We start from the raw sequence: 288,358 nt of genomic DNA on the forward strand, positions 1-288,358 counted from the left end.
GATATTCATCCTGCTTTCCAACTCCTGACACCGGACTGAGAGAACGTCTGCTGGGACTGCATAGACCCTTACTTGGGAAAGATTTCGAAACCCACCATGCTGAGCTGCATTCAGCCTTTAACCCTTGACTCCTAAAGAGCTAGTAAGCACCCAGCCTGCTAGATTCCTAGAATTCCTCAGTGATGCCTGGATTTGATACTGAGCATGCAAGTCTTGGCCTTCGCAATAAAACACAGGAAAGAATACAATTGAAGGCAGACGCTGAGCCTCCTTCTGAGATCTGATGAGATCAAGATCTGGTTTTTAACTCTTCCTCTTTCAGCAATATTTAAAAGTGATCCTGACAGAAGATTTTGTTCTACTGTTTTCCCTCTTGACTAGTAAGGCTGTTTATTATGTGAGTTGGGAATGGTTGATGGTCGTACAGGGATTCAGATGAGCAGATTGATGAGCAGATCAAGATTTCATATCAGCTGACTGGGCTGTTTCAATGATTCTTGAAAAGACCAGATGATTGTGTGGCATCCAGAGTTATAGAAAAGGTGATTGCTAGTATCTGTAGATGCGTGTGAAACAGCATGCCAATAATGTACTTAAGCTTTCTAATAATTTTACTTATCTTATTTTAATTTTTAAAAATCATTTTCTTTGAGTTGTTTTTTAAAGCATTAAATGTTATTAATTAAATGTCACTCCCAGTAGATACTTCTTGATAGGGTTATCCTTGTAGTTATAGTGACTAAGGTACTTTATTAAATTATATTCTATCTAACTAAGATCAGAACAGAGAGTGTTGAATATGAAGAGGCCAGCATGTGCTTGCGTGATTATCTGGGAAAACCAGCTGTTTCCAATCACTGACATTTGACCTTCAGAGATTAAGCAATGATACTTTAGAAGACAGCAATAATAAATATTTCATGGTCCGCTCTGTCCATATTTATGACAATGTACTTAGTATTTATATCCATATGCTGTATTATTACCCGATTTTTACTAGTTTTACAAAATACTCTTAAGTTTTATAAAAAAAAATACCCAGTGCTCGTCGGGCGACTGTAACACGAACGTGACAAGTTGCCTATAATTCTAATACAGAAGAAAATTTCTCAAAACGTGTGTTTTTTACTTTAATATTTATCTTTCTGGTTGAATAAACACGTGTGTGTGTGTGTGTACTGCACATATGGCACGGAATCTAGAACTTAGCATTCAATATTTCCTGTTTTTGTTGCCTTTGTTGACGGTGTCGTCAAGCCCATAGACAACAGAGGGCGTCTCTTCTGCAGACTGGAACGGACACCTTGTGGACGCTCACGGGAGCCCCCGGCCGTGACAGCGCTCCGGGTGTGAGGGGGGGCGCAGCGGGTCCGGCGAGTTCTGACACTTCAGCACAGCCGGAGTACGAGGTGGAGAGACCGGCGCTGTTTGGCTCGATCTACAGTATAAACCGGTAAGCGCTATAGACAACTGCTGTACAGCCTTGAGCTCTTTACCTACACGCACTAACCTTTTGATCATAACGATTTACAATAATTTAAAAAAATGTCAAAATGAATTATGCAAGTAGAACTGTTTTCTTTTCGGGGGGGGGGGGATTACCTCATCTTTTGAAGTGTCTGCTGTTTCAACAGGTGAGATATTCGACGGGCAAATTTCAAAGTTCACGTCACGCGTTTATTTTTCGCTCTTAATATATCGACTGCAGGCTAGGCAATCTTCAAATGAAAATAGTCCATAACAGCCTAAGGTTCGGTCGTTCTGCTGCTGGTCATAGTTTTAGCCTTGGTAAAAAAAAAACAGCATAAGGCAATCGGAGTGAGACGTGGTTTTCTTGAAGTTGTGTAGGAAGGTACTGAAAGTTAGCATTGTCAGCGCGAGTAGAAAGGGACTGAGCAATTTACTGGGTACTATAGCTTTCATATTAAACTTGGATATTGGCTGTTTTTTTTTTTCGTTTAAGGCAGGGGTGTTTATGGAGACAAAACCATATCGAGGATGCAAAATTTAGACCACGCACATAGTACATCAACACTTTCCTAGCAAGACGGTTCTGCTAGAGCACCTTAACAGCGCTGCCAGATGGTTAAAAGGATTTTGTGTACAGCATGGTGATGTTTTAAGCTACAGTAACAATACAGTAATTTAACTTACAAGGCGAAGCATTTTGCATTACTCTTTTTTGTAATGAAAAAACTGTCACACGACAGCAAAGTGATACGTGGAGTGAGCGCTGTGTTAAAACACTAATCGTTCAGCCTGAGGAAGTACTGCACTGCGACTCATTTTATACGAGTTGTTTTGTGAAGTTGAACTCCGTATCCTATTGGACTACAGTCCTTTTTTCGTTATTTTGTTCTCTTTGGTGAACGTGCACAAAACGAAAAATGAACGGCAACTTTTTATGTTTGGGTAGAAAAAATCGTGAAATACATACCGTTGCACATAATTCTTACCCACTCGGAATCCTAATAACTAACAACATTTGTTGTTGTTTTTTTCATTTATTTTATGATGTCGACATACATATCCGTTCTCCACATTTTCAAAATGACCTCCGGTTACAAATTCTGCAGTCACTGCTACACCTTCTGTTTGTCTAATCCAGGAATGTGCGGCCACATGTTGGAACCTGTGCAGGAAAGTGTTTTGACAGAATGCTCTCCCGAGTTAAAACCAGAACCAACTGCAGGTTTTCTTAAAAGCTCACATTGTCTCCGCAGGGCTGGACTTGTGTGTGATGGGAGAAAGATTTCTTAGCCATTCAAGATCGCAAGGTAATCAGTAGCCTTAAATGAAGACATCGGGAATGGCTGTATTCAAGCAACAAAAAGTGGAGGATTTTTATGAAATCGGTGAAGAGCTTGGAAGGTAAGTGTAATGTATACTCGCATCTCACTAAGCTAGGGTAAAGCCATGTTACTGTATAAATATTGTGCTCCATGATGTTAGTCCATCACAGTTTATGTAGTTTGGCTAACCACATCCCTACAGAACGCTCTGTTTTCTGTTTGGGGTAACTCATTCCATTGGTCTGCTAACACCTGCTGACCTGCCCATTGAACTTTTCAGATGTTAGTATCCTTTTTTGGGTTCATCCCTCACATTCGGAAGACATGATATATCTTGCGCAGCCTTTCTTTATAATTGCCAATGTGAACAATAATCCTGTGACGATTTACCTGGCTTCCTGATTGTGCACTCATGGCTTGTCCATTCAGTCCATTCAGTTTAAACTCCTCCAGGGTCATCTAAATATTTTCAGCTGTATGGCAGCTACAGTACATGAGCTACAGTTTTAGGTTTACGGTTTGTTTTGAGTCAAAGACTGGGGATTGAGTTAAGGTTATAATGAAGATTACACTTGAGGTCCAGGTTAGGATTGTGATTGACAATGTCTGAATAGATTATTAGCCACAAAACATCTCGGAGGGTTTTGAAAGCACTCCAGAAAATAAACCCTCTGGTTCTTTAGTGAAGTTTGTCATTAGGAACGTCCATTATCTACAACTCCAGTCCTTTTCTTTTCAGAATACTGTATACTCTTTTGTTTAGTAGCTTGGCACACTTTATTGAGTGTATTGACGGACAGTGGGCTATTCCTTAAAATCCGTTAAATCAGCTATGGTTTCAACCTTCTGCTATTGCTGTTCTGGTTTAAATCAATATTGGGAATGCTGAGATTTTAAACTGGCTTATACTGTACTTACACAAAGCCGTCATTGCCATTCAATCAGTGATTCTGTGCTGTGTTCAGCAAGAAAGACCTTAAATATGTATTATATTCAATTTGTGTTGTATTAGATTTTGATGATTTTTAGTTCATTACATTGAAAGCAATACCAATACTTTGTCAGTATGTTTGTTGAGTATAGTTTGCTGAAGTAATAGAGACTCTGTGCTTTCAGTGAAACAGATTACTGCACAGTACCCTGGCTTGTCCCTCTTCAGAAATATTTGTTGAGTCATTTTTTTTCTAGCAAGTCCAGCTCCCCCTAAACCAGCCCCTGCAGACAGGAAAACCCATACTCTCCGAACTCCATAATGTAAAGGATGTAAACTAGAGGTCAAGGAGAAATTTGTACTGAAGTAAAAAAAAAAAATGTTCACTCATCTCTCCAGCACATTGAACTTTGTACACTTGGTACAGAGAGAGCTCACATGCATACATATCATAATCACAAACAGAGTTGTGGTACTGAAAGCAGTACTTCAATTTTAACACTTTTTTTTCAATTTAACAATTACTCGTGGTATAGGGGGATCATGTGCAACAGTGTGAAACGTAATAGTACCTCTCGGAAAACGTGCAGCTTACCTCCGGCTTCCTTTTAAGATAGCCTTTAAAAAGTGAAAATGGCAAATATTTGACACCGCCTTTGTGGTGAAGTTTTACTCAGACCATGGTGTGGGGCACCACGCAGGGGGATCCCCACAGTGCAGTCACAGTGGAACCTGTTGACATGTACAGTACCACACACTGGTAGCAGCAGCTCATTAGGAAGTGCAGTGATGAACTGCTGCCTGACACAAAAAGGTTTCAGCTCCAAGTGAGGGTTTTTCGTGTGTCACTGGAAAGAACTTTGTCATCTACAGCCAGTTATTCATCAAAGTGCAGTCTAAGTTTTGCCATGTGACGTACAAAATGTACTCCTTCCACAGTGATCCCTGTGGGCAGTTTGAAGATATAGAGGGTTGGAACAGAAGATTATTGATTATTCTGGTTTTGGAAACAGCCTTCTTTATCAGCACTCAACACTTCATAAGTAAATATATCTAAGAAAAGCTGAAACATTACATACTGTAGGTAGTACTCAGATCACTACACACACACACACTGAGCACTGCATAACAATCATACATATGTAATGAGACAGCTCCCGGTTTCTTTGTCAGGAATGAAGAATAGAATGCTTTGTCATGTATGATATATACTGTACATGTACTGGAGGATAAACTTCCACATTCCCACGCCTAGTCACTATCATTAAGTTTCCATAATGGGTAATATGAAAATGGATTTTTAAGTATACAGGTACAGCACTGCAAAGTTTTCTTTCTTGAACATCACCAGCTTTGATATTGTACTCATCCTGTTCTGCTGTTGCCAGATAAGAAACACAGAGTGCTACGTCTATTAAATGCAGTGTGTCTATTAATCCAGAGTGCTATGTGTCTGTTAAACCCAGAGTGCTATGTGTCTGTTAAATACCTGCACTCCCCATGAATCAGCAGTTCACATACAGGGACTCTTGTCAACCTCCATGTACTGTGGGCATAGTAGTACTGTCTTTCATGGCTATGATGCCGTGAGACATTAACTACAGTGAAAATGGCAGAGTGAGTTTTCTCCGTGTACAGTATGTATGTATAATATTCTTACGGCAAACACACAGCTTGTAAGAGGAAGTAGAAAGTGATGTCATTCTCTGATATTAGTCAAAACGGTTACACAGACTGTGGCACGAAGAGAGTGAGCATCTTTAGAAAAATGGTCGGTAACAAATTCTTTTCACTTGCTTATCGCCTGCCCCTTTTCAACCCAAAATTGCAGAAGCAGGAATGTTTCTTTTAGGAATGCAAGGGTACTTTATATAAGACTGAATAAAAAAGAACACGTAATAGGTTTATTCCATGCTGGAAAGAGAAGAGAGAAAACACGTTTTAGCTGTGGAGCCTTCTTCGGGTTGAGTCTCCTTCTTCTTCTTCATCCAAAGAAGGCTCCACAGCCGAAACGTTGTGCTTTCTCTCTTCTCTTTCCAGCATGGAATAAACCTACTGTTCCTTTGCAGACTACGCATGCTGACACAGCTACCCACCTGAATAAAAAAGAGTCCAGCACACCATGTCTCACACTGTACATCCCGTACAGTTTGTGTTTGTTGCTGTTTCAAATTAGCCTGTCTGAAAAGCAGCACGGAAACAGAACAGCGTGTATACATCCACCCTCTGGCTCAAGCTGCTTGCTGATGTTCATATGTGTCATACTGTATGCGCTGTCTCTCTCATGAAATTAAAACCGCCCTTGAAGAGTCCTTGTCACTGTCCACAAATGGTAACATTGGACGATTTGACAGAAATGAGGACGTAAAATACATTTTACCAAATATGAAATTCAGGAAGTCTGAATGTTTTTAAACGTAAGCCCAGTGTGCATGCCATAGTGTTTGTATTCCCTGCATGAGAATATTCTATCTGGCTGTTTTGAAAGAGCAGCAGCCTGCTGCTGACAAACATGATGAAAAATGCAGCAAGATCAAAGTCTTTGATATGGAGGAACTATCTTCTGCTAACAAACAGCAGAGCAGGAGGTTTTTAAATATACCCTGCAACATTTTTGTTCACCTGACTGAAGTTCACATGCCCGTAGAATGAAGATGATCTGTGTGCCTTACAATCGACAGAAGTCATTTAGTGCCTAAAAAAGTAAAACAAGAGTTAAAAAATTCAACAGGTGTCAGATATCCCTGTGGTCCAGGCCTGCAATAATCTTGCTCTGGGATACTGCAGATATGTGTGATGTATTTATAGCACAGGAGTAGCGGACTGAGCTTTGTGAGCGCCAGAATGTAATTAGAAAAACCTGGGGGTCATTTGGCCCATTGCTGGTAACTGGATAGAAAATGGATGTTGAGTTAATTTTCTCTGCTTTATGGGCCTGGTTCTCCTTGGGTGCACTTGATCTTTACTTCCAACCCCAAAACAACACAAAATACTGTTATTATAGACAGTAACTACTGTATCTCTTCTGAAAAGTATTCTTGCTAAGTATTCTAACATTGTTCGAGTGAAGCAGGGAGTGGTGTTCTTGGTAGAGGTATGCAGTCTGTTTGTTGGATTGCACCAATTCACCAACAGCTTTTGTGCCAGTAACATTTTTATGTTCACCTTAGCAATCACAGAAATTTCATTTATTCACGTTTGTTCATTCATCTTATTTAGTCTGTCCTTCTAATACATACTTACACTGAACAATACACCTCACACTTAGTTAAAAGTAGCTATACAATATCTCTCACTCAGGGATGGAGGACTTGAGATTAACTTCATGTTTTAACTTTATAATTATATATAGATTTCAGTGTGTTTGTAAATGGATGTTTCATGATGCTGCAGAATGCATTAGTACAGATACTGTACCTTCCCTTATACAGGAGCAATGCTAAAAGATACTAGAGTATCTTTTGTGTCTCAGGAGGCTACACAAGACTGAGATTTTTTTGAATGAGTAGTGGGTTATTATATGGAGATGCGATGATTTTATTTATGTGTGATCATAAATACAATCATAATGTACAATCTCATGATCCATACAGAACCGCACTATGGTGCAAGTAGTTTGATTTTTTTGTTTTGGATAGGTGTTGTCCCTCTAACATGAAAGTGAGGTACCTGATGGAAGGCACAGTATGGCATTCTAGACAAAGTGCACTTGTAAAAGTCTACCTCATAAGCTTTGTCAATTTTAAATAAGACTTAAAACAATCTTTAGAATAGATTAAACCCTCATGAAGTGAAATGTGATGATTAATGTGGCTTAAACAAATAAACAAGAAGTCAGAACCAGAACAGCCCCAATGTTCCTGTGCAGCAGATGTTAAATAAGATGCTTTCATTGAAGCTGGAAAAAACCCTGCCAACCACCCCACCCGTAAATGCTTTATAATGCTTGTTAAGCTACATTATAAAAGGCTATACTTCTGGTGCAACAGACAATTTAGCATGTGAAAGTGATGTCACAAGGATAGTGTTAGATGTTGTGTTTTTAAGTGCACCTATTGACTAGAAAAATATGAAGAAGGTAACAGATCTCAAAGTGAGTATTTCCCCCTCAGCACATAACAGGTCCTTTCAAGGTAAGTTGTGAAAATAAACATTAATCGCTACAGGCGTCAGCATTTCAAGACTAACAAGATAGACGACTGCAGTCAGGCATAGGCAGAAACTTCCCAAGCAGGCTCATTGGCAGGTGCAGTGCAGTGCTCTCCGTGAAGTGCAATGTACAACTAAATTGTCCCTTCTTTGTTATCAGGGGTGATAAGATTTCCTGTGTTTGTGTTTGGTGTAGAAAATGTTATTGTTCCATAAGTTTCTTTTTTCACTTTATAAGCATCTGTCAGTTTTCTTTTATTATGGTGTCTTGAAATTTTTAAGCATTTTAATGACGTATGTCTTGTAATGACATCTGTCTCTGTCCTTCATATACTGTATATAAGATAAGAGTTATTTCTCAGTTAGTTTCCATACAAAGACAGTGTACTGTCCCCGTCACAACCCACTAATGTGAATATTTGCTGCAGATACTATTGGTAGAGATTTGGAATAGATGGCTTGTAATGAACACTTTAGAGGTTCTTATTTTAATTTTCTACAGATAGGCAGAAAATACAATTAAAATAGAAAATAGCTCATGGCTGTGTTCTCTGTTTAATAATATTTGGCATCAGGAGCTAGAAAACACATGAAGCCTGCATGCTGTGTTCCTCCAGTGGTTTAGCGAAAACAAATCTAGGCATGCTTGATGTGGAGTGCAGATTTCATTATCACAGTCTGGCATTGAATGCAGTGCTAAGCCAGTGGACTTGCTTGAATACCTCCTTCCTTCTGCAGCTCGGAGATATTTCTCAATCCTCATTAGATCAGACCTACTGTATGGCAACATGAACACACATGTAATACCTATCTGACTCTCTACATACCTCTCAGCTGTGCTGTTCAAACCTAAAGACGACACAGAGAAAGTGACCTGTCACAGCATGAATCGATCTCAAGAATCAGACATACTGTGCAGTACACAAATGAGGAAAAACAAATGTTATTTGTGGTGTGCTTGAGGTACTGAATTCTAACCAAGGCTAGAATTAGAATGTACTCTGTGTTGGTTAGAGTGCATTAAGATTAATAGACTTCTGGGGAATCATTAAAAAGAAAAGTTCATCTAGCCCTGCACTGTTTAACCAACACCACTTGCTACACATAATATAGCTCAAATGCTTGTTATACTTGAGCTCTTTCCCCCTCATTTGTTAGAATAACAAGGTAGAATTAGGTACTAGGTAACAAGGTTATCAAGGTACAAATATGCAAAACAGATTTTTTTGGAAATAATGACATTTTACAAGTTTAAAACTGAACGAGAGGGAATAACTCTTGGCACTATTCTGAGTTTTGGGCATTTTCTGTTGGAGGGTTTAAAACAAGCTGGTAACATTTGCATTACATTTGTTTAAGGCAGGCAAACAACCCACAGACTAACATAGCGTTTCCTCTGGGACTGTGGGGATCCCCGCCTTCAATTTCCAGGTGGGGTTTTCTGCCTGTCAGCTGGGCGAAAATATTTAAACATTGAATTAGAAAAGGTGTCACTTGTATGAAGTTAAAATAAAGAATGGCATGCAACTAATTTTGAGAATCGTAACTACTCATTTTATTTTTGGTGGGTTTGTGCTCATATTCATTTGTCAACAAATCGGAAGTTTTAAAGTCTCACCATTCACCATCGTCACAGTAAACCTAATTTTACTAGGCAGATAATCTCACGTGAACTTTTGTTTTTAAACATCCCCCTTAACAAAAACATATGTAGCTGTTTTCCAGGCTATGCTTTACTGTTATTCATGGTGAACATGAGTCTGTTGTATTCATGCAAAAAGTCATAACCATAATATAAAGATGGAACATCTACAAGTTCTCATATCAAGTACAATATTGGCTGATTGGTCAGGTAATGTAGGCTTGAATGTTCATTTCATTTTCAAAGTGAGTGTACTTCTTGAAAGACAATGTTTAACATTTCATTTGCACCAGTCTTTTTTAGATTTTTTAGAAAAATAGTGAATTATTCATAATTGCATTTCATCCACATTTAGAAAGTAGTTTCTAAATAATGGCCTTCTCAGGTCCCATTACCATGGTCAGTTTGTGTGGCACATGTGTCTTGAATTTGATCGTCCTGTTTCCAAAGAACTATAACATCGGACTTGGTTCTGTAGGATTGTCCATTTTCAAATCCCTTGCAGCTTGAACAAATGGTGAGGGTTAGAGAGCCTATAGACAGGCCCTACTGAGAACAGGGGACTGCTGGAATCCACTGCTGTGACCGATGCTGTCAAGGGACTGAATTAATCTAACACCCCCTCAATTAAATGCTGGAGAACCAACAGGTGGACTTACAGTAGTAGGCTGGCTGCAGCTATTATTAACCCACTGCCCAAAGACTTGCTGATTGCATAGGTTCATGCAGTTATCAGGAAGGCTATGAAAGATTCTTTTCCCTCTACAGATTTATAGAAAAGAAAAATTTGTCCTCTATTTTCTCCTCTCAAACTCTACCTGTCCAGAGATACCATACCTGTGAGTTAGTTATAACAGAACAGGTGACAAACTTTACTTTTCAATTGTAAGCTTATGTTTAATTTTAGTAGTTTTATTATATTCATCTCAGGGCTGCCCCCTTCTAATAGCATGCCTCTGATTTTAATTTCTCTGCAAAAGTTATTGGTCAGCAGATTTTTGCTAGTTGATACGACACTTCTCATTTCTAAATATTCTAGATCAGATAGGCTCTATGTGGTGAAATAGCTATTTGTCATTATACATGTAGGTTTTTACACTTATGGTTAGAAACTGAAGACACGGTTTGACAGGCTAAACTTCCTGACACTGTTTTTACACAAGCTGCAGTCAACATATTTAAGAAATGCTTTAGCAGTGGCTGCAAATGTAATACAGACTGAATCATCATATTAGAATACATTTCAAGCTTTTAAACAGTCATGTGACTGGCATGTTGTAACACATATGCATATATTTGCTCTTGTTTTTTGCTGAAGTGTGAGACTCAGATACTTCCTGTTAAGATATACTATTCCAGGTGTTAGCATGAAGAGATGTCTCCCTTAAACATTTAGATTATGTGACATTTTAAGAAAACAAAGACTCTTTTAGCAAGCCTTTCAGTAGTGGATTAAAATGAATCTTTAAGATAAATATGAATCCTAGGGTTTTTAATTGCAATGTGGTTTTAACAGAAACTAACCAGTATTGAGATACAGGAAACGGTATAAGTTTTCACAAGTTTTTACATTTAGATTTTACAGTCTGGACTCAAATGTTGTCAAGAATTTTAATCACATTTGGTACAATTTTAGCTCTGCCTAATTCATCATGAGTTTGAGATTTCAACTCTACATATGCAGACAAACATACATGCAGTACATGCACCCACCTGTGTTCATGAAAACAAAAAGATATAATGATTCTGACATTTTTAACATTTATTTTTTATATCAGTAACCAGAAAAGGCAGCGGTGCCAAATAGCCCGCCTCTAATTTTCAGACTCTATGTTCTTAGAAATAATTTCAAATTCTACTTTCCGATTTTCTCATTTATATGTAATTATATCTAGTACAGTGACAGAGCAAATCCCAGTGAGTGTTGTCACACGCTATCGTCTTTTTTTGTTGAAAGCTCTTGGAATTATCTGGGTTTTGTGTTTAACATCCACTGATGTGCAGAAAGCCTGGAGATGCTGCCACTCTGTCTTTTTGTTAGTCTTTAATAAACTTGTTCCCTCTGGCTATCTCACTTCTGTCTGCAGCCCAGCACTTGAGCTCACTGTTGTGGGGGCAACTGGTGAACATTCCACACATTGCTGCTCAAAGACAGCTTCTATCTTTAGGGTTCCATGTATCTAATCAGGAACTGGTCCGCATGAGGAAGTGGTGTCTAACTTTACTCTCTCGCAGACAGCAGCACAAAAACAGATGGACTGTAACAACCCAAACCCACCCCCATATCACCTACCCCCCCATCAGTGACTCCTTTTCATTCTCTTCATGACTGACCTTGTAAGGCTGATTGGAGCACAGCAAAGCTTCAGTCATTTTCTTTTCTTTTCTCCCTGACGCAAGCCAGTCTACGGTAAAGACACAAGACACGTGAGAGACACAACAATTCCAAATTAAAACTGCTCCATCATCTTCTTAGTTGATTGGATAATCTATTGATCAATTAGTTAATTCAAGTAGACTCCACCAGTTCAAAAGTCGTCCTGCCATATTTATCACACACATTCACATTTTTTAAATGTATGTTCAGTTAAAATAATTATTCCCGAGCCCCTATGTAAAGTAGTTTTTTCAGTTGGGTCTAATTGAAATGTGATACATTGTAATTCTGTTTTTATGTTGGTGTTTTCTTTCTGTTTAATGTTGCCTGAGACTTGTTCTTTTTCTAAAGCTTCCAGTGTAACCAAATGTTTATCACAGATGTTAGTAACTCTCTGCCTTGCAAGAGAAACCTAGCTGATCTATATCATAATGTAAGCATTAAAAGCCCTCGTATGTTTGAAAATAAAAGCAAGATTGGCTGCCTCTATTCTTCTGTAATACTCTATTACTATCTTCTTTCATTTTCTAATTACACTGTGCCAAGAATATTTAAACATGATAGTCTGTAAGATTTTTAGGACTGATTGGCATGTCCATGTTGTGTAAATATTGCTTAAGAGGGAGATACAAACAATGTTGATAGCTAACAACCAAGGCCAATAACCAGATATGAATAGGACCAGATGCACATTTTAGATAATAAATTGCTGGAAAATATCCAATTTCTCTGGTTTCACGATATATGTGTGATATACAGTATAGTACAGCCAGAACTGTAAGGGATTCAGCTCTGAAGAAAAGTTAATGTTACTCTGTTGCAAAGAATTGTATCCTAGGACAGCTCCTTTTTGTATAATGTACAAGCAACAGATATCTTTGTCTCTCGAAGTATTCTCTTGAAACCTGCTTTTCATGTATCCATGAACTGAGGACATGCTGTATTTTTCTTAGTTTTTCTGTGTGTTTATTGCCAATTCTGTTCAAATGGCACATGTGTAAAAGAGACTGAAAATGTATATGGGTAATTAAGACAGCTTTCTAGGAATCCTATCAAAGCCGTTCTTAATATGGGAAGGTAGCATTAATTTTCACCATTTTCTGTCTCTAAAGCTAGTGATCAGCTTAGATCAACCAAACCAGCATGAGATGTATAATACCTTTCTACTTAAAAGCTTACATCTGCCACTGCCTAGAAAATGTTTTCCTGCTTGGTGAGAATTTTAACAAAAGAATGTTGTCTTCTTTTTAGATGGAAACATTAAGATAGCGGTCATGCATTGTGTACACTTCCTACACCGTTCCTACATTTTCTGTGGGGACAGTGTCAATAGAGGTATAACTGCCCATTCAGTTCAGTTAGAACAGTAAAAATATTACAGTAAACGTGAAAGAATTTCAAAGATGATGTTTATTCAGACTGTTGCAATGCACTTGAATCTTGCCCTTTTGAGGGTATATAGATTCTTCTTGCTCAGAAGTTGCACACATTGGGATTTTGTTACCTCATTCTCAGTCTGGACTCTACAATTAAGGTCTTAAGTATTTCACTGGAACCTCCCGAAGGCAACTTTTAATTTTCTATTTCCATTTCTTTGTACATTCTGCTCAGCGACTAATCTTGTGGAACAATGATATGATAGGAGGTCTGTTCAACTCACCACAGTGTTGAAAGCACTAAACGAACATGATGAGGTAGCCTCACACTTTTAGATCTTTGTCAACCTTGTCGATTAGGAGGGGCTGTATCAAGCATCTGTTGGTTTAATGCATTTCCTCTGGGATACATGCTAAAGCATTCCAGAGCATTCACTTTCCCTGTCTCTGACCAGAGGGATTGGCCAGCTTGTCATTTAGCAGAACACAGTCACGATATGATGCTGTAAGTCGCTTCAGTTGTCTCCAGAAATGAAGACCTACAGTAATCGCAGCTTAAATCTCTTTCTACAGATGTACAAAATGTAAAGAAGTTAAAAAAGCCATAAACTTGTATTTTGTATGTCTTTTTACTTTGTTTCTTTGATTATGCTATCACAGTGACTTCGCCATGTTCATCTCTGCACTCAGCCCAGAAGTCACAAACCAGAAGGCAATAATAATAATATACAGCATACATTGTGTAGACAACAAATAATAATAAACCACTGTTATAAATTGTAAAATGAATGCTTTCATTTCAGGGTAGTTACTTCATTGCACATTCAGGCACAATTAGCTTGTTATTCATTTGGTTGAATTTGGCTCGATGTTTAAGTCCCTTGCTGTACAGTAACACCTTTCCTTTAATGGTTTTGTAGTGCTGGTACATTGATATAAATTTCCTTTTGGTTTAGGTCACCTTGCCAGAAAGGCTAATTAGTTCACTTTTAACGACTTGCATCCTGAGTCAGTGAATTAACAAGAAAACCCGAAAGAAATTCTGTGAAGGTCAGTACTGGGCATGTGTCTGTTTCCCACACAGCAGCCCACCTGTGATGTCAGTCAATTCTCAACAGTGCTTCATGTGCTGCCCTTAGCTTCCTGTGTGGGTGTAGCCCTCTGTGATGCTCTGGAATCAATGCGAAATGTTTCTGACCTTTTCAAACTGTTTCCCATTGCCCCCTTGAGAACCAGCCGCTCGATATAATTGATTGGGTCTGCAGATTCTAAGCTGGTATTCCTGCACTGCAGTCCATGGGGAACATGGTTTGATTTTTTTCTCATCTGTGAGATGTTTCCCTGTAAACACCAAATGCTACATCTATCAGTTTGAGTCATGTGTAGTATGTGTCTTTCATGTCTTCGTCTAGAACGTGAATGGCAAAAAATAAGTTTTAAGCTTTTTTTGAATTATGAAATGACAAACTTAAGCAAGTAAAGCTTTGTAGAGAGGACCTAGCATTATATTAATAACAGTAATCTGAAGAAAATAGAGTTGTATTGAAATGTAAGAAGCTAATTGTATTGACTTTGCTCTCCAGTGATATATAATTGAACACAAAAGTACTTCATTCACAGTTTACCAAAGGAAGGGCACTCTTTTTATCAAACATACTGACTTGCTAGTGGTGAAACCCATATACCAGTAATACAAAGAACCTAATAATATAGTGAAACTCAATCTGTCACAGTGCCCGTAGACTGTTCTGGTTAACACTACAATATCATCCTTTGCCTCACTTTGTCATCAGTTTGTGATCTGGTGTCAGATGCCAAAATGTTGCTGTTTTTTTGCCTGTACGGCAAGTGTTGTGCTTCTGTTAGGTTGTTTCTGGCAACATGATTCGATCGCCGAGTGAATTCATCGGTTTGCTCGGTTGTTCGTTGTCGGTGGCCAGGCCTGGAGTCGCCCTCTCCTTGGTGAACCCCCAGTGTTGTTAAAGGCGCTGTCGAGGCCGGGCTGTGGGGCTGGCGGGCCGGCCAGCGAGGAGAGCAAGGCCAGGCGCTCATCTGTGTGCGGTGGTTCTGTCCCCCCTCCAGCGGCCAGTTCGCCATCGTGAGGCGCTGCAGGGAGAAGGGCACGGGCCAGGAGTACGCGGCCAAGTTCATCAAGAAGCGGCAGAGCCGGGCCAGCCGGCGCGGGGTGAGGCGCGAGGAGATCGAGCGGGAGGTCGGCATCCTCCAGCACCTCCAGCACCCCAACATCGTGACCCTGCACGACGTGTTCGAGAACCGCACCGACGTGGTGCTCATCCTGGAGCTGTGAGTAGCGGGAGGATTTCCTGTCCGTCATCCTGGAGAGGTGGTGGGGGGGTGTGTGTGTGTGTGTGGGGGGGGGTTACAGAACAAAAGGCACAAGAACAGGAAAGGCTTGATTGCAGCAACACCATCTTGAAAATGAAACTCCTTCCTTGGCACATTTTTAGAAGATTAGTGTTACAGCAGTATTGTTTCTGGGAATCAGCCAAGTCAGGAAAGCGTTTTTCAAAGACACATTCCGCTGTATATATTCCTCAGCCAAAGAAACACTCTACGCATGTATTCTGAGGGTTTATTTTTGTAGTAATCCATAATACTATATACCTAACACATCTCAGTCATTTACATGCACACTGTATTCAGCTTCCATTTAAATTTAAAGCTCGCCCTTAATCCCCAAGCACCTTAAGCCTAGACAAAGCCATGGAAATAAATCATAGATACAATTGTATCTATGTACAGCCTTCTGTTGCAAGGAAAACATTGCACCGATGCCGCATGGACTTAAGAGATCGTATTTTACGACGGTGTTATGCTCTGTTTAGTCCCAGCGAGACTCTGCTAGGGTTTGGGGTTTCCTTCAAAGAGCATAGACCTGTCAACCACTGATACGCGATTGGGATTTAAATCTGAGGATATGGCAGGCCAGGAGTCTGGAACATCAATGTCTGCATTTCTGAAAACAGCCCTTGTCCTACTGAACTGTGAGGCGGAGATTCTTGAGTGATGAAAGTCCTATGCTGATGCAACAAGGACACCACAATTAAGGTCTTAGTGCAGTATTGGAATTAATGTGCACACTTTTGTGCAATCTGGAAGTGATTCCAAAGATGTGTTACTCTGCTGAATCCTGGCCAGATGTAATAGCTCACTCTGACCAGTCATGGGCACGTCAAGGTCAGACTGATCGATGACAAGTATCGTGATGCCACGATACAAATAAGCATTACCTTTATCTTGTTTTCCTGATATACTTCTAGTGAAAAGGTAGCTTCAAATTTAAGCAAACTCGGATGCCTGAAGAAAATGTAATTGCCTATTTATTGACCTACAGATGTGTGCAAGCTCAGCATATTGTGAATCACATGATTTATTATTGCTTCCCACTGGCCTTTTCCTCTGTCAGCACCTGTTTTCTGGCAAAGAAGGAAGATACATGCAGTCTTAAATGACAGCCCTTTAAATATAGTTTTGTTTCCACTGTTTTATGCTGTTACATGAGTCCAAAATATTTTTACGTTTTGTATATGGCTGCCAAGGTTCGGAATAGAATAGTGGATAAGTCTCTGGTTTCATAACTGACAGGTTGTGGGTTCAGGAGCAAACACTGCTGTTGTACCTTGGGTGAGATTAGGTTGGGCCCAGTCCAGTCCACCCAGTAGTGTAAGTGGGGACCAGCATTGCTGGGGTAAGCCCTGTGAGGGAAGGGAGTTGCATACTCACCATGCTCTGGTGACTAGGATGAGCTCTGGCCTTGATAGATCACTGTGTCCTGGTGTGACCTTTTACTTTACCAGACCTTATATGTGCCAGAACAGCCAGTACTTCTAAAAGAAATGAGAAATCTGTTCTACGGCAGATCATATGGATCGTATATATTTATACAGTAGATGAAGACATCCCTCACTTAAGACAACAGAAACATACAGTAGTTGTATCCTAAATGATATGAGGTAATTTACAGATCTTTCCAAAGATTTCACATTTTCGAGACAAGATTTTATGTGCTAGTCTAAATATGTCAAGTATTAACAATAAACCTTGTATTTTATAGACTGACAGATTGCATACATTGTGTACTAGAGCTGGAAACTTTAAGACGTTTCCTTACTTGTTTTTAGATGTTAAGGCTGAGTTTTCATGTCTGAAGAAATGACAGCACAACATGTGTGACTTGACTTTACTCTACTCAGATGATGTCTGATGCTAGACATTATTTCATTTTGTTACTGCTTTCAGCTTTGATTAGAACATAAAAAAATGCCAATGTACAAAATAGAGAGGAACTCTGAAATATTTTATACAACAAAATATTTGTTCATTCTTATTTTCATAGAAAGGAAGTTGACCTGTGTGACTGTTGACTATGGGTGTCCTTTCAGGAGAAGGTTTCAAAGAATGTTACAGCTCTCTGTCTCTTGGTTCATTGTTAAAACAATGCAGAGCTTGTGTCACCATTACTAACCACTGCTCTCTTTGAGATAAACTGTAATGAGATTTTAAGATACACTTATGTAACACATCAATTACACAGTATTCCACATGGATCTTCTTTTCTTATTCTTAATCACTGTTGTTAAGTACTTTAGAAGGGAACGAAAACTTAAGTGTACAGTATTTAAGGGAAATATATACAGTATATAGGTATGCTAGAGTCTGCCAAATATTTTTGTGTTCTTTTTCTGGGTCAAAATATTCTGCCAGAATATTTCAGAACTTACTGAAACAAAGGCACAGGAAGCAGGAAACTTAAATCTTGTGGAAAACTTAAAGGTTTCATCGTTTTCCTGTGGAAATTAATTTTTTAACAAATTGTGTGGCATTACTTCATAAACATTCCTTCTATGTGTGTCCATATTACAGTACACACGCAAAAGCATAGCTAAATAGAATAAAAATAGAAACTGCATTAGAAGAAACAACAATAACAATTAGTCTTTATGTATTGAAGTATTGCTTATTTGAATTTGTGTTCGCATTGGAAGTGTGCGATAAACAAACAAAACCCTTTAAATGATTGTGTGAAGTTTCTCAGGAAAATTGTTCAGATGAATGCTGCTCTGTCTGATATAAGGAAAGAAGTAATGTTCTGTTTAATTGCTCAGTGGGGCATCGTTTTGTCCAGATATTGATATAAAAGCCTAGTGTTTCCATCAACAGGGAATACATGCTGTTAATTTTTCAAATATTTTAATTGGTCTGCAGTGAATAGCGCTTCCCACACATTGTTTGTGCTTTGCCTGAACTGTGCGAGAGGACTGAGGCCCTCTCTCACTGTTGTTTCAAGCTGTTACGGTATGTGCAGACGTGCACAGAGATCCAATTATGTACTAATTATGGGGCCTGTCTAATCAGGGTGTTTAGTAAATTACCCTATTTGTCAGGATTATAGCTTTATGCAGACACAAGTGGACAGTATGAAATAATTTTCCAAGTATCTAAACAAACGTACAGTAACTTGAGAACAGAGCTTTCTGTTGTTCAGATAAGGTCCATCAATCACCCTTGTTGTTTTGCTTGTTTTATTAGTATTTATTATTATGAAGCAAACCAAATTAGTCTTTTCAGTGGTGAGAGGACTTACCTTCACTGTACAATAACATCTGGAAGCAGGTAGAAATACATTGAATTTAAAACCTCATGCTCCCACGTGACAACTAAACCTTTTAAAATTTCAGAAGGATTAAGTTGTCTACTCCACTTGTGCAGTAGATGTTTTCCAAAGAAGAAATTCGTAATGCATTGTCTTCTGAATATGAGGCTGCTAAGAGAAAACAGGAAATTAATACCATTGTCAAAACACTAGACCTGTAGTATCTTCACACATTGTGTATAAAAAGAGAATATGCCTTAATAGTAACACTGTCAGTCTGTGTTTCTAGGGTATCTGGAGGAGAGCTGTTTGACTTTCTGGCACAGAAGGAGTCTCTAAGTGAAGAAGAGGCAACACAGTTTATAAAACAGATTCTTGATGGAGTCCACTATCTCCACACCAGAAAAATCGCACACTTTGATCTTAAGGTTGGTTGTATACTTTTCTATTTTTTCATTTCTTTCTACATTATTTTTTTTGGTTTTTCTTTCAATGTTATATAGATTATGAAGCAGCTTATCAGTAAGGTAAGGTGTCATGATAGGCACCAGATAGGTATTGAAGCAGAGCCTGGTTCTACCTACCTGCTTGGAGAGAGCAGATTGCATACAGGGCTCATGATTCAAATACTAAAGCCTGATATCTCAACTGACTATAAAATTAATCATTTAATCAGAACAATACAGGTTTATTTAATGCATTTATTTCAAACTTAATAATTCTTCATTTAGTATCGTACTGCAAATAGTTTCAAACTCTCTCAGCAGTATTTGTGAGAAACAGGTTACATTTCTGAAAAGGCAGTGGCTTTCAGACATTGCAGAAGTTAATGCCTTTTCAGGAAGTAGAAGAGAAGCAGACAGCGCTGTTGTAGTGATATTAATGTCGTGGTCGAAGTACATGTCCTGTTTAGGCTAGTTGTGTCACAACTTCTTCCATACTTGCATTCGAATCATGTTAGATTTTAGTTCAAGTACTGTAGGTCACTGTTTCAGCATGCGTAGGCTGCAAAGGAACAAGTTAAAGGTTTATTCCATGCTGAAAAGAGAAGAAAGGAAACATAACGTTTCAGCTGTGGAGCCTTCTTCGGGTACTAAAATGTTACATTTTAAACGTTATGGTATCCTTGCCATTTTGTGTGAGAACTCCAAGCTCTAAATACATTCACTTGGTCTTAATTGGCTAAAACAAGAGTAAAAGATGGCAAAAACAGCTAAACGTGCTGAAGTAAACAGATGCAGGGGTTTCTCTGATGATTTCAGACGTGCTGTGTCAGTGAAAACGCTGGCGGCTCGGTGCAGTTTAAGAGCCTCTTTATCCAGCGATGACAGACTGGCCCCGGCCTGCTGCTGTGGTCTGATTGCCTCTAGGGGTGAGGCAGGTGGAAAGTGTTGTTCGATTTTGGGAAGTCTCATTTTCCCAGCCGCACCAGGGTCAGGAACAGAATGTAATAGCAGGTTCCTAGTTCAGAGGCCAGGCGCTTTGGAGATTTGCTTTCAAGGAGTTACCTATCCAAAGGAAGCAAGAGATGGACGTGTTGGCCCGAGTAATGTCCACGCCTACAGATAGCAGGGAGATTGAGTGTCTGGCTGGAGTGAGCCCTGCCCGAGATACTATTTACACTGTGTGTGCTCACAGTGCACAGCTCTGAGCTGCCTCACTCAGCAGTACACTGTTTCCCTTCCTGTGTGCTATGAGAGGAAGGCCAGGGGCAGATTGCATCACTGCATTCAGTTCAGTTCTTTAATTGAGCTGGGCTTTGAAATGGTGTCCCAGCTACTTTGGTTAAGATTAAAGCCTCAATGGCAATTTTATTTTTAATCAAGAAGTGCACATAAGTAGATTATCAATGACAGCAATAATTAAATATTTTTTTCAGTATGTACTGCACTTCATGACAATGCATAAAAATATATTTTGTGTTTCGCTCAAGAAAATGTAAAGTCTAATGTTCAGAAAATAAACCAAGAAGCTGAGAGAATTCAATGAGGTTTTGAATGTGTGGTGAAATGACGGTACGTCTCATGAGGGTGTTGTATTTTATGAGATTGGAAATAGACAAAACATAGGAAATAATTGAAGAATTATTTTCTGCAAAGTCCTGTAGCAAATGACACTTTAGAATGTCCCCCAGTGTAATAGCTGTTGGAACAAACACTGGACTTCTAATATTGGGAATGTGTGTAGCCTCGTTTCAGCTTAAAGGTGAATCTTGTACATTTGAAAGAAATATGTAAAAATTAGATGTGCCTCACATAGAAATATTTTATTTATGAGAAAGTGGGCACAAAAATGGCTGTGGAAATTCCTTGATACGTCAGCTAGTACTGAAATTAAATACTTTCGAGAAGTATTTTTCAGTTTCTTTTACCAAGCACAGGATAATTTTCTCATAAGGGGTTAATGTTTTAGTGTGAGCTAGTTTTGGAAGTTATAATCATACAAAAGGGGAATAACAACTCATAAAGCATTGTGAAGTGTGTTCATGAATAGATTAGTCACTCTGATTACTATGAAGTATTAAAGTGGGTTTTGTCAGGAATAAGCTAAGTGCAATAAACTATGACAAACTATAAATCCAGCCATAAGAAATAAGAATTAGATGATGGAACAGTATCTTAATTGGTGTTTTTTCAAGTTTTGACACAAAGTTCATACAGACCAAATACAGTAACTGCTGATGAGCAAAGGTTATACTGTAGATTCAAGGAAAATGTTTTTTCTAAACACTCTAAAACAATATCTGCCCACAGTATATGTGGGCAGATACTGTTTTACAGTGGCAATGTAATGGTTTTACTCCACCAGAAATTATATATTGCGAAACAGGCTCAATGCAGAATGATACATTATAAGGTGGAATATTTAGATGGATTAAATACAATTCCTCGGTTTCATTGAATGTGACTGGTTTGCAGAGTATGAATGCAATAAAATGCAACAATTCATAATTACAAAGATATTTGCAAATAGATGCCACAGTAGCAGAAATCAACATGAAATATTGCCTTTCTTTTTTCAGCTTCCTGTGCCTGGTGTTCAAACCATTGAAATACTGAAAAAAATGTTTAAATTATCTGAAACATTTTAGGCTTTCAAAAATCTATGTGATAGTAAAGACTGGAGAAAGTGTACCTTATACCTTTCTCTTTCTGCATACAGTAGATGAAGCTGCAAATTTTGAAGTTTAACAAGAGGAGGAACATTTTAAAACCACTTCTTCTGTTTTTTTAAGGAGGCATTGCAAAACAGCATTTAGTGTGTTTCTACAAGTGGCTAAGCCACAGTGAATCTAAACTGACAAATCTAGACATGAAGACAAGAAGTAGTTATTTAATGAAGGAATACAGACAGGGTCTCCTTAAGCCTGCTGTTCCTGGAGCAGGAACTGCATTAGTATCTTTTCATACTCTCTGGTTATGCCTTACATAGCAAAAAACATGTATTTCAGTAGATACCTGAGCACAGTACTGCATGCACTTTACTGAGAAAACTGAGAATCTTATTTACTGTATAAGCATGATGTTAATCTTAGAGAACTTCCTCCACATGCCTTTATGGTTTCCTCTAATTTAAGTTTGTGAAAAATTAGAGTCGCGGTGTTCTTGAGATTAGAAGAACTGTAGCTTTCTGTGGCAACCTGTATGTGTAAACATGCAATCTCAAAATTTGTTTAGAATTAGAAGTCCAGCATAGCACAGTTAGATACTGAAAATACATTTAAAAATCACGGCTGATTGAGTGTAAGGATAGATTATATTCTATAAATCAGGGTGACAACTGAACTATTGTACAATTGTTTCAAATGTGTTATGAAAAGCTGTAGTCAGGCAGAGAGCATTGTGTGCTAATTTTTCTGATGAAACTGTATTTCTCACATTCAATCTCTTGTTGGTCTCTCGTATGAGCCCAAGTAAATTTTGTGCTTCTTGTGGCCAAACGGCAAGCCAAAACAGACTGCGTAAACTACTGTTTCCTCAATTTGAAGGCTTCAGACGCTCCACAGAGATAGTATTTATGCTGTATCTCAAACAGAGTCTCTTTGTGTGTGAGTGTAAGCTGTTAAGTTGACAAGAACAGAAAGTAACAAGATATCAAAAGTCCAGTTCAAAATAACCATGAATTGCATAACTTTCATTTAATAGACCTTGAATTGCCTACTTGTTTAAATTCATGCAGTATGAACAAGTACTTTTGAGGATAATATAGCAAACACAATCATGTTCCATTTTTAGCAGAAGAAAGATCTTTTTCCTTAAGCTAAACATACCGTATGTGGAACTTCAGAATTCTTTTAAATTGTGTGTTTATCTTCCGGAATCTTTCATATTGCATATTGTGTTAAGTTTTGTAGAGGGTTTATTATTTGTGCTGCTGGTATTGTAGAGTCATCCCTTTGCATATATTTCTTTAAAAATCAGTGTTACAGATTTTCTGAAGATACTGTACATTTTCACTGTTGCCAGCTACAGGATTTTCCACATTAGTGTCCACTGAAATGTAGGTGTCCTCACCTACTGTACATGCGCTCACCTCAAACATTTTGCACATGCTTTACTTTAAAAAGTTTTAAAATTGGGACAATTACTTTTGTACTGTATATGTATAATGTTTGAAACAAGCTAAAAATAAAATGGTGAACACAAAAACATCTCCTTCCAAGTCATGCTTTTTATTTTATTTCTGTAAACCCTGACGGTACTGTATATTTAAAACGAAATGGGTTTGGAAAGCTGAAAACATACTGAAAGATTAATTTGGAAATCTGGCCCTGGTGTGGGTATACAGTATGTATTTGTTGTGCCCTGCAATGGACTGGTGTCCTGCCTTGTGCCCGTTGCTTGCTGGGATAGTCTCCGGCTCCCCCACAGCGCTGTTTTGGATGAAGTTGTTAGAAAATGGATGGATATTTGGTTTTGGAGAACTAGATTGCAAACTGCAATATTCAATTGTAATATCAAACACTTTCCGTTTCAGCCGTGAAGCCTTCTTTGGGTGCCAAAACGTTGTATTTTCTTTCTCTTTTCAGCTTGGAATAAACCTGTTACTTGTTCTCCAACTACAATACAAATTTTAACAAAGAGTTTTCTGGGAAGTCATGATAGCTTAGTACTTTTTCAAATACATTTTATGTCTGAAAGAGGTTAAAATAATAACCTAATGGCCGAGAAAATATCTAGGATATAAATGTTGTGTCTACTGTATTTTCATGGGATGAAAAACCTTTTTTCTGTTGTTCTTTTTGTAGCCTGAAAACATTATGCTGCTGGACAAAAACGTTCCTTTACCACGAATCAAATTGATAGACTTTGGCCTTGCTCACAAAATTGAGGATGGAGTGGAGTTTAAAAATATTTTCGGAACTCCAGAATTTGTTGGTAAGATTTCTGAATAATGTACCTGCATACTGTAGCACAATGCATTTGATAGAACACAGCCACCTACAAGCCTTATAACATAGTGAAAAAATAAAACAGTGAAGGTTAATGTTGGCTAGCATCCCAAAAGCAGAATTTTATCTCAGAATATCGGAGTCTATAATTAGCTGCCATTTTTGAATCAGTTGGTTCAGAGGCTTTTTTTTCATTGAAATGATAGGTCAGCACAAAGTTGTATTTTAAGTGGAAACAGAACAAAATGTGAATGTTGTTTCAGACTCTTTTCTGTCCCAGCAATGTGTTGTGATTGTGATGGATGCAATTTATTTCAGCTCCAGAGATTGTCAACTATGAGCCTTTGGGACTAGCAGCAGATATGTGGTAAGCCAAAGAGTTTTCTTTATTGACTGTGGTGAGAGACTGGAACTTATTATGCTGACAAAGGAGCCAGATGTTCATTGAAACATTGTATTAATGCATTGTTTTTTGTTATTTCGTAGGAGTATTGGGGTCATCACCTACATTCTGTAAGTTTGGAAACTGTGGAACATTTTTGAGGAACAATTTCAACAATATCGCCAAGAGCTTTCACAAAATGTCTCCTCGTCGGCTAATGTTACTTCCTGTCCCCCTTTCCTTCTCTAGGTTGAGCGGGGCTTCGCCTTTCCTTGGTGAATCGAAACAAGAGACCTTGGCAAATATCTCAGCAATGAACTATGATTTTGATGAAGAGTTTTTCAGTCGCACCAGTGAGCTGGCTAAAAGTTTCATTAGGCAGTTACTAGAGAAAGACACTAGGTAAGCAATAAATATCGTACCAAAGGAGGTTAAGGTTTTGGTAGTTGTTATTAAATGGAAAGCTAAACAAAATATCTCAATTTGATGGGTTATAACTTATGAGCATCCCAAATGTTTATTTCTTTCATTTTTCATTATTCTTTCTAAGAATTGCTTCCTTCATTTCAGGAATGCTCATTCTGCAGGTCTGCAGTAGGAAAACAGTGATTTTTTTTTTTTACAAAATTGACCATAGGAGGCAATTACAGTATCTGACATAGTTTGTCATGTGCAGGTTACTAACCTAAAGCAAAATATGGCTTGTTTTAAGTGATACGTCTCTTAGACTCTTCAATGTGTTTGAATTGCAGGAAAAGGCTGACCATTCAAGAAGCTTTGAATCATCCTTGGATCAAGGTATCCGTTGTTGTGATTCTTTTAACATTTAACTCTTAATTTAAAGTCCCCCACACCCTCCCTCTCATTTTTGTAACACAACAGATCACATTGTATCCAACTAAAGCATGTTAGTACACATCCATGTTTTGTTAAATGCTTCACCAATACTAAAAAAGGTGTTTTGTATTAAAATATATTAAGTTATTTGTCCGTTATAAAAATTTTAAAGCAATGAAATGACAAAATATTAAATTCTCTGTAAAACATAATGTATTATTATATAGACACTTGAAACTTTGTTTTAAAGCATAATGGAAAAACCTATAAAAATATTGAAAAACAGGTAAAGCTGATAAGTACATCTGGAGTAGTGATTAGGGCTCTGTACTTCTGTAATGGGTTGAAATCCTGGTTGGATCACTGCTCTTGTGTCCTTGAATAAGGAACTTGAATTGTTGCACTAAATGTCCCACTTTATAAATGGGTACTGTCCAGGTCACCACTGTAAGCACAATTTTCTTTTCAGATTAAATGCTTACATGACTTAAGTAAAGGATTAAATGAAGAGTTTGGAAAATTATTGCCAGTAGAGTGGCTTTAACACATTTTTACGTCAAGGTGAAATGCACATTGTGTAACGAAAGAGTTCTTTCCGGACCCTATGCGGATGACACAATCTGAAGTAGTGAGGAAACACTGGGGAAAAGTCATGCAGGAATAGGGGGATGAAAACAGGGGGGCGTGTCCAAAGTGCGCTGGTGCACGGGGGAGGTGTGGCCGAGGCAAACAATCCAAAAGTAATCCAGATGGGGAATCCAAAAACACAAGCATGGCCCATGGCCAGGCGATCCATCCAGGAGATTAAAACCAGAAACCGGGTCGGAACCGGCAGGTGGAACAGGAACAGAGACTTAAAAACATGATGGAGCCAGATGCATCAGGACCCGGGCTCGCACGATATGGAAATCAGATGCAGAGCCCGGAACTGACTGAGTGTCTGGCTTTTAAGGGGGATGGGAAGGAGGCTGAACAAGGGGCAGGTGCACAGAATTAAGTCCAAAGTGAAAAAAGCCGGAGCGCCCTTAAGGAGGAGGGACTACAATCGTGACACATTGTAGTTTGAGTTTCTCAGTTAGACAGTATCATGGTACAGTACACCAGAATTTACCCAGTTGTTCTAAAAGAGATGGATGAGCTATATTGGGATATTTGGAAATCGTATACTAGTACAGTACATATTTTTGAAACAGGGAGCATGTGTTGTGACTTTTGTTTTCACTCTGAACTTAATATTAAAAAACACCAGCATGGACTGATAAAACGGAGGATGCAGATGGGACTCAAGAATGCCGAATGCATTTGTTTTTGTATCTCCTGCCTGTGGTTTGGACTAACCCCAGCAGCGCTGTGCACCCGTGTTTGCCTGTTTGCGTGTGAATATATATATATATCCAAAGAATCTCACTCACATAATCCTGCATTCTTCTGTCTGAAGTCCCATGAGAACAAGGAGGAAACTAAGGTTCCTGAAACCAAGAAACCCGAGCGCAGGCAGCTCAAGACGAAGCGCCTGAAAGAGTACACCATCAAGTCCCACTCCAGCATGCCTCCCAACAACACCTATGTCAACTTCGAGCGCTTCGCCAGGGTAGTGGAGGACATATCAGTCATGGAGACCAGCTTCAGTGGCATAGCCGTAGTGCACGACACCCTGCAGGAGGACATAGACGCCCTGATCTCCATCTACAACGAGAAGGAGTCCTGGTACAAGGAGGAAAATGAGAGCGTGAGGCACGAACTGTCCCAGATCCGCTACGAGTTCCGCAAGGTGGAATCCCTGAAGAAGCACCTGCAGGACGACATGAAGATGGTGGACTCCAGCCTGGCCTGCATCAGCGGGAGATACATGGAGAGGAGGTCTCACTTTGAGTCTCTCAGTCGGGAGCTCTCCTCGGAGCTCAAGTGGATCCAGGACGTGACAGGCTCCTTCCAGCTGGGCAACATCAATGGAGGACACTCGAATGGAGATTTCGCTTCTGTCTTCAATAACGATGTGAACGAGGCTTTGAAGGAACTTCTGAACGGCTCTTGCACTGGAGATTTGCTATCAGCAATAAATTTAGACATTACAGAGTCAAGTCAGCAGTGATAAACTGAAAAAAGGATGTAGTCCCCTATAGTATTATATAATGCATCCTGTTTTACTATAGCAATTTTGCACATACCAAGTGAATTGGCAGTGTGCTACAATATTAGACAAGCCAAGCTATCTAGTGTATTAAATCAATACCGCACTGAAGAGAACAGGTGTTACAAATAAAAGTAGGATTAATATGGCAAATTTAGGAAGTCCACTAAGCCCTAATTATTTTTATTTTTAGAATTCTGTAAGCACAGAAGAAAATACTTAACAGTTTTATAGCAATTTAAAGATGAACTAATGCAATAACCTATTAAATTCAATGTAGTTTTTTTCATCAGGCCTTCGTTAAAAATGTCCAGCTTGTGTTTTCCTTTTTTAATACTTAAAGCTTTTTTTTTCCTTTTTAGTAAACATGAATACATTTCTTCTAAAACTGAAAGTTTTGTTCCCTAATCTGAATAACATAATAAAATATCATCTCTACCTTGAATGTATCTATCCATCCATTTTCAATGTGCAGGTCCTGGGGAGGGCTATGGGTATTTTAAATACACCCTCATTCAAATTAAAAGTTGTGCTACAATCCTGAAAGTGACAGTGTGTCTGCACATACAGTAGGTGCCGTAGTCTCAGTGTTTCATGCATGCAAATCAAGTGACCAGCATTGTTACTTTATGATGGTAGTAGCTACAAAAAAGTTTTCATAAAAGGTTATTTTCTTTGTTCATTCCAATTATGTTTCCATCACAATAATACAGAGGTCAGCCAAGCACTTACTGTAATTCCTTAAAATTTGATGTGCATGGGAAGTTGCAACATTAACAATGCCAGTATAATAGCTTTTTTCTCTCTATTCCAGTTTTGCTTTTAAAAAGTCCTTTGTTTAGGGACACTTGACATTTGTAGCTAAACTACTGCTGATGATCTTTGTGATGATCTTTATTGGAAAAGAAAGATTAGCAGAGATGTGCTGTTGCCCCTGTGTTTGCCAGCGTAGATGATGCAGAAAGAAAATGTGTGCAGTACTTGTACCCAGATAAATGTAGAGGGTTAATACTGTTTGTGACTTTAAATGTTTAAATATTGTAAATGGGAAGTACAGTACCCATCAGCTTTACAAATTGTATATGAAGAAATTGCTCCTATTTCTGGTTTCAAAATACATTATTGCTGAAACAGTTAATGTTCTTTAAAGAACTGACTTTATTGGATTTTTTTTCAGATTTTTACAATGAATGACAATGGAGGAGTAGCAAAGGTTTCGATTGTTTCTTAGTTGTTGGATTGCTTTCCATCTTTTTTAGTGTTGCAATGCTTATGCCTGCTTTCTCCAGCCTGTTTATTAGTTTTATTTGAATTTTTGCTTTTGTTTGGCTGCTGGTACAAACAGTGAAATCTGTTCCTTGTTAAACAAAATCATTTGTTTGGTAATATCACTTCTTATTTATCTATGTTTTGTAAATGTAAACATTGTAATACTTTATTTTTCAAAACAAACCTAAAGCAACAGCTCTTAACCCTAAAAACCTTATAAAGTATACTTCCGCTGATTCACATTGACCAGGTTTTTGAAGTGTTTTTGAAGTACCTAACAATTTTTTTTCAAAATGTGGGTGTCGCTGGTGTTATTTTCCATACCCATAAGGTAAACATCATTCTTCATGCACTCTGTCCATGGCAGAAATGAAAATGCCACAAGGCACATGTGACCAGCACATAAGCACATTTAACAGATTGAAGGCAAAGTGCACATGCTGTGATTGCTTTCAGGGTTTATACTGTGGGTGTGGAGAAGTGACTACGAGCTTTCCCCGTGAGATGAGGAGGTTACGTACTGTACACCCTCTTATGGCTAATTCTGTCACACTTCCAATTGTGCTAATTAAATACTGAAACCATATGATACAAATGCTTGTATGTCTGTTATGGTTTGTAGCTGAGAAAATAATTATTTTGAAGAGAATTACCTTTGAGGATAGTCTGTGTTTCTACTGTAAGTCAAGTGTATTGTCTAAGAACCTGACACATAGACTGGGTCGCCAGAAATGATGTACCTGTAATTTGCCCCAGTCGTGAAACGCTTTGGATAACCTACAGACAAAAAAGCGAGTAAATTGTGCTTTTTTGCTGCTCCTATGGAAAGAGTAAGATCAAGATAGGCCAGGTCCAGTCCTGTCAGTTAGTCCTACAAAATATTTAAAGACATGGAATCTCATCCATTGCATTTGAACACTCTACTGTCACCATTTGGCATGATGTCTGATAATTTATACACTCTAGGTAGAGGGATTTGTTCCAATGTTAGAAGCAACAGGAGCTGGATTCTTCAGTTCAGTTGCAAGTTTCTCCCTTTTATTCTGCACATTTGTTTTTAGTCCACTTACGTGCACAACAGTGTTGCGTTTCTCAATGGTAGGTTTTCTTTTATTGGTTTTCTTGTGGAGGTTGGGGTTTTGAATTTTGGAATCAACCAAGGGACATATGACAATTGCAATTGCCGTAAATTAAGAGTTTACTGTTATTTTTAATCTAGATTTTAGATGTCTTTGAAAACAAAACCTAATGTTGCCCTTGTTGTATTTTAGCCATTGAACCCGAAGCAAGCACTGGTGCGAAGACAATCTGTTATTAACCTCGAGAACTTCAGGAAACAGTATGCGATAAGGAGATGGAAGGTAAGAGCATCACAAAACTGTAGTTAGGTAACAGTGCTGCCCACATTGTGGTTAAATCCTGAGCCTTCTCTCTCTTTCTTTCAGTTTTCCTTCAGGATTGTCACACTCTGCAACCACCTAACTCGGATGATGAAGAAGGCTTATCCTAAGCCCCAGGATGATTTGGTATGTACTATACTACCTTCCCATTTCTGGAAATGTGCCGTTTCAGTTGATCTCGATCTATTCAGAAGTATTTTCATTATTAATACTCGGAAACAAATGATTTTCATACAGCTTTGACGGAAGAATGAGGAGTCATTGTATAGTCTCATTTATGTTGAAAATAAGATCAGGCTGCAGTTTCTTTGTTTTTTGTGCATGCTCTTTATGTGTTAAGTTTGTGCATGGAACACAAATTACTTATACCTTTTGCAGAAACAGGGTGACTATCGTTTGTCAGAGCAGAGGGTTCTCTCTATACGTCTGCACTGCCTGGGCAGACGAGACCAGTGCAGATTCGAGGCCACGTGCAGGTTGAAGCTGAGCGGGCAATGAAACTCCTGCCAGCTGATGCCCGAGCACTGACCACCATCTCGTTTCAGAGAGACTGTGAGAGCGACCAGGAGGATGAGCCCACCAGGAGAAGAGCTGTCAGAAACAGGAAGAGAAGCAGTACATCCTGAGGATCTCCGTTGTGGCCTTCATGACTGTATACTTGGTGGGGTTTTGGAGATAAAAGGTCATGTTGGAAAGAGTGCCGTGACAAGATCATCTGAGCCTTTAGCTGTCGGAGGAGGTTTCAGTGCCAATGAGGAAAAATGTTTTTTAGAAAAAAACAATAATGCAGCTGGTATTCATGTATACTGCCTAATTACTGAGCAATAAAAAAGCTCAGTACGGAAATGTTATACTTCGGAAAACCAAGAAAAGCAGCAATGAATGGCATAAAAAAAGAAAAGACTTTGGACAACGTTTCCATACTCCTGTTTTTTGGAGTACCTCCAGCACAAGTGGGAACAAAAAAGAACGAGGTGTGTGTTGAGTCCAGTAAATATGCAATTTATATCCATGTACAATTCATACAAATATGGTTAACTGGGGTGCACGGGGGCCTCATTTGTATCATACTTTTTATTCATGCCTAGCAATATTATGTTAATAGTTTAAAACACGTTTTAGCCTGGATTGAGCTTCATTTGTGAAATGGCAAAGGAGATTTGATAGCATGATGAAACATCATTGTCCCATAGGGTCTGAGCAGAAGAGTGATTTACCATTAACACACCTAGGAGCACACTCGGCTGCTCCCCAGCTTTTCAGGGATTTCTTTTCTTTGGTATGTGGCATTATCCCCCAGCAACTTGTGTGGGGGGCCTTTTCTTTCACCAGTTGTTGACACTCCAACTGGACTAAAATGCAGAAGATCTTAATCTATTTTCTCACATTCCAGAGTTTCCCCTTTAGAAAATGTGGAAAGCCTGAATTTCAACTATGGGAAGAGAACGAAGAGAACAGAAAACAATGTATCTGAAAGTATCAGTAGTTTTCCCTGAGTATGTCCTGGTAGTCATCTGTTAAGCTTGAAGGGGGGTCAGTACACAAGCAGAATACTGTTCTTACTCATGAGAGATCACATGTCCACTTGAAAAGAGTTCATATACTGTACATGTGAAGACAACATGTGAAAATTTTAAATGAAAGTCAGCCTTCAAATTTACAGTACAGAACTGATCAAAGTTTACAAAGAATATACTGGTTACTTTGTGGGAACTGTAATTTTAAGCGTATTTTTTCTGTACTGATCAGAATTGATTAGTGCTCATTTTGATTCTGTGAGAAAAAACAATGCCTTTTCTAACTAGTGGGAAGGATCGGAGGACACGTGTGCCTCTTCCTCTGTTATTTTCGTTATCAAGACACATTTTTCACAACTGAAAGTCGAAATATGTGGATACAAATGACTGGGCTTGAAAAACAGGAAAACGAAAAGCATCAACAGATTTTTTTAAACCTCTTCCCCTCCATCATTTCAGTGTTTAAAAATAGCACAAGTGAGTAATTTAAATATGAAAGGATAAGGATGTGTACTGTAACATATGCATACCCTCAGCAAAGTGATCTGAGTTAAACGATTTAAGCCTGTGGATGTATAAAAACTGAGATCAAAGGAAGTAAGTCGATTTATGTCCTAATACAGAAATGCATATTTCTATGAATTTAGTTTTTTGCCCTGCTGCTGTGCTTCCTAAACAGGGGTGCATCGTTCGTTTTATTGTGCATTGCTCACTTGATTACAAGGACATTGGACAAAATCACTGTCTGCCCCCCAAGCAACAGAAAAGCCCCCTGCCCAGCTGAGTTCCTTAGCCGCCAAACCCATGCTGTTGAGAATGTAGGTGTAGCTTCATTATCATCTGCCTGATGTGGAACATACAGAGCAATCTGAGTGGTCAGTCGGGGCTTCCCCACCTGCCAGGCCACAACAACGGAGAGGCGGGAGGCACTGGGATACCCGATCACTGCCCCAGCGAACTCATGTGACTGCAGTGGGACATGGAAGGAAGTCCGCCCCAGCTCATCTCCACTTCCTCACCCCAGTGAGAAGCACTTCCATTCCTGCTATAATACTATGTGTGTGGTTCCCCTGAAACTGCTGGGTGCTGCTCTGGTTTACAGCCAAACGAAAACAGTTCTGTTTCTTTTTAGAAGGCAGTCTTGTTCTTTGTCCATTTTAGTAAAACATTTCTTAATTAAAATCCTGTTATAATCTGCAAATGGGGACATAATTGTGAAAGTATTAAATATTGTCTAAATACTGCCTAAATTTTTTTCTTTGTCCAAGCCAGGGACTACTTACTGTTCTTCCACCAGAATAAAATATTTAACTCTTAGTTCTTTTCCAAGTGGTTATAATTAAATTAAAGTTTTCCACAGACCTTGTTCACGTAAACTATGAAACAGAACTGAAACTTGTGGGTTTTCTTAAGCACTTCCTTTGCAATTTATTTTTTGTCATTTTATTCTTGTTTATAAATTCTTATTAATATTCTGTCAGACACTTAGTTAAGAAATGTCGCAATACATACATTCTTGAAGAAATAAATGAAGAATCTACTATGTAAAGAACAATACTGTAGTAAGGTCTGTTTTCATAACATAATGGTTTACATTTAATTTTTATTTATTCCTTTCAGTGTATATGGTATAATCGTGCCTGTACAACAGTGTCTTAATGTGGATTGTATTTTACACTGTGTTTATAAAACCGTGCCATTCATTCAGTTGTTGGGTGCGTAAGACGAAAAAGACAATATCCTAGTTTGTGTTTACGGGAAACATTATTTATGCTCAGAGAAGACAATTGTGCATAACCAGCTACTAACAGTTCATAGATTATTATAATTGCTGGAGTAGAGATGGAATTTGCATATTTTTTAAATGAAAAACCAAACCTGTGAGTGAAAAAATAAATGCATCAGTTGCTGAAACAAAAATGGTTCAGGAGCAGTTACTTTTGTAACATTAATCAGGTTTTGTCATTTCTGAGAATAAGGGTGCTATCAAGAGCCACAAGTTTAAGTAGTGCCCTACTTTAATAATTCTCTAATCATATTGTGTTATTGAATATTCCCATTTCAATAAAGTAGTTTTAAGTAAGGTAAGGATGTTACAGCACCAGATTATGACACTCCAGTTTGTGGATCATCCTTTGGAGATGTTGATATGCATTTATACAGGTGAATAAGTTGGGTAACCAGTGTCAAGTAACTTGCTGAAGAAATACAAGAAAACTATAAGCATGATGACTTGAAGCCAGGAATTTGAATACCTTGGTATGAAGCACAAAGCAATTCTCCACATTCTCATTATGGTGAGAAAGGTTTGAAACTGCATAGTACCAGTCTTGGTACAAATTTCTCTGTATAGTACAGACCAGAGGACAGCAAAAACTACATGAATGCATGGCAGTTTTTAAGGTGATTGTTTTAGGCTAATGAAAATTAATGTAATAATGTAACCGTACAAACATTTAACTATATTGTGTTTGAATGAACTCTTTATGCAGAATTTAAGTGAGAATAATACATATTACAGTGTAATGCTCCATTTTGAGCATACAGTATAAACTTGCAGAGAATGACCTTGTATCAGATAACCACAAAAGTAATTTGTTTTGTTTTTTTTCTAAGACGTCCCATATGGACGTTTTTTTTTAGCAAGGTTTTTCTTTCCTTTTGTTTAACCTCGTCTTCTGACGGAGTTTGCTTTCAGTACCTTTTAAAGACTGTTCTAATTGGTGACAGGCTGTGACAGGCTAACAGGTGAGTTAAACGGGGTTGTGTGGCTGTGCGCTAGTGGCTCTGAAATTGAAACAGGGTGTTCAGAGGTTTCAAATGACCTGAAGGCAATGAAGAATTGTGTGTCAATGTTGATATTGATATATTCACATGGTCCTTTTGCTTTTGCTGAAATGCAACATCATGTCCACCCACATAAGGTGCTGACTATTACTCTACTAATTGAAACCCTGTACAGAATGATGCAGAATCGCCTTGATGCAAATGCTTACGTTTTAGAGTTATAGACCCAAAATGACCACCTAAATGACTGGACTGGACTTGAGTGCACTGTCTGCCATAATAATAATACAAAACAATTTCAGGGTTTAATGTCAATTTGATGACTCCACATAAGATGATATACTGATCAGAGTTAAAACATGTATGCACCACATCTGAATATTAATACTGATATTGCTGTAGACTAATTATTTCAGTAGTGTTACGAAAGTATCAGGAGCCTAATTTATACTGGAATTTGCTACAGTTGGTTTGACTTGTGTTTTCCAGAAGCCAAGCCTGTCTGTTTTGGTAATGTTTCTCCTAAGGTGCCCTTTTTAATAACAGTACACTTAATTGATTAATGAGGCCTGAGATATTCTGTACTTGCGAAGCTGACTTGTACCCTGGCTGTTAAAATGTGTATCTTAGCAACACCTAAGCCTCCAAACGTACGTACGGCCATCAAACCAAATCGGCCAAACAGAAAAGTGTCTCAAGCTGTGTGTGTGGGTACCGTTGTGTGGTGCTTCGTCAACGTACACACGCGTGCTGAATGTTTGGTGATCTTTTTCCAGCTGCTTGTCCCAGATATTTCTGTAATCCTCCATTATCTGATGTCATACAGTAAGTCCATGGAACACAGCTCCTCTGTGAGGGGTGTCAGTAACTAGCAATTTATTTCCTGTCTCAACATGACTTTACTTTGAAACATGAGCTGACTTTGAAACTCTGCTGCCCCGGGCGACTTTGTTACAAAGAGGTTGTTGGCAAAAACAAAAAAGCTCCTTGAGATTTCGGTTTTGTTGCATAGTAAAGTTTGCACACTACATATTGAACCAGACTAAGTCCTTTCTTCTCAGAAACTGTATGAAGGACATTATAGCATCCATCTTTTGTAAGATGTATAACATTTACAGTATGTTATGCCAAATCCTGCAAGGTAGCACATGAATGTCTACATGTGGTTCAGAGCTGAAGAATGGACGAAAATGCAGGCCATTTTATGGTATACACTGCAGACATAGGTATTGGCACTGTACAGTATATCTCAAATGAGTCTGTTCACTACAACTACTTAACTACCATTTGATAGGATTCAATAAACCTAGAGCATGTATAGTATGACAAATAACAATATTTAACCATATAACAATAGTTAAACCATTTAATACATTTGCTAAATTAGAGCATAATTTGGTTTTAAGTATTATACAGTATGTATCTACCCATTAAGTTTAAAATTAAATGGGTATTTTCCATGTTGAAACTTCTGAATAAACCCCAAAGAGGTTTATTTAGAAAAAAGTTTGTTGAATATCAAGAAAACAGAACCGTGTTTTTACTGTGTGCTTTCAAATATGACTGCTGTCTAACCCAACAAAAAAAAACAACAAGATTCCCGAACAAGGAATCCGAGTTTTATATCAGTGGCTTTTGGGAAATTTCTGACATATCTTTAATATTAGAAAGTCAAGAACAAAGGTACTCGGGTAACAGAAGCGGAAACGGCAAAGAAACTATAAATGCAAAGATTGTGTTACAGTCAGTGGTTGCATGACATTGAAACATTCTTATGCTTTTTAGTCAGACAAACTTCCATCTTTGTGCTTCTTTCTGAGGAAGAGGCCTCCATTTTTATTAGAAAATTTTGATTCATGTTTGAAGGTTTTTTTACAAATTTAAAGCAACCTACTGTCTCAGTTCACTCTATTCCCATATATACAGATACTGTATTTGTATACACCCCTGTTTTTACTTTTCTTAATGGAAATGTATGGTATTTGTACTTTTTAAATTTAAATGTTGTCTTACATTCTAATAGCCTGTACTCAACAGGAATATCCGGCGGATAATTTATCATTAGCTCTTTTTTTAATTTTGAATGTCTAATACCTTCAGGGTGACTAAAGTCAGAGACAAGCTTGTTCATATGTCCACATAGCTTAGTGGATACAGGGAGCTGACAGAATCTACAGTCATTCAAATGCTCACATTGCAGTACTGACAAACTGCAGATGAATGTACAGTTCATCTGGGACACTCACGTTTTAAGCATTATAATCCTATATCAGCCGCTATCCAAATATGTTCTTTAAACATTCTAAATATGTCAAATCACAGTAACTCTGTGATTTTGTCACCCCTTTTTCAAAGATACAACGATGAAAAGATTCAAAGTTAATTACCACCCAATTTCATAAACACTAAACAAAATGAGTTCAGAAACAGACAACTGACTTTCAGATTGCAATTGCAGATATGACTTAGATTTGTTAAACCCTGTCTTTTCTGAAGGATATGCCCAACTAAAAATATGTCTGATGCAACTTTATTGGCACTGGCAGAACACTGGCCTTCTGTCTTTAAATGGCCAAATTAACACAGGTGCAGGTGATGCATTAATACCAGTGTGGTTTCCTTGCTTTTGTGCAGTTATTTTAGACTGTTTTTTTACACAACGCCAATCCAATGTCTGTTAAGTCCCAAACTCTTGTCTAAGATGGTGAGCCATTCGGATGTTGTTGTCACGGGATTCCTTTGGAATTATGAAGGATTTGGAAATAAGAGTCCTGAGCAACAATATACCGTAAAGCTGCCATACTGGTGAGCGTCCCATTTCAGACTTGGCTCATAACAGGGGTCTGTCATCATTTTGAAATATACAGATAGAGTAACCTTAGATGATGCCTAGTCTGCCTGAGTAATATTAGCTTTTCTTGCAGCTGACTGTTCTTTGATGTGTAGTCAGAAGTGGAGGCTTGAGGTCAGTCACAAACTATATACTATGAAAGGGCTGGCCATGCCTTTCAGGGGTGTGACATATAAATATCCTTTCAGATCAGGCAGATTTGCTGGCAAGGCCAACTGGAGAAATCACACAGGTGTGGTGTCAATGCTGTTGCTGTTACCATAAGATTTAGGGAAAACCATGAGGTCAAGTGTAGTGCTCAGGCACCAGTAGAACAACAGCCAACACTCTCTGATCATAAATTGCCCCAGAAGTTCAGGCTCATAAGGAAAATCTTTGTGCAAATCAAGGGATGATAAGTTAAAAGGTTTTCGGGGGAAAGTGGACCTTCATAAACTCATTCCATCTAAGCTCTCAAATGACTAAACAGGAATTATTATTTAAACAGAAATCAATTATTTTTATTTTAAACTCTCAAACGAGGGCTCCTTGTTCTGGATATTTGAACTGTATTGGACTTTGAGCATGGACTGACATTGAACTGCTGTCCTATTTACTTCTGTACTGACAAATAGGATAAACACATCTTTTATCAATGATCAACTGTTTGCTATCCTCAAGAGACAAACCAAATACTGACACTCTCTGGACAGCAAGGAGCTAATCAAATCAAAATAAAGGGCATTGTGAAATCCTCTCTAATTTTCTGTCTGCACACAATTTGTATTTCTTATATTTAGGTTCTATAAGCGGTGATGTATACAATGCATATTTACAAAAAATGAAATTGACGATCATTTATAACTTTTGGTAAAACTTTGTAGGCAAAACTTGATTACATTTCCAATTTGATGCAGAATGACATCAAGACCAATTCAGCTCATGTTAAATTAATTTTGCAAAAATATTTCTTATGCTCAAGTCAGCCCAGTGAATTTTGCATTTTGCTCTGTTCTTTGACTGAGCCTGAAATTTGTGTTAATTTGGATTTTCAAAAAAGTGCAGAACTTTATTTCTTAATATTATTAAACATTGTTTCTCATATTTACCATTAAACTTTACTCTGTAAAAAAACTCTACATTTACTCCTGTCTTTCTAACCAGAGACTGAGCTGTGTTTGTCTTTTGTAAAAAGGGTGTTGATTTCATCTTTCCCCCTGGTGCATTTTTAATAACCATCTGTGGACATGTTTTGAAATTAAATATAAGGCACTCCCATTTGATCTAGAGTCACCATTTTATTTAAAAAAATATGTACTGAAAAATGACATCCCTAACATTCTGGATGCTACAGAGCCCCCTGCTGGGAAAACATGTGAATAAGTGTCTGTATTGCCTTGGAATACAGATAGTTTTAGAAACTAATGAAACAGTGAACAGTGAATTCTTTTAACAGACCAGAAATTATGAATGAAAACTACCCCAAGTGTTAAGCATTGAACATGATTATGGCTACACTTCAAATCTGACTGAAGTATTTAAAACCTTTCACATATTTATTTAGTCTGAGAAATTTAAGCCATAGACGTCGTGAATGAAATCAGAGGATGGTAAATCTTTTAAGGTGGAGTCAGAACTTTTCTTTTAAGGTAACTTTCTTCCATTCATCCATTATCTGAAAGATACTTTCCAAGATCATGGATTGAACATTTTTTAAGTAAATGTAGCTCCACATGGTGGTTAAATATTGTAATTACTTTGAATTTTCTCCAATTCTTAATAATAATAATTCCTTACACTTATATAGCGCTTTTGTCTGGACACTCCACTGTTCCAGAAGTTCCAGAAGTGCTTTACAGGTAGTGGGGACTCCCCTCCACCACCACCACCGTGTAGCCCCACCTGGATAGATACTTTGTCATCCACTGCTGTGAAAATTTGTCCTTGGCTTCTCCCAGAGAAGTACAAAACATGCCAGCAAAACACAAGTCTCACACAAAATCACATGAAATCACAACAACAGTATGTGAAACATAAATAAATGGATAAATAAATAGGTAGTGGGAGGACTATCTTTACATAGATTCTTTGAGTAGTTTTATTGCAGAGGGGACAAAAGACGTCTTATAACGTACATGTTTTTTATAAGATGATATAGTACCATAGTACGCCAGTATACTCACTGCACATCAGCTCTCAGTGGGAAGTGAGCGAGTGATGAAGCCATTTCATAGATGAAAAATATTAGGAGGCCATGATTGGTAAGGGCCAATGGGAAATTTGGGCAGGACGCAGGGGTAACACCCCCTACACTTTGTGAGAAACGCCCTGGGATTTTGAATAGCCACAGAAGTTCAGGATCTCGATTTTACATCTCATCTGAAGGACGGTGCCTTTTTACAATATAATGTCCCTGACACTATACTGAGGCATTAGGACCCACATAGCGTGCAGGGTGAGCGCCCCCTACTGGCCCCACTAACACCTCTTCCAGCAGCAACCTTAGCTTTTCCAGGAGGTCTCCCATCCAGGTACTAGGCCAGCCTTACACCTGCTGAGCTTCAGTGGGCTGCCTGTTGGGGGTTACAGGATGATATGGCTGCTGGCAATTCTTATACAGGAATTTAAGAATCGGCCTGACTCGTACACAGTAACCAATTGATCCAAAGATTTCTTGAATTAACCCTTCTGTTTCTTGAAAGAAGCCCAGATTTTATCTTCAGCAACATCAATGTTCCAGATCCAGCAAAACAAAAAATGTGCAAAGAAGTGTCCACTGCTCTCAGTTCTAAATGCACTTCCCGGAGTTTTGACATGTGTCCTCTGGAGGTTTATTATACACCATACTGTATTTTAAGTTTTAAAAAGCCTTTGTTTTTAGTGAGGGAAATGATCACAGGGCTGTCACATAGGTAGAAATGACATTATTATTCCAGTACAATCCAGTGAGCACATACAACACACTCGAAGAAATATTTAAAATCATTCATAAATGATGTTACTGCTTTTTCAAATGAATTACAAAATGCTTTGTGGCCCCACTACACAAATATCAAGTAGAAAAGTAAGAAACAGCTTTTCCAATTAAATTATGGGGAAAAGTTTGGGAGACTAAATTGTGAAGGCTGAGTGAGGAATTTAACCACAACACCTGGGCTAACACCCCTACTATTTTACTGCTTCTTAGTAGAAACGAAGATAAATCTCATCCTACAGATGGTGATACAGACACTCAAAATGGAAAAAAACAGATGTAATTACTACAAATAATAATAATAATAATATCAAGAGATATTATTATAACTCGTATTAAATACAACCACAACCTATGTGTAACCCCCACCTGGATGGTGCAAAGTCCAGGGAAATATAGCTCCTGGCTAATAAATTAAGCTTCAGCTTGTTGCAACCCAGTTTGCTGTTTTAACCTATTTTACTTTTCAATAATGATAACTGCTTTGTATTATTGAAACCAATGTGCAGCCCCACCTGGATGATGCGATGGCAGCCACAGCGCACCAGACCACTCACCACACACCAGCTGTTAATGGGGAGGAGAACAGAGTCTCAGAAGCCAATTCATAGGGGGGGATTATTAGGTAAGGGCCAATGGGAAATTTGGCCAGGACGCCAGGGTTATACCCGTACTCTTTTCAAGAAACACCCTGAGATTTTTAATGACCACAGAGAGTCAGGACCGCAGTTCTACATCTCATCCGAAGGACAGTGCCTGTTTACAGTATAGTACCCCTGTCACTATACTGGGGCATTAGGACCTACATAGACTGCAGGGTGAGCGCCCCCTGCTGACCCCACTAACACCTCTTCCAGCAGCAACCTTAGTTTTCCCCTGGAGGTCTCCCATCCAGGTACTGACCAGGCTCACACCTGCTGAGCTTCAGGGGGCTGCCAGTTGTGAGTTGCAGGGCGATATGGCTGCAGGCACATACTGGTAACACATACTAGTAGGTCAGTTGGCTTCTGGGAAAATCCGCCTGGGTATGAGTGTCTCCGTGTCTGTCCTGTCCAGGGTGTATCCTGCCTTGCTCCTTTTATTTGCCATGTCAGGCTCTGGCTCCCCGACGACCCTGAATTGGAAGAAGAGCTCAGAAAATAGGTGGGTGGATGTTTGCTTGTAATAGATCTGTAGAATGAGTTTCACCAACCAGGTGGAAGAAGGATGTAAAATGTCGTAGTAATTATTAAAAACACACACTGATCTGGTCTACAGATAAGTGTGTGTTTCACCTACAGGATCCTTTACTGGGAATAGTAACAACGGGTTAAGTAAAGGGAACTAAAACAGTATTTGAACTGTCAGCCAAAACTGTATATAAATAATTGTCTTGGTGGGAGCTGCAGAAGAAACATAGTTCTCTACCTGATCCTGTCCTGTTTCTGCTGGAAAACTAAATATATCTCATGGTATCTTCAATGTCTTAAAAGACGCAATGTTAAAGGAGCAAGTTATGTCTCCATTTTGTGGTGAGTTTTTTTATAACTTATTGTGTCAATAACAATATATCTTCCCGGTAGAGTTGTTGACCAGGTAAGTCAGAAGCAATAATTTTCAAAAGCCATTTCAGCTAAAATGAGTTATTGAAATAAGCAGATATGAATCTCAGTAGAAATAGGTGATATTCCTGAACTAAATGTATCTTCTATGTATTTCTAGACACGAACATACTGAACTTAAAGAGTATGATACCAAAAAAAGTCATAACTTTATTTAACTGATATTGTTTGTGAGATTTCTTTTGCATTCACATTTCCCTGGCTACAGTTTGTATAATCAAAAAAATATAAATACTGTATATGCCACTCTTTGGCTTGATTATGATTCATAGGTATATGTTGCAGAATAGTTTACTACAGAGACTATGGATCCTGTACACTACAATAAAAAGGACAAATTAAATTTAGAGACTGACAAATTACTATGCACGTTTTATCTTCAAATGAACAATAACATTAAATGAACAATTACAGTTAATAAGTCATCATCATGTAATAGTTTGCATGCCCATAAATCGCAATATCAACACAAGATCAACACAAGATGAGAGCCTACATAAAACATCTACCACTCTTTAGTCATTAAATATCTGCTTCAATGTCTGCTTCCTTTTTTCATGAACTTGTATATTGCAGTTTTGTTGTTTTCAATTTTTTTAAAACACTTCAGTATTGTATTTCTCACTGCTGTTTTTTTCCTGCATTGGATGTCTGTCAGCTGGTGTAAAGTGGTTGTTTAGATAGTCTGCCAGCTCCCCAGCCTTGTAACTGCACTCTACAGATAAGCAGGGGAATATTTCTGCCTTTTGCAGGGCAAGAAGTGTTTGCAAAATTAAGTAAAAAGTGTCCAGGTGGACACTTAATTATAGTATAGTTTCAGAAAAGCTATAAAAATGAAGAATGTGATTACTAGTAATAATTAGCATTCTTATCTTGTGCACTATTTTTATTTCTAATATTTAAATATTTTCCTCCTTAGAGCTTGCTATTCATTTGCCTGTGCAGGTATGTTTGTATTCTAACTCGTCTTTCAAGATGAAATTAAGCTTTATTTATATTTTTCTGTATGAAGAACACTGAGCATTAATAGAGCAAAATAGTGTTGTTTTTAATATTAAACTCAGTTTCTGGCTTTAGACCACTGGTTTAAAATTCTTCTATCTCATTTCTTTAGAATTTTGAGAAGACTTTATTTGTGCAGTGAGTTCAGCTCATTCACTGCTGGGATCTGATTACTGTCTTCAAGACATCTCCCAGATCTTAAGAGGCACAGCAAAGGCAGAGAGTCGTACTAAAGGGACAACCATCAGCGCGAGGAATCTCTCTGCCACACAAACTCCAGGGGAGTGACGTCAACACTACGTTTCCTGTTAATCTAATCCAATCTCACCTAACCATCAAACACCGACACCCAGGATTGCAGAATAACTCTTCTGTCTGCTGACATACTTCGATTTTGTTTTGGATATTGTAAAATTCCTATTATTAATTACTCAGCAGAAAATAAGCTCACTTTTAATTTATTTATCATTCATAAAAAGTCCTAGAAAGGTAGAGTCCTAGGGAAATTCTACTGGCCTCTTAAGGACCCTATCTGAATAGAAGAAGGAGGTAATAGGGTCAATGTAGTACTTGTCCCTGACTGTGGGATTTATTCTAATAGTTATTATTGTCACAGTTTATTGTTTATGCAAAACAATCAGGAAATTATGTGGAAAAAAGGGCATTTTTCTTTCCTCCTGGTTCAGAAACGTGTTCCAACAGGCCTGGTCTTGAGATGCTCTCATTTCTCGGTTTGTCTGAAATCCAGGCCTTACTGGTGAGCAACTACCTTGCCCTGAGAGGGTGCCAAAGTGGAAATCAAAAGCATATTGGAAGACCGAATTAAACAGAGACTGAAACATTTTTTTTTAAATCTTACTGTTATAAATACTCTCCATTCTTCCATCTCATGGAGGAACCTGACACTTCAGCAGCCAATTCAGAAATAATAAATAGAGAAAGAAAGAGAGCTGACAGAACATGAGAAACAGGATGCGGCCTGTTTACAACAAACGAGAAACCTGGGCTGATTTTCTCAGGTACTGTTTCGCTGTGGCTCTTTTTCGGAAGTTGCTGCATTCTGTCTGACTTTCCCTGCTGTGAGCTTCGGGGGCTTCAGACCTGGCCTATTGACTGATTGACCTTAGCAGGAGGCAGTCATGTTCATACATGTGATTTTTCAGGAAGGGTCAAACTGATGGGAAACATTCTATTACTTAGCGATTCCCAACATCTCAAGCAGTCGTCTTTCTGTGTAATTTGAGAAAGCAAACCACACGCAACAAAACAGCTGCCTGTGCTTTCATATCCTCTGTCTGTGCTTCCTTTGCAGTTTGAGTAGAAAAAACAGGGGCCAGATTATTCACCACAACAAGCTGTCATCTGTGTGAAGTTTGTATTTTTAAAAACGGAGATGCGATACACCTAGCAGCCATACAGTTGCTTCGACTTGATGAGTCAGAGCTGAATTGTGTCTAACTCATTCTGAGATTTCACGTCTCATGCCCTTCCTTTGTTTTTGTTATGTTTTGCATTCACTTGGCCTCACTAAATTACCCCTTGATTTAATTGACAAAGTCGTTTCTCCCCTTTCCACCTGATCTGTGTGATGAGACCGCTGTGTATCACGCAGCAGGATGCTGCTCTTCAACGGTGGATCACAGTAAGTAGGTTCCACCCCATGAATGGAAATGCTTTCCAACACCTTGAGATAAACATCACTACACAAATGCAAAGAAATATTATTATTTGTGGTAGTTCTCCTGTGCATCAGAAATGACATACTAGTGACAACATAGTTTATTCTAATAATCCAGAATGTAAATATTCATGTAATATGGAACATCAGCAAAAATATTAATTGCAATAAAATGCAGACACCTACACTCTCAGCTCAAGTGTTAGTTTCATATTTATAAACAGGTCCTTTGCAATCAGTTCTACTGTATACTCTATATGCTATTTGCACAAACTCTGTGTCCTCTCAGAACACCTAGGATCCTCCTTATAAAGCTACTGTTATTGTTCTTTGCAACATTACTCAAATGGACAAGAAGTAATGAGAACAATGTAGCTACAGTGCTGTTAACCTCCTTATAGGGATGCCTGTTACTTTGGTCTGTTACTTTGATATCCTGCTATTTATACTCAAATGGACTGGCTTTTCTGTCTGTAGAAATAAATGTCAGAGAATTGCAAATACGCATACATACATTCATATATGCACGCACTGTAAAGGAAAGTTTAGTACAGTTATTTCACAGGTCAAAGTGCTAATCAGGAAAGGATTTATATCCTCCACCCCACGTAGTGCCCCAAAAGTAGGACTTTTAACTGTATTTTGAGGATGGAAAAGTAATATTACTTTCCATAGTGAAACTGGTGTAATTTCAAGAAAACCCTCAAGTCTTGAACATAAAGCGTTATTTGCAGCTCTGAAGAATACATTGCACACATTTAGATTACATAATGTAATTTTACTGTTTCAACAATAATTGATTTTTAAATATCTATACCAGTTACAAAAAATTATTTCAAAAGATTTTTTTTTAAAATCGTCCAACTATAAGGAAAAGAGAGCTTCTTTACTTTCAGGAAAGAAGCATTTTAGCTTTTTTAGACATCTACAGCATATTACCCTACAAATGATTAGGGCTGTAAAATACTGAACCAGTCCCCCGAAAAAAAAAGGTCTACACGAGAAGTAAATATGTTGATGTTTAAAATGCAATCTTACACTGTACTTACTACAACTGAAGATCAGTGTTCTTAATTAACTCCAGAGAAATGCATCGTTTGACCATGTGATCGTACAACAAATAACCGCGGTTATCCCAAATCGGTCTTGCTGTTTGCTCGGTGCCCCTTATTCACCTGTTCGCGTTACCTGGATGGGCTTGTACAGTAAACGTATCACGTCACTGCGCCTTCCAGAGGGGTTGGGGCTGAGAGTTAGCTTGATTTCATTGCCGTGAAAGTTAGGTAGGGCGGAGAGTAGGGAGCATGGGGAGTCGCTGCTGACATTAACCGGTTGTTGTTCTGCAGCGGAAAGAAAAGGCGCAGTTTTATGCTGACAGTGTTAAAGACCACATATTAGTGCTGGTGATGTGTGGGAGCACGGTTTTTCTGCATTTTGCAATGAAGTACAACAGTGCATAAGGACCGAAGAGGCCGTTGACAGTTGATGGTAAGCCTTTTCTGAATCTGCGCCGTAGCGCTGGCCGGCGTAGGCCTCGCAGCCTGGGGCTCGCGTAACTATGAGAAGCCGCCTATACATTTCACTCCGAGAAAAAGTGACAGGGGAGACTGGATGCATCCTGTTACAGTAGGTGGGGGGGGGTTTCGGTTTCATGATCTGTAAACTGGGTTTATGCATCTAAATTTCTGCGGAATAAAGTGTTAATTCTCGTTAGGTCTGTGGAGGTCCAGATGGCAACGACCAGATATTTCACTACACTTGCTTGGGTGGTTAACTGTAGTTATCATTCGGATGACACGGTGGATTTATAATTGGAGAAAGGTCTTTATCCCAGGTATACTTTACGAATGTGCCACGATCTTTATTACTTTATTACTTTAAAGCTTTAAAGTATAATTATCTCCGTGATTGATTTCCACAAAATTAACGTATGTACAATTCGCTTACCGCACTGCTTTGCTTTATCAGATGTGTCGCGTTTCTATTTTTATTACAGGTGCTACATTAGAGCACGGATTATGGTTTCAGTACTATCATCAAAAATAGCTTGGCAGTTTTTAAGTAGTGCGAAGCTGTTGTTGACGGTTATTGGCAACACACGGCTAATGGGCACCTATTTGACTGTACTGAACACGGTCTGTTACCATAATACAGACGAGCTAAATTCACTTGTATAGCTGGATCCGAGATAATTGCGCGTTTGTCGAGAACCATTGCGTTAAATTATTTAGGACCAGAAGCAAACGATTCAAGCAGCAGCAGTGTATAATTTGATGCTCCTGGAGACCCTACCCTTTGGCAGCGCGCTGGTGCTGCATTGTCTGTCTCTATATCTCTGTGCGACGAGGGTGTTGCATTTCTAGCAAAAGGTGCTTCGACCTGTAGCCACGGTTTTACTGTATGGGATATGGTGTAACGCTATTTGCAACTCCGATTCTTTAATGAGGAAAAGGGCGTGTGTAAAACAGTTATTTAAAGCTGCCCCTGGTTATTTTAATGGCATATAGTAAACGGTCGTTTTCCAAAGGTCCTGTTAGGAGAAGGCCGGTGCCATTAATAAACCAAACGGTAACGGATCCATTTAGAACCGTTTGGCTCCCACACGGTGTCTTTGACTACTGTACGTTGAGTTTTTGGATAAACCTGGCAGCCGACCAGAGAAATTATGCTGACTTGCGATCTCTAGCAACTGCGAAGCGTGCTGAACAGACATCGGCTCCTGGGCCTCTTTGTTAAGTTTTCAGGGCAGGGCTCCTTGTCAGAATGCAGCTGCTGCCGCTAGCAACCCCTGGCACACTGAGAAACCGTAGACATGAAACAACGACTTCAGCTTGAGAGGGTTTTCTGATCTTGCTTGCCATCAGATTTTAAAGCAAATGAACTCGGTCGTGTGCCAGCGTCCCTCTCTGCCTTGTGCACTGCATTGTGTAAACAGTGTACAACGTTATCTGGAGAGATTTGTGTAGATGGTCATACAGTCGATACACTGGCTCCAAAAATGCCCCAGAATCACAGTTATTAATATTTACTGACGACTACATAGTGTGGTGTCGTGATTTCGAAGAGCACATTATATAAGCGTTACAAATATTTGCACAGGCCTTTAACTGAAAAGTGGAAAAGGCATAGTTTTGCTGTATGTGTAATAGGAAAAACAGGAACTTCTGTAAATAGGTTCTGGAGAACGAATTGCTTTAGTTCTCTGTCCTGACTACAACATGTTCCTCTGAAAGCTTTTCCATCCAAGCGTTTGGAACTGGACCACTGCTGCATACTTCGGATCGCAAAAAACGCATTCTTCTGTTGTCCAAATTTGAAGGCCGCAGGAGAAGATTAAAGACCATTTAACTCCACAGAGCCTTCTGTAAGGGTTACAAAGGAAGTCCTTTGAGGTTTAACAACATCACACAGGCATATACTAGATTGGAAATCAGTTGTAGAGAGTAACTTTTAACAATGATATAATCATTCTGGGTTTCTTTCATAACTAAATTTAGGGGATAACAGTTCTACAGGGTAGATGTTCTGGAAACCTTTTTTTTGCTTGGGAACCTGTTAACAAAGATTAGTCTCCCTTCTCTATATGGGTATGCAGAATGAAAGATACCATAGTTTTACTACAGTAAAACTAGTTTAATTGTAGTCTTTCAGCATTGTGGTACTTTTTTAGATTATGCTGGAAACCTTTGAATGTTATGAATGTTAGAACCGTTAAAAACAGTTGAAAATGATACAAAGCAGTAGTACTGTATACAGCAGGTATTGCTGCGGATATTCCTTTAAACTGTGTGGAGGTTTTAGTAGAACACTGTAAATCAGGGTGAGCGAATGAATCTCGTTCCTCTACTGTTGTTTTACCTCTTTGATAGCAGAGCTTTCTTATTTTCAAACCATTAAAATCATGTGCGTCCTCCCAACTCTGCAATATAAATAGAAGTTTGTTTCTGAAATATTTTTCTCAAAGTGTGGATGAGGTTTATATTCACATAACATGTAGAAAAAGGGAAAGGGAACCTCAGATTTAATCCTCTGAAATGGGGGTGGTCTCTGGTTCTAGAGAGCAGGTCATACAGATCAGTCTTAAATCATTCTTCTGTAAAGATCTGGAACTCATGTAAGTTTTGATATCTTTAGTAAATGTAATGTCAGGAATAGCGAACTGTGCTCCTTGGGGAAAAACTAAGGTTGCTGCTGGAAGAGGTGTTAGTGGGGCCAGTAGGGGGCACTCACCCTGCAGTCTGTGTGGGTCCTAACCTAATTTACCAATTAGGGCCTACTAATAATCCCCATCTCTGAACTGGCTTCATCACTCTGTTCTCCTCCCCAGTGATAGCTGGTGTGTGATGAGTGTACTGGCGTATCATCCAGGTGGGGCTGCACATTGGTGGTGGTGGAGGGGATCCCCATTACCTGTAAAGTGCTTTAAGTAGAGTGTCCAGAAAAGCACTATACAAGTGTTCACGAGGAATGACAACGCCCCAGAATCGAAGCGTAACGAACTCTTGTGGAGTGAATATTTGTGTTAACCCGCTTGGCTGAGGGCCGACCTCCTGGCCGTAGGGCGAGGAGGCCAGGACCCCCCCGCAGGGTGACCAAGGGGCAGCTGCAGAGGTGGAGCTGGGGTGGAGGTGGGAGGCAGAAGTCGCACGCGAGGGAGAGAGATATCGCATTTGGTATTTATAGTGTTCGGTGGAGGAAGGACGAAGGGAGCGATTGCTTATTACTGACGGCTGGGAATGATTGAGCGTGGTTGTTGTCATCCCTCCCGAACTTCAGTTAAATAAACTCCATTAAGCAATTAATAATAATATTTAGAGCTGCAGGGTGGTGGTATTTTCATTTCACACAATTTCTAAACATCTTAATTAAATCACCTTCTGACGTCATCAAGACAAAATTGTTCTTAGTGTTCCGAAAATGAAGATTTGACTTGGTTCTGGTGTTCAACAGATGTCTGAAGTTGTTACAGTTTTCTGCATTTAAGGTGATATTTGCTTCCCAAGTTGTGCTGTGTTTGAAAAAGGAAATAGAAATATGTTAGGGTAACCTGTTTTTTATTAATACAAGCTGGCGTGTTAAGTGCTTCACAGGAATTATTTTACAAAATTCTGAAGTACAGTGATACATTTAGAAATCAGCCAACCATGAAAAGAATTCTCTTGCGTATCACCTTCTGGAACATTTGCATGCAAACCCTTCTGGCCATCAGGCATACAGTATGGTTTTATTAATGTCTAATGTAACTGTACTCGCATATGTTAATAAGTGTCCACAACCAAAGGGGTTGGCCCAATTTGTAATCTGTCTTAAAGTAATGAAAATGTTCACATTCTTGTATTCTCTGAATTTTTAGAACTGAAAGAAAAAGAATTCTCGGGCCATCCATTTGATTATTTTTGCTGAGCATCTAGTTCTTTTTTATTAGGGTATAATGAAGGTTATATTCAATTACATATACCAAAGGGCATCTGTCTCTTTTGGCAGTTAGTAGCTTATTGATCCAAGGATCTCATCTAGCCTTGAAGGAAGCCAGGGTGTTAGCTGTAACTACATGGCTGGCTGTTTTTTCCATACTCCCACAGCCCTTTGGTTAAAGAATTGCCTCCTGTTATACAGTAGGTAGGTTCCTCTTGTATCCTGCGGTTCATGCTTTGCTGATTATTCAGAAGCAATCCACTGTGTTGACTGTCAGTGTCTTTGAGGATGTTGAATACCTGTATCGGGTCTTGCCGTAGTCTTTTCTGCTGAAGGCTTAAATGGATCAAATTGTTTTCATTTCTTTTTATTGTGTTTCTTCATTATTGCATGGTCTTTATGAATTGCAATGTTAAAAATGTGCATTTAAAATAATGAAATAATTTATTATGTGCCTTCTAGTTTGTCTGAGCCTTTCATAAAATCAGAGAAGTATTCTGTTGTGTCATTTTCTGTATATCATTCTACTATAGTTTTTTTTTCTCCCAGCAAATATCATGCATTTTCTGTGGATTGCATGCACAAAATGAAACCTTATTTTACAGACCATGTGCGTGAAAATTATTTTGCAAAACCTTTGCTTGGAAAAATCCCATTGATGTCTGCATTTATTTTTAGAAGAGTATCTCCAGTATAGAGTTGTGAGTGCTACAGTGTGATAAGAAATGTGAAGGTTTTTGGAGCTGGCACTGCCATTAGACCCACATCGTCCTTGTGTGCAGTGTGCAACTACATTTGTAGTTAGCCTTAATGTACCATGCATTGTTTAAATATTGACTGAATAACTTGTATCTTAACAGATCATGTTTTGCTGCTAAAATAAATTGTTAAAGCTACATTTTCATGTTTTTTCTCCTTGATACTGGTGTGTAGAATATAATATCACAGCCATGTTTTGTATAGGACTGCTTATGTCCTCTTTTCCTGTCAGTCCACTGGCCTGTCACAGTATGCTTACAGCTGCATATTTTGTTTCTCGATTACCACTTCAAAATAGTTTGTAAAAGAGGAACAAAAAATGTTCCTTGTTCACGTATGCAAGCTTTGTTTTGTAAAATTTATTTTGTCTTTGAAGTAGGGCTGGGCGTAATTCAATAACGATAATTATCGCGATATAATTTTCCTCGATATAATTTTAACAAAAGTTCGATAAATGTTCGATATATATGTTTATGCTTCGCGCATGGTATGCGCATGTGCACAAAATACTGCGCGAGTGCGCGTGCGTGCTGCAGACCGGGCAGCGAACGTGGTGGTGTTGACCCACACGGTGGTGGCTGACAGGACTGTAGTCAGAGTGGAGGAATGAGCGACACTGAAGCAAATGTAGTGCTGCCAACGACCAGCTCGAAGGACGATGACATCGTCGACAGAAAAGGTCATTCAACTTCGGTAATTTGGAGATATTTTGGCTTTTTACGATCAGACATAAAACAGAGCACTTTAAACTTTGCAGTCTGTCTGAACCATCTTCTATGTGTGTTTTATCACACTGCAGTATTTAATTTTTCTATTAAGATATTTATTTTGTAAGTTTTACTCATGCATATTTTGACATAAAAAAGACTTGAATGCTCTCTACCTCAGATTTGTTTAATGTTTCTGCTGTTTGGCAAGTGTTTGTTGTGTTCTTAAAATAAAGAGTTGTTTAATTTACCAATTAACTGTCTGGTTTCTTCAGCTTTCACTCAGGAGAAAAAAATCTGCCTTTAAACTTGAAAGAAATAATGATTTGACATTTATCGTGATAATTATCGATATCGAGTGATATGAAAATTTATATCGTGATAATGTTTTTGGCCATATCGCCCAGCCCTACTTTGAAGCAAGAAAAACGTAAGTTTTAAGCTGTTGCTTTGGTGAAATCATTACAGGTTCCTTTTGATTGTTTGGCTTTTTGCATGCTGTGTGGTCTGCTTTGTATTGTTGATCTAGAATGGACTTGCTTTGTTTTTCAGGTTTTGTTCCAGCTAGAGCCTTACTGTAAAGCAGTTTCGGGATCCTTTTCAGTGATAGCCGTCATTAAGCCCAAAGTGTTTGCTGTATCCTGTCTGTTTTCATTTATTTGCTCTTCTTCTTTCTCCAAGGGCGGATGGCACCCAATTGATCCAACATGGCCCTGATGATCCCTCCTGTGAAGCTGAAATGGCTGGAGCACCTCAACAGCTCCTGGATCATGGAGGACAGCGAGTCCATCGCCACGAGGGAGGGAGTGTCGGTGCTGTACTCGAAGCTGGTGGCCAACAAAGAGGTGGTCCTGCTGCCCCAGCAGGTGCTGTGCCTCAAGGGCCCCCAGCTGCCAGATTTCGAGCGCGAGTCCCTCTCCAGCGATGAGCAGGAGCACTACCTGGACGCCCTGCTTGGCAGCCAGCTTGCGCTGGCCAAGATGGTGTGTTCGGATTCCCCGTTTGCTGCTGCCCTGCGCAAGCGGCTTCTGGTGCTGCAGCGCATCTTCTACGCGCTCTCCAACAAGTACCACGACAAGGGGAAGGTGAAGCAGCAGCAGCACTCGCCCGAGAACAACTCGGGCTCCACCGACATCCACTCGGTCAGCGAGCGGCCCAGGTCCAGCACGGACGCGTTAATCGAAATGGGCGTGCGCACTGGCCTCAGCCTGCTGTTCGCTCTCCTGCGCCAGAGCTGGATGATGCCCCCTCCTGGCCCCGGCTTGAACCTGTGCAACGACGTCATCCACACTGCCATCGATGTCATTAGCTCCCTGCCGCCCTTGTCGCTGGCCAACGAGAGCAAAATCCCACCCATGGGCTTGGATTGTTTGGCCCAGGTGACGACGTTTCTGAAAGGCGTGACTATGCCAAATTCCGGGGCTGACACCCTGGGGCGCAGGTTGGCATCCGAGCTGCTTCTCGGACTCGCTGCCCAAAGGGGCTCTTTACGGTACCTTCTCGAGTGGATAGAGATGGCCCTGGCAGCGTCTGCTGTTGTGAGCACGATGGAGAAAAATAAAGTGCCCCTGAGTCAAGAAGGACTAATCGGCTATGACTGCTTCATGAATATCTTAATGCAGATGCGGCGCTCTCTGGTAATTATCCCAAAAGTTTCCTGCATAATACTTATGGTCAATGCATTTGTTTCAAACAAATTTCCTTTGATTACTATTTAATTACAGTAATCAGTGCCACACTACATTAAGTCATGTTATAATAATGTGGGTCGTTAAGTGTTTAATCTTTTCTTTAATTTAGTCTGTATGAAGAATGAAGATAAGCTTCTTTTTTGATGCAGTGACACAGTTTGCTTATTTTGGTGCTTTCGTATTCATAAAACAAAGCAATGAGCCACACACAGTAAAGGTGTCTTTTAAAGCCAAAGGGGTATAGAGCTACCAGTAAGATCTGTGTCATTGTGTTGTTTTTCTTCCGTGGCATGTTTGCTTAACGTTGCAATGATAGCCTTTCCATTCCGGTGCTCTAAGCACCTCTAAAAAATTGTTATAGTGATGCTGAGGTTTACAGTTGAATTCCTATGACTGCACTTCTCTTGTAATTATTAAACGTGATAACTAATGCCCAAATCTGAACTACAGCAGGAAGGGATAGGGGAGTAAGTCACATAAAATTATGCTTGCTTATACGTGCTCTCAGTGCCACACTCTCATCCCTTAAATTACAGATCAGGGGAACAGAGCTAAAACCAATCTTCGCACACATTGTGCCCATGGTGTGGCTTATCGTGTGAGATATGTTTTTTGCTCTGCTGAAAGATATGGATTGCTTTGGTGTCATGGCAGGGTTCCTCAGCAGACCGAAGTCAATGGAGGGAGCCAACTCGAACACCTGATGGGCTGTGCTCCTTATATGAGGCAGCGCTGTGTCTTTTTGAGGAGGTAAGTGACCTGATACTGACATATACTAACTGTTGGAGATTATCTTCGGCGATTTGCTGTTTGAAAAAGCCTTTTACAATCAGAATGAAACTCTGGGGACTCTTGCACAGATGTTTGGAGAGGGGTATGGAAGAGTCGTATCTCTTTTTGTTCTGTCATTTTGGTCCAGTGAGGAAAATGTATTTATCCCAACACTATCCTGATTTGTAGTTCTGCTGTGTTAGTATAATTGGTTGTAGTTGTGGTATGTGTTTGTGAATTTTTGAACAGAGTTTGGTCTGGTTATAAAAATGTTGTTATTAGTCTTTTGTTTTTTCTACGGTCAAAGGTGTTACATTTCTTTTATGGGGGTTTGGGATCAGGTCTGCAGAATGGCATCTGACTACTCCAGAACCTGTGCAAGTCCAGACAGCATCCAGACAGGAGAGGCTCCCATTGTGTCCGAAACCTGCGAGGTCTACGTCTGGGGCAGCAACAGCAGCCATCAGCTGGTGGAAGGCACTCAGGAGAAAATTTTGCAGCCCAAACTGGCACCGAGTTTCGCAGATGCACAGACGGTAAGTCATTACTTCCGGTTTGTAATAAACAGATTGTGAAAAATATGGAATGTCACACATTATATAAAAAACTTTTGCATAGGTGACTGAATTTAGTGAATTTAAAAAAATGTCCTCTCTACAGTGCTCAAAGTGAGAATATACCTATTTTACCAGGTTGTAGAGACAGCTGGATACTGAAATTAACTGTTTGTGATGTGTAATCATTCATCTGTTTATAGTAATTTTTCATTACTGTACATTCATAGTTTAGGCAGTATCTGAAGGCTAGCAGTCTTGTTAATGGTGTATATATTTCCTGAGATGTTGCTAGTGAGTGATACTTTGCATGTAAATAAGAGGTATACTGAAAAAGTGCTGTAGTTACATGCTGTATTTTTGTTGCAAGGTGCAAGACATTTGTTTAGTATGAGGGAGGATTTTATATTTTTCTCTCTCAGGCAGATACTGCTGGAAAAAAGGATTGAACGCATAGTAATGTCTTTGAATAGTAACCTAGTTTCACTTGAAGAGCTAACTGCAGTAGGTAGTATGAATAGAATGGCCAAAGGGAATGAGAAAATTAAAAGCAAATATGTAAGAGAGATTCAGCTATATATGGCTTTTTGGAGAATTCCTTCATACATCAGGTTAAATCCACTGAGCATTTCCAGTCCCTGACTGTGTTGTACAAGCTGTTTACCTGCCTGGCGTGTTAACTGTGCCCACCCTCTGGATGTTTTGCCTGTTAGATTGAAGCCGGGCAGTACTGCACATTTGTCATTTCTTCGGACGGGTCAGTGAGAGCATGTGGAAAAGGAAGCTATGGGAGACTGGGGCTGGGAGACTCCAACAACCAGTCCACTCTGAAGAAGCTGACCTTTGAACCTCACCGGGCAATCAAGAAGGTGTCGTCCTCCAAGGGCTCTGATGGGCACACGCTGGCTTTCACCACTGAAGGAGAGGTCTTCAGCTGGGGAGATGGGGACTATGGCAAACTGGGACATGGGAACAGTTCCACACAGAAATACCCCAAACTTATCCAAGGCCCTTTGCAAGGAAAGGTGTGTAAATTGGGACTTGATGGAAGTCATCTGTGTTCTATACAGTACACAACTGGCAGTGCATATCACATTGGTTGCAGTATTAAATTAGGTTTTATGAACATGTACTGAAATACATCTTATATGGTGTTGAATTGTCCTTATACAACATTTGCACTATATTAAATTAAGTTTTTTTCTTTTCATTCAGTATACTTTATTCATCCCAGGGGTCCAATAAGTAATGCTGTGACTCAGTGAGACCCTGGAATTTATCATCTCATTTAGCAGTACTCATCCTGCTGAAATATTTTTTACTTGTCAATTAAAACTTGTCAATGCACTTACTGTATCTTTCTAAAAGCAAGATATAGTCACCCCTTATTATCATGTGCATGATACATTAGAATAAGAAAAAATAAAATATTAAGTGAAGACATTCACCTGCTATGTTCTTCATTACAAAAGAACAGCTATCCTTGGCTTCTGAATCTCAAAATTGCAGTGATTTTCACTGTGGCTGTGTACAGTTCATAACAATGTGCAATTCTCAAGGGTGCAAAGTAAAAATCTGAAACGCAAAGGTGATGAACGGGCTGCTGTGTTGGACAGGTGGTTGTGTGCGTGTCAGCTGGCTACAGGCACAGTGCAGCCGTCAGTGAAGATGGAGAGCTCTACACCTGGGGAGAAGGGGACTTTGGAAGACTAGGTAATCTGCATTTCATGAAAAATAACTTCTTGTAATAACTGCTTCCGTTTTTGATTGATATTCAGTAACTTTGAATTTATCTTTGCATAATAAAATATACCCAGAGTGACCTTTCACCTTCAGTAATGTTTTAATAAGGCAGTTGTGTTCACTTATCAGTTTGCAGACCTTTGCAACAAAATGAGATTACAGTGTGCAAAGTGTGATTTCCAAATGCGGAATGAATGACAGATACTTTAAAAGCTGATGTGTCTTTACTTGCATCTGGATTTTGTTTGTTTTCTCTCTGTATTCGTATGTAGGTCACGGTGACAGCAACAGCCGGAACATCCCAACTCTGGTGAAAGACATTAGCAATGTGGGGGAGGTGTCTTGTGGCAGCTCCCATACCATAGCCCTGTCCAAAGATGGCAGGACGGTTTGGTCATTTGGAGGTGGAGATAACGGTGAGCAGAGTTCAACATTATCTTGAGCCCGTGAGGAGGAATTTGGCACCAAACCAGTATATTTTACTTTTGATTTAAACAGAGTTTTACTGCAGGCTTTAGTTGCTTTTCAACAGCTCTGGTGCAAAACTTCCAGTTCTAGATGCTTCTTGCTTAGTGCTTTAGTGGAAAAAGTCCTGGCAATAGGGCCATCTAAAAATGTCACTGACATCTTTGAGATCTAGCCACGAACAGCAGAATATCTTTGCTAAAATGTTTGGTTGAAAAGAAATGGGTGTAAAGGAAGCGTGTTATAAGTCCAGATTCACATTATAATTTCTTTTTCTGCTTGTAGGAAAGCTTGGACACGGTGATACGAACAGAGTATACAAGCCCAAAGTTATTGAGGCCTTACAAGGCATGTTTATTCGGAAAGTCTGCGCAGGAAGCCAGTCTTCACTTGCCCTGACTTCAACAGGACAGGTACGCTTTGCTTGGAGCAGATGATGTCATCTTGCCTGTTGTAAATTCATGTACAGTATAAGATAAACAAACCCTGTGAACTCTAGTCTACAGGATTGTAGCCCCCAGTTATGTCAGTTGTTATATCAAGTCTGAATGCTTGTTTGGTGTGGAAATCAAAATAAAGTATTTTGATTGATGTTGCATTGATTGCATTTCATTTTGATTAGTATTAATAGTCATGATTAAACAAAATAGACACCATAGTGTCGGAATTGCCTTGTAGAAATCCCCAAGTCAATCTGCAAATAGTTTCAGCAGAAAATATTAATATTTTTAGGCATTATGAAACCCATTTTGTTGCATCATCTGTAATTTAAGGTTGTGGAAACCAGCTGTTTTTTTTGCAGTTCATTCATCTGCCACATGGTATAGTAGTTTATAAATCCTTTGTGTTACAGAATGTCACATAAGTCAGTATAGTTCTAAAATACTCTTCTGAGATGTATTTTTAGTTTTAACCTTCCTATTTTAAAATGTTGCTTGAAACAGCAAATGATTGTAAGCTTGTATCTTGAGTGTGTTATAGGGTTTTCTTCAGAAGATTATTATTATGCTCAATGCTTACATTCAATGAAGACATGTTGATTTTAGGTCTATGCATGGGGCTGTGGAGCCTGCTTAGGTTGTGGATCTTCAGAAGCTACTGCACTAAGACCAAAGCTGGTTGAAGAACTGGCCACAACAAGAGTGGTGGACATTTCAATAGGAGACAGTCACTGCCTGGCCTTATCACATGGTATGACCTTCAGCAGAAAATATATCTTTTCATTCTTAAACTATGAAATGCATAATAAATGTGTATTACTCAGCACCATGGGTGAACATTATTACAAGAAACTGGAGTCATGGTTTCTCAGTCCCTGATCTGCAAACCGACATAGAGACCAATCACCATTGCTCCAGGGACCAGTCATATCCTTAGGTCATTTGCTTTACATTCATGTTCCCGGTAGGTTAATTTTGAAAAGTGGTTTTACTCAATGCTCACTGGTTAAATAGAGAGGTTTTCACTGCAAATGTTAGTGTAATACAGAGGGTATGTGTATATAGGCTGTTCCATTCACTGTTTCTGTTTGTAGTGCTCCTCTACTGTTTACATTGCATCTGCGAATCCTAACTCTTTTTCTTGTGCAATGGTAGATAACGAGGTCTATGCCTGGGGTAACAACTCGATGGGGCAGTGTGGTCAAGGAAACTCTACTGGACCTATAACCAAGCCCAAGAAGGTCATTGGTTTGGATGGTGTGGCAATTCAGCAAATATCCGCAGGCACCTCACACAGTTTAGCTTGGACAGCTTTGCCCAGGGACAGGTTAGTAACATTAAAAAATACAAAGTATATTTTATAAAGTATATAAAGTACATTTAAATATTTTCCTAACAGTATTAAATTGAAAGACTGTAGAGATGAAGTTTGCGTGGCTGATTGTTTTGCTCTTGCTGCCTTACTGAAGAAACATGTTGGTGACTGTGCGCTTCATGATGGTGACTGTGCGCTTCATGATGGTGACTGTGCGCTTCACGAGAGTGAGCCAGCTTTCCTACGCTCTTCTGTTTTCCCTTCCAGGCAAGTTGTTGCCTGGCACCGGCCCTACTGTGTTGATCTAGAAGAAAGCACTTTCTCACACCTGCGCTCCTTTCTCGAACGGTACTGTGATGGCATCAACAGTGACGTTCCACCTCTTCCCTTTCCCTCATCAAGGTAAGCCCTGCTCCTTAGGATCTGTCATGCAATCTGTCTGCAGTCCTTTTCTATGTCTTATAATCTGCCTATAAATAAATAATGTCCTGCGTATGAAGGACATGAAGGTTCATTGAGGAGTTGAGGAGTGCTGTGACTTTGCAGATTGACATTTAATGGATGATTATATTGTGAATTTATTGGATTCTCAAGTTTTTAATAGCCTGTTGAAATAGACCAAAGCAATTTTTTATGGCATGGTTAACTGTAATACTTATTACTTTTAATTACTATAAAATTGTGTTCTGAACACCATTTTGGGGATGCATTGTGTTCAGCTGTGATAGATTAAATCTTATTTTTTTGCAGGGAGCATCATAGCTTTCTAAAACTGTGTCTCAAGCTCCTATCCAATCACCTTGCCCTTGCTCTTGCTGGAGGGGTGGCCACGAGCATTCTTGGCCGACAAGCCAGACCCCTGAGAAACCTGCTCTTCAGACTGATGGATTCTTCTGTGCCTGATGAAATCCAGGAGGTGGGGGGGACCGTGCATTAATTCCTGAGGCTCATAAAATGCTCCATGTGTTCATGAATAAGTCAGGCAATATTGCTGTTATTTTTTTTGTTTCGTGCTTATTTTATTGCCGGCTAATGATAGTGAATACCGTGTTCATATATGGTATTCGTACGTGATTTTCATATGTGGTATGGGAAAAACCATGCCATGTTTTTGCCAAACTCAGTAACGTAGGCACAGTGAGCTGTGTTCCTTTGGTTGCTAGAAGCTTATTGCCTTCCAAATCTCATCCAGTCTATTCTTGAAGGAACCCAGGCTTCAACGCTAAATTGAGCCAATTTGCCAATTTTGTATAAATGAGTAAACATCTTCTGACACTAAAGCTTAAAATGAAAAAAAGCTGTGATTTTCTGAAGAAAGGGATTATGTTCCATAGATACACAAATAGTTTTGTAGGTGATAAAGGAACACATACCCTTATTATTTTGTCATCAAATGCTTGAAAGTTTTAGATTTCATGTTATGTATATATAAGTGATGTCTCCTGTCCAGTCAAGGTGGGTTAACTGCAAGCCGGAGAATGGAATAACTTAGTTATCACACTGAAGAGGAGGAGTGCTGTTTTTAGACTTTAGTTCATATTCCATAACTCGTGAATTTGCAGTTTTACCGTTTTAAGGTTTTTCTTTAAACTCAGTTCAGACTTTTTTTTTTAGCCAGGAATGCAGTCATTTCTTCAAAAAGACTATTTTTATTGTGTCACTTGCTTTTCTTCTCAGGCTGTCATAGAAACGCTCTCAGTGGGGGCAACCATGTTGCTGCCTCCCCTACGAGAGAGGATGGAACTGCTCCACTCTCTTCTGCCACAGGGTCCTGACAGATGGGAGAGCTTGTCTAAAGGGCAGGTACGCTGTTTGATCGTGGTTACATTGAGATAGAAACTGGTAATGATGGAGTGTAAGAAAGGTTAGTGTAGAAGTAATTGGTCTCAAAAAGGCCAAAAAAGAGTTTTATGGATACGGTTGAATCAAATTTTTCATTATGGCTCGGTAATTGTTGATTGGTGTGCTCCGTTCTGTATAAAGGCTAACAGCTTGTTTTTTTCTTTCAAGGATTATTAACCTATAGGTAAATCTGTGATAGCAAAATTTACTCTTCATATTGAAGAGGTCTATTTTGGCTTTAGGCACATGTTGGTTTTTTTTCTGATTTGTTGCCTACTGCTCTTTTTTTGCAAAAACACTGCGTAGCGGTTGCCAGGACACTGTTGGAAGAGACTAGAAATGTGTCCTTTATTTGAATCAAACTAATGAAAAGCACTCATTCATAATGCACTGCCTTGTAGTTGAATCCTTTATAGTATTGAGTCCTTTGTGTGGCCAGTGTATCTTAAAACTACTTAGCAAATTAGTTGATTACAACATTGATCTTTATCTTTTTTGGTTACTTATGGGTTTTTCATGTGGTAAAATGGTTTTTAGGTTTGTCATTAATGAAGAAAAACATGGCATTATTTGCTCTTTGTAATATGCATTTAGGCATAAAAACAGACAAGGTTATTTCCTTGATCTTTGTATCAGAGTAGCAGATATTCTGATACAGAACCTGTGTTACAAAGTGTTATAATTTTTAATGCTGAAACAATATTTTTTGCCATTTTAAGCAGTTGCTTTGCAAGAGTGTTACAGTAAAGAAGTCTTTTTTTTCTGCTTCATTTTATAGCACCTTATGAAACTTCTCTAATGTTTTGCTACATGTCCCACTGTGTTTCTTCAGCGGATGCAGTTGGATATCATCTTAACAAGCTTGCAGGATCACACGCATGTGGCCTCATTGTTGGGATACAGCTCGCCTCCTGATGCCCCCGAAGCCCTCTCTTCTTGCCAGGGATTTGGAACCCCTTTAGATCCCTCCTACAGCTCGCCAGGCAGCCATCCAGATACCCACTTAGCAGAAATCCTCATGAAAACACTGCTGAGAAACTTGGGCTTCTACACCGTAAGTGGATTTCTGTATGTCAGCTTAGTACGCCATCTCCTGAACAGGGATAATAGCTGCTTTTGAAAGCAATTGCTCACACAAGTCATGCTGCTTTCCAGCTGTGTTGGTTTCTTCCGTTGAAGATTTGTTACAGACAGTTTTTGTTACTGGATGTTATTATGCAAAGGCTTTCATGCCTAGAAACATATGCGTGGAAGCAACTGCAGTTCATTTTGCAGCAGACATGTTTTGTGATAGAATGTGGTTCTATTTTCCCCCAAAACTAAAATGATATTAATAGGCAAAACCATGTTTCTGTAATTTGTTTGACTTGACAACCCTTGTCTTCCACTCTTTTTGCAAAATTAAGGCTTTAACCTTTTTTACTTTGTGACATTTTCTTGCATTAGGATCAGGCCTTTGGTGAGCTGGAGAAAAACAGTGACAAATTGCTCCAGGGTACTTCCTCTTCAGACAGCAGTCAGCCTGCACATCTTCATGAGCTGCTGTGTTCCTTACAGAAACAGCTACTGGCATATTGCCACATTAACAGTGTCACCGAGGTGAGAGGAGAAGGGAAATTGATTGTGAGTCTGGTAGATCCAGTACCTGATTCTAATTGCCATTCACTAATGTTACAGTAATTACCTATGTGCAGGAGTAAGTTAACAACACCTTTGTGAACGATCACATTTGCATCCCTAAATCAAGTCTGCATGAGTTTGTTCGATTTACTCATATGAGGTTTTCAAGTGGTTTGGTTTTCCTCATCCTGTTTTAAATTGCTGTTAGATCAGCAGTTGTAGTAGTATTATGCATTAAAGATCTAAATCAATCAATAAAGATCTAAAGCTGATTTTGAAAGAATCCCCTTTATTTATTTTTTTCTTTCATCATTTACAGAATTCCAGCAGCGTAGCTTTGTTGCATAAACACTTGCAGCTTCTGCTGCCTCATGCAACCGATACTTTCTCCCGATCTGCCACGCTTTTGAAGGAGAGCTCCTGGAATGGGAGTGTCAGGGAAAAGCTGAGAGGTATTCTACCCAGTTTCATGCATGCTGCCTTAGTCTGTCCAGTTATGTCAACAATACTACATTGATGCAACAGTTCTGACTAATTAATATAACGTTGTTTTCTGTAATGAGTTAAAAGTGTCACACACACAAAACCGATTTCTCATTCATGTTCCTAAACTAATTATGCACTGTTAATTACATAGATATGTTAAAACCTAAAATATATACAGTTGTAATTTGACAGATTATCATTAAATAGATAAACCTGCAGTTCACTAATACATTGTCACCATCAATAATACACTTGTAATCTTCTTGATATTACTTTAAATGCAGAACATAGCTGCAGTTTCATCTTCATGTGTATCTGCCTCATGGTACAGTTTGTGTTCAGTTTTGAAACGGTTAAGGAATTAATATAATGACATTTCGTAGTAGAATTAGCACTTCTCTTGGTTTTTACTACTGGAAAGTACTGTCGGGCGAGTTTTATTCCAAAATCTGTGTAACTGGACACTGTGTAACCAGTGGTTTGTTCACAGACGGCTCCTGTTTAATAGTACCTTTTTTCTGGGTTATTGCAGATGTGATCTATGTCTCAGCAGCCGGCAGTATGCTGTGTCAGATCATTAACTCCCTCTTGCTCCTGCCTGTATCGGTGGCACGACCATTATTGAGCTATCTGCTGGACTTGCTCCCGCCTCTTGATTGCCTGAACAGATTGCTGCCAGCTGCCACCCTGCTAGAGGACCAGGAGCTGCAGTGGCCTCTCCATGGTGTGTGTGTTGTCACTAGGACAGTGGTGTGTGTTCTTCCGGCTAGACTAGAAATCCGCATCTTCAAAGGCGTGGCACTCAGACCTGTCGTGATCTGATGAGAATTAAAAGAAAACATACCACTTTCCACTGACTTTAATTGATGTAAATGTGTGTAAATAGCATTAGGCCTAGTCCTAGACTGTTTTAATAAAAAACTGTTTTAATGTGGAAAACTTAAGGTTGTTTTTAATGTTTTTATTGGCTAAATATTTTCTTTAAAGCGTTATTTGTAATTTGCTGCTCAGAATAATTCAAACCTTTGGCCAACACGACAGTCGTGAATTCTGAAGTACAGTTCTTGATGTTGGCTTGTCGTTTGCCAGAGGCTTTATCTTTTAACCCAGTTAAAAGGTTTAAAAGTATTTTAACCAGTTAAAAGTATGAAGCACAGGGTTTGCAGGTTGGATCAGTATATCCGTTTAGTCTTTGTCTACTCTGCACCAGTAAGTAGTGACAAAAGAATTTAATTTATAAGCAGTCAAAAGATGCAGTATGAAGAATTTCCGAACTAGTTTGTCAGTTTTAAGTTTTTGTGAACTAGTTGTGTACCTGTTTTCCAGGGACACCTGACTTCGTGGACCCAGCCGGAGCCCCCCTGCCCCAGCCAGCCCAGTCCTGGGTGTGGCTGGTGGACCTGGAGAGGACTGCCGCCCTGCTGGTGGGCCGCTGTCTGGGGGGCATGCTGCAGGGCCCTCCTGCTTCCCTGGAAGAGCAGGACACAGGCTATTGGCTCAAAACGCCACTGTTCAGCAACGGCCTGGAAATGGGCATCCCGCAGCTCGGTAACTATGCTGTCTTACTGTTTGAGGAACAGAGCAGTTATGAGACAATTTTAAATTACAAGGGGACTTGGAAGGGAATTTTAAGAGTCTCGTGTTTGCATTCATTAAAGTGGGACACTTTATTGTTTTAATATAAAATGCTTGATTTACACTCTTATCATTACCACTCAGGAGGTTTGGATCTAGGCATTTGTTCTGAAAAAGGAATGTATTTTTCGTTTACAGAAAGCGGACAACGCAACGGAAAACATTTCAATTTTAGATTGGGCTGGAATGTACTCCTTTTCCGATTTTACATAACTCCCAACTTTTTTTAAAAATCATTTATATTTTAGATCTGATTGTTTTGGGGATGCAGCAGAGTTGTTTTCACGGATTTGTTGGTGCTGTATGTTTGGTCAGATAAATGCATCAGTTCCCTGCTGGAAGTGGCCCTGTCTGGGAATGAAGAGCAGAAACCCTTTGAATGGACCCTCTGCCCTGAATTGGCAGTGCTAGTTGACTTGGCCTTGGGATCTACCAAAGAACCAACCAACAGCCTGTGGATCAATATGCAGGACTATGCAATTAGCAAAGGTAACATTTTAGTAATGTGTGTTAGATTCTGTTAGTTCTGTGTTGTTGAGGTTATTTAGTGAGTGTATTAGTAATCACAGCAAGGTATTCTTAAAGACTGGATTCTTCCTGTGTTGGTGCAGTTGTTTGTTCTATGTCTTAAATTGTACATGTTTATGGTATGGAGAATAAAGAACCTGAATGATGATCTAAAATTCTTAAATTAGTTTGAGTATAAATGTTTTTAAAATTATACATATGAGGACCGTCTTGTGTGGTGTTTTGAATAATCACAGTAATGCCCACAAGTGTTTTAAATTGGAAATGCTGATTTTATTAAATGGCGCATTGTTTTTTTGTAGACTGGGACAACGCGACTCTTAGTAATGAGGTGCTTCTGGATACTGTCTCACGATTTGTTCTGGCTGCTTTACTGAAGCACACCGGGCTGCTGAACCAGGCATGTGGAGAGGGAAGGTAAAGGAGTGCAGGAATTCAGTGTTTTTAAGATTAACCCGGTGCTGTAAGTGTTATGTTTTGGATACAGACATTTTTGGATACTTTTAAATGGATGTGTGAAAGAAGCAGCTTCTGATCTTATGTATTTTGATATACTGCAGAACTTTTCATGGACTTTTAATTTGAAGAAGTAAAGGTAAAAGAGAGTTTTTGTTTCTTAAAATAACCGGAATATACTGTCCACTCAGTTACTTATTTTGATGGAACCCCTTGAAACATCATTGGTCTGGTAATATGAGCATGCTAAAAAATTGAACGAAAGAGAATTTTTATGCCCTTCCTTTTAATGTATGTTTTAATGTTTCATATCATAATTACCTGTCTGCATGCTTAACATTGCAATGTGAATTGAAATTTTTTTTTCATACCAAAGGTATCAACCATGCAAGAACCTGTCGGAAGTTTACCGCAGTGTTTACAAAGTCCGGAACCGCTTACTGGCTTGTAAGAACATGGAGCTCATTCAGACCAGGTCGTCCTCCAGGGAAAGGCGGGTATGGTCATGAAGTTGTTAAATTGCTCTGTGTTGAGTGTGGAAACCTTATGGAAACTAATTAATTTTTTTTTTTTCTCCCCTCTCTGCTAAACGCTCAGGCAAGTTAGTTAATGAACGGAACTAAACGTATTTTCCAGCAGCCCTTATTTCTTATACCTCAGAGCAGTACTTTCCCCTGAAGCCAGTTGACCTACCAGTATGTTTTTGGACTGTGGGAGGAAGCCCACGCGAGCACAGGGAGAACATCCAAGCTTCACGCAGATGGCACCCCCGGTTTGGGATTGAATCCAGGGCCAGCAATGCTTACCGCTGTGCCACCATGCCACCCTGAAAGGGTTAAAATATACAGTATAGGGAAAACAAGATTACACCTACAGTGATACATTTAATTAACTGCATAGGCAGTTAAAACGTCAAAGACTCAGTCTTATCTTGTGTAATAGAAGCAACAGACTAGAATAAAAATACAAATCCCACAGCACTTTTTTTGGTTTAGGTAATAAAAAGAGAAGCACAGCTGAGGACAAGCTCAGTGTATTGACTTGTACCCGCCTGTGATTGACACCGACCCCCTCCACTGGCTGTTAAGATTTCAGATAATCACGACTCCCTGGAAATCGACCCCCAGGAGCACTCGTTCACCCGCACCATCGATGAGGAGGCAGAGCTGGAGGAACGGGCAGACCGCGAGCGCGAGGAAGGCCACCAGGAGCAGGATGAGGACGAGGATGAGAGGGAGCATGAGGTCATGACAGCTGGGAGTGAGTAGAGCTGTGCAGCCAGGCGGCAGAGTGCTTTGCAGCTGCCTTGCAGGGCGTCTTTGCAACTGCGCAGCACCACAGCTCCAAGTTTCCTGGAAACTAAATACTGCTGCAGCTGGAGAAAAGAAGAGGAATGCAACAAAACATTCTTAAACATTTCGGGTTAAACCTGCTTTACTTTATTTGCTCAGGAAATGGACAAGGAAGTTTTTTCAGAGTAACAGGGTGTGAAGATTTTATCACTATGTTTCACCTTTAATTTTGAAAAGATAAGCAAATAGCTCACACTTTACTCAAAATGTTTAATAGTTTGGTGCTTCTTTTACTGCTTAGCATACTTCCCTATATTTTATATTAAAACTTAATAGAATCTGTTAGTGGCTAGGAGAATTAAAATCACAGTTTAAAGAATCTGGAATGTAATTGGTATCGATTGCAACCCTGGTTGCACGTGCAGCACTAGGACACTGATGTTCTCTTACTGCAGGCTGGAATACAATCTTGAGAGGAGGGATGGTGGTAAAAATATAGTTTGCTGTTGTTTGGATGAACAGAAAAAAGGAAAGACAGGGGCACCTGTTACTATTTAAGCTACATTGTTAACTCCTCAAGGAATGCATTCTTAGCCCCAGTAGGATTCTTCACTGTAATTCACAAATTAAAATTTCAAACAATGCATGGTTCATGTCACAGTTCTTAACCCCACATTCAGGTGAGAAAGAGTGTCCTTACAGTGTGCTATTTTTTTTTCCTTTTCTGTGGCTGTCGTGTTAAATACATTAACTGGAGACATGCTGCTGCTGTGCACTGGCTTTTCTAACCAGCCGTTTGTCTTTGTGTTGCATGTTACAGAAATCTTTCAATGTTTCCTATCAGCCCGAGACGTTGCCCGCAGCCGGGACAGGGAGCGCTCCAGCAGCAGTGCTGGGGTGGGCAGTGGGTCAGGGGCCTGCGGCGAAGAGGTGCCTTCCCAGTCCCAGGAGGACAGGAGGGTCAGCACAGGCCTCCCAGAGGGACAGGACCTCTACACCGCAGCCTGCAATTCTGTCATCCACCGCTGTGCGCTGCTCGTTCTGGGGGCCAGCCCAGTGCTGCACAAGCAGCAGGACGAGGGGGGGCCCATGCAGCAGGCCAGTGGGCCCACTTCGGAGGGCATCGGCTTCATGACCAGGTAAGGTTTCCTTGTCTGGTGCAAGAATCAAGTTATTATTTTTTGCATTTATGGATTGTACTGTTTTTTTCCCTGATTTTGTACTAACTTTGGTTTTGCCTGGGTGTGATCTTAATGATATATTCGGGTAGAAGATGAGTGTTGAAGTGCATGTTAGTTTATTACATCTGTTACATGTATTACTAAAGCTTTCATTATTAATCTACATAGCATGGTCCCTCAAATCGTAGTTTGTCCATTGGCCTTCATTTTGGGGCAGTAAACCAGATTGAAGGCTTTAGCATGCTCAATATTTTCTATATGAAAATTAGAATGAATATAATTTTAGCTCTCTGTAAAGAGAACTGCAAGTGAAAGAGCTTTTCTGATCGAAATGATCGTAAATGAGAGCTTTTGTTTTTTCTGTAGGAGTGAGAGTCTGACAGCTGAAAGCAGATCTGTTCAGGTCAGTCCAAGCTACAGGCTGATCAAATCAAGAAGTGAATCTGATCTGTCCCAGCCAGAATCTGATGAAGAAGGCTACAGTCTGGTGAGTCATTTGGTCATATGAAACGCTGGCGTTATTTTCCATTTCAAGGATTTCAATTTCTTTATGCAACCTGCTTGTTACAAGTTCAATTTATGTTACAAGTACGTTAGTGAATCAAAGCACATGATTTGAAAACCCATTTTAGACCAAATTAGAAATATGAAGTAATCAGAATGAGCTTAACATTTGGAAAACTAAGTTTCCATTTTTTTTAGAGTGGACGCAGAAATGTTGACTTAGACCTGGCTTCCTCCCATAAGAAGAGGGGTGAGTTTAACTTGCATGTTTATTTCCACAAATATGTTATTACCTTATTGGCAAGTCTGTTGCCATACTGTTGTTCTTAATAAAAAGGATTGACATACGTCATCTGGCTTCATGTGAAATTCGTATTCTGTTTGTCTGATTATCGGTTCCTTTACCTTTTCCGTAGAAATCTCTCTCCTAAGACTGAAGTACCATTGCTCCCGAGGTTGACCCTAATTGATAGGCAACATTTTTAAATTATTACTAACGCGACTGCATAGATAACTTTCTTAATGATGAGTGAAGACCCTTTATTTATTCTTAGGAAGACCAGGGAATTTTTACAACATAAGTGAAGTCTAATTCACGGCATATAGTTTTCAGAACCAAAGCACAATGGAGTAAAAAAAACAGAAAAACTCCTCTCTTTAGGAGTCTGTGTGTCCAAATGCATGATTAAGAATGCTCTGCCTGAATCCTTGTTTTGAATTTCAAAAACAGTATGACTCGATTGCTGTCTGCTGTATGAAATGTCTCCTTTTGTCTTCTGATTCTTGTGTGGTAGTGTATTTACTCCTTTTTGGCCACTTGAGCCCCAGAAACAAGAAGAGCTTCAAGCAAGTACATGATGGCATGTTTAACCTTCTTTTTCCTAAAGCTAGCTTAAAATACTCATTAATGTATTGCAGCTCCAGCACTGTCATTATTTTCAACACAATTACTTCAAGCTCAATAATAAAGTGTGAATGGCTTTTCACATTTATTTTATTGCAGTTAACAATGCTCAATTCCCAATCCTATCCTCTCCAGCCCTCTCCAGGTGTACTAATTAATCAGGACCTTCCTCTGGGCTAGCTGTTATTAGCATTTTTCAAATCTTTGCTGTAAAGAGGAATTTAAAATCATTTCCCAGACTCTGTAATACTGGTCTTCCTTCACCTCTTCGGCCTCTTCAGAAATGAAGAGCGCTGCAGCTGTGAATACAGAAATCATAGACATCATCATCTTGTAACTCAGTAAAGATTTATAGTGAACTTGTTAGTCACAACTTTTAGTTTGAAGAGCAGACACACACTCATTTCACACAATGACAGAAGTATTCATTTCTAGACCTAATTGACTGAATTAGGTCAGTCAGTTTTTATGGGCGGATCGGTGGCTCTGTGACTAAGGATCTGCGCCTGTGACTGGAAGGTTGCCGGTTCAAATCCCACAGCCAGCAGAGGAATCCTACTCTGTTGGGCCCCTGAGTAAGGCCCTTAAACCCTATTGCTCCAGGGGTGCTGTACAATGGCTGACCCTGCGCTCTGACCCCAAGCGTCTCTCCCTGTCTGTGTGTCTGTGTGTCTCATGGAGAAAAGCTGGGGTATGTGAAAAGACGAATTCCTAATGCAAGAAATTGTATAGGGCTAATAAAGCAACATTATCATTATTACTATTAACATTATCATTATTATTATTGAATTAAAATTGAGTTAAAGTTTTCAGCTCCTAAGGAAATTTGTATTACACATCAAGAGTTCATAACTTTTGTGACAATAATACAATACAGCAACAGTACATTACCATGATACAAAATAACATTTAACAAATTGCTCTGTCAGAACTAAATCCAGTATCATAAGATTAAAAATGCTTTTCAGTTTAAATGAAGTAAATGCTCTCTAATACAGGGGATCTAGTACCTTCTTCCGGAGGGCAGAAGAGTATATTGTAAAGGGTGGATGTGAGGGTTCATTTGCAACTGCATGAATAACAAAAAACTAAAATGTTTAGATATGGACTTGGATCTTCAAAAATACTATTTCATGTTTCTGTGGCACTGATGAACAGGTTTACTTTTGAGAGATGTCATACAGTGACAAATAATAATAATAATTGCTTACACTTATATAGCGCTTTTCTGGACACTCCACTCAAAGCGCTTTACAGGTAACGGGGATCCCCTCCACCACCACCAATGTGCAGCATCCACCAAATGAGAGTAGCTACTGTACATTAAGTTTTAGAGTAGAGTTTATGACTTATTTTCAAACATAATGGCAGTGTAGCTGTAATTACAATTGTAGTCCTTTTTCTTGTGACCCAGATTGTATTCCTTGCATTACTGTGCACTCTTTTGATGTTTGTGTATTCACGTAAGAGAAAAAGATGTATTTTTAAAATCTCACAAAGCTTTAAGGCAGTTGATCTCTTAGGGACATCTGGCTCTGAAACTAGTTATTTCTTGAAATTTTCCACAAAAATGTGCCTGGTGAGATTATCTTGGATTATTTTTTGAAAAGTTAGCTCTTTTTTAGACATACATCCTAAACTAACAATTTACAACCGTCCCTGCGGTTGTCCAGTATTTTATAATACTATGTATCGTTCATTGGGAACTGAGCATTAAAGTAAATCAGGGCTACACAACTTTTGTGATGGACAATTTTAAAACAAAATCAGTAGCTCATTAATCAAAGCTCAAATTCATGTGCATCTATTTTGTTGACATTATTTTAGATTTTTTTCTTTCTCTTTATTTCCTGAATGATCCTTTGCATACTGATGCTACTCTGAAAGCAGTGTTTGCTCTGATACACTGTAATGCTTGTGCAACAGCTGACAGCCCAACTGGTTCTTGGCTCTGTAGCCGAATGTGGTCTAGTTATGTGGAATGCTCTTCCTGTAGCTCTAGCCAGCAGCTTTTCCTGTGAGGCACATGTACTCAAAAGCTCTACGTCTGCTTTCTGCTCAGTATTTTGTTTTCTACTTCAGCATTTTTCTGATTTTGTTCTGAGAAAGAAAACATTTTTTGACAGTGAGTGCATTCAGGTGGAGTCAGTTTTAGTTATTGCATGATGTCTTGACTCCCCCCAGCACCTTAAAGAGGAGATGGAGACAACGATGTCCTTCGTTTTGTGGCTATCCGACAAGGCGTCTTTCTTCTTTCCTCAGGACTGCTCCACAGCTCTCCAGACTCCTTGACCGATTCGTGGTTTCGAGCAAAGCACAGCCGCGATCGCATATACAACTCGCCCTATTCATACGAGGAGTCTGACTTTGACCTGACCAAGTCCCTGGGAGTTCATGCCCTCATCGACAACATTGTGAGCTTTGTGAGTGGAGACGTTGGTAATGCTCCAGCCTTCAAAGAGCCCGAGGAAAGCATGTCCACCAGCCCACAGGCCACCATCATCGCAATGGAGCAGCAGCAGAGCAGAGCTGAGGTGCTTAATTTTAGTCGTGGAAAAACCATTAATAACTGAAGCAAAACAAGCTTTACTTCTCATGGTTAAGCCATAAGAGAGTGATGTTTATCCCAATACTCAAGTGTTACATGCTGTAAAAATACACAGCCTTACACTTCCATGTGAAGAAGAGTTAACAAGTAAAATAATTAAAAGGAACAGGCTATTAACAAGTACTTTTTAAATTCTTTAATAATTACTTATTTTCTCATCTGGTATTGAAGCTATAAGAGAACTAATATTTAAAAACCAATCCTCATGAGCCCCTGGTGCAGGCACACAGTAACTGATCCCATATGTACAGAAACATGCCCGTAGTAAATAAGGCTCTGTGCTTGCTGGCGCAGCTTCGCCTGGAGGCCCTGCACCAGATTGTGGTCCTGCTGTCGGGGATGGAGGAGAAAGGCAGCCAGGCAGCGGGAGTAGGCCGACAGGGGCCAGCCTTCCAGTCCTCCTCGCTGCTCACCTCCGTGAGACTGCAGTTCCTAGCTGGCTGCTTCAGCCTGGGAACCGTAGGGACAGGGGGGATCAAAGAGGAGAGTGTCCAGCTCCATCACTACCAGGTAATTTCTACTAACAGGCTTCCTTAAGGGGATGTCTTGTTTTACAGCTCACACTTTAATGTAGAGAATGGGAATATCCTACCTAGGTAATACTTGACCCAAATTAACAAAAACCTGTGTTACAAAGCTATTTGTGTGTTTTGCATTTTAATTATATATTATTGTCTGAAGAAGGGAATTTTCTGTGCTCTTCTTGAGGCTTGTGACTGTAGTATTTCATTAGAGTGAAAATGAAGAAGTACTTTCTTGTTACTGTGGTTAACATAGGATGGTATCAGAGCTGCAAAAAGGAGCATTCAGGTGGACATCCAGACTGCAGTGCACAAGATTTACCAGCAGCTGTCTGCCACTTTGGAGAGAGCCCTACAAGCCAACAAGCACCATATTGGTAAGGAGCTACCTGGGAAACTGGCAAGGTGGAATAATAAATATTCCAGGATCTGATAAAATGCAGTCATGCAAACATAAATGTAAAGGGCTTATATACTGCTATTATTTTAATCAAAATGCAATTTGATTGAATCCCCCTTGTGTGTATGTATTCACAATTCTTTAGCCTTCTAAGCACCTATCTGAAATGTCTGATTGAACCACCTTTTTCAATGAATTGTGTTTCAGAAGCCCAGCAGCGCCTCCTGTTGGTGACAGTGTTTGCTCTCAGTGTCCGCTATCAGCCCGTAGATGTATCTCTAGCCATTTCCAGTGGCTTGCTTAATGTACTGTCCCAGCTGTGTGGCACCGACACCATGCTGGGACAGCCCCTGCAGCTGCTGCAAAAGCCTGGAGTGTCGCAGCTCAGCACAGCTCTCAAAGTAGCCAGCACTAGACTCCTGCAGATCCTTGCCATTACCACAGGGTGAGTACTCCACATGGGGTAAATCAGAGGCCATACCCAATGCATGTTATATAAAAGCATATAAAGTACTTTTATGCCCAACAGTTCCAAGCATTTTTCCTCATTAAAATGTCTTTACGTTTTTTGAAAGCATGCCACATGAGTGGGAGACTCAGAAATAAAAACTTGCAGTAGCAAGTTTAAGATGCTCCCCAATTAAGTGAAAGAGAAATTCTTTTGGTTCAGTTCAGTTGTAGATCCATGTGGATTGGTATAGTTGTTGTCCACTCATCCAGCTTGTATGACGTGTTCTCCTCCATCCAGGACCTATGCTGATAAGCTCAGTCCCAAGGTGGTGCAGTCTCTCCTGGATCTCCTGTGTAGCCAGCTGAAGAACTTGCTCTCCCAGGCAGGGGTGAGTCTACTGCCACCTTACAGGGAGGAGGAAGAGAAGAAATCGGAGGAAAGTGTCGACCCTGAGAAGAAAGACTTTCGAGGTAGTGTCTGCACACCTGCATCTCTTTCCATAGGTGGATTTTGGCTTTCTGTGGTACAAAATGGAACGAAAACATTTGATATTTTGCATAACCAAACTAAGGATACAGCAACTATCGAATTGCTTTTGTTTGCATTTAAGGGGTAATTTGTTTATTCATTCTTTAAAGAACTGTTCTATTGCAGCATTTGAAAAGGTGTGTAAATATGCAATCCATCTGCTAACAGTAGGATTGCGAATGGGGAAGACCGTTTTTGTCCCAGAGGATCAGACATTGACTCGATCAGATGAGCTCAGGCTTCTAGAGGAAAATCTGAATATCCTAATATGGTATATTAGCAAGTCTGGTTTAACATTCAAGTCATTGTATGATCAGAATGTTTAAAAATTGAATCGTTTGTGATTTTACATCCAGAAAGTCTTTGGTTAGAGGGTTTTTTGCCACTGCCAGTATTTCAGATGTGATCTCCCTTCATATCTTCATAACTTCAGCGGATCAACTCTTTAACAAAAGACCCAAAGATGTAGTGTAAGAAGAAAAATGTGAATGTTTGCACATACATTTGGTTAAACACATAAGTAATGTTAGAACAAACAAACCAATTTCCCGGTCTACTTTAATGAAAATAGTAACCATTTGTTCTGGAGGAAAAAATAAGTAATTACTGGTTGTAATATGAAAGTAGTTTAGATCATTCACTGACTGTGTTCTATATATTTGGGGTGATTAATTATTTTGCGTTCACCCCCAGCTCTTCTGCGTGCACAACATACAGCAGAGCTGCACCTTGGAGACTTCCTGGTGTTCCTCCGTCGTGTCGTGTCATCCAAAGCAATACAGTCGAAAATGGCCTCCCCAAAGTGGACCGAGGTGCTACTGAACATTGCTGCTCAGAAATGCTGTTCAGGTGAGACAGCCTTTCAAGTAATTTAATGACATAATAACATTGCCTTTTAGGATTTTAATTTCTATTAGATTTGGGATGTGCATTTCTGTATATGGAGGTTTAATAAGAATATAAACAGTTTGCATGAAGTTCTGTACCGTGGACCTATTTCCAAAATACCCTTCAGTTTGCCTGTTATAAGGCGTAACTAACTCTCCTTGATACATTTCTAAACACTATTGGTTCTTGATCCCTTGCAATTTTATTTGACCATTTTTCTTGCAATATAATTGGCAAAAGCACTGAAATGACAAGTTCTGTGCTGGGCAGAATGGGCTTAAGGGCTGACTCATGTCCAGTAGTTTGTTTAGAAACACCGGAAACCTTTAGCAGGAAGTTCTAAACTATCCCCATATCTGATTATTCTTTTGTTAATGAGTGATCAGATCATGTAACATTTATCATGTAAGACATGACACAACCCGTTTCCTGATGAGTGCCTTGTTAAAAGTCACAGGAATTAACACTGAAACACTGCAGGTAAAGGTTTCACAGCGCCAGGCTTTTAAGCATAATGCACAGGCCTTCACCTGATACATGTGTTGCTTTCCCTTCTTGTGGTCCCGCTTTTTAAGAAGGCTCTCATTGTCACCAAAAACATTTCTTCCAAGGCTAATTGAGAATATCATGACTAAAAAATGTTGTTTAATGCACAAAACATTATCCTCCAAATGTTTGTTCTTAATCAGGTGTTCCTCTGGTTGGGAACCTGAGAACCAGACTCCTCGCTCTCCATGTGTTAGAAGCGGTGTTGCCAGCTTGTGAGGCCAGTGTTGAAGACGATCAGATGACCCAGGTTGGTGGTTTATTTCAAACGTCCTTCTTGAAATGATAACTGCAGTGTCCCCATTATCAAATGTGTTTAACCGTTTCGCATATTCTGTGCATCAAATAGTGTTCAGTAATTTCATGAAGAAAGTAATGTGTCCTGACATTCTACTGAGTATCACATTCCCAGGTTGTACCTACAGGCTTGTGAGTTAAGTTGTGGTTAAGCGATTTCATTATTAAAGCCAATTATTTGAAAAAATGTTCAGCAAGGTTGCAGCTTCTCCTTTAGTAGCCCAGGAAATGCAAATGTTTAACGTTGAAATACTAAGTAATTGATATTAAAACCTTATTAAATCATCAAATATGAGTTTGAAGCAGATCCGGAGGCAGCATTGTGATGAGCAGGGTTTTACCTTCCAGGTAGTCGAGCGCTTGTTCTCACTGCTGTCTGACTGCATGTGGGAGGCGCCCATCGCTGAAGCCAAACACACCATTCAAGTCAAGGAGAAGGAGCAGGAGTTAAAACTGCAGGTATCTGCTGCTTCGCGAAGGGACTGGCTTTGTTTAATCACCGCCGTTTCTCTTTCGTGTCTGAATAATGATGTGGTCGATATGTTGGAATGTATGTTACACCATACACCACTTACTTGCCATCTTTGGGGGGGAAAAAAGGTTTTACGTACCTGTCAGGTTCTTGTGCTATCTTGTGCCAAAGAGATGTTCTTGTCCTATCTCAGATTAAGTATACCATGGTAATTTAAGTACACCAGTATACTATGGTAAGAGCAGCGTGAAGTGCATATGTCATATGGAAATCATAATGAATTGTAAAGAGGTGTGGCCAAGCATGATACAAGCATTGAGAAAAATAGAAAGCGACATGAGTGCTTGGTGTATGCGCAGATCTACAGTGGTGCTTTCTAGAGCTGGTGTTGTATCCATTCGTTCCCTGCTCTTTAGGGTGAGGCTGAGGAGGAGGATGAGAACCTGCCCATCCAGGAGGTGTCCTTCGACCCCGAGAAAGCGCAGTGCTGCGTGGTGGAGAACGGCCAAGGCCTGACTCATGGCAGTGGAGGGAAAGGCTATGGGCTGGCCTCCACGGGAATCACATCTGGCTGCTACCAGTGGAAGGTAAGACTGACAGTGTAGAGAGCAAGTCTGGATTTGTGACTCTAAAGCAGCTGTTTGACAGAGACGTTTATAATACGGATGAACTCGGCACAAATGACGGGGTTCTGGTTTCTTAGATCATCGGTCTCATAAATAAATATCTAAGCCAGCCCCTCCACCCTTTGATTAAAAAATGTTATCTACTTTTCTCTGCACTCTTTGAACTGTCCAGAAATAGGAAATTTCAATTACTCTGTTGTTTCCAGTTTACAGATACTTGAAATCAGAAGATTATTTTGAAGATTTTGTCAAGTCTGTAGTGCACTGACTTGTGCTGAATTAGAGTTCTATCTGGCGAGCTGTAAATCATCCTTTTTTTTCCAGAACTCAATTATTAAAATGGCATTTGGTTGTCAGACTTCGTGGCTGCCATTAATGTTGTTCTTTACATTCACCAGAAAGAAAAAAAAATACTTGTTTGTATTGACAGCTGTATTTATTGACAATTAGGAGGATTAGCCTCATCTGCCATGAGACATTGATCTTGATTGTCTGCCACAGTGATGTAGCTTAACAGGCATATAAAGCCAATGTGAGTGCCTTTAGGTACCTTGATTTTGAAGTGCAGTCATCTGTTAAACAAGGACCACAAGCTGTTTGGCACAGTGTGCTGCTTCCTGGGCAGAGCAATCAGGAATATAGCTGTAAGCCAGGGTTTCCCAAGATGCACTTAATTTCTGCCAAACTTAACTTGTGGCATTGAGCAAGGGGTTTTTAGGATTTCATTAGGTTTCATCAACAATTAGTGCAGTTTGTGTTTAAAATAATGTAGTTGCCAAAATGCAATATGTATAAAAAACAAGTTAAATTAAATTCTCATTGCAAGCAAGCACAGCCCCCCTACCTTAAGAATTCTCTGTGCTTTAAATGAGTCAGTGTTTGACTTGATGTCTTAAATTGTCATTTCCCTTTTGTAGTTCTACATTGTTAAAGAGAACCGGGGTAATGAAGGAACTTGCGTCGGGGTGTCTCGCTGGCCGGTTCATGATTTCAACCATCGCACCACCTCAGACATGTGGCTGTACAGAGCGTACAGTGGGAACTTGTATCACAACGGGGAGCAGACTCTGACACTGTCCAGCTTCACACAGGGTGACTATGTCACCTGTGTGTTAGATATGGAGGCACGGACCATCTCTTTCGGGAAGAATGGGGAGGTAAGGAACGGTGCAGTTTACTTTATTATTTACTTGCAGGTGAGAAAATATTGATGGCTTAGAAAGCTTTAATTATCTTGTCAGTTATTTTAATTCAAAATTAAACCCATATCTTAAACACTTCAAGCCTTTTTGTTTGGATGGTTTTACAATATTGCAGTATTTTTCAAAAGTTATTTTTCTGTTCTACACGTTTTTTTACTGACCCAGTAGGGTTCTTTACATTTTAAAGTAAGACTATAAAAAGTATGTATATGGGACTAAACGTGGGAGGACTGCTTGAGCATCTGTGGAAATTTCACTTTGAAAACTGGTGAATTAACAGCAGCCAGTGATCTAAAAAATGTATTTGAGAAAATTTCTTACACATACATTTTCCACTTAGGTTAACTTCATTCTGCTTTTATTTCACATCTGATGGAGTTTAAATTTTGCTAGGTAACGCGAGCGGTTAAATAATCATTTTATTTTGTTCAAGTGTGACAACAAAAATCAAAGCTTCTGTGCAGCACAACAAATGAGTAGAGATCCTGAATGGGAAAGACGCGTTGATTCTTGTAGAATTAAGGATGACCTGAATGGTTTTCTACAATATTAAGTGTGTTTTATGAATTGTAGCTGTTGTTAATGTTAGTTGTTGTTAATTGTTGTTGTTGAAAGCCTTTACACTTAACTGCAGGAGCCCAAACTAGCCTTTGAAGATGTGGATGCTACTGAACTGTACCCTTGTGTGATGTTTTACAGCAGTAACCCTGGTGAAAAGGTAAGTTATCTGAAAAAGTCAACTTTGAGCTTTCAACCTGGAACTGATTGACTTTAGAGGTGTTAGTGGGGTCAGCAGGGGGCGCTCACCCTGCGGTCTGTGTGGGTCCTAATGCCCCAGTATAGTGATGGGGACTCTATACTGTAAAAAAAAAAGGCGCCGTCCCTTCGGGTGAGACATAAAACCAAGGTCCTAACTCTCTGTGGTTATTAAAAATCCCAGGGCATTTCTCGAAAAGAGTAGGGGTGTAACCCCGCGGTCCTGGCAAAAGTTCCCATTGGCCCTTACCAGTCATGGCCTCCTAATAATCCCCCTCTATGAATTGGCTTTATCACTCTGCTCTCCTCCCCACTGAAAGCTGATGTGTGATGAGTGTACTGGTGCACTAAGGCTGCCGTCACCTCATCCAGGTGATGTTGCACACTGGTGGTGGTGGAGGGGATCCCCATTACCTGTAAAGCGCTTTGAGTGGAGTGTCCATAAAAAACCCATAGTGGCCTGCAAATGTGTGCTTTCAGTGTAGATTAATCGGGTTTATTTAAGAGTACGTCCTGCCACCTTGTGGCTGCTTATATAAACATAGCTAGGTGGATGCTGCACACTGGTGGTGGTGGAAGGGAGTCCACGTTACCTGTAAAGCGCTTTGAGTGGAGTGTCCAGAAAAGTGCTATGTAAGTGTAAGCGATTATTATACGCTTCCACAGAACTGTGAAACCGTTTTTTTTTCCTCAAACCTGCCGCTGTGTTAATTGGATCATTCTCAAAGTCTTTTGATTGCAAATATATTTTTTTCTTTTTCATGCCCGTTCAATTTGGACCGATGGTTTCCTCCTACGTTTGCACTGTTAGAGCCTTTAGAAGGCTGTCGTACCAAATCAAAGCATTTTTTCATGTATCCCGTGTCCGAGAAGATTGTAGGTTTACACTCCGAAGCATGGTGAGGTCTAGACGTAAGCAAAAAAAGCCATCGGAATGAACAGTATCGTCCAGTTTTCTTCTGGATCTGCACTAACCTAACCTGATGCCTAGTAACACCGTGGCATGAAGAAGTTAAAGCTGTGCTGCATGTTGGGTTCTTTTGTCAGGTGAAGATCTGTGACATGCAGATGCGAGGCACTCCGAGGGACCTGCTGCCCGGAGACCCCATCTGCAGCCCCGTGGCCACGGTCCTGGCCGAGGCCACCACCCAGCTGATCCGCATCCTGCACCGCACCGACCGCTGGACCCACTGCATCAACGCGAACATGATGGAGCGGCTGCACGGGATCAAGGCCTGCTTCAGGGAGGGCGGCCAGCGGCTGCGGAAGAGCCGCTCGGTGCAGAGCCGCGAGGAGCGCGAGGCCAGGGAGGAGCTCCGGGAGGAGGACAGGGGCCGGCACGGCAGGCACGGCCTGGCCGAGCTGTCCGAGGCCCAGCTCAAGGCGCTGTGCACCGAGGTGTGGCCGGTCCTGGCCGTCATCGGGGGGGCGGACGCCGGCCTGCGCGTGGGAGGGAGATGTGTCCACAAGCAGACGGGCCGCCACGCCACTCTCCTGGGGGTGGTGAAAGAGGGGAGCACGTCTGCCAAAGTGCAGTGGGACGAGGCCGAGATCACAATCAGGTATGGCCTTTGATGAGCACAGAGGGATTTTGTCGTGAGCATCTGGCTTTAATGGTTTTTACTTTAGCTAGCAGTAATGTGGCTTTTCCTTTAGTTAATCACTAAAGCTGTTTTCCTTGCTGTATCAAATCAGCTGGTCTTGTATTCCTTATTTATACATTTCTCGAATTCTTGAGTATTTTGACATCATCTTAAGAACTACCTCATCTGATAATTTCCCCTTTTGAAGGTAAAAGGCCATAACTGTGCTGTGCAAAACATTTAGACTTTAGTCTGTTGGATCAGCTTACAGGTGTCATTTATGTAATAGTGTTTACTTGTGGAATTAATTAATGTCAACCTGCTCTCATTTTGCCATTGCTGCCCAGTTTTGTTTTTCTTGCTTGAAGGATTGTAGAGCTAGGACTGCTGTGACTTTGTGCGTCTCTCTCTCTGAAAACGCGTTTTAACTACACCTGTCTATGCTCCTCCTTCATTTACTGCGTGGAAGCCCACTTTTTTTAAAGTGTTTCTTCTCATTCAGCCATTTTTTTTCAAGATCTCTTCCATGAGGCACTGTCATCTGTATCTATCCTCCTGTCTTTCCCCTCACTTCTTGTTTCCTATGTCGCTCTGATCTTTATTAAAGCTTCCCAACTTTTTGGTCGCCTAGTGACACTCCCCTGTACAACCTGGAGCCCTGTGAGCCGCTGCCCTTCGACGTCTCCAGATTCAGGGGCCTGACCGCCTCTCTGCTCCTAGACCTCACGTACCTCACTGGCATCCACGAGGACTCGGGGAAGCTTAGCACCAGGCGCCACGAGAAGAAGCACAGGCACGAGTCTGAGGAGAAGGGGGATCCGGAGCAGAAAACGGAGGGGGAGCACCCGAAGGAAGCCACTGACCTGCGGATCTCTCACAGCCTCGATGAGGTCAAAGCTCACGCCGCCAGCTGCAAGTCGGAAAATGAAATCGCCTCCTTCTCCTTAGACCCCCAGACGGGGCTGGACCCTCAGCACCATCAGGCGGAAGGAAAGAGGAAGCTCCACGAGCACGGGCTGAGGACCCACGACCTGGTGCAGTCCGAAATCCGAGCCGTCCAGCTCTCTTACCTCTACCTGGGAGCCATGAAGTCGCTCGGTGCTCTGCTGAGCTGCAGCAAGTACGCCGAGCTCTTGCTCATCCCTAAGGTGCTGACGGAGAACGGCCACAACTCGGACTGCGCTGGCTCCCCGGTCTTCCAGGAGGAGGTGGAGATGAGGGCTGCCCTGCAGTTCCTGATGCGCCACATGGTCAAGCGCGCGGTCATGAGGTCACCCATCAAACGTGCCCTTGGACTAGCCGACCTGGAAAGGGCTCAGGCGATGATCTATAAGCTAGTGGTGAATGGACTACTGGAAGACCAGTTTGGTGGCAAGCTCAAACCTGGTAAGTATAGCTACATATGTATATGACTACTCCTACAACTTAGCCAGTTCCATTATCTTTTAGTTGGGGTATAATTAAGTAAGCATTTCTTTTCAACAGTTCATTACTGTGTTCGGATTGCCTGTTGCTGTGTCTGCTTTAATAGTTACTGCCATAATGCACACAGCCAACTCAACCAAAGAATGGCTTAAAAAAGGAAGATCAATGTCCTGGAATGGCCCAGTCAGAGCCCGCACCTCGATCCTAGAGAAAATCTGTGGACTGGCCTAAAGAGGGCTATGCACAGGAGATCCCCTCACAATTTGACTGAGCTTGACTGAGCTTCTTTGCAGAAGAGTGGGATAAAATTGCAAAGGTTGATAGAGACCTATCCAAACAGACTTACTGCTGTAATTGAAGAAATAGGTGCTTCCATGAAGTATTAGTTACAGGCTGTGCACACTTATGCAACCAAGGCATTGGAAGTTTTTTATTTTAAATTCTTCCTCCTAAAAATGTTCCTTTTTTTTCCACTTAAATGTTGTTGGTTACAAGATTGTATTAAAGGTGAAAAAAGGCCCGACATGATTTATCTTGATTTCAGCCTTTACATCAACAAAAGCTGAAATTTCAGTTTGACTTTTGATTATCCACTGTAGGTGGAAAGACTGACGAATTCCTACTTCAAATCATGGGGAAAAACATGGCTGCCACTTAAGAAAGTGGTAAAGCTGCATCTGCGTGAACAAACTAGCCGACTCTTGGACCAGCTTCAGTTTATTTCTGTGGGTGTTTGCTCTCCTTCGCAGACGTAGATCCAGAATCGGAGGAGACCGATGGTGTTCAGCAGGCCCAGACCCCAGTGACTACCAGCCCCTCAGCCTCCAGCACCACGTCCTTCATGAGCAGCTCCCTGGAGGACACCACCACCGCCACCACTCCGGTCACCGACACCGAGACCGTGCCGGCCTCCGAGTCCCCAGGGGTCATGCCCCTCAGCCTGCTCAGGTGCGCCCATCGCCCAGCGGTGCTGGTCAGCAACGCCACGGCCCGCTTCCTTTCTCTCACGTTTCAGGCATCGAAGTGCCATTTATCTTTTGTGTTTTATTGATTTTCTTCCTCTCGTTTTAGTTTTATTCTAGAAAACCTAACCAAAGGGAAAATTATGGTATATATATTTTATCGATTGTAACAGTCTGTATATATATATTTTTTTGTTCTTGGGTTGATTTTTGGAATTTAATTATAAAATGTAGCTTCAACTATAATAGCATTTAAGTTTTTTTGATTAATCTCTGTGTGAGACTCTACGTGACTGTGGGGTTTTGTATTTTTATTAACGAGCAAGCCACCAGACGTTCAGACATTCATTATGTAATGTCCCTTTGTGTTCCTAATTGCTCGAGCAGGCAAATGTTCTCCAGTTACCCAACCACCACGGTGCTGCCCACACGTCGCGCACAGACCCCACCTGTCTCCTCTCTTCCAACATCCCCTTCAGACGAGGTGGGAAGGCGGCAGAGTTTGACCTCGCCCGACTCCCAGCCCACCAGAGCAGCCAACCGCACTGGTACCAGCTGTTTCCCAATTTCCTCCACACTCCGGTCCGGCTGTCTGAATGGGAGAATGAGTAGTAGAGCAGTAGAGGAGTTTATTGCCATATGTACACGTGTATTGGAATTGTTATTCGCACTGATCTCTCTTTACATACACAGTACAGCAGACAACACCACACAATGTAGACAGTACTTTTCAAACAGAATAAATACTAAGAGAACAATAAATGTGTTGTGGAGAACAATAAATATGCAGTAGTGAAAAACAAAACATGGTAGACCATGCAAAAAGTGCGTAGTGCAGATATGCATTGACTCTGTAGCATTGCTGTTAGCTGTTAAGGATGTGTACTGCAGTAGGGTACAATGCTTATTCACATCTCTGTTTCAGAAGAAAGCTCAAATGATTAGGCCATAATTTAGCCTGTGTTTATTTTGGGTCCTGTCAGATTTGAAATGGGCAACACGGTGGTTAGCATTGCTGCCTCGTAGAGCTGGTGACCTGGGTTCATTTCCTGGGGTGCCCTCTGCTTGCAGATTGTATGCTGTCCCTATGTTTGGGTGCGCCTCCTCCTGATGCCCCGGTTTCCCCCCACAGTTGAAAGACATACTTAAAGGTTAATTAGCATTTGAGAAAAGTGGCTTGTGTGTGAGTGTCTATGTGCCCTGAGATGGACTAGAGTCCTTGTTACCGTTGCTTCAGCTCCCCCTTGCTCCTATTTTGGATAAAGAGGTTAGAAAATGGATGGATGGATATGAAATGCCTTTCTTTAGTATAATGAATACAGCCCTATGTATACGTATATATAGCCATATACGTATAATGAATGCATTTCACATGTATGTCATTAGCTAATATTAAATAACGGTCTTTTAACGCTTGTATATAGTTACAGTCTATTACGGCTTGAATTTACATATTACCTTTTTACGAATTTGTCTTTAACTATTCTCCATGCATACATTATTTGTGCCAGGGCTAAAGATCTGCTAGGGAGTGTTTTTGATTCTCGTGTGAGTCACACAGGCACTTGCTTGTTCGGCTTTGTAGATAGTCCTCCTGTAAATGCTCTTTGAAGTGATGAACAGCGCCTGCTGTGTGGGTTAGTGTTCCCGATGCCCTTAACGGTGCGTTGTTTCACAGCCTTGTCAGACCCCAGCAGCAGGCTCTCGACTTCCCCCCCTCCTCCTGCCATTGCCGTCCCTCTCCTGGAAATGGGCTTCTCCCTTCGGCAGATAACAAAGGCCATGGAAGCCACAGGTAAGGAAGAAGGTTCTGGGATGCTTTCCCGGATTGCCTGCTACAATTCCCAAAACGTGTGGGGGTGTGTGACAAAAACACTATCTGGATTTTATTTCGGTCAACCAGGATGATCATACCTGATTGAATTGAAAGCCCTGCATATAGTAACTGTTATATTTTCTTCTTGCAGATATTTTCATGATACTAAGCTGTAATTAGATACACAGCCCAGTCTTGAATGTTAAGATGAATGTCTGTAGACCCTCTGTCTTCTGTGTAAATTGTCATTGTATGCATGAATAATTTTGCATCTACATCTGTATTACTAATCAGTACCGGATTACAAACAACCCCATCTCCAGAAATGGAAAGTCCTGCTTCTGATGACTGAAAAATATTAATGGTTGAGTTGCATTTCCACAGATGCCTATTAGTGCCATGGAGAAAAAAAAATATTTCTCGTGTTTAAATTAGATAAAAGTGCATTTAAACAAGATTCTTAATGTGTTTAAACGAAATATTTATTGCAGTAATACTTATTGCAAGAGTAATGCATTGATGAAGAGAGTCCTGTTGCTGGCGCTGCGTTAGAAACACCGTCTTGTTTTCAATGCACTATTATCTTGTTTGAACACACCTATTTTTTTTCCACTACTAGGCTTCCGTACATGTCTCCTCAATGGATGGATTTTGCTTTTGCTCCTACTGTATATAATATGCTTTCCACCACTAAAATAAGATAAGGTTTCAAAGTTTACGGTGAGTGTAATTCAGTAGAAATATCAGTCACAGTTAAGAGCAGCAGCGTGCTTTCGATTTGGTTTACCACTCGGGATCGGAGCAGACTGATTTGCGGGGGTCTTGTACATTCCAAGCGGTTTCTACGTCGGAATGAGCTCTGGCATCTTTGGCTGTGTGGCTCAGGTGCCCGGGGAGAGGCTGATGCCCAGAACATCACGGTCCTGGCCATGTGGATGATTGAGCACCCTGGCACTGAGGAAGAAGAGGAGCCGCAGTCTGCAGGGGCTGCTGAATCCTGTCCAGGGGCCACAGCTTCTGCTGGAGGCGGGAAGTCCAGAGACGCCAACTACCTGCAGTCGCCAGGGGAGATCCCTGCTGCAGACGCCACTGAGATGGAGGAAGGCTTCAGTGAAGGGTACCTTCTGGTTATCTTCATACCTGCTTGTGTTTTTATCTATAATAATAAGAATTCCTTACACTTATATAGCACTTGTCTGGACACCCTGCTCAAAGTGCTTTTGCAAGTGATGGGGACACCCTTCCACCACCACCAGTGTGCTGCACCCACGTGGATGATGTGACGGCAGCCATAGTGCACCAGTACACTCGCCACACACCAGCTCTCAGTGGGGAGGAGAACAGAGTAATGAAGCTAGTTCATAAATGGGGATTATTAGGAGGCCAGGATTGGTAAAGGCCAATGTGAAATTTGGCCAGAACGCTGGGGTAACACCTCTACGAATATATATATATTCTCAAACATTTCAGTTGTAATGTTCTTAAAAGGATCATGCTTATTTTGACGACTGTTATGGAGCTCTATTTTGACTTCTACGTTTTAAATAGATGCTAAGATGTGGAAAATCATATTGTGGTTTATTGGAAGAAGATTTACATGCTTTGGACTTCATAAATTTCCATGCAGGGGCAATAAACAGCGTTGTTTTTACCAATAAGAGGTGCATCTCTTTATCCCCTTGTCCTTGAGACGTGTTCATATTCACTAATAAAGTGTGTATGGGATATAAATGTTCTCCGTTAAAGAAAAGGAAAGCTTTTGTGCTATCAATTAAGGTAAAAAATGAGCCATTTAAACGGAACGTGTAGGTGATTCTTGATGGTATTTCTTACCACTAATTTAATAGTAAATTAGGATGCTCCCAGTCGCTGCAGCAGGATGCGTGATGACAAAGGAACAGCAGGCTGTCTGTCTCTCAGGAGTGTCTCTTTGTCCCTGCGTTGCAGCCCGGAGGGCCTGGATCACGGGGAGAGCGCGTCGGCGTCCAGTGGCCCTGCGCTGAGGGGCCGCTCGGCTGCCACCAGGAAACACCGCTTTGATCTGGCAGCACGAACGCTGCTGGCGCGGGCGGGTGAGCAGCGATTCCGTTTTCACATGGTGCGGTGTGCCATCACCGTTCGCAGAGACGTTTGTTTAACGGCGAGCAGAGGTGGTGAAACGTGTTTTATTTATTTTATTCTTTCATTGTCATGTTTCATTACCTGGCAGACCACCTGTTCTACTAAATTTCCAGTTTCTTCTGTTTGAAACCACTCTTGTTTTGCCGTTATCACTGGGGTTTCGTGGGGGTGTTTTTCTGCCATTCTTCAAGTCATGCCTCAAGCATTTGAAATTTGAAATATGCTTTGTCAATTTTCTCATTGAGTCCTCTGAATGACCTCAATATGTCATTTTCTACTTACTGCATTAAGTAATACCTGGAAGAAATTGAGTCTTGACAGACAGTGGTCTGTCACATGTGACCTCCATCATTTAAACTCAAACTCTTAACCAGATGAGGAATAACCAACTGGGACTTCTTCTTCAAACATTCTGACTCAGGCGAACCCCCCACCAGCACCATCACCCTTAGGAAGTCAGCTGTAGGTGGTAGGTGACCCGTTTTTGTTTTTTTTACCTTACAGCTGGGCTGTATCGCTCCGTGCAGGCCCACAGGAACCAGAGTCGCCGAGAGGGCACCCCAGTGCAGCAGGACCCCGGGGCGCTGTACGACTTCAACCTGGACGAAGAGCTGGAGATCGACCTGGACGACGAGGCCATGGAGGCCATGTTCGGCCAGGATCTGGCCAGTGACACTGACATTCTGGGAATGTGGATCCCGGAGGTACTGGACTGGCCAACATGGGTGTGTGTGACTGCAGCTGGGGCTGCTTTCGTTTCTTCTGCGCTCTGCACCGCCCTACGCTTTCTGTCCAGGGACTAGAAACTGCTTTTTTGCTTTGTGCCTTTTCTCCACAATTGGTTGTAAAAAGGGCAGTGTGTTTTTCATGAACTGTTTTGTCAATATCGCAATGCAAGTCTGACCTACAAAGTGATTCTTCTCATTAAAAAGTTCCCAAATTGTTTATATTACACAGTTAGTTCTACTCCGTAACTTTCTTCTTTGCTATTTCAGAATCGCAGCAGTTTAATTGAAAAAACAACATATAGTGCACAATAATTCATAAATCTGGTTTGACGATATAGAGTTGGGGATTCTCATTATGCATCAGATTCCAGATTGATACTTAATGTAAATCGGCAATCTCGGAATTCAGTATTCAGAAGGAACCAGCATCGTACAGCTATCTACAACATAATCTGATTGTTATGTATTATGTGGTAATGGGAAGACAGAGATATAATTACACTAATGATGGATAGATTGATTAATGATTACTCATTACATGGCTTGATATGAGGTTTTATCAACATCTTGAGACTTATTCAGATTATTGGAAGTCCTGATCCAAAGAATTGGTCATGCAAACCACACAGCCTTACAGTGTGTAGCTGCAGGATAAATATTTTACTATTAACATGCTTTGCTTCAAATATTTACTGCTTGGGCACTGCAGCATGACAGGACTTCTGTGGAGCTTATGCACTTGTTGTGGGCTAACCTTAACATAAGAAGAGAGACGGATCTGAAGAAGCCTGGCCTGTTGAATCTCATCAGACGCTTTTTTATTTTAGTAAGAAGCTAAAACATAAAGTGGTCTTGCTGTGCCTTGCAGCATGTCTGCGAGACGGAGGACCGTGAGGAGGTGGTGATCTGCGAGCTCTGCGAGTCGAGCGTGGCCAACTTCAACCAGCACATGAAGAAGAACCACCCAGGCTGCGGGCGCAGCGCCAACCGGCAGGGCTACCGGAGCAACGGCTCCTACGTGGATGGCTGGTTCGGTGGAGAGTGTGGCAGCGGCAACCCCTACTTCCTGCTCTGCGGCAGCTGCCGGGAGAAGTACCTTTCTCTCAAGAGTAAAGCCAAGGTGCCCGTCCTGGAAAGGTAGGTGTGGTTGAGGTTAACGCTCTCGAAACTGCCAGTAGACGGTGTTTGGCTGCCTTCTTCAGAAGGATTGTAATGAGAGTAGTTAGCCATAATATCAGGGTTTTGCCCTTTTTTATTGCCTGTTCACCCATCCGTTTTCTGACTGCTTTTCTTGATGGGGTTGTGGTAAAATCGCTCGTTCTTTGGGTGTGGAAAGAGGGGTTTCCTTGCATTTTGCTCGATGAACTTCATCTGAAATAGATGGAGTCAGCTTCGTTTGTACCATTTTAAACTTTTGAAAACCCCAAATATTCTTTTCCATTGTTTATCGGTTTACAATCATCAAATCTGTCTTCTGAAATCCTGATTTCGAGCATGGGAAGACTCAAAGGCTGTTTTTACCCTTTTATATTCAGGTACAAAGGACAGGCTCCTGACTTGCTTGGGAAGCAGGACAGTGTATATGAAGGTAAGGATACCTTTTTTGTAAATGAAAAAGGTTGTTTCTCAGTCTTTAGATGTTCACATTTTAAGATTTTATTTTAGAAGCATTTCCTGAATTTTAAGCAGACTTGATAGCAGGTGATATTTCAGGTCTACAGTTGCTATTGAGGTTTCTTAGAGGCGACTCATTTTTGTTAGTGGTTTAGTACTGAAACATTTGCTGTTTGTTTTGGCAGAAGACTGGGACATGCTGGATGTGGATGAGGATGAGAAATTAACCGGGGAAGAAGAGTTTGAGCTGCTGGCTGGGCCACTGGGCCTCAGTGAACGCAGGGTGGTCCCAGAGGCCGTCCAGTTCCCCGACAGCGATCCCTTAGGGGCCTCTGTTGCTATGGTTACAGCCACCAACAGCATGGAGGAAACCCTTCTTCAGATAGGTATGTGAACACATTCTCTAATAATAATTAATAATTGCTTACACTTATATAGCGCTTTTCTGAACACGCCACTCAAAGCGCTTTACAGGTAATGGGGATCCCCTCCACCACCACCAGTGTGCAGCCCCACCTGGATGATGCGACGGCAGCCACAGTGCTCCAGTGTGCTCCCCACACACGAGCTCTCAGTGGGGAGGAGAGCAGAGTAATGAAGCCAATTCAGAGATGAATGGAGATCATGAACTAGAGAGATCAACTCTAGTGATGCAGTGCTCATATTGAAGAGTATTGAAGAGGTCTTGACATCATAAAAAGTTCCCATTTTGCTCTCTGGTGTGAGTGGTTGTAAAAGTCCCACTGTGCCTCTGACTGCTCCTGTCAGTGACGCCTTCCACATTATCAGTCTTCAGTCACGATGACTTTAGGTCAGGGCTGTCAAACATATGGCCTGCGGGCCGCATCCGGCCTGCCAAGCCCATTTGTTCAGACTGTGTGACATTTGCGGTAACAGTCATCGGCCTGGATTCAATCCATGCCTTGTCTGAGCCTGAATAGCCCACACATGAAGCAGGCACCCTTAATGATGTTACTGTAACAGACTCGCATTTCTCTTGTAACACGGCTTCTTTCTAAACACGGTGCCACAGTTTGATGTCTTGGTTGATAGGGGTGTACTTTCGCATAAATTGTCATACCAAGTGTCAACACACCTGTGCAAATCTTACTCTGACCTGTTCATCCTAATTCTGGAGCCACAATAGTGACTGAACCACCATTGATCTCACTGAAGCTATTACTAGTGTTTTTTATGATCTCAAAAGCATTATAGTACGTAGTACGGATACATATTATAGTACATAGTACTTATAATTATATTCTGTATAATTTTTTGGAAAAAAAACAATATTGTGTTATCCAAGATTAGTGGAGAAATGTATTTCTTCATAGAAGTGAATGGAAAGCTAACATGCTTGATATGTGCAAATCGTTGTTACCAGCAATAGCTGTAGAAGTTATTTTGGTTTTTATATTGCTGATAGCTGGCAAATAATCTTCCACATTTACAGTGTTATTTTTTGTCAAGCAACATGTTTAAAATTGCCAAAAAACATTTAAACTTAAATTATGAAAGAATGTATGTTGTTTCTTGCTTATCACAAAAGCTGTTTGTTTTGTTTTGAATTTAGAGGTGATGCTGATCCCTAATTTTAGACCCTCTATAATTCACTTTTCAATCCTGCACTTCACCAATGGATATATATTCCACAAGAACTTTGTTTTTAATTTTCGCCTAATGAAAATTAAATTCCACTTAGTTTTCATATAAAAGCTTATAAAGTTGAGCTTCAGAGGAGTTGATTAAGATTGACATACAGTAGCAGAGGTGCCTAGGATATTTAGGATGATCCCCCAATGAAAGAAAGAGAACAGGCTCGGTTAATCAGTGTAGCAGAGTTCTTTACTCTTGCGTTCATCAACTATGTGAGAATCTTTGTCTGTTTTTTCAGATGTCTTCAAATTATCCCTTCTGTAGAAAAATCAAATCTCCACTTCTCATTAATTCCAGGCCAAGAGAGATTACCAACTGTAACCCAATGGCTCTCACATCTCTTCCTGTGTAAACTCTGGAGAGAATAATGAAGTGACACATTAGAAAAGACATACAGGATCTGACTGATCCCCCGCAATCTGCTTACAGTGAAAGGAGGGGAGTAGACAATGCAATACACATCTTACATTTTTAAACACAGTTTCTCCTCTGTGTTTAACATAACTAAACCACTATTATTATAAACTGTAATGGTATCTTGAGTAGAAGCTTTTATTTTTCTTCTATCCCTGTGTTACGACCCCAAGTGTCTAGGGGTAAAGGGGTGTAACATTTAGGATAATTCTTTTGGAAGCAGGGGGGTTTTGGTGAGGGACTAGGAAGCGTGATAACAAGAGTAAGGAACTAGAGTGGTGCCAAAGGAAAGAAAATAACAAACAAAATGGAGCTGGCTAGGACATTGAGGGAAAGCTAATCTGACTACAAAAGAAAACCCGAAACACACGGTCTTCGGCGTCTTCAACACCCTAGCTAACCTGCACTGACTACCCAAAACCATACAAGACAAACGGCAATCACCCGTACTAAACTAGTGTACTAATACAAAAGCAACTAAGTGTGTAAGTGTACCCAACAACCTAAACTAACCTTATATACAGAAGTTCACACAAAAACACAAGTGAACCAGGAATACAAATAAGGGAAAACAAGAGTAATAAACAGGAGCAGGGTACAAAAGAACACAAAAGTTGAACATGTAACACTGGGGCAAGGTAATGGCAAAACAAGGATGAACACACAAACAAACGAAAGTACAAAGAAACTAACAGAAAACCAACAAAACAACAAAGCCGAAGCTATACGAAAATACACACACAAAGCAAAACAAACCAACAAACGAAGCCGAAGCAATAACCAGAAGCGAAGCGAAGCGATAACCAAAACCAAACGGGACCGAAGTCAAAAGAAAGGCCTCTTCTTGCTGAAAACCTCCATGTTATATGCTGAATAAGATGTGTTCTGATTGGCTGAGAGCTAATTGATGATGATGTCATACTGAAAGTGTGGTGTAATGGTGGGCCAATGGGGAAGGGAGAACAATCAAGGATCAGCAGTGTGGACATAACAGAAAAAACACACACAGAACACACACTGGGACGTAATACCCTGATACTCTGAATCAAGGGGAGTATGTCGGTACGCGTGGGATAATTTGCTGCTGTTGTTGTGCGTGTTGGTACAGGCTGTCACGGCTCTGTGGAGAAGAGCTCGTCCGGCCGGGTGACCCTGGGAGAGCAGGCTGCCGCCCTGCTCAACCCCCACGACAGGGTGATGGCCCTGAGGAGAGTGACCGCAGCCGCGCAGGTGCTGCTGGCCAGGACCATGGTCATGAGGGCTCTGTCGCTGCTCTCCGTCAGGTGAGGCAAAAATCTTCTGGCAAATTGGTAAAGTACTGGCTCGACCCGCTGAATCCCATAAGGTGCTGTAACTCTTAACTAGTTCAGACTTTCTTCTGTGTAGATACCAAGGTTATAAGTGTTTTCAGTGTTGTTTTATTTTAAGACGCCGTGTGCTTTAGTATTTGAAAGTGAAGATTGTTTTGTGCGTTTATCCTTTTGCCGCTGTCTCGGCCAGCGGGTCTAGCTGCAGCCTCGCTGCCGGCCTGGAGTCCCTGGGTCTGACGGACATCAGGACTCTGGTGCGTCTGATGTGCCTGGCTGCCGCAGGTCGGGCGGGCCTCTCCACGAGCCCCACAGCTGCCTCCGGTTCTGCCGAGCGCCCCCGAGGAGCCATAAAGGCCAGCAAGCCCATCTCCTGCCTGGCCTACCTGAGCACGGCTGTGGGCTGCCTGGCATCCAACAGCCCCAACGCGGCTAAGCTGCTTGTCCAGCTCTGCACGCAGGTGATGTATTGCGAGCAGCCACGGGTTTTTGTTTCCGTTCGCAAAATACAGTCTGCTTTCTGCCTTCCAGATCCACTGATCTAAAGAAGTCACTGGGATGTTATTCGTGTTTATTCAAACCTTATGCAGAAGACTTTGGAAACATGCTCTTTATGCAAGAAACATTGCTTGATCAGACATACTGAAGAGCACTGTCAATGACTAGAGAGCTGTTAAGAGCTTCCTTTGTCAAATCTGTCAAATCATTTGCTTCAGTGTGTTAATTTATTCTAGATCGCCATTCTTAGAATTTAATTTTGTACTTGCCCTTTTATTTGAATCGTTCCTGTAAGTCACAGCTTTGCAGCTGTCATGTTTCTGATGAAACGTTACATCTCTTTTCAGAACTTAATTTCTGCCGCCACTGGGATGAATCTAACCACTGTGGACGATCCCATTCAGAGAAAGTTTCTCCCAAGTTTCCTTCGGGGAGTTGCAGAGGAGAATAAACTTGTGACCTCCCCCAATTTTGTAGTCACTCAAGCACTAGTGGCTCTGCTGGCAGATAAGGGGGCTAAGCTCAGACCTAACTATGACAAGACTGATGTTGAGAAGAGAGGTTTGTTATCTTTCACTGATTTCTGCTTACATAGATTAAGATATTTTTGTGCAAAAAGTTTCAGATTCTGCCTTGCTAATTGCTAACTTCCATGGCTGTTACTATTTTTGTTTACTGTTTTGTCTGAATGGGTTTTTCTTCACTTGCTGAGCATTCTTGTTGTTTTAGTGTTTTGTTTTTCATTTCATTAAAATTTGGTGTTCAATTAGATAAACGTCTTATTATTTTGACACGTCAATGTTGTGAATTACTTTTAAAATGTTTTACCAGTCTCGCTGCTAGTAGTATTTTATTTTGCCAGATGCTTTTTGTTTTAACTTTTGTTTTGGCGCTTACTGAACATTAAAAAGAAATCCAAGTGTTGTTTTGCTTACCCTAAGTGGTAATGTCTTCAACTGCCTTTGCTAGTCACTTTATGTGCAAAAATTGCACAAAAAATAGTTTTATCTTGTGTGATATGTTGTTGTTGTTAATCGTGTTTTTCTCCGTCACTGTACTCATCTGGGCACCATGTTATTGTTTCTCCTGAGCAGGTTTTATTGCGCATTTATATGCCCATCCTTCCTATAACCCTTCCGCTGTAGGCCCTCTGGAACTGGCGAATGCGCTGGCAGCCTGCTGCCTCTCGTCCCGGCTGTCTTCGCAGCACAGGCAGTGGGCCGCGCAGCAGCTGGTGCGCACGCTGGCGGCGCACGACCGCGATAACCAGAGCCGGCCGCAGACGTTCGCCGACATGGCCGGGGATCTGCGCAAGTGCTCGTTCTTCAAGCTCGAAGCTCACCAGAGCCGGGTAGGTCAAGGCCGTGGCGAAATCTGTCCAGCGCTTGCGATACAATAACAGTTCCCACAAGTAAGGGTTTTGAGTGCGGTCGCACAGCTGTTGCACACGGTTTAGGTACACGCTCAATCATGAAATTTGGCCTCTTATGAGTTTAGACTCCCCTTCAAGTTTGTTATTTTTATATGTACATCCACATGGGGACAGTTTGGTAAGTGACAAGTCTTGGATTGACTGGAATCTGTTGAATTAACAAAGGCATGGTGGTGTAGTGGTCTCACAGCGCTGGGGCACTGGCTTCACTTCCTGTGATGCTGTCTGCATGGATATTGAATGATCTCCCCATGTAAGATTTCCTCTGGTAATTAGCTCTGGTGTGTGTGTGTCCTGCGAAGGACTGGCGTCCCATCCAGCGTGTATCCTGTCTTGTGCCCGTTGCTTGCCAGTATAGGCTCCAGCTCCCTCCCTCCACCATTACCCTGTATTGGAAAAAGCAGTTTGAAAATGGATGGATGGTTGGATTGATAAAGATGTAGAAAGGGGAAATTTAGACCATCCTGCCTGTTTCAGCTTATACAGTAGGTCACATCTTAATGCTGGTCAAATAGGCAGTATTTAAGCTTTTAATCACTGGAATTCAACATTAATTAGCTAGCCCAGAGCAGAATTCCCAAGATGATCAGTGACGGAGAGGTGGATTTTTTCCTTCCATATGTCATGTTCCCTAATTTTACTCCCTGCAAGTGAAAGCCTTCTCTGCAAGACTCACCAGAATGCGTTAGGTCTGCGAGGTCTACGGAAGTTCAGTTAGATGCATCAGCATGTGTAGACTGTAAAGGAGCAGTAAAGGTTTATTCCTACTTCAGGAGCGAAGTCATTAAAATGTCCTTCAAGCAGAAAAAAGCATAGCATTAAAAGAAGCTGTGTAGTCCTAATAGAAACTATTATGAGCCAGGCATTTTTGAAAAACAAAATAAAAGATTTGACTTAAGTTCAACCACTGCTATTTTTGTTTGTTTTTTAATTCCAGGTAATAACTTGTGGATGGTGCAATAAAAAAGGATTACTGGCAACTAGTGGGAATGATGGTACTGTCAGAGTGTGGAATGTGACGAAGAACCAATACACACTGCAGCAGACCTGTGTGTTTAATAAATCGTAAGCAGCTCTCTTCCTTTTAGAAGTGACTTTTAATTTTGACCAGATCCGTAGGCACTTGATTTTCTTAATTTCACCTGCATAGCATTTGAGTAGCTATCTTGATAGTCGAATGAATTCTCCAGTGCTTCTGAGCCGTTTAGCTACACAACTTCAGCTGTTCAACTTTTCTAAAAGTTTTAAGTAAAAGTACGAGATGAGCCCTAAAGCCCAGATAATCCCTAGTTTGAGCCTGAGTCATGGTACTTGATGGGTATGAGCAGGATCCCTATTCAGTGCTGCACAATTGGCAGAATGCTTCCAGAGTGGAGTGAATGGTAGCCAGTCTTAGTCCTCTCAGTGAAGCCTGTGACTTGTTAGCCACCTGCAGGCTTGCAGTGATATAGTGAGAGATGCAGTGCTCCTCCAGTGTGCTTTAACTCTCCTGTGAGGCACTGTAGAGCTTGCAGTTTGTCAAAAGATTAATTGATCTGGCATGCCCTCATTCTCTCATGCAGTGCTGAAGTCTGATTTGGCAAAGCTTAAGCATTTTCCTGATTGGATGGGTTTATAATAAAAAGATATTAATCGGTGACAAACTGTAAAAACCTGACGCATAGATTTCTAAATTTCTTTGAAAATGGAAAATTAAATGATATTTTTGTTTGAAGGTTCTGTAGAAAATAACTTCTGTTTGAAGAATTTTTATAGGACATTTCATTTCATAGTCCTTTTTTTTATAAGCATGTCAACTACGAATAATATAGGTCTCCTATCTGAGATCTGTATGAGTAATGAGTAAATTGTATCTGTCCATTTGTTTTCCCTAGGGAAAGCACATCGGAGGAGAGTCTGAGTAACCTGGGCTCTCCCAGTGACCCCAGCCTGTCTCCACTGTCCTGGAGTGTGAGTGGCAAGTACCTAGCAGCTGCCATGGAGAAAATGGTCAACATCTGGCAAGTTAATGGTGAGAACTATTTGCTGTCATTGTTGGTGCTTCTTGACCCATTTTGTTTCTTATCTACAGGTCAACCAAAAGCAAATATGAAATCCTTCACACAAAAACACAGAATATTAAAAATGGCGTTTTCCTCTAAAGTGTGGATGCATTTTATTTTCGGCTAACTTGTAAGCAGATGGTTTTAAAAAAATAAACCTGGGCACTGTCCAATTCTCCAGCGGTTTAAGGTTTTAAATCCAGTAATTCTGTCAGCATGTTCTTTATATTTCATCAGCGGTGACCTTATAAAAACACTTCCTAAACGCACTGACCTTTAGTGGCAGTACATGGAACACACTTGTGTCACTGAGCGTTCTCTGTTTTTTGTGCCTCCATCAGGAGGCAAAGGTCTGCTGGCCATGCAGCCTCACTGGGTATCAGCCTTGGCCTGGCCCGAGGAAGGGCCCGTCTCCGTGTGGGCAGGGGACACGCTGGAAGTGCTGCTGGTGGGGCGTATGGATGGCTCTCTGGGCCTGATTGAGGTGGCAGATGCCTCCACCATGCAGCGACTGGAGCTTGAGCACTGCTACAGGAAAGATGGCAAGTCTCGGCTGAAAGTTGTTGTGTTGTATTAATTATAAATCCATTACTTACTCGGTCATCATTCAACACTTTGGGAGCTGAAAGGATTGGGTTAAACTGCTTGGAAAAACTGCTTAGCTCTTGACTGGAAGGTCCCGGGTTCAGTCCCAGGTAGGGGCCAGTGAGGTAGTTCTAATTCCTTCCAGACAGCTCCCAGGTCCACTCAGCCTGCTTTCCAAATGAGTACCGGGGTTTAACCCTTCGGGGGTAATAGGCCGGCCGGAGCGTGATGCTGACCACATCACCTCCACCTCCAGTGTCGGATGGTTGAGAAAAATGGTGGCCCTTGCCCCCCAATCCCCATGGGCCTTTATGACCTGAAAAGGGGACCTACCCTACCTACTTGGTAAAGATGGCTGCATTATAGTAAGGCATTAACCCAATTTCCAAAGTAAAGAGCTATCTCTTTCTCTTTTGCAAAAGGGTTGGCACCTGTCGTGATAGAATTTGGAGGGTTAATGCTGGCTTCATAACAAAATATCTGCTGCTGAAATTCTGTACTCTCATTCTAGTTGCTGTTATGCACATTGCTTGGTACAGTGAGGATAAGCCCTTTGCTGTTGGGTATGCTGATGGGAAGCTATTGATTGGGACAAAGGAGCCCCTGGAGAAAGGAGCCATTGTTGTCATTGACGCCCATAAGGTAACTATGTCTTAAGGAAGGAAAGGTCTTTTGAGGATAGGAATAAATAAAAACTAAACTAGTAAGATTTTAGGACACTCAGAGGCACTGTAACATTAGTATTGTTTCATTTGGTGTAAAAAATCCATAGGGATATCTAAAGTAATGGATGCCTGTGACTTACAATACCCATCTGCGTCCCTGCAGGAATCAATATCATCAGTGAAATGGAACCCCACTGGGCAGATCCTCATGAGCTGTGCCAAAGAGGAGACTGTGAAGTTGTGGGCCTGCAGTGGGGGTAGCTGGCGGTGCCTGCAGTCCCTGTCTCACCCTGCAGTAGTCAATGGAGTAGCCTGGTGTGGCTTGCCAGGACTGAGTCCCAAGCCCCGGAACATGCTCGCTACGTAAGTACCGGGAACAGTGATCTTTGTTTTGCTACAAATTGAATTTGAACTTAATAATTTCTATCTGGAAGCATTTTTAGAGCATCTCTACATAGAACATAGACAGGCACAATAGGGAGGAGGTTATACAGTCGAACCTGCTTGTTTGGTTTCTAGAAGCTGAATGATCTTAGGGTTTTATGCAGGTGTTTTTTGAAAGAAGCCAAGGTATTGGCTTTAACAGCATGACTGGGCAGCTTGTTACACACTCCCAGGCCCTGTGTGTTAAAAAAGTGCTTCCTATTTTACTGTAAATGCGTCTATATTTGTAAAGAGTCTATTTATAATTCCCATGTCTTCTTGTTCAAGTTGAACCATAACTGCAGCTTGATCTTAAAGCACTTTTTAAGATCCATGTTACAATAGGATGCAGAATTGCCATAAAAACTACAGCTATCTAATCATACTTTAAAAGATAGGCTATTATTTACTCAGAGTAATAAATATCACAGTATCTCTCATTTGGCTTTGTATATAACTATACTGTTATTTTAGAAAAGATGGAATAGCCTAATTGGACTAGGTTATTTACTGGAAGCAAAATAATAAAAGTCTTACTTAAATTCTGATAAATATATCGACGGCAACATTTTGTCTTGCATTCAGAGTGACAGTGATGACACATTTCCTTTGCTTTGTGTCTGTGGGCTTCAGGTGCTGTCAGAATGGACTGGTGTGTGTCTGGACTGTTCCTCAGGACACTTGTAGCCACTCTGAATTAAGTTCTGGGGGATCTGATGAATGGTGGGAAATGGAAACAAAAACAAAGATGAGGGTATGGATCCATGTCGCAAATATTGTAGCTGTTTTTCCTTATCAGTGTTTTCTGAATTTTAGCAAGAAGTATTGAACATTAGAGATTGCCTTTTGGGACTTTTCATGTCTTGTCTTTGTCTTAAAGGACTGTTACAGAAGATTGGATGGTGCAGTTTGTGTTTTTCAACTCAAGGGTCACATCACGCCAGTAAGATCTGTAGCTTTCAGTCCCGATGGGCTGGCTTTGGTGTCTGGTGGTGTTGGAGGGCTTATGAACATCTGGTCTCTAAGGGTGAGAGGTTTTTCTGTTGCAGAGAAAAGTTTATAGCATTGAAACTCAGGACATCACAATAAATGAACAGTTTGTTTATTACTAATGTTGAAATTCAGATGACCGTTAGTGAAGGCTGTTCATGTCGTACATGCACATTCAAGTCCAGATAGATTTTTTTGGAATTGTAGCAGTGGCTTGACTTGGATTTCTATAATATAAAGCACCTGTATTTTGTGTAGTGCTGAAAATAAGTTTTCTTTTGCTTATAGGATGGGTCAGTGCTGCAAACAGTGGTGGCAGGATCTGGGGCCATTCAAAATATAGCCTGGATCCCTGATGTGGGTGTAGCAGCTTGTTCTAACAGATCAAAGGTAAAAATTCATGCATACAGTCATTTAGAGCAAATACACGTGCATTTCTTAGATATACTGCAAATTTTATAAAAAGTATGTGTACAATGACGACTATGATTTATGTATGTTCACACTTTTATATTATTTTTTTTCTTGATTGTCTCCATGGAAATGTTTATTTTTTAGGACGTACTTGTTGTGAGCTGCACTTCAGATTTTATAAGTGGACACCATGTTCTAGCGACATGCAGAACAGCTCTAAAGAAGCAGGGGGTTATGGGACTGAACATGGCGCCCTGCATGAGGGCCTTTCTGGAGCGTCTACCAGTGATGTTACAGGAGCAGTATACCTATGAGAAGGTACCAAATGGGGAAAAAAGGGAAATGTTGCATCGTATGACCTCTATGTGCTGTTGATGTTTGAAACTAACGTTCCAAAGTATGGAAGGCTGATCGTCTTGGTCTTGTTCTCATGCAGCCTCATGTGGTTTGTGGTGACCAGCTGGTTCACAGCCCCTACATGCAGTGTCTTGCCTCCCTTGCTGTTGGACTGCAACTTGACCAACTGCTCTGCAATCCGCCAGTGCCCCCCCACTTGCAGCACTGCCCTCCTGACCTGGGTTCGTGGAACCCCAGCGAGTGGGCCTGGCTGGACTGCTTCTCCACCACGGTCAAGGCAGCAGAGGCCCTGGCACGAGGCGCTCACTTCCCAGGGTCCTTCACTGTACCAGATCTGGAGCCGGTGCCAGAAGAGGAGCTGGCGCTGCTCATGGTATGGGCTCAATAACGCAGTGTGTCCGTTCTCTCCACTACTGTCTTCTGACAGTGCCAGCTCTGCTGCAAGGGGGCAGTGTCATGAAGACCTTCCTTCTAATTTCTAATTGGAGGTGATTCAGAGCCACATTTGTCGGAATATTACTTGCTGACGGAATATGTGTATTACTTTAATTACATATTATGAGACTTCAAGATGAGAACGAAAATTAAACTTCTCTCCATCCGTGCCTGTGGGATATTTTGATAGTTGTGTATGTATTTCTGAATGTCAGACACAACTGCATTGCATTGGTACTAAAATAGTTTGTGGTTGTATGAATTTGTATCAAAATTGAAATATTACGTTTATGTATTTTAGGACAACAGTAAATGGATATCTGGAATGGATGAGCAGATTATGTCCTGGGCAACTACAAGACCAGAGGTAAGGACAGCAGGAGGGAGCAGGTTGGTATTTAGGTCATGTGTGCAGAAGTATCTCACCTAGACATTGGTGATCTCTTGCAGGACTGGCACCTTGGTGGAAAATGCGATGTGTTTCTCTGGGGAGCTGGCCGACACGGGCAACTGGCTGAAGCTGGGAGAAACATTTTAGTGCCGACTTCAGCCCCCTCTTTCTCACAGGCCCAGCATGTATGAAACATTTCCCATTTTCTCACCTTCTGTGTTACTCAACTCTTGTTATCCAGTAGGTGCAAAACTGGAAACTGTAACATCTGTAGAAATAAAAAGGGGGTTAGCTGCTGTCAGTTATTCTGAAATTTGTCACCATGTCTGAATTTAAAAAAAAACATCATTAGCTTTTTTTAAATTGAAATAACATTTAAAAATTATTTCTCAGTTTACCTTTGAGCACTGTGTATCCAGAGAGGGAATGTGTTCCAGTTACTTTGGTATCCAACAGATTTTTGTTACATATGTGACCAGAAAAGGTTAGCACTTATTTTTAGTTTCATTCTACACAAATCAGTCTTGTGTGGAGGTCATTTTTAATTCTTTCCAATGAATTCATCTTAGTGAGGAAACAATTTTTTAGTGAGGTGATTGCTTTCTGGAAATTAGCTTCCAGTCGATCTCTTCATTATTCATATTTTCATATAGGAGTTACGTGGTCCTATTCTTAGAAAGATACATTAGTAAAGCGAGTCTATTTAGGACACGGTGCTCTCTATTTATCATTTCCACAGCAGGCACTGAGGTCTTTGCTCCTTCTTGCTGTAGGTGATCTGCGGCCAGAACTGCACCTTTGTGATCCAGGCTAACGGGACGGTGCTGGCCTGCGGTGAAGGCAGCTACGGCAGACTGGGACAGGGCAACTCTGACGACCTGCACGTGTTAACCGTCATCTCAGCCCTGCAAGGTACAGCTGGAAGCGCGGCCAGAGGAGGAAATAGAATCATAAGCAAAAAGAATTTCAAAACATGGGGAAAATGGGGTGTTTTGGCACGCCTGCAGTTAATCTCGTCCTTTCGCCTTTGTGTCTTTGTGCATGTGTATTGGAGAGGTGGTGGTGGATTTTTAAAGTTATCCAGGTTTCGAAGAGATAGTTCAATTTTCCTGTTGCCTAGGTGCTGCAGGAAGTTTCCTCTGCTGTCTTTTCGGTTTTTAGGATCTTTTCCCGAAATAGGCTTGTTATAGTTTCATACTCAAACACATTTTGCCTGGGTTGCTTGAAAAGACTGATACAAGCTGTCCAGTGCCTCATGCAAATTAGGATGCAAGCAGACTCTTGATTCTCCCAGCTCAGTGAGCTCAGTCTTGCATGATCCCGGGGCAGAAGTGCCTGTGCCCTGTCTTGGTGAGTCCCTCAGCGCAGAGCTCCCACTCTTGCTGTGTGATGTGGTTGGGGGCGGAGCGGTGGAACTGTGGCTAAGGAACTGCGCCTGTGCCTGGAAGGTTGCCGGTTCAAATCCTGCGGCCGGCAGAGGAATCCTACTCCGTTGGGCCCCTGAGCAAGGCCCTTAACCCCAGCTGCTCCAGGGGTGCTGTACAATGGCTGACCCTGCGCTCTGACCCCCAGCTTCTCTCCCTGTCCGTGTGTCTCATGGAGAGCAAGCTGGGGTCTGCGGAAAGACAAATTCCTGATGCAAGTGATATTATCTGATCTTGTAGGGTTCGTGGTGACTCAGCTGGTGACGTCCTGCGGCTCTGATGGTCACTCCATGGCCCTGACAGAGAGCGGGGAGGTGTTCAGCTGGGGGGACGGGGACTACGGCAAGCTGGGCCACGGCAACAGCGACCGCCAGCGGCGCCCCAGGCAGATTGAGGCTTTGCAAGGGGAGGAGGTGGTGCAGGTCAGAGTTGAGCACTGCAGGGCGTCCTGTGAGCTTGTGAAAGCAGTGTCATGCCCGTCGTCTTTTTGACCGTCTTTTTTACTAGTCCTCCAGGCTGTTTCCAACTCAAGGAGGAACAAGCAGACTGAAATGGAAGAAATATCTGACAGGAAGTAGAAGTAAAACCAAGCCGTTTAGAGTTGCATAGCAAAATAGGACTATTTTATAATATTCTTTTGCTTGTTAAATCATTACAGCCAAGGAAGAAGTAAAGGTTAATCTCAACTTTGAAGAAGAAGCAACAGACCATTTCAGCTAGTGAAACTTGTTCAGTTGTCAAAAGCATAAAGGTGAAACATTTGAAGAAGCTGAACCATTTTGTCTTGTTTCCGCCTTTCAGTTTGGAATGAACTTTTACTTGTTCCTTTGCAGCCAACACATGCTGACGTAGCTTCCCTCCCTCCTTAATCATCAGTGGATTAAGATTTTTCTCAAATACTTAATTACAAAGAGGCATTGTTTTGTAATGTAGCCGTGTTTCTTTTGTCGATCTGTGCATTTTAGTGTTTGCTGTAATCATGATTTCAACCACCTCAGAAACATGAATGTTTAATTTGTACGGGTGTGACAGAGCCTGGCGGTTTTCCTCTTAATTCCAGATGTCTTGCGGATTCAAGCATTCGGCTGTTGTAACTGCGGATGGCAAGCTGTACACTTTTGGAAATGGGGACTATGGTCGATTGGGCCTGGGAAACACCTCCAACAAGAAGCTCCCCGAGAGAGTTACAGCATTAGAAGGCTATCAGGTTGGACAGGTAAGGTACAAAAGTATCGTAATGTCTCAGAAAAGACAGTTTTGAACAGGGCTGTGTACATGACATGTAATGTTGAACAGCCATTGCAACGGTGTCTTTGCTGTGAGCGAGAAACGTAATGGGAATATAAACCCTAATTTCAGGAACCTCATCTTTTTGTTCGCCTCTTGAACATCTTCCTGCATTTCAATGAACCGGCTTGACTCGAAACGATTTCCTTTCCAGTGAGACTTGTTTCCCATTGTAAGCTCTGAATAGTGACATGAGACCAGATTGGTGTTGGATCTTAGGACTGATTTTGAAATTGTTTTTGCCCTTTCTTTCCAAATTCGCTTTGTGTACCGATCAGCACATTAATAACAAATGGCATGGGAATATTATTGCATCGCTGCTCTTCGCGATAAAGGGTTTATGGTGACTGTCTTCTCAGGTGGCCTGTGGGCTGAACCACACTTTGGCTGTGTCAGCTGATGGAATGATGGTTTGGGCTTTTGGAGATGGGGACTATGGAAAACTTGGCTTAGGAAATTCAACAGCGAAATCATCTCCACAGGTAGAATATGAAAAATTTCTTAGTAAACATGTTGTGTTAAATCATTTTACTGACACAGTCAAAGTGTAATTCTTTCTTGTTGCAGAAAGTGGATGTTCTCTGTGGCATTGGTATCAAAAAGGTATCTTGTGGCACTCAGTTCTCTGTTGCTTTGACAAAGGATGGTCATGTCTACACCTTTGGGCAAGGTACAGTGTCTTCTAAAGAATTTAATTTACATTGTTTTTAACACTGCAAATTGTTTGCTGAAAAGGGGGTAACATGAAATTGTAAGTCTTTGTTACATGTCCGCCTTTAATTTCATGGAAAAACTGTATTTTGACAAAAGGCAGTGTATGGGCTGGGAAAACATTTTTTTTAAGAACTCAATTGAAGAGTGTTATTTTCAGCTTTTCTGATGTTTCTTGCACTCTGAAATGTTTAATGTTTTTCCATAGCTCTTTTAAAGAACCTGATGGTTTAATCTACAGTTACCTGTATTCCTCAGTCGTGTGATGTACTGTACAATTTGTGCTGAATATCAAAGTAGCTGTTTCTGAGTGTACATTGCAATCACATCATCTGAACTGTAGAAATGAACAGTGTCATTCTATTCAAGACATAAGTAATAACACACTGAGTAAATTTCTGAATGTCGTTCTTTAATTCATTGTATTTTATACCTTCAGCCTTAGGTCTATAGCACTATTAGTCTTTTATGTTCAAAAATTTTTATTTTGTCTTTGTAAGGCAATTTTTAATGTTTGATAAATCTCAAATAGAATAAACAGTGTCTGTCTAATGAAGATTCTCTGACTTGCCCTACATTTAGCATAAGACATTTTGCATTCCTGAATGATTACCAAATGTTCTGGTCTTCAGATCGGCTGATTGGCTTACCAGAAGGCAGGGCACGAAACCACAACAGACCTCAGCAAGTCCCTGTGCTGTCGGGCCTCTTCATAGAGGACATAGCAGTGGGGGCAGAGCACACATTAGCGCTCACTTCGACTGGAGACGTGTACGCCTGGGGCAGTAATTCGGAAGGACAGGTAAGTTATTTTCCCTACAGGAGTCTGAGGAGCCTCTCACTGTACACAAGTCTTAACTGTTGCATCAGGTGATGTTTCAGTGGTGAAAGACGTGGTTTTGGCCTGTTTTTGTACAAAGGTTTGTCTGTGGTCAGATTTTCTGCCCCTTCCACAAAAGCCTAGATAATCCCTGTTCCATTGAGTTCTCTGTATCCAAAAAGACCCTAAAAATACTTTTTGTGTTCAGTAGTTAATGCTTCATGGTGAAGAATTTCTGTATTTTACTTTTTTAACAGGACTGATTGTGGTCATATGTAATCTAAAAGGCATGTAGTAAATAATGGTAATGAAGTTGTTTTTCATTAACTGAATTTGTTTTGCGAACATAGTGTTTGAAACACTTTTTTGGCACTTTGGTTTTCAAATCTGATGTATTTTCTAACTAAGGAACTAAAAGCTGTTCATTACTATAAAAGCAGAGATTTAATGAGGACTCGATAAAGAGGGCCGTTGTGATTGAAATGGTATAATATCCTGTAATAACCTTAATGACTCAGCTTTTCATCATAATCAAACAGGTTATGTATCTTAAAAAGGAAAATATCTGCTGGTCCTTCAATTAATAATTGTTCCAGGTCTTTAATAACAAATGAGACCATTAGGAATGTGCAGTGTGCATGAATTTCTTTTGTCACCTCTTAGCAGGTTAAATAAGTCATTTTCTAGCTCAGCAAACAAAATATTTAACAGCAAAAAGACAAAAAAAATAATTTCATTTGAGCAGAAGAATACTAGGTTCACTTCTTAACTCTATTTAAGAATATTTCATGCACATTTATGTAGGATATTATAGCGGTCCCCTTTCTAAAAATATAATGAGACCTATAATTATTCAGCATGATATATGGAGACAGGTTCATAAGAAGACTATTATTTCAAGACCCAAGTTTTGTAATAACTAATAAATCATAAGACATTTGTAATGATGTGTAAATTATGGTGTGACTTCAGGAAAACAGTATATTATTTCTAGACACTGCTTTGGAACTTATTTTTTTAAAGTACGAGAAGTAGTTTTTTTTTATTGGATGTTAAAAGGTCTTCGTAAGCATAAAGTTGAAGGCATGGGGACTTACTTGCATACCTTAAATGTACATATGTTCTTGTAGCCAGATGCACTGTTGTTGTGTGAGCTGTTTGGTATCCTTTTATTTGTTCCGGATAACGAGCCAGCTGCCACAGCCTTATTCTGATTTTTGAATTGCCGTCTTGGTAGCTGGGACTTGGGCACACCAATCACGTCAGGGAGCCCTCTCTGGTGACTGCACTGCAAGGGAAACGCATCCACCAGATCTCCGCTGGCCGCTGTCACAGTGCGGCCTGGACGGCCCCACCTGTCCCACCCAGAGCTCCAGGTAAGCCCTCTTCACTGCCCAGCATGCCTGTAACCGGCAGGGCCATTTTAGTGACTGGTCAGCCTGCTACTGGACGAGGGTCAATCTGATCCCACACACATATACCGAATTACCACTTGTGCAAAATGTTGATATTACTATTAAACATTTGCAAGCAGGTAACCTGGGGCCCTCTGCCATAGGAAGCCTCAAGCAAAACAGTTAATATTGACAGTTTTAAATTGCCAGTCTTTTAAAACCCATCGGTTTTTCAAATATACCAGCAGCAGCTTGGGTTTTAAAGTTGTTATGATGTTAAATAGCCTTGGTATGTCTTCAGCTCTGCTCTCTCCTGCTTGCAGGTTCTTCGGTGCCTCTGCAGCTCGGGCTGCCCATTTCTGTGCCTCCGCAGTACAGCGCCCTGAAGGAAGTCAGTATGGAGACAGTCCGCGCCAGGCTGCGGCTCCTCTACCACTTCTCAGACCTCATGTACTCGTCATGGAGGCTTCTGAACCTCAGCCCCAATAACCAGGTCAGGGTCCCACTGCGAATCCCACCACCCCGGTCTAAGGTAATTCAGGCGTTTCCCCGCTGAAGCTCTGAGGAATAGCCATTACATGAATCAAAGTTCATTTTTGCCCTGTTAAATGGTCAAATAAAAGTCCCTAGATATCAAAGTAAGCAAAACCTCCGTACTCTGCGGGAAGGGGGGGGGGGGTAAAATCCGGCACGTTCAACAGCTTTTGAAGCTTTTTTGTTATTTGAATCGGCACCTGCCGATCAGCAGCTTTACCTTTGTAGCTGCTGCCGTGGAAAACTGAAGGGATTTGTTTCCGTTTCAGAGCTGTACCTCGCATTACAACGCTGGAACGTGGGGGATAGTCCAAGGGCAGCTGAGGCCCTTGCTTGCGCCCCGCGTGTACACCTTGCCCATGGTGCGCTCCATAGGCAAAACCATGGTCCAGGGCAAGAACTATGGCCCGCAGATCACCGTCAAGAGGATATCAACCCGGTCAGTTTATTTTGTATTTCTGTATGACCTTGTGGTTTGTCCCTGCAAAGGCCTGTCCTAAGCCTTCTGGTTTCTTTTGCTTCCCTTAGAGGGCGGAAGTGCAAGCCCATCTTCGTGCAGATCGCCAGACAGGTGGTGAAGCTGAACGCCTCCGACCTGCGCCTGCCCTCTCGGGCTTGGAAAGTGAAGCTGGTAGGAGAGGGGGCCGACGACGCCGGCGGAGTTTTTGACGACACCATAACAGAAATGTGCCAGGTAATGCTGTCGGTGCCCCAGTGTGAGCCTGTGTCGCAAGAATTAGAAAAGCCTTACCCTGTCAAAGCAAGAACAATGCAAAATTCTGCTATCTGGCTTCTGGTACAGAAATTATCTTGTTTTGGTTTCTTGCAGACAGGATCATCTGGCTGTAATCTGATCTGGTTAAAAGCCCACTTCAAATTGGACAGTAAATAATTAATTGCCAAATGTTTTGCAAATATAATCCTGCAACTTGCTCAGTAAATGGACGTGTTACTAGTACAACAAGACTGAAATTTAATGAAAACATGCACAGTAGCTCGTCTGACGTAGCTTTAAAAAAGCAGATTTTCACCCTAATCCATTTGCCGAGAGAGTATATGCTGCGTGGCTCAAAATGACTTCTGATCCCAAACTTTCTCATTTCAAGCTCTGATGAAGCACAAGCTCGTTCAAATGAAATACAGGTTTTGTGGCTGATTTGAGTTTTTTTTCCCACTTTGTAAAGGAACTTGAGACAGGAATTGTAGACCTCCTCATTCCTTCCCCAAATGCCACTGCTGAAGTGGGATATAACAGAGACAGGTAAGACATTTCGATGCACAAAAATTAATCATCACCGAATGTGCAACTAGAATTTAAGAGTGTTCCTTTATAGTATGTGACTTAATGGAACTAACAGAAACGTCAAAGTCCACAAAGAATTTTGTTTTGTAATTAACATTGCTTTTAAATGGCATACTGTCAAATTGTAATTTAAACAACACTGGTTGCATAACTCTCGCAGATTAAGCAGGTATGGTTAGAAGTCTAGGACTGCATACTTGTCCCATGTACTTTGATCATCACAATGACAAATTGTCAATGTTTGGTGTGTTGCTGTGTAATCCTTTTCAAAATCGTTTTGATAGTCTGTGCTGACTTAACACAGGCAAAATCCAGGATTAAAACCAATTTAAAATGAAGGAAAATTGTTTCCTTCTTTTTAATTGTAAAATTTACATTTAATAGAAAATGTGCTTCTGCTGTTGAAGACATTAAATGTCTGAAGTAAGTTACCACTTAGTATTACAAGTAAAACCATTACTATGATTAGTGATGTCTTTTGCCATTATTAATCTACAGACTTGCATACAGCTAATTACCTGCTGGCAGTAACCTAGAATGGTATGACAGCTCTTTTCTGATGGCTCTTGCCTATTGAAACTGGTGCATGACCTACTTTTATACTTCCTGTGTGTGCTGTAATATTTTATCTTCCAGTGAGGTGATAATTCCATTGCACTACCTAAACCAGCTATTGTAGCATGCATTGTGTATCAGACAGCGATGGAGAAGCTCAATGAGAAAGTAATAGTATGTATCTGTCTTCTTTCATTCTCAGATTCTTGTTCAACCCTTCTGCATGCTTAGATGAACACCTTATGCAGTTCAAGTTCCTCGGCATCTTAATGGGTGTTGCCATTCGCACCAAAAAGCCTTTGGACCTACACCTGGCCCCCATGGTCTGGAAGCAACTCTGCTGTGTCCCACTCATTCTGGAAGACCTGGAAGAAGTGGATCTGCTCTATGTCCAGACTCTGAACAGCATTCTTCACATTGAAGACAGTGGGATTACAGAGGAAAATTTCCATGATGTAAGGACCGCTGATTTAGGAGTTCTCTTTTTTTGCCATGTCTCGACTAACCCTGTCAGGTTTTAGAAGACTGTAATAAAGTTGTAAAAGCTCTCATGAACATAGTTGCATAACCACGTACAGTAAATGTTTTGACATACCACATTCTGGTCTGATGCAAAAGCCGTCCCATTGTTGGGCGCTGAAATCTTTGTTAAAACAGTCACGGGATAAAGTCTGCCATGTGGTGTTCAAGGGTGTTGAGGAGGAGTTGGAATTTAATTACATTTTTCACGTTTAGTTTATATTCTTACCATATTTGCAAACTGTATTGTTTCTACAAAGCAAATGCCAAGTCCTGCCTAAGAGTTTCTTTGTTTAAGCTGGTGTGGTTTGGTACTGGTCTTATGATGTCACATAGTGCTGTTAATCTACATTATATTGTTATTGTATCTACATTTTTTTATTCCTTCTCTACAGAGGAAGTGCAGCACTATAACTCAGAAACCGTGGGTTTGCTTTTGAGGGATACTACAGATACAGTTCACCTCTTTTTCTTTACTGCTCTCTGTTACCTTTCTCTTTCAAACAGATACAGGACTACATACAGTAGCAAAGGTGTTTCTATCTGATTTGAAGCCAAACATTGTTAGAAATGAAATGCATTGCCCTTTGAAACCATTGGTGTGGAACTTGCTTAGTAGTGCTATACGAGTGATAGTCATTGGGAGCCACACATGAGTTATAATGTGAATGATCTCGGCAAAAACTCAGCAATGTGGTTGATGCAGTACACAATGGCTACTGATTATGGCAAGTAATCATTGGTTGGTTTACTTATTACAGAAAAGGTTTGTATGAGTAAAAATTTGATTTCTCTATTCAGATTTGTACTGCTTAGGTATTCACTCATCAGTAAAAGTATAAAACCTTCAGTTCCAATCCAATTACTCAGAAGCTTCTATCAGAATCTTAAGGGACTATTCCTCAGGGAATCAGCTGTTACAAACACAATGTTGTTAGTGAATATTAAAATTTCTGTCCTGCATTACAGATGATTCCTCTGGATTCCTTTGTTGGCCAGAGTGCAGATGGCAAAATGGTCCCCATAATTCCGGGGGGAAACAGCATCCCTCTCACGTTTTCCAACAGGAAGGAATATGTTGACCGGGCAATTGAGTACAGACTGCATGAAATGGATCGCCAAGTAAGGGCTTTCTCTGTTTCCCATTAAAAACAAGGTCTGCCTTTTTAAAAATACATTACAAGTACAGTCACCTTTTCTTATAAAAAAATAAGTAAGGGCTTTCTCCGTTTCCCATTCAAAACAAGGTCTACCATTTTTTTTTTTAATTGCAAGTACAGTAATCTTTTCTTATAAAAAAACCCTTAATATCTTACAACACTAGATTTCAAATTGGTTCCCTTCCATTGCTTCAGTCCAGTACTTTACAACTGCATTGAGTTAGGAGATGAGGATCTTAATTTCAAATTAATAACATGAAAGAATTTGAAGGCTAACATACATGATGCCTTGGTGCATTTGCGCTCCCTATACATTTCTTATTTTGAATGCTCTTTGCAACACATCTCGACAAAATTAAATCTCCTGCTCCTGTACGTAACTGGTTAAAAAAATCAATCTCAAATGTTGCCAATTTTTACGCCTAAAATTGAATGAGTGGTTTTGCTTGTTTGGACGTGAAGAAAGGGTTTGGATGTGCACCGAGACCTTTGTGCAAATCAGATTCATTTATTTTGATTCCAAGGTTTTGGGTAACTGCTACGAGGCATTGTTTTAAAGGATCACGTTTTGGTTCTGTGTGCACTGTTTCCATGTGCTTTGCTTTTGTAATTGCCATTTGTTGTCTTGCACGTAGGTTGCCGCAGTGCGGGAAGGCATGTCCTGGATCATTCCTGTGCCCCTGCTGTCTCTCCTGACTGCCAAGCAGCTGGAGCAGATGGTGTGCGGCATGCCCGAAATCTCTGTGGAAGTGCTGAAGAAGGTGGTACGGTACCGGGAGGTGGACGAGCAGCACCAGCTGGTGCAGTGGTTTTGGCAAACCTTGGAGGAGTTCTCCAACGAGGAGCGGGTCCTGTTCATGCGCTTCGTCTCCGGAAGGTCCCGGTTACCAGCCAACACCGCAGATATCTCCCAGAGATTTCAGATCATGAAGGTTGACAGGGTATGTAATCTGATTTTGAGTTTTCTGAAATATATTCATAGGGTCACAGAGATGAAGACAGTTTCAGAAACTGTTTAAGAAATAAATTGGGTCTCTTGAGCGGTTCTGCCAGTAAAGGCACTGAGCCTCCTGTACAGAACTGTTTGTCTGTGATGTGTTGCAAGAGGCTCAATGGAGGAGCTGGGTCAGAGGAGTCAGCCTGCACTTCATTATTCTCCCCCGTGTGCGGTTGCTGGGTTTGTAGCTGTGAGCCAAGATGAGAAAAACATGTATTTGACTGATCCGCATCTGGTGGGATAAGTAAAAATATTTTTTAATTTGTAAATTTTGAATTTTATTTTTTATATTTTTTAAAACACATTAAGATTTTTAGGCAATATATGAATCCCTGTAGATTCTGACAGAAATCTAGACATTCTGATGCAATCTCAGTGAAGTACCTTGATGGAGGGGATAAAAGCAATGCTCCTGGGAACCTGCTCACCAGACATCTGACACAATGGATGTATGATACAGCACATGCTGATTAAAGCTTAATGATATATGAAGAAAGATATGGCATTGATGTTTTAAGTAATTTTTACATGGTGTTAGCAGTTTTATTAGCATTATGATTTAGCATTACATTTATGGACTGTCTTAATGGTTTTGTCTTTCTTTTCTTTATTTAGCTATAGTTATCTCCAAGTCATTCATAAGTAGTGTTTTGCTGAGCATTAATGGGGAGCACGGCCAAAAAAGCTAAAAAAAAATATTGGACGTTTCTTAACCCTGTATTTTGCTTCTACAGTGACAAGGACAAGGCTGTACAAGTCAGGGCAGTTCGCAATAATGGGTCTTCATGGGCCTAAAACTGCCATCTGGTCTGAAGGAATAGAAATGGAAACATTTGCAGTCATTTCTCTCAAGGCTGCAATGCAAGGGGCAGTTAGCCTTTAGAAAACCTGCACTATACAACTAGATGAGAAAAACTATTCTTCACGGACGCGTTTTATTTTTGTATTTCCTAACAGCCCTACGACAGCTTGCCGACGTCCCAGACCTGCTTCTTTCAGCTCCGGCTTCCACCGTACTCCAGCCAGCCCGTCATGGCCGAGCGCCTGCGCTACGCCATCAACAACTGTCGATCCATTGACATGGACAATTACATGCTCTCCCGCAACGTGGACAACACAGAGGGCTCCGACACAGACTACTGAGACAAAAATCCAATCAGGTCACATGGATCCAAGGGTTTATGTAGCAGGAAGAATATTGAAACATAAGATGCATCACTTAAGTAGAAATCCTAGATTAAAAACTCTTATGAAGCTGGCCACGTTTTAAATATTTGGTGTTCTTGCAAACGTAATCGATTGTTTTTTTTATTTCTCCTTGTGGTTTATTAGCATTTAAAACAATCAACAGGAGCAGTGCATTAAGTGTTTTTTCTTCATTCTATTTTCAGGGTTCTTTTTTTTACGTTTGCATGGAGATACATGGTTTAACTTTTGTTGGGAAATATGTATAAATGAACCTGCCCAATGGTAAAAAAAACAAAAACAAAACAAATTGTACATTGTGTATAATTTTTCATTAGGGAGAAGCGTTTTACATAAATATTCATATATTTATTTTGTTTTAATTTTGAATTGCCTGTGCCGAGTTTCCTCAAGCAGAAAAAAAATCAATAAATGCTTAAGTAATATTTTATTTTTTCCTAGTTTTCGTGATGTAATACTGAGGATGGTCATTTTGGAATTGGAACATGAAACATTAGAACTCCTACTGCTGAAATGACAAAAATTAAAACAATGTATAACCAAAGAATTAACTTCCATTTGAGACAATCCTATTAAAATGAAATATTGGGTAATGCACTGATAAGATGCTGAAAGCTCCAATTTAGAAACAAGAACACCCCTGAAATAACCATTTTCAATTCAGTTCAGAAATATAATATAAAGAAATGTAATACACTCTTTCACATCCAACAAATATAACCACATTTATTTTGAAAGTATAAAATGTCACACTATAAAGGCCACTTTGTAGTGTAAATTAACAACCTGGAACATTGTTCAAAATATTTACACGTAGTAATACCTTTCCCCATTTGGTGGTTTTAGTGTATACATTGTTCAGCCTGTACTGACTTAAATGTTAATTACACTTAACCACAGAATACAGTTGGCAGAGTTTTAATAATTTACTTGCAATACAGAAAATGGCAAGAGCTCAAAGATTCCTGGATTGGTGTGTCTTTCGGAGACGGGTATTTAAGGGTGATCTTTCTTCACAAAACCACTTACAGGCAAAGGTTAACATCAGATGTACAGGCACTATTGGCCTGGACCAACTTTCAATATCTGTAGTTCACATTCTTCATAATGGCACCAGTCAGGGTTTAAAACACCTCATCTATATCCTGTGTGTAGAAACACTGGCTTACGCCCACCAATCCTAACCCCAGATAGTTTGGCTCATGACAACTCAACTTAAGAGGGTCTTTTTTAACCTCTGACATGGTATCAGCTTGAGGTAGAAGTGTTGTATCAAAATTAATCTAAATTCTAATATGAAGTAACAGTCACATCATTAATGCTTCTGAGAGCTGAAATTACAAACAAAAAAACGCTGCTTACACACAATCACAACTCAAATCGATCTGGACAACGACTCATTCTTCTTTTTTACCGAGACATCTTAAAGTGATCCCAAAACACACTTGACTCATACATTCCATTCCCTTATAAAAGATGGCTATGTCTTACAAATACTCACCCCAACCCCCCCACTCCCCAGCAATGAGTCTTTGTTCTTAAAAATGGAAGCTGTTTATAGGGAAGTTCCAGAGAAATGACAACAACCAAGCCACTTTCGTCTTGTCTGTTCTACATCAGTAATTCCTTACTTGATTTTTTTGAAAGCTCCATCTACTGTATATGTCTGCAAAAACCTCTTTCACGTTTCCCCCCCCCCCTCTGCTATCCCATCTCTACCATTGCAGCTGCCCCTAGGTCTCTCCTCCTTCTGTACGGGGGTCCCAGCCTCCTCCTCCTCCAACAGCCAGGAGGCTGGTCCTCAGCCAAGCAGGCTAAGCCAAGTTGCACTCTACCTAATTATCAATAGACCTCAAACATCTCATTCTTGGGGGGTCATTCCTCATGAAATCAGTTTCTTATAGAGAAATGCTGATCAGAAAGGTAGTCTTTGGACAAACAACACTTGTCAAAACCAAAAAATGCGAAATTCTCAAGAATGTAGAAATTTTTTCACTACTTAATTAAATTTCACTACTTAATCTCCTTTCTGTTAACCAAACACTCTTTCATCCCAGCAAATTTCAGGTGAATTAAAGATATAAGGTATAATTATAGACGTCTACTACTTCACAGACTCTTTACAGTGAATAATATATTTAGCAACATTTATCACCAATTCGGGGAGTAACTCTTGGCGATGGAAGGTGTCAATACGTACGCCTATGACTGCACAAATAAGGCGGTTTATCAAAAATAAACGCAGCTGACTAAACTCGGCGTGGGTAAAAAAAGAACGTCTCACAAGACGACAGATTTACTTTACTTTCACCACCACCCTCTGTCCCCAGACCTCGATGTCCTCCGGAGCTAATACACGAGGGCTACGTTCTCTTGTTTGAAGGCTGGAATGGGTTTGCCGTCGACAGCGTTCAAACCGAACCGACGTCTCGCGTCCTTCGGCTGCAACTCTAACTTACGAGGGGCGGGTGATGACAGAACCGCTGCCCCTCCCCAAAAAGACCAGAGCGACTTCCTGTACTAAGAGCAGCCCGTTTCCTTCGCGGACCCTGTCCCTTTATGGCTGATGATGCTCTCCGTAGCTTTCAGCAGTCTTTCCAAACAGGGGGCGTTTATCTTCCCCGGCGGTGGGCAGCGGCCGTCGGTGCTGGAGGAGACCACGTTGTCCTGCGTGACGTCGCTCCCTCTGGCCGTGGCCCGGTGGCCGAGTCTCCCCAGCACATGCTCCACAGAGGGGGTACAGATGGGGGAGGTGTGCAGCCACTTTAAGTTTGTGGATGAAGTAGTGCCGGATGGAGGCAGTTCAATATTTCTGTGGGCTTTGTGGCTCGAAGGAAGAACACAAGAAGAGGTGGGGCTGGCCTTTGGAGCATTCAGGGTCATCGCGGAGGGAGACACCTAGAAGGAAAAAACGGTTTTAATGACTGTGATTTTTTTTTTCCCCCCCAATTTACACTTGCAAAGCCAGTCCTTATAGTAAATTAGCCATTTAGGACCTACTCTCACTTTGCTTTCAAAATACAGTATATATGTCAACTGGATTTATATGGGAGCTTTTCTATTCAAGTTTATGACCAAAAAGAGAAGGATGATCGTAAGTTTGAGGTATTTGTTTTTAAAAAAAAGATAAGGAACAATGAATGGAAATTTAGTGGAGGCACAGTGAAGAATACATATTGTAGAACAATCTAGTTTTTAGGGATGAAATGGCTTCTCCAGTGGATAAGTGGCTTTGCAATGAAATTGCTAGTGGACTAAATGGACAGTGAACTCCTCACTGTGTCTGGTGCCACTTCCAACAGAAATCAATACGACCATCTAGGAATCTCAACTGCTCACAATTACCTCTGACATGTGTCAGCGAGGCAGTGTCAAGGGACATCATATAATTGAACCTTTTTTACAAAGCAAAGATCTTCTATGAAATATTTTAACTTGAAAATGAAACGGAGCCCCTGTTCTAAAGGTTCTGCAATACGCCCTGCACACAAACCAAACATTCCTTACACTTTCGGTATTAAAAGTGGGTTTTGACATCAAGGAAGCTCTTGCCAAATGTCCTTTTCTGCATAAAAAGCCACAGCATAATAATGTGCACAAAAACATACCTTCAGCTTCTTTGAGGGAGGAGTGTCCTGGGTCTCCTCATCAAGGCGTTGGTCACTGGGTTTCACATGAGGGAACCAATTCTTCAGCATCACCTCAACCTGCAGAATGATGTTGATGTATCGTTCGCTGCAAGTTAAGAGCCAAGTGTTTTAGAAAGTGCAACACACCGAGAAGACAGATCATGGTCATTTAATATTGATCACAACTATTTTTCTGACCACAATATGAAACACAAAAAAAGACCATTGAGAACATACCCTGTGTGGTCTAGTCAGAACAATAGGGATTTGGGGCTAATAATAATGAAATAAAATCCTTTATTCAATAAATCTATTTCAGCACATATCAATGTGGCCTGTCTTAAGGTTTCTTAAGAGATGAAGACGTCATACATATCCAGTCTTAACATTTTAGAGGGGAGAAATTGTCACAAAAAATCCTTCGTGAGTTTACTCATAATACAACATACATGTCAAAAAGTGATAGTTCAGCTGAGAAGTTATAAGAAAATATGCCTGAAAGCTGTGCCAAAAGGGTCACCAGAGCTTAAAGTGAATAGTTATAATAATGCAAGGCAGCCTTCCAGAAACTCATTAAGGTAGGATCTCAGGACCAAGTTATCTGCAGTCCTTATTAATTCCAATTACTCTAAGACAGATGGTTAATTGGAATTAGGAAGCATCACATGGCTAGAAGCCACCGGCTGTGCTCCCAGCATGTGCTGAATTTCTGCGATAGATTATCCAGAACAATAACCGCTCAGAAAGACAATTGTATTCCCTCCACAGTTTCACTCCTCCAGGCTGTTACCTATTTTTATTTCACTTGTGGGAATGTGACAATGATAGTAACAACCCAGCCTGATAATTCATGGGGGGAGCAGATATTTCCCTCTTTCGTCTTTGTCTTTGCATGTGAAGTGGGCAGCTGGGAATCCAGGAATCTACATTAGCCTGGCTTCTGTCATGGAAGCACTAAATTTATACCCCATCCACAAGTGAGAAGGATTGCCAAACAAGATAAAGGAAGGACCTCCTTTAGGTATTCAGATTGCACGTAATTAATTGATTGCATTTAATAAATGGTTTTACAGCACCAAATCTTCTGCAGCTCAAAAGGTCCAAGCACTTTTCTCCAATGACTGTTATTTTATAGGAAAACCAGTTTAGATCAGAAACTGATTTTTCAATAACATGCTTAATCTTATATGCCTTTACTTTTTTCAAAAACATCAAAAACCCAGCAACTGCAAATGAGGTTATTTCAATAAGCTCACTGTAATTCTCATGTTACCTCGCCACTCTCCCTTAAAATTTTTGCCTGAAGGAAAATCACAGGCATCTTACTGCTGCCTCGAAGCACTACATTTAACATTCCTTGTGGCAAGTGAAGCAATCATTTTCCTAATGAACTAAATGTACTGAAAACTCCAAGACGCTATTCTGTGAAGGTGCGGGAAATCAGACACGCGTTCAATCAACTGAAAGCTTAAAATCTGGAACGGTCACACTGCTGTACTCCCTGGGAGTTCTGATGGTCACCGTGATGCTATCCTATACATTCAAATGACATCATTACAGAGAATCGACAGAACAGAGGGCCGCAGTGTGATAAACCCCACTGGCTGCCGTCCATAGGGTGGACTTGACTAGCTGGGTAAGCAGTAACACCTGGAGAGAACATCAGAAAACCAGTGAATGTAATTACCCCATGCATGGGTTCTGCAGAACGCCCATTATTCTCTGGATTCTGTCCATGGCAACACTCTCTTGGAAACTGCTTAGGCCTAAAAAAATAAAATACAAATTATTGTGACCAAATCCAGCAGTGAAGTGGAATGGGTTAATGCAGAATAATTTAAAATCACTCCTGTGAAAATGTGTGCACAATGAACAAAAACAATATCAATTGGAAACATGCCATGTGCATTTTACTCCCATACATTCATATACTCCAATACATTTTCATATTGTCTGAGAGTTTGTTAGTAACTGTAATGCTTTTAATGGGACTGGTAGCTTGTTCAACTTTGTTTTTAGAGGTTGCTGGAAAGATTTTGAAGTTCAAATTCCATCTACCCTTTAGTTCCTGTCACTGCCTGTTACTGTAGACCGATGCAAAGTTTTGTTACAGAAATGGAAATGAACTCTTCAACCTGCTCTTCACGTCTTGAACCAACACAAAAAAAAACAAACAACCAGTGTTACTCATCTAGAGGGTCAACTGCTCTCAGTCATTGTGGAAACTCAACATTGTTTCAACAGTGTACCATGAGAGTAGCTCTAGGCTATTATAATAAAGCATGGAATCATGCCTTACAGTATATTCACGGGTTTTTGTGCCAAAGGTATGCTTCTCATGGAGACTGAAGCAATGTCTACGCTCACCCACCTTTCTCACTAAGGGAATAAATATTTAAATTTTGCAAATGTAAAACAGCCGGAACTCATTTTACATTTATATCTACTCATAAGTCTGTGGGATGTAACAGGATGTTTCCGACTGATTCTATTGGGGAAAAAAGAAAATGACTGAAAATTTAATGAAAATGACGAATACAACAAGAAAGGAAATCTGCGATGTGAAAAAGCACGAGCTGGTTCTACACATACAGTGCTCTGCAAAGGACTTTGACACCTAAGACATAATCAGGAGTTACAGTACATGTAGTTATCAGAGCATCAGAGATTTACTTGGAGCCTGCACTGGTGTTTACTCATATTTAATTTTATTTAACAATTAAGACTGTTACAATCGAACTAGGTTTCTTGTTGCCCAGACTAAGATGTGTCACTTTACAATCTTAAATTCACATTTATTAGAATCTTCAAAAATGTGAACAAAACAACTTAAGGCACGACTACACAAGAGCAGCCAGTACGAATGGTTATAGTAGCTAAACCATCATATTTACCAGTTGATTCACTGCCAGGTTGTTTGTCATTAATATTTTTCCCTCTCTATACACCATAAAGCTACTGTTGTGCTATAAAATATAGATCCATCAGGACTGTTACAGAAGAGACAATTGGCTAAAATTTCATGCATCAAATGCATTTCTGCTAAACGAAGGAAAAACACTGAGTGATCAGTGCAAAACATGGCCAAGGCTTTTGCACAGATATACAGATCCCCCATTGTCATTAGTCACAGCCTGATGAAGCAGAATGGTGTTTACCAGTAATCTTATCATTGCAAATGCATTCATTCTGCTTGGTTAATTTTACATTTTCAGGAAACATGGAGCTAACATGAAAATTTGAACTGCATTAAATGTATTATTTACAAGTTACAAGTCATTGAACACAACATGTCCTTACGTGAGGTCATTTCACAAGCTATACACCGCTCTTTCAGACTTTTCCAGTTGTGCAGGAAATTGTTAATCAGACAGGAAGAGGAAGTCATGGTAATTAGTGCTGTTCTAGTCTGGGGCTGGTAGTAAGAGCACAGTACAAACAAGATGATAAATGTAAGCAAGCAATAATATGAGGGTATATATCTAAGACTGGAAATATCTATGGTCATTTAATGTCATTTTACCATATGAAAAGAGTTTATTGTGTAATTTTCTATACAGAACTACCACAATGAAATGAGAACACAATCTGAATCTGAAAATATTCCAGTTTGATGCAGGCTGCATGCTTTTCTACCCCAAGAACCTGATAGCTGACCAGCTCTACTGCAAAGCAGCTTTCTCTTTAAATAACTAAATGGGAAAATGAGGCACACAATTTATACTACCCCCAAAGCCCTCAGTTTAATACCATATTTTAATGAATTATGGTAACCTACTAGTGCATCTGAAGGTTGCAGAAAGAAAATGGGACAATACATTTATCTTGGTTAATTCACTTACGCTGTCTGTATCTCCCAGATCGCAAGCCATTCAAGATTGAAGACAGTGGGTGAATGTAGCACTGCAGCTCCATACACTGGAAGAGGAGAACATATCCAAGTCAGAATATTTTCACTGTACATTTTATCCTTTAAATCTCCTTATAGAAGTCTGCTTGTTAAACAATCTTGCATTATGAACTTGATCTTTAAGATGAACTGTAGATGTGTATTTTAAATTTTGGAAAATAAAAACACACCAGAGCATGATAATCAAATAGTAAACATTTTCTTGCTTTGTTATAAATGTACCAAAAAAAATACTACAAATAAGAAACAGCCATTTATGTTTTTGGTTTACTAAGAAATGTCAAGTTCTGTTATTTATTTCATTTTGAGCAATCTTAATTTGTAAACTTTTAACTTCTATTCATGGTCGGAAGGATCCTTACAACCCAACAAGCTTAATAAGGGAATCAAGCATGATGATCCAATTTCAAAACGTCTTCCCTGTTTTAGAAAGATATCTAGAGAGAATTTTCCCAACTAGGAAGAAAAATATTTTAACTGGCAGCATCCAATACTTCAACAAATTCATGTACACATTATGAAAAAGACAGTTAAAATTAAATTAACGTGCACCGAAACACATGCTTCCAATAACCACCAATGTGACCTTTTGACCTAAATGTCAATGTCTTACATGGCTTGCATCAGTTTCCAAGACTTGTATAGATCTTCAATTCCTAACCAGCCAAAGAAATACTAAGGGCGAAATACTGAATCACACCTTAATATTGTTAACAGAACTGTAGGAAACTCCACAGTTATCTCTAAAACACAGATTTTTAGCAGAAAAACCTGGTTGATATCTTGGGAAACATACTCTAAAGTCCAGAATTTCCATAAAGAAAACAATTAGCAGGCAAAGGTTTTGTATTACTCAACACCAAACACAGATTGCTTAACCCAAGGGTCTTCCTGTGATAAAAGCAGCATTCTATGATCATAGAGTGATAACATATTGCAAAACAGAATCATCTAAGCTTGAGTAACTATTTATTAAACAGTGTAGATACTCTGAAGGCCTCTGACTCCTTACATCTAAACAGGCTGTGTATATCTAGAAATGTCCTATTTGTTCCAATTATTTTTATGATATTAATCTTGTATCATATATATTAATCAAAACCTCCGTTATGTACAATATAAAATCAACAGATTTTTTTGGTATTGCAGGAGTGGGAGAAGTTACTTAAAAACAGCTTTTCTGCTGTGAACTGTCAGAAATGGAAATATTTTCATTTTAATGGCCTATCTTGTTTAAATATTAAACAGATAATACATCCACAACCCAATTTGAGATTCCAATCTTAATTAAAATCTTCAGCTGTGACCAAAAAATTAACTATTTTGAATTTATGATGATTGGGTAAGGCTAGAAGGCAGTGAGTATGGAGACATGGGTCTGCTATACCGACAAACCAGAGAGGGGCTCCAATGATTCTCCAAGTCAATCTCCTCAACAGAACTACTGCCTTAGGGTTTTCTGGACTAAAGGCCTCACTAAAGACCACATCCTTTATCTAAGAGATGGAAATGCTATTTTACCAATTACAAATCAGACCAAAATTTTACATGAATCCAGGAAAACAAAAACAAAATCTGAAAAAACAAATTCTGCTCTATATACGTGAAAATGAATGGGTATTTGTTCTCAGCATTAGTGTGGACTGGACCGACAACTGGATGAAATTAAAGTCCAGTTCTGCACTTGAAATGGTGATATTTTCCAAACTAGTTCTGAAGTGTGGCTTCCACAGTAAAAGACAGAATTAATTGTTCCATTTTAAAATCAGTTCCAACAGTTAAACCAGGTCATGCAATTTTAAGGTTTAAGAAAAAAAAACAACGGGCATTTTAACTCTAATTCTTTCCGAAACAAGCACGCTTCTTTTCTCAAATCAACTACTCCAAGGTACTTTTCTGAAAGCAAGGGCACTACGAATTCCCCTCGAGGGAAAGATACGCTCACGCTTGAAGAATTAGCATCTGACCTGCAAAAAGGTGAGAAGGGGGGGTGTCGGGTTGTCTGTTCTGTCACTTTTGTTTTGCCTCTCGCGAGTTATTTTCCTGTACTGAACCCAAAAGCCAGTCTCTAAAGCTCACCTTGTGAGCAAACATCCTGTCCTGTTCTGACCCGCTGGCCCAGCCACCTTCCCTGTGCTCCAGGTCCCTCAAGCTCCTGTCCCTCTTCAGCGTCGGCCTGGGGCTCTTGTCCGGAGAGCGCTCGGACCGCTCTGGCAATGGGCAGGACGAGGAGGAAGCCCCCTCCGGCTCTCCCCGGAGGGGCTCCATTTCTTTTCTCCTGTCCCAGGACCTGTCGCGCCTGCGTGGGGCTCCAGCCGGGGCACAGATCTTGTCACTATCCGCACACGTGGGCACGTTGCCCTTGTCCAGGCTACAGCTGTGCCTGCTCTCCGATGGGGCGCAGTCTGAGTGTGGGGCACAAGGCTCCCGAGTGTCCCCGGCGTGGCACAGATGCTGATGAGGTAAGGGCAATGTCCTCCCTGAATCGGCCCGGTCACAATCGGATTCAAACACGCTGTCACTATCATCGTCGCTGGCCAACCAGTCTATGGAGCAGTCAGAATCTGAAGCAGACATCATCAGCCAGAGGGCCTATCCACCAGTACTCATCACTGACCTAGAAAGACAAAGGCGTGTTATTTCAACAGCTCTGCCGAGGATCTACCTCGTTCATTCATTCATCCAGTGTGCCATGCTGCAGCTTGGAAAATGTGTTGTCCTGGCAGCATGGAATATATATCAGAAACACAAACCTCAACACTCCTGGTACTTTTGTTTGGGTTCCTGTGCCTCTACGTATTGGATCAAGAGGCCAGAAGAAGACCATCAGTCCATTCAACAATCAGCTGAATAAACAGTGGTGAGAGACATTTTTAATTACTGCAGTATCTGGCGTCATGTTTAGATGCTGTGGTTTGTCCCATGCCTTAAGCAGGTTTTTTGCATAGATGCGCCTACTAATTTACAACTGCTAAATGAAGAAGGGCTCTGCCAAGCAGGAAGATATGAACCTGTGCCCCCTGGTAGCACCATATTCCAGCTCTGCTTCCCTACAAGACAGATTCAGAGAGATAAGGGGGCTTTTCTGAGCTCATCAACAATGGAACAGGACATCATCTCAGCTTTCCCACCTGTTAATGACATTAATAATTTATCCACGGTTTCCAGCAGAAATGGCCAGTAATAAGAAAAAGGATCAGGACTAATACTTCACATGAAAACATGGCTCATTTCAAAATTAGGCCTTAAATTAGGTCATAAAGCAACCCTAAAATAATAAGGTCTCGTTATCGTAGGCTAAAGTACCGTACGTGAGATTCATTTCAATATTAACTATAATGCAGCCACATTCTGCCCCTGTTGGAAGCAGCTTTTTAGGAAGCACAATGAGCTAACACATTAATACAAATGGCGTACGACAAACTCAACTGTTTCAGCACTGGAGGAAGCATGATTTTTGGTTTATTTTATAACTGAGGCTTTGCAGCACTCCACGTTGCAGAAGACAAAATGAAACAAAGGCTTCACTGAGGTATGAAACCACAGGTGAACACTGAGGCACACTTAGCCATTAACTGTTAATGGGCTAAGCAGGTTAGCTTAGCTAGATCATCATAATATCTTTTTCTTTGGGATCAGAGAGGCAGCTCCTACACTGGGACATTGAAACATATGCTAGCTGTACTGTTAATCCATTTCCATTTTAATGAATGAATCCAAATCTTAAGGCAAGACATGACACAGTCTGTAGGCAAACTAACTCACATTCCATGCTGAAGAATGATTAAAGGTTTCAGTAAACTACAACACAAACATGCAGGAAAACTGCTAAAATGGGGGAGTTTCAAAGAGCCAGTTTTTAGTCATTTGTTCAAGAATCGTGCAATGATCACCACTTCAAACATTATTTGCAGAAAGAATACTAAATATGGTGCCTTCCTTAATCTTAAAGACATCGTAAAAACCTGAAAAACTGAAAGCCTCTTTATTCTTTAGCATACAGTCTGACCATAAAATGAAATGGAGTAGAATTAAAATAAAAAGTAAAAACAAATAACCCAGGGTCACACACAAAGACTTTTAAAAGAGCCTTATAAATTCACAAAACTTTGCTATTCACCAAACAAACCAAAAATAAGAAAACCTACAAATAAAAAGGTATTCCCCCAGATGTTTCCTGCACTTCTATATAACATTCCTTCCATATATAAACAGTTTGAAACAACATTTTTCATTTAATTTAACACAATTAAAATCGTCCAACTATCAACCATCAAAATCTAGAAAAGGTATTTTTTTTTACATTTGTTTCCATTTCATTTTTCAATTATAAACTTTGAACAGGCTAACTGGCAACGAATGTGCAACACAATTTATTTTTAAGTGCACACTGTAAGTACATTCCAGTTACAGGGCTTTAAAGGCTTCAATGAAAATAAGTCTTTACACATGAACAGGTTAATCCTCCCTGTTTAAGGAGACCACTGATCTGAGCCCTGAGACACCGTTATGTAACAACAGCATAGTAAACAAATCATTAAGACGTGAGCTAATGGTAACATGCTTTTAGAAAACGAACACATCTGGATTAAAGGAAACGGTTTAAAAATGTATCAAGATAACCAGTCTAAACCGCAGAATTACAAGATCTTGTTGGTAAATCTTTCACGCAGGAGAGATTCATTTAACGTGAACTGCGCAAACCTTACATCTACAGGTTTAGGGGAGATGTTTCACAAACGCGAAATGGAACAGCCTCCCCTGACACTTGCCTCTCCTGACGTTCAGGGGTATTTGCGAGTATCCACAATCGTGCCTGTTGGTCTCGGCCATCTCCTCATCCCCTCACTCCTTCCCCAAACCCTCATAAAGGAATGCATGATTCAATAACGGAAATTACTCAATTTAAACAGCCCAAACGGAAGCTCTACAGAAAATCGTACAACGCTAGCAAACTCAAAAACAGACGTTAACTGAAGCATTCACTGAAAATCGGCCGTCTTTAAAAGGGCATCACTGCTTATTGAAGAAATATTCATTTGAATACACCGTATGCACGTTTAACTTAACCCAACAACACTGGACATTTTTCAAAGAGTTTTATGATCATGTCGGATTATTTTCTATTGATATAATACTTAACCTTTACTTGCTAGAATAGCTGTAATTAAAATTTTAAAAAAAATAAATTGTAGGACCGGCGTTTCCATCCCAATTCCATCGGTGCATAAGACTTTAAAACAATTTTAAAAGAAAGGCGCCGTATAGTTAATATATTCACACCACAATTCAAAGGTTTTGGAAGTTTATAAACGTCTAGCGTTTCTCTGCAAATTCCTTCGGTCGAATCTTTCATACGAACATACCTCCCCTGCCCACACACTGCACATTTTAGCTCGTCTGCATAACGTGATGGTTTTTCTCTTAAGGTGATTACCAATAAACTCGAAAAGACTTTATTCGCAGCCGGCACCCCAGGGGTTGTAATCTGGCATAAAAACAGCCAAACTACAGCATAGCGAGAATTGTGCAGAATGAGGTAAGGGACGGACCCGCCACGTTTTCCAGCAAACACAAACGACCTCATCCGTCACGGGAGTCGAGACTTCGGCTAGTGCAAATATTTCAAAGATGAAACTAGGACTGCGTCGTGAGGAAAACCGCAAAACGGAATAACTACAGCACGTGTGCGCCAGGTGTAAAAACTGTCAGACCTAGCATAATAGTAATGGTTAGATGAAAAGTTTAATTCAATCACAGGGCCCTTATTTTTATTTTACCCTAACACCCCGATGATGTCAATCAAATAAAAGATGCGGAAACAAAAGTAATGCACTTGTTTTCCAACTAGCTACAGATCGGGCACCGAAACGTTGCTAGTTATTAAATTCTTCTTAGTCACGTCGAAATAGCTGTGTAGATGAAACACTAGTTTTCTGCCCTGCCTTTTTTATTTTCTCTTTTGTACAAGAACGAAGAACTGAGCCCACGTCCAATTAAATCGCAGGACTGCTACTGTACATTAAGGGATTAAAATGCCCGACTCGATGCATGTATAAAGAATGCAGTTACCTTGTCTGCCTTTCTTTCAAACCGGACCTTTGAGCGGTGCGCACTGTAACACTGCCGCCTTGACTGTTCCCAGGGTATTCCAGACCAAGTCTGAATACATCTTGATATAAAATGTTACGTAAGTTGAACTTCAGATCGGTTTCCCCCCCCCATGCACACGTGTCTGACATAGTCCTCCTCCCGTCGGCCTGGGTAGCATGCGGTTATATTAAGCGACGGTATCATACCTTAGCAGAAGCGAGTGAATCGCACTTTCCTTTGTTCAGCGGTAAATCGGCGCACCGGAGCGCTGTAGCAGCCCGTCGCTCCAGCGCGCTGAGGTGGGTTCAAGGATCTCGGCCGGCGGAGGCACCCCCGTGTAACTGCTCCCAAGGCAACGTGTCTGGGGAGGCGGGCGCAAACAGGCGCAGGTTTGTGATTTGCGCTTTCAGACCAGTGTCTGGCAAATGGAGTTGGCGATGGGGTCCACCTCCAGCCGATAGGCGAGGAAGCGCTTACATATTTAAATGCAATGGAAATTACGAAAACACGTGGACACGAGGATCGGTTTCATTGCGACAGGCTGGGGCTGGGAGTCAAACTGTGTTTTTCTTTCTTTTGTTCTCGGTGGCTAACTTTTCCTCCCTCCCGATGTCGTCCGGCTCGCAGCGCCGCCGGAAGGGGGCGCCCTCCGCCCCCGACCTTTGCTTCGACAGTCGCCCGTGATAGCAGCGGCAAAGCCGGCGGGCATCTCTTGCCGTGAAGAGAACTGCACTTTGGGATCGTTTTATTAAAATTAACTGGGGGGGGGGTAAAAAAAGAACAACATGATGTGTAATCGTAGACAAGGCAGGGGCCAAAAGAGAAGTGCTTTCAACGGACGGTTGAAATTCGCCCTCTTTTAATTTATGTCAAACCGTAGTTAAAGGCCGTAGGCAGTGCCTGTCTTAATGACTGGGGTGTACCGTGGAACAAGCTGTGATTTCACAATTACACAAATGCAGGTGTGGCGATATCGGATTGGCCTGGTAGGAAGATAGTTGCTGTGTGGATCGTTGCCTTCCGCATTGCGTTACCATTGTGTCCTCACAGCACAACTGGGCAGTTGCGGGCCGGCCACCGGGATGAATGAGTGAACTGGTGGGTGGGTGAGTGAATGAGAATATTGCACCCACGCCCGGGTACACCGTGTGTGCGATCAGTGTCAAGTTTCTCCGGCTCGCTGGCACCGCGCGGTGTTGACATTGTAGATCGAGGTGCTTAGTGACTGCCGAGCTGTACCTGTTTTATAAACTTTGCCCCCCACTTGATTAAATTGTTACTTTTTTTAAAAAAAAACGTCAACTAGAAGAAAAAGTAAAGCATCCGTTGCAAGTTACACCAGTAAAATGACTTAGGGAATACATCCCACCAAATTAACAGTACCTGCGATTACCCCACCACCACACACACACACACACCTTTCTTAAGGTTAAGAGAATGACATTATTAAAGATTCTTTCTAAAGTGATAATGTAATTGTTAAAGGGTTATAAGATGCATTTGAAGTTGCATTGGCGTGGGGGCGTTTTCGTGGTGGCGTGTTTCACAGAGCTCATGCTTTATCTTGGATTAAAATAATTAAATCCCTTTACCGTTTCGTTAGTTCTTTACGTGTCGAGAAAAATCTTAAAATACTTTTATTTTGGAGATTAAAAACGCTTTTCAGTCGAGTGTTACACAGAGTCTCTTTCCAAAGTTCTTCTAACTGCAAAAAAAAAATCCACGTTCCTTTGATTTTCGACAGGCCTGTAACTACTGTCCCGAACGATCAGAAATGTTGTGAAGATTTGACTTTTATAGGAAGCGATAAAGATCACGGTAAAGTAGTGGAAGAAATGTTCCTCTTTCAGACCGTTTTTAAAACGTAGTTCTCTCTCTTTTTATAGGATCTTCATGTCAAGAGCAGAAAAGCCACGTTTAAATTTTTGCTTTGGAAAGGAAGTTGTGTTTGACGTGGGACCGAACTGACAATAGCAGACGGCGTGAGCTCTAAATTTAAACCCACCCGAAATGCCGGATCTTGCGTGTTTTAAGCATTTACAATTACTGTCGTTTTAACATTTTGACCAGGGCCTTTCATTTCTGGAGCGCAATCAGAAGCAAATCTTTACACACCAAACTGAACACAGTAGTTAAAAACTGTACTGTCAGTGTTGAACACGCCTACATAATATGAATTAAATCGCGGATACAAAATCTAACATATAAATACTATACAAAAAAAAAATCATTTTAATTAAGGTCTTGACAAAACACAAATCTACACACAAACGTTTTGCTAAAAACCGCTGCGTGTTTCAGGTTCCGTTTCGCTTTCTGTTTGAATGTGCGAATCGAGAATTTCATTTGTAACCAATTCGACCTATATGTAGCTGACAAATGAGATAATATGTCACAATATTCAGCTTAATAGTGTATCTTTGACAAGGTTATTGTCTTTATCTTGTACCAAAAATGGCCCTATATTTCCTTTCCTTTGTGGTCATTTCACAGTTGATAGTAGACTTTCGTCCTTGAACTGTTGTGTGTTTATCTTGGATTCCTGTTTCCGCAGTGATACTTTGATACTGGCTTGTAATAGTAATATTAGTGTTTGTCATATGCTATCAAGCTATTTTTGAGGAGCATTGCCCTAAAATAAAAATGAACTTGCCCCCGAGTCAAAGCTTTCCTGCCTTTGTGGAGGTTTTTTTCATAACCAATTGAATGAAGGATTTCTCTGTTCGTCATCCCTTTCATTGTCTCAGAAAAATCACTTCTGGCAGCAGCTCATTTTTAGTCTTTATACCAGTTGTACTGTCTGTATGATTTTGCTAGGTTGTTTATTTGCTTGTTGTTCAGGCTTGAGGTTTGAGCAAGCACGCAGTCACGTCTTTGAACCCGGCGGCGGAAAGTTCTGCATGTGTGTGAGCCGCGTCTCTGTCTTTTCTTATTTTTAGCAGATCGTTACGTGAATGAAGCAGATCTGAAGCAGGGAGAAGACGCAGCCAGTGACTCACGAAGGCTTGCATTTGCTGCTTCCAAACTGTTCTGGTGAGAGGCCAGATGAGGATGTGGAGCCTGAAGCGAATGAGTCATAACCCCTCACAGAAAAACGTGAGTCGAAGTGGGAGACACCCGCCCACATCCTCTCCTTTCAGTCCTTGGCTTTTTAATTGAAAAGCATGGTTAATGCAATCATTAGCAGGAACAAAGTGTCTCTCTTCCTTTTTTTCCCCTTTTTTTTTGGTTCGAAAGAATTCCACGTGAGCGGTGAGGCTGTGAAAACAGCAGAGTGCAATTTTGACAGGGCAGAGACGCCCTCCAGACAGTTTTAACAACTGGGTGCAATCCTGTCTGGTTCAAATGTGTGCTGGGAGAGGTTTCAGAAAGCCTGATGTTTCTTTACGGTAGTTGGTGGAGCCATTTATAGAGCTACAAGTTGGCATTTCTATAAATCACTGGTTAAGTTAAAGGCAGGTTAGATACAGTTCCAGCAGTTTATACATTTCGCCTATTGAGTGCCAATGAGTTTGTCATGAGTATGCAAAAGGATCAGTGTTTGCAGACCAATGTTTAAAAACATTATTATTGGAATCCTGATTGTTTTTCACTGCTGTCTCCAAATGAAGCTGTGAGTCTTCTGAAAAAAAAAACCCATGTACAACCCATAACCCCCACCCCTGCTTTCTCAACGCCTTCCACTCAAAGGACACACTTTTATGAGCATTTTGTCTCTTGTTTAGATTGAAAAATGAATGTGAAAGCAGGTGCTTTTTGTCAGTGTAATGTGTCAAGTTTCCCGGTTTCCTTCTGCCATAGATAAAATAACACATGTAATCCACAGTGCAAGGAGAAATGGCCCATTTTCTATTTCTGCCATTTACATGTGGCAGTTCATGTGAAAAAAAAAATTCAGACCTCCACATTTGGGCCTGTCTGAAACCGAATGATCCCACATTCTCATACTGACTGATTTAAATATTTTTTTACAGATCTGGCAAAATATCTCTAAGAGTTTAACACCTGTCTTCACGTACAGATGTCCAGCTGTTCCAACCTCCCTCTCTGCCCCAGGCAGACACTATAAACAAGGAGATTCTAATTTGAATATCCAACAGGCTTTTCTTCATTTCACATACTAAGCTGATCTAATTCTGTGATCACTGGAACTTAATAATCTTTTTACAAATGAGGATTCAAAAGAAGCTGTTAGAAGAAGTTATAGTATAAAGAAGTTATAGTTCAAATATTTTGAAGTCCAGAGCAAAATCACAAAACTAAGAAACTAGTCAATGAGGGGAAGTAATAATGAGACCAACAGAAAGCTAGGGTATACGGTTAAAATGCAGAAGTTAAATCAAAAGAAATAATAAGACTTCATTAATATATTAACAATTTTGTTTTTGTTTTCTTTACCTTGTTATGTTACACATAACATATTGCTGCTCTGGATGTCCAGAGAAGTCTTGAACAGCAAAGACTACAAGGAAAGCGATTCCAATATTCCCAGTCTTCATTGTGAATTGATGAAGTCAACCCAGTGGACGTCCTCAGAATCAGGTTCAAAACATGAACCCGAGAACACAGGTGGAAGCTATGGAGAAGGGCACCACTGTGTCAGGGGCATAGTGAGTCACAGAGCTGAGAACAGCAGGCACTTCTCTACACAAAGATGAGTGGGAGCATGGAACAAGTAGGGAACCGTGCAAAGGCTGGGTGAGACTTTTAGATCAAATAGCTACTCACAACTAAATGAACTAGATGGACTTAATGGTCTCTTCTTTTTCGGGTTTTCCTTGTGTTTTCATGTTCTAGCACAGGGCCTGTGTTTTAAGCAGGTCAGGGGCGACTGGATCATCCTGTGCCGTGTATCATCAGGCTCATCCCATTACAGTTCGGTCTGCACTTCAAGCCAGCCCTCTACTCCTACATGCCAGGCCTCTTGGATCCTTCCAGCTGAAGCCCCACAGTCTCAACACGTACAGGTATGGTATTCGTGAAAAAAGCCAATCCAGTTTAATTAACCACACTTTTTCCTGACAATGCCAAACATCATTTTTTGAAAGCCTGTCACAGGACACCAATACAGATGACAGCCTGTAAAGGAGGCATTCCTTCTTGGTGACATGCAGAAACCCAGCATCTCTTCACCATTGAGTCAGGGGCGTCATGAGTCACAGAGCTGAGAGCTGGCACTCCGATTTAAAAGAGCTTTCATAAAGCAGGGATGATTCACACGTGGATCCGGAAGCATGCAAAGAATCACTCTTTTTTGGTCTCATTCATAAAAATGAGAAAACCTTGCCATGTTCTTTTGCATGCTCGGTCTCACAAAGACTCTTTTAATCAGTCTTTTCAAGTTCATGCCCGCAGATGATAACGCAGAGCTATTTATCACAGAAGTTTTTTGTAAAATACCACCCAGTGACGGCCTTTACATCTCCAAAGACTAATTAAAGATAAAAACTGGATTAATATGCAGTTTCAGAAACCAAGCCCTCCTCCTCTGACGAGGATAATGGTTTTAAACAGGTCTGTGGTGAAGGAACGCGTTTCTGCACTGCTTCATTTAGCAGCTGTTCCCTGCTCTTTGAAGGCAAGCAGTGCAGGTTTGGTCTCGTTTATTGGTGTACCACCCCCGCTTTTCTTTTCTTATTTGAAAGAAGAGTGCTCTCTTCATTCAGGTATTGGTTTTGTGTTTCATCACAGAGATAGATCAGATGGCACCAAAGAATCTGAGAACCGGGCTACTGTGTGCCCATCATCAGGGTATTTTCTGGCATGACAGCTGGTTATTGATGTTCATGATTTTGCACGTTACACAGTCGGAGGGATGAATAAATTGTAGCCTGAGCTGTCCCAGAAGCTGCCATACAGAAAGAAGCATGCTGTGGTTGTCAGTAGCTGGTCTGATTTCAGTGGCACGTGAGGCAGTGTAGGCAGTGAAAACCGAAAAGATTCCCAGTGCTCAGTTCGTTAGTGGGAACAAAACAGGGATTAAAGTGATCATTCAACCAGGAAGCAGACGGCACCACAGATGACCACAGTGAAGTCATGCTTTACTTCACCCAACTTTAAAATGTCTTTTGTTATTAGTAACATTTACTTTGTTCTCCAGGACTGAAGTTCTCCAGGCCGCTTAACTACAGAAACCAAGCTGAGCTCAGGTCTAATGAGCCACTGTGGTTCTGGTATTGACTTTACCTTACAGTGTGACAGAAAACATTAAGCATTTCTAAGAATTCAATTCAGACTTCGCTGAAATGGTGAATGCAAGTACAGGGTTGAGAAACTCTTTCGTTTGTGTTAGGGAATTTTAATAAATATGCTTTTACCTACTCCTGCAATAAAAAGGTCAAATGGTTTGGGGATCTACTGGATCCATGAAGTTGTAGGTTTTGTGGTACAAAAATATGGTTACAGTACCACATCCAATCCAACACACACACACATGCTGGAGAAGTGAAATTGTTTTTTTTTAAGGATTTCTAAAGATGAGTAAGCAATTCAATGTACAGTAGTATCTGTTTGTTTTTATGTTCTTGTGTCCTGTGCACAGCATCGCTGTGTAAATGCACAAATATGCATCCTGAGATAAAGTTGCAGAAAGACATTTGGGTCATATGGACTGTATAAAAAATGACCACCGTATTATTCTTGTATACTGAATTGGCATTAAATTGGGTAGCACAATCCTAAGGTAAAGCATTAAGTATTTTATTTTCAAAGACATAGTGCTGCTTGCTCTTTATATTCTTGTTAGATTGTACTAGAGGGAGAAGAGCCTGTGAAAACTGAAAGTGTGAGTCAATTATAGTCACTTTTATAATGTGAAAGCAGTGTTAGTCACAAACACCCTGCCAAATCATAGTGCTCTTTATTGACTTTAAGAACATGACAATTAGTCTCAGCTAAGATGTGTCTTGGCAAGCTCTGACTATTTTCCAATTCATCAGATCAGCTCAGTGTTTCACCACACTGGACAAAACAGATTTGATGTAAAAATGATTTACATTTAGATTTAAAAAAAAAAACTTTAAAATTAAACTAAATCATCGAATCACTGTCCTAAAGTCTTATTAAAGGCCTGATTCATAAACAGTGCTAAATGAAGTACTAAAAGATGCAATAGCTTAAACAGCAAGTAAGAAACAATACCTTCTGAAAACCATTGCAGGTTAAAGCAACTATTTCTTTGTGAAAAAAGAATTAACTGGACTCTGATACTATAAAGAAAATTGTCCATTGCAGCTATACTTTTAGCTTTTAATGATCTAATAATACATTTAAAAATAAGTCATTTTAAGTGATTTAATAACACCTATTTAAAGAACTAAGAATTTGTTTGTTCACTTTTCAACAAATATTGCCATTCATTTGCTTGGCTTCCATTCCATTATTAAGCGTGGTTAATAATGCCTATGGCAGGGACTAAAGTCTGTATCAATTCACCTATTAGTTCAGCAACAAAAGTTACCACGAGCGCTCCAGCTCAGAAGTACCAAATTGTCTGCCGTCAGCCAGTGTCTGTCGGTTCTTCGCAAATCGTCCGTTTCTCCCAACCGTGTGAAAGGTTAATGGGCACACTGGTGGAAAGAGAGCTTAGTTTCAACAGCAATTCAAGTTTGATTCCAAGGCCTTCGGTTCAATCCTGTGGGTTGTACTTTAAAGGTCTGCTTCCTTTTTTTTCCTGAAGATGCAGAAGTCAGTCACATGTTCCCAGCTAATTTAGCCCTGCCCTGTTTTCCACAATGTTCACATGGAGGCTGAATGTTTGGCAAGGAATCACAATTGAATCTTTAATGGCAGTTTGTAAATGTCTGAACCACTGCCAGTACAATTCAAGTGACACCGAGATATCAAGCTTCAAGGCTGAATGCAACATGTGACTGGAGTGTATTTTAACACAGTTATGTAACTTCAGATCAGTCCACATACAGATGAGTAGGCTACACATGATGCTGAAAACCGTGAAGGCTCTACTAGTGAAATTAGCTTTATGAATTGTTGCATAATTCTTCACAGAGTCTCCCTTATCAGCAATGTCATTTGCTGTGGCTTGTATCTAAATGGATGTTCTGTATTTATGTGCACTGCTTCTCATTTATTACAGCTACAATTTATTTTTCAATTGGTTCCTTTATCTTTGTTCTGTACATTTCTGTAAATATAGTAGGTTTATGTGTGTAAAATGTTCTAGTTCTCGGCTTATGATCATGTTCTTTCAAATAAAAATATTTTGCTTCTTCATTTTTAAATATAGCTTTTCAAACTTTCCTTCTACAAGTGTAGAAGTGTATCTCATACTTGAAGATCACCACACAGTGGGTTCCATCTCCAAATCAACACCACAGACCAGTGTACTTTTGACTTGATGTACTGAATCCTTTTGTCTGTCCATGTGGGCATTTTCTGTGTAGGTCTTTAATAAAGATGCCTACTTTTGTATTCACCATATGACAACACTACAGTGGCTGGATACGCACTGATAAATTTCAACTGCTGATAAACGGCACTAGCAGTCAATTCCACAGATGCTGATAAGGTGTAGTCTGCTTTAGGTCTCTCATGAAGCTAAGAGGTTATATCTCATACCCAAGGACAAACATTGGCAGAACACCAAAGAGTTAGTCACAGCAAAGAGCTGAGCATAAGAAAAGCACAACTAGACCTGCAGTCGTTGCACATTCGTCCATGTGCACACATGTCCTCAGCTGTATGATTATGTCTAAATACCAATAGGAGAAGTGGGTTTTTATACCCATATATAATGTTACAGAACATTTAGTTCAAGATAAACGAACCGATAGATTATCTTAGCACATACAGCAACTAAAGATTCCATGTTAAGTTGATGTTCAAATGGTCCAGAGGTGAGACTACAGTCTGGCCACTGATAACCAGTTTTGTGAAAAGTATTCAGTATTGACGCAGATAGACCCGGAATTCTAACCAACTTGAAAATGGAAATGTGTCACTTCTAGTCATTATCATTGCCTGTATGGCTATGATTCAGTTAGAATAATATTTCTCCCTGCACTGCAACTATCCTTAGGCAGTGATCTGTGTTTTGTGTTGAGCATATGAACAAAAACGTGGGGTTTACATAAGATATATTTATTGGGCTCCAGCAACTATGACCATACAGTTGCATAACTTTGCGAGGCCCATATTAGGATTATAATTCTTTTGTTTGGACTCCATCCCAAGCCTTAAAAGTTAAAAAGTACCTGGACTGTTTCCAGAAACCACTATTTTTTGTGGGATAGCCTTGAGTAGAAGGGGCGCTGTTTCTGGCTGGAGTTCTTCTTAGTGAGGCCAAGCCTTTGAAAACGTTCAGGCCCCTTCAAAAAGCAGGCATTGACAAGCTCCAATAAATGAGCTAATTGGTCTTAATTATTCATAATTCATCATCTTTGATTTCATTTTAGAAGCATGTTACATTCTGGTAAGGCAATACCACAGTAAGCAAATGGATAATAGATTTAATCATTGATTTGTGAGATTTATAACATTTTTTACAATAAAAGTGCAGATATTTGAAGTATAAGGCTTGCATGTTTGAAGAAATGGATACTGAACATTAAGGTCCAGTACACCACAGAAAAATGCACAACAAATGAACAGTATACGGACACAATGTAGTAATTGCTGCTATAATTCTGTTTTTTTTTTGTATTTTCCAAAATGCGCATTGACAGGACTAATAAATCTGAAACTGAGTGTTTTCCAAAGTACAGAGAGTGAAAGACTGATGTGTTATGTTCTTGTAAAACTGGAATGACTTAGGAAGAACGTGTCTGTCTTTAAAAGTTCTCCGAAGAAGACAAATGACCTTTTCTTGGGAGATGAGCAATAAGAACACCGAACACTTTTGAACCAAAAGTTAACAAACAGCGTGAGTCATCGCGGCGGATCTCTCCGGGGGCGCAGTCCGGGCGACTCGGCTTCACTGGTTCCGGTGTCACGGTGTGTCATCAGCACACAGGGATAGCACTGCTGGGGCCAGTGGGAGATGCTAAATCCCTGCTGCACCTGGCAGCATGCTGAGCTGAGGACAGGGAATAGGTGACTTTTGTCTTCTGATCCTGGAGCAGATCTGGAGTGTGGAGTGTGTCCGACCCCTCCTCTGACCTCAAGGACTTTGCTGCCCTGTGAAATGGGAGTCGGGTGCACTTCACACTTCATACAGCCCATTAAAAGGGGAGACTTACAGGTCTACATTTTAAGTTGATCACTGCTTTTCCCTCATTCTGAGTAAGTCTTCCTTTAGTTCTTGCTTTTCAATCTCATTATGTTTTACATTAGGCCTAAATAAGAAGAGTCAGCAGCAACAGTTGTTTTCAGCAGCAACACTGAAGTCTGCAGCTTAGTTAAGGTGATTTCGAGAGCCTATATGCAAATCTTCAGTATTGTTGAAGTTCTGTTTAATAAGGTTCTGTCACATCCATATCTAAATATTAGACAGAAAACTATAAAATGCAGGAAGTGCAATTGTATTATCAGATTTGGTCTGCAAATAGATCTGAGTGTCATCAGCATAGCATGCTCTCTCTATATGAGCTTTTGCATTATTTTTATTATTATCTTTAAAACATATCTTTAAAAAAAACAGTATATAAACATAAAAAACACATCAGCAGGTCACTTAGATTCAGAATTTGACTGTGCAGGTGAATAGTCTAAAAGTATGTGCCTGCCACCAGAGTTAGAAGCAGCGGTTTTGTATGGGATTGTGCACACACTTAAAATCAAAGGGAAAAGTAAAATCCTAAATCATGCAATGTTCTCCTTCATTCTAAACAGATGGTTTATAACATCACCCACACCACAGGGAAAAGAGATAGCTGCCCTACATTCGATGTGTTTTTGTACATTTCATGGCAATCAAATAATTTGCTAGTGGCAGACTCTAACCTAGCTGGTACCTGATGAAGAATGAATAGTGCCTTTCTTCCATTTTTGATATTCTGTGTAATGGGGGCTGAGATATTGGACACCTGATTGATTCAGAACCTCCAGGGCAGTTCCACCGGCGTCCTGGCCAAATGTCCCCCTGGCCTTTACCAATCATGGCCTCCTAATAATCCCCATCTCTGAACTGGCTTCATCACTCTGCTCTCCTCCCCACTGAGAGCTGGTGTGTGGTGAGCGTTCTGGCGCACTATGGCTGCCGTCACATCATCCAGGTGGAGATGCACACTGGTGGTAGTGGAGAGGGGTCCCCATTACTGAGTGGAGTGTCCAGAAAAGCTCTATATAAGTGTAAGACTTGAGAGTGAGGATGGGTGAGACAAGTCAACATCGTCAAACCCTGCTGTCAATAGGTTTCCTTTGCTCTATCACACTGTTTTCCCCTCCCCTCTTCCACAAAACCAACCAACCCTCTCTAAGATTGACCAACATAGTTGCCTGATGAATCTGAACAATTTCAACATTGGCAAAATGGCCTTGAAGTTTTAATTAGCTACATCTATGTAAAGCATCATGGTTTGGGTTTGTTTTCCATAAGGAGTGAAACACTCTGACCCATCTGTAATTAGTACTGAGCCTTTCTGAAACCCTACTCTAGCTTCTTTTCTCCAAAGGTGTTGTAAATATCACTACTGTAACAATAGTATGGTTCAATTCCATGTATAATCTTTTAGATCAACTTGCTGTATGATAAATGGCATCTTATACCAGCAAATCAAATTCAAATGTGTTCTTTAAATTGTAGTTGTGATGTGTGTTTACTGGTGGGCCTGAGCTTTTTTTAAGGTAATTGATTTTATTTTAAACTGGAGGATAAAGAAATTAGACTTTCTGACTGGGGTATAGTTAGCCCTGGACTTAGTAAATACCAATCCACAAGCATGCACACACAAGTCAAGGTCAAACTCAGTTCCTGTGCTACACAAAGGAAATCAGCTTGATACATTCCAGCTGCCTTCATGCTTCTGCTCACTTTTAGCCTATTTCAGCACATAGTTCTGTGTTATTTGCATAGGTACTGTACCAATTCACCAAGAAACAACCGGACAAGAACATTATCTCACACTTCATAATGTTTGAATGCTCACTTCTCCTAATTTGTTTAACAACAGGTTGTGCCCTGTGCTTGTTATAATTTTATACAAACTTACATATTTATTGAAAACCTTAACCTTTATGTTTTACACTCATTTATCTTCAAATTAAAATTAAAAAGGCATGTGTCAGACATGAGTGAAAAGAAAAAGGGTCCTATAAAAACACAAAAAAACTGCATGTACAACATATATACAGTACACAGAAAATAATAAACATATTTTAACTGAACAAGTTTCTGGTTATGACAAAGGAGGAGGGAGGATGGTGGATCTAGATTACTGTGTAACTATTCTTACTTTTGGAAGGTCTGTTTTAAAACTGAATAGGTTTATCAGTTGGGGATACTCTGCAAGAGAGAGAATTGGTATTGAAAGTCAAAACAACTGAATAGCTACTGACGCTGAAAACCAGCCTGACTGAAAGGATTGCATTCTTCCACATACTGAGAGCACAGAAAGATGGGAAGTTATGGCTCAGATACATGGTTGATCATTCAATGATTTACTCAGTTATCTGTTTTCACTTTTATTATTGTATATAAATGTGTTGTTTACAATCACAGAGAAATCAATTCGATACATAGCAATCCCAGTCATTCACATTTTCAAATAGGAAGTACAGTATATGCTGAGCCACTTTTTCAGGCTACCTTTAACTTTTGAAAAGATTCAGGGCAAATGTCAAGTGCAAATGTTGCACAAACAACTCTCCACTTGATCTGTTTAAACAAACATACTGTTCCTATGTCAGACAGGATAGGCTTTCGTGAACAGAAACCATAACAAAGTAGAGCACTAGAATGTTAAGAGCCCATTTACTCTCAGGTTTGCGTAAGAAGATAGGAGGAGCCTGTTTCTCTTTAATAGCAGGAGGTTTTCTGAGCTTGAGGTTATTGGGTTCATACCAGCATCTGATAGCACAAACGGGCATGCCTAACAAATTCAATAGCCAGAAAGCAAAGGCAGCTTGCAAGGAATTTCCCAAATCTGGGGAGGGGGTAGTCGTTTAGTCTGAGGTCAATAAGTCCATGCCATTGCCTGTGAGGACAGATGATCACTTACTGAAGCCTCCGAATAGCTTTCCCAAATACCATAGGCTGGTACAAACTGCAGGCCTTATCCATGACGCCCAGAAGTAACTCAAACGTTTTAGCAGTTTTTTTTTTAATTACAGGACTACTGACAATATACAGCACTCTTTGTCATTGTATGGAAAAGTGTTGTTGTTATTGAGAATTAGTTTCGCTTTCCTGACATCAATCTAAAATATTTTTAAATCTATAAAGGTGTTTAATGGAAGCAACTGTTTTATTGAGAAGTTCTTGGCTACTTCAGTCTGCATTCATCTGCTCTGTCCCTCTCATTACAGAAATAAAATAATGTTTCTTCCATCCATAATTTACTTTTTTAAGCATTTAGGTTTTGCTCTCATAAAAGCCTTTTCCTATATATTGTCATCATGAACCTTTATTGAGCTGCTGGACGAAGGTCTCCCACAAGACCTTTGGGAAAGTTTTACTTCAGTTTCTGTAAAGTTCATTTTCGCACCTATGTTCATGCTAGCCTTGTGCAGTCCATGTACTTGTAAGTGTTGTTCCTCTGAGCTTGGCGCAAACATACTTATTACTATATTACAGCATATCTTGGGCTGTGGATAGTGATGATGATGAAGGTGTGTTGATCTCCTTGTTGGGGTAAGATATAGGACAATCACAGCAAGACATGTCCTGTCAAAGAGAATACAAATTAAATTTATTGTGTTATGTACTATAGAAGATCTTGTCTTTGACTAAGAAAGCAAGAAATCTGGATCTGTAATTTAGATTGTTAAATACGTTATTTAATCCATTCAGATTCTTCCAGTCAGAGGTCACTATAACCCCTGTAGTATTGTACCAGGATTTCTTAAATAGAACTAGTCAAGACTTCAGCTCACAAGATATCAGGTATAAGGCTTGCTATGTAAAATTGATTTGTATATGGATATTACCACTTTGGTCGTGGTATTAAAAAATTATTTGCATAAAACACTGGTTTTGCATATGGCCTATTTCCATCAGAAAACAACCAAAATAAAACTTGACCTAAATAGAGGAGCTGACTGCAGAAATGTAATTCTTCATTTGAAAAGCAACAGTCCCTTAGTAATCAATCCAGTATAAGATGTCTCTTTGTATTTTTCAGTATGCCAGCGTGGATTCTGCTTTCTCTACATGACGTTGAGCACTTCTGCTGACCAGTTGCCAGGTTAAGTGGGCAGAGACGTTTCTCTCAGACTTGTGCAGCAACAGTCTCTTCTGGAACAATTTACAAGAAATGACTGAATGAAGTGTGGGAGTAACAGTCTTGCTCTTAATGGGTGTTTAAATGCAAGTTGAGCTTCTCTCTGGAAGTTGGTTTCAGGCTAGAAGAAGTCTTTTCTCCTCTCTCATTACTCGTCTTCACTGTGATTAGCATTTGCCAATGAATAACTTTTCACATTGGTGTTGCTCAAAATACACACATTCAAGATTCCTTGAAAGATGTTCACACATTCAGCTGAGCTGTGTAAATTAATGCATGTTTTAAAAATGTTCAGCAGTCATGTTTTGACCCATTGTACCTGTTAAAAAACAGTTTTAAATTGCTTTCTTTACATTTTACAAAAGGAAAAAATGTATCTTGCAACTTAAAACATTGACACCTGTAGGGAATTAAGCCTCAGAGTTTGGTCAGTAGGTGGATTTTGCTTTGTGCTGAATCTATGAGTGCACCACTGTTAAACTGTGCTGTAGTTTCAGCTCTTTTCAGTTATTATTAATTTGTTATTATTACTTAATTTGAAAGGATGAACTGTAAATTCTCTCGTTGATTTATAGTTTTCTTTTTGCCCCCAAAATTACTCAGAGATACTGAACCTCTGTGGCGAAAGGGGGCACTGTACTGTAGAAGGTGGCATCCTTTCAATGTGTCGCTGTTTTTAGCACTGGTTGGAAAAGCAGCGGATGTTGACCTTCTCGTCCCAGCTCGTTTCCACTCCTGGTTTGCACAATTTGACCTCCCTAATTTTTCCCCCTAACTTTGGCGAAACAGTTTCTCGCTTCTCTATCTGAGCTGCGCTATAGTGGGGCTGCTGGCACATAATGGCTGCCATATCACTGTGATGGATCTGCGCCTCAGTTCGAAGAAAAAGAGGCGCTTTCAATGAAATCCAAAGTGGTGAGTGGTGGGGTTAGCGAGTGTCGATCAATCGGGCTAAAACCCCAGCCGGGTGGGAAAAGAGCAAACGGAGAAAACCACAGCTCTGAAATGTTGCGAGGCTGATTAACATCCTGGTAATAGCTGTGTAAATGATACTGTTGGCATGATATAAGTACCCGACGTCAATGTCTCTGGTGGTTTAAGTCCTAAATTGAGCAGACATTGATTTCGCCCTTGCCAAAAGGAATACCGGCCGGGATCTAGACCTGATCAGGGAAAATGAATTACTCTATCAGGACTGTCCAGTTTTTTATTTATTCTCTGCTCCAATTACGTTCTCCGAGTCTCAGTTGCATGCAGTCAGTAACCCAGTGCTCCAAAGGCTTCCTGTGATGGATGTTGTGGCGGACAGATACAGAGAACCAGTTCCACAAATAAAGCCATTTCTCAGTCAGCTAAGGGAGTGACAGCTGTGTGCTTTTACAGAAAATGTTTGATGTGTCTGTGGACAAAAATGATCATTTTAGAACTAAATTTAAAAAATGGTGCGAAATCACAGACAGACAGTATATAGAATTTATTATTCTCCTTCAGACTTGGGATTGTATAATGTTCACTTTCCTACCTATATCTGTTTATACAGGTCAAGGTCAGTTTCAAAACACACGTCTGAAGATTGTGATCTGTAGAGATGGCCAGACTGAAATAACAGACCATGGATCGCAAAATATGGTTGAAAAAGCAGAATGGGACCACTTTCTGAAAATCCAAAAATAAAAATGAACAAACTAAAATTCAACAAGAAAAAGAATGCGATTAAGGGGAGAAACATTAAAGAAAAAATCACATTATACTTTTACAAAATGCTATTTATAATATGCTATGTATTTAAATTATACAGAAAACAAAATCTCTGAATTTAGGCAAGAAATTGACCTCAATTGCCAATAGACATAAAAAAAGCAGTTATTAACAACAATCAAAGATTCTTCTGATTGCTTCCCTCTACAAAGGTTTTCACAAGAGGATTAAATTTCAGATTAGTCAGGTAGGAGCCGAATATCGTATGTAATTGCACTGCTTGAAAATCGGTGGCTTGTAGCTGAAACCCCAAGGTGTCTCCAGATCTGTCTTGGACCACAGTCTCCCAGACATGAAAGACCCAAATCCACAAGTGAAATGACATACTGTACATTGCTGTTAATGTGTAAATGAAGAGAGGGCTTATCTAGTTGCTGCTTGAAAACATCACCATCTTGCTAACAATTATACATGTTATATAATTTTCAAACCATGATTTGGGGTTAAAAATAATAGATGACTCTTGAATGTACAGTCTCAACCATACTGGAGCATTATTTGTTTAGTGATGCCAGTGACTCAGTCAGTGAGTCACCAGTCTGTAGTGTCTAGCATTTGTTGCCTTTATGTCATTTTAGTCATCACCTTATTTTGTTAAACGGGCTGTTCTAGGGATAGAGGTCCTGGAAGCAAGCAATCTTTCATTTCCTAAAAGGGCAAGTTATGTCTCTTTCATCGGCCAGAACCCGCATGGTATTCTAATCGCAGAGAAAAGAAAAGCATCAGTCTTTGTAAAGTGGGTAGCAAAGGTGCATCTTTGCCAAAAGAACGAAAAATAAAATAAAATGCTGCACACTTCCAGGTGACATATTTCAGGATCATAAGCACATGACTGTATTTTAAGGTTATGGTCTCTGGTTGGGATTGTATTCAAAGGAAAGGAAACACACACTTCACCACACAACCACTTGCACAGGAAATTCTATTGTTATACATTTTTGCAATACAGAAGAACCATATGATTCACCCAAACTCTTAAAAGAATCTGCTTCCGTTATAATGTTCTACCAAAGTCCTGTAAGTCTGAAATACGGGCTCAAATCAAAACAAGTATATAATTTGATTTTCTTGAAGAAATACTTTTCTATATGTTATATAGGAGGCACATCCCCAACAAAGGGTTGTGGGGATCTGGAACAAACTATTACGGCAAAGCATACACCATGAGATCCGTAATGAAAAGACTGGCAGAGACACTCAGATGAAGCACCTACTTGCCACCAAATGAACAGAATGAACATGTGGTCTTCCTCTTTCAGATGTTCTTACATATAGTGATTTATTAACTGTGAATAAAAGCAAAATTTACTTTGTATTTTCTCATGTTTTTATTTTATATTTTACCCATAGCTTTGCTTTAAAAGTATTACATGTGTTAATACAAATGAGAATTATGCCAGACAGATACAGGTGGAGTCTTTAATAGTTAAAGGATTCTATCGGTTTATCTATTTCCATGAAGTTCTGTTCATTTGCTATGTACTTGCGTACCAATGATCCACACTCACACTCTTGAACTAAAAACAGTTTACCACTAGAATGTAAAAATTAAAACAGGTGGCTAAGCCTAGTAAACTCAGTATACATGAAAAGAAGCAGTTGCACTTTAAGAGCTACAAACATCAAAGAACTGCTTTACTAAATTATTAAAGGCTGGTTTCACTCCTGGAGACAGTCACAAAGTCATACCTGAGCAGGTGAAAGACAGGAATAGCTGTTAAGAATCCTGTGGGTATTGTTTGAGTCTATTAATTAGAGATGGCATAAACACAGCCAGCTTTAGAGGATAGAACCACTAAAAACAGAAATGCAATAACAATAAAGCAAGGTTTAATAGAGGATTTTACCAAACTGACAGTCTTGTTTCAGTATTGCTTTGTCTTTATTATTACTGGCACAAAATAAAAGAGCCTAATTATATTGTAATACCACCCATAAAGTCAGTAGCTTTTTACTGCCAAGGCTGCACAGCAGTAGATTTCTTTAGATATCTGGTATAATGGAAGACATTAATCCATCATGATCACAAACCTAACTCATGTCTCCAGTGGGAGACAACTCACCTGGGCTTGAGATAAAGGTGGTAATCTTGTCATAATGACCTTGATTAGAACAAATGTCGCTAGGCTACTTCACGATGCCACAGGTGGGAGAACTCGCACTGCAAATAAATTTAGTAAAAAACGTCCTGCTCCATTTCCCCTTTTGTTCAGTTCCCTCTTAGAATGATAGGATGTGGCACAATGCACTGCTGAGACATTGTTCATTTGGGTCGTACTGTTAGTGCAGTCTCACACAGACATCAACGTATGACAAGTATACATCGGCCCCCTTCTGTTTTAGAGGAAATTTGTACTGAGCATTATAACAACACAAGACCAAATAATATCCTAAAATTCTATAAGCATCTCTTCCAGTAAACTTGAATTACAACAATTTGAATACACTAGAGCTTGTATTAAGAAAACCTGCTCCTGTGTGTTTGGTCCACCTAATTAATTTTATTTCTATAAATCAGTTAGGGTAAATACCTGGACCTAATAAAGTGAAAAATATTGCATTTTGTGTTTGATTCAGGCATTTTCTTTATCAGTATCAAAAGTGCTCCTGGGCATATTTTAGTTTAGTGCTCCATTATAACCATCTATTAACGTTTTAGAAATGTTTTTATGTGCCCATAAACTTATTACATACGTCTAACCTACAGTGAGGGTTAAGACTATGGTTCATACTGTGGTTATTTTTTTTTACTAATGTCCAATTAATTTCCAGTGGAGTTTGGGTATTATGACATTTACATCACTTTATTAATACTTTATGTACTATACTTATAATACTTATAATTTCTACAACATTTATAAATGCCTTGTGCAGTCCCTTATTTACTCTTTATATACTCTACTTGATTCATGCACTGAACCCCGCCCCCAGGACAACCAAGAAACATATGTGAATGAGATGAAAAAGAAAGGAGCTGAAAGCTGTGTCTCTTGCAGCTGTGAGCCGCACGTGATGACCTTTGGCAACATGGTGGGTGGATGCTGTGAACATTCACTATTGGTAACTGTATTTGGAAGACAGGGAGCCACAGCTGAGCTTTATATTTACAGTTTCAGGGCACAGACAGGCTTTTCCATCACTGCAGATGTTAACCCTTTCATTGTACTGCTGTCTTTATCTCATCTTCTAGTCAGCCATGTGTAACGTCCTCTGCACAGAATTGCACAGGTATGTGCTGAGGTTGTGTGCTCTCGCAGCACACATTTTATTGTATATCATCCAAAGTTTCTGAGTGGGAATAAGCCAATGAGCAACTAGCTGACCAATATCCACGACACACTGGATGATAACTATCTCGGCGATATTCAGGACATTTTAAATGGCTAATTAATATCCCAGGTATATGGAATGCTTTCATACAAGTGAAAAAAACAGACTCCTGTGTCCAGCTATACATACACAATGGAACAATTTATTTTGGGGAAATGGAATGGAAGAATGTCTTTTAGGCCAGCTAGCTCCAAACGTGTTCAGGATCATTCTACCGGCCATGCAGTTAACACTATACATGACAAATGGGGGTTCCTACATAAATCACAACAGCCACCTGACTGCCATTTTGTTCACAAAATGCAATCTCAGTGACTCTTAGGAACCACTGCACTGATCAACCTTAAACCTGGCAGGTTTCATCATGATAAAACCTTCTTCCAGCAAAGGTTGCAGAGATATGCAGAGAATTTGCCCATATTGGGTCTTAGAAACTTGGTGAAATGCCACCCATAACATTATGTATTCTTCTTTAAAAAACATGTGGCCAAGTAACTCCAAACTTAATAGGTATTATTCACATGACAATACAATACGGTGAAAAGCAGATCCTGTATAACTCAGTATGGCAGCTCTCTTATATCCCATACCACAGTCTGCTCCTATACAAATATTGTTTTTTCAATTAACTCCAGATGTGGTAGATATTCTAATCTTGTTACCAAGATGTCAGATGTACAGCTCTCATACGAATCACTTTACCAATTGTTTTGAAACACCAGGTTTCATCTCACCTTCCTCAGATGTTCACCTCACATGTTGAAGCAACAAGTTCTATGCCCACGTTGGGTCATCAACTCATTCCACTATCTGCTCTTCTTCCAAAACTGGCCAATGAACTCCAGGCGTGGCAAGTATCATTCTAGTCTCGCCTTGGTTTGCTCACAGTTCACTTACGCTGTTAAAGTAAGTTGGAAGGTACTTCCTTGGAAGCCATCTAGTTGACTTGTGTACAGTGTCAGTAGAGTCAAGAACCAGCACACACAAAACACCAGTTTATGCGGTTTAGTTTTTTGGAAGGACGAATTTGTGTGCAAACACTGTCACCAAATTCATAGAAACCAGGGGGGTTACAAATGCAAAATTGTGCAGATTTGGCCTGGAGTTTTTCCTTCTTTTGACTGGTCTACACTGACTTTGAAGTGACAAGCAGTGCTGTCAAAATGGAAACTAGAATCTGTTCCTACAAGATTCATTCTGGTATTGTTCTTACTATTAAGTAGAGATGGGCATGTTTGTATAGCCTGAGTGAACACTGAGCTGTCAGAACTTGTAAAACCAATACAGAGGAGGCCCGGTCTGAGGTGAAGAAGGCTGTTATCTTGATTCTTTTCTCCTTAATTACTTGACTCAGCATTCCGCACACTCAGAGTTTTAATTCAACATCTGCATGTACAGGTACCTGCAAGACAGGGTTAAGTTATGGATGTTTTGTAAAATACAACAAACCACCACAGGTTGTTAGTGACAACCAGAAGGATTTTTGCACAGGGACCCTGAAGGTTTTGTAGCCACATATAATTAGGAAGGCCTGCACTACTTAACTGTTCTTAAGCAACTGTGCTGAATTTTTTGTCTGAGGGGTACGTTTTCACTGGCCTACTGAGATACTCTGGATGTAAAGCACTCAGTGGTTTTGTTAGGAAATATGTGTGTGTTTCTGATAAGAAGATAATGTTTGTCGGTTTATGGTTTTGCATAGTTTATTAAAATTTGATTTACAAATGAAACAGTAGAATATGAAAATGGAGCCCCAGAAAGTGACACAAGTGTGCCTTTTACAGTGAAGTGGCCCTAAGAACTGCTTTGTAAATTAAACATTCCTGCAGGGAAGAAGTGCATTGAACCCATTTACAAAAGATGTAAAAGTACAAATTGAGTATCCTTGAATCAAGGAATCTATTCACAACAAAACCTTTTTTCAATAAAACATTGCAATGTCTAGTTTTAGATGGAGAATACAGTATGCCCTGATATAAGGACATAGCTCTTAAAATTCATAACATAACTCACATTCAAAGACGGAATAGCATTAGTGATGTCTTGATATGCAGCTCTGGCCTCATAAATGGGTTTATTTGCGATGCTACCACACAGAGAAGATGAAGTTGTGTTAATCTGATTGAATTTTCATTGGCTTGCTGGCTATGTAAGGTCCATTAATAAGAGCTGTGCCTCATTGATTGATTAAACTTGTATAAGTAAACAGTTTAATGTGATTTTTTGTGCTAAGGCATTCCAAACAAGGAAATGTGAACAGTGTACTTGTATAGAAAATTAACTTGGCAGTAATCAATGTAAAGCTTTCTAAAGGAAATATAAATAACCCAAAACTCAGGTGTGTGGGATTTCAGGGATTAGTATTTCAAGCAATTGTAGACAGGTTTTTGTTGTGTTTTGAAATCTCTAATCACTCAGCTTGGGAAGACTATTTAAAAGAGTCAATTTTGACTTGATTTATATTGTAACAATTGAACAATGAAATCCTAAACCAGTACTCTTAGAGAAAATGTTGCTTTTAAAATCTATGTATAGATACATAAAGTAAAATGTCCTCACAAGAACCTATACCAGATTTATCCCTGCTTTTAATTTCAACACATTAGAAACTTCAACAAGAATACTGCTTGAAAGGGATTCTTTGTATTCAAGACATGAATACATGAATAAATGAACTGAGAGAAAAGGGCAACCAATTTTTGCCAGCAGCTAAAATCCCAAGCTGTCGATTGGGTCTGTAGTTAATTGTTCATAATATGCAAAGGCCTTGCGGTTTTTCTGCTCTCAGTTAATATGAAACCTGTCTCTTTCGACACAAGAGTCCTCCCCTCCACCTCGTCTCCCCCTCCTGCTTAATGTGCCCACACAGGCCCTCGCTCCTAGCAGTGTCACTATCCAGTCTCGACACCAGCCACCAGGGAGCCCACACTCACATGGACAGCATGCGTGTGGGGGGGCCTGGCCGAAAGAAGAAAGCTGTCAATGCCTCCTTCTTCACTGCTCCCCGTACAGTATGGAGCCTTAAAAGATTTCAGATTTGCTAAATATTTATGAAGTTAGGAATGTCGCACAGTGTAGGGCTGAACTTGTAGCGGTATGGCACTAAAGGAGTTTTTATTCATATGTCCCGTACAATGTCAGATTGTCATATAATCTAAGCTGGATGTCTTATGCATGATCAGAAATTGGATATCTTCATGTTTACACAAGGGTGACAATGTGGCATTGATGAGTACTGCTGCCTTGCCTTGGGTCAATTCTGGACCTGGGGTACTGTCTGCGTGGAGACTATATGTTCTCCTCGTGTTCTCATCCCACAGTCCAAAGACAAGCTGGTAGGTTAATTGGCCTCTGGGGATATTTGCCTTGGTGTGGGTGTGTGCATGGTACTGTGTGTCCTGTAATGGACTGGCAACCTGTCCAGGGTATACCCTGCCTTGTGCCTGTTGCTTGCCAAGAAACCATCTCTTGTGTTCATAAACTTTCTTCTGTTCTCACGTTCTTAGTATTGCGTGTTGCATTATTAACTGTGCAGTTTCCTGTCTGTGCATGCAACCCAAGATATTACATAATAAAAGGCTATTCCCAGGCAAGTTATTCCCTTTAAAGACATGCAATAATGTTATGAAAAGAAAAACATCTGGCCCAAACTACCAAGACAGGTCTTAAAAACAGGTGTGTCACATCTAATGAAAGTTGTTCAAGCAATTAATGCAACCTCCTCTGTTGTTTGGCTTTCTATCATCCCTGGGCTCCCTTACAGATCTTATGGATTCAAACTAAAAATAACCAGAATTAATTAAAATCTTGCTTGTGATGTTTCATCAAAATCTAAATCAGTGCCGTTTTTACTTCAAAGGTCCTCTCGCAATAAGAAATACAGGCCTTCTCAGAAGTGTCAATTATTTCTTCTCTCTGCATGCCCCGAAGCTACGAACCTTTGTTATTGATCTGGCCTGAAATACAGCCATCCTTTCTTGGTAACTGAAAAGAAAAAGAAACTCCTGCAAAAATAAATACCCAGCTTGAGTTTATCAATAAGTTATTTATAGCAATAGTAATAGTTACTCAAGAGTAAATATTTCTCAGCTATAGGAATAGTAAAAGTTACTCAAGAGTAAATATTTCTCAGCTATAGGAATAGTAATAGTTACTCAAGAGTATTTTTTTCTCACCTAGTAAGAGAACTTGAACCTCATATATCTCAGGATCACAAGCAGGTTTTGAAGATGTGATGGCATTTTCCTCTACGGCTGTTTCTTTTTTTATCTACCGAGTAATTACAGTCACATATTTTACCTGCAGATGGTGCAACCCTCATAGACCCTTGTGTGCAATATGACCTTCTGTATTCAGATGAAATTTCTAAATCAGAGAACTGGCTTAGAGCTTGCAATTCCAAAATGACAAAATGATTTTTCCGTATTCACTATGTTTACACTGCTTGTTTAGGTAGAATGACACTTAGATGGTGTAGGAAATTATTCCAAATGAATCTACAGTCTGAAAGCGTGTGCAAATTCTACACATTAGGGGAAACACTAAAAAATTTTTTACTTCTATATCATTAGACATTAGCTAGGGAGATCTCCTTTGGCTTTAAAAAATGTATACGTCCTGGAACGAGCAGAGTTTGATCCCACTCTGAAAAGTAAACAGGAAGTCAACTTTGTGGCTGTGCGCCTTCATTCAGGCGTGGTGAGAGATGAAGAAAGGAGGAGCAGGTAGGAAGAAGTAAAAGAGAATGTGAGAAGGGCCAGGGAGAAGAGGGAAACGCACAGAGATCGGAATCCAGGCAAGGAGTTCAGGGCAGTTGTGGAAGGCATAAAACCACAAATGTCAATGGAGAGATTTAAAAAGAAATGAGTTCATGTATTTAATCACTGAGTAGTAAGGGGGAAGCCTTGAACTAGTTTAACCTTCACACTTCCCCTAAGATTCATTGTTAACTCTTTAAACAGAGAACTGCACATGTCTTTTGTATTTAGTGAGAAACTACATAACACTTAAGTACTGCAGGACTCACTTCTTGTTGTACAGTATTTAAAGAAAAAATCATTTAAGAATCAAAAATGGTTACAATCTTCAATCACTTAAAATTAAATATGTATAAAAAAACTAACTAAAAACAATGTTCTTACTGTCTTCAGAAATTTGTCTGAAAATTACAAATGATAATAAACATCATTCAGTAGATACAAAAAAAGATATTAATAGATAGAATGCCAAAGAGCAACTATATTATGCAATACTTAACATTTTAGATTTGGTTTATCCAACACAGGCATTAAGAGTTTCACTGTTGTCACTGCTATTATGCTTAAAGCTCTTACAGAAACTGGAAACACCATTTAAGTGAGAATTAGGTCACTTAAATGCAGAAAATGTATTATTTGAATGGAATGATCTTAGGTGTACATCACACTATAACTACAATGTTACTTTAAATTAAGAAGCAATGCATATTAAACTCTTTGAAATTCTCAGTTTTAACAAGATACTCCTGACATGGAATCGATTTCACATGATGTTCAACAGAAATCCCCCTGAATTAGTACAGCCTTCATATACTGATAAAGGTCTCTGTTTAAGCCTGAATCCTCCAAGAACATTCATCCACTTGGCATACTGAGATTCTGTAAAACTAAAATCAAAATATGATCCAAATAAGAGGGTATGTGATGCTGTAAACATTCTAATATCAGTGTGTTACACCCAGACTGGGTATATAGCGCATATTTCATTAACATCTCTTAAACGAATCCCTTATTGCTTCAGTCTGTTTTGTCAAGTCTTTACCTCACATTTTCACCATATAACCTAAATATTATAAAGCTGTGTTCACTTCAGAAATTAGCCATTAAATGTTCTTATTTTTATCGTTGGAATGTTAAAGCTTGTACAGAATCTAGCGTCTGAATCATCTGGTTAATCATTAATTGAGTTATACATCCACAGACTTTATTTGTTTTTTTTATTTTCTGAACTTTGGGGATTCACGCCAGCCTCCTGTACTCCTATAGCATACGGTCAACTCAAAAGTCAGCAACATTTAAAAATAGTGACTTCATTATCGCAGCCATTCCATGGTACTCCCACGTACCTTACTCCGCTTATTTTGCAGATATATAATTTCACTATGCAAGTTGAAACTTGTAAATTAATAAACGGGAAAAAAATACAAATAAAACGGAACAACTGTGTCATGCTATATGTAAATTAACAAAGCGGTTTGCTAACATTTACGGTAGGTGTTGACGTACGGTAAAGAGAAGGTCATTAAATAAAAGCTAAGTGTCCCAAGAATAGATTCTTTATTCATTTGTGAAATGTCCCAAAAAAGTTGGGTTTGCCCCTTTCTCTTTAAATTGCGGTACAGATTCAACACAATATCACAGTACGAAAGAAGAGGAGTTATTATATCAAGAAAACATGGCATGATACTGTAACAGCAATCCCCCTACCTGTGGCACCCTACTTTAAAAATACAATTCTGATCTAAACATGTGACTTTTGACGCCGACGCTGAACAAAGACAAACAAGGAGACGCGTAAAATTAGTCTTGCTTCACTAGTAACTCGTGGTACAGCGTTATTGTACCACGGTCATTTCTTTTTTTGTTGTACACGACCAACAGAAGCACCCAGCAAATCCGTTCACTTTGCGTGAGCCGCCTAGTGCGATACAGCAAATATAGAATAGTCACATGGACTGCACAGCTCCTCTCCAGCCTATTTCCATATTCCCAGCGCTCTCTTACATAAAGTGTTTCTATTCACAACCCTGGCATAGAGCCAGCACGTCCTCAGGGAAACCCTGTTTGCTGACTGACATTGGGTCATTGCTTACCGTAAAGCCTGTAGGAGAACAGCACCTAATTCCCCTCTCCAGAGATAAACAGCAGTGCAAGTGATATACACATACACACACAACTGCTACCGCCGCGACAGGACCTGCACCCGTCGACGTTGAACAGGATTATGTAATCCGGGTGCATGACGTCATTTAAAGTCTAAAGTCAAAGGGAACAGTTGCCACATGGTTGCGTACAGGATTCTCGGTGGCATCTTCCCTGAACACTTTCGGGTCCCGTCGTCCACCATCTTGTGATGACGAGAACGGAGAAATCAACCTGCAGAGTTCGGTCGTCCTTGTTCCCCGGATGATGTACCACGTAAATTCGCCGTACGACAGCTCAGTTTTTTCCTCAATAACAACAACAATAATAATAATAAACTTCTATGAAGCGCCTTTCCAAACTCAAGCTGTATATAGTGATCAAGGAAGGACAAATAAAAAGAAAAACATTCAACAAGAACATACGGGTTCATACAGATAGAAGGAAGAGTAACCCCACAGGGATTTGAAGGGAGTGAATTTGTCTCTGGTGGAGTCGGAGGAAGGGAGTTCCACAGAGAGTGTAATGATGGAGCCAGAATTTTCAAAGCCTTAAAAGTCAGTAACAAAATATTACAGTATATTGAATACGTGACTTAATAGGCAACAAATGTAAAGACTTGAGTATAGGAGTGATGTGTTTCAAAGGGCCGGTGTGAGAAGTCTAGCTGTAGAGTTCTGGACACAGGTTTTGCACGAGATTGAACACATTTTTTCAACATTTGTGCTACTTCTGAATAATTAAGCACTTTGGTTTTATTGTTATTGCCTTTGTATGTACAACACTGAAACAAAAGTTTATTGTCCTGATTTTTAATTTAAATGGTATGGGCCATAATTCATAACACAACCTCCCTGAGATCATATCATTAGAAACAGCCAGACACAACACTCAAAGAATTAAATATAAAAAAAACAAACATTTAAATTCAAAAGAGGAATGTGAGATTAGAAATCAAGAAAAACTTGTCTTCAATTGAATGACACTAAATCACAGTAACTACTACTCTTTAGGCCCATACCTCGGGAGTGAGAGAAAGGAACATTCATAACGACCAAAGACAGGCTTGGAATATTTTATCGCTGTCCTTTGGGATCCATAATAACAAAACACTAGTTTCAGGAATACTGGAGTAATTTTTGCAGCGTTCGTCCGAACGGTACTTTTCCCTCGGGCTTGATGTCAGGAATCATGTCCGCACTCCTCTCCGCACTCAGATGGATGGAAGGGCGCCTGTCTTGTATCCGCTGCAGTCCCGCACGGGTCACGTTGCGGCAAAAGTCTACCTGGACGGTTTGCAGACTGTGTCCGTAGGCGACCACGGCCCACAGGGCCTCGTCCGTGACCCGCACGCAGTTCTCCAGTCGCAGGCAGCGCAGCCCTGCGCAGCTCTGCAGGATGCGAGCGACATCCCGGTCAGTTATATGTCCACAGCCGGAGAGCGTCAAAGACTGGAGATTGGGGCACCTGAGGAAACATGTCCACAGCGTCACGCCTACACACCAATCTGCGTCGCGGCTGAAATTAGACCGTGCCAGCTGTTTCGACGTAGCACGGACAACTGCGCAATCAAGACACCCCAGACGCGCAGTATATGTATGTGCGACAGCTCTGTTGAAAACTGAAATGGGATGGAAGTTCTTCACCGAAGTTCAGGTGGGATAACGATACAACAAGCCAATTTCACCCACCTGTTCAAAATCATAGCGTTCACCAACGTTAGCTATATAAAGTATATATCACACCTCTTTTTCTGCATTCCTCCTCCTCCACCTCGGCAGCTCCTCTTTGATTGATTTCTCACTCTGAACGCAGGTCCGAACCTCCTCGACCGACTGTATGGCCAGGGAGCTAGCCCTTAATCAAACAAAGACTTACACCAAAAATACTATAGCGCTCTCAGGTTCACATGGGCATGCACCCTCGAGTCCACCACTGGGGGCTCAAACCCGGGCCTCTGGTATCACTCAACAGGGACCCAGCCAGTTGAGCCAAAGGGAAATCTTCCGTCAGCCCGACGGCTGCGGTCCCTGCTATTCACAGCGAAGGGCGGTGACTTCACCGCGCTAGTAAGGTGGCTCGCACAACCTGCGATGTCGGCCGTATGCGTTACAATACTCAATAGACATTCACAAAGCATCGGATTCTTGGATGCTGTTATTCGTCCTGAACTTATTTTTAAATTTAATTCTCCACTATTTTATGTCCATGTTATAGACTATATACAACATATGTAAATTCGGGACACAATAAAATTATGTGCCACAGTGCCATTATATCGGAGTAGTGTTTAGGGCGCTAAACGTGTAATTATAAGCGTGCGGCTTCACGTCACAGGTAAGGCTTCGCCTGATGTACCCTTAAGTAAGTTACCTCATTTAGTTTACTCATACAAAACGTCCTGTTGTATAAACAAGTGCAGACGAAAGTCACATTGGTTAAAAAGCGTCAACCCAAGCAAATTATTATTAAATGGAGGTACACCTTTATGATTATTAAAAATTCAACTCAAAATGTCAATACCGCTACCTGGTGGCGGCATTTCGCTAGCAGTACTAGGGACGTGTAGGTTTAACACACCCCAGCTGACAACAGCAACTACAAAATGTCACTCAGCCTTGCTGCTTCGGATTACATAAAAAGGTTATGTAATCTTAATACTTTACCACATGCGACTCGCACATATTCGAGCGGAATGTGGTAAGAATTTAGAATCGGATCCATTCTTTAAACAGACTCCGTGGTACTCCTCCTGTGCATGAAGTGAACAAGAGGCCAAACACTTCATAAATTCCCATTACCGACGCGTCCCCCTTTCACTCACTGCACTGAAAGAGGGAAGACCAGTCTTTAGGAGAAACGGATGTTAACAGCAGTGTGTAGATTCTGAAGAATGTGCCCCTGAGATTCACAAGGGTGTCCAATGGGAACGATTAAATAAAACAAAAAAAAAGCAACGCATTACACATAACATGAAAGTGTTGCTTAACCAACAGTAACACAGAAGTGATTAATTACACCCTCCAGATTTCTACGACAACATGTGAATTATGATTCCCCCCCAAAATGATATCCCTCCCTGTAAGATTGACATTTTTTGGCGTGGAGTAATGTGCCTCCATTCCAACCTAACAGAGTTCTGAACATGCCGTCTTTTCCTCTGCAGCTTTTAAATTTCCATGCAGATCAGGAAAATATGTGGTTTAAGTTACGTGTTTTAAGACGAAAAAAGCGCTTAATGTTGCATTACGGTATCACCTTAGCACCCGTACTGAATGTCAAACCCAGCCTTGTAGATTCATTGACCTGTGATGACAGAAATGAACGTTTCGTTTTCAAAACGATTTTAGGGAACAGCCTTTATATTTAAAAAAAAAAAATACATTCACGTTTAAGCGCTAAAAATAACGAATTTAAATTATTTTAAAATTGCGATATATGATCAAATTCATTTTAACAATAAAGTGGATACGTTTATACTGAAAATAATTAACACCCTTAACCATTCTCCCCGAAAAAAAGACAACAATCTATTTAGCTTGAAATCATATTTAAAACTGCACGGCCTTTCCCGGAATGGAGAAAGACAAACTACAGCTCTCTGTAGAAAAGGGAGTGGCGGTAATTTCGTGTTTTACCCAGTTACGTGAGGACAGACATATCACTAACGTGTCTTCTGGCGGTGAGTGGGAGAGTTCATACAGTAGTTATTCTAGGACAGGTGCTGCTTGCTTGACACTAAATAACCTCTTCTCGAGCAAGGGCAAAAATAGCACTGTGGTCATATTCTACAAATTACATTTGGTTATTTCCAGGAAGGCAAACTTTTAACGTGATTGTAGACAATCAACAAGTATAATGGTTAAGTACAAGACATGTAAAATAAATCTTTACACTTTCTTTTCAATGTCTTCTACCACAAACATTAGTGTCTGTTTCCAACTCTTCAGCTCTGTACAGTATATACACACAGCATTTCATTGTCTAAATTAGTACAAACGCCACCTAACTGGCATTCCAGCAATGCAGGATATGTGACTTTTGATTTGATGGATTTTATCATTGGATTTGTTTTCTTTTGAGGGTCATTTTACATTTCATAACTGTAGCAATCCGTGCTTCAGCTGTAGAAGACGGGAGAAATGGAATAAAGAACAAAGTAGATGCTGAAACTCTTGAATTCCACACAAGCTTCCTGGTGTTCTGCCCATGAAGTGGACGTTATAAAGTGACGTTCAGGGGGGGATAACAGCAACAAGTCCATCTCACACAGCTGCACCTATTCACCGTCATCACCAAACTAGAGGAGCTACATAAACTGAACTCAGACACCTCCCTTCACATTTGTCTCCAGCATCCCTCCTCTTCCCCAACACCACCTTCCAGCTGCCCCTGGTTTCCCTTAGTCTGAATGGGGTTCAAACCTCCTCATCCTGTGGTCGAGAGGCCATTAACCCCACTAGTTATGCCAAATTTGTCTGACCAAGTAATCCAAGCATTCACAAAGCTTTCAATCCTTGGGTGTTGTTGTCCTGAGTGAACACGATATTACACATTGCACATCTACAAACGTAGCTCCACAGAGTTCTACTATCAAGCAAAAGAAAGCAAACATTTTGAAATACCTTTCCTGTGTGTGATGTGACTTTTTATTTAGAATGATGACTCGCACGTTTGTTTCCTATTTTGCAATAATGCAGCTGAACACGTTAATCAATGCCCTGTCAAGATTGCACTCTGCAAAACATCTAAATGTAAAAAAAAAACTCACTCCAACAATGGAGCAATAAGAATACAGGAGGGGAAAAACCACTCACCTGTTACAAACCTTGGATAAGAAATCACTGACGAGGGTCTCGTGTTTTCTGCAGATATCCTTTTGGAACGTGGTCTTCATCCAGTCCTCAATGTTGCACACTTTGACCCTGCTGGAATGCCAGCAGACAGAGAGATACCTCAGAGACGACCCGAGCACAAAGTTATCCCTCTTCAGCTCGCAGGGAGAGTGGAAGCTTAGCACAGGCCAGAGGGCCACGTCAAGGAACACTTCCCTGAGGAGGAGGCAGGTCAGAGAAAGGCTTCTGCGGCTTTCCTTGTCCAAGAAGGAGAATAAATGGAGAAGGCACTCCCTGTTTAGCTCTGTAATGTGCATTGCTATTGGAAGCAGACCCCCTAGACTTTGGCAGACAGCTTGCTATTACAGTGCAACAGCAGGGTCTGTGAGCTGTGTCGAGCAGTTCAGATGCGTGATTCCCTCCACAATCAGTCACAGAACCTGTTGGACATATAAGGCTGTGGAATGGTGTTTATTTCGGGACAACAACTGGCGCTGCAGTCAAAAATGGAAATGTGAGCCACGCCAGGCAGCCTTGCCTTCCGAGAGCTCAGTCTCCATCTGAGAGAGCTGCGCGTTCGAGCAGATGTTCAGAAGATTGATGCTGAGGACAAAAGTTCATGTGACCCTTGGCAGTTCCGGAAGGTCCTGAAACATCAGGTCACACTTGTGTCCACAAGGGCTCGTTCTGTGTTTCTGGACTTACGAAGAGTTCAGACAAGAGAGTTTCTGAGCTGATGGAAAATATTTGTGCAGAAATGTGAAAGGCAGCAGCTCAAATTATTCCTATTTGAGAGGTGTTCTGGAAAGTGTCCACAATTCTCTGAAAAAGTCTGGCTGCAGCACCATTTCTGCTGTGAAAACAAAATCAAAAGAAAGGGCACAGGCCAGCAATCAAAAGAGATTACGAAGAAATAATTAGAAATGGCATGGGTGATGTTTGAATATGAATGATATTTTTAATGCACACCAGCTTTGGTAAATCAAAATGAATGGTACTGACACCACCACAGAATTTAACTGTAATAAACATTAAGGTGGACAGAAATGTGTGGCTTTAAGGTTTGGAATTGGTGGAGTAAGTTACTTTTGCTTACTGTCAAATTCTGCATTGTACTGCTTTAGTCTCCCAAAGAATCACACAGGCACACAAATCCACTATAAAGGCCTTCTTTTCTAAACCTAAAGCCTGCTGCTTGCTTGCTAGTGCATTCCACATCCATTCAATGTGTATCTCTACAGGGAAGCTAACACATTAAAATGATAATAATTTCAGCTTCACTGAAAATATTAACGGTGATTGGAATAACTTTATTCACACTTTATTGAAACATTAGGCTTTATGATTTACAGTATTAATTTTAAGAAGAGAAGCTGATTACAGGACTCACATGCGCTGGCCTGCTGTAACATTACAGAGCTATGTTTACACATATACAGGCTACGTACAGTGGGGGAAAAAATTATAATGGTCTTGCAAAGCAAAGAACTGGTAAGATTACTGCTGAGGAATAGTATCTGCATCTGTCATCGAAGTGAAAAGAGAATTCTTTATTTCAAGCCATACATAATTCATTTTCTTTTCCCTGACACGCGGCATCAGTGAATTCCTTTGATATGATAATATGACCTGCTCTGCCTCAGGCCAGTGGACACAAATGGTGAAGGTGTGCTCCCATACTGCTGCCAAAGGTGCTGTAGACTGGGAATATGGCAAGCAACACTGTAAAACAGAATGATTTCTTAAACTAAAACGCATCTCCGTTTTCCTGAATCTCGGGCAAATTCAACAAAAAGAAAAGGGTTTTGCTCTTCAGTTGAAACCAGTCATGTCAGGAGTTGACATCTAATATTTTACAAGATCAGCTTACTATGAGGGCTTTGACATTTCAATGGGACTCATAGTGGAGCACTGTTGTGGCTTTGATACCAGAAATGAATTTGAAGTAGCACTGGAAATCCCGATACAAACGGTTCTTGAGATCCCAAACAGCTGCGACCTAGCCTAGAAAGAAAAAAACGTAACTCCTTAAATGGAGACTGTGTTTCCGCCATATAGCCTGACACCTGTGGATTGACTTCAGCAAGCGCCAGCAGCTGTTCACCTGTTTTTCTAACCCACATAGTAGCTATTGCATTAGAAGAGAGAATGCAGACGCTGACACGTGCTGTTCTGCTTCAGCTGGCACTTTGCAGGCAGAGGTGGTTACTGAGCTTCGTGTGGGTGGTAATCGTATTTGTAGGACAGGGTGAGGAGTTCTGTCATTTAGTGAAAAGCACAGCAAGATTTATGCAAATCTTGCTCACAGGGATGAAAGCTGTTGCTAACATCCAAGAATTACTCAAAAATCTATTTTAACATATAATTTTATATATTTTGGAATGCTCTTCTTTTTTTTCATCCCAGAAATCTACATATTACTGCATGCGTTACATAAATGTAAAAAATAACACGTGCGTCGCTCTTTGTATCTATTATAGGGAAAGAAAGTGCTTCCACAGGAGGTTAAATTAACATACCAAGAAGAATTGTCAAGAAGATAGCTCAGCAAAGAAATACTGTCTTCTAAACTATCTGCTAAAGGAGCATCCACCAAGAGAAATAATTTCTCAGAAGTTCACAATACATATAACACAAAGCCAGAAGAATAGATTTATTGAAACTCTAGTTTTGTGTTTTTTCCTGTCCAGACCAACTGGAAGCAATTAAACTGTTAATAACATGTTTTTTTTTACGTAACATGTTCTGTCATAACAGATTACAAATAAATATTTTGCAGAATTATTAGGAAACCGAAGGACAGCTGAGATAAAATAATCAATCATTTACACCACTTTTGACATTGTTATGCCTGTAATTAATTAAAAAAGAAATGAAATAGAAATCTCCCTTCTAAAGGGCTACAATATCATAAAGCCTTACTTAAATTAGATTTTTATACAAATATATAAAAATGTCTTTGCCTTGGAAAAAGAAAGCAGACAGCCTGTAACTATCTGTTCAAGACAATAAAACAAGGCCTACCCACACTCCTATACAGGAGTGATTTCAGACTTAATCTTATCTGCCTTTTGGGTGTTACCACATCTTAAAGTGCCAGCTGAAGAATTCCTATAATGGGAGGCTTCTTTGAACAACCCTAACTAGCAAAGATAAAAATAATTGCTTTGATTATTTTGGCACAAAGCTGTCACGCCCTCTGCAGCCAGAGGGCGCTCCTTCTCTCTCCTGTCCCTAGTTTCCTGCCTGCTGTCCTTCCGGTCCCTCTCTTTCCCTTGGGCTATATATCTCCGGGTCTTGCTCTCTGCCCTCGCTCAGCATTGACGTTCGGATGTCCTGAGACCCGCCTAGCACCAGGGCGCCCCACGTCTGCTACCTGAGGGCATAGGTTTCTATACGGCAGTCCTGAACTCTTTGCACGAACGAGCCCGGGCCTTTTTCCCCTCTCGCCGCTACGCATATGGGTCTTTTTCCGCTCTCCTGCTCCCCACGGTTAGTCCCTTTGGACGTCCGTGACAAAAGCATGCCCCATTCAATTGACAGCCTGACAACCAATAAAAAAAAACAATAGTAAAAAGGTGCTTATTGAGACTTTAACACATTAAGAATTTTTTTGTTTGTTTCACATGTCCCCCGTGTGCCCCGGGGTTCAATTCCTGGGGTGCCATCTGCATGGCGTTTGTATGTTCTCCCCTGTGTTTGTGTGGGTTTTCACCAGGTGCTCCGACTTCCTCCCACAGGTCCATACTGGTAAGTTAATTGGCTTCTGGGAAAAATTGGTCCTGGTGTGAGTGTGTGTGTTTATGTGTACCCTCTGACGGACTGGAATCCTGTCCAAGTGCAGCCTGCCTTGTGCCCCTTGCTTGTCTGGATGGACATTTCCCCCATGCCCCTGAATTGGATAAATTAGAAAATGGATTAACGGATGGATGGAGTCCTCAGTGTGAGACTCTTTCAGCAGCTCTTCATGATATAGAAAAATAACTGAACACCAACCGAGACAATTCATAGCTCGAGTTCGTTATTAGGGTTAAGCCATGCAAAGTCTTAAAAGAAAGTTAGTAGTTTTGAGAACATGTTCATTAAGTGACAATCTGATTAACCAGATGGCACTTCATTTATTAATTTATAGCACAGTAGACATGACAGACAGATGGTACTGTTAAAATCATTCCCATTTGATTTGAGGACAGCAGAAAACTGTGGGTTCCTCAGACAGTGATAAGGACTCTTTTATGGGAACAAAGTGGCTGTAAAAATAGATTGCCATCTAAAACAAACACTGAAATACAGGTTCTCACTGGTTGTTCTGGTTCTGGGAGCAAGGATCTATTGCCAATTGATTTTCAATAGAAGTTCCATATTAGTGACCTCAAAAGGCTCAGTATGTCTCGCTATCAACGTTGTTTAAACTCTTCAGTTTATCTAAAAAAACTGGATTAATCCACTACCACACTGTTCTTAAAAATTGGCATTTTATGCATCACCGTGGAGTAAAATTCTGTGTTTTTAATGGAAGTGGATCTTTAATGGCACTCATTCGCACTGTATCTTGCCTCATGTACTGGTAGTTCTGAACTTAACGAGGCAGATATGTTCCTAAAAGATGCTGCTTAACTCAAAAACACAAATTAAAACCCCACAAGCATGCGTTTACAGGGAGAGCTGCGTTCTGGACTAGAGAGTGAAGCTCCCATGTGAAAATGAATTCACGTAAGATGTTTAGTTGTATTAAAAGTCATTTCTGAACTATTTGTGAACTACACATTCGTTAAGTTTGATCAATTTCATATAACAAGTGAAGCCGTTAGGGGCGAGTCGTGAATTATGCGGAAAATGTATGAGTCATGTACCCACAGACACGCATCAACCTTGCAGCGATTTTCAGTCCTTTTACTTTCAGCGAGCCTTCCAAATGACATTAATTCTAAAGTCGCATAAGTACAATATTTTTTTCCAAATGTAGAGCTTTAGCAGATTATGAATTGCAGATTTTTAATTCATTTGAATGCAAATCATTTTTCCTTTTTAAAACGACAATGTAGAATTTTATTGACAAATTACTTGCATTGAAATACATTTTTAAGATTTATACACATATTATCTTATTGTCCTCGACATGTATAGATTTAAATTTGAAATTTTATATGATGATATGAATGTTAGGTACAGACTAAGACAATAATGACATTTTTATTAATTTATTTAGCATGCGTGAGGTGGACAGTGGCTGTAAGGACACAGAGACAAACACCACTCACCTGCCTGTGCATCAGCCACGTGATTCTAGTCACCCCTGTGCACAAGTCATAGACGTTGCTTTCTGGATGTGGTCTAGGAAGCTCTGGCAAGATGCCTGTTGCATGCCAAGCCAAAGCGTGTTAAAAGTGAGAAACTTAAGTGCACAAATTAAGAACATGCAAATCGAAAATGATCTTTATCTACGGAAAAAGCATGCAGCCGCAATTTGACCAGTGGGTACAAAAGTAACGCAGACGAAACAAATGTTACTGCCGGTATGACTCTCGGTGTAAATGTTTTGTGATTGCAAGTGACAACTAAACCCAGAAGAATACATTCGTTTTAAAAACAGAAAAGTAAAGATATTCTGGAAACCTAAAAAGAGCAGAACAATTTATAAAACATTACAATAATCTGAGATCTGGTCAGTTTTAAACTCTGCAACCTGACAAAGTTATCCAGGCAGAAAACTCCACACATTGCCCTAGACAAAAGTTTTACAGCGCCTGTTCAAGTGTACGATAAGCCCACATCACATAGCATCCACCTCTTAAAAAAAACAGCTCCATTCTCTCGGGAAAATTACCAAAGGGTATTTTAAAGGTTCCCTTAAAGTTGATATTATCTTAACAAGCAAAATGAGAATTACAGCTCAGTGCAGGCATGAACCATCACAAAAAAAGGTCATATTCAAACTTACTGTATATGCACACCGACTTCAACTTCTGTTCTGGGAAGAAGCAACTCAATAGATTTTCCTCAATAGTGAATTTATACTTACAATAAAATATTTATTTCAGTTGTAGGGAAAAACTGAACTATGGACAGCAAAGCACCATGTTTTTATTGGATAAACTGTATGATCAGGTACGGATCTTCTGAAGAGACAATTCTAGTAGAACAATCGAGTTGAGTTTAAAATCACACATAACCAGGGATCAACACTCTATAAATGTGCATTTCTTTAATTAAATCCTTGGTGTATTCTCAACGTTTATTACTCATTAAAAAAACAAATAAAGATCACACACTTTCAGACACAATCGTTCAACTTGCACTTGACTGTATAGTTTTCTACACAGTTCAGTAATAGCATGAAGTGACATTAAAGGTATTCTAATAACAACACAAGGTCAAGTTGCTAATACAGTCAGAACTTAGACTTATGAAAAAAAATTCAAGAACCTTCAAAAAAAAAAAAGGTTCCGATACGGTCCTAAAGAATTTTCACATTGCATTACATTTTTTAAGGTTCAGATTTCAATACACATCGAAATGAAATAAAAGACCTCAAATCTCGAATCTTTAATTCCAGGTGCATTTTGTTACGTTCCTAGTTTGGTAAGCCTACATCTTTTTCACCAGTGCAGCCAAACCAAAAGCAGCATAATATAAAAAGTTAACTCTTCAAAACATACTAAATCTTGAATTAAAGAGGTATATCTGTTATTTTAAATCTTATTTGTTCAGTATCCTATTACGAATGCTTTGTTTGATTCTCTAATAAGGCTTCTGCTTAGGTTACGTGCTTTGCTCACTATTCCAAAGAACTGCTTCAAAAAAGACGTGTGGAGATAAGCTCGCTGTGGAGATAAACGAAGGGGAAGCAAACTGCGCAACGTTCGAACAACCCAGGGGGGAAGCACTGTGCACTAACACCTGTGCAAGACTTCCTCCTGCCTGTTCACAACATGCAGCACCTAGGAATGGGTTCAACTCCAATGTCTGGTGGGACAGCTTGTCAGAATGGCAAATCTAAGCAGGAACAACAAAGTCACAAGTCAAAGAAAATAAGAGCACAGGGGATCAAACCACTTCTTTAAGGACTGAACAGGGATGTCAAAGAGGCTGAAAACTTCTTCACAGAAATCCAACAGGATTTGATGCTGGAGGAAAAAAAAAAAGCAATTTAATGTATGATCGCGACATGATGTCTGTGACCGTCTCCTTCCTCTTCAATAGCATTTGATTTCTTCAAGAGAAAGTACAAGCATTCTCCCAACATGAAAACGATTACCTTTGGAATCTAATACAAATGGAAATGTGCCTCAACAAGAGAGGAATGTAACACGAAGCTATAAAAAAAAAGGCAAACATGACTAAAATGACACTACCTCAAAATCGTGTTTAAACAAAATCATTTAAGCAGCAATGACATCGTCTGGTTGTCGGAGAAAACAACTGTTAAAAAATACTAGCACTTAATACAACAAACTCAAAAATTCACAATGGCAACTCGAAAAGTGCATGAGGAGTGAAGGTGAGGACGTCCTGGGTCAAGTGTTGATGGAGAACTGGAATCGTTTCGTAATGTCTGAAGGCTTCAGTACGCAGCATGTGGAAGGGGAGGTATTAAAGCTTGGTGTCGGAGCCAGGCTTGGTCTGCCGCTCTACGTAGAACAGGATGTACGCCTTGGCTTTCACCACGGTTTCCTCGTCCGTCAGTGTGACGGTGCTGTCGTTGAAGTGAAACCAGCGCCCCTCGTGTGTGGCGTACGCCGTGTAATGGCCTGAGCCGACACTGTACGAAAAGAAAAAAAACAGGGAAAATAAGATATCCTCAGTTGGGCAGATAACACTACACGTTTTTCCTATTCCCAGCTCTGAAGTTAAGGACACCGCCTTACAGCCATTGCTAACATTAGCAAATATCTCCCCCTGCTGGTCAAAGGATAAACCTGCAGCAACTTCGCATTTGTTCTCAATAACAAGACCTCGGACTGTAACACAAATCCTAATACCAGAAGTAATTAGTAATGAATGATCATTCACTTGGTCTTTAAATCAATTCACAGAGACCACAACAATGGACAAAATAAAACAGTTAGCATAAGAATGTGTAAGCTGCATCCTCAAGCTGAATAATAATAATAATTATATGGAAAACGGGCCAGCAATGCATTTGCTTGGTATAAGCTAAAGGCTTGATAATTCCGCCCTTGGAGAAATGCTATATAATTATTAATTGATTACATACATTATCTGAATCTTTAAACACTTCAATGAACAGCTAGCATACAACACCCAAAGCAAGAGAGTAAGATAGTACTGTCCTTAGAAATAATCTATACAAATATACAAATCAATTAATGATCTAGGAAAACTGTTTAACTGACATTCAGACGTGAAGGACACAGTCTCATGTAATAGTTCTTTTAGAGAAAACAAAACTACTTTTAGTACTTTTTTTAGTACTTTTAGCCAGCAGCCATATCAACTCACCCTGCAACTCACAACTGGCTGCCCACTGAAGCTCAGCAGGTGTGAGCCTGGTCAGTACCCGGATGGGAGACTCCTGGGAAAAACTAAGGTTGCTGCTGGAAGAGCTGGTAATGGGGCCAGCAGGGGGCGCTCACCCTGCGATCTATGTGGGTCCAAACGTCCCAATATAGTTACAGGGACACTACACTGTAAAAAGGCGCTGTCCTTCAGATGAAATGTAAAACTGAGGTACTGACTCTCTGTGGTCATCACAAATCCCAGGCGTTTCTCAAAAAGAGTAGGGGTGTTACCCCGGCATCCTGGCCAAATTCCCATTGGCCCTTACCAATCATGGCCTCCTAATAATCCCCATCTTTGAACTGGCTTCATCACTCTGTTCTCCTCCCCACTGATAGCTGGTGTGTGGGGAGTGTACTGGTGCATCATCCTGGTGGGGCTGCACACTGGTGGTAGTGGAGGGGATCCCCATTGCCTGTAAAGCGCTTTGAGTGGAGTGTCCAGAAAAGCGCTATACAAGTGTAAAGCAATTATTATTATAACTACTTTCAGTGTCAGCTCCCACTGATTTTTGTAGCTTTTTTAAAAAACAAAATGTCAGTGTTGTCCTTCTTCTGAGACAGATGATGACAACAGACTGTGGTTTCTGTATCTATACAGCTGTGTTTAAATTCTTACCCAGATCCATGATGTACAACTACAGCTGCAAGGTCATAAAGGCAGCTGTCTGGACCACTGTTTTCAGGCTGAAATCAGAAAACACAAATGCAGATTCACCCAAGCTGAAAATAATTTCACGTTCAAATAAGAAATAAAAACAGGCCGATGGCTGCTCACCTCCAATAAGTAGCATTTCATATCCAGACCTCGAAGAGGAAACTCTACATATGTGTCTATCTTGTTTCGAAGATATGCTGTCCAGTGAAATCTTTTCAAATGCAAGCACAAGACCTAATAAAGGAATAAAAATGTAATCATGAACTATTCTGCAATATCTTGGGCACATTAAAGAAAGCATGGAGGTCTACAAAATTTAAAAATATATTTGTTTTCAATTTGTCTTGCATTTCTAAGATCTACAAATCTACACAACAAATACTACAGGAAAATCTCTTAGAACACTTTTTTTGGTACAAAGCTCTTAAGAAAAAAAAAGAAAAAAATGGTTGAAATATTGAGGAAATATAGCTATCATTTTTGGATTTAGTACCAGTAGAAGGAATGCAAAGCCTTCGAGCTAAATGTGTTTGCTTTAATGCACTGCGTTTGCTTTATTTTTACTTTTTTAGCACTTTTGACCCATAAAGTCTGGAAAAAGCTGTAATGAGAAGTGCCAAAATGTCAAATCAAAGAATCATGCTGTAATCATGCTGAAATACCGATTTAACACATGTGGAGACAGGTTCAGCTGATAACAGTTGCAGTTACTATTTTCTTTTAAAAATTCTTTACAAGTCATCATGTGATAGCAGCATTATTGGAACCACTACCAATAATGCTTGCATATTTCAGTCACAAGTAAAAAAAACACTACTATCATCACCATCTATTAGGACCATGTTACAATGACCTCTTTGAATGTAGTCTTAGAGTACTTCTGCCGTTATCAGTGGGATGTATGTGTATATTGTACTTGCTGATAAAATTAACAAGCAAGACAGGAAAAGCGTTCAGTCGAACTCCTCGATAATATCCAAACACCTAATCAAGATTGTCATGCTCATCAGAAATCCCAGCTGGCAGTGAAGAGAAACTCACCATACAATGAGCATCACGCCATTACTGCACAGTGGATTGTTTAAAGAAGGTAATTCAGAGCAAAGGGAAGCTGTGACAAACTTGCAGGGTGTGACTAAATGTGGTACTTGGAGCTGTGGTTGTGCAACTGTGCAAAGATCGTCACTTTTTGCAAATGAATAAATAACCCAGCCATTCTGAACACCCAGGTTACAAACTGTTACAACAAAGCATGTTTGTTTTTCACACCTATGAAATGATTTTTTGCTACATCGAAGGGTGTGTCCTTCGCAGGTGAAGGGAAGAAGCCATCCTCAGAGTGACTTCTCACAATGCCTTCCTCAATATATATATACACACACACACATGTTCTTTGAAGTTTTAGACATCTTAATTATTGTAACGTGGTCAGTAGAGTGATTATTACAACAAAGCATTTGTGTTCACACAATGACAAAGACGGCTTTGTGGTAGGGCAAATATAATAACGGATAACTTTCCAGACCTCGGGAATGAATTGGAAGTAAAATGAAAAAAAAATGCTGTAGCACTAGATCTATCCTTGTTTAATCTAATTAAAACAAAATTACTTTGTTACTTTATCCCTTAAGTCACACCTGCTTCGAACAGTATTCATCATGTTTCCTTCAGAATGACCCAAAACAGAGAAATCATGGTATTTGAGAGGGTTGGGTACCTGGAAGTCTCCAGGATTGTCATTTTGCTTATGTGGAACTTTATACCTTATGGGCAAAATAGGGTATAGCTTTGCAGCCTGTAAAACAAGCATGTCTATAGGAATATTTTTAAAACAACTTTATCTCAGAAATAGTGTGAGGGTTTATTGGTAGTATTTGTAATGAGAATGAATACTGGAAATTAAAAAGTTTCCGCCCCCCCCAATTATTCAAGTTATTTTATATGCAAACAAATTAGATCACTCTTATGATATTACAGCTTACCCTGTGTTAAAAGTTTTTTTTGTTATTTATAATGGATTTTACTTTGGCAGCACAACCCTAATATATACTGTCCTTATAATAGATCTACAATGGAACAGGTTTATTCCACGCTGAAAAGAGAAGAAAGAAAACGCAACGTTTCTGCCGTGGAGCCTTCTTCAGGAGTGGGGTTCACGCATGCTGACGCCAACTACCCACTTGAACTACTATAGATCTACAATGTACATCTAATGCTGTCCTTAAGGAAACTGAATAACTAAAGCACAAACCACAAAACACTTCTACATAAGCATGCTAACTCTTTGTAAAACAAGCCATGCCTTTACTAGAGACTGAAGTAGATCTGAGAGATGAAGACGTGCAAAGGATTTCTGTATTCTTCTACTGCACAGCCTGTGAATAAGTGATTTTGTGTGAAAGCAGAAAAAGTGTTCACTCAAACCTTTGCACTAACAGGCAAAATTATTAATGGGAACTCACAAATATTGAGGATTTACTGTATTTCATTTTTAGGAAATGCTCACAAAGGTATAAAAAAAGAGGCTTGTAATGTGGCAAGAGGACAAATAAGATCAGAATATTACAGCCAATACTTCAGTGCGCATGGATTTTCATCAGGTACAGACCATGACTATCAGCAAGCAAAGATCAGCAAAGACCAACTGTTCTCACGATATATTTGAAGTTTATATTTAAAAAAAGTATTGAAGCTTTTGTTTCATGTATGGCCCAAATCGATCTTTAAGGTTGCACTCTGAATACTTCTTGAATGGGGCCAATATGGAGAAACAGAAATTCTAGGGTGACAGTTTTGGTACATTTTATGCATTATGTCTTGACCTTTGGCAGCTTTTGAATCCAGAATTTCTTTGTGGACTTCTGGCGTTTTTTACATTTATGGCACATGTACAGCTCTGTTTCGTCAAGTTCTTCCAGGTCAGTGAAACTGCGCAGACAATCTGAAATTAACACAGAAAGACACTTGGCTAAGTGAGAAACAAGCCAAACTACACAGCTGGACCGAGCTCTGCGCATTTAAAACAAGAACATCACAGATTATCACTGTTACAGCAGACACCCACAGATCTTTTTGGTTAAAAAATAAAAATGCAAGTTGTTTTTTCCTGCGTATTTTAAGAAAAGCTTTTCAGAGAACAAAATATTGATTTTTCAAGTGCTTCTCGCAAGTTATGTTCAGTTTCTCCAAGATGGTTATCTAACTAGTAATTCTTACCACGCAAGGTGCAAATAGGGCCATTCTCTTGATTCTTTGATCTCTTGTTTCGAAACTGGCTTGGAATATCTAATGAAAGGTCTGAAAGGAAAATAAAATATGAATAACTGAAGACTGACAGAAAACATAACCCTTCTGGTGTAGGTCAAGTAGGCATGACTTACCAAGGAATGGATCAAACTTTCTGGATTCGGTCCCACATATCAAACAATTCACCTCATTCTGAAGCACTCCACCAAATATTGCCGTGACAACTGTAGACGTCCCATTTCTAAAAGAAAAAAAAACACGTGCCTCTTGTTTCTGCTGGTCTGACATTTGTACACGGTGTTATTCAAAGGTCAGGAAAGCTGGCACCCCTTGCCTCACTTCCGCTCTGCATGATATACGTGTGTAACCACAATAGCAGATGCTGCACTGCTTCTCCGTCAGCACATACAGTACACACGCACATCTAGAATGCTTGCACAAAAACAACATTCAAAACCTTGGAGGGAATGCAAACAAAGAACTTTCTGAATCTCTGTCAAAGCATTTGCTGGGCGGTCTAACAGGTATACTCAATGCTGGATTCAAGTCATATATCCTTTTACACTGAGTGCAACTAAATGAAACCCTCATTTCTTTCTTTTGTTTGCTACAGGGTTCTTTAAATCGAACCAAGTCTGACCAAGATAACTCCCTACCTTATTGCGTTTTGCCACGTTTTATAGACTATTATGTTACAATAAAGGTTGCTGAAGTGTCTGTCTGTCTGTCTGTCTGTCTGTCTGTCTACATTTGATTTTATACACTTTCAGCAAAAATGCAAACACAACTATCAGTTCTCTCTGGGCCACATTTCCTGTCTAAGGCCATTTTACATGCCTTTTAAGACGTTTGATAAAAAGAAACGTGTGGTATATAAACTGCATCTGTACTGGAACATGGGGAAAAGCCATCGAGACACTGAAAGCTGTGAGCCCCATGCATGAGTGAGTCCACACACTGTCAGCAACGTCTTACATGCAGCATTTGCCCCCCGCAGAGAGCATGACCCCATCCTGAGAGATGGTGGAACAGGACACTCCATTACAGTCCCCCTGAAGTTCCAGGTGAAGATGATCCAGCAGATAACGCATGAACTCGTGGGCATCCTGCTGCTGGTATCCCCTAGAAACGCAACAAGATGTTTTTTTGCCATCATTTATAAGATCACTTTATTGGCCACATAAAATTTCTTGTATTAGGAATTTGTCTTTTCGCATACCCCAGCTTGCTCTCCTTGAGACACACAGACAGGGAGAGAAGCTTGAGGTCAGAGCGCAAGGTCAGCCATTGTACAGCGCCCCTGGAGCAATAGGGGTTAAGGGCCTTGCTCAGGGGCCCAACGGAGTAGGATTCCTCTGACAACTGCGGGATATGAACCGGCAACCTTCCAGCCACAGGAGCAGATCCTGAGCCACAGAGCCACCCCACCACCCAGTGTTTCTGCATTACAGTGTTTGATTCACAGCTCTTCTCAAGAAAACGAGACTTCTCCATCGTCTAGTTACTTAATATTCGGTTAAAAGCCAAAACCTAAATTTGTCAAGCTAAAACACCGCTCTCCTGAAAAACCTACTGAAAACCTACCGAGGTCATGATTCCAAACCTTTTCCATGATAACTATCTTAACGATATGCAAAGTCATTTCAAACATGTGGAAAAATGTAGCTTTTTATGTATTTTATGCTTTAAAGAATATCATTGTTAAACAGCACAGGTGATAGGTTTAAGGAAAACTGAAGTGAAAACCCACACGCACAGAGAACAGACAGAAAAGAATGGTGGAGCCTGCAATTCTGAGTAGTACTCTACCTGAAGTTTGGCATGATTTTCCAAATGACATAGAATAAGGATTCAGGACTGAAGGCGGTTTGACTTCCCTGCCACAATGAACAAAGTGTCTTCCGAAACTCTTCCACAAGGGAGCTGCTTCAATGATCAGAGAACACAAATGCAATTCATTGCCATGACATTCATTCTTGACAGACAGCTGAATGAAATTCATTCACTGCTCAGCAAAGCCGGGCGAACAAATTTCAAATACACTATTTCATGAACTGCACTATTGTTTTGTGATAATGTCGAGCAGGGAAATTCCACTCTAACAAGCTAATATAAATAGACCATACATACTGAGCACTTCAACAAAGTCATTACTGCAACAAATTCAGAATGTTATCAACAAGAAATGCCAAAACCTTTTTTGCAAAAGGTACACAGTCAACTATAGTGACAGTCAAAAGTTATCAGAGCATGTTGCAAGTAATATAGCTGTACTTATGCAATGCATGCTTTGCAATAGGTTGCATATGCCTTCTTGTGGGATTCTGTTCCACTGTCAGATCACGAGAACGTGAGCTGTGTCTGTAATGTCACGCCAGGACGAGCCTGCAGAAAGGGCAGCAAGTGAAGTCCCAGGACTTGATCAGCATAAAGTGTCTGTAGCAACTAGTCACTCCAAGTCAGACCGTGACACTAGGACTTCCTTGCTCTTTGCGCTACTGTAATATTGTATATAACAATTAGCTTATTGTTCAGAATGTCTGATCTTCAAAGATGACCATTCAGGCGCCTCCACACAGCTGAATCGCTGTTCTGACCTGCTGTTTCTTCTGCAAAGGAACTAGCCATGCAGAAGCAAGCACAAAGATGGAGCATGACAGCATACTGATCTTGGCAAGGTGTTCAAACCCATTGTTTTCAGACCATGGCCTGTCACCGAGAGACCAAGATTCACTGCAAAGATTCGTGAAGTCACTGCTGGCTATGAACACCACAGAAGAGCGGTAGTGTGCTGCCTTAGTGCAGCCTCGCACAGAACGTTGTGCGCCAGAGAAACCTGCCTCTGAAATCACAGAAGATTCCCTGCTGATGACAAGTGTTAAGCAGCATACTACATTTTCCTGTTTCGCAAGTTTGACTGTTAATGAAGCTATTGCAAAAAAGACATTTCCTGAAAAAAACTTTGTGAACTTGTTGCAGCATTTAGTTCTATCTGTCACTCAATATAATTAGAAATGAAGCACTGGGGCATAGCCTTTAACATGACTGCCGAAGAACTCTTGGGTCCTGGGGTCACCTTCAGGCAAGGGCACCTTATGTGTTAAACTTAACTGGTGCAGTGCAACTGGTTTCTGTCACTGGGAATCTTTCAAATACATGGCTTAATTATTTGGGGTCTCTGAATTGTACCCATATTTGCCCTGCAATGGACTGGCTTCCTGACCAAGAATAAGTGGCTTTTTGGACGATGGATAGCTGAATCTGTTGCTGTGCAGTGGTGGTAACTCTCCCACACAACCAGAGATTCAAGCAGTAAGGCTTGAAGTTTGTCCTCTGAACACCACTAACTTTAAGAATGTTTTTACTAGGGCCATGCATATTCAGCTGTATTTAAATCAGAGGATTGGAAAGTCAGCAGCAAACCTTATATATGTTTCTTGCAAAACCAGGCCCTGCTAACTTTTAGATTAAACTTTTTTTTAGATGCATGATAAATTTGTCCTAGGCTTTATCCATCATCAAATAAAATTGAATGAATACTCAAAAGTTTAGCTGTGGCAGTTTTAAGAACAAGCTGCCTACCCTGAAACTAATATTGCAAAGCTGGGATTTGAATTATGAACCAAATAAAGCTCCCACTACCTCCACTTCAGGAAAATGAATAGGACCTTACACACTGGTGTCCCCCTGACTCCTTGTATGGTACATTCTTCTTCCTGCAGTTTTACCACTGCGCAACTCCACTGCAGGAAGCTCCTTGAAATAGCAGCAGAACTGTTGAATATTACTGGAAGAGAAACAGAAAGTGAATGTATAGCACTTGCGATAAGTTTACACTGATAAAAGTACTGATGCAAGCACAAATACTAGTAATGGACGAGGTAGTATACAACTCAATGATACTGCCAAGCTTTGAAAACTACCCCCCTTCAAAAAGGAACGTGAAAGCTTAAAAGAAAACACAGAATAGAGTCTACAAGAAGTTGGCCTGAGCATTTGCCTTTTCACTGACAGTCTTGAATCTACCTTTTGGAGGTGTAAAAACCCCTTATACTTTCTAAATTAAAACCAAGTCACTTTGAAAATGCTAGTGATCAACAACTTTATATGAACCTGGTCCAGCAACTAAACAGTTAAAAACTCTGGGTTTTTAATCTTTGTTTTTGTGGAAAAGAAAACCGTTATTGTAAAACCGTCATTACTTCAGTTTCAACTAATGTTCTTTTTTCAATTCATACCGATGGCCCAACTGCTAATTTAAAATTATCGCAGCAGTCCACAGATGAATAACTAAGTAAGGGTCATCAGGCACAGTTGCAACCGAGTCTCAGGCTCAGAGAGCCAAGTTCAGAACAGAGATTAAAATCCCTGGTCTTTCCATACACTGCCAGCCTCCCACACCTCTGCGACCAAGGTCACTGCAGCAGATCAGCCCCACACTGGCTGATTAGTTACCTGAGGGATTGGAGAATGGCATTCATGAAACACGTATTTCCCAGATTGCGAAGGCCTGTTGCACAAAGAGCAGAGGCACCACCCTTTAAAGAGACAAACAGCCCTTTAAAGACAGGAAGATGTAGGAAAATGAAACATTTTCACTGAGTCCGTTGAATGAACGGTGCTATTTCTTGCTTTTCACCGAGAAATGTGAAAAGAAAGGGCACTTTTTAAAAAACAACCATCTCGCAATATAAATGACTTATAATATCCGTCTGATTCTTCTACCCAAAGCGACTTGAATTTGTACCCATTTATACAACAGAGCATTTTACCAGAGCAGTGCTAACCCAAGGTTCACAACACTAGAGCCCGAGATAAAATGTCAGTCCTTGCCACAGCGACACACTGCTGCCTATTATGACTTTAGATCTTTCCTGGGGAAGTCTCCAGGAAATGGCATATTTAAATGGTACTCACATTGTCTTTGAAGAGCTTACTGTTGAGAGATGAGCATTCCAACAGTTTCCGCTTCCTATGTCTATCCACAGCAAAGGCTGAGCTGTAGAAGAGAACAAAGAGTGAAATCTTGCTCCTCGTGCACTTGTGTCTCACTGCTGCCGATAACTCTAACCCCACCACCCTAAAAGAACAACAGCCAGCGGGGTTGTGAAAAACTGCATGCTATTCAGAAAACTGAATCTACTACAAAAGTTTGAACAGACGATGAGATGAAGTGGTAATTTGTTTTTGGCGATGAAACCTATCGATTGCAATGCGACAATGGACAAGCCAAGTGATTGGGTAACATGACACTATCTAAAATAAAATGAAAAACGGAAACGGGCAAATGAAATACATATCCTAACTGCCTTAAAATCATTATTCTATTTGGGCTTTTATATAGGAAAAGTGTGAAAAATAAATGCACAGAAAGAATATTAAAAACCTTAAGAATGGCTTAATATCAAACAACGCCATGCTTTCTTTCTAAAAGAGGGGAAGTGCGTTTCCATTTTTAAATCATCATCATAACCTACATACTCAAAACAGAACATGCTGTTCTGGTTCCTGTGGGTGTACAACCATTTAATAAAACTATCTATTGAATACTTAGAAAGGAAAAATTCCTTATCAGACTGTTTTAGCTTCAGTGTGCTCTGTCCTCTTTGGTATTTGCTAAAGTAGACCACATGACTAAAGTCTCTCTTGAATCGATCTATTTTCTATCAAGCCAACTTATCAATGAAGTTGCCTTAGCCAGAGGAATTAACACATACAGGTATGCCTGTCTGGACACACACGATATTTAAGAAATACTGAGGAGGTATTCAATACCCAGAATACAAAAATAAACCATGTTCATTCATTGTTTGAATATTATAATAAAGGTATAGGCATAGCCATCAGCTATATCACCCTGTAGCACACTGAAGTTTAGAAGGTGGGAGCCTGGCCAGTACCTGGATGGGAGACTCCTGGGGAAAAACTAAGGCTGCTGCTGGAAGAGGTGTTAGTGGGACCAGTAGGGCACACTCACCCCACGGTCCGTGTAGGTCCTAATGCCCCAGTACAGTGACGGGGACGCTATGCTGTAAAAAAGGTGCCATCCTTCGGATGAGACTAAAACCGAGGTCCTGAGTCCCTGTGGTCATGAAAAAATCCCAGGATTTTTCTTGTAAAGAATAAGGGTGTTACCCCAATGTCCTGATCAAATTTCACCTTGGTCCTTACAAACCACAGCTTCCTACTAATCCCCATCTATGAACGGGCTTAACTACTCTCTTCTCCTCCCCACTTATAGCTGGTGTGTGGTGAGTATACTGGTGCACTTTGGCTGCTGTTGCATTATCCAGGTGGGGCTGCACATTAGTGGTGGTGGAGGGGATCCCCATTACCTGTAAAGCGCTTTGAGTGAAGTGTTCAGAAAAAGTGCTATGTAAGTGTAAGGATTATCATTAACAGTACAATAAATCAGACATAAGAAAAGCTACTTCATATCACATAAGAGCTGTTAGATACCCACGTGTATTATGTGCAATTCATAGAAACATTTTCTTATTATAAGCAAATCTCTCACTTGGCCTTAATTGTTTATTACATTCTTCTTGTCTTCCAAGTCTTTAAAGTCCATCAGTATCCAGCATTGAAGACTGGAGCCAAAAAATTACAGAAAAGAATCATCTAAGAACCTATCAGGTTATAATAATCAACTATAAAAAACCTGTGATGCTGAATCATTAGGCCTACCTAAATTAACTAATAAATTATCTTATTTATGTGTTTGTGAATAAATCAATAATGACAAGAAAATCTGTTGAAAATATACAGCATGCTTGGCGAAAACCTGAGCTTGATCCATCAAGATATGTACTGTATATATGAAAGCAGAAGGGCATATTTTGTGCAAGTCTATAAAAAAAGTAAAACTCAAATAAATATTGTTAATGTGGAAAGTAAGTATTAAGGCAGAATTGTTTTTTACTTCAACCGGCATGTTGCTAACAGGAGCTTCAATTGTATTCTTAACATTCTGTCTTGAAAGCTGTGTCTGCAACACGGGTACAGTGTAGTGCAGGTTCTCGGTCTTATTCATACTCACTTCTCCAGATTCTGAAGATGTTCTCTCACTTTCTGCACCATGCCCAGCTTGGTGTCGTTCACAACAAAATCATCACATCTGTAGCTGAAACAATGGATCTGTATTGGTTATTCATATTTATATGCACCGTCTTATTTTAGAAGTTCAGGTGGGGAGCTGCGTCAGCATGCGTAGGCTGCAAAGGAACAAGTAACGGGTTTAATTCATGCTGAGAAAAAGGGAGAAAGAAAACAACGTTTCAGCCGTGAAGCCTTCTTCAGGTGTCAAGTCAGGTTGACTGGAATTTATTCAGCATGGAATACACCTATTACTTGTGGCTTATTTTAGATATTAGATAGAAACATTCAAGACATAAAAAAAACTTTTTCTTGCAGCATGGTTTCTGTCTTCTGCTGCTCTTAAAGGCAACTATAGTGAACTGTAAAGAAATTAATTTTAGGTTTAAAATGTTTTTTGTACAAAATCATACTAGTATATTAACTGTAATGATTTTACACCATTAAAATTTTAAAGTTACGATTTCCACCGAAAGAGCAAAGTTAGATTAGCACAGAAGATATAGGCCCAAAACCCAACAAGGCCAAGTTACTTAAATACCATTTGTTTTGCAAAGATAAAATTCTCTTCACTGAATCACAATTTACCATGTCATAATCCACCACTCTCAACCCAGTCTTGCTGTATTCACTTAGAAAAATGCCACAACTGCAATTAACATTCCACAGTAGAGCAGTCACAAATAAGGTACCCAAATGAACACTGATCACTGACACATGTACACTTTTGCAATGGGTAAAGAGCATGTCAGTGAGAAACTATCCTGCATTTTCAGATTCCTCTGAATACCTGTGTGCCCTGCTAAAGAACTGGTTAAGGATTTCTCTAATCCCACAAAATGCATTCCAACTTCTGGAGAGCTAAAGATCAAGAGTAATGGCACCTGGCAAACATCAGCAGCCTGGTGTGTTTTTTGCAGCTGCTGTGGTTAAGGCAGAGAAGATAGCCCACAAAAAACCCAGGAAAATCCATGTTGAGGACAAAGGAGAGGAAAAGATGAGGACAAACAAAAGGGTTTCAATAAACCAATGACGTTTGACACATTCCTTTTCCCTTCCCTGCATTTAGACTACAGCTACAGGAACTAAAACACCAAAAGTTACAATTTGTATACTTCTGTTCCTAAACTGACATTACACAAAACATTTTGCCCACTTCCTAATTACTCTTCCCCTTGAACTGTCTTAACACTGTTGTGCAATCGCAAAAAGCTGAGATTTCTCCACACTCAATTTCAATACACTGCCTTAGTTATGAAATTGTAAAGCTAACTAAGCTACGTCTTAATCACACAGGACTGCATTAGAAAGAAAAACCTATCATCTGTGAATTCAACAAAAACCAACTACTGCTGATGCACTTAGATTACTTGTTTTGTCCTAATGCTGCTGGGTGTTAAAATAAGAGACTGCTAGATGAGGCAGCACTGCTATGCGAATGAATGTTAGTATATTGTGCAGAATAAACCCTGTATGCTGGAATTTTCCATCAGGCCTCTCTCAAGATCTTGGCAGCTGATGTCACAGTTTGTTAGAGCTGAAAATACAGGTAGAGCACAGAGACCAAGCTTTCCCCTACCAGTATGTGCTGTAGCTGCTACAGTCCATGCACACAGCATGTAGTGGCTTCTCCTTATCATGCTTCTCCGATTTTTTGTGATTGCTGGCAGGACTCTGAGTATCTTCAAAATGCTTCTTTGCATGGCCATTCACATACCTTGCAATAAGAACAGTAAAAATAAAGCTTGAGACACAAAACACATTTTTTAAGTCACTTGCTTTTAGTTTCCAGGGATTAAGAGCACTTGATTTTAATCCTTTCACATGGTTTGATTTACATGGTTTAATTTAAAGACAGGTGAAGTGGGCGATTTTCTCAGAGGTTAGACCACCATAACAAGACATAACATTCTCAGAACCAAAACAAAAAAAAACGATCTTGTTGACATCAGAGGCTGAAGCTCCTCTAAATCTCCCAACATGATCAAGACAGTCACATCTGTAGCTGTGTGTCTCCGTGGTACACTTTCACTTACCTTCCGCAATGCACACTGGAGCAGGTCAGACACACCCAGGGGCTTTTGTTTGAGCGGCAAACTGGAAAACAGAATATGATGCAATGAGCTGCACTTCACAAAAGTTACTGTCGCCGAATCCACTGACCAGATCCCAAAGCTGTAGCAGCTGGGTAACCGATTTAAAAATTCAGTCACCACCCAGATGCCATTTCTGTTATTATAATATATATAATGTTTTTATATATTATAAGGTCATTATAATATTATAATAAGCATTCTATACATAACAGTGTATGTGACAAAGTGGTACGCAGAGGGAACTGCTGTTCTTTTAGATCACCTGCAATATTAACGGAAAAGAAAAAAAATGGAGGTGGTGTAAAACAGCTATACGATTTAAAAATAAAATGAGTGAAAAATTCTTCAAAGCTTTTGGGGACTACACATTACATTATTTCAGATGTACTTGACTAGACAGAAGTTTGTGTACCTTAATGCCTTACATTTAAGATCCACGAAAAACATGGTTGATGTCTGGACCTTTAAATAAACACCCTTCTTAAAAATGATCTTTCAGTATGTTTATGTGAAAAGGGTTTTTCTTTAATTACCTTAAAAAAGTAAATCAGCAAAATCATTTTCTTCACTTTTCAGGTTATACAATCAATGATAATTCAAAAAAGTTTTTATTAAATTTACCTACATACACGAAGATGGAACTATTGTCTCAAACTTCACCTTGATGTCTTTGCATGTAATATAGAAATGAAAATAACTGGACTCAGTAACTCATAATGAACAGCTCTGAGACATTCTTGCTAAGATGATGCACGGGCATCCAAATGAATAATGCACAAACCCGTCTAAGATTAGCGAGCACTAAATCAAGTGGAAAGTCTGTGGAGGTGGAAAAGGCAGGGCAAACACCAACTGCAATGTGCTTGATGTTTTCTAATGGAACACAGTCTAGAGAGGAAAAAACCTGATATACTCAAGACTGCAGCACAACTGCGGATCTGTCTGCTGCTTAACACAGCTTCACCAATAGACGGTGATTAGCTTGCAGACGTTTGGATTTAAATTCACCGAGAGACTAGATGCTAAACAAAAACACAAAGCAAGGACTGTGAAGACCACACTAAGACACTCCCCTTGGAAGCAATAATCAGTTCCACCAGGATGACTGAAGATAAGCTGGCTAGTTGGTAACTTATATTTAGTGCATTATGAACGCCAGTAAAAACAACAGTCCACACCACTTCTTGAGTTTAACAGTTCCACTCCCACGATTGAATCTGCAGTATTTCTTCTAATCACTTGATGGTTTCAAAGGTGAACGAGCCCTGTGCTAATTGCGATCACCATTTCTCAGTACACACGACAAGCATCAGAAATAACTGTTGCTAAGAAACAGTCAATATGTGAGAGAGCCCAGCAATTTCTTTTTATTACTGTGTCAACATCGGGGAAAAAGTCAATATATAAGAAGATCTGTCCTTACCTGCTTTCAAAAGGGAACAAACATTTGCACAAAGGAAAAAATAAAAGAGAGCACAAAGGATTCCCTATACAAAGGTCTTTACAGAGACACTTACCACTGGAAAAGCAATTTAAATTAAATGCTTGCGTTTGTACAGCTCTTTCATCCCACAGTGCTTCACTATAATACAACACCCACCCGCCATTACACACAGGATCTCTGTTAACATCTCATCCAAACGACTGGACTTCCTATAGCACCCTCTCAAGACACTGAGTTCGGAATGAAGAAATGAAGAGTATCTTCCACTGCCAGAAGAACATATTTTTTCTTAATGTGTCCCTTTCCAGTATCAAACAAGCCCAACCTTGCTGAGCTGCTCAGAGCTGGTGAGACTAGGCTATAAGGTAGTAACAAAGCTGTCATGACAGATTTGATTTGTTAATGCTGTTGTTTTGCTTTTTGTATGCTGCCATTTAACAAATTTTAATAGATTTTCAATTATTTTATTGCCATTCAGAGCCCTGTACAAATCTAATCTGATTTACCAGCAGTAAACATCTCTATATTATAATTAAACAGTTTTTTTTTATCTGTACTCTTCCCTGGACATCAGTTGAGATATTTCATATTGAAACTGTTAATTAATGCTGTTAAAACTAACACCAATAAAGCACTGGTTTCAAAAGTGCCAAATATGTTCAGATGAGAACTGCATTTTTATATGACCATTGCATAAAAATAGACTTTTACCAGATGAATACTTGTGTGTTTATTAGAAGAAAAAAGTTCAAATGTCAAAAGAAATGACCAATTATTTCATATAATATGCATTTTTTGTATTAAATCATAGTCAAAAATAAGATGCTCTAAGGCCATTTCGCAAGTTTATCTGACAATACTTCAGTCAGAGAAAAAGAATATTTTCTAGCAACCGATACAAAAATGACAGTATTAATATAAGAAAGAGGCTTATTCTCGCTGAGGGTCATGGCACCCTAGAGCTTATAGCCCATCCATTTCAAAGTCTACAGCACATACATTCAGTTTAGGAATACAGAAGCCCCATTTTGTGCAGATGCACAGTGTGGTCAGGGGATTCACTGAAAGGTCAGAAAAAAAAAACGGGCTAGAAAAAGAAAAAAAATCAATACCACATTACATCCCTCATGATAACGTAACCCAAGAAGAAACTGAAAACTACTGTAACTCAGGGAAAATTCAGTGCTGGATTAGGCCAAAGTGTAAACGCAGTGCAATGACTTCACTGGGAACATTAGGAGTAGACAGGGGGTGCAAACAAGCCCTCACTCGCCTGACAGACCATCGCATTCCTCACCTTTCCCTTTTTTTGTGAGCACGAGCTGTCAAGAGATTAGGTCAAATACATGCACCCTGATCCCCCCACCTCCAATCCATTTTAGGTTCCTCAGAAAACAAACAAGGACCGCTATCTACATTCATCAATCAGCTCGTCAGGCTCTGATGAAATAAGTTAATTAAGGATGCAGCTGCAAGGATGTGGTTCGGCTTTTGTCCGACAGCATTTGCCTGGGCTGTGGCTAAGCATTGTTGCCTTCACCCCGAGACCAAAAGGTCAGCAAGCCAGATTTTCGACTAGGCTTCTGCTTCAATAAATATACTGAAGCATTCTCTACTGAGGATGTGGCCACATACCCAGTGTCCTGCTCAGCATGCTATGCATATTTTAAACCACATCTTTTCTCTACGAACAAAGCAAGAGAATAAAACTGGCATTCATAGCACATTGTATCTACTAAGGAGCACATTTAGAGGAAAAAAAAAAGACGTTAAGGGAACAAAAGCAGCCTGCTGTGCAGAAAAACCACTGTGAAAAATATAAATGTTTACTTTGGTACATTTAAATTACAGAAACGTTTGGAGTTTTACGTGCAAAACCCATAAAATCAGGCAAGCTAACTCAGACCCGGGGTGAACAAAGAACCGTGAGTATCAATGCCATTGTGTTTGTTCAATTGTTTTGTTCATTCATTATTAATAGGTTTCTATCAAATACTCTTTATGGACAGGGAAGCAAATACAACATATGCGCTGAAACATTAAAAAACCGAACAGCAATCTGAAGGCGAGAATTCTTTAGGTTAAATCTCTTGCTAAATTTGACTCATAGCCACCTCTGCAGGACTCCGCCCTGCCCACTGGTTTGCCTGACAGGAATCAGTGCTCACCAGCTACAGTACACAAAGCCAAAAGCACATTCAGCCAGACACCAAACCCAAACTCATGACATTAAAGCTGAAGGCACAAGCTCTAGGCAGACTGCTGAGAAAGCGACAGATGTACACTCCGCAGCAAGTGATTCCTTTCCTGAAGCCCTCAGAAACAAAAGCTTTTGTTAGCTTCACTTTAAAACAAAGTTCAGCACATAGCTATGTTTTAACTGCTTTACAAAATTTTGTAGTTCCTGTACTGGATGTTAGGTGTGTGTGTGAGTGACAGAGAGAGGGAGTACTGACGTCAATGCACTGAACAATCTGTTCAGCTGTTGCAGTCTAATCAAGAAAGCCATTTGACTCCAGAAACACAAACAACAGCATAACACACCACTTCAATTTTCCTGGAACGCAAGATAACACCAGATATTCACTAAGAGCTTACAGGTAGTGGACATAAAAACAATGGAAAAAGCAACATTCAGTCACTTAATAAAGCACAGCTCCACCGTGGGCAGCCAGTATGTGCCACGGAATAAGTCTACCAGCGTCGGGAATTCTAGAGGAGGGACGAGTTTTCATTTGCCCACGAGAATATCAACACACGTCAACAGAGGTGGAAAACGCTCCCAAAAATATCCCAGATATTCCAAAAATGCTCGATTAGGTTCCGAGTCAGAGACCGAGAAGACCATAATATATGGATAACATCAACGTCATGCTCACCCTGGAAGACACCCCTCCCGGCAGGACAGAAATGCTGCAACACAGAGTGAAGATGATCCCTGGGTACCATTTAGAAGCCATTGGCATTGACCTTGCTTTGTCAAGGGAATGGGTGCACCCAAGGCATGCCAGGAAAATGACCTCACAACATTACAGAGCCAACAGAGCCCTTCACTTTTGGGAACAGGCAATCAGGGCTATGGAGTGCTGGTGCACTGCCAGGTATGATGACCACTTTGTGCACTGCAATGCAACTATGGTACCCCACTCTGTGGTGTTCTTAGCAGACTCGTACTGCTTTAACTGGCTGCGTGCACCCCAGACTGAAATTTCCAACCATCTGATCTGTAGCTCCTCACCTGCATTGCCTTGTTCTTTGAATTAATGCACAGCTATCACAATCCTAGGGTATACTCTTCCACCCACTGTTCCCTTTGTTGATGATGTCCTTCCCTGCTGACATCTGCTTAGACACTGCTGGTCGTGAAACAGCAGCAAGTTGAGCCATTTTGGTCGAACTTGAGCAAGTTGAAACTCCTGCCAAACGCCCCCTTCTTCCTGTTTTAAAGTCACAGAGGTCTTTCTCTTGTAGCCGTGCCCACCATATTTCAGAGGAACCAGCATGTTCATACCTGACCCTAAGGATGCTGGGATGTTTTTTTGCTTAATAAACGCATGAGCCACACCTGTGTGGAAACTCTTGCTTTTAATGTGCTTGGCATGTTTTCATGATCTATCCACTTCCTGTACAACAGCATACAGTTTAGATTTCACTAGGGAAAGATGACATTGTAATTTATAAACTATTTCCTGTCCACGTACACAAATTTAGGGGCCATCGGATTATATCTCATATCACAAAAGGGGTGGCAAACGTTTCATTATAGGGCTCACTCTTACAACTAGGGGAGACCAACAAGACAAATCACAGTGGAAGCAAGTTTCATCCATGATATTAATATTACAACATGTCTCACTCTCGCCAGAGGAACCTGAAATTTTATTCTATTCCCACCTATTACTGATATTAATCAATCAAGCTCTTGAGTGTTGTGTTTGGTTGAGAGAGTTGTTTCACAAGAGTAAAGTCAGGATAAAAAAAAGGTTATCTTAAGTTTGTCCAAGAAATCATTTCCTTCCTGCTGTACACTCACAAGCCCCTAATCAAATCTGGCTGATTGGACTAACAGCACTCAACATAACAGCGCTATCAATTCTAAACACTATGACGTAAATACGTTCCCTGTGTAACCACCAGATATGTGGCGCTTCCAATAGTATTTAAGAAGCTCAAAAGATACATGAGCAAGCTTACTGGTACTGTCCTTTCTTATAAGGCTACAGTACGTAGAAAATAATTGCATTCTGGGGTTTGCTTTTGACATTTCTTTGAAAGAAAATGCAATGTCTCAGACTCCACAGTTATACAAAGATCAGATTATTTGGAAAGTGCCTGTAGATTCTTAAATACAAGGCAGTTGTTAGACTTTAACTACATTTTAAAAACAAAAGTCTAAAACCAGACAGGCTATTTTCCTTTAATTAAAAGATATTCAACATGCCTTGAGCCAAAAACAAGCAGGCAGGAGTGACATTTTTAGTGTCAACATCCTGCTTGGGAGAAGGTGTAAAAAATGGAGGCAAACATAAGTTATTTTCTGATTATGCATACTGTAGACGTGAAAGATCTGAGAAAAACTAAGATGTTCAAACGATGTGAAAAACGATCCCGCAATTTGACTTCAGTTTATGGTCACGAAGTGTTTCTTCAGCCGCACAGCCAGTACTGCCACCCAAGTACATGTGCAGACCTCAGCACCACCACCACCACCAAAAAAAAAAAAACAACAACCGGATTTAAGTCCACGTTGATTCACCACTCATCATCTTCTTGTTCCCCATCTCCTCTTTCATGGCAACAAGAAATCGTGCACGTCCACAGTTTCAGCAGAAAACTGCACCCTCCTTGGAAACTGTACATTTCGCCCCAAATATCTCCTGCAGTCCCCCCCCCACCACAATTTGCTTACAAGCGGCAGGAGATTTAGCAGACTGAACAAAATAACAAAAAGTTGTCTCCGCGGTTCGGGGCTAACTCGTGTGCCATTACAATCCGCGGCGATTACCTGGCCAACAACACAATCGGCTGCCTTTTCACGAAGGTGTCAACCATCTGCCTGTGCCATTCACCGCGAAGGCTCAGCGGGGGCGATCCGCAAAGCAGTCAAGAAAGCACAGGAAATATAAGCGTGTCATGTATGTGTATATATATATGCGTGTGTGTGTTTTGTTCGAAACACAGGCCTCGGCGAGCCTGCGAGGTTTCCTGCCCTGTCCGGACCGAACCCGCACGGCGTCGGAGCTCCAAGACTTACCGCTGCAGCACCAGGACGAGGGAGAACCGTTTGGGAACCGGGAGGAATCCGGGGCGATGCAAACGCTGGAGTTTAGATGCGGACACTCCATTAAGACCTACACAGATGCGTTGAAAAGGGGGGCGAGAGTACGGGCTGTTAAAAAAAAAAGGCTCAAGATCGTGCGGTAGTGCTTGATTTCCCCCCCCCCCCACCCTTGGTGTCCCGCTCACAGCAGCAGCAGCAGCAACGTGCCCGTCCTCTAGTTCACGAGTTGTTGTTGTTGGTTTTTTTTTTGCACCCCTCTCCTCTTTCTTTATGTATAAAAGCCCTCACCGACTATAATACGCCGCCGCCGCCATCTTTTTTTTTTTTTTTTTTTTACAGCGTGTCTGTCTACCCACAGCACGGCAGCCGAGCCAGCTCCGGAACTGGAGCAGGCCGCCCCAAGCCGCGTTTTCAGACTGCGCGGCGGAAGAGGATCCCGTCCGTGTGCGCCGAATCCACCCCAGCCGCGCACACCCGAGAAACTGGTTCCTGTCTGTGCGGCCGGCGGGCCTGGTCGCTCGTCGGCGCGGCCGCGAACGTAAACTTTCTGTCACCACGCCAAAAACAAAACAAAACAAAACAAACAAAAACAAAACAAAACATCAACATTTTTAAAATGCCATAGCAAACAGAATCTCGATTGAGGCTTAATTCCTTCTGTTAAACATTGACTGGGGGTAAACCGGCGGATGGCGTGACACCGCTTAAGTTTGTTTGTTTGTTTGTTTGTTTGTTTCTCTGCATTTTCGATAAAACGAGCGAATGAAGAAACTTCGCGTTTTAATTTGTTTTGTTATGTTTTGAGAGAACGCTTTTCCTTAACGTTTGCTCGTAGTCGTCTGTGCCCAGGTCGAGCTGGGATACTGCCCAGGATAGGCTACCGTTTCCGACTTGTTTTTTTTTTTTGAAAGTGAGTGAGCTGCTTAGTAGCAGATCACTAATTCCGCGTAGGGTAGAAAATTAAAACGTTTCGGACCCTTGGCGTCTCTGCATAAGAGTGCAGTGCAGCTCTGTGAAGCTCAAGGATATTGAAAAGTGCGAGAAGATGAATAGGGGGAGGTGATAATACAAAAAGAAACAAGACTGGGAGACTAGGAATTGTCCGCTTCTCCAAGCGAAGTGTGGAAGGAAATAGGCAAATCGTACACATGATTGATTGTACAAAGTGGAATGAAGATGTGAACCAAGGTGAAGGATAATTTTGGTTGCTGATGTTATTTTTGGTTTAAATATCTTTACGGGAAAAAAAATCGTTTATTTGCTGTGAGATACAGCAGTTAATCTCGCCTTTCTGATGTCGTACAACAAGGAGGGAATACGTACAGTCGGGATGTTTTAGACTTCATATATTCTGGTAATATGTTGTTGTTTTTCTAGATTAAGCAGACGCCACAAGGTTGAAATGTGTTTGTAAAGATAGAACAAGGAAGTCATATCAATGCTTCACATGCTTCGGTGTTTCACTGTGGCGTTTGAGTGACACGGTTGAGTTTAACGCCCAGAAAGGCTAGCTAGCACCCCTTAGACAGAGGAGGTACAATTGTCAATTACCACAACACAATGGATATGTACCTTGGGTGGACTTCAAGGTTATTCAACTGAAAAAAAAAAGGAAGCCAAGACCGTTTTCATCATTTTATTTTTATTCTACAAAATGTTTTCTTACAAATCAAACCAGTAATAACAAATGTAAAAATATTTGAAATCCGAGAATGTGCTATATGTCTCACATATACTGTACAGTTACGATGGATTTTCTTTTTTAAAATTCCAATCCATGTTTAACTGCAAATAACCTTTTTTACTGTTAGTGGCTTCAACCAGAAGTGGTTTTAATTATACCCCCCCCAAATCATAATTTGATTACTTTATGCTAAATTAACAAAAGTTTACAAGAAATAAGATCACTTTATTAGCCATATACAATTTCTTGCATTAGGAATTTGTCTTTTTCACATACTCCAGCTTGTTCTCCATGAGACACACAGAGAGAAGCTTGGGGTCAGAGCACAGGGTTAGCTATTGTACAGCACCTCTGGAGGAGTTAGGGTTAAAGGCCTTGCTCAGTGGCCCAACAGAGTAGGATTCCTCTGCCAGCCCTGGGATTTGAACTAGCAACCTTCCAGCCACAGGCGCAGATCCTTAGCCACAGAGACACCGCTCCACCCTGAATGACAAATGAGCATCCTAATAGTAATAGAATAGAGGTCTAGCAGGCTTTAGAAACAAAACATTGTAAATTATTTTAAAATGGTGCAGTGCTTTATTGCTTACGGGTTAAAGGACTAGCAGATACGTTGTGATCAGTAGAAACTAAAATGCTCCTGCTGTTCAGCAGTTGACCTTAAAATAAGTGACAGGATGTGAAGATCAGTTGCTGAGTTCTGTTGTTTAACAGTTTCTATTAAAATGTGCTTAATAAAGAAGTAGACAAATACGGTCTATTTGTGTCCTTTTGTAAATGACAGAAAAGTGTCCTATTTAGATAACATCAACCATTATATTATTAAGACTACCTTACTAATTAAATACATAAATCAAGCCATGAATTTTAATCTGTTTGAATATTGGCAACATTCTGCATTCTACATTCCAACAAAGTGAAATATTTTCAATCTCTTAAACTTGTCGGCTGTGTCAGCCTATTTCATTTCTAGGTCTTCTTTTACAGTTAAAGCTTCCCTGTGGGTTCCATTTTTCTCTTCAGTCCTGCAACGAAACAGTGGAGAATGATGTCGCATCCCAATTTTAGCTAGAAGCAAGATCAATCTTTTTCCTCATCTAAGTTGCTTAATTTTCCTATAAAAAGATATTTAAATTTCATGGTTAACAATCATAACTTCGAACAGTCATCTCAGTGTGTGTAGATGTATATTACATAAAACAGAATTTTCATCTGAGCCTTATTCTAGTTACGTTAGCGTTGCAGTTGAGCTACTACGGATAGTGTTCTGTAATGATGACAATGCACAGGTGTGGATCCTCATGAGATGGGCAACTTAGCATGGACCAATTAACCTACTAGTGTCTGGGAGATGGGAAGAAAACAAGAGTATCTACTGTAGTTAAAATCCACTCAAACACAGGGAGAATATGAAAACTGTTTACAGAAAGGTGCCCAACTTTGGAATCAAATCCAAATCCAGGATCCCTAGAAACCAATTCTCCCATATGGCTGTTATCCATTTATGTGTGTATAAGTACTATATTTACACTACAAATAAAATATTATTCATCTACATCCAACAGTTCTGCAACAAATCAAATTTGGCCATGTCATTAAGGAAGATGGTAAATTAGTTGTTGCTTGTGGAGGTCCAGTTGTTAAAGAAGGATGCATTGTAGATAGAGTTTCCGTCATGAGATTCTGACTAGACTTTTCAAGTGGTGCAATCACAAACTTTGATTAACACCAGCTGTTTGACTGCTCATTTGAATTTCAACACCGAGGAGTGAGCTATGATTGATCAGCTTAATTTTTGGAAAAGACTTGTCTTTTATCAAGAATAACGAAGACTTTGCTGCGCGCTCCCTGATTTAAAAAAACAGAAGCTTTCGCCTGTGCAGGGAGCTTCAAACACCAGTTTATTCTACTGAAACACTTACTTGCTTTGCTTTACAGCCAGAACAATGACAACTATCAGCAGTATTGCACCTAAACAGCCCAGCACAATTCCTGCTATTAACCCTGCAAACACAAAAACAATCACTTCATGTATGACATGTATTTCTTTAGCAAATGCTACTATTGTTTAATGTAAACAATTTTATCCGAATACCCCTGAATCTCTTTATTTTACAAGACAAGTAAATCTGGTAAAGAGCGTATATAAAAAGGCAGCCAGATAGGTTTTACAAGTAATAAGTCAAATTTAGCAGATCATAATGATTGAGAGATTTCCTGAGGAAAGGAGACCTAAGTGTTTCTCATTAATCATTTCAAATATTCTTTGCCATAATGCAGCTGAAGAAGTAAGCAGTAAAAAGAGCAGGGGTGTCCAATTCTGGTCCAGGGGGACGGGTGGCTCTGCAGGGCTTCCTGGTGTCTTTAAAGCCCACAGTGCCTGAAGATTTGGGAGAAGACTGGTGCCTTAAACCAGTAAACCAAGGAGCTGAGCTGGAATGAAGATCCACAGACCAGCCTCTCAGGACACAGATTAGATACCCCTGCTCTAGAGAAACTACACAACGGAGAGCCATTTGTATGCATTACACAGTTAAAATACATTAACACAAACAAACATTCAACAAGCAAGACATAGTTATGTAAGTAATCCCAACACGGAAAACCTCACCTGGCCCTGACATGGAAAGGAGTTATGCAAGTAAGAATCGTACTCACCTGTTTGTACTCCATTGGTAATGGTTATTTCATCATCTTCATCATAATTACCAAGTGTGCCATCTGGGATAAAAACCAAAATTAACTCTTGATTTTGTTTCTGGTACCTTCTTTTTGTCTAATATCAGTAAAACAACAGTTTGAAAAAAATCTGCTGCACCTTTACAGTGGGTAATGGCGATTTAATAATCTCTAAGCAATTTCATACCAGGTAGAGTGAAATTCATGTCATTTTCATTATTAGTACATTGTTGTCATTTCTAATCACGGTTAACATTTTTTATTTACAAGATGTGGCTACTGAATTGTATGCTTAATGTATCCTTAATATAACAAATGTTCATACAGTTCCACAATCTAGACAGGATATTCCATTGTTTAGTTTGTACAATGAAATAAATGCTTTTGTGTGATTTGAAGAGAGTCCCTTGTCTTCCCAACCCGGTTACTTAAAAATCAAGATGTGACAAATTAATTGTAGTACCAAACCACGATACAAGAAGCAACCAAAAACAATGTCATTCCAGTTAATAGGTACAAGTAATAGGTTTAGGCCATGCTGAAAACCGAAGAAGGAAAACACAACATTTCAGTCGTGGAGCCTTCTTGAGGTGTAGCCAACACTGTAGCCAGAATACTCACCTATGTATCCTGCACAGGTGCTGTTGCATTGCTGCTGTGTAATAAACCGATTGCCATTGCCTCCACATCCAGTGAAATAAAAGGTCTTGCATTTCCTCTTGTCTTTATTGTAGTACCACAGTAAGTAATGGCCTTGGCAATACCCCTGTTCTCTTTGCAAAGTACAGACAGCATCTGAACAGCAAAAATAAAATATGGAGATTACGATCATTTTGTACTTCATGATATCGATGATATCAAACAATTGCTCAGCAAATTACAAAAGGGTTTCTGCCACTTTTTGTGAACCTTGTCATTGAAGATTGTTAGTTCTTTTCTGACAATAGGTCAATGTATTGTGAATTTTAGGATGTATCTATACCCCTGCAATTCACTCCTGGTCCAGGAGAAAATCATGTTGTCTAGTTTTCATTCACTGGACTCCTAATGGCTCAATTTATAGCAATATGTAATCTAATTTTTCTTTATGACCAATATTTCCAGGTCTTTCGTCATGGAGGATTAAAAGGTATCCATAAAATGTGGTGGACTGCAGTTACCCAGGACCAGAATTGAATATCACTGATCTATACAGTCATTTTCCTTCTGTTTTTTAACAAAGGACACAGATTTATGTAAGTTATACACAGTATGGCACATGATTTGACAATCATGGAACTTGGGTCTTAAAATCTTGGACGATATGACATCGGCAAAAATATATACAGTATATTTACCTTCACACTTGCTTAATTATTGCAAAAGTATTTTTAATATCTCATCATGCATAAAAAATGCCATCACCTTTGTGGAAGAAAGCATTGACAGCAATTTTTATGTGTGTGATGTTGCTACAGTATATTTGAACCGTCAACTGATCATCTTTCTGCATGCTTCTTTTACACTTTACACTTTGTAAGATCTTTGTGCATGGGTTTGCCTGATATTAAATGATACCACAAGGTGGCAGAGTTCTCTGATATTACTAAGGACTAACTTAGTATTTTTGTGTTTGCTTTTGTATTAGAAAGTCTACAAACCAGTGTTATTTCATGGTCTCTAACAACATCTCATGAGATGAGCTCTCTAGAAAACAAATATTACAAATATCAAACAAATGTGTTTCATTAGTCCAACACAGTTCAGAGTTTCAAAAAAATTAAAACAAAAGGTGAGTTGTAATATTGTAATGGTAAATGCAGAATTTGCAGTTCACAAATACACATGTAAAACAGGAAGATTTATGTGGTGTATAAATATTACTAAACGATCAATCAATCAACATAGGACTTTTAAGAGCATGGTAAAAATGCCTGTTTTTCTCCATAATTCATGGTATCTGGGGTATTCCATGAATTATGTGTCATTACCTGAGCAAAGGAAAAAAACTGCAGGGTGTGTGGGGATGGTAAGATTCAGACAAATGAGGAATATCTATTTTTTCTAATCACTTTATCGATATCATGGCCATAAGAAATAATACAACAGCCTCCTTAGGTGATAAGTGCCAAAAACAGTTGTTAAATTGTTGAAAAGGCAGTTGAAGTTCACTATCTAGACAGACAGGAGGTGGTGCTGACAGTGGCTATGAGCTCCACATCTCTGCCCCAAGCTCTCCTGGCAGATTGAATCTGACAGAACCTCCGAACACTAGCTGAAATCCCCTTGGCTGCTTCATATTGTGTGCAGCTTGTTGCTCCACTTCTTAACGAATCAGTCCATCATAACTGCACTTGTTAAGTAGTAAGCTTCTCTGCTTCTTGCCTAGGCTTGTACATAATTTATTTTATCCTTGCGTCTTTCAGTCCCTAAGCCAGACAGGAATGATGTAAGACAAGAAAGATTTTGTCATCCAGCTAACAGGTTTAATGTTGACAAAGATTGGAAATGGCCTCCTGAATCTCGCCAGCAGTCCATCACCTCCTACGACATTGTGAAACAAATTGATGTCAGATTTCTATTGTCCTCGATCTCTTTTTGTCTCCTGAAAAAAAATGACTAATGCCGTATTCCAGATACGGCAATGCGAATTGCTACTGTATCCAAAAGACTTGAGAAGTTGAGCAGCAAAACAAAAAGATTCATACTGATTTTACACTTTTGGTGTGTGCTAATATACTAAACACACAAATGGATGTGATATGGATGTTTGACATATAGTATCAATGGAGGTCCCATTTGCACCTGTAGAAGCTTGAAGATCACAGAACATTATTTTGTAGAATGTTTTAAAGAAGCCCTGCAATGACCATTCAATTTCAAATGCAGAACACATTGTGTAACCAGCTTTGGGAATTAAGTTAATTGTGAAATAAACATGCAGAATGAACTGTTTGCAGAATGAAATGTGGAATGGAATTTCCATGCTTCAGGAGTACCATTGCCGAAGACAGCACATTTGGTTGCCAGTAGAAATGCAACAACATGTAGTTCTTTGTCACAGGCTTTTCTGAGAGAAACCACTGGAAGCACAGAATTAACAGTTTCTAAAATTAATACTGTAGTCGCCTTTTTTCTCCGTCTTTGTATATATCTGGCAGACAGAAAGGAGACAGATTGAACTATAAATGACAGTAATAAAAAAGTTACAGCTTTGTTCCACATGAACAAAAAGAAACAAACATTGCTGAATCCGATCAGATTTTACTAAGGCTTAGACGATTGTTTTACTAGAAATTAAAAAGACAGTGAAGTAAATAAGTGCTTTTAGTAAATAGGTGAGCTTAATGAGTGAAATTCCACAGATCATGAAGAGGTTCCAGCTGTGGGACCCTATGGGTCTCTTACGTGTTGTTGTTTCCTTTCGATACAACTTTTATTAATCAGAAAACAAAGACATCAAAGCGAAAATAGTTGTTTGAGGTATCGTTGCAAGAAACAAAAAATGTTAACAAACAGCGCGAAGACATTCATGTGAAAGATGACGTGCTGTGAGGAAGAATTTTGGCATTTACCTTTTTTAAGTGTACAAGATAGTAACTATTTGTCTTTGCTAACGCCTTTTTTACCTAGCAATAGTATAAAAGAATAATTGTAGGCACATTATTTGATCTTTTGATGATAATGCTATAACCACAGAATGTTTAGCTAAATGTCACACCTTCTATTAACTTCCTTTTTACTTATTACTTCCTTTTAACCAAATAAAAGGTGAATTTTATTTTCTTAAGAATAAAGTGGTCAATTACAAAGGAGTATTTGTAGAGAAAAATAACTCCTCATATGGAGATTTCAAATGAGCTATGTGACCCTGAATCTGCTGTATGAAACTCATTACCTTTGCCATCATCACTGAGGGGCTGCTCTCAGATCTGTATGATTGTGTCCTCTCCATGCGCATGAATAAAGGACTCTGCTGAACCACACCTAACCTGAGTGAAGAGTTTTCTTCGACAGCTGTGTACGGTATATACAGATTTCAGCTGCCCTTTTCATATCAAAATTGTAAGTAGACCTTTGACAATTAAAGGGATAAGCTACTTATTGTGCTCTGGTTTTCTGTTTTCTCTTGTGATGTAAACATTCATTTAACCAATCTTCTTCTGATCACACTGCAAAGCACATGTTTTATGGCCCCTATACATGTACTGTCATTTCTCCCCACCTTTTAATTACTGACAAGTAAGAATAACCTGTGACAGACTGTGACCCCCATCAATCAGGAAGAATAAAAAAGGTTCATTATAGTTACATCTGAAAGCACATTACAATTAACCAAATTTGCAACAGTGAACATCTTCAGAGTGCAGACAGATCACTGGAATAAAGCTGTTATTTTAACCACGCTTTTTGAGTTGGTAGACTTCGATAAACTCCCAGAAAAAACTCATGAGCACAGTGAGGGGCTGGGGCATCTAGAGTAAGAGCCTCCTAATGTACACATGATGTCCGGTGCAATGTCTCCTGTTTAGGTGTGGTGGTGGCAAAGGTGCTTTTAAAACTGACCTTGAAAAGACTTTGTTAGCTTAGCACTTTGCTAGTTGGCAGTTTAAACATCACGGGAACTATTTATTATACTTGTGGATATACAGTAACAAGCAAGAACACCCTGTGAATAAACTGTCTTGTAGATGGGAGCCCCATCTGTAATTGTGAAAAACAAAAAGCACATCTGGAAGTGCCTCACAATTAACCAAGATGGCAACAGCATCCAGCTTCAGAGTGCAGACAGATCACTTTTTACCATGCTTGTTGAGGTACAGGTAGAGCTCCCAGAAAGCTTGGTTGTAACGGGTTCTTTCCTTACCACCAGTGGGGTAGAGTTGAGGTGCCCGAGAGGAGCAGTTTCGCATGCACCACCTGTCAGTGATGAAGCGATTTCCATTTCCTCCGTGACCCTTGTACATGAAGGGGAGACATTTGTCGGAGGCCGAGTCGTAGTAAAGGCGGAAATGCAGATTTTCACCTGTTCCTTCATCCATAGTCAAATTACATTCTGTGCAATTGATAAAGAAAAATGTTAGAAAGGGGTTTTGGACATTAAACATGAGGTTTTCTAACAAAAAGTAAATCAAGGAAAAGGTTGCTCTTACTGCATTGACCGTGGAAGGAATGTTTTCATGAGCTGTTCTCATGCTTGGCAAGATAGAGAACAATTCTCCTGAATACAAATACAGCTTTTATAACACAAGAGGTCCAATTATCATGTTTAGAGAAGAGGGATTTGGAATTCTGCTTGGTGTGTTCAGGTTCTCTATGGTTGACACTGTTTATTTGACTTCTAAATATTATACATTCACATTAAGAAAATCATTGAATTTTACAATGATGTAAGAAACTAGCCTTTTTGTTAATCATCAGTTGGGTGGTGAGTTTCAGTTAACTATGTCAACACAGCAGTGACCAGCTCCTAGTTTTTATGACTGCTGTAAATATGGCAAAGTCCGACAATGATTTCGAATCCTGCAAGGGGAAAATGAGTCACTCCACTCAAAGCCTGTACATCACATGAAAGCACAATATGATTTAAATCAAACAGATACATGAGCCATCCCATCAAAGAATTACTGTGTTTTTATCATTCCCTTCTTAATTGAAAATAGTGCAGATTACCACTGCTTTACCAGATTACCAATAGTGCAGTGAATTAGGCACTGCTCGTCTCAGTCTCAGTGAACAGTGAACAGTGATGCTCCATGAGGCTTCTTGCACCAGAACGTTGCTGGGTACAGTGTGATGCCTTTTGTTTCTGTCCTGGAGCTGAAATGGTGAAGAGCCCTGTTTGTTGCAGCTAGAATACCAGTTAGGAACTAAGTGCCTCGGTTACATATCTTTTATAGCTAGAAAACCCCCTTGTAGCAGGGCCATGTGACACCACTCCTAAACACAAAATAACTCTTTTGCAGAGAGTGGCTTAATATTCCACTAAGAATTAAATCATTTCACCTATCCTCACTGTACTAAAAAAAAAAAAACAACAGTATACTAATATACTAATATGCTAAATACAAATGAAAGCAGTCTTATTGGATTGGATGAGCAAATTTTCCTTTTATAAATTAAATTAATATCTTATTCATGTCAAAATGTTATCTGCTCTTAACTAATGCCTTATGAGAAGAGTCAATTGTCTTTAAGCCTAAGACATTATAAACATGATATGCCTTAAACAGGAGCAGGTCATGTTTGTTAAGGACTCCCTTACTGTAGATGACATTGGTTTTACACTGTTCTTAAATTCCCTAGTTTCAGGAAACCTTGCCGAGACTAATTTCTTGAGAGTAACTGTGAAAATAACAAACTGTCTTCCTTCTCTCATTACTGACTTACTAACATGCACACAAGGAAATAATTCTTCAAGTGAGGTGCCAGGGTTAAAACTAAGTGAAACATTTCTTACACGTGACAGTACCATTATCCCCACTGTACTGCACCTTCAAACTACTTCCATATTCGAGAATACAGGTTGGTACCAAGGTGTTAGGATGGTGCAGTCAATAAGAGTTAAAAATAATATGGAGAGAACTGAAAAATAGAATAGTCAGTAATGAGTTTACTTTCCTGTTGTTCAGTGCATTGCATTTGTATCTCACTAAATTCTACACTCTGCCTTGTATTTAACATTAAATGCTTGTTATACCTTTCATCTTGTTCTCCATAGGACTTTATCATCATGCATTTTGGGATTCTTAAATTTGTGTTTGATTCAGACAGATCTTAGATTTTTCAGCCAGAGCATGTCAAGACTGTAGTCAAGGGATCAGAGAAGAGTCACAGTCTGGACTGAAAGGCCCGAACAGGAACATGTCAGCTGTTACTGGGCCTGGTGCCGCCCTGACACTGGACAGCTGTTGTCAGAACTGTGCGGTTTGACCACCTTGCATTTACCACTTCTCCACCTAAACATCATGCTGAGCAACAGCCGCCCACAAAGGACCAGTTTAAAAATAGCTCCGGAGAAAAGAGAGGGAAGCTGGCTACCTCCTGTGCTGACGCTGACATGATTGTACAGCTGCCAGATATCTCGGGGAAATGGGTGTTTTCAAACTATTATCACAGCCTTCACTCCCAGAGATGAGACTCCTGCTCCTCACTAATCCTGAATGGGAGCAAGCAGCTCTGCTGAGGGGATATAAAGTCTGAATCCAGAGTTTTCACTGCTTCCAGCCGATTATCTGCTTTCAGCGGAAAGGCTTTCTTTAAATAAGGTCAAGAATTTGTAATACACCACACATATTCTATTACAACTTCTAGACCTTATTTTGAATGACTTTCTACATCTGGTTCATGAGATGCTCTGCATGACTTCTATCATTAGCCTCAAAATGCACAACTTTTATGGGTATCTCTTTAAAAGGGAGTGTGTACTGGCGTATAAAAGAAAAAAACAAAAAAGAGCTTCTTTGATTATCAAAAAGGAACAGATTCTTTTTTTTGTAACTAGAATTGATATTATGCAGAAAAAATTGCTTCCATAAATTGTTTTTCCCAGATGTCATACAGTACTTTCTGTCAGTTAACACTTTGATATTTTTCTTTATAGTCCATCTGTCCATTTTCTAGCCACTTGATCAAATTCAGGGATGTGGGGGAGCCTATCCTGGCAAGCAATGGGCGCTAAGTAGGGTACAACCTAGATAGGATGCCAGTCTATCGCAGGGCAGACACAAACACACTCAGTTACATCAGGGCCAATTTTCCTGGAAGCCCATTAACCCACCAGTGTATGTTTGGACAGTGGAGGAAACTGGATCACCCAGAGGAAACCCGCGCAAACAGTGGAAGAACATACAAACTCCATGCACATGGTACCCCAGGTCTGGAATTGTACCCAGGGTCCCCAGCATTGCTAACCATGACACAACTGGAGTCATAATGTCATGTAATATCTGAATTCATCTCCTTGGCAAAATAGATTCCTTTAACAAATATGTTTCGATTTTTAAACTCAGTATGTGCACTACATTTTTAGTTGGATGCCTAGTAGGAATTTTACAAATTACATATACTCATAGGCATTAAAACCTTAACTAACGCAATTGGTTTCAATACTGATTTGTTGCTTTTTTTTCCCAAGCTATATATTGCTGACCAACAATAACTGAAATTTGATACTAGTTACCACTGAAACCTGATATATGCTGCTGTAAGAGATAAGTGGGCATCATAAAAATTTGAAATAAGGACCTTTGTCCCGAGCGCTACTCAAAGCTGCTTGTAAGTTTCATGTTTAGAGAGGGAGCCAATAATGTCCCCGCTCCCATTTCAGCAAATACTGACGCAGACAAAGAAAATGAAAACGGTTAAAGATGATTTCACTGAAATCCTGTTTATCTGACTGTTTAATTCTTTCCCCATCCCCTCAGAAACCAGTCCTGAGGCATCTGGGAGTGAATTCAACCTTGTTGCCTCCACCTGTCTACAGCAGATACTTGACTGGTAGAATGTGAAACGTGAAACACCTGCAGTGAATAAAATCAATAAAGATTCTTCCACCTTGCTTCAACAATTTGTAATATCTCTCTCTAATCACGTAATCCAAGAAAGACAGGTTCTATGCGATTAGAGTGAACCATAATGTCCTCCTGTATTAATAAATTCAGCAGCTGATTCATTAAATAGCAATTTATAGCATAATGGCAACCCATTTAAAAAAACTTTTTTACATTTTAGTATTTATTATAGTGGAAAGGTCAAATAAGAGTAGCCAGCCTTAATCTAAAATAATTTCAAATTACTAAAAATAAAAACATATCATATTCTGTTATGCTATTTTTGTTAGCCAAGGCTATGTTCTTGAAACCTTGACTACAACACTGGGGACAGGACTTCCAAAGGAACGTGAATAATCTGAAAAACTGTTCAATGACGGATATTGTTATGAAGTGGCTCAAGGGCGCCTAGTTCTTCTAGACTTTACAGACTATTTTTTTAAAAAATAAACAAAAAGAAACAAACTCACCTGGTTTTGTATTCTGTAAAAGTTGATCAGCATCCACAGAAAAATGTAATGTAGTTAAAACTACGAGAAAAATTGCAAGAAAACTTCTCATTGTGTTCTAATGCCGGAAAACGTCCCTCTCTTTGAAAGTTGGGTTATAATTGTGAGGCAATAACCTTTGTACAGTGGACTGATAAGAACTGATGAGCCTATTTGTCAGTTTAGGGCTGTACTGTACTGTAATTTATTCATTTTTTTTCCTGTTATACATGTAAAATACGGTAACTGGCAAATTACCACTGTCTACCATGGTCCATCACATCTCAAACCATATCTAATAATGTACACTTACAGTAGTGTACATTAATACCAGACCATAAGTATTAATGTACAGTATTTGTAAGCATAAATTATTATATGTTGGGTTTTGTGCTGTAAAATGATAAATGTAATTTGTAAAGAAAACAAGTTCTAAGTTCAAGCCAGACAAAAGCTCTTAGACCTCAGAAGGTGTAGCAGCTCTGACATCTGCGTTGCTTGGATACACAAATATTCCCACTTGCCTTCTGAAGGCGACATGGTGACATGCTGGTTGACGTTGCTAGCTCACTGCTCTTGAATCCTGGGTTCTGGAGTATTTCTTCTGATTGCAGTTGCATGTATTTCATTAAATTCATTTTCATATCATTTTGAGCCTGCTGTCCAATGCATCGTGAAAACAAAAGAGCAAATGAATATTAATGAATATAATTTGTAGCAGCTGCAATGTCTCACAGCACACCACAAACCTGAGATACGTTTTTGGAAGGTATCTAGCTATTACCTATTAGTTTACATCAAAGTAAAACATTTTGAATAGTGAAAAGTAGTGTTTCATTTCTTAAATGTTATTATCTAAATAAGATAGAGTTATTTCTATTATGCTTTCAAAAGGCTTTGGAAAGAGGCATAGGAAACTAGTTTTAATTAAGTAACCATTCTATAAATGATCAAATTGTGCAAGCTGTTATTATGAGGTTATACCACATGGTGGCAGACATTCTCAGTACTCTTGTAGTATTAGTAGATATTTCTTTTTTAATTAAAAGTAAATAGTTAATATTTATATAATCAATACTGAGATGAAGGAAATATCTGCATTTTATGAAACCTGAAACCTTATAATTAACACATGAAGCCTGGACGTTTTTACAGTTATAATATTTGTTATGGATAGGGATTATGCACTAGACATAAAAACAAAATGCAATTATAAACATTACATAACATGAAACAATCGATGCACCAAAATAAGTGGCCAAAATAAGTGGCTACAGGTAACAGCTTTGAAAATAAAGTTGTTTTTTCCAGGTATCAATCTTCCATCCTGTTTATAAAGTTTGCTTCAATTAGCATTAAAAAGTTAATTGGAAGCTAAAGGCCATAGGGTTTCCATATCGCTTCATCACTGATGTGAAGCTGGCTGTACGAAGCACTATAAAAGCTTCAGTGCTCAATGAACACAAAGATAAAAAAGATTTTGAAAGCTTTCTTATAGGCAGTTGAGATGCAATATCTGCACAGACAGGACATGGAGCCTGCAATGACTTTGAGCTGCGTCCAGACAGATTCAATATTGACAGAAGCCAGTAACTCTAGCTGATAAACTCATGACCACTTCCTATTGTGTGTGGATTACACACAGGGATAGAGACTTGTAATGACATGCGCCGCTTCTTACCAAGAGTCATCCTTCATAACAGCTCTAGGTAATTGGCAAATGTCTCTTCTTCCTACCCTACCTTGCAGTTGATTTTAGTCTCACGAATTTTTACCAATGCCTGGGTCAGACAGGAATGATGTAAGACAAGAAACATTATGTCAAGTGGTGTAAAAAAGTAGCTGATTTGTCTGTTGTCTGGTTAAATGCTGACAAAGACTGTAAATGGCCTTCTGACCTCTCACCCACTACTCCATTATGAAAAGGAGGAGGGGTAATGTGGTCAGTTTCCTTTATTCTGAAGCCTGGTGGTTATCGAACCCTTTTTGCCTCATGGAAAAGAAAATGACTATGGAGGAGTTAATTACTGATTTGAGGGATGGGAGAGCACCACTGTTCTCCAATGGAAAACAATGATGGAATTTTCTTGGCAAGTAGTCAGATTTTTCCACATAGATCCTCATTTTTAATCCTGTACAAAGTAATTCCACATAGTCAATGTTGATTAACATGAGTGTGTTGAGTGCTGCTACTGTACATCAGGGCAAGGACAGGGGTGTGATAATCAGATACAATTTAATTGCAATTACAATTTAGTTTCAATTAATAGACACAGACTTTTATAGTCTTCATAGTCCTTTAAGAAATGGATGCTACTCAATTTAGCAGAATGCACAGTTTTAGGCGGTTACTGAAACTTAGCCTTGCATACAGACACGTGAGACATTTAACAGAGGTGTCATTTTCACCAGTGGAAGCACAGAGATCACAGAAGAATATTCCATGGAATGTTTTAAGATGCTCTGCTGTGGATGTTTGTTTTTAAAACGTTCCATTTTCAAACTAGAGATGTGAAGCAAAAAAAAAGGCAGTAAATAGACTAAAAAAAGACGAGCTACTCTTCTTTTCTTTCAAAAGACATGTAATTTAATCTCCATACTTTGGGGGCCCCAGTGTAGCCAGCAGCACACATGATCACCAGTGGAGACATGACAACATGTTAGCTCTGTGTCACTGGCTTTTCTGAGAGAAACCACTGGAAACCCAGCATTACAAGCTGCTAAAATTAATAGCCCTGTCTCTTTTCTTCCTTCTTTCTTTATCCCTGTGTATTTCTATTATGTCTGTCTCTGACAGACAGAAAAGGAATGGCTTATATACTCTGATAAGAAAAAAAAGATCTTTCTGTTCCAAACAGAAACTAACATTGTAGGAGCCAAGATTGTACTAAAAGAAATAAAAGAATAATGAAGTAAGAGACCTGCCTGATGAGTGAAGTCCCACAGATGATGAAGGCATTCGAGCTGTGTTCAAGTCTGTGAGTTGTTTCCTTATACTGTCCATACAGTTTTCTCTGACATAAAAACATGGATGACTCGAAATGTCCTTCATCTAAACTGTGACAAGACCGAAGTCTGGAAATGAAATTATTATTATTGGCACCCCCATCAGCTTTGTAAAGCCAATGCACTAACTATCTGAGGATAGACCTGTACTTGAGCTTCAGTCATAATTGAAAAACCTGTGAGTGATATTTGATTCAGGCTTGACTTTTGACTCACGTGTGCAACACATTGTCAAAACATCATTCGTTCACCTCAGAAATGATCAGTTACTTATTGCTAACTGTTGCTGAAAAGCTGATGAACACATTTGTCTTCTCCCGCATTGACTACTGTAATGCTCTACTCGTCGGGGTTCTAAATCTACATTGAACAAACAAATTTCTCCTATCCTGGAGTCCTTGCGTTGGCTTCCTGTCAGATTTTGTGTCGACTTCAAAATCCTCATGCTCACCTATAAGGCTCTGCATGGCTTTGGACCTCAGTACCTGTCTGAGCGACTATCAGGTGGGTAGCTGCGTCAACATGCGTAGGCTGTAAAAGGAACAAGTAATAGGTTTATTCCATGCTGAAAGAGTAGAAAGAAAACACAATGTTTCAGTCGTAGAGCCTTCTTCAGGTGTGGCCTTCTTGACACCTAATGGAGGCTCCATGGCTGAAACGTTGTGTTTACTTTCTTCTCTTTTCAGCATGGAGTGAGCTACTATCGTCCTACTCCCCACCTCGCAACCTTCGCTCTTCTAACTCTGGACTCCTATCTGTCCCCCAAACCCGTCTACCCTCTATGGGTGACAGGGCCTTCTCCTGTTATACCCCAGAGTTGGGAACTCTCTCCCCAAGGATATCAGAGAGTCACCTTCCCTAAACTTACAAAACTAGACTCAAAACCTTCTTCTTTAGAAGAGCCTTTACTTAACTGGTTCTGTTCTTTACCGCTCTGCTCCTACCATATTCAGTACCCCCATCTACTGTCTCCTCTCATTGTGTATATCTTGTGTATTTTTTCTTTTCATGTGTTGTTGTCATTCTGTAAAGCGCTTTCAGAAGGCATCTTTAAAGGCGCTATATAAAATAAAGTTTATTAGTTTTCAGTATTTAGAAAACCAAGACATCAAAGTGAAAACAGCTGCAGGGGGTATCATAGCAAGGAGCAAAATCAAAATGTAAACAAACAAATGCCAAGATACACACTGAAAAGTAGGTACAATCTATATATGCAGATTTGAGCTTATTTATTGAAGGGATCAGCACATTTTTCAGCTATCTTGAGATGGTTTCCTGTTTTGTGATTGGATTAAAACATTTTACTTGACTGCTCTTCTCCTGTCCACACTGCAGAGTACATGTTTTATGACCCCTATAAATGTACTTTCATTTCTCTACACCTGCTAACTCCTATTACAGGCACTCCAGTTCACTGGCTGGCAAGCCCACAGTGAGGGGCTGGGGCATCTATTGTAAGAGTGATGTCCGGTGCAATGTCTCCTGTTTAAGTGTGGTGGTGGCAAAGGTGCTTTTAAAACTGACCTTGAAAAGACTTTGTTAGCTTAGCACTTTGCTAGTTGGCAGTTTAAACATCACGGGAACTATTTATTATACTTGTGGATATACAGTAACAAGCAAGAACACCCTGTGAATAAACTGTCTTGTAGATGGGAGCCCCATCTGTAATTGTGAAAAACAAAAAGCACATCTGGAAGTGCCTCACAATTAACCAAGATGGCAACAGCATCCAGCTTCAGAGTGCAGACAGATCACTTTTTACCATGCTTGTTGAGGTACAGGTAGAGCTCCCAGAAAGCTTGGTTGTAACGGGTTCTTTCCTTACCGCCAGTGGGGTAGAGTTGAGGTGCCCGAGAGGAGCAGTTTCGCATGCACCACCTGTCAGTGATGAAGTGATTTCCATTTCCTCCGTGACCCTTGTACATGAAGGGGAGACATTTGTCGGAGGCCGAGTTGTAGTAAAGGCGGAAATGCAGATTTTCACCTGTTCCTTCATCCATAGTCAAATTACATTCTGTGAAATTGATGTTAGAAAGGGGTTTTGGACATTAGGTTTTCTATGTTTTCTAATGAAAAAGTAAAAGTAAAGGAAAGGGTTTATCATTAACTACCACATTGACCAAAGGAGATGGGAGAAAAAGGTGAGGTCCTCTGGAATGTGCTTGAGTTTTCTGATGCGTGACAGGATAGAGAAAAATTCTCCAGAAGGGGAGATATTTGTGTCGGAGGCTAAGTTGGCAGAAAAGCAGATAATCACCTGCTGCTTTATCCATAAGCAAATCACATACTGTGAAATGGATATAGAAAAGTGTTAAAACTTAAAACTTAGGTTTGTACCAAAAACTAGATTCAGGAAAAAGTAAAAAATTCCACTTTTTTTAGTGCATGGGTGTAGCTGGGAGAATATTTTATTGGTATTTCTAACCTGACATGACATGCCGCCCCATTGTGTAGCTGGGAAGAGTAAAACATTACAGCACTAGCTGTGTCATTGACCGTATTATGTCATTGACATGCATCAAAATGAATGAAGTGTTCTCCCGTTTAAAAGGCTCCCCTTAGAAGTCAAGGCCCAAATTGCCAATAAGACAAACATCTTTAGTAGGTTCATTTCCTTAAGGTCTGTCAACGGGCAATTTTTTTTCTCACCCTCAGTCAGCTTTTTCCAGACATAAAATAAAGGAGCAGTGTGTAATGTATGCACACCGAGAGGTGAATTTCCTGCCACCTGATTTTCAATAATCTGGGATTCTTTCATACTGTGTATCTGTCCGAGCTAAAGGGAAATCTTTCTATGTTTCTATGTACACAGCTGCCTTACTTGGAACATATTTAATCCCAGAATGGTTTCCAAATATATAATTTCTGTTAGTCTCATAAGCTTTTATCTGGTTTTGAAGTTTTACTTTATTGGTTCGCCGTTTACCACAGAGTAAAACCCCAGCCCAGTGGATCTCACAGCATTGACCAAAGGAGATGAAATAAAAGACAAGGCCCTTTAGAAGGTACTCTAAGGCTAGACAGGATAAAGAATAACTACCCTCATTATAAATACTGGTTATAGACTGAAAAAGGTTTAATTACACCGTTTAGGAAACATTAAGAGTCCTTTAAATTCTGCCTTTTTATATGGCTTACTTATTGCTCACTTTTCACATTTTCATCAGCAAAAAAACAAAAAAAAACTCCAATAACAATATCAGAGCTTCAGAGATGGCAAAAATGCTTTAGATTTCTGAAATGCATCATACATTCTTTTAAGTAAAGCATTATGTCCTTCTAATATTACAAGGAAAGTGTCAAGCACTATACGCTTGCTCATATTTTGGCAAAAGAGATACTGAATTGATACCTGAAGTTCAAATGTTGTAGCGACTGCAGGAAACAGCTGGAATCCTTGCTGCCAGATGAAAGCCTACTTTTCCAGGTGTTTGGTAGAATGGTGGGCTCTACCCTCCATCTGGGTCTAGAGACACCACATCTTTATCACATAACCCTTCCCAGAAAGCTGATAATGACCTATTAATATTATCACCGCAAATAAGGTTCTTCCCCTTCCCTTCTTTTCATGTTCTGAAGTCAAAATTTGTAGTGACTGTGTGAAAAAGCTGTGCTTCTGAAAAAAGCTATCAAGGTTTCTGTTCGTGTCTTTTGGGACTACACAATGGACAATCTGAGCAGCAATGCCGCTTGCCAGGTATTGGACTGCAATGACATATAAATTAATAAAATGTAACAAAAAGACCATCCAAATTAAAACATGGGTTCATTCTGAACCATGTTTCAAAATGTCATGCACCAGCAATGCATGTCTTATGAAAAAGAGATGATTATGTTTCTCCAGGATGTCGAAAACATCACATTGCAAGCAGAGTGTCAGAGTTCTAGATACAGGGAAGATTCTGAAAAATAATTGCAAGACATTCAGGGGAACTATTTCAATAAACAAAAGTTGTGTGATACAGAACTAAGGTGTGGCTCAGACTGACTAAACAGCAGCTCTTGCCAGGCACACTCGGTCAACGTATGTTTCACTATCTCATATTCTAGGTGGCATTGGGTTTATGTTGCGCTTTTACATTTGTCCTTTTTCAGGAATAAAACTCCTAGAATAGATAGATAGATAGACAGACAGATAGATAGATAGATAGATAGATAGATAGATAGATAGATAGATAGATAGATAGATAGATAGATAGATAGATACTTTATTGATCCCGTGAGGGAAATTGCAGTGCAACAGCAGCTTAACACACAGAATAAAACGTACTTCGGCTTTTCAGTCAAATACTAATAATGACAAAACAAGCCGAACAAATATAAAGGGATAGCATGCTGAATACCTTGGTTTTAACTGGCTTGGCTGAGGAAGTGACAGTGCTGCCCCTGTCCGCTGAATCAATGTTGGGGTGGAGGCAGAGGTGCTAGAAAAGATGCTCTCAGTGCCGTGGTCAGCAGGGGAGCTGTTATGTGCAGGGAACCTGAGGTGCAAATGTCTGTTTAATAACACGACAGAGTAATATGAAGTACCAAGCTATCTGCTCATTATTAGTAAGCAATATTTCTTCCATGCAATGGCTAGGTTAAGAGCAAGTGTATCCAGAAATGACAATCACTGACAACTGCATTAACTGTGCAGCACTCTGAACCTTCTTCCAAGGACCTAGACTCGATTCTGAATGGGAGCTGAATTCAAGGGATGAGAGAAGAGTCCCAGTTTGCACTGAAAGGCTCGAAAGGGAACGTGTCAGCTGTTACTGGCACTGGTGCCCCTGTGGTGCTGGGCAGCTGCTGGCAGAGCTGTGTGGTTTGGCCACCCTGTGCTTTCCTCTTCTCTTTCTACACATTGCGTTGAGCAACAGCTGTAAACAAAAAACAGTTGAAATGTACAGTTGCAAGAAAAGGTTTGAGAACCCTTTGGAATTACCTGGATTTCTGCATTAATTACTCATATAAATGTGGTCTGATCTTCACCTAAGTCACAATAATAGATAAACACAATCTGCTTAAACTAATAACACACAAACAAGTGTACTTCTTCTTGTCAGTACTGAACACATCGTTTAAACATTCACAGTCTAGGTCTGAAAAAGTATGTGACCCTCTAGGCTAATGACTTCTCCAAAAGCTAACTGGAGCCAGGTGTTGCAATCAATGAGATGAGATTGGAGGTGTGGGTTGGAGGTGCCCTGCCCTATAAAAAAGGCACACAAAGGTTGGGTTCTGACAGTCTGCTCTTCTCAAGAAAGAGCTGTTCATGTGAGCCATGCCCCAATCAAAAGAAATATCAGAGGACCTTAGAAGAAGAATTGTAGAGATGCATAAAGCTGAAAAAGGCCTGGGTGTTCATCATTCCACAGTAAGACAAATTGTCTACAAATGGAGGAAATTCAGTACTGTTGCTACTCTCCCTAGGAGTGGGCGTCCTGCAAAGATCATGGCAAGAGCGCAACGTGCAATGCTGAAGGAGGTGAAAAGGATTCTAGGGTAACCGCAAAGGACGTGTAGGAATCCCTTGAACTTGCCAAAGTCTCTGTTCATGTGTCCACTATAAGAAAAACACTGAACAAGAATGGTGTTAATGGAAGGACACCACGGGGGAAATCACTGCTCTCCAAACATTGCTGCACGTCTCAAGTTTGCAAAAGACCATCTGGATATTCCACAACGCTTCTGGGACAATTTTCTGTGGACGGATGAGACAAAAGTTGAACTCTTTGGCAGAAACGCGCAACACCAAAACCTCATCCTAACCGTGAAGAAGGGTGGAGGGAGCATCATGGTTTGGGGCTGCTTTGCTGCCTCAAGGCCTGGACAGCTTACTATCATAGATTGAACAATGAATTCAAAATTGTATCAAGAAATCAGGGTAGAGGTCCGTCACCTGAAGCTTAACAGAAGTTGGCTGATGCAACAAGACAATGACCCGAAACACATACTTTTTCCAGCCTGGACTGCGAATGTCTAAACGACGTGTTCAGTATTGACAAGAAGTACAATTGTTTGTGTATTATTAGTTTAAGCATATTGTGTTTGTCTATTATTGTGACTTCGTTGTAGATCAGACCACATTTTTATGAGTAATTAATGCAGAAATCCAGGTAATTCCAAAGGGTCCACAAACTTTTTCTTGCAACTGCATCTTAAGAGGAAAAGGCAAAATTAGACAATTGTGCCAACACTGAAGTGAAAGTGTAGTTTAGATGGAATAATTTTGTTTTCAGGGTATGTTTACAGCCTCGGTGATGTAGGCCTCATTATTCACTAAACCTGACTGGAATTTCCTCTAAATCTGCCTCTTAAAAATATTTTGATTATTTCGTATGATCAATAAAAATTTGAAAAAGCTTTAAAACCTCTTCGCACATTTATGTAGGAAAAGCTGAAACAACCCTGTCACATGAGTTTTATATACGTGTTATACGAAAAAAGACAGCAGACATCTGCAGAATATCCATACTGTTCTGTTTAAAACAGAATCCTGTATCTTTTTTTATTTAGGCCTTAAAGCTCTGAACTATATTAAAAGAGGAAATGTAAGGCTAAGATCAAATACAAAAGAGCATTTCTTTATTTTGCGTCAATCACAATTATCTATCCTTATAAATCTTCTTTATAAAAAGGGACAACCATCAGCATTCCCCACAATTTTACTACTCATCATACAGTCTTGAAAATATGTATAATTTAAAAAGAAACATCTAGTCTTTAATTTTAATAGCACTTCCAAATATCAGTTGTATGCATACTAGACTTCTGAATGTTATGAGTGGCAAGAGTTCTTTTTAGCTTACCAATCATTTTACACTGATTCATACTAACTTCAAAGCACCATGATCATAAGATTGGCTTTGGAAAAATCTTTTCTTTACTGGCTTCTTGAAGGTTGTCCCAGTACTGCACATTTTAGGAAAAAGCTATTCATTTCAGCCACCCACAATGAAATACTTTATTTGTTATTCACACACAGACTGGAATAGAATCGAAACTTTAGCCATCTGCTGAGAGCACATTTCACATGTTATTGTTGTTTCTACCCCTATGATACCCCTATGATATTGATTTAGTATTTTGCCACTGGAGGATGAATTCACAGTCTTGATGTATCAATACATTTATCTGAAGTTCAGAGACTTGTGTTCAAATATTGTTAATAAATATTAAACATTCCCAGCTAACTTAAAGTATATGTTCATATCGCATTGTTTACTGAAATGTTCAGTAAGGATTCTTAAAATGTACCTAAAAAGCATCCATTTTCATTATTAACAGCTTTTCATATACTGTAAATATCTGTTGCCTTGCTACTACATAGGTTCCTGTCGTGTTTTTCACGTTACACTGTTCTGTGTTTTAAACTGGCACAACACTTGTTAAATGAGGGGCTACAGCCATTATTTGTGTTCTTGTGAACTTTTGTTCTCTCATGTGAGCTGGCATGACCTTGCTGGGGATAACACTGTTGTTGTTTTAAACAAATAACTTACTGGAAAGGTAAGAGACTGTGTTCTCCAAGAAAATGTAGAACATTGAACAGTTTCTGTCAGTGCACCTTACCACTATTTAACAGGTCGTTCAGTGTCCTTCAAACAATAACAAAATGCCTCAGATGTAAAGGAGGGTTTGGCCACATATTACTTAGCCCTACAGTAAATATAGACAAGATAAAATTAAATAAATTTAAATAATTTGATGATTTCACATGCAATGCCCTGATGAAGGGTTATCTCAATATCCTTACAAAATAATTCCTCACACTTATATAGCACTTTTCTGGACACTCCACTTAAAGTACTTTACAGGTAATGGGGATCCCCTCCACCACCACCACCAGTGTGCAGCCCCCACCTGGATGATGTGACAGCAGCTAAAGTACACCAGTACACTCACCACACACCAGTTATCAGTGGGGAGCAGAACAGAGTGATGAACCTAATTCATAGATGGGGATTATAAGGAGGTCATGATTTGTAAAAGCCACGTGAAATTTTGGTGAGGATGCCGGGGTAACACCCCTATTCTTTTTGAGAAATATACTTGATTTTTAAGGACCACAGAGAGTGAGGACATCGATTTAACATCTCATCTGAAGAACAGTGTCCCCAACACTATACTGGGGCATTAGGACCCACACAGACTGCAGGGTGAGTGCTCCTTACTGGTTCCACTAACACCTCTTCCAGCTGCAACCTTAGTTTTCCCCAGGAGTCTCCCATCCAGGTACTGACCAGGCTCACACCTGCTGAGCTTCAGTGGGTTGTCAGTTGTGAATTGCAGGTTGATATAGGGTTGCAGGGTGGCTAAAAAAAAATAATTTCAATTAGCAAAGATAGCTTTTTATATTTTTCTAATGATAGTTTCTTCCATCTGTAGTATAAGTAATATTTAATTAATATATATATTATATAAGTAGTAGGATTAATCTGCAGTGACAATATAAAGTCTATAGTGCATGGCAATATCACATTTCTCCTTTATGAAACAGAAACACCCATTGCTGAAAAGCAAAAACTTCTAGACATACAGGTGATGTTTAAAATATAAGGTATTATCTTAAGGACTTTCTTTGCTCATTAATCACGGACAAGTCCATAATTACTCTCTAATTATAAAAAAAACCACGGAGTGTGGTGTATTAAGTGGCGAAATCTGAAATAAAACCACTTTTTTTCCTTCTTAGCAAGCTTATACTTAACCACTGAGACGTGAATCAGAGAGTGACAAGGTAAGAGCCACAGGGAGTACCTTCAACTCTGAATAACAATGTAACTCTTAAAGAGAAAGATAAGAACCAGCTTGCTTACTTCTGGCCAGCTTGCAACTGATGTTCTTTAACAGTTGGGGGAGCTATTAACCTCTGCCTTTTGTTTGGATTTGGAAGGAAATATAAGATCATGTAGAAAATATAACATCTTAGCAAATGGTGCAAATAAACCACACTTTTATAACGCCTTGGGTTCCTACCCAGACTATAGGCTAACCTACAGGCATTGCCACATGCTGTATATAAACCTCACATCCAATGTCTATGCAGAACTTTACACTGGAAAGGGTATGTGCTCAGGTTTCAAATCCTCCACTTTTTGGATAGTGCATGTAATAGTTAAGCACCACTTCTGAGCCTAAAGTCTGGAGTAAATCAGTTTTTCAACCAAACTACAAGCTGTAAATTGTTTGGCAGGAAGTTCTTGGTTTGTCAAAGCTTCTGCTTGCCCAATACAAAGGTACCATCAGATTCTAAAATTTTTCATTGGTTAGCTGTGTCAAACTCTCAGTTTGATATGGGTTTAATTATGCTTGAAAAATGCACAGACTTGATCATTTTATACATCTTTTCAAGACTTGAAAACTTGCATAACCATTAATATTGTTTTCAGTGTGTTAAGTGAGTAGCCTATTTTGTCCTTCATGTAGGTATGTGTTACCACAGATACAGTACAAATTGTTGGGATTCTTCAAAAGCTACTGGGCTCAGTTCTACCGGGGTACTGGTGCTGGGGTTAGTTGACTTGGGCTCTCTGGGATCCCAGTGAAGCAGTGATCCCTTCACCTTCCTGGACAACAGGTTTACAGGCTTCATCGAGAGATATTGCTCTTCTCCACTGCTTCAACACTAAACCTGTTCTAAGCCACCATTGTGATGTGAGTAAGTCAAAAGATGAGTGGTGTATTATAACGACAGGAAATGGCAATTCTAGTTTGGGTGGCTATATAAAAAATATGTTTAGCAATTCAGATTTTTTTTTCAAAACAAATACATACTGTATTAGTTTACAATGAACTTAAGCATTTTTTTTCTGTTTTTTGACATAATCCGTGATAAATTAAGAGAAAGACAGAGAGTACAGTTTCATGCCCAGAATAAGTTTTACGTTTGGAAGTGGCCTCAAAGTGAGAGGTAATTAATGGTGACTTCCCTTCTCCCACACAGAGCAAATGGCCTGTCCAGTTCAGGGCTGAGTCACAGTAGCACAGCCAGGTGAGCAAGGTCATATTCCAGCTTGTCTGGACTACACCTTCTATGGAGAAAGGCAGGGGCTGTCAAGATATGGTTGTGTGTGCTAAAAATACACTGTGTATATTTTTAAAAATGCCTTTGAATACACATTCCGTGGGAAGTTACAGCAGTCATTAGGTGCATTTCAGTGAATCTCTAACAAGTTGGAAAACATACAAAGCAGAACTTCTCAACCAAGGGATCCCCAGAGACTGTTCGGGGGTTCCCCAGAAATTACTCCAAAACCAATTTTTTAGTCCACGAATATGAATATGTACTGAGGTAATAAAGACAGTAATTGATTTTAAAAAGATGTACTATACCAGAATTAAATGATTGAATAAACCTAAAGGGGGCATGAATTTCATATATCAAACTCCTATAAATGGCTAAAATTTAGATGTATTTAATGTGTGTTGCATGTTGTTGGACTGTGTGTATACTGTGCAAAATTACCTTCACGCATCCTTCAAGATCCTTCACTCAGATGAAGAAGATCACATAGCAGTCAAATAACAAAGGTGTACCAAAAGGTCTCCTCTCATTTGTTACCTTTCATTAATTCAGGGGGCAGAATTGACCTTTTTTTTCATCCTGAGGAAGATGTAAGTAGCAATCAGAAAACGTAATTATGGAGTTTGTAACATGAGGTTGGGAGGAAGATTAGATTCTAATCTTGCATACTTTTATTCGTGTGTAAGTCACACGGCCAGGACTTTCCTTCACCTGTTTCTCTCCAGCCCATTTACACTCTTTCATCCATTTTCAAAACACTTCTTTCAATTCAGGGTTAAGGGGAAGCCGGAGTCTATCCCAGCAAGCATTCAGACACGAGGCAGGGTACACCCTGGATGGGATGCCAGTCCATCACAGGGCAGACAAAAGGACATAAACACAGATGCACATAAACTCATTGGGTCACAGCAGGGCCGATTTTCCCAGAAAACAATAAACCTACTAATATGTTTTGGGTCTGTGGGAGGAAACCAGAGTAACTGGAGGAAACCCACACAAACGCAGGGATACACAGACAGCACCCTAGATCTGGAACTGATCCCTCGGCTACAGAGCTGCGAGGCAGCAATGTTAACTACCACACTAGCGCACCGCCTGAGAAGAAACATAAAAAAACAAATCTATTTAGCATTAAAAACAAATCAGTCAGCCATGTTTTAAACATGCAGCTCGCTTTCCGTTAATTAAGACAATCACTCTAATTTGCGCAGACATTCACCTTGCGACTGGCAAGGCTGATTACAGGTTCACAGCCTCACTCTCCGGAAGCCATTTTAACAATTTGTGCTGGTAATGGCCAAAGTAATTTTGGCAATCCAAAATGTGTAAACAGGCGGGTGTCCGCAATTAGCACCTCTAGTAACGATGATTGTTTTCATTAGTCTGTGGCCACACAAGCAAGTGTAAAGAGCCGAACTCTCTCCAGGTTTTCTGGAGCCACTCATATCCTGCCTCAGAGAGCCATTTGTAGTCACTATCCTCCCTGTAATAATAATTAATTGCTTACGCTTATATAGCACTTTTTCTGGACACTCCACTCAAAGTGCTTTACAGGTAATGGGGACTCCCCTCCACCACCAATGTGCAGCATCCACCTGGATGATGCAACAGCAGCCATAGTGCGTCAGAACACTCCCCACAGTGGGGAACACTCAGCTATCAGTGGGGAGGAGAGCAGAGTAATGAAGCCAATTCATAGATGGAGATTATTAGGAGGCCATGATTGGTAAGGGCCAATGGGAAATTGGCCCTTACCAATCACCCCTACTTGGCTTACACCCCTACTCTTTTCAAGAAACCCCCTGGGATTTTTAATGACTACAAAGAGTCAGGACCTCAGTTTTACATCTCATCCGAAGGACGGCACCTGTTTACAGTATAGCGCCCCCTGCTGGCCCCACTAACACCTCTTCCAGCAGCAACCTTAGTTTTTCCCAGGAGGTCTCCCATCCAGGTACTGACCAGGCTCACACCTGCTTAGCTTCAGTAGGTTGCCAGTTGTGAGTTGCAGGGTGATATGGCTGCTGTACCCTAATGATTTCTGCAGTACTGCCATAAATTCTAGGTTTCATGTTTTCTCTGAGGGATGTGAGTTCCATCCAGGTAGAATACATGACCTGTGTAGAATATTTATGTTTGACAGGAATGTAAACAGTAATTTGGAGAGTAAAAACAAACTAAACTGGAATACCTCTGTATTGTACACTAACATGAGACACTATTGTTTTAGGAAACCACACAGTACAATCCTCAAAGGTTATTTTTAGTTTAAGTTAAGGAAAGGTAAAGCACTTAATGTTCCTTGAACAAATCAGCGTTTTGAACCATATTTGGCATCACTTATAATTTTTGACAAATTATTACAAATGTTATCTACCAACTAAAGATTTTTATTTTGATCCTTTTTCTTTGTACAAAAGGTGTACATTTTTAGTACGGAACAAGTAAAGGTTTATTCCATCCTGAAAAGAGATGAAAAGAAACACAACATTTCGGCCGTGGAGCCTTCTTCGGGTGTGGAAGGCTCCACAGCCGAAACATTGTGTTTCATTTCTTCTCTTTTCAGCATGGAATAAACCTTTACTTGTTCCTTTGCGGCCTGCTGTCGCAGCTGCCTACTTGAACCACATTTTTAATATGTGTATGAAAAGTTGTACAGTACGTACAGTAAGGAGGTAAAACAAGACCTCCTGTGTATCAGTCAGTTGCAGGTGAAAACTATACTTATTTTGTGTCAGCAAGTTTATTAAAGATAAGGCACTGAAGCAGAACCAAAGCAACAGTGCAGGATGTACAACTGGAGTAAGCTGAGCTTAGACATTGCAGCACACAAAGATCCTATGAAGACAAGTATTTTGTGGAATATTTCGACATGCATAGATGGCCAGTGCTTTGTTTTAAATGCTTAAAGCCCTTGAGAATATCAGAGGAATTGTTCTTTTCTCATGATTGCAGTGTTCAATTTACAAAGTCAATCTTGTCAGTAGCTCCACTTGAGGTAAGCCTTGCAAAGAGACGCAAAGGATTGGAGAGGGAGAGAAAAAGAGGTGTGGCCATTTAAAAAACTCTTTATAAAAACATTTTAAAGCATAAACATCTCCTGTTCAAGGCTGAAGATACGAAATACAATTTCTATTTAAAATGCACAATGTGGTTTAAAAGGCATTCTTACGGGTATTGAGATTCATCAATACAGATTTCCGTTATCACCTGGTTTTACATGGGAGAGTGACCTCTCATTGGTAAGCTTTCCTATCATGTTCTATTTCTTGACAGACACAAACACAAAACTGACATTGAAGATCTACCAAAGCTGACACTGAAACAATTACAGGACGTTCTCCGTTATTGAACAATATCTATTTTGGGAACCTGTACCATTCAAGAAAATCATGCTGTGTCCCTTCTGCTTCAGGGAAAACATTATACTGTTTACATTAGGTTGTCATTATGTAAATAGGAATTAAACCTAAATGTATCTGGCCACTGGGTATCATGCTACCTACTTGTTTCTGTAAGATAACAACCAAGAGCCAACAAGCCCTGAACATGAAAACACCTATTATCAGGTGACAATAACAAACTCGGAATGTTTATGATGGTTCTGAAACAAACTGCATCCTTCTTCATACATGCACAACACTAACTAAATTCTCTTCTGCGACATTAATAAACGGACTATTTAAAGAGCATTACCTGCTCAAGACGGTAATACCAGAGATTTTCAACTAGTTGTTTATGGCATCTAATTACCATCTCAGTGGGTTCTAGATGAGTAGTGACAGTGCTGCTTAAAGACCGCCTTAAGAAAAATGGAAAAAAAATAGTTTGGCGATAAACTGATAATGTTCTTTTTTACCTAGTGTTGTGTTCTCTTTCAGTTGTGCAATAAGAGGAAAGAAAGGGAATATAGAGAAAAATGAAAAATATAAATAAATTCTGCTATGCTGTCTGAAACTAGATTTCATTTTCAGAGTATTTAAGAAAACTAAAGATTTTGAGTTTGTATTACCTTTTCTAAAATGAAGACTGACGTATTCGCCAGTTTGTGGGCTTTTTAAATTTGCAACATTTGTTTAAAGTAGTTTTTTAACCTAGTATGTTATGTGACCCAGTATTGTGTTAAATTTGAGAAATTATGGCTTGAAAGGATGTAATAATAAAACGTGTTTACAAATATCTGAAGTGAATAAGTGAGCATTTCACGTCACTGATTAGCCTGAGTGGTCATCTTAGAAAATGTCACAGCCAGCATGACTTAAACGTGACTAGAACTCTGCAAGGGGCTGATGGAGACAATCTTGATCTAGAGATGTAGAAGATTAAGGGCACAGACCACTTCTCCATTTGATTCTTAACTTGGTGATACAGAACGTTGATGCTTAAACTAGTGAATGAGCTATCAAAAATAAATTAAATAGATCACACCTCTACTATTAAGGCTAACACAGAAATACCTGCTTCCAGGAACAGTCTTTCCTGACAAGATTCATGCTGAATGGGATAGGAATCTTTATTGAATATGCATTTCACAGAAAAAAAGCCTTCTTTGTATCATGATGCAAGTGCCTTTTTTCCTAGGAGATGATTTCGGTTTCACTGTATTTCTAAGAAATGGTAAAGAAGAAGCGTCTAAACTAAACTGCCTTTGGTGAGATTGTTTCTTTTCACACTTCACCCTCCGCAACAAACAAGCGCCGATAACCGCCGCAAGTAAATTCGTAAAAATTATTTGTAAAACCCACAAGGGTCGGTCCCTCACCGTCAGTGACCCCTAAATGTGAGCAGTTCAAGAGAAGATGCCAGGGTTGTCACGTAGCACTGATGCAACTTCTTTTGCAAGTATCTAGAGACATAAAAATTGATATATTTATCGGGGGCATCAAAGGAGAATAAGAATTAATGATACAGAGCACTACGCCATTCTTCTCTAAATTCTCCGATCACATTATGACGATTGCGCTTAGGAGATGCGCCCGGGTGCAAAATGTTGGATTTGCGGATTTCGCTGGATATGCGAGCAATTAGCGCAAACGTCCACTTGCTCGCAGTGAAACTTGTTCAGGCTTTTGGGGGCAGGTTTGTTGTTGCTTTGACGTCATGGAGCGTTAGAATGAAGCTGACACGAGTACTATAAAAGCCGGTCTGAAGGAGGCAGCAATTTAAGATTGCCTACTTCAGCCAAATGAGACTGTGATCTTGGTTGGAACAAGAGGTAAAATGTCTTGCCACTACCTGCCAGCCATACTCGTGTCCCTCCTTACGACTGAATTCACTCTCTCAGCTGCTCAAGGTAAGATATTCAAGCTTGGAGACTTTATATGCAATGCCTTCACCTATCAACATTTCCTAAGTCTGTTTTAACTTTTTAGGATGTTTATAGTATCTGGAATATATTGCCTGGAATGTAAATAGCTTTTTAAGCTTAAAACCAATTGTGTCGTTCCTGTTTGATGGTCTTTTTGTTCATCAAGAGGCTTATTTTGCAAGACGAGCTGCAGAATGACTACAATCAAGTTGGACATCCCCGAATAACCACGTGCGAAGAATGTTATTACGATCTGAAAAAAAAACGTGCTCAAAGTAATATTACTTAAGCATCTAGCAATGTTGTAAATCTTGCTTTCCTAAATCAAGGAAAGCCCGTTACTCACTAATAGAGAAAATTTTGTAGTCCAGACCATATGCATTTTCAATTAAACAATGGCTAATTAGGACCACCCCCGAATTATCTAATTGCTCTTGAACAACTCTGCAAAGTTTATTTTGTCCATTTAATCCCCCAGAGACCAATTGAAATGACGTATTTTGGTGACGGGATGACTAATTTTTCTTTTTCAAAATGAAGTTGATACAGGTCAGCTTCAGCATCGTGTCCCGGAACAATTCATTCATTCTGTGTAGTACGGGTACTTGATAAGAGGCTAAGGATGCACATGTATTTCTATTTCAGTTGCGCGTCTTAGGTTTCTAAGAAAATCAAGTATTCAACAATTTATCGATACTAATGGTCATGTTCACAGACAAGGTGTTGGATTATAAGTATAGAGGAAATGTATCCATATTTAGTATCGTAGTAAGATTCTGTTTAAAGCTACCACAAAGTACTTTAAACACTTATGCAGGCGGTTTTTTTACTTAAATACTGGAGATTCCCTCTAAAGACCCAACAGACATCCATTCAGTATAGCATTGCTGTGGTAGTTATGGAAACGGATGTGGACCATTCACACTACAGCGCTTAATGAAGTGAACAGAAACGTATGCTAATGAATGCAAAACCATTAACCGTTTAATCTATATGAAGCACGCCCAAGAATCTTTTAAAAATAACGGTATTTTTTAAAGGCTAATGACTTACTCTTGAAACAAGCAACACGATTACTGTGGAGATGATAAAAAGTGACTGAAGTCTCAAGACTAAAGCGGTCTTGAGTTTCCTTTTGGAGTTACGTGCCGTTCTTCTCCGTCGTATTCTTTATTAAAGCGTGAAAATCTCCGCTAAAATTACAAAAACGAAACCGAGTGCTAACTGCTAACTTTAAGAAAAGCCCAGTGATGTTTTTGTAGGTAGATGCAACACTGTATCAAATGAAAATAAAAAGATGCGTCTTGCAAAGCTATAAATATACTAAACGTTAAGCACCATAGTTTTGACTCCCGAGCGAACCGTAAACGACTAGGGGCTCATTTTGTCTGCCTTCTAAACTCTACCATCTCAGCGGCTGAGAAACTCCCACAACTTTCTTAACATCACAGGGCTGTGTGCCAACACTAGACACTAAGAAAACTGTTGTGGCATAGTTCTGTATTAGAATTAGGTGCTCTTCTAACCACATAGTGCCATAGAACATGAAACAGTACATAGTAAAGGGCAGAGAACACTGGGACAATAACCATGCCTTCTTGTGAGTAACGAGTCACCCACTTCTTTGAACGACCAGACTTTTTTTTTCTTTGCAAATCAAAGTCTTCACAGCTGAAAAAAGCACAAAGTATAAAGTATATTATACATTCTACTGCAATAAAAGGCATGTATGAGAGTTTTGTGATCTTATTTGATGTTTGACTTCCTTTTAATTTTTGTTTTTCCATTACTCATCGCTTTCTTGGGAAAAGAAATTCCTTTTGAACCAATGCAAACGAGTCAAAGAGAAGCAGTAGGCTGCTTAGGGCTTCAGGCAAAGATCAATAAGAAAATATCTGCAAACCTCAAAGTTCCCACAACAAGCTGACAAGGTAGATACCCGCAGGAACCTTACCAAGCTTGAGCAAGATGTAGGATGTAGAGTGTAGCACTGACATGAGTGCTTTAGGCACACTTCAGAGTGTTCTAGCACTTTTGCTTATTGAAGCCATGATAATATGGCCCATGATGTTTATCCAATGGTTGCAGATGTATAACTACACCAAATCAAGATAATGTTTGAAACAACCACTTTCCTTTCTTCTCTGAGACAGTGCAAGGTTGCTGTGGTGTCCAGTGAACCTTGTTTTCAGCCTTAGCTAAGTGAAGGTAGTTCTCTGTGTTACCCTTCAAAACCAATACAAAGCTTTTTTTTAAAACAAAATTGCATTGTTTATGCTGTTAAGAGCATGTTGTATTTACTGTTGTAGTAATCTGAACCAGGTACACAAGGCGGTTTGGGTAGGGGACAGGGGGAAAGTTATTTTTGAACCACGTTCTTCTTTTTGAAGTCCTATAAATAACATGGGTGACTGAAGCAAATCTAAAATGAATATGTCCAGCACACACTTTACAAAATGTTTTTTGGTAAATTTTGCATTATAAACCTGCCTTTATAAAATACAGGGCTTTAAAGTGTCATCATCTTGATGCAAATTGGTAAATTCAAGATCATATTTTCACTTCTTACATTTTGTTTCTGCCCATTTGCATTTTTTTATGTACCATGGAAGTTATAGATGGCATGCCAATAGCAAATATAGTATATTTATATTTTCAATATACTTTGCTTTCTCCATTCAAAGGATATGCTTATTGGAGTCTGTTATAGCATGACTTTTATGGAGCTTTGCTATAATCTAGTTAAAGAACAGCACGGATCTGTAAAATTAGTATGAAGAATATTTAGAGAAAAGCATGTTACTTATTCATTGGTCAATGAAGCAGAAGGACCTACAACAAAGGTACATTTCCAGGAGCTGTAAATTGACTCATGTTTTTATTTTGTGTTTCAGGTGTTAAGTGGACATACTTTGGTAAGTATGTTATTCTTGGCTGTGGCACTTGCAGACTGCTAAGCATGTTTTTAGAAAGCTTTTAAATGAAGGTCTGGACACTCCTGTGTCTCTGTGATTTGGGGAAAAAGTCTTGCTGTCTCACCCTGAATCACCATTATAACGTCTTGGCTTCTCTTGAACTTTAGCATATCCAATTACACCACTCTTCACTGGAAAATAGAAATTACTGTAATGCCAGACAAATTGCCTAGGTCTTTAAGGGTATAAAGGTGAATTCACCTCATACATTCTTGTATTATCAGCAGATTTGCAATGAAGCAGTGGTTTATTTTTTTAGCTACACAGTTTACAATCTATTCAGAGTCCCAGAGGGGTTGAAAAGAAAGGGATACTTGAACCAATTTGGCTTGAGGGTCACAATCTAAAAAATCTCTTCAGGTATCCTCGGTTCTCATTCATTCTAGAGGTCAAACTTTTTTTTTTTCCTGACCACTTTATCAAAAGTCAGACCCAGGGGCCTTATTTTGCCTACAGACTGGTGACATATTCCCACTATAGACTTCTGATTACTCCATTCTGTCTGTTTGATGTGCTCCCATATCGCTGATTAGCACTTCTGATAAAATAAAACACTCCTACTGTGCTTTGCTTCTTTGTAAGAAGCACAGTGTTGATAGTACTGGAAAAGGTCCTTATTGCTCGTCTTTAGTCCCAAAGCCCAGTCTCATTCCTCCACCCTTTTAATAACTGATGTCCTCAGCATTCAAATAACAGAGCAAGCTACCATGTAAGCCAGACCAGCAGTTGCTTAAATTCCAGGACTGAACCTTTGTCCACTAATAACTGCATTCTAAACCTCCTGCTTTGGAGAAAGTTTGAGGACTGCAATTGAGGAGCAGTCAAAGCTATGGTTGGTCACCCCATGACTCAGACCTTCATTTTCCCTTAAGTCTGTGTCTTTCAGCCTTCACTTTGTCAGAATGCAAGTACACAATACAAAATAGGTGGGACAACAGTAAGCACGTTACATTGTTCAGACAAAACATTACACTGTAGACTTTAAAATTACTGCTGTTCATCATTTTCCCATGCTTATACAATGGACGTGCTTTGTTTTGCCATATTTTGTCCTAGGTTGCCAAACTACCTTAGACTTTCCATTATTTTATTGTTTTCTGCAAAGCCTTTATAATGCTTCACAGCGAACTATTGTACATTGTCACATGCCCGAATACCCTGTGCCCTTCACAGAATGACTGTTTCGAACAACCCTTCCAGTGGTGTATTTCATTCTTCTTGTGATGGCTGTACTCCTTATTAATGCATGACGAGTCTGTCCTTTGTGGTTTAGAGCAGGGCTGTCTAATCCTGTTCTTGGGGGGGGGACAGTGCTGGTTCTCATTCCGATCTGAAGCAGCTGGTCATAGCTTTAACTGGACCAATTTAACAGCTTCCCTTGGCTCTTCAGGTGCCGCCTCTATAAGGAGCTCCTGAAAACCTGCAGGCACCCGATCTCTTGGACCAGGACTGGACAGTGCTGGTTTAGGGTTATAGCCAACATTATCTATTAAAGTAGTTCAAGTAGGTAGCTGTGTCAGCATGCGCAGGCTGCGAAGAAGCAGGCAAAGGTTTATTCCAAGCTGAAAAGGGAAGAAAAGAAATGCTTTGGCTGTGACCAATGTTTTACAATGTTCAAATTAACTGGTCCAGAAGCAGCAGAATGTAACTGCTTGTCAGGCCTTATTAGAGGATCTGCTATGCAACAGTTTTCCTTATTTGAGGGATTTCTTTACTGATTACATCTATCTCAGGCTTTCATTATCCTTTCTTTTTGTAAACCATATGTAGTCTGCATTTATTACTCAATGCTTTGATGCTTTACTGTTAAACCAAGGAAATGTATTTAAAATCCAGTGACAAAGGAGTAATATTTGTCAATATGATGGATTAGGAAATTCCAGAGTATACATTTACCCTAGGGGCATTGCTATGCTAAAGATAAGCTAGTGTTTCCTAAAGGAAGAACACAGCTGATAATGTAAATAGTTGTAGTGGTGGAAACAATGGTAAATGTGCATTTAAAAAAAAGCTAGATCTCAGACCCTTTTGATTTGCAAATCAAAATAAAATGCCCCTTCTTAAGCATGTTAAGTGATGACCTGAAGAGAAATCTCATTATCATAACAGATCCTTAATCTTCTCCATCAATCTAAGCTGTTTTTATTATAATAAACTTCATTTTATATAGCACCTTTGAGAAGCCACCTTTAAAGCACTTTACACAATGACAACAATAAATAAGAAGAATACACAAGATAAAACACAATTACAATATATAGAGGAGGCTGTGGATGGTGGTACTAAGAAAAGCAGAGGGGTGAAGAATGGAACCAGTTCAGTAAAGGCTTTTCTAAAGAAGAGGGTTTTGAGTCTGGATTTGAAGGAGTTTAGAGAAGGTGACTCTCTGATATTCTTGGGGAGAGAGTTCCAGAGCTTGGGGACATAACAGGAGAAGGCCTTGTCACCCATACAATGTAGATGGGCCTGGGGGACAGTAAGGAGAGCAGAATTAGAAGAGCGAAGGTTGTGAGGTGGGGAGTAGGGCGATAATAGTTCAGACAGGTACTGAGGTGCCAAGCCATTCAGAGCCTTGTAGGTGAGCATGAGGATTTTAAAGTCCACACGGAATTTGACCGGAAGCCAGTGCAAGGACTCCAGGATAGGAGTAATGTGATCATTTGCACTAGACTTGGTCAGGATTCTGGCTGCTGAATTTTGGACATACTGCAGTTTGTTCAAAGTAGATTTAGATACCCCAGCCAGTAGAGCATTACAGTAGTCAATTCGAGAGAACACAAATGTTGATCAGCTTTTCAGTCACAGTTAGTGATAGTATAGGGTGTAGTCTAGCGATATTTCTGAGGTGGAAAAAAATGTTTTGACAATATGCTGCACATGTGGGTCGAATGTCAAGCCAGAATCGAATATAACCCCAAGGTTTTTCAATTTTGATTGAAGCTCAAGTACAGAACCATCTACAGATAGGGTTACAGGACTGGCTTTACGAAGTTGATGGGGGGGTGCCAATAAGCATGACTTCAGTCTTGTCACAGTTAAGATGAAGGAAGTTTTGAGTCACACAAATTTTTATGTCAGAGATGCAATTAGATAGAATAGAGACAGCCACATCAGTGTCAGGTTGGTATGGATGTATATTTGAGTATCATCAGTGTAGAAATGATAGCTGAGGCCACGTGATCTTAAAAGCTGACCAAGTGGGAACATGTAAATGCCGAAGAGCAAGGGGCCCAGTATTGAGCCCTGAGGAACACCAGACTTAACAAGACTAATTTCAGACCTGTACCCATTAAGAGAGACAAAGTGACAGTGATCAGTGATCAGTGAGGTAAGATTTGAACCATTTGAGAGCAGTGTAAGAAACTCCAAACACAGTCTCAAGATGAGAAAGTAAGATGTTATGGTCAATGGTGTCAAAAGCAGCACTGAGATCAAGAAGGATGAGTATAGAAAGAGAACCAGAATCAGAAGCTATTAGAAGATCGTTAGTGACTTTGATCAGGGCAGTTTCTGTGCTGTGAAGATGACCGAAGCCAGATTGGAGGGGAATTTTTGCTTAAAACTTTTAATTATACAGTCATCCACTAACACTTATTGCCATGAGATAATCGCAAAATTTGCTTTTACCTTAAGTAATTTCACTGTTTTGCATTTAAAATAATAGAATTGTCCTGGTTATCCTATTTTGCTCAAAGGCAAAACCCTTGTGCTAGCAACCCAAACCAGACAGACTTTTACAGTACATAAGTGTTACTATTCTAAACTTTAAAAAAAAAAACACACATTACATTGTTAAAATTTGACTAGATGTAAAATTGAGTAAAAGCCTTTTGGGGATGGGGGGTGGGAGACAGTAACAGATCAAACAGTCAAGAAAGCATTATCTAGCTAGAAAAGGGAAACAATTCATTTCTGCTTTCTTGTTTTCAGACGTAAATAGACACTTCCCCCCAAGAGTGATTAGAGGACAATTCATCCCTGGGGATTTGTCTTGATCTCCTAATTAAACTCCAACAGTGCCATTTCCTGATTAGGATTTAAGGTTCATTTAAGTGCCTTTTGTGATTTTATTGGGGTCACAGTCATCTGTCACTGTAAGATAATGAGGAGTTGTGATGTTTTAGGATCACAAAATCAGGATCTTTCCTCAGGAGAAGCCTTTGTGTGGATTTCATCCTGTACTGCCTATGCAATATACTTTTACACCTTTCTAACATAAGGAAGGACATTCTTCCTTCAAGAAAGCATGTCCTCAAATAAGTTGTACTAGCTATACTACAGTTTTGTACAACTGAGCAGATTTTTAGTTACTAGAGAATGTAAATATCTACAATTTACATACACAATTCAATTGAACTTAAAATAAATTACTTCAAACTGAGTGACCTGTGATGCAAGGAATCATGACTCAAGAGATGGCTCGTATTTTCTTCCTGATATTCTTACTGTAAACGTCTTGCCAATCAATTATTCACAATTAATGTAAAGATGTCTAGCTTGTTAACCCTTAGCTTTAAGGATGGAGGTGAGCAAAGTATTGAATTAAAATGTGCCTGACTAATTTTTAACTGTATTTAGAAATTCAGGTGGGTAGCTGCGTCAGCATGCGTAGGCTGCAAAGGAACAAGTAATAGGTTTATTCCATGCTGAAAAAAAGAAGAAAGAGAACACAATGTTTCGGCCGTGGAGCCTTCTTCAGGTGTGAGGTGTGCCTCACACCTGAAGAAGGCTCCACGGCCGAAACGTTGTTCTCTTTCTTCTTTTTTTCAGCATGGAATAAACCTATTACTTGTATTTAGAAATGTACACTTACACACAAAGTGTGCAAATCAACAAATTTAAATATTGCGATTCTTTTTCTTGTAGTTAAGGAGGGGTTATTCCACCCCAGTTAACAGCCTGTAATTTAATGTCTCCTATATGACTATTTTGTTTGCCAAATCTGAACATGGCAAAAACAATGTAGTGAATTACATCCTAGAGAGCCAATAACATGCAAGGCGATGACCTGGCAAAAAGAGCTGATGCTTTTGAGGTTTTCCTATAAATGTTTTGCATTAACTAACTGTTATGGTAATTTCATAAGTTCCACTTTGTGCCTAATAACTGTTGTCCTTTTCCTGTTATTGAAACATGGGTTTATTTGTATTTGAAGATGGTATAGGAATTACATTAATGCATACAGACTTTAAAATGCTACATGCAATCAATTTTGGTCCTCGTTAGTTCAGTGTTTTTAAAGTTACAATTCTGTCCTAAACCTAAATTCTTCTAAATCTGTATACTTCTATCCTCAACATGGATGGCTTTCTGTATCTCTTCCCCATACTGCCTTTACTCACTTTCTTTCAATAAGAAGCTCAAAGGAGAATTCCTTTCCCCACTCTAATTTTTTTTAATATTGAAATACACAATTAAGACCACACAGATGCATTAATAGTCAGCTGAAATCTTGAGTTTTGAGAATGTGTAGAACCAGATTTCTAACTGACTGGCCACACTCTTATTTAAAAACTTTAATGATAATTGCTTACACTTATAGCGCTTTTCTAGACACTCCACTCAAAGCGCTTTACAGGTAATGGGAACTCCCCTCCACCACCACCAATGTGCAGCATCCACCTGGATGATGCACCAGTACACTCCCCACACACCAGCTATCAGTGGGGAGGAGAGCAGAGTAATGAAGCCAATTCATAGATGGGGATTATTAGGAGGCCATAATTGGTAAGGGCCAATGGGAAATTTGGCCAGGACGCCAGGGTTACACCCCTACTCTTTTTGAGAAACACCCTGGGATTTTTAATGACCGCATAGTCAGGACTTCGGTTTTACATGCCTGTTTACAGTAAAGTGTCCCCTGTCACTATACTGGGGCATTAGGACCCACATGGACCGCAGGGTGAGCACCCCCTGCTGTCCCCACTAACACCTCTTCCAGCAGGAACCTTAGTTTTTCCCAGGAGGTCTCGCATTCAGGTACTGACCAGGCTCACACCTGCTGAGCTCCAGTGGGCTGTCAGTTGTGAGTTGCAAAGTGATATGGCTTTACACTGGAAATGTCATTTGCTCATCTTCTTGCTTGAAAGCAAGCTGCAGAATATATTCTAACTGGAAGTTGGGAAGGAATACCTCATGCACAAATTAATTTTTCATATCAACAGGTGTGTCTTTCTTGTTGACTAACTATAGCCTTTACTACACATTCTTCACCTCAGCAGTTTACGGCTCTTAACTATCATGGCAAATTGCATGCTGGCATACTTCTTTAGTGGAGAGTAATCACAGCTATGCAGTTAATGATACCTTGTTTTGATTGCTAATAAAGCTTTCACAAAGCCAGAAGGAGGGGCATCAAGGGCTGTGAAGTCACCCAGGGTTCCTGTTTTGTCAAAATCATTCCCCCTAAGCACTGGAATCAACTAAGGATCTGTCAATATCTTACTTTATTAGGTGCAGGAAGGTGCAGTGAAAGATTTAAAAACAGCTCTGGGAAATAGAAAATTTTCCTTGTGTTTTTAAGGGACTAATGGAGCGTTCTTTATCTAAGCAGATGTTCTTCAAAATCTCTGGAGTAGTGCCTTTTCATTAAATGCGTGTTGGTCTCGGTCTATGTGCTATTTCAGGTCCAGATGGAGAGAGTCACTGGTCTAAACACTACCCCTTCTGTGGTGGCGTATTTCAGTCCCCCATTGACTTCCAGACTGACCTCCTGCAGTACGACTCCACGCTCAAGCCCATTGAGGTCAGAGATTACAATCTGTCTGCCACTGAGCAACTTACTCTGATGAACAACGGCCACTCAGGTCAGTATAAATACCTCCCCTGTGCTTCTGCATGTGAAGTGCCCCCAGGGTATCCTGTGTCAGTTTGTGCATGCAAACAGCCTTTGCCAATCGGATATATTGCAACACTGCATGATTTTGAAATCTCTGTATGGGGGGGGGGGGGGGGAGATGGTTGAAGACTAAGGTGTTTAAAAACTTTCTGAAAATTTAACTGATCAGTCCACTCCTCCTACCAAAATTCCTTTACTTCCCACTTATTCTGCAATTGTTATAGTACTGCAAAGAGATCTGAAATCTGCCACTTTGCAAAATTGTAAGCATATTTTAGAGGTGGCTGGCTCAAGACAAATACTTTCCATGCCTAATATATTTTTTTCCCCAAAAGAGCTCTACAGACCTCTAAAGGCTTCCAGATCTTCTACGTACACAAAAAGCTTTTAGAGTATTTACATAATTCCCCGTTGTACTGAGAATATAATTAGTCTTTTGCAAAACATGTATTTTAGTGTGTATATTAAATACTATATTCCAAGAAGTCAGCTAAATTGTAAAACTCCTCCCTTTTGAAATGAACCAAAGCAAAACTTCTGAATGGTTTGAATGCTCCTTCAAGTGATTCTTGAAATAAAGGTTCCTAAAGCTAAGCAACCAAATTCTCAGAAATGATTAAGGTCCTATTTTTTTTTTAATTCTCATAAAGAACATTTAGTTGTTTTGCAACTTCAATTTAGCAGCTGCAAAATATTTTGTATATTTTATACAATATAATATAATATTATATCCCATCAGGAGACAGTTTTGTAGATAATGTGTAGATGTTATTGCAGCATTTTACAAATGACAATTTGTGTTTTAAAGTTCTCTTGTGAGGAGAAAACACACAGTCGGCAAACAAGGTGTGTGTGGATTTACCTCTAAAAAAAGAGCACTGAGCAGTTCAGTTCAAATAAAAAGTTGTGTGGTACAAATATTACCTTTCATTCTATGGAGAGAAATGTCTAATAATGCTAATGCACTGTGCTCTGATGTAAAACATGTAAGAACGAAATTCCACACAGTTCAAGAGCATTATGTTCTAAGGAATAAGTGGGGAAAAATCCACATGCATGATTAGGCCTAACATTGTAGCTCGCCACAGTCCATCCAAGACATTGCCTCAGGATAATTATCTTTATAGAATCCTCATACACAAATGTAAGAATAGATAAGTAGCACTTTATTTTTGCATAAATCCTGATCATCTTAATTATGGTAAAACTGAAAAGATCAACCTCAACCTGTGGTTTATGTGCAACCATAATGATATGTTTAATTATTGCCTGCTTCGATGCATAAATAAGACAAATGTTACGGTTTGCAAACCAGACTAAGGTTCCCTTTTGTGCTAAATTACCACGGGCTGCAAGACTGAGAGTTGCTCCTAGTGCATTACGACTGCTGACCCTGCTTATTTTCCCATACAACTGCAGTTCTGAAGGTATCCTATGGAAACTCATCTTGAGAGTGCAAAGCATTTGCGTCAGAGGGGTGTGCCTTGTTACAAAACAGGTGGAGGAAAAAAAAAAGTCCATTTCTTCCTTTCAAATAGCTTATTGTGGCATTTAGCTGGGCCATGGAGACTGAAGTTGAGTAGTCATTTTCTTTCCTTCTTGACATCTGTGAAATCAAGTCACTAGGAGTGTCTTTGTGTGAAGGCCACTGCGTTTGTGTTCCAATTTGCAAATAAAGGCTCCGTTACATCTCCTGAGTTCAATGGCCCCATTTTAAATGAACCCATGGCTGAACATGATCAAAAAGGGTTATCAGAATTTCAGATGATTAGTTCCATTTTCCAATTAAAGGCATACTTTTTATACATTTTCACTACAGAAACGATATCATTTGGCATATAATCCTGTTTCATTACAACAGAGAACTGTAATGTACCTCCGTTCTGCCTGAAATGAAAACCCAAAACTAATTGTTAAATTAGGAACGAGAATGCCACAGGAGAACTCTTGATCTTTCGCAAAGAGCTGTAGCTGCTTTTGTCCACAGCTGGATGGGTTAGCAAAGGCCAGATTTGTAGTGTGGTGTACAGCGAGTGTGAGGTATCCACCTGCTACTTTAGTGACGTTGAAGAGTGCTGACTGATCTGCGGCTTTCCTTTTCCAGTGCAATTGTCTCTGCCGCCCCGAATGCACATCGCCAGCCTGCCAAACCGCTACTCGGCCGCCCAGCTTCATTTCCACTGGGGAAGCTCCAGCCTGCCAGCTGGATCTGAGCATGCAATTGATGGCAAACAGTTCGCAGTGGAGGTGAGCTGACCAGAAACTCGTGTTCATTCACCGCAGTGTACACCTGTAATACAGAGCACTTAGTCCCTGTGCTACAACATTAACTCTGCTTTCGGAGTTAAAGAGCCAGTGCCTGCAGCACATACTGTATCTGCTTTCCTTTTATGACCATCAAATGTTGACTTTCTGTGGCATTCATTTTTCACATTTGCAAATTTTGAATCGTATCTAGATGTATATTGTGCATATATGTCTGATTTGGAAGAATCTTCTTGTTTATTGCACAACTGTATAGGGAACATTTTTCCTCCACTTGCCCAATGCAGATAAAAACCACATTTTTCCTAAAAGGATTCCAATAAATGAGAAAACTACAAGTGCATGTATCCTACAGGAAGCTAAGCAGAAATGCCAACATGTAGGCTTTTGTTTCCCCAACTGTTGGGCTGTTCTGAAATTCCCTACTCGAAGCAAGCAAATATATATTGTCTAGAAACTGCAGAGAGAGCTCACGTGGAATGGAACATGTGTGACTGCAGAATTAAGCATAAAATTAGTGTAGTGCTGCAGCTAAAAAAAAGGCCCACATCCCTGCCATTGTCCTTCATTCTACAGTACCTCTCCGAAAGATGAGCCCAGTGTCCGTTTTTGCCTTTTTCGATTCCATTCATACAAAAAAACAGGCTTTGTTGTAATGACTGGTAAAGCATTTACACTGAATAACTTTAAAGAGAACCATTAATGGTGATGCAACACTGTGGGCACAGGAAACATTTTCTTGTAGACGTGGTTATTTGGCGTATTGTAGCTTTATGATCCAGAAGAACCCAAGTGGAGGTCCTGTTGAATGTTAGAACTCAGCTACGTCCCATGTCCTCGAGCTAGAGATACGTGCATTGCCTTTCTGTTCTGCAGTGCAGCGGGGAAGAAATATTTGTAGTGACTATGCTTAAAGTACGTTTCACAATGTCTAATTATACAGCTCTATAGGAAATGCTGTAGTAGAGATCTCTTTTCTTTAACTTAATGGATGTAAAAGATCCTTCCTGTTAATAAAATAATGTTAAAATAATATTAACACTAAACATCGACAACTTCAATCATTTCTTGGAAACATTTGAGTTTTGTTTAAATAACCTGTCTACTTTTTTTAGCTTGCAAGCCAACTTGGCTTTTCTCTATAAATGATTAGAACATGAATGGTGTAAATTACAAATTACAACTACGAAACCAACAACTGTGTAGAGATCCTTCCTTACCTTAACTGGTTGGATACAAATTTGTGATCTAGACTTGAATACAGCACATTGCACTTGACATTTAAGTCAAAATAGGACACTATCAACGATTCCTAAAAAATAGTGTTTTATTAAGACTAATCACTGAAAGGGACTCATTGCATGATTTTGTCCTGGTTTATTCTATCGTTTCTGCCCTTGGAAAAGATGCAACCATGGGTCACACAATGATGCTATACCAAAGTAAGCCCCAAGAGTCTTGGATGGAAAATACATGCATAACATGGGTTTTGAGCCAAGGACATTCCCACTGTCTGTTCCATTATAGTACCTACTATTGCCATGGGATGTACTGGAACGTTACAACGTTACAGCTTAAGTAGGCTGTTCCTTTCTAAGGAAAAGGACCGTTTCATCTACGGTCATTTTTTTTTCAAGTCCTTGAACTTAGTAGAAAAGGACTGAAACCATAGCAAAATTATTGCCCAATTAGAAAATGCTAATTAAAAAAAACAATTTCAGGAGAAAGGGGGAAGAAAATGGCCATTATTTTAGCATTTTAATTAATCGCGTTCAAGACCCTGCATAGCTGTACAGTTGCAATTGGGTTTGTCCCTCAGAGCATCCGAAAACTTCACACCAACAGCAGGCCCATCTTGCAATGCTTTTGCATGTATTCCTGGCAGAAGGACATAGCGGCTGATCTGAGGTCAAGTGTTTCGGCTCTTTAATACTGCCTGCTCTGCTTTCTTCACTTTGTAATTGTGTCCTTATATCGTCTAGTGTTGAGAGGCACTTGTGGTTTGGACTGTGCTGCTATCCATCTCTGGATTCCATTCAAGACGTGTAATGTGTTCTTCATTTGTAGTCTGAGATTTCCAGGCTTTAAAATCTTTGCATTTTTTTTTTACTTAAAGCAACCATATCTGTTTTATGCAGGCATGCTGATTCTCTGGGATACCGTGGTAACAAGAAACAGTCTACTTAAACTGTATTGTTTTTTTCTTGGGTTCTGACTTTCTTGCTTGTGGCTTTTAAATTGCTGATGTATAACGAACGATTCCACAAATGTTGTGGTTATCGGGAAATGTCAGTATCTTTGTAGACTGACGCTTGAGACCTAGACCAGAGTTCCCATTACTGATCGTAGAGGAACTTGTATCTACGGGTTTTCATTCCAGCTGAGCTTAATTACTTCATTGTAAAACTTTATAAGCTCGTTTTATACTCGGATGCCTGGAATTGTTACGCATGAAATGCAATAGTCAGAAGGCAACCAACAACATGTTTGAAGGGCTGAAAATAATCAAACTGTTACAATCTATTTTGTTGAACAATTAAGGATTAAATTGTGTAACTTGGTTTGGCTGGAACAAAAACCAGCAGGCATATGGGCCACTAGGACTGAGAACTCGTGCCATAGTGACTTGCTCATGTACTGAAGTTTCAGACCAATTTTAAAGGAAGCTCAGGAAATGAACCTACTGCTTAATAGGCATGTTATTAAAAAAACAACCAGGAAATATAACTTTTTAGAATTAAAAATGCTTTATTATAGGGTCTCTGCTCAAACCTATTACCATAATTAAAGACAATACATTGAACTGGACTGTGATCCGAGTTTAATTTTAAAATCATATGTTTTAATATTCATAATCATTAAATATAACTAACATTTTAGAAAGTCCCCCCCCCCCCCCCCAGGAGTTCTTCATAAGACTCTCCCTTTACATAAGATTGCTGATAAAATATATTTTTTCTTTATAGTACAATTACAAAGTACACCCTATTTCATTTTTTATATATTTTAAATCAGTCTGTACTGATTGTCATATTAGAGGATGGTGTTCATTCTTTTGGGAGATAAATAATTGATCATTTGTACATTAAGATTTTTAACCACAAATCATTAATGCCTCTGCAACACAGTATTCAGGAACTGCAGTATTTTACCCGTACAGGGGCACAGCACGATTCTTTAGGTACGACGGGCACATGAATGGGATAGCTCTGAAAAAATGTGGTGTGAACCACTTGGCTGAAATTAACTCAACTGAAATGGAAGATGGATTAGACTGTACCACTTTAATTGCTACTTTCAGACAATGACGCAAGTGAGTACCAGTTCAATATAACTATGGCTGTGGAGATTATATGCTCAGTAGTGCATAAACAACAGACCTGCATGAAAAGAACTCCTTTACAGGGTCTGTTGGCTTTCAAACAATGTTGCTGCATATGTCAAGTGTTGTCCTACTATCTAAAGCTGAGGTGCATTTCCAACAAGGCCAAGCTTTCTGAAACTGTACCAGCCATTTACTCTAGCTAAAGGACAAATGTCTATTGAACTATTTGCATATTTAATCATATATCCCTTTTACTACTTTTGGCTGTACTTATTCCTTAACCTCAGACGTTTACTTAAATAGTACATATGCTGAAGACTCAACAGGATTAACTAGACTGCATGTTGTAAATTGGGCTCATATTCATAACCACCTTTTAAATGGTTTCTTTCTATGTGGCAAAACTGCCACGCCAGCTGCTCCATCTCTGCCATGGTTTACTTGCACATTAAAGTAAACTTTGAGTCTTGGTGGAGGCTCAGAAGGCAATTATTTCAATGGCAGGAAAAATTAAGTAGAGTAAGACTACTGTGAATTCTCAGCTTTTCAGAGAGTGCATGCTTCAAAACCTCTGTTTACAAATGACACATGCCATCTCAATGTTTTCTGTGTGGAATAATCCCTAAATTCTTTCATCCTTCCACGTAAATCACAATTCTTTTAAAGACTAAAATCTCATTTAAACTATACTCCAGAATAAATGGATGAATAGTGGATTTTTTTAAAAACTTGAGCATTGTTTTAGGAGTAACATGGACAAATGAAGAGCTTAACCTGGAATAAAAAAATGGTTTCCAGGATGCAAGTAAGGTTTATTCCATGCTGAAAACAGAAAGAAATAAACGTTTGGCTGTGGAGCCTTCTACAGGTGTGTGGCTCTTCAGAAGGCTCCACAGCTGAAACGCTGTGTTTTTCTTCTCTCCTGCAGGGAATAAACCTTTACTTGTTCCTTTGCGGCCTACGCATGCTGACACAGCTCCCTACTTGAACCGTTTTCCAAATTGTTTTAAAGATCATAAAGATTAGGCACAGATCTTGTGCGTTATTGTAACCCAGACATTTTTCTGTATGCGTCTCCATGTTTAAGACCTGGGTAGGTGGGGGGGGGGGGGGGTTCAATGTGCAAAATGAAGAGTTTATAATCCGACTGATGACTGACCAAGCCTAAATATTTATAAACTGTATCATGGACATCCCTGTTCTAGAGTAGTGCAACTTTTATTTTATCCCAAAGGCAGGTGTATCTGCTGGGTTCCATTTTGGCTCGCAGATTTCAGCTAGCAGGTTGGCTTAACTGGACCAATTTAACAACTCTAGGTGCTCTTCAAGAAAATCTCCAAACTCGCAAGCCCTCCAGGAGGAGGACTGGAAATGCCCTGCTACGATTAATAATGATGCAGTTTTTGAAAATTTACCCTGCAGGATGTTTAAAGAGTCCTTTTTCTACCCCCAAGATGTAGTAGATCACTTCAGGAGAGGAATTAACCAAACAAAAAGGGGAAGGAGGTTTTTAATTTCTGTGGAAACTGAGATCCATGGCGAACTAGAAGTTTCTTTGCTCTGGAAAGTGAAACGCAGGCAGCACAAGCTGAAATATGTTCCTCTTTATAGAGTGGCTTAGTTCCATCCTGGAATTAACTTCATATGGTTAGAACTGCATTTTCCCAGATGTACTGAGCTCCAACTTCAGAACTGGTTTCTAAAAGGCACTTCGATCCATAACTACTCAGTTCCTGTGCACAGTAGTGGCGCTGATTCTTTTACCCAGGAATGATTGAATTTCTTACCTCAGCCAGTGTAAGTATGCAATGCAGTGGAACACCATTTTTTTTTTTTTAGGTGGGGTCAACGTTTTAATAATATGAAGTATGTGGTAGTCATTCCCCTGTAGTGATCGGACATTATTGCATTTTGTTAATACACGATTCAAAGGAAAGGTAACTTAATATACTTGTGTATATTTAATATGTACACATGCTCTTTTAGAGACAATTTATTCCTACACTAAGAATGAGCTCAGATTCTATTCTATAAAAATATTTAACCTACAGAACAGTTCTAGAAACTGTCCCAGAGTTTAACTGTCCCAGAACAAAGAGTTTATATAGTAAATACAACATACTCAAAATATTTAACTTCTCCAGACTGTGCATATATACAGTGCTTTTTGGTGGATGCAGTATCTTGCTTGTTATTCTTGCAATTGCCTTTCCCCTCCCAGTGGAAATGTCTTCAGCTTCATTTGTGCTTTCTTTCCTAGATGCATGTTGTACATTTCAACTCGGACGTGTATCCCAACATCTCCGTGGCAGCAGATAAAAAGGATGGTTTGGCTGTATTGGGTATTTTCATTGAGGTGAGATCAGGACAGGAAGTGAATCTTGCTGACAGGAAGTGATGCAATTCTGATGATCTGAGATCTGTTTGCTCTAATTTAGGTGGGCCAATTCAATCCAGCCTTTGAACATTTACTCCGATACATTGATGCCGTCAAATATAAAGGTGAATCTAATTTACTTTGATTATTTTTAGAACTTAATTTTTTTTAATCCAACATTGAACCCAGTTTCAAGCTGTTTTCTGGAAAATCACAATTCTCATTTGAAAATAATTTTCTGATTGTCTTCCTGTTAGTCTGGTATATTTTGCAGTTCCCAGCAATTGTCTAGAGCTAATTCATGACCATTTCAATCAATTTAAAATGTATAATTTCTCTCTCCTGCTAAAATCAGTCTCTGTTGAATTTAAGACTATTAAATGTCTTTCATAGATCAAAATGTGCAGGTTCCAGCATTCAACATCCAAGAGCTGCTCCCCGAGCGGTTAGATGAGTACTACCGCTACGATGGCTCTTTGACAACCCCTCCCTGCTATCCCAGCGTCCTCTGGACAGTGTTCAGGAATCCTGTCAGCATTTCACAGGAGCAGGTAAATCCAAAGGAAAAACTTGGCTGTGCTGTAGATCCTTTACCACATGTGGCCGACTGCGTGAAATTCCAGTTTGAGCGCTGCCTTTTTCTTATTGTACTCTGTACTGTAAATGTTACAAGCCACCTGGGTAAACAGCTTAAAGAACTTGATGGATCAGAAACGGGTGATGCTACTGCTACATAAAAAAAACCCGGAAGTTGCTGTGATTAAGTTCTAAGAAGGCTCGACCTATAACTCACAAACCATGTTATGATGTATACAGTGTATGTGAATAGTGAGTATGCTGGTATCTTCCTAGTTCCTGGCACTGGCAACTGCTTTATATGCCACCAGTATGACTGAGCCCACCCCCATAGCTCTGAACGGGAACTACAGGAAACTCCAGGATGGAGATGACAGGCGCATCTTGGTTTCCTTCCGGGATGGTGAGTTTAGTCGCACAGAAGCAGAAAACGCAGTAGAAGTTAAGTGCATGACAATGTTTCTTGAGTTACAAATGTTCAGTAGCAGTTGAATGGCAGTGCCTTGGAGAGAGATGCTGGAAATGTGAATGAAACAGTTCTTTACAGCGCAGTTTGGCAATACCATATTACTCGCTTGCATTTTTCTTCTGCTGTTGCGCTTCACTGAAAAGACAAAATGTGAATGCATTTCTTTTTTTTTGCGGTTTTCAATGCAAACTTCTTAATTACTTCCATGATAAATGTCAAAGCCTACATGCCTCTTCACCAAGAAAAATGTTCTCCCAAAACGTGAACTCCATACAATGTTTAAAAGCGCTATACATATGAAACAACACATTCAATCGATTCATGGAGCTTGTAACAAACGTTCAGGAGAGATTAAGATCTAACCTTGTACACTTTGGCTCACTTGTATGACTCAGCCAGGATTTCACTTTGTGTAGATGGGGAGGCAGGAGGGATGCAACATCCTGGCTCTCTTGGCAATAGTGGTGGTGATGGGGGGGGTTTGGGCAGCCTAGCCTCATGGCTGGGCTTTTCATTCCCTCAGCTAGGCGAGACGTACCAAATACTGCATAAAGATTTTGTTGCTCCATTGTATTCATAAGGATCAACCCGAACTACTAAAATGCCATTTTCCGCAACTAACATATTTCCCTGTATCCATCTATATCATGCTAGCCCTGCAATGCACACGCAGAAGCACCCATACAGAGCAGTGAACTAATGGCAAAGTATGGCTTCATCGCTAAACACAATGTTATGCACTGTTAATGAAAAGTTGCATGCCACCTGGATCTCTTTCTCTCTCTATATATATACTGCTCAATCCTGATACAATACATTGCAGTAAACGTGCTATATCTCAAATGCATGGAACCAGAGTAAGGCCTGCATGGAATGGGACGGAGCATGAGTCTTCACTAACCTACAGCAACATTGAAGGAGCAAGCTGGGAGCATGCTGGCATAATGCAGCAAGGTGCAGGGTAATGTGATTCCTGTAGGAAACTGATTTAAACTTGTGTGATTGGCTCTGTGTCTGGTGTAGGCAGAGGAAGTGCAGTAATGATGACGCCCCCATTCCTGAGAAGACAAATTGTACAGCACTTGCTAGCTGGTGACCTCTCAGATTTGGAAGAGGAAGGAATGTCGCATTTGCTCCCCAATCTCGGCCGCAAGGCCGGGGTTGGCAAAAAGTGGTCCAACCGCAAACACCACCAGAACAGCTGGAATCGTGCCTCTCCGAACCAGAAATGGTCAAGGACGAAGATCCAAGACAGTCCTGTCATATTCCCTTCCCACTGGAAGTATTCCAGAGCCACAGGACTGGCTGGAAAGTATGGGCCTAGGGATGACCATTTGTGTTTCACAACTTTAGAAAAGCAAGTCCGGTCAAGACTGAAGGGGCATCCCACAGACCAGCAAGTTGTTGAGGCCATTAAGGATGCCATCTTCCCGGAGCTTAACCTGAGGAGTTACCTGGACTGCAAGTCCGAACTTGCCTTCCCAACCATCATGTACCTCCTCAGCCAGCACAAGGAAGAAATAGCCGAGCTGGACCGGATGCTGAAACGATTATCTCGAAAGCCAAGGAAGAAGAGTCCAGCCGTGCTTCCTCTGCGCACCGCAGACGCAAACGAAGCGGGCCTTTCAGCCACATTGGCCCACAGAGGCTCTCGCCACTATGCCAGGCACCAGCAGGAAATCGAGTGGGAGGATTAGAGCCAGGATGGGCAGTGAGGAACGGTCTGATGCTCAATGGGAGCATTCCAAGAGTGCTGGAATGCAGGCCATCCATGACCATCCTGAAATAAGTCAACATGAAGGACATGCCTGCATTTATACCTTCATGGTATTATACAATGCCATGTGGCTGGCTCTTCGCAAAATTCAAGATGGTCTGAGACAATGCAATGCAGAGTATGCATGATGAAAATTCACTATCCTCCTAATTCTGCCCCTGGCTTCTCAAGCCGATTCCCTTAACGTACTGGAGGCCAGAAGGGAACAAGTGACGAGAACAAATGTCAGTTAGAAAACGGTAAACTGCATTCAATATAGACCAGAACTGCTTCCAAAAAAGCATCGTAAAGTATTTAAGTTAACAGTATGTGCTTAGGACGTAACTATTATAAAATAGCCTATAAATATCAAACTAACAATCCTGAAACGCTGATAAATAGAAATTTCCCAAAAGCACAGATGGACTAGTGCTTACCTTTCATAACTTGGACAATATTAAAAATATATGCTGACAGTCCACGAGAGAAATGAGACGAGCAGTATCATTCATCCACTGTTCAGTGTTCTTTATAGACTGTATGTTCTAGAAGACTTGTGTATTGAATTGTAAATATATTATATGACTGTAACAATTCAAATTCTTAACCTTTACTTCAGATATGTTGTGTAAAAATGGTGTTTATTTTTTAAATTTTATTTGCTGGATGGCTAGATTTAATGTAGCAATTACTCACTGAAGTGGCTAAGATCACAGATGTGAGATGGGAAGAGGTGATCAGCCATTCACAAAGATTTACTGGCATGTAAATATTTAATCATGTAAATTTTTAATGACCCAGTCAACACTGAGTTGGGTGTATCATTTAAGACGAAAATGGACACCACATTTCAACTGGAATAGCAATTTCTTGAAAGTGGAATCCCAGGCTGACATTGCAAAATAAACCATCAATGCAAAAAAAAATTTCCTTGAAGTATTTTATTGACTCTTAAAGTGACGACTAGCAATTGGCATTTGAATTTCAAAAAGCAAACGAAAACCCCAGGAAGTCATGACGTAGCTACATCGGAGGCATTGACAACTTAATTCTATGGAAAATCACCTCGCGCTATACTGAGACATGGAATAAACCTAATAGAGCAACATGTACAGTAACAGAACCTTGCTTCGAGGTGAACCGTGCCGTTCACTGGAACGCAGTAATTTGAGGGCTATGATTTTGCAATTCATAGCTGAATAAAAGGCTTTGCTTTCGAGGACAGGGTTCTGACATTCACCCCGGCAGCGTTCATGTTTGTGTACAGGGGGGGAGGGGGGAGAGTAGGAGGAAGGAGGGGGGGGAATGGCACTTCAAAAAAAAACAATGCGTGATTGTTTAAACATGCAATTAATATTTAAACCATGACATCTTTATGCCTTTCCTTCCTCCAAGCCATTTCTCTCTTCATTTTCTGTTTACCCGAACCATATTTTTGGCTATACTGTAGTTCTAAAGCAGGGTACTTGACTCTGTAAATTTTTGTAAGACTCTTTCTTTTCTTTTAAAGAGTTCCTTCTTGGGATGAACTTGGGTATGTTGACACTTGTGAGATCAGTGTCTTGTGTGTATCCGTTTGTGTGCACGTTTTTCTGTGACTAACCCCTCACACTCTTGAGTATCTGACTCTTTACTGATCAGAGGCCCAGTGAAGGATACAATTAAGATACTGGTCTTTTTTTTGTCATTCTGAGAAGTTGCTGTATTCTGTTTGCATAAGTACAGTTGTTAAAAGTAACCAGAAAAAGGTTTTTCAAAGGAGCAGTCTGGTAAGGTTTAGGCTAAACCTAATTGTACATGTATGATTTTCATTTTTTTGTTTTCTAGAATTGCTGTTTCAGATCTTACCTTTGCTAAGTAAAGGACACTAAACCTCATCCTTAAACTCATAATGAACTCCAGGTATAAATCCTTAATGAGCAAATTCATCTAAGTTAATTGTGCTTTTCTCCTTTAATGTTCAGAGGTGAGGAAGACCTGGTAAAGAGGTTTTTCCCATTTCATTTGAATACATAATTCCCCATTTGTCGTATTGCACAAATCTGACTGCATTAACGCTGTTGTGAATCCTAACTTTTAACTGTTTGGAATGTGGTGCATTGCCCTTGTTTTTTACTTGTTTGCTTGCCTTTTGAGATTTTTAGGATCACTGCGTCGGAGAAATAAAGGAAAATAAATGGTAGGGATCGTTTAATGCTAGCACTAATTCCAAAGTGGTTGGTTTTAGTTCTGTACTTGTTCTGCATCTTCCATAAGCAAAAAAGTGGTTTCTTATCTCCAGTAGTGCTCCACAATGATTAACTCCTTTTTTCACTGCTAAGTGACTTTGATTCACCATCCATAATATCTAAAGTAAAATTGCAGCTGGTCCATATTAATCCATCAGAGGCTGTTAATTTACCACAAACTCCACACCATTACAGCTCTAAAGATTCATTTCTCTATACATAAGAAGCCTCTGCAATCACCTATTTCCCCATATGCTTGGTCTTTCAAATGACTGATGCTTCAATCACTCATTCAGACATGCAATGATCTCTGGATCACAACTGTATTTCTTACCTAAAGAAAACTGGATTTGCTCAGATATTTAAAATGCCAACTGCTGGAGATGAGAGAAAAGGCTAAATGCTTTGTTTCAGGCATTCAATAAGCAGTGAAATACATTAAACCAAAGTACAGCCTGCATAAAATAGATCACTCACGGCTGTGTTCACCATTCCCATATTGACCCAAAATTTCACATTTTCTAGGTTCACAAAAATAAAAAGTATAGTAAGAAAATGCCGTTTCCCATAGAATCCAGTAAGATACCACTTTCTCTTGATGTATTACAGGTGTGGTGCTCTCCATCGTCATTGCCGTTGTGCTTGGACTTGTCCTTATTGGGACCCTTGTCTGCTTCGTGGTAAGAAAGAAACGGTGAGTCGTTGCTAGAGTCAACTTTAAACTCTTTCAAATGCTCCATGACAAATCTCTCTCAAGGTACTATCCATGTTTCATTGTTTCTCTATTTGCCATCTAAGAACATACATTCCGAAAAGAATCAAGATTGGAATTTTCATTCAAATGCCATTGTCGCAGCTTGTTACTGAGCTGAGTGGCGATTATATTCAGGTAATTGACTGGGTGTTTTCTAATGGCATAGAAGGGTTTACTCGCTGAGAACCCCAACCCTTGACAATCCAATCATTTTGTTATTAACTGGATAACTGCTGGTGATTTATCATACAAACTACATGAGAAAAGACCTAGACAAACAGCTTTCACATAGGCAACAAGTTAAACAATCCTTCTCGTAGGTTGCTAAGAAACAAATACTACTATTACCAGAGTAATTGGGCAAAACATTATCCCATTGACTACGTACAGAAAAAAAGTTCACTAGACTTAACAGACATGAAGTGTTTTTGAGAAGAAACAGTGAGGTTACAATAAAATTTAGATGCCTCTAAAATATTCAAACCTAAAAAGCAGAAACATCAACATAAAACCAAATATCCACTGTGGGATGGCATTGAGTCACAAATTCTTTCAAGACTGAAGATGAAACAAATCCTTTTTCATAGGATTATAGCAGACATTTTTTTTTACTTGCCTCTTCATTTTACTCCATTCTTAACCTGAGGAATGTTACCTTGGGCCAAAAAAAACTGATGACGCCAATAACCAATCTTGCTGGTGTTTCAAAAAGAAAATGGAAAAGAATCTGGTGTACAGAAAGGGTTTTTTGATTTAATTTAGATTTTAACGCGACATGCAATAGATGACAATGCAAATCCCCCTAAAACCCTGTAGAACTTGTCTGCCTTGGTGTGTTAGCTTATTGAGCAGGGAATATGGATTTCAGATTTGACAATGTCAATGAAGTTCATCGTAAAATTCCACATGCCACTAATTATCATCACATCCCTGAAGTTAGATATTTTAGTGCTCTCATGATTCTTCTGAAATGACCTACATGGACCTTGCACTGTATTTAGCTTTTTAACACAAGGCTTCAGCAGCTATAACACATGGGCAGACCTGTATTTGTAGGTACTAACAACACAAGGATAGTATCCAAAATGTGCAGGAAATGTACAAAACAGTGGAAGTCAAACGCTTCAACTTCACAAAGGTCACATCCATAACACAGGGAGTCAGAAAAATGCATCCTGTCTGATTATATAGAACCCAACTGTGTGTTTTTAAAATAATGTGGAACATTTTTCTTTATAAAAAAACAATTCCAGGATTCCCAGCCTGTCTCATTCCACGGAGGTCTGGTATGAACATGTTACACTAGAAACACAAGACAAGTTGCAGAGGTTAAAGCTCGCCATTTCCTCATGCAAAACCAGAAACCGCAAAACCACAAACTGATGAATCCTAGTCTGCATTATTGGAATTACTGCACACGTGTATCATGCATTATGTTGCACCACATTTAATAGCATCCTCTCTTAACTGGAAATATGGTGGTCTATATCCTGATGCTCCCGAGACATAAGTGGTTGACTATACAACTGGCTTCTCTTTCTGTTATACTGTAGACTGTGCTCTACTTAGAATACCCTAAGAGGATGGGTGAAGGTCAGCAAGCTGTAGTATTTTCAAGCATGGGGTCAATAAGGGGCAACTAAAACTCAACACTTAAAAGAATGGTAGCTGGTTGCATCTCAGTCTCATTTCCTGGTCCTTCAGTGCAATATTTGCAGGAGGCAGGTGGCCTGCCATTTCCGAGATTGATGTTTGAGAAGTAGATTACAAAGAGGCATAAAATCCAGACAGAAAACAAAAGGGTCTCCTTTCCTTAACGTTTTTTTCACTTGCTAGTCTTGTCAGCCCACACATGTGGAAACGGGAGCTGAAAATTGCAGGTGAATGGGGCATGACCTGGGATATCAGGGAGGATGATTTGAAGTGGTTTTTCATGCTGGCATTATTTTTAGTTTCCTACTATTTTTATGGATTGTTCCTGGCTCCAATACCCACAGACCAAAACAATCATGTTGACCACAATGGTCACGCTCCATTCTTAACCTGAGGAAGACGAAGGTTACAGTAAGCACCACAACATTTCTGTGATCACGGAATCCTTTTGGTGGATGCGTCGGAGATGACAAAACAGATTGTAACATGTATGCATGTATATTTAAGATCCTCTGAGGATGAAGTAGAAAGTTGGTCTTTTTTTTTTTTATGACGGTCATCTGCAAACTGCTATCTTTGATAAAGTGATGTGCTCTACTTTTAGTAAGTTTTGATGCTACTGCCAGTTATCAGCTTCTGGATGATGGCAAAGAGCCGAAGCCATGATTCCCACACGTTTGATTTTCATTTGGTCTTTTTCTTGGCCAGATGCCCAAGTTGGGTTTTTTCCATTCAAGTCTTTAGGAAGAAACATAAAATCACCTTAGTGTGCAGTTGGGTAAAATGTCTGGTGCTTTCAAGTCACAATTCTTAAACGCATCATACATATCAGGGTCATAAACCTTCTTCCAGTTCTTTAGTCAATTGCAGTAGTTTAATTCCATAAAATGATATTAGAGACAAAAACAAAGAACCAACATTATAGCTTTTAAACTGCTGGAGGTTTTGTTTCATTCCTTGCATTTGAATCACATGACTAAATGTCCCCCGATTCAAGCAGGAAAAAACTTGTCACTTCTTGGAAGGCTGTAGTTTCCACTTGTATCCTCCGAACCATTTAACTTACTCTAAAGTCAATTGTGAATTTTTAATTTATTCTTAAGTTGACTTTGTTAATGCCTTGGAGAACTTGAAATATTTGAACTTGATCCCCTCGGTCTAATAAAAGGATGTCAAATGCTGGGAGTGAGAACATTTCCTTTTATTTTCAATGGACTGCAGTATTTATCCCTGTAATGGCAATCATTCATGGAACCAGACATGAGATGCACAGGCTGCGAATCATCTGCTGATTCTTCACTGAGCAAAAAACTTTCAAACCACAACAAGCAAAATAAACTTTGCATTGCAGCCTTCCGTATATTTTGAGGTCTTAAGCCTTTTCAGACAGATTCATTTTCTTTTTGACTTTGTAGTTTAGAAATCTCTAATCTGTAGACTCCACAATATGCGAGCTTGTCCAATTGCATGCAGGCTTGTGGTTTTTCTCACACTGAGAATAAGGAAGTTCTATTTTAATAACTTAACAGAATGCCTGATAACTGGTAATGCAGCTATTCTCTTGCCAAAAGAAAGCTATTTAATTGATGGTTATGAGACTATGTATTAGGGATTCCATATAGTGCCAGAGCTATTCCTGCATCTGCTGTGCTTTCTGAAAGATATTATTTTTATCTAATTTTAGAATGAATATTGCATTAAGGAGGTTATTGTTGTTGGCCTTATCTTGAAAGGGGAATGCCCATTAGATGAAAATGAAATTGTCACAATGCTATTTTGCAAGTGAATATTATTCATGTTCATTGAATTCAAAGTAAAACTGGAACACTACAAGCACATTTTAAAGCTTCCAAACAAGTTCTATATTTTTCCATAACCAGACACAAGAAATGTAGCAGTGACAGTATGGGGTAGACTGCAGTAGAAAATTGCACTATAGGAAAGCAGTGCTTTAGTTTCTAATGCCATGTGCCAATTAAAATGTGTCTGGGATGATCCATACAAAGTTTAAAGTTGGTTACACAGTGGTTAAACGTGGGTGATGACGAAACCTGCCAAGATTCTCTCTTGGTAGAGAATTTTCAAGAGGAGCAGATATGAATTGAGAGACCAAAATAGTGGTTAGGGTGCACTCCTGGTTTTCATGCCATTGTAAACTATAAGTATCCTTATCCGTCGTTAACTCCGTCGGCCAATTTTGAAGTTGATCGACTACGCTATCCAGTTTTGAAAAGTAATCCAGAAAAATTCTTACAATGGTTTTTATTTTAACTATTGCCTCACTTTGTTTCTTAGGGAAATGGTCCTCATTTGAGTTATCCGAGCCACACAATTGTATTGCACTGCAATAATGTTTTACTTTTTTTTCTTTCCAGGGCTGAAAAGGACCAACAAAAGAACAAAGATGTCATCTACAAACCAGCTGCTGACAAAGAAGAGGAGGTTTCAAAAGTATAACTGGGAACCCCAGAAGCAATAGTCATTGAGGCAGCAGAAATACACTGGGCAGAGGCTTAACTTTCTTACTGGACTTCTGCAGATATCGTGTCAGTTTTCCGTTGTGCACCTTTTTCTTCCTTTACATCCAAAACACTTGCAGCTCACATTTTACTCAGTGTCTTTTGGGGGGGACTAGAGAAGGTTTGGATTTATTTTTGAACTGGAAATTTAAGTGGACTATTGCAATCCTTAAATTATATGCCATTTACTTGAGAAGAGAATTGTACAGTGCAAGCACTGGAGATAAGTTCGCCACAGTTCCATCAAAGTGCAGCATTTTTAAAATGCAGATGTAGGATAAAACGGAGGCTTGCCGTTTGATGCACCATGGGTTATTGCCACTTTTTTTTTTTTCCCCCCCCAAACTTTCTTGCAAAACTCAACTCATGCAAAGTTATATTCTGTGATAGCGGGCAAGGCAGCAGGGTGCAATCTTGATTAAATTTTTAAGGAGAGGGTCATTCCAAGAAAAAAAAAAGACTAGAACAGGTTTTGAAGAAAAAGCATTTGTGTTGATCTGTGCTCTAAAATTGGAGACCAATCTTAATTCCCACAGTAACTGGGCTAGTCTTCCATTAAGTTTGCAATAAAGCAGTATTATCATAGTGCCGCAATGATGGATAGATGTGAATTATAGATACAAAGCTTTTGTTATTTAGGCTGGCTGTGGGTCAATCCTTGACCCCAATGTACAGAGGGGGGGAAGAAACAACCAATTGGTTCAGTATCCTTCCACCTCTGCCTTCCAGAGCACGAGACTAGCATCTTGCTGGACAAGCAGAAAGGAACCTTTTGTGCTCTCCTTCCGTTGGAGCTCAGCCGACACTGAGAATGGAAGTGTTCACAGTGAGGCTGCAAACAAAGCCTGGAACAAAAAGGCTTTTAAAGAATGATTTAGGTATGGAAATGTGGATGGGTTTTTTTTTTTTACTGCCACTTCCCATGTGTCCTACAAGTTCTCAAGCAACACAAGTTGTCTAGACCTATGATGTGCCCTCAGATTCTGAATTTAGCATTGCAACATTTCTAGCATTTTACGTGGGTTTTGCTACTGAATCAATTATGCACATTTTGTTCTGTTTGCACGGATAACATACTATATTTAAACTTAAAGCATTCTTTTTTTACAAGAGAACTGGAACTATTCCCAAAGAAGCTTGAAATTGACCATTTCTTAAACTGGTTAGTTGTAACAGTTGTGTGTATGTGGACTGTTTCAAGATGAATGTTTTTTCTTTTAATTCAAGAATATTTGATATTTAAATTTATCACTGCATCTACTTACATTTCAGCCAGCCTTAGGGGGGGTGGAAGTATGTTTTAAACATTTAGCAGATAAAATACTTTTTCATTTACTTAAAACAAACAAGCAAGATTACCAGACTCCTAGGCTTCTTAATCACAAGTTCACAAATTGTTCATTTTAAAAAAAAAAATATTGAAAGTCTTTTGAAGCAAGCAAGAAATTCCTCAAACAGAGCAAGGTATTGATGAATGTGCCATACATTGTACTAGTTGCAAACATCAGAAGCCCAAATTAAGGTACGACAAGGAGGAAGGTACTCCTGGATCCAGCAACATTGTCAATTTTTAAAATAAACAGGCAGCTAATAGATGTGAGACCCTTTCAACTAGGTGACTTCATAAGGAAGCAAAGGAGGGGCTCAGATACTCAGGGATCAGATAAGGCAAAAACTAGTTGAGTTTGCCTTTAGTAAATGCAGGTGCTCGTGCTGGGGACAAGAGATTTTCCTGTGGCTTCAGTATGTAAAGCCAGCGGCTGGTTTTTATGGTTTGTCTGCATGGTTTCACTTCAAATATGCCAATGTCATGTACGAAACTTGGTCTTCCCTGCTGATGTTACTGCAGTGGTTGGTATTGTTTGAAACTACCAGATCTGTGATGTGATGGCTACTGTTGCATTGTTCATTTGTTACCAAATTGTTTTTAATTGTGCAGTTGCGTTAGATTGCCTTTTAATTGTAGCTTCCATGGCATGTTCATTTGACTCCAAAAAATTGAATAAATTAGCTGCCACTGAGTTTCTTTTACAGTGCAAATACCTCAAAACTAAAATCCCAATCAACTCGATAAAACTGCCACCATCTTGCTTCAACAATATCTAGCCACATCTATTGTCGCACTCCCCAAAGAATAACAGTGTGACAAATGTTCTGCTGGAATAACCCAGTGTATAATAGTTATTTAGCCTGATATTGAGTGATTTCTTCAACAAATCCACTTCTTAATGTGGTGCAAAGTAAAGCATCTTCACTTACCACAAAGAACCATCCCTGAAACGTATATAGCATTTCATGACAAGCCCATGGAGCCTATACTGGCTCCCATTAGTTTTTTTCCCCAACGGAAAGATAAATTATAGCCTCGTTGAGCATGTTTATGATGGGCTGAGATAGTATTTAAAATATTAGCACCCCTCTGTTAGAGAGACTGAAGTGGGGGGAAAAAAAGCTCATTCCAAATTAAGAACATTGCTAATATACTTGATATCTATCATGTTACCCTGGTAAATTGGAGGGAAAAAAAATCAGTTACCCAGATCTTAGACAACTTTCCCTCTGCCCTTTAACAATCATGTCTTCCTAATAATCCCCATTTCTGAATTGGATTCATCACTCTATTCTTTCCTACTGATAACTGGGGTGGGGTGAGCGTACTGGTGCATTTTGGCTGCCGTCACATCATCCTGGTGGGGCTACACAGTGGGGGTGGAGGGGAACCCCATTGCCTGTAAAGTGCTTTGAGTGGAGTGTCCAGAAAAGCACTATATACGTGGAAGGAGTATTATTGAAACCAATTTACTGAGTAACTGCAGTCACACTACAACACTGCCGTCACAGGATAATAAAGGAAAGGAAAATAAAATTGAATTTGTTTTCATATTTTAATAGAGAAAAGTGCCTTAACTTAATGCAGTTCCAAGCCCCCTAGTAAAAAAAAAAATTCAGCAATTAAAATGTTTAATCAATCATCACAAGGCCTGGTAGCCAATCAGCCCTAACCTGCATGGCAGTGAAAACTCACATGGAAAGGTTAAAAACACACTCCACGCCTCAAATTAGACCAGTAAGAATCAGAATGCAAACACTTTTATATGAAAGGTTTCCAAACAATTTAGGTCTGTGGAATATTTCAAAGTCACTAGTCCCTGTGAAGCCCTCTGAATGGGCCTTCTCGAATGGAGCTCATGAAACCAACTGGCCCTTGCTTTCTTCTGGTTATTAGATTTCATCAAATGTTTATAGTGTCAAGACAGGAAGTCATCTCTACAAAATCACTTTACTCGGCAAATTTAACTTTAATTATCTGTCCTGTCCCAACTTACACCAGTATAAATATACTTGCAGAGACATACAAACCAGTGCAAGAACAAATTGATATTTTAGTATTCTATAATAACATACAGAAGATAAAGGCTAGGCAAAGGCTTCAGTTTTTTTATATTACAGTAAAAAGTTACAGTACAGAGAGGAGACTGCATGGAAGTAAATAAATCAAATCGCTATATATTTTTGTGAGCAAAGGTGTCTCACATCGGTACTATTTACAAAAGCTATATAGTACGTCTGGAATAAAAATGCATATTCAAGGGATGCCAAAATGTCTTCCAATTTTCATTTGTAAGATCAATGAAACTACAGATCAATGAGTGCAGTTAAAGCACTTAAAAACAGCAGTAATAGCAGCAGGCTTGTTTTACTCCTCTAGAGGTTTGATGCTTGACAGCTGTAAATGCCTTTAAGAGTGTACTGAAAAGTCACCTCAGAGAAGAAACAAGTGCATAACAGTGAGGAAATGCTCTCAACCACTTGTTACCAACTAAATTTTGCCTGATTAGTATTGTGGAGTTTGCCTTTTGTTTTTTAGCAAGTGTTTGAAAGGCTAGCCAGACAGCATTCACTTTCTACTAACACAATAAATTCGTAGAAGAAATGCATAGTTTATTTAAACTGAGCTATAAACCGCAGTCTAGAGGTAATGTAAGACAAAAGCATCAGTCATTGAACTCCAGCATAACTCTTAGTCATCTTTGGACTTCTTGATCCTTACAGTTCTTTTTCCCCACCTAGATCTGAATCTGATCTGAATAAACACTCACTGCTAAAAGTCTCCCTATAGTGTCCATCTCCTGGTCAGGCATTGTCACTGGGGAGGGTTTGCTGAGGTACTGATCTTTAGAAGGCAGAAGACGTTCAGCATCCTCTTGGCTTTATAAAATTATTAGTAGAGTCCTCTGGACAGGAGGTTACCATTTGGAATCAGACAAACTGCCTATGCAGTCAGGAAGATGCTCTTATCCAGATCAGACATTGAGGAACCCCTCCTTGAATTAGATCTGCAGAAGAATAAACTCTTCTGATATTCAGGGTAAGGACAACCACCCTGACTGTTTGTGAAATCCAAATTATGACATGTTTATTCCTTTTTGTTTTTAAACTATTTCCTTAAACAGTTTCAATCAGAACAGGGCTGTGACAGTGGTGGCAAATCCAAAAATGTAAAAAAAAACCAATAAAAACTAGTGAGAACTGGTGTGAAGCCTTTCAATTTGAGCGATAATGTGAAAATGCTTTCTATAACACACTCCCCCTATATTACTCCAATTGTACAGGATGAAACATAAGATTACAGGCTTGAATGTATACACATGCTAAATTTCACTCTGTACTCCTGCAAACTGATTTAAAATCAGGACAGCAGTACTACCTACCAGGAACGTCATCAGAAACTCTGAGGTAACATGATTAGGTTGGATTGCTACAATACATTAGCAGCACTAACTTATAAAACTGATTATTAACAAATAAATTGCACTGTACAATGGCGTACAATGGTTTCAAACTACACATTTAAGAAAAACAATCTTACGTCAATTGTTGTAGGATCGTTTGAAAAGGAATCATTTCATTTATACATTAAGTTGCAAATTAAGTTGTGTGCACAGTAAAATGGCTGATCTTCTGAGACCAGATAACTGATCATCACTACAGTTAACGTTTCTTTAGATGATAAATTAGTGTATTAAGCTTCAATGGGATTAGAATACAGTATAATCAACAACTTCATATACATTGCAATAAGTAGAATTTTAAATTATCAGGGATGCAGATTTTTGCCATCTTTTCAACACAAAGCAGCTAAAATGCAGAAAATGTTCTCAGCCTTGTCATTTAAAGCACAACGGCACACCATTCGTCAGACTAGCAATGAGGCCCCATTAATGAAAATGCTTCAGAACAAAGAGCTGAGGTACTATGTACAGTGGCTAAGTATTAGGTATGGTTAGAAAACACAGCTAACTCAAAAAATGACCTGTTCAGGGAAGGCACAGTAACAGAGAGAGCATAATCCAACTGGTAGCAGAGTACAGATTCCACAGGAATGGAAAAACGAAAATGAAGTAACCCAACACTACATGCTCTCCCTGACTGGAGGAAAATCACACCAAAAAGGAAAAGCTGAATACAAGTAAAAAAATAATGCTCACAAATCAGATGTAAATTTACATAGCTTCCCTAGACTTCTTCCAGTTCAAACAAATCTTATTTCTGCATGCTCGGATTCACATCCTGTTCAGATCACGGGCAAATCGGATTTGGTAGCATCAACAGTCCACACACTGGCAAACCAATAAGTCTACTACAGGTTAAGAAGTTGTCTGGGCCAGAAACCGATGATCTCAGAGGCAGACACACCATCATCCTCTTCTTCAACATGTGATCCATTCAGAACAGGGAGACAAAAACCCATTCAGCAGGACAAAAGAATGAAGACTGTTGTGTTGAGACTCCTCTAACTCCGAGCATACCTGGGGATTTGGAGTATTTCCAGTGCCTATCTACCCAGAACCTTTTACCACTACCACCACAAAATGCATGTACATATGACTCGAAAAATAAAAAAATGCAAAGATTCAATTTAACCAGTCCTAAATCGTTTTGTATGAAAAGAGTTTTTTTTTTTTGCAGAGAGTCCCTGTTTGTGACTCTGTTATCTGGGCCTATGGTTGGCCAGCAGAAAGTCCTTGTCTTTGCAAGTTAAACAGAGTTTTAGGTTCCTCAGGGATCCACCAGCACAGGAGAAAGCCCAAGAGCCCATGAGAAACATTATGACATAGGCTGGTATGAGGCTTCCTTCATACTGTGGGTTCAGGAACGTCTGAAACACAGCAAAAAAAAAAAAGTCACATGTGTACAAACGCAGTTTGTTCACAATTTGAAACAGCAGCCTCAGAGAAAACACTGCGTCAGCAACGAGCAGTACAGTTGTTCTCAACCATTTTCTCTCTGAGGGACACTTACAAATCCATCTCCAACAGGCCCCTCCCAGCAAAAACCGATCACAAGCTGTCATTCATGATGACCTACCTATAACATGTTCGATTCAGCTTTGCCAGGAGCAAACACCTCCTACGTCCCAGGAATACTAAGACAAATCTCAGGGAGTAGAGAGGTTTGTCCCACAATTAAAAAAGAATCGGGATGCATTTTAATCTTTCTGCGGGTTTTTCCCATTACGTTCTCCTTTGTGTCACTCAATTGTCTCGATTATGACATTTTTCCCCAAAACGCTATCACCTGGCTTCAGGGGACACGCTGCCACGTTGTTTCACGGTACTGTAACCCGAGGGGGAATGCTCATTTCCGACAAACAGATCTTCACTTCCGTGAAATACGTACCAGGCAGGACACGAGCAGGTGGCTCAGAACAACGACAGCCACAGACCACCACCTCTTCTTCTCACAGGAATCAAAGAACACCACACCCCAAAACATATGCAGCAGAATGACGGCCATAGTCATGAAGGCTGAAAAACAGTGTTATTTAAAAAAAACTTACTTTTATCAACAAACCTGATGCAATCAGCAGCCTGACCCATACACAGCTCATCTCAGATTCTGCTTGACATTTAAATACACTGCAATATCTTGAGATGCATGAACCTCCCTTGATGTATATCCCTTTCTGTTTGTCTTGTTCGGTTTGTGCCCACCCTTTATCTCATAAACAATCTGAACTTTTAACCCCATTTCAAACTTTAAATTTGTATTTTTTCTTCCAAGTGATCAGTGAATATTGGTTTAAATCCACACAATGAGGACTTGTATAAATGTAAATAAGGGGTATTTTCAGACTTCATACCATGATGCAATACAAAGTAAATTTCAAAACAATCCTTGTTGCTTTCCTTCATTATACATTAAACACTATTTGCCAGTGAAACAGCCCGACATAAGCTGAAACGGTAGCATCATCTAGTGGACAATGTGAAAACTTAAAAGCATTACTACAAATATTAGAAGTATACTATGTGGCAAAACTGCTTTACACCTCAGCTGCTAAACTATGTGTGATTTGTTTAAGAGTGTCATGTTCTGCATTTACACACCTGCAGGATGACAGTGTGAAAGCGCTTCAACGCATCTTTTTAGACAGATCTGTCTGAGTTAGCATTCTTTCAAATGACCCTTTTTTCTGCTCTTTTGACTTACGTCTCTCTCCAATGCTGAAGTTTTTTCTATTTAATTAGAGACAAGTGCCCACTACGCTTCCCCTAATCTGGCTAAAATAAGATAACCTTTTCATTATAACATCCAGCTAAAGGCGTTTAAGGAAGTTTTTAAATGTAATGTTAGCTACTGTCAGAATCTGGAAGTTCCTTACTAAAGAGATACAGCATAACCGTGATTGCAAAACCTCACATAAGTGATACTCATCATTGGTGCCGACACTAAGCAGGCCTGCATTGCTATACCATTTCTGCATTTTGTAAAGGGTATCCACTCCTGTTTTACATGTTTTTCTGAATTATTCAGATGACTGGCTGAGGTCCAATGTTTAGCATTCACTTCAATGACATTACTGGGCTAGGTGATTCTGTGATTTACTTCAGGTACTACTGGAAAAGCCTTGAAGGAAAAGCCTTCCTTTGGTGACCTCTAGTGGCCATTTCATGCACTTACACTCCAAGTTAGTTTAACAGAGTGAATCTGCTAGGACACCAAACAACCCATAGTTAAACACTACAAGACACCAAAGGGGGTTTCCGTTACCTATAAATAGCAACAGGAAATGCTATAGTGCTATAGTCCTTAGGCCTATTTCAGAAAGGACATTGGACAGTCCTTCACAAAATTTCACAGTAAGGCAAAACCAGGTCAACCATGTAAAACATAACCACAATAAAGGTTGATCTCTGTGTGTAACAATGATTTCTGTAAGGAACGATCTGTACCTACAATCTGTAGCCCTTTTTCTGTGCTTAAGCCCCTGTCTAATTGTACTATTTAAGTCCTGTAAGATGTGATAAAAATCAAAATGAGATGTTTTGAGTAAGAGGTTAAACTGAGGACCCATTGCTGTTACATTCATCAAAGAGCCTTTGAATTTCTTTGTGGAAGAGTAGGGGTGTTTACATTGTCTCATGGTCATATCCATCTAACTTGTTTCAGCTTATGACCCGATTTCCCGCTTTCCGACACACAGGGAAGGCCTGGGAGCGCACACACGGCTCCTCAGTTTAGAGCTTAAAACAGGAATCGAGGCAGCAGGTCTAACCACTGCTTCACTGTGCCGCCCTTAAAGGCCGTGATCGGGTGTATTTATTCCAAGCGCACAGACAAGGCCAGAGGCACTGAGGTAAAAAGTTACCCGTCCGGCCGAACTTGAGCTTCCTTTACCTGAGGATATGAAATAGTGCTGCGAATCTCCGTGAATCCCCACCGTGCCGGGGCCGACAGAATCCGCCAGGATGTTGACGACCGAAAAGGCGCCGCTCATGAAACCAAACCCCAGCCCGGACACTGGGGAAAGACAGGCCGAGTCAGAGTGCAAAACGGCAAACTGGCAAAACGCAGAACCAACCGTGGGCCAAGATGGAAACTCGCAAGCCGACGACAAAGACAAAGCGTTAGATTCTCTGCTTGCTACCCTCCCACACCCAGGTCCCTGGGGCACGGCGCAAAGAGAAAGATGTGACGTCTACACGCACAGCGACGGAGGAGGAGGAGGAGGAAACCGATCCCAGTGACTCCCAACACACTGCACCCAACTTGCACGTATAGAAAAGGAAATGAACCCCACAAAGTGCTGCAGACTTCTTTTGTCTGCTGCACAAACTGGTCAGTTCTAGCTATCTGGTACTGGTCACCTGACAGTTCCACACCTCGTTTCTTTCAACATACCATAGGCCAGCTGCCGCAAAGAAACCGGCATTGCATCTTCTTGACTGAGAGCCAGCAAACCTTCATTAGCTTTCCTGGATCAAAAAAATAGTAAAAAAGGAATAAAGCATAAGGTTTTTTCATTACAGGTTTATCTTAAAACGCATTTTATTTTGAAGACAAAAAGCATCAGTGTCAGAGTTCTTTTTAATGAAAGCCCCTGAAAGTGTTGCTTAAGGGTTTACATTCAGCGAAAGTAAAAGAGGAATGTAACTCAAGAAAAAATGACTCAGTTCTCCCAGGCTGTTATTACAGAAGTGAAACTACACATCATTTTTCATTTTTAACTTCTTAGCTGCTGTTTAAAATAGCAGCATATTTTCTGAACCTTAATCTGTGCCGAGCATGTCCACATAATGACATCTTCTAAATAAAATTATAATATTGTAATTGTTATATAATTATCAGAGCTTTAAAACTCATCATGCAAGTGGCTGATCATGACTTTCCAGTGAGTCACACAGCCCAGCGAAGGACAACAATCATTACTTAACATGCCAACGAAGTACTGTACATACAGGCAGGCTTCTTGTGGTATTCAACAGAAGATTAAATCACCTGAATTTTCCTGAAATTTAAATTCATCTCTCAAAACATTCTTCATGGTCAACCACTGTTATGTCTATTTAGCTTATTTGTTTCATAGCATTAAAACAGCTCAAAAACAAGCTTATAAGAGGAAATAGTTTGAGAAAAGATTCATGTTATGTGTGCTTGACTGCATTATGAACATGCATCTCCTGAGCAATTCTTTGCTGTCACCTGTGAGGGATCTATAGAGCAGCAATGGTTAATGGGAGAAAGTTCATTTGGCACGTCAGAGCCGAATCTAAAACCAGCCATACTCCTGGACACTGTTGAACCAGATCAAACACACACAAAAATACAGACGACAAAACCAACATCCAGCTCCTTGAAGGAGTAATACAGGGGGCGAGGTGGGCTTACTTTAGCAGTTTATAGTAACCAAAGCGGAAGGTCTCTTGCAGCAGCACACAGAGCACCACCCCGAATATTAGGAGCCCTTTCTGTTGGGAGGGGCTGTCTCTGTTGCTGATCTGGACAGCGATGAACCAAACGAGGGAGGACAGCAGTAACGACACCAGCCAGAAAAAAGCCCTGGAAGAAACAGCAAAGACACAAGGCCTTAGTGCGAGCAGCGAAGCTCAACAGATCATCAAGCCATTAAACAGAAGGAATACAAGACATTTCTAAGTAACATAACCTGATTAAATATCTCAACTGTGCGTGTGTCATTTTCAATCGGCTAGCCTTATAAAATTGTGAAAGAGACTGACGCTGGATTTGGTAGCCTACCTGCAAGTCAAAGGCTGGTAACTGGTTGACTTGTAGTACTTCAGTCTTAAGCCTTCTGATAAATCACGAGATCAGCTAGCTAGACGATATTAACGACTACCATTAAAAAAAAAAACAATGTTTCGCTTGATCAGCTGTTGCGCTTTATTTACACGTGGTTTAGTTAGGACAAGGACATCAAAGCCCACGGATTCGCAAAGGCTGTTTAACACAGAACATGGAGTTCACCGCAGTGATGTCTTTGATGTTTTTGATAGCAGTTCCATAGGCTTAGGTTACAATACAACCTAAGTAAGAAGCTAAAATACATTATGCACCAATCCAACGGCAGTGCTCGGACTTCCGATTGCTTATATACAACCTATGTAGGACTTGTTCAAATAACTTTTACCGATGTCTCTTGATAAACTCATTTATCCACCTACGTAGTACTTGTGTTAATATAGGTACTGAGGTAGCATTGTTTTAGAGATTGTAGCATGACCATTTTTCTCCGAAATTATGTACGACATATGCTCGGCCCGTATTCACTGAATGTCTACAGAAGCTCACCTAACACTAAAATAAGGCTTTTTTTTTCCTGTATCATTACATGGCCTGCCCAGACTTGCCCTGTTGTTTGCGATTACCGGAGGAACACACGAAGGGGCTACGTGCACCGTGAGCCACCAACCAAGACGGTCGGCGGTCAGTACCGTCCTCCGTTAAATAAGTCACGTTATTTCAGAGCGCACACTCACCCGGCAATTAGAAAGATGACTCGCAGGGGATCCCTGGCGATGGTGAACACGAACAAAGCGATAGCTGGGCCGAAAGCGATGAACGCACAGCCGAAAAACACCGATGTTGTCATTTCTGGGTTGGGTCCGGAATGAAGTTGTTTAAATCTCTGTCCCCCACAAAGCTCGGCATGCGACTCCCCACAGCGCCCAAACTGCCAAACACAACAACTCTCATATGAATCGCCACTAATGCGGATCAAAAATACAAATCTTCACGTGTATTTTTTTGCTCTTTTTATTTCCATTCAGAACAGCACAGCACAACCGATGCCGCTCCTACCCTAGCGCAACCCACAGATCGCATGACCCTGAGTCCAGGCCGCCGACGGGTTTCTGGCAGTAGCGCCACCTCGCCGTTGGATGACTGAATAACAAAGGCTTTAGGGAGTCGAGCGGTGTTCTATGGATGTAATCCGCAACGTAATGTTTTATGTTATCTAAATTTCTTTTCCCCCCCCCGTTTTTATTATTAATGAAATATTGAAAACCGTGAATCCGTAGTCACAGACATTTTCCAATTCTATTGAAATCATGCGTGGTAAAAGACGATTTTCATCCCTCGCACTAAACATTAAACTCCATGACCTCCATTGTATCGGCTACATACTTATTATTTTGAGCATTAACTGTAAAACGGCTGAAGGCAGAATTACCGAAGAAGCTGCATGAAAATAAAGCGAAAGTCTGTCAGCGGCAAATTCTGTTTGAGAGTCAATGTCGCTCTGTTAACTGGCGCTCTGGCATTTGTTTCGTGTGCAAATTCAGCAAATTTGTAATTTAGAGACAGTCTCTGATATTTCCGGGTTAGGAGGAGCATGCATTAATCTACCACTTACTGAATCTACCTTTCCGTCTGTCGTGACCCTTGCTGTCTCTCAGTGTCAGTGAACGTCTTGGGGACAGTTATTGACTCTGCTAGACAGTGCATCTCAGGCAATGTATCACCAGCCAGTGCTGAAGAATCGTCGGACGCTTTTGGAACGAGCAGAGAAGTTTATCTCTGATATTTATTTCACCGATTGCAATCTTAGAGGAAGGTAAAAAAAACCAGTGAATCTCCTTTGCTTGTCAAGGAGCTACAGTGCACAGTGTTTTGAGGTTGCTCCATTAAAAAATTACCGATACTCTGCTTAGAATGGCGGTAGCATGACCAACCAACCATATGATTAAATCGAAAAATTCAACCGTGTCTGCATTCAAAGCTTGGAACACCCCCACTTCGGACGTTGAGCACTTTTATGCCACTAAGAAATGCAGTTAACAAGACCTTTGATCGCGATAATGTGAAAGTTGTTGTTGCATTTGAATGAATGCTTCTTATCTTTATATTACTGTTATGTACAGTCCTTTAATGACTGAATGCATCAGACCCTTCTAAGCTGTCCTGAAATTGACCGTGAGTTGGAATGGACCAAAACAAACCGTGAGCTGAAAAGTTACTGCACTCCTTTCCCTATTTGTAACAAGTATTATCATGTCTTCACAGGCTGTATGGTGACAGTTGTCCATTAGAATCTCTCTCTGTGTTCCTCACCCCTAAACGAATCTCATTCTCCGAAGCTGTGACACAGACCTTTCAGCCGTGCAAGGTTGGGGACAGTTTTGGACCTACGTGAGTAAAGATTCCAGGACCATTTTCGAGCTACCATTGTAACTTTGTTGACTATCTGCTTTTCTTTTTGTATCACAGAGCTTTAACAAAAAGGAAAACTAAATTCTTGCGTTCTTTCTAGGTGGTGGACATGTTGGTTCAAGGTGTCTTTGACAATACCTGATGGCTGGGCAGGGAAGGAAATTCACCTGCGATGGGAGAGTGATGGAGAGGGGATGGTGTGGAGAGATGGGCAGCCTGTTCAGGTTAGGGAAGATTACTCTTACACGTGTACTGTAGAATGCTGATGCAGCCATGGTTTCGAAATGTAATATGCAATCATCAGTCTTCTCTTCCTTAGTGCATTTCACTGTCAGCAGCCTAATGGAGATTTTAACAAAAGCTTGCTAGGGATGACAACAGCCAAGTTCAGTAGCACTCAGCTGTCTACAATTTCACAATCACTTCTGACATCATTTCCTCACCTAAAACATTATATAGTGTTCGTAATCTCCTTCTCTCCCTCGCATACATCTTTTTGCATCTCACCTCCACCTGATCTCCACCTCTGCAGCTGCCCCTGGGTCACTCCTCACTCTGCAGGGGGGTCCCAGCCTCCTCGACCCCTGGCCAGGAGGTCAGCCCTCGGCCGAGAGGGTTATGCCAGAGTTTGACTAAAACACTCCATAATCCTTTCAGTACGCCTAATTCTTGGGTGTTGTGAATCCTAGTGACACCCAGTAAGAGAAGACTTCTGGTTCGATCTCTTAAATGTACAATAAACACATGAAGCAGCAACTGGATTCGCTACTGGAACATCAGAATGGACACAAATGAGAGAAGGTTATCTGGTTTGGTGTCGGTTACATAAACAGTATCAGGACCAACCTCCTGAAAAGGGTTAAAGTAAGCAATTAAACTTAACCTCTATAGGTCTGGGGGTGGGAGATAACAGGAGCACCTAGCAAAAATCCACACGGATATAGAGGAGCACATGATTCCATATGGACAGGCACCCAAGCAAGAAATCCAAAACTATTGGCACATAATTATTAGAGTCAGGGATTGCATTAGCCCCTAGAAATTCCATCTTTTTTCTTTTTGTCTGTGTGTTTTGAAGAAATGTCAGCAATACAGCTTTTCTTCTGCCTCCTGAAATGCAGGGCTTAACAAAAGAGGGCGAGAAAACAAGCTATATTTTGTCTGAGAGCCTCCGGGAGGAGGAAGCACACAGGTGAGTCTTGTCTGTTTCTGAGTCTAAATTATTTCCTCGTGATGCTTTCAACATCAGTGGCACCTGTCGGCTTCCTGGCAGTTAATCTGCTTGGACATGCTTTAAGAAATGATCATAAATTGAAAAGTTCAATCTGCAGTTGCTGACGTCAAAAGCACTATTAATTCTAATAATGATTGTTTTTCACTTTAGACCAAAATTGTATGTGCGTTGTTTATGAATGGGTCATTTTTGTATTTACCATACTGTAGGTTCTAATGGTACCACAGTGAAAAGTTCAATCTCCCAGGTGGAGTCTTCATCAAAATTGATTAGTTTCCCTCAGTTTGTCAAGTTTGTATAATATCTTTGCTTTTAGCAATGGAATCAGTAAGCTTATATTTAAAGTGTCATGCCCTTAAACTGAGTTTTGCATTGTTAGTCATACATGTGAGGTTTTATTGGTTTTTCCATTCCATCCTGGAAAGCTACTGTAGAACTGTGACACATGGGCCTGGTCAGGGCCAGATTTTGGTGTTCGTAGGCCAGAGGCACATTCACTCTGAAATGTGCAAAAAGAGGGGTAAACGCCACTTGAATTACGTCACCTGACATGATGCACTTTAAACTATTCCAATGCTGAACCACGTGATTGATGGAGCGAGTTGAGCGACCATCTCTTCCATACGTCTAGTTTCTAGAACAGTCACTAGATAGCATATGACTATTGATTTGGAGCACCTAGATTTGATTGCAAGCATGTTGTTTCAGCTCATTTTTCGTTAGTCACTAGTGTTTCCCTCCTTCGTAGGTCCTAAAAATGTCATAGGCCCCTAGGCACTGTGCCTATAGTGCCTCATGGGAAATCCGGCACTGGGCCAGGCAGTTGTCTTGAGATAACCACGCTCACTCCTCTGTGTTGCAGTGTCACCCTGTATGTGGAGGTGGCCTGTAATGGACTGTTCGGGGCAGGACAGGGCTCGATGATTGCGCCCCCTGACCCCCACAGGAAGTACTCTGTCCAGAGGGCGGAGCTTGCAGTATTCAACCGGGGCGTCCAGGAGCTCCTGACTGACTTCGAGATGCTCATTGATGTTGTAAAGGTGGGGAACAAAACCAATCCATTATCCAACTATCCAATTCATAAAGCTGACTGTAGCTTGGTTCATGGCTTTGGACTTGCATACTTAGAAAGAAATTTGTTTTAAAAAGAGTTGTACTGTGTACATAAGTTAGAAGTAGCTATGGTAAGTAAACTTGTCAATAAAGAATTAGGTTATAAATACTTTGTTGAATGAAAAAAACATTTTTTCTACCAAGAAAAGCAGGCTCCAGGAATTTCGATGCATAATAGTGGACAAAATCAAATACAGCAATACAATTCATAATACATCACACCACCTGGGTGCCACATGTGTAATTATTCTGTCTGCTTTGTGTTTGTTTGGCCTCTGATGTGGACCAATAGGAGCTGGGAGAGAATGAACAGCGAGGGTACCAGGCTCTGTTCACGGCCAACGAGATGGTGAACCTCTGTGACCCCTCTGACCCCAGCACTTTCTCTGCTGCCCGCCACTTGGCAGAGGTGTTCTTCAGCCAGAGGAATGGGCAGAGCCAGCACACAGTCCACGCCATGGGCCACTGCCACATTGACTCAGGTAGGGCTGTTCTCTGCAGGCACGCACCTGTCCTCTCACTTCCTCACACATCTTGTTCGCATCTGAGCAGCGATTCTTTTATAAAGTGATAAATAGAGTGATCTTATTCTATTTGCAGATTTGTTGTAAAAGTTTTAAGATCATAAATTAACATACTGATTTAATTTTTCTGTTTCGTGCATATGGGAATATATATAGAGAACAATAAAATGGTTAACTGTGTCGCTAATTTTACTGCAACACTGAAGCAAACAGAAGTGTACGTTTTCCAGCATTTAAATACCAGCGTGACAGGGTAATGCAGTGCTCATTTTATTATTTAGCAAACTTTAATAACCATCAGAGAACTGGACCCTTGGCTCCGGGTATTTTGTGAATACTGCGCACTATATTCTGGTCATCCCCAGCCTGGCTCTGGCCCTACGAGGAAACCATCCGGAAGTGTGCTCGCAGCTGGGTGACGGTCATCCGGCTCATGGAGAAGAATCCAGAGTTCATTTTCACCTGCTCCCAGGTACTGCAGAGAACCCCCAGCCCACCCACCTACCCACCCACCCTCAGAGTCCTTGCCTGAAGAATAAAAACAATCTGTGTTTTACACAGAACCTTCAAAAGCAATCATCCTGAAGAATGTTACAATACATAATAAAGCCTATTTCACAAGATAAAATGAAAGACAAATATAAAAGCAAAAACTCAAAGGAGATACAAAAGGTAAAATTCTATCAAAAAAGCCTTTGTGAAAAAGACACCTCTGTGTGTTCTGTCTGCAGGCCCAGCAGTTTGAGTGGGTGAGGAAATGGTACCCTGGCCTCTACTCACAAATCCAGCAGTTTGCCAGCAGAGGGCAGTTTGTACCTGTTGGAGGCACATGGGTGGAGATGGTAAGTCGGTTGACGGGTGCTTCTGCCAGCTGTTGATTGTGCTGAAATGCAGTGTATTTATTCTTGCTTGTGTATTTATACTTGGAAGTATAGTTACTTAAATACAACCAGCAATCTACCAGTTTGTTTCCAGAAGAGATCTCTGTATCGCACAGGCGTGGATCTTTACTTCGATGCCGTGATCTTTCTTTGTGTGTCTGCCAGGATGGGAACCTGCCTTCTGGGGAGTCTATGGTCAGGCAGTTCCTGGAGGGGCAGCGCTTCTTCCGCCAAGAGTTTGGGCGGTACTGCACTGAGGTGTGGACAGATGATTGGCTAATATTCAGATCATTAAAGTTTCAGCCTTGCACTGATTTTAATAGTACATTGTTTAAGAACATAAGATTGTTACAAGCGGCAAGCGGCTATCTGGCGTATCTAAACCATTTGGTAGTTTGTAGCATATTTATCCAAAGATTTCATAGAGAAAAAAGCTGTTTCTTTAAAGAAGCTAGGATTTCAGCAACATGGGTGGGTATCGTGCTCTATAGTCCTATAACCCTATGCAATATGACAGGCTAAGAGCATTTAATCTTTCTAGCCTTGAACAGAAAAGCTACGAGGGAACCTGTTTCAGGGATTCAAAATCCTCAAAGAGCATAGTAGAGTCAATACAAATGATTGCTTCAGAAACTAAAGTGAAATCTGAACCAGAGGATACAGGTGGAAATCAAGGGGAAGTGCATCTAAAACTGTAAACAGGATGCACATTTTTTATACAAATGTGTACGGATGGAACAAACTGCTACCCCACGTTGAAAAAATTCAGCGCAACTGCTGAAACAAACAGGCTAGATGGGCCAAATACTGATCTTCTCCTGTTTGTAACCTTTCTTATAGTCCAGACGTTGTCTTTTTCATGCATTCGGTTTTAGCCTGTTTATACAATAGGGTTTGGTATGCAATACGACACTATATGGTTTAAAACATCTTTTGTTTGTCTTTCTGGCTACAGTTCTGGCTCCCGGATACTTTTGGCTACTCTGCACAACTGCCTCAGATCATGCAGGGCTGTGGAATAAAGAGCTTCCTGACTCAGAAGCTCAGCTGGAACTTGGTCAACACGTTCCCTGTAGGTGTCTCCATCACCAACACAGCAGGTGGAACATGAGCCACGAAGAGTGCTCTGACCAAGACTTTAAATATCATAATATTTTATTATACTTAAATATAAAAGCTGGACTTGGCCAGATTTTGCACTGCAATCTATTTCCTAACTCACACCAGACACAATTTTTTATTCATTAGCAAGCCATACAATAGAGAAAGTAACTACATTTTTTTTGCATTTATGCATATTGTTGGTTTTCCCTGTAGAAAATATGAAGTAAGGTCACACTAACTGATTTGTCTTTTGATTAACTTCCTTAGACATAACTTTCATCAGACATACGTGTGTTCTGCAAAACACTTTGTTACGTTTTAAACGACAAGCTGTTCAAATTGTATTCACTTCCTTTTCCTCCATTACATTACATTTCCTCCACTGCATTATTCCAAGCAGTACAAGCTGGCCTCATATCGAATACAATGATTTCAGTAGCTAACAATGCTATCTAATTGCAGTAAGTCACACTGAAAGAGGCAGAGCCTAAGTCTTAGACATACTGTATGTTCCCTGTGAAAGACTTGTGCGTGTGAATGCTATCATCCACTAGATCTGAGCACGAGCTCTCACTCACAATAACCGCTCAACGTTTCACTCATTTGTCAGCACAACACCTTCTTCTGGGAAGGCCTGGATGGCTCACAGGTCCTGACACACTTCCCCCCTGGGAACTCGTACGAGATGAAGTGCAAAGTGGAGGATGTGAGTCCATCTTTCTAGAGTTCTCCTCTGCCCTTCAGGACGTCACGGCTGAGGCTGCTGACGTAATGTCTGTCTGCATCCCTGCGTCCTGTCTTCCCTCCCAGCTGCTGAACTCGGTGAGGAACAACAGGGACAAGGGGAGGGCCAACCACAGCGCCATGCTGTTTGGTTTCGGCGACGGCGGTGGAGGACCCACGCAGCTCATGCTGGACCGGCTCCAGCGAGTCTCCGACACGGACGGCTTACCCAGGTGAGCACTGGCTTCCTGAGTGGCTCATTCTGTAAAGCCATGCTTCCCAGAGTCCCAGAGCAGTTTTAAATTCCAGGATTCCAGGTGCACTACATACAGGGAGCTGAAGTGACATTGAAAAGCAGGCCAAATGCCAACAAGTTGGGGTGGGGCTTCTGACCAGTTTCCTGAGGTGCTGTATGGAGACCCAGGTTGACTCCTTGGCCATGTGAACTCCATTTGGAGACAACTGTGAGGAGAATGGGTCACTCAGTTTATTCTCTGTAAGATCATAAATCGACCTCCTACATATTTATTTGAGAATGAACCAAAGATATAGTTAAATAGTCCAGTTAGATGAAGTCAAAAGCTAAATAAAAATTTACTATTTAAAAAATACTGCAGGGGCTGTAGTTTCACTGTTTTTTTATATCTGTTCTACCCAGTAAGGACCATACTAAGTACAGAACAGAAATGTGCAATTTCCTTATTTACGCCTGCTGATTCCCTTTAGCACGGGACAGGCCCAGCATAGTATAGTGTAGAAATCTCCATTTCATGGCAGTAACCACACAATTTAAAAAAAGTTTCAGTACAGACCAAGACAATGTGCCCCAGAGATTGTATCGCCACTGTGGGCCTTTCTTTTCGTCATGGTGGTGCTCTGTCTCTCAGGGTCCAGATGTCCACCCCCGACCGGCTCTTCACAGAGCTACAGGCTGATTCTGCACTGCTCTGCACCTGGACTGGAGAACTTTTCCTGGAGCTGCACAATGGCACCTACACAACCCAGGCACAGGTATTCACTGTATATGTGCCTGTCAACAGACCCCTACATAGTAGTGACAAGAATATTAAACGGAACAATCAAATTCTAAACAGAATTTTATCTGTGCAGTCTTTTTCTTAACTCATGCCAGTCACCATTTTTTATTCATTAGCAAACCACACAATAGAGAAAATTACTACCTTTTTGCTTTTAATGCATGTTGTTGTTTTGTACTGTAAAAAAAATATGAAGCAAGATCACAGTAACTGATTTGTCTTTTGATCAACTTTGTTAAACATAAGAAAGCAATGCAGAACACACATAATGTCTGTGTTATATTTAAAACTATAAACTAAGCTCTATCTACTTCCTTTTCCTCCATCCCCTTCCCCTTTCCGCCAATAAGCTTGAATGCAGGATCAGTGTTCAATGTCTGTTCTTGTGAAGATGATATATTGTAATGGTAAGCAATGGGTATGGTGAGACCCGATTGTCTTTGTTTTGTCACATGCGGTATTTAAAGAGCGTGGCTGCTTTTGTGCTTTCTGTGCAAAGATAAAGCTGGGGAACCGTCAGTGCGAGGCTTTGCTTCATGACATTGAGATTGCAAGCAGTCTGGCCCTCTGCAGGAGTTCGGGCTTTCGGTACCCTGCCCAGGAGCTTCGGGAGCTGTGGAGGTAAAGCCGCATAAAGTCTCCTGTCATGACTGGGTACCTGGAGATCTGCTGAGCACTTACACTGAATACCACTGGAAGCAGAAACAGGAAATGCCTACTGAGATGCAGCAGAAGGATCTGCAGTGATGAAATGAGCTCACAATGCTGAAGGCAGTGGGCGATCTCCAGACACAAGCGAAATGTCAGGCTACATTCTGCACAAGTTAGTTAAAGAAATCTGCTCGCTGCAGGTGCCTCGGATTTTTTGGACGCACATTGACATTTTCTTTTGTGTCTGGAGATTGCCTGTTGCCGTCAGCGGTCTGAGCTCATTTCCTCACTACACATACAGTACGTCTGCTGTGTCACAACATCTACTGTATACAGTAGCTGCATCTGCAGTCCCCCAGTTATTCTCATCACGCAATGACTCACTGTAGAACCACAAAGCACTGAAGGAGTTCAAGTTGCAATAAAAATAAATCTATCACATTTGCATTAAAAGCATGACATACTGTAAAGAAAATGACTTCCTTATCTGCTGACTTCCTGTGTTGTGCAAAGTCTTGCACCTGTATGCTCACTACACAAGTTGCACAGCTGTCCTGTGTGGTCTTTGCTCTTCTCTGTTGCAGACTGCTGCTCCTCAATCAGTTCCATGATGTCATTCCTGGCAGCTGTATAGAGATGGTAGTGCAAGATGCTCTGAAATACTACCAGGGTAAAGAAAGCACAAGACTATCACAAAACTTGAAATGCAAATGCAATTTTATTCACTCAGTAGGAAATGTATCACATATTGTATAATGATTGCACAATGAGATGTAAAATCAATCAGATTTCAAATACTGTTCAGGATGTCATTAATCTATTTTCATTGGTCATTGGTCTATGTTTTCTTGAACCAGAATACAGTTGACTAATTAGATTCTTGGAACCAGCGGTCACTGGCAGTGTGTGATATGCCTGAAATGACCCATAAAGAACTAGCACTTACATGGCTCTGCGCGATGGCTGGCAGTGACCAAAGCTACAGTATTTTTCTCCTCTGCAGAGATCCGCAGCACTGGAGCAGGTCTGCTGCAGGAAGCGTGTAGAGGACTCTGGGGAGTTGATCCACAGGGCGCTGGGAGTATGGCTCTCAATACCCTGCCCTGGGAACGTACCGAGGTTATTTCATTGCCGGGAAGTGGAGGAGCTGAGCCAAAACTGGGTAGTTACAAAAATTCCTTAGGATTTGTAATCCTCTGTAGCAAAGGCCCTCTCACAAGCCACTTTTCCAGGGGGTTATCCATGAACTTTAGTAGCCAGCGGCTCTCCAGCTCTCTAGAGAGTGGTGGACAATGGGACAATGAGACAGGCAGGCAGGAAGTGTGGGATCACGCCTGTCTCTGCTCCCAGCTGAAACTCATGAGAGTGGTGACAATGACTCACGGCAGGTCCTGACCCACAGTTGGAGATCCCATGCATTAGGGAGTTTTCTTTTTTCATCTTGATTTGATTTTGGAAGAACAGAAATGTTCTGTTTTGGTTTCAAGTAGAAGAATGGACACTTTCATCACCAACTATATAAGAATCAATAACTTCCGATTAAAAAGAGGGAATTTTATTTTAGTTGTACTGAAATATTATTTTGCAATTTATGTTTTTTGTATTTTACTTTCATAAACTGACAGTCAAGTAGAAATCCTTTATTTTTTTACTAATGTCTTTAGGAAATTGCGATTGGAGTTTATTGCCAATTTCTCTGTCATGTCTTCTCCAGCCCTGGTGCAAGTACCAAGTATTGGCTTTGCCACAGTGACCGAATCTGAACCTGTATGTCCTGTTACTGTTACAGTTCAGGTAATTCGCCTCATTCTAGTGCTGTCAGACTGTTACAATGTGTCAAGTAGAATTACAAACACCTGCAAGTCCCAAGTGAAGTAAAGGAAACACACGAAGAGAGGTGAAGAAAGTTAAAAAAAAATTATACAAACTTGTTAAAACTAAACTGACATTGTAGGGACCACTGAGAAAACACTCCACTTCACCTGTATCTCCCTTTGCAGTAAACCAGTCTGAAATTGAATTTAATGAATTCACAAAATTATTTTGGGTTTCCAGTGACAGACTAAATACCAGTCCTCTGAGAGGATGCAGTGTTTGCACCGAGTTAAAACCTAAAATGTGTGATACAAATAAGAGGGGTAACAAGGAAGCTGGGAATAATGAAAGAAATGTGTAGCAATTCAGTGTTCTTCCTAGATGTACTGTTTTAGCATTCCTGTGAAAACCCCCCTGTTCCGGCTCTTCTTGCCGACAGGCTGATGGTACAATTCTTATGGAGAATGGGATTCTACGAGTTGTCGTGGACAAGACAGGAAATGTGGCGTCTCTCTGTCTTGTTAAATCAAACAGGTGAGGGCTTCCTTCGTACATTTGAATTCCCTTTCCTAGGCCTTTATATGAGATATCCTTGCCTTCACTTATCCTGTTGTCCTATCCTAAAGCAGTAAAGGGGTTTTCCTTCAGAAGAATAGCATACAGTACCTGCTCTGAGGAAGAGAGCTAGTGTCGTGCTTCTGTTTTGCATTGTAGAGAAGCCATTGCTGATGGCTTCAGTGGGAACCAGTTTGTTCTGTTTGATGATGTTCCTCTATACTGGGATGCCTGGGATGTGATGGACTATCACCTTCAGACCAGGTAGGAGCATCTATCTGTGATCCAAAGAAAAGCATGTTTAGGCATCTAGATTAAATCCCAAAAATCAGGTCCTAACACTACTCATCTAACTGCAGGTACATTTTCAGTCACTTTAATTTGTAAGCCTGTGTAGCAAAATGTCTTTCCTTTGACTTGGGAATCTCTGGAAGTCTGCAGCTTAGAGTTACCCCCAGTTGTGTGTGCCCGGCAGGACGCCAGTGCGTGGGGTCCTGCGCCCAGCTGAGATTGCGTGTTCTGGTGGGCTGAGAGGCAGTGTGAAGTTCTCTCTGAGAATAAGTGGCAAGAGCTCCATTTCCCAGGAGGTCATCCTCGATGCCATGTGCCCCTATGTCAAGTTCCACACTCAGGTATGAACAAAGCACACGTCAGAGACGCCTGGCTAATAAGTCTGTGGATTTTGAGGATGCTAAAAAATTCAGTGCCAGTGAGTTGTCTTGGTTGGTTTTGTTGTCCTTGCTATTCGTGCTTGAGCAAATGCTACCGGGAAGTCCATCTCAGGGTAAGATTTGCCACTCGATACTCGATTATATATTAAAAGGTTTTAAAAACACACCACAGTACACATTGTTGTGTTTTTATTACCTCTCAGTATAAATCAGTTCTTGTCAGTGTTAGTCCTTATACTAGCCAGTTTACCATAAGTTATTTAATTGCATAAGAAAAGATGGTCGGAGCTGTGGTAGCTCAAACGGCAAGGGCGTCTAGCTCCTGACTGGAAGGTCCCGGGTTCAGTCCCAGGTAGGGGCAAGCGATGGAGCTCTAATTCCTTCCAGACGGCTCCCAGGTCCACTCAGCCTGCTTTCCAAATGAGTACCGGGGTTTAACCCTTGGGGGAAATAGGCCGGCCGGAGCGTGATGCTGACCCCATCACCTCCACCTCCAGCGTCGGATGGTTGAGAAAAATGGTGGCCCTTGCCCACCAATCCCCATGGGCCTTTATGGCCTGAAAAGGGACTACCTACTGCCTATAAGAACAGATTATGAGCAGGATTACATATTTCCAGTACCCTCAAAGCCCTGTGCTATAAATTATACATACAGTAGATCGCGGAATGGCTCACTTGACACCCTAGGTAGGGTTAGGGTTAGCATTCACAAACTACTTAGACCATTTTTAAGCTCAGCCCTAGATTTTGGGGCTCAAATCAGGTTAGGATGAGTGGTTTTTGGCCTCTTTCTGAATTTTTTTTTCTGAAACTATGTGGCCTGGATGGCGCGGTGCACCACGCCATAATTGCATCCCGAAACTGTGTCGGTCGCATCAACAGTTGTAAACAAGCATTCTTGAATCTCATTCACTTGCAAGAGCTTTGATTAATGGTTTTGATTGTTTCCCACTCATACTTTTTGGTTCGGGGAACATGTCAAAATCTGATGCCCAGAGAAGGTCAGATTTACAGTATGTCCAACCTTGCTAATTGCTTACAAAGTTGTTCAGGCCCTGATGCCTGTGTCTGACATGAGGTGCATCTCTCCTCAGGTTGACTGGGCTGAATCTCACAAGTTCCTGAAGGTGGAGTTTCCTGTCAGGGTGCGCAGCCCCAGTGCCACCTATGAAATTCAATTTGGCCACCTGCAGAGGCCCACTCACCGCAACACATCCTGGGACTGGGCCAGATTTGAGGTAAAAGATAGGACAGCTGGCGGATGTATGCTAAGTACTGTAAAATATTTTGTGCTACCACTGTGCGATAGAGAAATTCGACACCTGAACTGTTTTTCTTCAATATAAGGAGCAATAGAAATACAATTAAAAAGATAAGGATTCCAGGAATTCACAAGGATTGTGTCCGTGACGAAAAAGATATTGTAACTTAAACTGTACAATTAAAAACTCCCTCTTGGTCTTAATCTCTCAAATCTGTTGTTTCACAGGTTTGGGGACACAAATGGGCAGACCTGTCCGAACACGGCTTTGGTGTTGCGCTGCTTAACGACTGTAAATACGGCTATTCGGTTTACAGGAACACCCTCACCTTGTCTCTGTGAGTGTCTCCGTGTCTTTGCTCCATGGTCACAGTGCATGATAACGCACATAAACTGGGGATGATGTCGTTGGTAATTAATTCCTTTTCTTGTGATAAAGGATAAATCAATCCATTTCAGTATCTTGAGTATTTTTGTTTTGGTTTCTCAAATACAGTTTGGGCTTTAGGCTAAGGAAAGCATCATTGCTGTGTTAGAATGTTGATTAAAAATGCCTACACTCATGCACAGCCAATGAGTACCCCAAATAATGGAGAACAGACAAAACCTTGTGAATAATTAAAAAAAAATGTAGTGGCTTATCCAGTAAAGGCACTCGCATGACATGCAGTACAAGCCTGGGTCATGTCTCCAGCCAAAACTGACAGACATTTCCCAAGTGCTGAAACAATGTTCAGATTAGTTGGCAAGGGGCTTTCAGCCTCCTGGCAAACAGCTGCTCCTGTGGGCAACTGTAGATTTGCAGTGACTTCAGTGAGCGAAGGGCTGTTACTTCAGTCTGTACTAACCCTCCTATCAAACACTGTGGAGACTTTGCAACATCACAAATGACATATTCTGGAGGTGAGCGTGTTAGAGACACATATCTACATGTCTCTCATTCCCTCCTGAGCAGCTACAGCAGGGGTATTGAAGGCCAGTGTATCTTTGGGTTTTCATTCCAACTCATTTCTTAATAAGCAAAATCTGCTGGTTACTGGCTTAACTGGACTAATTTTACAGCTTCTCCCTAGTCATTATGTGCTGCAGCTTCAAAGAGACCTAGGAAACGTGCAGACACACCGGCCCTCTGGGACAAGGATTGGACAGCCCTGGGCTGCAGGTTACTCTGCCGGAAAGCCTGGTCTTCAGAAACGATTGGCGATTCCAAATAGTTTGAGTGTGTAATAAAAATAGACTTGGCTGTTCCGTTCTGCTTTGTAAAAAAAAGGAATGCATTTCCCTTAATGTATCTCTATTTTCTCTCCCCTTTACTTCAGGCTTCGTGCTCCAAAAGCTCCAGATGCCAATGCTGACATGGGTCAGCACCAGTTCACTTACGCAGTAATGCCGCACGCTGGTAGGTCTTACCAGAGAACTTTGGGTTTTGAAGTCAGTGAACTTCATGTGCGTACAGTATATTGCCACCATTTATCATTGAAAAGACAGGTTTCCTTCACTTTAGCTCCTCACCTGCCATCTTCCAAGAATAAAACATAGCAAATTGTCCCAGAGCAAATAAGGCTCGTTAAAAGTAGGCCAAACAAAACAACAAAACTGAGGAAATGAGGGGAGGGTACACTTTTCCTTAATTGAATCTACATTCAGAACAATGTTTTTTCCTTTTTCTGACTTCCAGGTTCCTTCCAGGACTCAGGAGTCATTCAGTGTGCTTACAACCTCAACCTCCCCCTGCGTGTGTTCCCCGTGGTGATAAGTGACCCTGCCAGCAGCTCCTGGAGTGCTTTTTCCTTGAGCTCTCCTGCCGTTATCTTAGAGACAGTAAAACAGGTACCTCTATGAAGGGAGCTTTAAACAACAAGTCAGACCGCACTCTGCTCACTGGAGAAACCTCCAGCTGGAGGCTTAGAACGTTTTACAATAATGCGGAGCTTTTCAAAGGGCTCTCAGCAGTCCGAGGGGCACGTTAGCTGTTGCTTGCCTAACGTCACTCTTCTGAGTGCAGTAAATGTTTCAGTTGTGATAAATGCCGACTCTCCCAGCTGCGCTTTCCTGTTGACCTTGCTCCCATCTCTCTCCACCAGGCGGAAGATCAGAAAGACGCCCTGTTGCTGCGCCTGTTCGAGTCCCATGGCAGCAGTGTTACCGTGACCCTCACTACCGCTCTGCGGGTGAAAGAGGCTTTGCCGTGAGTGCGCCTCCATCCCCAAATCTCTTAACCCCATTCTTATTTTTCCCACCCTAATCAGTAGTGTTTGTCCATCAGGGGAATTACTAAAGCTCTTTTGAAACTGTGGGCGTTTTATTATCATTTATTTAACTTTCCTGTTATTCTAAAAGAAGTCCGCTGTGGAATGAAAATAAGTGAATTTAATTACGTTGACGGCCGCTCTTCATAGTTCTGCTGACAACACAGTTCAATGGAAGGGAATTAAAAGAAATGGCTGGATTTTTGGATCTTGGTTTTCAACTTTTAGCATTTATTTTGTGCTGGGATCGGCTACTTTTAATGAAGTGAATGTACTTTTGATTACTGAACTGTACCAAAAATCATTTATATTTTTCAGAAAATAATTCATTATTCATTTGCAGTTGAGTACCCGGCTTGGAACAAATACCAGTGCAGGAACTGAGCTCTTGGAGATAACTCTCTTTTGTCTAACTGCTTTCTGGTCTCTCTCGCCCCGCAGCTGTGACCTGCTCGAGCGTCCTGATTCGGCTCACCCTGCTGTAGTCACGCCCTCGGGGATCTCGCTCAGCTTCACCCCCTTTCAGATTGTCTCTCTTCTGCTCATTCTCAAGTGAAGCCCTCAGAGGTGCCACCAGCGACAGAAACGCAGCCTCTTGCCCAGCTCCCTTCTATCTACAAACCACCAGAAAGCATGAAAATGTGTTTTTCATTGTCCCTCACACCTGGCCTAAACACCTCATTCACTGAAAAAAACAGTGCGAACGTGTGTATATCTGACCTGTATCCAAACAGGATTCTCTTTAGAAACTGATTTGCAATTCCAATGTTGGGGATAGCTGAATCATATAAATTAGGGGCCTTTATGATTTAATAGTGCAGAACCTCAGGAGTATTTTCCCAGATCATGTGATTCAATCACAATTTTAGAGGTGCAAACTGTAACAAGGTAGTGGACAAGAAAAAAACTGATGTTATTAAAGAAAAACATTTTTTTAATTCAATATACTGTATAAAAATGTTTAAATAAACAAGTTTAAGAAACCCTTAAGTAATAATAGTGTTGTGTAATAATATAATGTATATAAAAAGTATTATTAAATAATTGTATTTTTTAATTATTTCCAAATATGCTAGGTAGTACATTTATGGGGGCTCTTCAGAAAGGTCCTTCCCTTCTTACTTAATTTTCTAAACAAATTATTGTCATGAATTCTTGTTAATTAAACTGTAATAATACTGGCTATTAATGAGTAAATTGATTGAACATGTGCAATATATATTTCCAGTAAAATTCAGCACAAAAAGGAACCACCCAGAATAAAAATATACTTTTTTTTATTAATGTTTGCTTCAAATTTTATCAATTTTAAAATACCAATTTTATTAAAAAATATCCAGCGTTAAAAAAGTTTCCATTATAGTAGCTCTGGCGGTAGCTCACTTGAGTCACTCGGACCTCTTGTCCCCTGGACTGGTTTAGCTGGTCTGTTTAGCACTGGCTCGGGACGACTTTCTGCTTCGCTTCTTTGAAACTAGAAATAAATGAAAACTCAAATTAATAAAAATAAAAAAACACATACAGGTATGCTGTAAAAATGTACATCTACTGAACTTAGCACAGGTAGCGTTTCAGATGGAAATAACTTCTAAAACACTGAATTATCTTAAAATCCCTCTCCCCAAAAAACCTCTTAGGGATTGAAGCATAATCAACACAACAGTCGACTGATTCACTGAGGAGCAGAGATATCGCGGGATAAAAAATTAACATCACACGGCTCCTCTCAAAACACCCACACTTCAGGTCCCGAAGGTCTGCCAGCGCAGCTGTACGTCCCACTGGAAACACAGAAGCCCGAAAAACAAGAGGTTCTACACAGTCTTTTTCCACAAAGAGCTTTCTGTCGTGCTCCGGCCAGCTGCAAAAGGCAAGGCCCGCTGACACGAACTGTCTGGCTCACTTTCTCACCTGCCTGCCCAGCTGTGGGAGTCTTCCTGCTCTGACTCATCTTCCTCTTCGGCACTGGTGAGGGCGTTCCCCGATCACTCTGGACTCCTTTCCCCTTCTTCATCCTCTGCTTCCTCTTCGACTCCTTTTCCTCTTTGACCTTCTTGGCTAGCTCCTTCTCTCGGACCACCTGGAAAAGCAGGGGGCATTAGGGCCGAGACCCAGGGGACACTAATTTACCCATTCCTAATTGACAGGACGAGAACCAACAAATAAAAAGTGCACCACCTGCCTCTGCAGCTCACCTGTGCATCATTCTCGCCATCTCCTGTTTTCTTAGCTCTCTTCTTGGCTTTGGGAGATTTGGAGGCTAAGGGAAAGAACAGTCAATACAGTTGCTTAGATTTTGTTCTTTTTATAAGTGGCCACCTAGAAAAAATCATTTGTGTACAATATCACTTCAGACTGACTGAAGTTAGATTACCATTAGCTAGTAATAGCTGGAACAGCTTTAGAAACGATAACATGATTAAAAAAATCGCAGTCAAGTTGCAAGTAGAGTTCTATAGTAACTAGACTATCAATAAGACTTGGACCTCCTTATTGATCTTCATGAGGTATGACTCTTTGTCTCCCAGATAATGTCTTGTTATTGACTGTCTTTTCTGTCCATCTAACAGATTGTCTTTGGGCTGTTGATTCTTACTAGGTTAGAAATGTCTTGCCGTGAACAACCCAGACAGAGAGCAACAGTGAGCTGACTTAATGCTACTTCACTATAACAACAGTACAAGGTGTTGTGCTCTCCATATATAGAATGTAAATTCCTTTCTGTCCCTTCTTCATCAGGTTCGACATGACTTCATCCCCTATAATCATTCCCCTCTCACACTAATGAGGTGATTTAGTGCTTATGCAAGTCTTGAATGATCATTTAATCAAATGATGCCAAAATCAATCAATAACCAAAACCTGTATATTTCTTTCTTGAAATAAACAGAGAGATGCTTCTTTTACTGCTCATTATATAAGATTTGAAACTGATGTTGTCTCCTTCCCACTCCTCTGTGTTGCACAGATCGAATCCAAATGTTTATTACCTTTGGGTGCCATGGGACCAGGATCTCCCTAAAATTAAAATGTGGTAAAACAGCAATTAGAGCAGATTGAGTTTCTTTTCACAGCACTGTATGTCTAAGTAAAGGCCTACAAAAATAAATTCTTGAGCTGCCCACTTCTAAAGCCTGAGAAAAATCTTAGAAAAATGAAAGTTCATTATCAGTTTTTACAGACTGTTGTCCTCTTTTCATATTTTTTTTAACAGACAAAGGAAATAAAATCCCAGATGTTAGCCTTTTGGCCAAATACAGAGAGCATGATAATGCAATACCACAACTAAGTAATTAGGAAAAAAAACATTAACATGTTTTGTAAGTACAGACTCTGTGTCTAAGCAATACAAAATACAGAAATTGCATTCTGAAAAATTCTTGGTTCATTTATCAGCACTCCCAGTCTTCTCACCTGGAACCACATTGTCCTGCCATTGTGATCCCTCAGGGACTTCATTCCTGAGACGTAATAACACTGGAGCCACGCCTCAAAGTCAGAGTAATCTGCTTTCTCTGGGTCATACCCCTTTCCCCCTGAGACAGGACACAGACAGTGGTCAGTCTCTCAGGGAAACACTGCCATCGCTGGGTGTAATGATCGCAGAAATGCAGGTAGTGTTTATAACCTTAGCTGGTCTACTCATACAGTAAGTGGACTAGGAAATACATTACAGAATAAAGAAATGTCATACAGTTACACATAGGGCCATGTGCAACCCTGCCTTCCTTTTTGGGTTTCCCACAAACAACTCCAGCTGAGTTGAGCACATCTCTTCATGGAATGAGCTACTGTCACAAAGTATTATTGAGTCAGACCCCTTCAGTAATGGTCTTGAGGATACTTTTTACATGAGGAACGATGACTAGCTGTCATAACAGAGAAGGGACCACTGCGGCAACTGTACCTATCTGAATGACTTCCAGAGGCACGGTGTGGCACAGGTTGAGGAGGTCTGGGCTCTCCTTTTTCAGCTTCACCTTCTTGCTCAAACTTATCTCTGAGCTCTGGAACACAAGACAGGGAACAGAGGAACTAGAGCAGCAAGGTTCGATGTGGTTTTGTTTGAAACGTGAGCTGAAGTGTCCTCACCTGAGGGGATGCACACCCTCCTTTGACAGGCTTCACATCCAGCTCAGCATAGTCCCTCGGCAACAGCCCCTCCAGGACAGTCCGCGCCTTGACAAAGGGGGGGATCTTTAATCTGGGTGGGCATCAGACATGCAGAATGTTAAATTAAGGACACAGGGGTTGTAGATTTGAGTTCTTATTTCCAAAACTGCAGCTTTTTATTTGAACTAAAAGTTGTTTAGTATTTTGTTTAGGGGTAAGCAGATTCCATTTAGAAATTCTCTCTAACGTTTGACATTAACAGAACAGTAATAAGTGTTAACAGCTTGGTATGGGCTGTGCCCTTGCTAGTAATAAACATCCCCTGCTTCTTTTAGCAGTTCAAAGAGTTCTGGAATGTTAAGAAGATGAAAGGCTTACAGTGAATATGGTTCCATGCTGTTCAGAAATCCAAAACTTCGCTGTTGCAGGTCATCAAGGACCAAAGTCAGGAGTTGTACAAGTCATGTCAATAGTTTCTTGAATACCATTCACTGTGTGCTAAGATTTCATTGTGTTTCTCAGAGACAGATATTCTGAGAACTCAGAGCGTTGTTATAAATTCTTAGGAGTTTTCTAGGATTGCTTTTTGGAAATCTCACAGAAGAGGAAAAAGGGAAGGGCATTACTTCTTTTGAAAATTTGAACAATACATAAAAAAGCTTCAGAAGTACACTTTTACACTGCTTCTTAAAAAGGTGGAAAACAGAATATTAATTTTTTAAATAGATTTGAAAAACTAGCAAAATGGAAAGCATATCTGAAGAACAGCATTATTTATTGTATGGAAGGCAGGAATTCCGATTCTGGCTCACCTGTACAGGATTTCTGCTCGCAAGTAGTTCCCAATCCCATTGAAGTATTTCTGGTTCAGTAAGGCTTCACAGATGGGCTTGTCAAACGCACGGTCTGAGAGGTTCGACAACACGTTGTCCCTACAGGGAGAGAAGAGACTTTCATTGTGTTCCTATTCTGGCCTATTTAGCCCTAAGGGTTGCTTTTAGAAGCTGTGGTATCTCATGAAATGAGAAAATGACATTAAACAGCCTGTTGTTTATGCTTCAGACAATGTAAAACATAAACAGATTTTAAAAAAATATATCCTACTTTAAAAATACTACCTAGACAACATTACTGCTTCCCATTCTTTCCCCTCTCTATTACCCTACAGCAGGACCACAACACTCCCACATACAACAGGCACTTTGTGAAGACACCCTCTTAACTGTCATCTTTCCAGCTCTCAGCACCTGAAAATGTTCTCTATGTACAACTGACTATCGTCAATCACAAGCAGTATGCAGTTTCCTGAAACCTAGAATTGAAATGAGGTTTCCTTTGTTTTTCACGTCTTGTTAGTTGAACGTGCATTTTTTTGTTTATTTACAATTCCCCACTTATTTACAATAACCTGCCGTACAAACTAACACCTCCAGCAAAAAAATAAAACTCATTAAGGGTAAACAGAAAATCATTATCGAGCCGATACCGCACAGTAAATACTCTGCCACATTTATTTACTTTGGAAACCCACACGGAACATCCCCCTGTGGCACCAGGCCGCAGCAGGACTGTGTAAGAGGAGAGAGAGGTCTGCAGGCTGCGTCATACCTGAAGCTCTGGTACTCAAACATGACGCAGGGACCCCTCTCCGCCTGCCAGGTCCCATTGGGCTCCCAGCTGCCAAACCTCCTGATATCCACAAAGGACAGCACCTTCCTGGGTTTTTCCTTGGTGTAGAAGCGCAGATGGGCATGCTTGGGCAGCTCGTCCTGCGCCGTGTAACGGAAAAATCCCGACATTCCGAACCGGAAAACAATATCCATGGGCTTGCCGCCCCCCACCTCGGCGCCCTCGTCCTTGATGGGCGTCAAGGTGAGCCGCACCTCCTTCCCCCGGGAGATGGCCGAGATGCGGTAGGCGGCGCAGGCGAAGGGCACCTCCGGGTTCTTGCTGACCTCTGACTTCTCCACCGCCCCCGAGAACACCACGCCCCCACACACCCGGTTCACAAACTGGCTGGCCATGTGCAGCTCGGGGCCCTCGGGCATCTCGGGGCGCAGGAGGGGCAGCTGGGGGAACACGTGCAAAGAACAGCAGAGATGTTTTGGGTCCTAAGAGGCTCATCAGTGCCAGTGTTTTGGCAGAAGCTCAAAGGAGAGAATACTCACTATGTACTCAATTTCAGAAAGGCTTTTAGAAAACAAAAGTGAAGATGCTGTGAACATTGCAGAATTTGGTCCATTTTCTAACCGCTGTATCCAATACACGATCGTGGGGGAGCCAGAGCCTATCCCAGCAAGCAACAGGCACAAGGCAGGATACACCATAGACAGGACACCAGTCCAGAGCACACAGACACACACACTCACACCTGGGCCAATTTTCCAGAAGCCACTTAGCCTAGCAGTAGGTCTTTAGACTGCGGGGCAAACCAGAGCAAACACAGGGAGAACATACAAACTCCACACAGACAGCATCCTAGGAATTGAACCCAGGGCCCCAGTGCTGTGAGGCAGCAATGCAGACCACTGCACCACCTGGTCTGTTTACAGTTTGCTCTCATTTACCTTTTGAGAGACCCCTTTCATTAAAGAGTGCTGCTGTTCAAAATACACGCTTGTTGAAATATTGTATCTTCCTAGTCTGCAGTGGATGCTCAGTCTTATCATGGCAACCAGCGTGTTTTCTGGGAGGGTACATCTTAAATCATGTGCAACTTCTACACTGACAGCCTACTAATTCTGCACTGATTGTGCTCCATCCGATAAAACAAGCACTTTAGTTTGCTTCCCTCTAAACTAACGATTATTTTGAATACAACGACAAGGAATAAAAACTCTGCCTTCCACAGAGGAGGATGTGAACACCAACTTTACATTCTTTCTTACTCGGTGCACGCACCTGTGGTCTTCGCTTATAAATCAAACCACAGCCGCTAATGTGTGAAGATGGTACTGCCATTAACTTACAAACTGGAAAACAACCGGTAGGATTTGCATGCCACGGATGGATAAATTAGCGGGCAATCGGTAAAAAAAAATCCGTTTCCGTTTATTTTTCGCAGATAACGCAACTCTGATATTAAAAAATTAAAAAATTCATTTTAGTAACATGCGAACAATTGAGACTCATTTAAAGTTCGCAAAGTAGTTTAGTTTGGTTATTCCGGCAACGAACGCTATGTTGCACAAGAAGCCAGTCTGACCAAGTGCAGGTTATTGCACTATATAAACATAAATTGAATTGAGTTATTGCTAGTGAAGAGTTATTTCGTGTCCCTCATGTTGCTGTTTTGATCCATAAAGTTTTGAAAGGTTTCCTCCCCGTGCAACAACGTACAGATGTCAACCTCACCTTGTTACAAAACTCGTTGTGTAACTGTAACACAAAGACGGCATCATCGTTTCTACCATAACTTATGGATTTAAACACATCCTACTACTTGATTGAATTATGAAATGCACGATAGACATTAGGCACGCAGTTACTCTTAATAGTCGGAGTATTTTTTTTCTGTGTAAATTACCTGTAGCAGAAACGAAACGACCTGCGTCCGAGATACAAACAGAGCTCAGCTTCAGCTCCTATTGGATAACAGGGGGACACGAAATTGTTTTGATGGGGGCTGATGGGAAATGTAGTCTAGTGCAAATGATTTCGGGCTTTGGATTCAGTATGATATTGTAGCGCTCCGGGGTTCATGTCGGCCCCCCACCGTGACTCAACAAGGACCCAGCCCCTTGAGCCAAAGGGAAATCTCCCGTCAGCTGCGGTCCCTGCTATTCACAGGGTAGGGCGGTGACGTCACCGCTCAGGTCAGCCAGCTCTCGCAGGCAATGGTAGCCGTAAGCGTTACACTCTCCCCCGCTTAACTCGCCGTCCTCTGCCCGATAGCGAAGGGCTATCCCATCCCACATCCCTCGCCTGCTGCCTACACAGGCCGGCCCCCCACCGTCGGGGACTCGAACCCGGGGCCTCCAGCGTCACTCAACAGGGACCCAGCCAGCAATGGAGGCCGTATGCGTTACAATATAGTATGGAAGCCCGTTTCCGCCAGGGAGTTAAAAAAAACGCGCTGACTTAGTATCTCAGAATTGCGACTTAAAAACTCAGAATTCCGACTTTATATCTCGCAATTGCAACTTCGAATTCGCCCACATTTCATTGTATTGTAACGGATTCGGGTTCTAGGGCTTGTGCCCTCGCCGCTCCCACCCTATAGTGTTCTTCAGCTAATTCGAAGTTGCAATTGCGAGATATAAAGTCGTAATTCTGAGTTTTTAAGTCGCAATTCTGAGATGTAAAGTCGCAATTCTGAGATACCATAGCGCGTTTTTTTTTTACTGCTGGCGGAAACGGGCTTCCATAATATAAGGATGTACAATAGTCTAGATTAGAATAAGGCCTTACTCTTACATCCGTTTCAATGATAAACCGAGTCCAATCGCAAAAACTATGTATATGTTCATTCTTTAAAGAAAATTAATAGGACGATGTAGGATTTTTTTTTTTAAAAAACTGTACAGGGTGACGGATTTACAACATAACCGACAATTCGCAAACTCCAACGTATTTTCACGGAATAATGAAAACTCATAGCAAGATAATGTACATGTTAAGATCGTACAGTATATTAAGATTTTTTAACCTTAAAACTTTAAACCTGAATTTATGACCAAAAGATTTGCCTTAATGTTTTCATTTACAGTTTTTTTTAAATCATAATCACTAAAATGAAAAATAAAAACAATTCAGGTTATATATCACAAGCTCCATGTTACAGAAACAATTATTAACTTTTGTCACCAAAGGAATTTACATGCAAACACTGTGCGATGATTTGTCATTTATCTTTTAATTTTGGTCCAACAGAAGAAGGCTTATTTTACACATTTCTCCACAGTAACACAAACACATGCTCAATTACAGAGTATCACCTGCAGAAGTAACATTTAAGGATTGCAAAGCTACAATTCTTTTGTAAACGTACATTTTATGGTACTTTTGAACATCTATTAAGACCCACACAAATTAATTCTCTTAGTGTAAAAAATTAATCTCATATTGGAAAAGGAACTAAATGACCCAATCACTCCCAATACACATGAATGCACAATTATACAACAGTATTGTTTGTACAGCTGTTGTTATAATTTCTATAAGTTATGTATTGTTCAGGGTACAAATCACATTGCACAGCCATTCACACAGAATGAGAAAGCACAGAAGGATAATTATGAGATTGGCTGTTTATGTGTATAATATACACACATGTAAAATCCTAATATAACCTTGGTAAAAAAACAAAATCACAGCTTTTCTTCAGTTTAGGGAATTCATCACTGCCTGCGCTTGCTTGAGCTCTGAAAAAGAGAACAAAGAATATTATGAATTTTTCAGAAATCAGCTGAAGGAAAACTGATGAGGGTGATCTATAAATTATGACAGCAATTAAAGAAATTGAACACAGGCGAGAACTGTATTTCATTCAATAATATTTTACAAAAATAATGAAAATCACTCATTTCTAAGCTTAGACAAATGCATTCCCCAATTAAAGCTAAAAAAATTAAGTATTATATTCCTAACGTCTTAAACAAATCTAGAGGTTTTGCTTAGTAATGCACAAGACTTATTTAATATGTACTATTTTCCTTTTTGAAGATGCCTATAATTGCATTCAGGAACTGGACACATCTCTAGAAGGATAAGAGTGCCCACAGGTATTCACTCACCTGTGAGCAGGACGCGGAATTTTTCTGCAGTGAGAGAGATCATGCTGGTGTCTGTTACTCCTGACTCGGCACCCTGCACCTGGAGCTTGAGCAGTACTGTGGGTTCATTCACCTCTCTCAGCTCGCTGGAGCTCAGAGTGTAGTCCACCCTCCAAGACACTGACTCCAAACGGCTCACTGAAAAACACAGGCAGAGTCCGTGCTTCAGCCTCATTATCAGCACAACAGGCAGGTAGACATCTGTGTAATGTGCAAGCAGTTCCCAGGCAGATACAGTACATCTGCTGCAAATGTTTCACCACACACAGAACATCCATCATGCTAACCATCTGGTGTGAGAACCATCCAAGAATGCTAACTTTAAATACACGACTTTACCCCCTCAACATAATCCTCGAAACCACATCTTTGTTTGAGTGAACTCCAGAACTTCAGATTTATTGCAGGTAATGGTGCAGATCTTTTTGGAACAAGCTAGAATGCACAATTGCAGAGTTTAACCTTCTTTCATGTGTCTCCCAGAACACCACTCACTGAAGAAACAGCAACAACTGTGTCCTGCTTGTATGCAGCAGGTCAAGGCGATCAAACAAGCACTAGATGAAACAGTATTACAAATCCTGCAATCTATTCTATGGCCACAATTAAGTTCACTACTCACATCGCAGACTGCTCTCCCTCAGTTTCACCTGCAGGGCGGAGTGCTTGTCTTCGTATGACTTACACAGTCCAGTTGTGTGCTCTAGATAGGGACAAGGGGAATTCTGCATGAGGAGCAGTGAGCATACCCACTCCATCACAAAGACAGACACCTGATTCTGAAACTGTCTAAAATATTAAAAACATGTTTTCTGTAAATGAGTGGGTGTACTTACCCTCAAGAGTTCACAAGTGAGCAACTTACCATTGCATTTTTACATTTATTTAGCTAAATACTAGAGCGCTCAAAATAATTATTACCTTTTCATGTTTAAAACCGCTGACAATGTTTGCAACAGCAGACGTATTCAAAGCTCGACTCTGCAATGTCCTGAATAAATATATTATTAACATTATAAACCTTCATTGCCCCTGAGGGGAGTTGTCTTGCGCATCAAGAGCTCATAAACATATAACATACTGTATAAAACGATAATACAATCCAACTATAGTACAATACCGTGATACATAGCAAAACAAAAAAAGATAAAAAAAAAATAGTTAGCTTGTAAAGGGTCTAAAAACAACAACAATCATAATAAGGTCTCTACCAAACAATTTTTTTTCATTGTGCAACACTTGAATGCTTTTAGGTATAAAGAAATTAATCTTTATTCTTTAGACAGGGGATTTGGTATCTCCTTCCAGAAGGTAGGAGAGTGTATTCTAAAAAGAGTAGATGAGAGGGGTCATCTACTGTAAGATTTTCTCTGCACGATTAATAATGTTTGTCTGTTAGACATTTTATTTAGTCCAAAGATGCACTACTATATATTTTTGTTCAACTTATTTTTGTTCCACCAGGACAAAGCACCTCCCCGGTTTCTGAATACAAAACATTATGATGCTCTGAATAAAAATACTATAAAAAGTGTCAACATTGTGCTTTCTACATTAAAATTCCTTAACTTCCTTATAAAATACAACCTTTGCCGTGCCTTCAGCAAATACCTTTCCTTCATATTGATGGTCCATGTCAATTTACAATCGATAATAGTGCCATGGTATTTATTTATGAACTACTGTTTCAATATCAGATCCATTAAGAGTTACAGATATCACAAGAATAGAACATTTCTTCCCTTAAAACAATCATCATTTCATTTGTTTTGTTTGTGTTTAAAAACAGTGAATTATCCTGACTCCAATTATATAAATGATTTATCGTCTGTCTGTAATTTTTTCAACATCACTCTATATATAAAATATAAAAAGTACTATAATATTGTTTCCTTGATTTTTAAGTGTAATCAATTGCTAGTTTTATCAGGAGTTTGACAAAAGGAACTTACGATCACTTTTATCTGTCTTTCATACAGGTAGAGAGTTGCTAATGAGGATTAATATATTCACCCTTGTCCGTTTCTCTAATTTAAAAGTACAGTGAGAAACTGTTTTTGCTGGAATGCTTAGAAGTACAGATCTGAGTAGAAAGTTGAGAAATAACTCAGAATAAAACACCCACCCACCAGGAAATAAAGTAAAAGCAAAACCACTAACGCGTGCTGCTCGGTTAAGGTGCATTTCAATAGGCTCACAGAGCTCATACTGTACCTTTAGGAAGCCCAAGCTGTTGCAGCTCACTGGAGAGGGACTCACTGTCTACGTTATGCTTAGCAGCACTGGAGAGGATGAAACTCAGAACCGCAACGCTGGCTTTTATATCCCCACTCTCTGAGACAAGGACACAAACAGGCATCATCACAGGGATCAAAAAACAGCTCATTCTTTAACTCCAGGTCGGTCTGCAACTCTTATGAATGGATGTTAGGGCCAGCACTGAAACGAGTACCTTTCATATGCTTACTACTTACAGTAAGACGTGAGAAGATGATAAATGTTATACCAACTAATACAAGTGATTATCAAGCCATTATCAAAAGGCTTCATATTCTGTTGAGGGTTGTGGCAAGTCAGAGTCTATACTGGAAGCACAGAGCAGGGGTACGAGATTCTGCTCTGTCCCTGATCTAATCCAGGCCCAGAGGAAGATAAGGGCAACACCTTGTCACCAAAAACTTAGCTGGCATGTCTTTGAGAGCTTGGAGTAAAACTCTGCAACTGGCAAAAACCCATGTGAACACAGCCAAGGTGACTGAGCCTGGAATGAAACTCGGGACCCAGGAGCTGTGAGGCAGCAGCCCTACCTGCTGTGCCGTCATGCTGACCGCAGGAGGTTGGTACTGTTACTTGTTCTCTTCCAGTGGTGCACAACTCCAGTCCTGGAGTGCCACAGCTTCTCCAGGTTTTCAATCCACATCTGGACTTAATGACATAACGGAGCTAATTGTGATTTCAACTGGTCCTGCTTAACATGTTTCAAAGGTTTTCAGCTTTCATTTAAAGAGCCTCGAAACCCTGCTGGGTTCTGGCCTTCAAGGACTGGAGTTGTACACCTAACCTTTAGAGAGAAGGTGGGACACAGGCCCTGAAAGGCAGAAGTTGTGTATGACTGGCTTCAGCCCTACATGAATGAGCTCATACAAGACCTTGTCAAATGCTGCCACTATTGTGAATTCCAGGTATGCAAGAACAAATAACTGTGGAATGTGTTCAAGGAATCTTTTTCAGTCACGAGGAGTTTACGGGTCACAGATAGTGCTGGCATGTATAACATAATAATAATGTTTCCAAATATAAACATGAAGAAAATCAAGAATGCAGATTTAAGCAAGAAAAGTTGAAAGTAACAAACTTCTGTGGGAGGCACGATCACACAGTTCTTAGCATTGCCACCTCACAGTGATGGGATCCGGGATTCAGTTCCTGGTTTGCTATCTGTGTGGAGTTGGTACTGTATGTTCTCCCTGTGATCACATGGGTTTTCGGTTTCTTTCCACAGTCCAAAAAAACACTGGGTGGTTAAGTCACTTGTGGGAAAAATGGCCCTGGTGTGAGTGTGCATATGTGTCTTGTGATGGACTGGTCTCCCATCTAGGGTACACCCCTCCTAGCGCCCGCTGCTTGCTGAGATAGGCTCCAGTTCATCCGCAAGTCTGTATTGGCTAAAGCTATTAGAAAAATGGATAGATAGATCTTTTAACTGCTCTGGCCTCCTGTCTTAAAGACTTATCACGACCCAAACGTACAGTAATCAAAACAGCACTTACCAAACTTGGCATCTGAAGTCAGTTTAGAAACTTTATCATACTGAATAAAAAAAGAACAGAAGACACAAAACAGCCTTTTCATTCTGGAAGTCAGGCAAGTGTTCACGTTAAAATGTGTTTACTCGCATTAGTATATTAGCCAGATCTTAGTTTGTTTGAATCTTCTAACCATTACTGGACAAAATGAGAATTCAGTCTTGTACTGTATACTGATGTGCCTGTCTTAATCTGGATTTTGTTTGGGGGGGTTTGCATTAATTCAAGATTCACGATTTTTTGTTACACCCACTTGTTAGGAATTTGCCTCAGTGTGCTCATAACAGTTAAACAATAAGACAATAAAAACAATAACAACAAAAACATTATACACAACATAACATAAAACCATGAGGTAACAGGAAATAATCTCATACAATATTAAAATAAAATGAAATAACTAGTGCATTAAAGGGGTTTATAGTCCATTTACATTGTAAATAGTCATCATAAGATAATGATAATTGGAATTGGAAAGCTGTTCAGTATCCGGATAGTCTTACAGTAAGTACTATTAAGGAAACTAAAGGTTTTGGTCTTAATGGTCCTAAGTCTTTTTCCTGAGGGAAGGGGTATAGAGTATTTTCAATCCTTTGTGCTGCCTGCTTTCTGAGAAAAGGAATTCATAGGAGCATGAGTAAAAGAAGAGTTCTAAATCTAAACACAGAGACGAATAATTCATCAAATTAAAGTAAACACAGGGCATTTCGGTGTGTTAAAAAACATGATTCAAAAAACACGACAACGCGTATTCGTTTGTACGTGATGTTTTTTGGTGTTCTTCAGAAACTTCCCACAAGAGCTGATACTCACGTCAATGCCTTCCCCGAGCAGGTCCTTCAGTACCTGTACACACAGCAGTTTCATCTTCACGCTAGACTGGAATACACAATATTCCTTGCCTTAGTATACGACACAAACTGGACTTTCAAACTCATTCTGCGCTGGGTTTGAATACTATAATACTGTATATTACTAGGACAAATTTAGCTAATTTAGTTATAAACGAATACACTATACCGTTAAAGCAACATTAACCTACTAACATTTGAAGATTTGTGTTACTTTACTCTTAATGCATGATTAAGGGAAATCCGGTTCTTAAAAAAACAATTATCTCTTAACTTATTGAGTACGTTTTATAAGACGTGTGTAGATGTTTAATTTTATTTAGCTGTTGGTAACTAATTGCACCACAACATTTCTATACAAACTAAAACACAAGCAAAAATATCACACATACAATCATAAAAACAAAAATCTATTCTTGCCACTTAACTATTTTCGCTAATGTGCTGATTTCTGCCAGCACCCAGTCCGGGCAGTCCAAGTCTCCACAAAATCGGAATCGCTAGGAAAGAGAATCAATATTACATTTCCAATTGTCAGTTACAAACGTCTTCTTTGTAGAGAAAAGAGAAATAAAATTATTGACAATACTGACACATAAAAATCTATTTGAGGTGATCACATATAATCATATATAGATTAATGCATCTACCCTTAATATTACGACGATCGCAATTAATTTCTTTAATCCGTTTCAGATACCAAAAACTAAGAAAATCAGTAAAAATAACAGAAAGATTACCATTTTTCTCCACTTGCAAAACTACTATAGTCAGCTGATGCGAGTCGGAAGCAGGACAATAGATGACTTTCACGGAGTTGAACGAACGCTTTAGTAGTTTTTTTCAAAGCTGTTATTATATGCACATAAAATGAAGTGGTCTGGGAAGAGACCCCACATTTGAACAGTATAAAATAGACATTAGGGAATATCTCCAGATTTTCTAAATGTAAGAATATGAAAGCTGTGCGAACCGTATTTTTATTTACCTCATTTAAAAATGTTTAAATGCATAATACAGTATATATGATACCGCAAATGCATACTACGTTGTGTGTATTCTATATATTATTGTTGTTACAATAAAAAAAAAGTTTTAAAAAGTTTTATTTAACGTTGTACTCGGGTATTTTCTGGACTGGGTGTAATCGCATCCATTAGGTTAAACTCGAACATGACAAGTCTGAATTTTTTATTTTCCTCAGTAATAATTACTTACGGACGTTACGTTGGCTTGACTGCCACAGGTTCTGGGCTGGATTCCGGGCCGTATCACCTTTTGTGTGGAGTTCGCATGTTTCTTCCTCCATTTCGCCACGGTCCTGGTTTCCCGCACAGTCCAAAGACCAAAGATATACAGTAGTGTGAAAGTTAATGTCACTAATTGTGTGTGCTAACTTTTAGTACCTATCAAGTTATTTGTTCAGTTAAGCTAAATCAACAAATCACCTGTTTAATTGATCACAGTTGATTAAAGCTATTATTGGGTTTAACTCTACAACATACTGGACTGAGGTTATCCCGGTCTAGGGTTAAGGACCCTGTGGCAGAATCTTTTGTTCCAACCTGAAATCTTTAATTTAACCACATGATTTCTTGGCTATATTTCAAAGTGATTGGTTTATAGTGTAGCGCCCTCATCAGGCAGTGATGGAGCACCCAGCAGACAAGCAGTGGGGCTGGTGATGTCAGCCCCAGGAGAGCATGCTGGGATGGATGCAAACTTGTCTAGGATAGTTGGGAACTATCAGGGACAGTGTTAACTACTTGGACTCAGGGGGGGGGGGGACATTTTATGTGTGTGTAAGTGTGTGGCTGTGCCATCTTTCCTCAGCTGGGTATGTGGTTTCAGGTTCCCACTCTGTCCTTGCATCTGTCATTCAGTACCACATAAATGGAGACCTAAGCTAGAACCGTAAAGTAGAGATACGAAGACCTGCTGTTTGTGTCAAGAATGCTCTGAAGTGAGTAGGAAAGAGTGTGGAGTTTAAAGGCATTGAGCTTCCAATTAAAGGAGTAGGTCTGGAGAGAAGGAGAAAGCTGAAAGTCTGTGGAAAATAAACAGTATAGGGCTGCATCTGAGGAGCCAATGATATCAATTATCATGTAGAGAGGAACAATGGGATTTGTACTGTTGTGGAAGTAATGGGAAATGACTCAGAAAAATGCAGATAAGATCAGATCACTTTATTGTAAATATACAATTTCTTGCACTAGGAATTTGTCTTTTCACATACCCCAGCTTGCTCTCCATTAGACACACAGGTGGGGAGAGTAAAGCTTGGGGTCAGAGCACAGAGTCAGCCATTTATACAGCGCCCCTGGAGCAGCAGGGGTTAACAGCCTTGCTCAGGGGCCCAACAGAGTAGGATTCCTCTGCTGGCTACAGGATTTGAACCTGCAGCTTTCCAGCCAC

The 288,358-nt window shown here is 40.2% G+C and overlaps 11 protein-coding genes across 18 annotated transcripts; 4 read left to right on the forward strand and 7 right to left on the reverse strand.

Moving 5' to 3' along the window:
* Positions 1 to 1,272: 1,272 nt before the first annotated feature.
* Positions 1,273 to 33,729, forward strand: LOC148831575 (death-associated protein kinase 2-like). 3 transcript variants are annotated; one of them, XM_088921135.1, is made up of 12 exons: positions 1,273 to 1,453; positions 2,724 to 2,871; positions 15,350 to 15,571; positions 19,171 to 19,309; positions 24,130 to 24,259; positions 24,592 to 24,640; positions 24,760 to 24,786; positions 24,905 to 25,057; positions 25,408 to 25,453; positions 30,164 to 30,253; positions 30,338 to 30,418; positions 30,838 to 33,729. In XM_088921135.1, exons 2-12 carry the CDS (start codon positions 2,795 to 2,797, stop codon positions 30,916 to 30,918), a joined length of 1,095 nt encoding a protein of 364 aa, XP_088777261.1. In that variant the 5' UTR covers positions 1,273 to 1,453; positions 2,724 to 2,794; the 3' UTR covers positions 30,919 to 33,729. The 3 variants fall into 3 exon arrangements, with proteins under 3 accessions (XP_088777261.1, XP_088777258.1, XP_088777259.1); XM_088921132.1 differs by lacking the exons at positions 30,164 to 30,253; positions 30,338 to 30,418; positions 30,838 to 33,729 and adding an exon at positions 26,931 to 29,487; XM_088921133.1 differs by lacking the exons at positions 1,273 to 1,453; positions 30,164 to 30,253; positions 30,338 to 30,418; positions 30,838 to 33,729 and adding exons at positions 1,779 to 1,852; positions 26,931 to 29,487.
* Positions 33,730 to 45,965: 12,236 nt separating this feature from the next.
* On the forward strand, positions 45,966 to 112,475 carry herc1 (HECT and RLD domain containing E3 ubiquitin protein ligase family member 1). Of its 2 annotated transcripts, none has more exons than XM_088920124.1 (78): positions 45,966 to 46,169; positions 52,244 to 53,199; positions 53,908 to 54,003; positions 54,366 to 54,560; positions 55,292 to 55,603; positions 56,195 to 56,291; positions 56,594 to 56,737; positions 57,072 to 57,199; positions 57,833 to 57,977; positions 58,382 to 58,553; positions 58,809 to 58,943; positions 59,292 to 59,457; positions 60,219 to 60,344; positions 61,216 to 61,437; positions 61,830 to 61,982; positions 62,323 to 62,455; positions 63,022 to 63,213; positions 63,816 to 64,037; positions 64,440 to 64,613; positions 64,955 to 65,069; positions 65,485 to 65,605; positions 66,197 to 66,368; positions 67,221 to 67,539; positions 67,948 to 68,068; positions 68,284 to 68,335; positions 71,252 to 71,523; positions 71,892 to 72,107; positions 72,375 to 72,495; positions 72,726 to 72,963; positions 73,267 to 73,439; positions 74,191 to 74,346; positions 75,075 to 75,181; positions 75,577 to 75,687; positions 76,117 to 76,287; positions 77,244 to 77,483; positions 78,163 to 78,246; positions 79,332 to 79,846; positions 80,475 to 81,253; positions 82,042 to 82,240; positions 82,642 to 82,802; positions 83,933 to 84,049; positions 84,956 to 85,187; positions 86,018 to 86,142; positions 86,696 to 86,916; positions 87,788 to 88,056; positions 88,455 to 88,507; positions 88,719 to 88,919; positions 91,712 to 91,886; positions 92,104 to 92,371; positions 92,756 to 92,969; positions 93,554 to 93,759; positions 94,778 to 94,905; positions 95,715 to 95,851; positions 96,224 to 96,424; positions 96,979 to 97,109; positions 97,296 to 97,495; positions 98,189 to 98,309; positions 98,436 to 98,582; positions 98,834 to 98,935; positions 99,104 to 99,277; positions 99,396 to 99,689; positions 100,053 to 100,118; positions 100,202 to 100,327; positions 100,916 to 101,054; positions 101,807 to 101,988; positions 102,627 to 102,782; positions 103,213 to 103,335; positions 103,421 to 103,523; positions 104,197 to 104,366; positions 105,622 to 105,760; positions 106,102 to 106,271; positions 106,582 to 106,751; positions 106,841 to 107,006; positions 107,497 to 107,573; positions 108,373 to 108,625; positions 109,659 to 109,811; positions 110,485 to 110,790; positions 111,804 to 112,475. In XM_088920124.1, exons 2-78 carry the CDS (start codon positions 52,270 to 52,272, stop codon positions 111,987 to 111,989), a joined length of 14,586 nt encoding a protein of 4,861 aa, XP_088776250.1. In that variant the 5' UTR covers positions 45,966 to 46,169; positions 52,244 to 52,269; the 3' UTR covers positions 111,990 to 112,475. The 2 variants fall into 2 exon arrangements, with proteins under 2 accessions (XP_088776250.1, XP_088776249.1); XM_088920123.1 differs by having other exon boundaries at positions 67,245 to 67,539; positions 106,102 to 106,310.
* Positions 112,476 to 112,758: 283 nt separating this feature from the next.
* Positions 112,759 to 126,055, reverse strand: ciartb (circadian associated repressor of transcription b). 2 transcript variants are annotated; one of them, XM_088920126.1, is made up of 6 exons: positions 125,891 to 126,055; positions 121,671 to 122,208; positions 119,524 to 119,599; positions 117,369 to 117,447; positions 115,661 to 115,787; positions 112,759 to 114,950 (listed from the first exon to the last, which is right to left on the reverse strand). In XM_088920126.1, the coding sequence occupies exons 2-6, from the start codon at positions 122,169 to 122,171 to the stop codon at positions 114,573 to 114,575; spliced, it is 1,161 nt and encodes a 386-aa protein (XP_088776252.1). In that variant the 5' UTR covers positions 122,172 to 122,208; positions 125,891 to 126,055; the 3' UTR covers positions 112,759 to 114,572. The 2 variants fall into 2 exon arrangements, with proteins under 2 accessions (XP_088776252.1, XP_088776251.1); XM_088920125.1 differs by lacking the exon at positions 125,891 to 126,055 and adding an exon at positions 125,664 to 125,736.
* A 25,350-nt stretch (positions 126,056 to 151,405) lies between these two features.
* Positions 151,406 to 157,226, reverse strand: fbxl22 (F-box and leucine-rich repeat protein 22). The gene is made up of 2 exons (XM_088921303.1): positions 156,825 to 157,226; positions 151,406 to 153,474 (listed from the first exon to the last, which is right to left on the reverse strand). Exons 1-2 carry the CDS (start codon positions 157,157 to 157,159, stop codon positions 153,126 to 153,128), a joined length of 684 nt encoding a protein of 227 aa, XP_088777429.1. The 5' UTR covers positions 157,160 to 157,226; the 3' UTR covers positions 151,406 to 153,125.
* A 5,806-nt stretch (positions 157,227 to 163,032) lies between these two features.
* Positions 163,033 to 185,528, reverse strand: usp3 (ubiquitin specific peptidase 3). Of its 4 annotated transcripts, none has more exons than XM_088920130.1 (16): positions 185,470 to 185,526; positions 185,155 to 185,251; positions 178,397 to 178,457; positions 177,940 to 178,077; positions 176,305 to 176,388; positions 174,183 to 174,264; positions 173,721 to 173,803; positions 172,939 to 173,052; positions 171,075 to 171,188; positions 170,241 to 170,387; positions 169,400 to 169,506; positions 169,236 to 169,316; positions 168,842 to 168,960; positions 166,140 to 166,253; positions 165,981 to 166,048; positions 163,033 to 164,604 (listed from the first exon to the last, which is right to left on the reverse strand). In XM_088920130.1, exons 2-16 carry the CDS (start codon positions 185,243 to 185,245, stop codon positions 164,436 to 164,438), a joined length of 1,572 nt encoding a protein of 523 aa, XP_088776256.1. In that variant the 5' UTR covers positions 185,246 to 185,251; positions 185,470 to 185,526; the 3' UTR covers positions 163,033 to 164,435. The 4 variants fall into 4 exon arrangements, with proteins under 4 accessions (XP_088776256.1, XP_088776254.1, XP_088776255.1 ...); XM_088920128.1 differs by having other exon boundaries at positions 171,075 to 171,191; XM_088920129.1 differs by having other exon boundaries at positions 185,155 to 185,528.
* Positions 185,529 to 186,803: 1,275 nt separating this feature from the next.
* LOC148831580 (inter-alpha-trypsin inhibitor) lies at positions 186,804 to 198,672 on the reverse strand. The gene is made up of 6 exons (XM_088921680.1): positions 198,546 to 198,672; positions 194,391 to 194,579; positions 190,166 to 190,339; positions 189,524 to 189,586; positions 188,788 to 188,869; positions 186,804 to 187,890 (listed from the first exon to the last, which is right to left on the reverse strand). The coding sequence occupies exons 1-6, from the start codon at positions 198,634 to 198,636 to the stop codon at positions 187,824 to 187,826; spliced, it is 666 nt and encodes a 221-aa protein (XP_088777806.1). The 5' UTR covers positions 198,637 to 198,672; the 3' UTR covers positions 186,804 to 187,823.
* Positions 198,673 to 216,761: 18,089 nt separating this feature from the next.
* On the forward strand, positions 216,762 to 237,455 carry ca12 (carbonic anhydrase 12). The gene is made up of 9 exons (XM_088920249.1): positions 216,762 to 216,874; positions 219,784 to 219,804; positions 226,491 to 226,670; positions 228,807 to 228,949; positions 234,553 to 234,648; positions 234,731 to 234,794; positions 235,063 to 235,220; positions 235,522 to 235,648; positions 236,738 to 237,455. The coding sequence occupies exons 1-9, from the start codon at positions 216,802 to 216,804 to the stop codon at positions 237,409 to 237,411; spliced, it is 1,536 nt and encodes a 511-aa protein (XP_088776375.1). The 5' UTR covers positions 216,762 to 216,801; the 3' UTR covers positions 237,412 to 237,455.
* Positions 237,456 to 247,903: 10,448 nt separating this feature from the next.
* aph1b (aph-1B gamma-secretase subunit) lies at positions 247,904 to 256,273 on the reverse strand. The gene is made up of 6 exons (XM_088920248.1): positions 255,907 to 256,273; positions 254,798 to 254,968; positions 253,811 to 253,884; positions 253,307 to 253,429; positions 251,306 to 251,433; positions 247,904 to 250,784 (listed from the first exon to the last, which is right to left on the reverse strand). The coding sequence occupies exons 1-6, from the start codon at positions 256,017 to 256,019 to the stop codon at positions 250,617 to 250,619; spliced, it is 777 nt and encodes a 258-aa protein (XP_088776374.1). The 5' UTR covers positions 256,020 to 256,273; the 3' UTR covers positions 247,904 to 250,616.
* Positions 256,274 to 256,763: 490 nt separating this feature from the next.
* Positions 256,764 to 272,386, forward strand: man2c1 (mannosidase, alpha, class 2C, member 1). Its single transcript, XM_088921069.1, has 26 exons — positions 256,764 to 256,985; positions 257,435 to 257,560; positions 257,682 to 257,805; positions 258,703 to 258,773; positions 259,678 to 259,855; positions 260,221 to 260,410; positions 260,818 to 260,924; positions 261,184 to 261,294; positions 261,499 to 261,591; positions 262,289 to 262,405; positions 263,048 to 263,143; positions 263,248 to 263,393; positions 264,048 to 264,171; positions 264,697 to 264,818; positions 265,433 to 265,518; positions 265,852 to 266,010; positions 266,563 to 266,642; positions 267,103 to 267,197; positions 267,378 to 267,482; positions 267,694 to 267,850; positions 268,984 to 269,127; positions 269,379 to 269,488; positions 270,470 to 270,549; positions 270,829 to 270,980; positions 271,235 to 271,338; positions 271,841 to 272,386. The coding sequence occupies exons 1-26, from the start codon at positions 256,885 to 256,887 to the stop codon at positions 271,953 to 271,955; spliced, it is 3,093 nt and encodes a 1,030-aa protein (XP_088777195.1). The 5' UTR covers positions 256,764 to 256,884; the 3' UTR covers positions 271,956 to 272,386.
* Positions 272,387 to 272,659: 273 nt separating this feature from the next.
* neil1 (nei-like DNA glycosylase 1) lies at positions 272,660 to 279,099 on the reverse strand. Its single transcript, XM_088921070.1, has 10 exons — positions 279,039 to 279,099; positions 277,121 to 277,581; positions 276,325 to 276,444; positions 275,492 to 275,603; positions 275,307 to 275,406; positions 274,814 to 274,935; positions 274,390 to 274,417; positions 273,595 to 273,659; positions 273,311 to 273,479; positions 272,660 to 272,873 (listed from the first exon to the last, which is right to left on the reverse strand). The coding sequence occupies exons 2-10, from the start codon at positions 277,558 to 277,560 to the stop codon at positions 272,818 to 272,820; spliced, it is 1,212 nt and encodes a 403-aa protein (XP_088777196.1). The 5' UTR covers positions 277,561 to 277,581; positions 279,039 to 279,099; the 3' UTR covers positions 272,660 to 272,817.
* A 1,246-nt stretch (positions 279,100 to 280,345) lies between these two features.
* commd4 (COMM domain containing 4) lies at positions 280,346 to 286,747 on the reverse strand. Its single transcript, XM_088922229.1, has 8 exons — positions 286,684 to 286,747; positions 286,372 to 286,443; positions 285,906 to 285,971; positions 285,057 to 285,096; positions 283,501 to 283,620; positions 281,909 to 281,989; positions 281,248 to 281,424; positions 280,346 to 280,875 (listed from the first exon to the last, which is right to left on the reverse strand). Exons 1-8 carry the CDS (start codon positions 286,684 to 286,686, stop codon positions 280,835 to 280,837), a joined length of 600 nt encoding a protein of 199 aa, XP_088778355.1. The 5' UTR covers positions 286,687 to 286,747; the 3' UTR covers positions 280,346 to 280,834.
* Positions 286,748 to 288,358: the final 1,611 nt, after the last annotated feature.

Source organism: Atractosteus spatula, chromosome 7 (genome assembly GCF_055471065.1).
Source record: "Atractosteus spatula isolate fAtrSpa1 chromosome 7, fAtrSpa1.hap1, whole genome shotgun sequence".
Taxonomy (NCBI): Eukaryota; Metazoa; Chordata; class Actinopteri; order Semionotiformes; family Lepisosteidae; genus Atractosteus; species Atractosteus spatula.

Excerpts from the sequence above, each read along its gene's own strand:
- LOC148831575 (XM_088921132.1), top strand. The coding sequence starts at position 2,795 with ATGAAGACATCGGGAATGGCTGTATTCAAGCAACAAAAAGTGGAGGAT. Across the intron at positions 19,310-24,129 it reads TCGCACACTTTGATCTTAAG|CCTGAAAACATTATGCTGCT; the intron begins GTTGGTTGTATA and ends TTCTTTTTGTAG. Across the intron at positions 25,454-26,930 it reads TGAATCATCCTTGGATCAAG|TCCCATGAGAACAAGGAGGA; the intron begins GTATCCGTTGTT and ends TTCTGTCTGAAG.
- herc1 (XM_088920123.1), top strand. The coding sequence starts at position 52,270 with ATGGCCCTGATGATCCCTCCTGTGAAGCTGAAATGGCTGGAGCACCTC. Across the intron at positions 54,561-55,291 it reads GTTTCGCAGATGCACAGACG|ATTGAAGCCGGGCAGTACTG; the intron begins GTAAGTCATTAC and ends TTTGCCTGTTAG. Across the intron at positions 100,119-100,201 it reads GGGCAACTACAAGACCAGAG|GACTGGCACCTTGGTGGAAA; the intron begins GTAAGGACAGCA and ends GATCTCTTGCAG.
- ciartb (XM_088920126.1), bottom strand. The coding sequence starts at position 122,171 with ATGATGTCTGCTTCAGATTCTGACTGCTCCATAGACTGGTTGGCCAGC. Across the intron at positions 119,600-121,670 it reads ACAGGATGTTTGCTCACAAG|TGTATGGAGCTGCAGTGCTA; the intron begins GTGAGCTTTAGA and ends CTCCTCTTCCAG. Across the intron at positions 117,448-119,523 it reads ATCTGGGAGATACAGACAGC|GCCTAAGCAGTTTCCAAGAG; the intron begins GTAAGTGAATTA and ends TTATTTTTTTAG.
- fbxl22 (XM_088921303.1), bottom strand. The coding sequence starts at position 157,159 with ATGCACATTACAGAGCTAAACAGGGAGTGCCTTCTCCATTTATTCTCC. Across the intron at positions 153,475-156,824 it reads TTATCCAAGGTTTGTAACAG|GTGCCCCAATCTCCAGTCTT; the intron begins GTGAGTGGTTTT and ends ATGTTTCCTCAG.
- usp3 (XM_088920127.1), bottom strand. The coding sequence starts at position 185,245 with ATGGAGTGTCCGCATCTAAACTCCAGCGTTTGCATCGCCCCGGATTCC. Across the intron at positions 168,961-169,235 it reads CCCTATTTGCACCTTGCGTG|ATTGTCTGCGCAGTTTCACT; the intron begins GTAAGAATTACT and ends TGTTAATTTCAG. Across the intron at positions 164,605-165,980 it reads GTTGTACATCATGGATCTGG|TGTCGGCTCAGGCCATTACA; the intron begins GTAAGAATTTAA and ends CTTTTCGTACAG.
- LOC148831580 (XM_088921680.1), bottom strand. The coding sequence starts at position 198,636 with ATGAGAAGTTTTCTTGCAATTTTTCTCGTAGTTTTAACTACATTACAT. Across the intron at positions 190,340-194,390 it reads TCAACTCTACCCCACTGGTG|ATGCTGTCTGTACTTTGCAA; the intron begins GTAAGGAAAGAA and ends TTTGCTGTTCAG. Across the intron at positions 188,870-189,523 it reads TACCAATGGAGTACAAACAG|GGTTAATAGCAGGAATTGTG; the intron begins GTGAGTACGATT and ends TTGTGTTTGCAG.
- ca12 (XM_088920249.1), top strand. The coding sequence starts at position 216,802 with ATGTCTTGCCACTACCTGCCAGCCATACTCGTGTCCCTCCTTACGACT. Across the intron at positions 216,875-219,783 it reads CACTCTCTCAGCTGCTCAAG|GTGTTAAGTGGACATACTTT; the intron begins GTAAGATATTCA and ends TTTGTGTTTCAG. Across the intron at positions 234,795-235,062 it reads TGATGCCGTCAAATATAAAG|ATCAAAATGTGCAGGTTCCA; the intron begins GTGAATCTAATT and ends TGTCTTTCATAG.
- aph1b (XM_088920248.1), bottom strand. The coding sequence starts at position 256,019 with ATGACAACATCGGTGTTTTTCGGCTGTGCGTTCATCGCTTTCGGCCCA. Across the intron at positions 251,434-253,306 it reads GCACTATTTCATATCCTCAG|CCTTCATGACTATGGCCGTC; the intron begins GTAAAGGAAGCT and ends ACTGTTTTTCAG. Across the intron at positions 250,785-251,305 it reads ACCTGCTCGTGTCCTGCCTG|ACGTTCCTGAACCCACAGTA; the intron begins GTACGTATTTCA and ends GCTGTGTTTCAG.
- man2c1 (XM_088921069.1), top strand. The coding sequence starts at position 256,885 with ATGTATCACCAGCCAGTGCTGAAGAATCGTCGGACGCTTTTGGAACGA. Across the intron at positions 263,394-264,047 it reads GACACGGACGGCTTACCCAG|GGTCCAGATGTCCACCCCCG; the intron begins GTGAGCACTGGC and ends TCTGTCTCTCAG. Across the intron at positions 266,643-267,102 it reads CTGTTACTGTTACAGTTCAG|GCTGATGGTACAATTCTTAT; the intron begins GTAATTCGCCTC and ends TCTTGCCGACAG.
- neil1 (XM_088921070.1), bottom strand. The coding sequence starts at position 277,560 with ATGCCCGAGGGCCCCGAGCTGCACATGGCCAGCCAGTTTGTGAACCGG. Across the intron at positions 274,936-275,306 it reads TCTGGAAGTCATTCAGATAG|GGGGAAAGGGGTATGACCCA; the intron begins GTACAGTTGCCG and ends GTCCTGTCTCAG. Across the intron at positions 273,480-273,594 it reads ATGGCGAGAATGATGCACAG|GTGGTCCGAGAGAAGGAGCT; the intron begins GTGAGCTGCAGA and ends CTGCTTTTCCAG.
- commd4 (XM_088922229.1), bottom strand. Across the intron at positions 285,097-285,905 it reads TGCTCGGGGAAGGCATTGAC|TATGATAAAGTTTCTAAACT; the intron begins GTGAGTATCAGC and ends TTTTTTATTCAG. Across the intron at positions 283,621-285,056 it reads GACTTCAGATGCCAAGTTTG|AGAGTGGGGATATAAAAGCC; the intron begins GTAAGTGCTGTT and ends TCCTTGTCTCAG.